The sequence below is a fragment of the Narcine bancroftii genome, chromosome 1, assembly GCF_036971445.1.
Source record: "Narcine bancroftii isolate sNarBan1 chromosome 1, sNarBan1.hap1, whole genome shotgun sequence".
Classification (NCBI taxonomy): Eukaryota; Metazoa; Chordata; class Chondrichthyes; order Torpediniformes; family Narcinidae; genus Narcine; species Narcine bancroftii.
In genome coordinates this window covers 457,037,813-457,326,170 of record NC_091469.1, presented here as the reverse complement: position 1 = coordinate 457,326,170, position 288,358 = coordinate 457,037,813, and the positions used below count along the sequence as shown (strand labels likewise).

At 40.2% G+C, this 288,358-nt stretch overlaps 2 long non-coding RNA genes across 3 annotated transcripts; one reads left to right on the top strand and one right to left on the bottom strand.

Moving 5' to 3' along the window:
* Positions 1-149,340: 149,340 nt before the first annotated feature.
* LOC138751824 (uncharacterized) lies at positions 149,341-172,177 on the bottom strand. The gene is made up of 2 exons (XR_011350209.1): positions 171,833-172,177; positions 149,341-150,712 (listed from the first exon to the last, which is right to left on the bottom strand). It is a non-coding gene; the product is annotated as an uncharacterized lncRNA (long non-coding RNA).
* A 4,322-nt stretch (positions 172,178-176,499) lies between these two features.
* On the top strand, positions 176,500-285,283 carry LOC138751825 (uncharacterized). 2 transcript variants are annotated; one of them, XR_011350211.1, is made up of 6 exons: positions 176,500-176,595; positions 179,624-179,765; positions 219,492-219,586; positions 251,961-252,050; positions 253,853-253,866; positions 285,101-285,283. It is a non-coding gene; the product is annotated as an uncharacterized lncRNA (long non-coding RNA). The 2 variants fall into 2 exon arrangements; XR_011350210.1 differs by lacking the exon at positions 219,492-219,586.
* The last annotated feature ends 3,075 nt before the right edge of the window (positions 285,284-288,358 follow it).

The window sequence follows — 288,358 nt, the reverse complement described above, 5'->3', positions numbered from 1 at the left end:
GTCAGGTGATGGAGGTATGTGTGGGGAAACACTTCGGGTCCAGTGATCATAGTGCCATTAGCTTCAATGTAATTATGGAAAGAGATAGGTCAGGGCCTAGGGTTGAGGTTTTCGAGAGGGGAAAAGCTAGATTTGAGGAGATGAGAAAGGATTTAAAAGGAGTGGATTGGGACAATTTGTTTTATGGGCAGGATGGAGTCAAGAAATTGAGGACTTTTAGAAGTGAGATTCTGAGGGTACAAAATGTTTATGTTCCTGTTAGGTTGAAAGACAGGGTCAAAAGTTTGAGAGAGCCATGGTATTCAAGGGATATTGGAAATTTGTTCGAAAAAAGGGGAGACCTACAATAAATATAAGAAACAAGGAATAAAGGAGATGTTTGGAGAATACATTGAATGTAAAAAGAATCTTAAAAAAGAAATAAGAAAATCTAAAAGATACGAGGTGGCTTTAGCAACCAGGGTGAAAATAAATCCAAAATGTTTCTACAAATATGTTAATAGCAAAAGGAGAGTGAGGGATAAAATTGGTCGATTAGAGAATCAGAGCGGACAACTTTGTGTGGAGCCAAATGAGATTGGGGAGATTTTGAACAAGTTCTTTTCTTCAGTGTTCACTAAGGAGAAGGATATTGAATTGTGCAGGATAAAGGAAGCAAAGAGGGTAATTATAGAAAATGTAGAGATTAAGAAAGAGGAAGTACTGGAGCTTTTGAAGCATATAAAGATGGATAAGTCTCCAGGTCTCAATGGGATTTTCCCCAGGACGTTGAGAAAAGTTAGTGAGGAAATACTAGCGGCTCTGGTAGTGTCATTAGAGATGGGTACAGTGCCAGAGGATTGGTGTATTGCTAATGTAGTTCCTTTGTTTAAAAAGGATTCGAGGAGCAAGTCTAGCAAATATAGGCCTGTAAGTTTGACGTCTGTGGTAGGAAAGTTAATGGAAAGCATTCTTAGAGATAACATATATAAGTATTTGGAGAGACAAGGTCTGATCAGGAATACTCAACATGGGTTTGTGCATGGAAGGTCATATTTGACCAATCTCATTGAATTTTTTGAAGAGGTAACTGGAATGTTGATAAGGGGAAAGCAATGGATATTGTCTATCTGGACTTCAGTAAGGCCTTCAATAATGTTCTGCATGGAAGGTTAGTTAGGAAAGTTCAAGTGCTAGGTATTTACTTTTAGATAGTCAAATGGATTCACAGTGGCTGGAAGGGAGATGCCGGAGAGTCGTAGTGGATAACTGTTTGTCAGGCTGGAGGCTGGTAACAAGCGGTGTGCCTCAGAGTTCTGTATTGGGTCCTTTGCTGTTTGTCATTTACGTTAATTATCTGGATGATGGGATGGTAAATTGGATTAGTAAATGTGCGGATGATACTAAAATAGGTGGAATTGTAGATAATGAAGAAGGTTTTCAAAGACTGTAAAAGGATTTGGACTGCTTAGAAGAGTGAGCTGAAAGTTGGCAGATGGAGTTTAATGCTGAGAAGTGTGAAGTGCTCCATTTTGGAAGGAATAATCAAAACAGGACATGCGTAGTAAATGGGAGGGCATTGAAGAATGCAGTGGAGCAGAAAGATCTAGGAATAATGGTTTATCGTTCCCTGAAGGTAGAAACTCATGTGGATAGGGTGGAGAAGAAAGCTTTTAGTATGCTGGCCTTTATAAATCAAAGCACAGAATACAAGAGTTGGGAAGTGATGTTGAGACTGTTCAAGGCATTGGTGAAGCCAAATTTGAAATACCGTGTGTCCTTCTGGTCACCGAATTATAGGAAGGATATCAACAAGGTAGAGAGAGTGCAGAGAAGATTTACACAAATGTTAGCTGGGTTTCAGAATCTAGATTACAAAAAAAAAGATTGAGCATATTAGGCCTTTATTCCTTGGAGCATAGAAGGTTGAGGGGGATTTGATAGAGGTATTTAAGATTATGAGGAGGATAGATAGAGTTGATATGGATAGGCTTTTTCCTTTGAGGGTAGGAGTGATTGAAACAAGAGGTCATGAGTTAAGAGTTAAGGGGCAAAAGTTTAGAAGTAACATGAGGGGGATCTTCTTCACTCTGAGAGTGGTGGCTGTATGGAATGAACTTTTGGGAGAAGTAGTGGTGGCAGGTACATTTTGTCATTTAAGGAAAAACTGGATAGTTATATGGCTGGGATTAGAATGGAGGATATGGAGAAGGTGCAGGTAGGTGGGACTAGAGGAGAGTACTTAGTTTGGTGCGGAATAGAAGGGCTGAGATGGCCTGTTTCCGTGTTGTAGTTGTACATGGTTGTATACGGTTTGTAGGTTAATTGATGTACTTGGGTAACATGGGCTTGTGGGCCAGAAGAGCCTGTTACCATGCTGTATTCTTCTTTTAAAATCATTTTTGTTGAGTTTTATCATGAAAAAAACATTTTGTAAGTCCATATAAATCAAATATATTATACATTTAGATTGTTATCATATTCTATAGAAATAATAACACATGGTTTCATATATTGAGTAGTATAAGCAGAAAAAGGGGAAAAAAAGAAAAAAAAGTTGGCTCCGAGAATCTAACCCCAGCTACCTTTCAAGGTTGAAATTAGTATTCTAAACAGACTTGAAATCAGGCAATGGCCTCCGGAGATCTGACCAAACACGCCTAATTACTGCATCCCTGCTCCTTGATCATTCCACTTGTGAAAGTAAGCCATAAATGGAGCCCAAGTCTCATCAAAAGAGATCTTAATCTTCTTGACATTATGTCTGACTTTTTTTTCCCCCCAAACTTAGAATAGACATGATATCCAGTAGCCATTATCTATGGAACATCCTCTTTCCATTTCAGCAATATTCCTCTTCTAGCCAGTAATGTAGAAAATGCTAAGACCTGTCTTGGTTAGACATTAAATCTACCTTTACATCTCTGAAGAAGCCAAACGTTGCAATTAACAGACATGGTTCTAGATCGATCCCAAAGATAACTGTGCTGTATTTTTAAATTTAAATTTAAATCTTCTACTTGATACATTGCAGCCTTTGGGTCTCAATATTGAATTCATTTTTTTTCAGATAACCAGCTTTTCCTGTTTGAGCCATAATTAATACAGATTTAGATTTATTTATCTATCCTCATTACATGTACTGAGATACAGTCAAAAGCTTTCTGTTATGCCATTCAAAGACCAACAAAATGTCACCACGCTCTGATGCACATTGCAATAAAAAAAGGAGAAAATGATGAAAAAATGTCTTTTAAGAGCCAGCAAGTGCCAGAAAATAACACTACTGTTTTTTGATGTAGCCCCCACCAATGGCTCTTAACTGCTGTAGCCACCGCCCATCAAGTTCTGGTGTTGGATCATTCATCTATAATGGCAGCTTAATTTTTCCTTCTTCATAGATTATACCTGAACTGCTCTGTATTTCTTGCAAGGGACAGTTCAGTGTCTTACAGTTTCTGTGTGCTCTTTTTCCTACAGTATCTCTCTATAACTTCCTTCATTAATCTATTAAGCAGATAGGACAAAAGCAATCATGTCACCCAGACAATCGATCTCCAGCCTATCATTGACATTTCTTCTGCAACATAAAAAATGTTTCTCACTCCTCAGATGTGACCAGATCTGCTTCTAGCAGCCTTTGTTTCCCATTTTCCTTCATAATACGTTAATATGTTGCCCTGAATTTTGCAGAAAATTTGCCAGACCTTCCTCCTGTAATCTTTGCACCGAATTCTGAAGCTGTTGACAACTGGTTCACAATGAGGTCTCCAGCTATGTTTACTCTGCCCTGGACTGCGATGATAATGGTGATGAAAGTTGCCCTTTACCTGATGTTAGTGTCACCTGCACTCTGTTACTCCGTTCAATTAATGATTTTCCATTTCCCACTTTATGTGGGTTTCCCTGGCCTTTCAAATTCTCTTTCTCTCCTTTTGCTGTTGATTATTCACATCCTATTGTATTGGGATTAAAATAAGTTTGGGGGCAATAAATGGTTTTTATTAAGTGGAGCATTTGTACTGGTGCTGGTACATCTATTGTGTCACAAGGGTGTAGAAATGGATGCTAGACAGCATAGTTGCCAACAATGACTGACAAGAGAATTGGCCATAATCTGATACAGTGAAACATGAAAGTTTGCAGAGGCTGTGATTGTAGTGAAAACAGAAATACTGGAGGAAATTAGCAGGTCTTGCAGCATCTACAGGAGGAAAATAAATATAACCAACGTTTCAGGCCTCGGCCCTTGAGGACTTGGGCCCGAAACATCAGGTATATATCCTTATGTCCTGTGGACACTGTGAGATCTGCTGAGTTGTTTCAGCATTTCTGTGGTTTTACAATGACCTGATGCTGGAGATCTAAAGCAATGATTGTTTAAAAACAACAGCAAACAAAATAAAGACTGCAAGTGCTGCAACCCTGAAATAAAAACAGAAGATGCTGGAAATATTCAGCTTGGCAGGCAGCATCTGTGGAAAGAGAGCATAGTCAATATTTCAGGTTTATAAGAAGAGGTCTTCAGAACAGAACTGATACAGTGAGGTAAAACCACAAGAAACAGTGTTCTATTTGGGGTTGAAACACTGGCCAGCTGTACAAGTAAGAAAGGACAGGTTAGTCATACCAATGGTCAGCAGAGTAAGACTGAAATATCTGTGGCAAGTAGGAGATGTAAACCTTGTTCATGACTGTACTGGGACCTGGATCTCATTCAGCTTAACATCTCAGTAGCGACTGGAATCAGTTGTAAGCAGAACAAGGACAGTGGTTTAACATTAGGAACCATTGGTGCCATCTCTGAGGTGTTTGCATGCTCTTTCTGTGACTGTTTGCCTTGTCTTCAAGGTAAATGCTGGCTATTTTAGAATGGGATTTCCTACTGTCATATCCCACTTCGAGTTTTGAAACTCAGTATCAGGGTCATGAAACATCTTGATGCCTGATATACAAATTAATGCCAGAACTTAAAATAGATTTATATTAAGTTTAATCTTGGTGCAGTTTAAACTGAGCAGAGGTTCTCTGGGGGAAAGAGGGGTCTGGTCATAGATGCATGTGCACATATTTGATACTTTCAGACACTAGCATGTAATACTAGTTAAATTTCATGCCAGTTCAGATTAAAATTAAAATCCTATTGAAATTGTACAGATGCTTTCACACTGTCAACATGAACAGCCCATGGGTGGAATAATGTAGAATGAACAGCACGAGGATCATTACATCCGCAGATGTTTATTGCTTCTGAACGATTTGTTTCCTCAGCATGGCACTTATGCAAAAAAATATTCTGAGGATCAAAGAGAATATCAGATTCCGAAAAGGCATAACTAATAGCAAATTTCTTGATGTTTCTCTGAAATTACTCTTCAGTTTGCATTGTGAAACTGTGGCTCAGTTTGCTTTGTGTGATTTCGGTAGGTTACAACGCCGTTTAATAGATGTCTGACCTCTTCCAGGCAGCTGCAATCATACCACTGATTTTTTTTATCAGGACACATCAACATTTTTAAGGCCTTTAAATGCTCATCCAAATCGCAATCAAATATATCAAGTTAAATTGCTGCCATTTCCCAAAATAACAAATTTAGAAATTTTCAAAATGAAGAACACTATCTTGTTTTGCCTTTTATGGTGTAGTACCTGTTTCATATAAGACAAGGTGACATGTAGATGGTTCAAGAAGATTCAGTCTCTGTCTATTAATCATGCCAATTGCTAATTGTTAAGGCAGTGGTTCTCAACCTTTTTCTTTCCACTCTCATACCACTTTAAGTAATCCCTATGCCATAAGTGCTCTGTAATTAGTAAAGGATTGTTTATGGTGGTATGGGGGTGGAAAGAAAAAGTTTGCAAAGCACTGTTTTAATCGTACCTCATTGACTCGTTATGTGCATGGTTCATCACTCCAAAGGAAATGGGCCAATGACCATTTTTCTCAAGCAAAACATTTCAGTAACAATTGGGTCTAGAGCACTGGTTCTCAATCTTCCCTACACACTCACATACCACCTTAAGCAATCCCTTACTAATCACAGAGCATTTATGGCATAGGGATTGCTTAAGGTGGAATGTGAGTGAAAGAAAAAGGTTGAGACCACTGCGTTAAGGAAATATTACTCAATGGTATATTCAAAAATGTTCTCCAGTTTGGTTCAATGAGTGACCATTGATAGAAGGGGCTCAGGGAGGATCAGAAAGAAATATATCCAAAGTAAAGATGAAGTCTGGAAGAAAATAGCAGCAATGTTCAATACAACTGCACTTGGTCCATTTGACAGAATCACAATTCTATTTTAAAGGTAGGCTAAAAACAGGATGCTTTCCTTATGTGCCTGTTCACAGTCAATTAGGATTCTGAACAGATCATGGATGTCAAAGCTTACAAGAAATATACTGGCACATCTGGAATACTGGGCAGTGAAATGCCAACTTCCTGTTGACCCACGTTCCTCCCCTCCTACAATCTCCCAGCAAACGTAATTAAGTTCAATTGATCCTTGTGTGACTCATATAAGATACAAACAGTTCTGATATGTTAAAGCTCCATTGCTCTTGGTAACACTGTGGAAGTCAGGAGGCTGCAAGTCTCCAGGGAGGTCATTCGTGCTCATATTTCATGACCATGAGTCACTAGTTATGAGCCATCGAAGCCAAGTGAAATAAAACTGCTGTGGTAACACACAGCTCCAGCTCAGTAGCAAAAGCAATATCTTATACATTAGAATAGGATATATATATATATATATATATATATGTATACACACACACACACACACACACACACACACACACACACACACACACACACACACACACACACACACACACACACACACACACACACGTGAACATTCAATAATTATCAACTTGACTAGCTCTTTCTGAAATGTAAACAATAACCTAAAGCCCAGTAAAATAAGCTTGTAGACTGATGGCTGGACAATAATTCAAATTTGGATATACTAAATTAGCCAACTGATTTATTTTCTTGTAGGGATTACATTTTTATATACTTTTGTAATGGAAGATTTTTTTAATGAAAATATAAATTTGTTGGAGGCAGTTCATTTTAAAGGATATTTGATATATGATACACAGGTGCTCCCCAACTTGCAACCTATGTCTATCCGCACATACGACCAAAGATTTTTTAAAAAATACTAAGATAAAATTTAAAATTGACACGGATTATGTTGTATTTGACAAACTATAATAGGGATAACGGGCATGTAAAAGCCAAAATGTGCATACATACCTTGTTAGTCAGTGTCCTAGTATCCGCAGGCTGGACGCTGCCATCCTGATTCTGCATGCGCACAGGAATGAAGATGGTCGCACCCAGCCTACAGACCCTGGGACTACAGGATGCTGACTAACAAGGTAAGCAGGGACCATGGACTTGGTGAAAAAAATATTTGATTAAAAAGTTTGCTTTAAGACATTGGTACTCCAGGCACACAGAAAAATTTCCAACTTATATCCATTTCGAGATACAACTGATCTTTTGGTACCAAATGGGGTCTCAAGTCGGGGAATGTCTGAGCAGATAATTCCCATTTTGAGTCACAGTGTCATGAAGTTTAATAGCCCAACCAAGTTGTTGACCCCAAAAAAGTGATGGTTTAGTTGGTCATTGAGGACATTGGCTGATGCACACCTAAAACAGTTGCCCTCAGAGGTACTACTGTGACCTCTACTTTTCAGGACTGCTAACTCCATGCCAGAGTGTGAGTTTACAATGTACACTGATTCTTCAGTGCACAACAGAAAAGGCTTAGAAATGTTGGCTTTCAGTTAAAGTGTTAACTTTAGGATTTGCTTTGGTTCTCAGTCAAAAATTCATCCTCAATCACTGAAGTTAGATTGTAAACTCCATTTGTGAGGGATATTGAGGCTTTCTTAGGTTTACAAGGGACAGTCTAGAAATGAAAGGGTTTTCATATGAGGAGCATTTGAAGTCTTTGGGATTGTACTTGCTTGAGTTTAGAAGAATGAGGGAGCATCCCATTGAAATTTATTGAATACTGAAAGGCCTAGATAGAGTGAAGGTGGAGATGATGTTTTCTATGGTGGGAAATGTGGGACCAGAGGGCACAGCCTCAAAATACTAAAACATCCCATTAGAACAGAGATGAGGAGGCATTGCTTTACCCAGAGGGTGGTGAATTTGTGTGGCAGATGGTTGTGGAGGCCATCATTGGGGGATAACTAAGGCAGAGGTAGATATGTTCTTGATCAAGAATGGAATCAAGAGGTATGGGGAGAAGGCAGGAGAATGAATTGAAGAGGATAGCAAATCAGCCATGATGGATTGGCAAGGTACACTTGATGGGCCACATGTCCTAATACCAATGTTATTTCTTATATTCTTATGAGATTTAATTTGAGAAACTCAGTTTGCTGCAAGTAATCATGGAAAATCTTCTAATGCCATCAACTCCATCCTCTATCACCAAGACACCAATTCTTTGAAAACCAGGAGAGTCCTCTCTTCTGCTTTGGCCCATTGCTCATTCAACCTCACTTAAGCACATTTCCTGTATGTTGCCCATGTGCATTTCATATATGAGCAGTGACAACAGTTTGGAAATAACTTTGTGCTATGTAAAGCAATATATGTATAAAGCATTAATTTATCAGTTCACTTTCTTATTAACTAGAAAAATTGTCATTGCATTAAGTCACTTTGATGGGGATTAAGAGATAGAAAAGAGAAAGATGCAGGGTGGAAAACAGTAAGTGAAAATCAGAACTGCAGATGTTGAAAGTTTGAAATCGAAACAGAAGATTCTGGATATACTCAGCAGGTCAGACAACATCAATGACCATACCAAGAGAATGGCTCAGGTGAAAATTTCTTTTGTCAAATGACCTGCTGAGTTATTTTTGGCACTTTCTGTTTTTGATGAGCGTTGAGCAGGTTATTAATATTTTGTCTTTTGCAGTATTTTCAATGCAATAGCACAGCTAAACTCACTTATGAAGGTTTGTTGCTTACGTTTACTGAAATTAGTCTAGAATTTTGAACTATTCTTGCTGTAGGACATGCACGATATTACATTAAGCCAAATCAAGAGTGGGGAGATAATACAGCGCACTAACAACTTAGCGGTACTTTCAACTCCCAATGTAGATTTAAAGTTCTTTACAAAGCTGCCTTTTAAAAACAAATGCCCATTTTCAACTCAGTGGTGACCAAACTATTTAGATGGTCAATTTTCTTGTGCATCATCTCTGACTCCTTGTCAGTGTGGAGAGTGGTTTTAAATGGGGCAGGCAGAAAATCATCGAAGTCCTTTATTCTGTTCCCACTAGGTTACTATGTAAAGTAGTAAACTGGGAAAAAATAACCAAGCAAGGCAAAGGGAGATTTGTATAAAAGTGCTGAGGCACTGGCTAACTTTGCCACCTGAATGTTCCTTTATTCCTTTCTGTATGGCAAAGGGTTGTGGAAGAACAATGCATCCACATCATTAAGAATACATTCATCTGCCACTGCACAAGTTTGTGACCTCATGCAATAATATTTATATCGATATATTTTGGATTCAACATTTAGGCCAAATTAAGTATTTTCTGAAAATGTTAGTACAGTGGCTCTCAACATTTTTTCCACTCACATCACTTTAAGTATTCCCTATGCCATAGGTGCTCTGTGATTAGTAAAGGATTGCTTAAGGTGGTACATGAATGGAAAGAAAAAGTTTGAAAACCACTGTTTTAATCGTACCTAATTGACTCGTTATGTGCACAGTTCCATAACTCCAAAGGAAATGGGCCAATGGCAATTTTTCTCAAGCAAATATTTCAGATTCAATTCTGTCTAGGGCAGTCCCTTACTAATCAGAGAGTACCAATGGCATAGGGATTACTTAAAGTGGTATGTGAGTGGAAAGAAAAATGTTGAGAACCGCTGCGTTAGTATTTTAAATCTTGCAAAAAATATTCAGCAAGGTGAGAGCCAAGTTCTAATTTATCGTCACCCAATTTTATTTTGCAATGCAAGTTAAAATTAACCCCTTTTTTCAAAAGAGAAATCAAAAGTTGTTGTGGGATTTTCATTTCTGTTCTAAACAGGCACTGTATAATTTTCTTCTTGCTAATTTTATAATCACTCCCTCATGGACAACTTATATGAAACAAATAAGGATTCAAATTTAGAAATATTAGATGGGAGCCATCTGGCTCCCATGTCATCTCAGCTGAGATCTCTAAAACAGGAACTGAGAGTAGGAGCAGCAGTCAACAAATGCATCAAATAAAGATGTTGTTTGACAAAGCTTTGAGAAGATTTCTTTGCAACACTGCTGTTCTCCAAAACAGAAGTATTGAAAGGACTAAAATATTAATAACCTATAAGGAAAAGGGGTAAATGTTAAAATATGGAATTTGTACTTAAATTTAACTTTGAAATAATAGAAGTCGTAATGGTCATGTGTTGTGACCAAAATTATGAACCATTCAGTTTCTAACTGGATAGCTGCGTACTTCAAATATTTGAATCATTTTTCATTGCAGTCATTATTAAGTCAGAAATGAAAAAAATATATTTTAACAGCCCTTGTGTAGATTTAAGGTTTTATCAAGAAGGAAATGAATAAATAAACTTACTGGAAGGTTTCATGCAGAACAATAAATAGAACACACTTTGAGATGGCAAATGAAAAGGTGGAACTGAATGCAAGCAAGCCAAAAATTCTGAGTGGATGATTTTCCTTGGCATTTAGATTTTTATTATTCCAGAAGCTAATTTAAACCAGTCCACATGATATTGTGAGTTGAATTTACTTGAATTGTTTATTGTCACATGTACAGTGACAAGCTTTGATTTGCACACTATCCAGGCAAGTCAACTCATTTAGCAGATAGTGTATCAAGCAAATCGAGCAAAAGTTCAGGTTGCGATGCTACAATAAGTTTAAAAGTGCAGGGCATAATGTTACCAAAACAGAGTGCATGAAATTGAGATAGTTATGGCTAAAATAGTTGAAAAAATACATTATCATTTTTTAATTCTTTTGGCCATAGCCCCAGGTAACAACATTGTTACAAAATGGATTAATAAAATTATGATAAAATATATCTTAAAAGGGGTAAGATTGTGAGGTTTCGTGTTAGATCACATTTCACAAACAAACATCTCAAGTGCCATGCAGGGATAGACTTCATGTCTCCAATTGGCATTTCTGAGACAACGGGAGAGTACTTGTGAGAGTTTTATAAGTAGGTGTTAATGAATCAGCATGTTTATATGGTGCCCTGGCTCAAAAACGAAAAATATTCTGCTATTAAGACAGGTGCCAGAAGTTTAAATTGCTAGTTGAAGGTTGCAGTTCCAAGAGGGGCCGTAAACAGAGAGAAAATATTCATTCTTTTGGAGAGAGAGAGAGAGGTTAAACAGCATTTGAATTTGAAGACTGCAAGTTGCAGACCTGCTGCAAGACCCCATTTCAAGACAGGCTTTGAGTTCTGAGTTCAGCCTATTATAAATCTTTGTAGATAATTACTGGGGCTGGGGCTGGTTAATACATTTCTCCTGAAATAGGGGGAAAAGAACCTGGAAGAAGAGGTTATCTTTTGGAAAAACCCAAAAGGGGGCAAGTTTCTTCGGAAAGACATTTCAGTGGCTTATTGAAGGAGATCAGTTTGTGCATGTGCCCGACGAATAGCAAATATCTCTCTGAAACCAACAAAGACCCTCCTGAGTGGTAAACCATTTCAGTTAGAGCCTGGTAAAGATCATAAATGTTAAATTCTGTGCACAGTCTGGAAGATTGCCTGATACCAGTGAACTTGGAGAAGTGAAAAGTGAATGATTGGACAGTGAAAAAGAATTTTCCTGAACACAAACACATTACATACACGGGCACTGAGAATTAGAAGAGGGTTAAGTTAAATATTGATGTTATTATTATGTATGAAGAAATTTTCATTGTCTTGGAGAATTTCTGTTGCAGCTGGTTTTTGAGTCTTTTGGGCTCGTAACAATATATATGCCCAGAATTATCCCTGCCTTGAGTCAAGCTTTTCTAGTTCAGTTACATTGGAGTCACACACCCTGGAAACAGGCTTCACAGCCCAACTCATCAGTGACTCACAACCCCATCAACTAGAAGATAATTTGAAAATACAGCAATGGTATATAGAAATGAATAAATGTATTCCATTAGAAAAAATAACATATAGTTTAAGAAATAATATAACATTATTTGAACAAATATGGGAGCCGTACATGGAATATAATAGAGAAAACCTACCGGGACATCTATCACCTAAAATGACAAAAGGAAAGGAGAATGGAAAGAATTGACTCAGTGGAAGTTTTTGTTTGTTAATGTTGAATGACAACATTGTTTGATGGGTTTAATGTATCTTGGACTCAGAGTTTTGAATGGATGGAGGGGGAGGTGGGGGGAGGGAGGGGAGGAGGGAGGGGGGGAGAAAACGACACTGTATATATTTGAAAGGAGAAATGTGTATATTTTGAATAATGTGATATATAGTGTGAAAAATAAAAAAATTTTAAAAAAACAAAAAAAAGCTAGCATTTGGCTTTTATCCCTTTAAACCTGTTCTCTTCAAAGCTTTTTAATGTCATAATACTGCCCATCTCTACTACTTCCTCTGGCAGCCCCTTCCATAGTCACATCAACCTCTGTGTGGAAAATTTGCTACTGATGCTATTTTTAAACCTTCCCTCCCTCACCTTGAACCTATGCCCTGTAATTTGATGGTTGCCTCGCCTGATGGAAGGACTACGATGATTCACTTTATCTCTGACCTTTTTATCTATCTCTCTAAGTGTCTTTTATCTCTCCCAACTTTTTATGCTCCAGGGGAGAAAGGTATCTCCTAAAAATTTGTTTGTCCACATATTCAGAATCAAAATTTATTGTCATGAACAAGTCATAAAATTTGTTTTGTGACAGCATCACAGTTCAAACATTTATATTATGAGTCATCTTACAACAATATATCAAAATAATAACGCACAAGAAGTAAGGCAGTGTCTTTGGTTCATTGATTATTCAGGAAAATGATGGCAGTGGGGGATAATGCTGTCTTTGTGTCATTGAGTGCTTGCCTTTAGGCTCCTGTACCTCCTTCCCTATTGGTAGCTGAGAGAGCATGGCGTGGCCTGGGCGGTGGGGCTCTTTGAGGATAGAGGCTGCTTTTTTAAGACACTACCTCATGTAGATGTCCTTGATGAAGTAAATGCTGGTGCCTGTGATGTCGCAGGCTGAGCTCACAACCCTCTGTAGTTTTTTTCTTGTCCTAAGATTTTTCTTGTCCATACCAGACAGTGATGCAACCAGCCAGAATGCTCTCCATGGTACACCTGTAGAAGTTTGAAAATCTTCGATCACGTACAGAATCTCCTCAAGCATGTCACAAAGTATAGCTGCTGACGAGCTTTCTTCATGATTGTATCAACATGGAGGATCCAGGACAGATCTTCGGAGATGGTGACACTCAGAAATTTGAAGTTCTTGACCCTCTCCACTAATGAGCCCTTGATGAGAACTGGGTCGTGTTCCCCAACTCCCTTCTGAAGTCCACAATCATATCCTTGGTTTTGCTAATGTTGAGCACAAAGTTGTTGGTGCGACACCACTCAAAGAGCTGATCTTTCTCCCTCCTGTACCCTTCCTCATTGATGTTTATGATTCTGTTGACAACTGTGGTGTCATCGGCAAACTTGTAGATAGCATTGGAATTGTTCCTGGCCACACAGTCATGGGTGTATAATGAGTAGAGCAGTGGGCCAAGCATGCATCCTTGGGGTGTGTATGCGTTGATGATCAGTGAGGAGGATACATTGCTTCCAATATGTACTGACTGTGGCCTTCTGATGAGAAAATCAAGGATCCAGTTGCAGAGTGGGATACAGAGGCCACTTGACCAGCACTGTGGGAATAATGGTATTGAAGGCTAAGCTGTAGTCGATGAAGAGCAGCTGTACGTACAAGTTGGTGTTTGTGGTGTTCCAGAGCTGAGTGGAGACCCAATGATATTGCATCTGCTGTGGAGCAATTAAGACGATAGGCAAATTGCAGTGGGTCCAGATCTTTACTTAAGTATGTGTTAATTCTGGGCATGACCAGCCTCTCAAAGCATTTCATCACAGTAGAAGTTAGTGCTAGTAATCGTTGAGGCAGCTCACAATACACTTCATGGGTACTGGGATGATTGATGCCTTTTTGAAGCCGGTGGGAACCTCTGACTGCAGCAATGAGAAATTGAAAATGTCCGTGAACACTCCGGCTAGTTTGTTGCCGTAGATTTTCAGTACCCTGCCAGATACTGAGTCAGGGCTGTAGCTTGCAAGGGTTCACCCTCTTGAATGATGTTCTAACATTGTCCTTAGAGACAAATATCACAGGGTCCTCAACCTTTTCTGGGATTTTAGTAGGCTCTGTTTGGTTCTTCTCAAAGTGGGCATGGAAGGTGCTCAGCTCATCAGGTAATGAAGCATCACAGCCATCTATAATGTTCACCTCTCTTTGTAGGATGTAATGTCCTGCACTCCCTCCTATAGCTGGTGTGTATCCATCTGTCTTCCTCCGGAATTGCCACTTTGCCTCTGGTCTTCTATAGATCATACCTGGTCTTCTTGTAGTGATCTAGATCCCCAGACTTAAACACCCTTGTTCTCACCCTCAGTGGGTTGCAATCCTCTGATTCATCCAGGGCTTCTGGTTGAGCGTGTGGGCACACACTCATCCATACAGATCTTGGTGAAGGTGATGACACCTGTTGCATATTCCTTCAAGTCTATGGATGAGTTCTTGAATATGTTCCAGTCCAATGATTCAAGGCAGTCCTGCAGACACTCTTCCACCTACCTCGACCATACTTTCACCGTTTTCACCACTGGTGGTGTGGTCTTCAGTCTCTGCTTGAACGCCAGGTGTAGAAGTACAGCCAGGAGATCAGTCTTGCTGAAGTGCGGTTATGTTATGGCTTGGTAGGTGTTCTTTACAGTGGTGTAGCAGTGGTTAAGTGTGTTGGCTCCTCTTGTCTCACATGTGATGTGTTGATGGTAGTTCGTCAGAGACTTTTTCAGGTTGGCCTGACTGAAGTCCCCTACAATGATCAGGAAGGCATCAGGATGTGCTGCCTCATGCCTGTTAATCAGTGCTCAGTCCCTCCAGTGCCATCCTGACATTAGCCTGGGGTGAAATATTCACTGCGGCCACAATGATGGCAGTGAACTCCCTCGGCAGGTAGAATTGGTGACACTGGAACACCAGGTGTTCCAGGTTGGAGGGGCAGGACTGGGACATGACCGCCACATCTGAGCACCATGATGAATTAATGATGACTCAAATGCTGCCTCCCCTGGCTTTTCCAGGTGCCAGTGTTCAATCATTGCGATGGAGGGTGTAGCCCTTAAGTCATAGCACCATGTCTGCAATGTCTGACTTTCACCACGTTTCTGTAAAGCACATCACGCAGTACTCCTTGATGATTCTCTGATGTTGAAGTCTGGTTTGGACTTCAAGTTTGTTTTCCAAGGATTGTATGTTGGCCAGGAGAAGGATAGTAGAGAGCAGAATCCTCAGGGCCTGGTGTCTCAGCTTCACCTGTAGCCCACCCCCCCCCATCTCCCCACACCCAAGTCTTCTTCCCGCTGAGTTTTAATGGTCCATGCGATGTCCCTTTAAATCTCCCATGGTTTGAATGTACTGAGCGCCTACTGTTTCTGACTCCTACGAAGTTTAAATGGCTCAATCGCTGGCTGGTTAAAACTCCCGCCATGTTGAACTCAATGCTGAGCACCTGCTGTTTGAAGGTCCCGCATTCCAACAGAGTCTGCCAATTCCAAGGTTTGCCAGCGATCTTAGAACATCCATATTAACAGACAAGTTTGATTTTGTGCTTCTGGTTCTTTGGTTGTATTTTAGTAGTTCTCAGCGGAGGTATTTGGTAATTCCCGTCAGAGCTGCACGCAAAGAGTCGCCATCTTAACCTTTTTGCAACCTTTTCTGTTTAATGGCTTGGTGACCAGAACTGCATACAATATTCCAAATGTACCTTGCTAACATCTTGAAGTAAATCACAAAATTCCATCGATCTGATAGTTGAAGTAAAATTCCTGCAATGCTGGAGAAGCTCAGCAGGTCTAACAGTGTCCTTTATGTAGTAAAGGTAAAGATACAGAACTGATATTTTGGGCTTGAGCCCTTCAAAGTATGAGAAAATGCTGGCAATTGTCTGAACAAAATGAGTGGGGGTGGGGGGAATGGCATAGGCAGGAGATGATAGGTGGAGAAAAGAGGGAGGGGGTCAGCAGCAATGAAAGGGTTGGCTGGGTGGATGGAGGAACTGGAAAGGTACGAAAAGGAAAGGAAAATAAAAGGCTTAGAGGAAAGCAGTAAAGTCAGTGTTAAGGCCATCTAGCTGGAGGGTGCCCAGACAGAAAATAAGGTGTTGTTCCACCATTCTGCAAGTGGTCAGGGTGGGGTGGACAGACATGTGAGTTTAGGAGTGTGACTTGGTTGGCCACTGGAAGGTTGCAGTGTGGCATTCTCCACATTGGAGAGGCCGCTTGGCTCAGCACTTCTGTTCCATTCGCAGCCTCCCAGTGGCCAACCTCTTCAATTCCAAGATAATTTAATTGACACGATTCCACTTGTTTAATCTAATCTCATTCGGCACATTAATAAAAGTCCATCTGATAATGCTATCTAGTGGCAGTGAATCTCTAATAACTTGTTCCCAGATTCTCAGTTTGAGTTTTATTAGGACCATTATATCCTTGGTTCATAAATAGATAGATTAATTCTATCAGTGGCAAAAGTGTGACTGATCCCAAAAGCAGTAATTTATAAAATATCATGACAAAAATTGCCAATAAAAACCAAAGACAATGAAACTCAAGAGGAAACCTTCCAGTGTCTAGACACAAGAACAAAGGATGATGATTGTACCTGCTGAAGGTCAATGATTACCTCTTCCCCTCAACCACCTACCCCTGGACATTGTTAGGTCTGCTTTGTTCATGAATGAGTGAGACAAACACCAGGCTGAGTCGAAATCAGGGTTCTTTGTTCTTTATTACCGGATTGTAACACTTGCAACTAACCATGTTAGTCGGAGAATGCATTCTGCCGTTATCAGCAAAATGGTGATTTTTTATACCCTTGGATACATGCTTAGAACATCATCATATCATTACTTGTCCAATGACTAAAACTGTTGCTATCCTTTCCCTGCTAGCTTCCTGCCTCTCAATCCATCAATGTCTCTCTTATCTTGTAAGTACAAGGATGCATTCACATCTTGTTACAGCCCTGTACAAGGTAACTCCTTACACATTCCCATCTCATGATGTTTTACCTTACAACATCAATCATGAAATTGCCCCTTGAGGAAGGGCTCAGGCCTGAAATGTCTATAATATCACCTTGACCTCCTGAGGATGCTGCAAGTTCCTCCAGCAGAATGACTTTTTACTACAATCATAGTGTCTGCAGACTTACAGTATATCTCTTCTAAGCAATTACTCAAGGACGAAAGCTCCAACATCTTCAGCTTCATCATGGATGACTTCTCTTCCATCATGATGTGACGTAAGCTCGGAGATGGTTGGCGATTGCATACCTTTAAGTTCAACTCCGGACTCTTGGATAATGAATCAAATCTTGTGTTTATGCTGTAGGCCTGAGCAACATTTAGACTTGGGCTGATGAGAAGCAAGTAACATCCAGGTATCTGAAAATAACCTTTCTTTTAAAAAAGAAAGGGAGAAGAGTCTAACCTTCTCCATTCCATATTCAATGTTCTTTCTCTCACTATTATCAACCTTACTACTATCTAGGACCTAGTATACCCTGATAAGCACTCAATCAACATGTCTAAATGTTCACTCTTTCCCTGATGTCGCATCATGGTGACAGCAATATGCCAAGACTACTTCAACAACACCTTCCAAATGAGTGATTGCTGCCACAGGGGCTTACCAGGTTGTCACTTCCTGGTCCCAGACCATCCTTTCTTGGAACCATGTGGCCATTCTTTCACCACAAGTGGACACTATAATGGAACTCCCTATCTAATAGCCCTGTGGTAGAAGCATCACTGCTGGGATGGCTAAAAGAGGTCACCACTGCCTTCTGAAGGACAACTGAGCATCACTTAGTATTAATACTGGCCTTACCACTCACATCCACATCCTGTAAGTGAAAAAAGACACAGCATTTCTACACCAGAATATTTGGCACACTGCAGACAATTTTATCATTATTAACTATATATTCCTGTGGCGCCTGCTGTCAAGTCAATGAGACTATTTTGACTTTACTTGTCAAAGGCTGAGTTTTATTAGGGAGAAGTGGGGCAGGCTGCTACAATTTCAAGCACAGCTTCTTTATTATCTTGGATAGGTTGCAAAACTTGCAGAATTCATTAAACTACAGACAGGAGGATGGATGATTTTGTTGTAAAGTATGCTAATTTTTTGTAGCCCTTTGGTATTTCGCTGGTTTTAAAAACATGGCACTTGCTGAATCTTATTATTTGGACTGAAAACATCTACAGTAACACTGGGAGAAATTAGGAATAGCTAAATCTTAAAATATCAAATAAAGGCAATAGGGTCACTATTCTTTGAAGATAGGGAGGATGTGGATTCATTGCATGATTTTTAATTGTGGGTGATCATTTTCACTTATGAATTCGTTCATTCTTATTCCTTCCTTTATGAGAGAAACCAGCAGATCTCAACCAAATCACTGCCTCTCTTTTACAAAATGAATCCACAAATCTTTAAAGTCTCTCTCTCTCTCTCCACCCCTCAAATTTTCCTGACACTGCACACTTCTTACTCTCTTGAATTCAATTTCTTTTTCATACCTTTATTATGTGACTGAGGATGCCTTAAGCATTGAGGTTACAATATAAATCCAAGTCATTCTTGCGCGAATGACATCATGAAAGCACACAGAAATTTTAGAATTGCCAACATTTACCCTATCTTTTTTGACGCTTTTAATACATAGGCATTGAAAGAAAAGAACATTTGTTTTTGTTACTGTGGCGTAAATAAAAAGCTCACACTCGACTGGAGGGAGAACAAACGCTTTTATTAGCTTACAACACAGGTAGGGTTCATGAATCGGCTTCAGCGGGGTTCTGGGTTTAGGCGGGAAACCAGGGTTTATATACGAGCCGTGAAGTGGGACCAATCGTCAGTATAGCACACTTGTAGTGTATCCCAGTTCTCTACAGTTATAAAGCAGAGTGCAAATAAAACTCACAAAATTACATCAACCATGAAGAATGTGACTCTTCCCATTCCCAATAGGGACTCCAGCATAGAACCATAGAACATTACAACACAGAAAATCAGGCCATTCAACCTTTCCAGTCTGTGCCGACCAACGAAACTAGGTAGTCCCACTGACCTGTTCTCATTCCATAACCCTCCAGACCACTCCTATTCCTGTATTTATCCAATTTATTTTTAAAATTCAAGATTGAATCTGCATTCACTACATCAGATGATAGCTCATTCCACACTCCTACCACTGAGTGAAAAACTTCCCCCAGTGTTCCCCTTATACCTCTCCCTTTTCAGTCTAAAGCTATGAACTCTTGTATTTATCTCCCCTAATCTAAGTGGAAACATCCTACTCACATCTACTCTGTCTATACGCCTCATAATCTTATAAACATCTATCAAGTCTCCCTTCATTCTTCTTCATTCCAAGGAGTATAGTCCTAACCTGTTTAATCTTTCCCAGTAACTCAACTCCTGAAGACCTGGAAACATCTTAATAAATATTCTCTGCACTCTTTCAATCTTTCTTGCTGCTGGGCAACCAGAGCTGCACATAATATTCTAAGTGTAGCCTCACCAAGGACATAATTAACTTCAACATAACATTCCCACTTCTATATTTAATACTTTGATTTATAAAGGCTAAGATGCCAGATGCTTTCTTTACAACCCTGTCCACATGCGACTCACCTTCAGAGAACAATGTATATGTATTCCCAGATCTCTTTGCTCCTCCACACTCCTCAATGGCCTACCATTTACTGCGTACATCCTACCCTGATTCACTCTTCCAAAGTACAATTCCTCACACTTATTTGCATTAAATTCCATCAGCCATTTACTGTCTCTATTTCCCAGCTGGTTCAGATCCCTCTGCAAGCTTTCAAAATCTTCCTCACAGTCCACTATGCCTCCTACCTTTGTGTCATCAGTAAACTTGCTGATCCAATTTACCATGTTATCATCTATCTCATTTATATAGATAAAAAACAATAATGGACCCAACACAGATCCCTGAGGCACACCACTCAACACAGACCTCCAGTCTGAGAAGCAACTGTTTTCTTCCACCCAGCCAATTTTGAATCCATTTTGCAACCACCCTATGTATACTTAGTATCTTAACCTTCTGAACCAATCTTTCATGAGGAAAACCTTGTCAAAGATCTTACTGAAGTCCATATAAACAACATCTGCAGCCTTTCCCTCACAACCTTATTGGTAACTTCATCAAAAAATTTTACAAAATTTGTTAAACATGAGCTACCATGCATAAATCCATGCTGACTGTCCTTAATCAGCTGATGACATTCCAAATATCTATATATCCTATCTTTCAGAGATCCTTCAAATAATTTACACACTACTGATGTCAGGCTCACTGGCCTTTAATTACCTGGTTTACTTTTGAAGCCCTTCTTAAACAACGGGACAACATGAGCTACTCTCCAATCTTCCAGCACCTCCCCCATGACTAAGGACATTTTGAATATATTTGCCAGGACCCCTACAATTTCAGTACTCGTCTCCCTCAAGGTGTCGGGGGAATATCATATCTGGTCCAGGGGATTTGTCTACCTTTATTTGTTGCAAGACAGCAAGCACCTCCTTCTCCTTAAACTCCATATGTTCAATGACACTTCTATTTGATTCTCTTCTATCCTTATTCACTATGCCAGTTTCTTGCATAAATACCGATGAAATAAATTGTTCAAGATCTCCCCCATTTTGTGAGGCTCCACACATAGTTGACCACTCTGATTTTCTAGGGTCCAATTTTGTCCCTTCCTATCCTTTTACTCTTAATATACTCATAGAAACCATTAGGATTTTCTTTCACATTTTCTGCCAAGACACCTTCATGTCTTCTTTTTCTCTTCCCAATTTCCTTTTTAAGCATTCTCTTACATTTTCTATACTCTGCAAGTAGCTCATTTGCTACATATATAGCACCCTCCATTTTTAAACCAGCTCTCCAATATCCCTTGAAAACCAAAGTGCCCTATGTCTGTTAACTTTTTCCTTATTCCTTGGAAAAACATGCAATCTCTGCACTCTAAAAATTTCATCCTTGAAGGCCTTCTCCCTGCTGGATGCATCCTTGCCAGAAAATAACTTATTCTAATTGACTCTTCCGAGATACTTCCTCATTTCCTCAAAATTGCCCTTTCTCCAATTCAGAACATCAACTCGAGGACCAGACCAATCCTTTTCCATAATTAACTGGACCCAAAATCCTCACCTACACATACTTCTGCCATCTGACTTGCCTGATTCCCTAAAAGATTAAGTATTGCATCGTCTCTTGTTGGTACCTCTACATATTGATGTAGAAAATTTTCCTGTATTTATTTGATAAACTTCAACCCATCCAGTCCCTTTACCATATGAGAGTCCCAAGCTATGTGTGGAAAGTTAAAAATCTCCTACTATCACAACTTTCTGTTTCTTACACTGGATCTGTTATCTCCCTACAGAATTGCTGCTCCAATCCTCTCAGACTATTGGGCAGTCTATAATACAGCCCTATTAGCGTGCTCATCCCCTTCCTGTTCCTCACCTCCACCCGTATGGCTTCTGTGGACAAGTCCTCAGTGCTGTCCTGTCTAAGTTCAGCTGTGATATTTTCCCTGACTAGCAATGCTACACCACTTCCTTTCCTCCCTTGCCCTCTATCCTGTCTGAAAGAACAGAATCTTGGAACTTTGAGCTGCCAATTCTGCTCCTCCTGCAACCAAGTCTCACTAATAGTAATAATGTCATAATCCCACATGGCAATCCTTGCTTTATGATCATCCACATTACCGACAATACTCTCGCATTGAAATAAATGCATGTGAGACCTTTCTTTCCAGTACATCCTGTCTTTACATATAGTTCTTGCACGACTCTCATCGACTTCCACTTTACTAATTGCTCTAACATGCTGGTTTCCTTCCCACTACAAATCGGGTTTAAACCTCCCCCCCACCCCCCCCCCCCCCGCCAAAAGCAGTACTAGCAAGGATGTTAGTCACCCTCCAGTTCAGGTGCAAACCATCCTGCCGGAACAGGCCCTTCCTACCCTGGAAGAGAGCCCAATTATCCAGAAACCTGAAGCCATCCCTTCTGTGCCATGTGTTAAAACGGATTATCTTTGTGTTTCTCACTTCACTGGCATGTGGCACAGGTAGCAATCCTGAGATTCCTTCAACTTTGCTCCTCACTCCCTGATCTCTCTTATTAGGACCTCCTCACCCTTCTTGCCTGTTATTAATCCTTACATGGTCTATGACATGTGGTTACTCACCGTCCTGAAAATCAGGAGCACGCAATCCAAGATTTCACAGACCCTCAACACCAGGGAGGCAAAAAACCATCCAGCATAATCGATTTCTCCCACAGAACCTCTTGTCTGTCCCTTTTATATATATTTAATGCAACAAGCATCGTGAACAAGGTAGATGAACTTAGAGCATGGACAGATACTTGGGGTCACGATATTGTGGCAATTAGTGAGACCTGGCTACAAGAGGGGCAGGACTGGCAACGTAACATTCCAGGATACATTTGTTTTAGATGTGATAGATCAGGGGGTAAAAAAAGGGGGAGGAGTTGCTCTGCTTGTTAAGGAGGACATTACTGCCGTGAGGTGGCAGGATGGTCTGGAGGGATCGTCCAGTGAGGCTGTTTGGGTGGAATTGAGGGGTGAAGGAGACATGAGGGTGCTAATAGGGTGTATTACAGACCACCAAATGGGTCAAGAAAACTAGAGGAACAAATGTGTAGAGAGATAACGTATATGTGTGAGAATCATAAGGTAGTGATCATGGGAGATTTTAACTTCCCTCACATTGATTGGGATACCCATACAGTTAGTGGGCTGGATGGTCTAGAGTTCGTTAAATGTGTTCAAGATTGTTTTCTGAATCAATTAGTAGAAGAACCGACTCGGGACAGTGTAATACTGGATCTCCTGTTAGGGAACGAGCTAGGTCAGGTATCAGACATTAATGTTGGAGATCCAATTGGGTCTAGTGACCATAATTCTGTTAGTTTTAAGGTAGTTTTAGGGAAGAGCAAGGAGGGGCCTAAAGTTGAGGTTCTGGATTGGAGAAGAGCAAATTTCGAAGGAATAAGAAGGGATTTGGGGAGTATTGAGTGGGACAGGATATTTTCAGGTGAGGGTGTAAATGAAAAATGGAGGACATTCAAAAAAGAAATTTTGAGGGTACAGAGTAGTTATGTCCCAGTTAGGATCAAAAGAAAGGCTGGAAGTCATAGGGAGGCTTGGTTTTCGAGGAATATTGGAAATTTGGTTAGGAGAAAAAGGGAGGTGTGCAAGAGGTATAAAGAACAGGGAGGTGACAATTTGAAGGAGGACTACAAGGAGTGTAGAAGGAATCTTAAGAAAGAAATTAGAAAGGCCAAATAAAGGCACAAAGAGGCTTTGGCAGACAGAGTAAAAATAAATCCAAAGGGTTTCTATAAGTACATTAAAAGTAAAAGATTAGTGAGGGATAAAATTGGACCCCTTATAGATAGTGAGGGTAGGCTGAATGAGAAGTCAGAGGAAATGGGGGAAATTTTGAATGATTTCTTTGCTTCGGTATTCACTAGGGAAAAAAATATTGAACTAGTTGAGGTAAAGAAAAATAGTAGGGAGGTAATGAAGCATATAAGGATAACCGAGGAGGTAGTGATGGCTGTGTTGAAAAAGATAAAGGTGGATAGATCTCCGGGACCGGACAAAATATTCCCAAGGACACTCAGGAAGGCTAGTGGACAGATAGTGGGGCCATTAACAGAGATATTTAGGATGTCACTGGCCACGGGGGTAGTGCCAAAGGATTGGAGGGTTGCGCATGTGGTTCCACTGTTTAAGAAAGGGTCTAAATGTGAACCTGGGAATTATAGGCCCGTGAGTCTGACGTCTGTGGTGGGCAAGTTGATGGAAAGTGTTCTGAGGGATGGTATTTACAAATATTTGGAGGTACAGGGATTGCTAGGGAGTAGTCAGCATGGTTTTGTCAGGGGTAGATCATGCTTGACAAACCTGATTTAGTTTTTCGAGGGGGTTACAAAAAAGGTTGATGAAGGGAAAGCTGTGGATGTTGTCTATTTAGACTTTAGTAAAGCTTTTGACAAGTTCCCCACAGGAGGTTAGGAAAAAAGGTGGAGGCATTAGGTATAAATGAGGAGGTAGTGAAATGGATTCAGCAATGGTTGGATGGGAGGTGTCAGAGAGTAGTGGTAGAAAATTGTTTGTCCAATTGGAGGCCGGTGACTAGTAGAGTTCCTCAGGGATCGGTCCTCGGTCTACTATTGTTTGTTATATATATTAACGATCTTGAAGTAGGGGTGGAGAATTGGATAAGCAAGTTTGCGGATGATACAAAGATTGGTGGTGCTGTGGACGGTGAGGAAGATTACCGTAGATGAAAAGGTGATTTAGGAAGACTGGAGGTGTGGGCTGAGAAATGGCTGAATCAATTTAATACAGATAAGTGTGAGGTGTCACATTTTGGAAAGGCAAATCTAAATAGGTCATATGCATTAAATGGTAGGCTATTGAGATGTGCAGAGCAACAAAGGGATTTAGGAGTTATGGTAAATGGTACCCTCAAGGATGATACTCAGGTAGATGGTGTGGTGAAGAAGGCATTTGGAATATTGGCCTTCATAAATCGGAGTATTGAATTCAAGAGTATGGAGGTTATGATGAAATTGTACAAGGCATTGGTGAGGCCAAATTTGGACTTGGTCACCAAATTATAGGAAAGATATAAACAAAATAGAGAGAGTGCAGAGAAAGTTCACGAGAATGTTGACAGGATTTCAAGGTTTGAGTTACAGGGAAAGGTTGTGCAGACTGGGGTTTTTTTCTCTGGAGTGTAGAAGATTGAGAAGGGACTTGATAGAGGTGTTTAAGATTTTAAAAGGGACAGACATAGTAAACGTGGATAGGTTTTTTCAATTAAGAGTGGGGAGATTCAAACTAGAGGTCATGGTTTAAGATTGAAGGGGGAAAATTATAAGGGGAACATGAGGGGAAATTTCTTTACGCAAAGGGTGGTAGGGATGTGGAATGAGCTTCCGACAGACGTGGTCGAGGTGGGATCATTGGTTACATTTAAGGAAAGATTGGATCGTTACATGGATAGGAGGGGACTAGAGGGGTATGGACCGGGTGCTGGTCAGTGGGACTAGGAGGGTGGGGATTTGTTATGACATGGACTAGTAGGGCCGAACTGGCCTGTTCTGTGCTGTAAGTGGTTATATGGTTATATGGTAATATGGTTACTCTCAAATCCCCCTATCACAACTGCATTTCTCTCTTCCCTCCTTCGCTTCTGAGCTGAGGGTCCAGTCCCAGTGCCAGAGACTCGAAAACAACAACTCTTTCATGGTAGGTCATCTCTCCCAACAGTATCCAAAATGGTATACTGATTGTTAATGGGAATAGCCACAGGGTGACCATCCTCTCTCTGCCTCTTCCCCTTGCCTCTCTTGACAGTCACCCAGTTGCTTTCCTCCCTGCCCTTAGGGTTGACTGCCTCCCTGAAGCTGTAATATCACAACCTCTGCTTCCAAAATGTTCCGGAGTTCGTCCAACGCCAGCTCCAGTGCCAGTTCCCTAATTCAGTCTCCCAGGAGCTGCAGCTGGATATACCCTCTTGCAGGTGTAGTTATCAGGAACACTTGTGTTGCCCCTGACTTCCCACAGTTAGACTGCTCTAACTGCTGGCTTCATAACTTAATTCTTGCAATAATCACAATTAATTAAAGAAACAAGAAAGCCATTCCTCAGTCACTGCTTGACAAAGCCACTGAGAGACCAAGCCACAACCTCATTGAGCCACTCCAACACTGGCTGCTCCAATAGCGGTCCCTCTTTTATTACTCTCTACCTGTTAACTCAATTGCTTTCTAGTGCTAATCAATTGCCTCCATTGAACACACTAATCTCTCACTGCCTCCATACACATCAAATCTCCAACACAGTCACGAAGCCATTAGTGCCCTTTGGGAGCCCTTTTTGCCCTCAACACCTTCTCCAATCCTGGCTTCGTGTGGGTCCCCCAACTGCAAGTCACCCGCAGGCAATCTATAGGGTCATCTCCTCTGTTTCTCCTTCTCATCCAGGTTTGGGAGGGGATGTTTTTCTCCCTGTTTCTGGTGTCCTGCTTCCCCCCCACCCAAGAATCTGAAACCCCTCATGACCACTACAAAGACCGGTACTGCCATCTTTGGCACGGACCAAGCGGTTGCACGATTTAAATAAAAACTCCATTAGCTCCTTTGAGGTCATTTCAAGCCTGTACAGAGCTGTTGGCATCAGCGCTGGATGGTGGAATCCTTTGGAGCAGTGCTGGGTCTCTGCTACCTGCTCTCTCATGACCAGTGGCAGTGCTGCCATTACAGCCATTCAAGAGAGCTTAACTAACTATTAGAGTTTTACAGCACAAACCCCAACCCCCATGTCCATTCCCATTTGCATTATAAGTAATGCAGAGACCAATGCAGCGTTCAAGGAAAAGATGGATAAATGTTTGTCAAATTGGGAGTGTGTGCATTCGTAAAACTATCTTAAGAGTGAAACAAAAGTATTGACAATATTCTATGTTTCAGGCAGCACTTGTAGATGGGTAAAATGTTGATGTTTCAACCTGATAAACCTTTGAAACACCCTCAACCTTAAACCTGTTTCTCTCTCCATAGATGTTGCCTGGCCTTTGGAGTATTTCCAACATTTTCTATTTGACTTCACATGTCCAGTGCTTGAAGATTGCTATCGGATCCCTCAGGAAAAGAAGAATATATCCAATATATACAATCAGCCAAGTAGTTCCATTCTTCACTTCTCTGGAGTTGAGCAAAACGGTGAATAAACGGTAGAGAAACCTGCAGGATACAATCTGAAGTGAAAACACGAGGGTCAGAGGAAGGAACACATGATTGGTTTGAAAACGCTTCTGCCATGTCGCACTGCTGCTCAATATAGCAGAAGCTATAAACAGAAACAAAAGCATAGAACAAGTGATACCGAAAGGAACATCATAAAATACTGGAAAACACTGAATGATCTGATAGAGCTTCTAAGCAAGGATTTTATTTTGCAAAATTCTCAGCTTTAAATCTTCATAAAATGGCTCCTCCACAAGCATGTGGTACTTCCCAGATGGAAACTATTTAAAAAAAATCACAACTGCTCTCCAACCAGATGCACCTTTTTAAATAGTGCTCAAATTTGGTAAGAAGTAGAAAACTCCTCTTTATAGTGGTGATTCACTATTACGTGCAGTGACCTGAAAAATTCTGCTATAACTAATGCAGATGTTTTTTTAGGTGTGTGCAATCGAATTCATAAACTGAAATAAGAACACCAACTTATTCTCATCATTTAAGCATCAGCTCATTTTTTTCTGTACATCTACAGGAATCAGTGAACGATTAATAGAACAAATCACAAGTCCAACAAATGCAAACCAACTACAGTGAAAAGTACTGGAAAAAATTGCATTTGTCAGCAACTTAAGAACCTACTTTTAACTGAGCATTAATCATCTTAACACACTTTTCCCTATACACATAGCTGTGATAATTAACAGGACATAGCTGACGACAGGAACAGTGAAGAACCACCCCTCAACACCCCCATGTCCCCTGATGATCCCACCCTGTCCGTATTAGAGGATGACGTGCGGGCAGCCTGCAGGAGAGTAAAACCATGGAAAGCATCCAACCCGGACGGAGTACCTAACCAAGTACTAAAGATTTGTCCTGATCAACTTACCAAGGTATTCATGGATATCTTCAATTTCTCACTCCACAAGGCGTGGTACCCACCCATTTCAAACAGGCGTCAATCATATCAGTGCACAAGAAGAGTGTAGTAACCTGCCTTACCGACTATTGACCAGTAGCACTTACATCAACAGTGATGAAGTGTTTTGAAAGGCTGGTGGTGAAGCAGATCAACTCCTGTCTGAGTGGTGACATGGATCCATTCCAGTTCACCTATTGTGCCAACAGGTCTACAGTAGATGCCACCCCATTGGCCCTACACAAAGCCCTGGAACATCTGGACAGCAAAGATGAATACATCAGGATGCTTTTTATCAACTACAGTTTGGTATTTAACACCATCATCCCTCAAAACTGATCAGAAAACTCCAGGATCAGGGAGTTAACATCCAACTGTGTAATTGGATCATGGATTTCTTTACCTCCAGACCACAATCTCCTCCACAATCTCCATCAGTACTGGAGCACCACAGGGCTGTGTCCTTACCTTCTGCTCTATTCACTTTACACCTACAACTGTGTAGCTCAGCATGACAATAACACCATCTACAAATATGCCGACAATACCTTGGTAGTGGGTTGTAAAATGGAAGGGGTTGAGTCAGCGTACAGGATGGAGATTGAAAATTTGGCTGAATGGTGCACCAACAACAACCTTGCACTCAATGTCACCAAAACAAACGACCTGATTGTTGACTTCAGGAGAGAAAGGCCAGCATGTCAAGATCTATCAGTTTAGGTCATAGGAGAGTGGTGGGCCATGGTTCAAGAAGGAACCGCATAAAAATAAAGGAGGCAATTCTGAATTTGGTGAAATTATTTATGAAAATGTTAAGATGTAAAATAGTGTGTTGATTAATTTCCTACCATCAGAAAACAGAAAAATTGAAATTAAGCATTTAAATTTAGACATACATCAATGCATACAGCATGGTAACAGGCCCGTTTGGCCCACAAGCCTGTGCCACCTAATTGTACCCAATTGACCTACAACCCCAATACATTTTGATGGGAGGAAACCAGAGCACCAGAGAAAACCCACGCAGACACCAGGAGAAGGTACAATGTCCTTATTGACAGTGTGGGATTCGAACCCAAAGATGCGGACGCCGTAAGAGCATTGCGCTAACTGCTATGTTCGCTGTACTGCCCAAAGAGTTATTGTGATGCACATATACAGGGTGCTAACTTGGTAGACTGAAGTAAATCGTGCTTCAGTTGCTTTGCCTATGGCTCCTTTAGGACATCATAGCAATCTAATCCTTCCCAATTTTACAATCAGATTATCTATTTTTCTTACATGTACTTATCTAAGATTCTGTTAAATATCCCCATTGTACCAGCCTCCAAACAACCCTAGCAATGAATTCCAGGCACCCACCACTTTCTGTAAATATCACCTTACCACTTGCTTTCCCCCAAACTTTCTGCACTCACCTTAAAAGTTTAAAGTATTTGCTATTGACATCTCCGGGAAAAAGAAGTGCTGGCTGTCCACCTTCTCTAAGCACCCATGGGCAGAATAATTAGTGCCATGGTTAGCACAATGCTATTACGGTACCAGCAACCGGGGTTTAAATCTGACGCTGTCTATAAGAAGTTTGTACCATCTGCTTGTGACCTGTGTGGGTTTTCCCTGGATGCTCCAGTTTCCTCTCACCCTACAAAAACATACAAGGTTGTAGGTTAATTGGGTGACACAGGCTCGTTGTCTGGTGTCGGCTTCTTCTTCTTTGGCTTGGCTTCGCGGACGAAGATTTATGGAGGGGTAAATGTCCACGTCAGCTGCAGGCTCGTTTGTGGCTGACATGTCCGATGCGGGACAGGCAGACACGGTTGCAGCGGTTGCAGGGGAAAATTGGTTGGTTGGGGTTGGGTGTTGGGTTTTTCCTCCTTTGTCTTTTGTCAGTGAGGTGGGCTCTGCAGTCTTCTTCAAAGGAGGTCGGCTTCTACTGTTTTGTAAATAACATTTTAAAATTGTAACATTTAAATAATCTTTTATACTTCTATTAAGTCACCTCTCATCCTCCATTGCTCCAAAGACAAAAGTCCTAGTTTTATCATCTTTGCTTTATAAGACATGTTCTCCAATTCAACATATATCTCCTCTGGGAAGCTTCTGCCCCCAGCGCTGGTGGCAGAAACACCACCGAGCTTCTGGTGCCTCTACTGGTCAGTGAGGGCATGGCTGTTCGCTGCTAGTTCGACTTTTGGGTGGCTGCTCCGTCTGGGAATGCATCAGCTGATTTATGGCGGATTTGTTCTCTCTTTTGGTGCGCTACCCTGCAAGCTTGCGAGGGTCGCTGAAATCCGCATCTGCTAGCAGCAGCTAGATGTCATCAGGCATCTTCTCTAAGTATGCCTGCTCAAACATGAGGCAGGGCTTGTGGCCTTCTGCCAGCCTGAGCATTTCAACCATAAAGGCGGATTGTGTTCTGCCCCCTAGGCCATCCAGGTGCATAAGCCTGGTTGCTCTCTGATGTCTAGGTGCTGACGAAGAGCACCTTCAAAGCAAAGTATTTACTTTCCTCCGATGGGTTCTGTATGAGATCGTTAATTCTGGCTGCGGTTTCTTGGTCCAGGGAGTTGACGACATGGTAGTACTTGGTGGAGTCTGAGGTAATCTGCTTTATCTGGAACTGTGCTTCTGCCTGTCCAAACCAAGTGCGAGGTCGAAGCATCCACAAAATTGGGAGTTTAAGGGCAACTGCACTAACTGCTGCATCGCCAAATTATTGTTGAGTCTAGAGGCATCTGGACGCGTTGGGGTCATCAATGTAGTGGCAACTAAACAGAGTTGACAGAACAAGACCAATCCTCGGTGGGCTCGCCTGCACTCCAGTTGTTTATTGAAACTTCCTGCATTGCTCCTTATAAGGCCATGGGTAAGTCCTGCCTTCATGCCGGGAACTACGTTGCGACGTTGCCCCTGCACATGTGGACCTGACCCGGCCGGCGGAAAAACAGCGCCATCTTGATGCCGGTGCTCAGCTGCCGTGACCGTAACACGCGGAGCTGGTTCATCTGCCATCAGAAATATGCACCGCCACACACTCTCTAAAGCTTCTTCATCCTTCCTGTAAAAAGTTAATCAGAACTGAAAACCATACTCCAAGTGGGGTCTAACCAGGATATTTTAGAGCTGCAACAATACCTCACATCAAATGAAGGCCAGCACCATACACCTTCATATTCAACTTGTGTGGCAACCTTGAGGGCTCTATGGTCTTAGCCCCCAAGATAGCTTTGTTCCTCCATTCTCCTAGGAACCCCACTAATTATCTTGTACTTCACCTTTAATTTGAACTTGCAAAGTGCATCACTTCATACTTATTGGGATTGAACTCCATTTACCACTTCTAACTCCTGTTGTAACCTATGACAACACTATCCACAACACCTTCAACCTTCATCTCATCTGAAAATTTACTGAGCCAACTCTCAACTTCTTCATCCAAGCCATTTGTAGAAATCATGAAGAACAGCTTGAAAGCCACTAGTCACTGACCTCCAGTCAGAATGAGTTCTACCTTCTACCAACCCTTCTGCCTTCTGCAGGCAAGTCCATTGTTAATCCATGCAAGTAAGGTTTCAATTGATCCCATGCCTCTTGACTTTTTTAATGAGCCCACCATGGAGAACGTTGTCAAATGTCTTATTAAAATTCAAATACACAACATCCACCATCCTACCTTCATCAGTTCCTTTTGTCACTTCCTTGAAAAAGCTCAATTAGGTTCATGAATCACAACCTTCTCCTCAAGCCATGAGAAGACTATGTGTTTCTGAAAGCTCATAAGCTTGTTCTTAAGAATATTTTCAATTTAAATATTAAATTTAGACATCATACAGTATGGTAACAGGCCATTTAAGCCCACAAGTCCATACTGCCCAATTTGCACCCAATTAACCTACACCCAAATATATTTTGAACAGTGAGAGGAAATTGGAGCCCGTGGAGAAAACCCATGGAGACATGAAATATACAACTCCCTGCAGACAGTGCAGGATTTGAACCCCAATCCCAATCACTGGTGTTATGCTAACCGCTGTGCCAACTCCGTCACCCCTAATTTTCTCGAATAGTTTTCCACCGGCTAATGTCAAACTCACTGGTCTATGATTCCCAGGAGGTAATAAGGAAGCCTACACAAGGGAGAAAGAGATCAGCTGGTTGAGTGATGTCACACCAACAACCTCGAGCTCAGCATTAGCAAAACCAAGGAGATGGCTGTGGACCTCAGGAGGAAGTCAGGAGAACACGAACCAGACTACATCGAGGACTCAGCAGTGGAGAGGGTCAAGATCTTCAAATTCCTGGCTGCCAACATCTCCGAGGATCTGTCCTGGTGGCTTCATATCAATGCAATCACGAAGAAGGCTCGCCAGCGGCTATACTTCGTGAGGAGTTTGAGGAGATTAAGTATGGCCCCTAAGACTCTCAAAAACATCTACAAGTGTACGGTGGAGTGCATTCTGGCTGGTTGCATCATTGTCTAGTACAGAGATACCTGCACTCAGGACAAAAGAAACTCCGGAGAGTTGTGAACTTGGCCTGCGACATCACGGACATCAGTCTTCATTCCATCAAAGCCATCTATAAGGAAGCAGCCTCTATCCACAAAGACTACCTCCACCCAGATCATGCCCTCTTCACTCTCCTACCATTGGGAAAAAGGTACAGGAGCCTAAAGACGAGCACTCAGCATCACAAGGTCAGCTTCTTTCCCTTGTCACCTCATTACTGAATGAACAATGAACCACTTTTGACTTTTGACTTTTTCTTGCACTATTTTAATCAATTTTTATTTTGTAAGGTGGTTTATATATAAATCTTTGTGCTAAAGATGTAGCTGCTGCAAAACAATGAATTTTGTGTCATGTTCTTATTCTGAATCTGCCCTATGACCTTTCTTAAACAAGGCGACTATATCTGTCATTCTCCAATGCTCTGACACCTCTTTTTTGTCAGAGAGGACACACAGGTCATTGCCACCTCTGCAGTGATCTTTTGCATCCTATTGTAACAGGAGATATATTGCATCTGGTCCCGGGGATCTATCCATACGTATGTTTTTAAGAAGACCCAGCATTTCCTCTTTCTTAACTTCATTATACCCTCACTTTATAGTGTTAGTTAACCTATAAACCTGTGCATCTTTTGGATGTGCGAAGAAATCAGAGAACCCAAAGGAAAATCATGCAGTCTGAGAGAGAAAGTGCCAAGTCAACATTGATGTTCATAAAATTCCCTCATTGGGAGGAGGTAAGCCAATGTGGCATTCGTTTTTTTTTAAAAAGTGGCAAAAATTGACGAGGAGGACAGACAATAGGTTTGTCTGAATCTTGCGTCACCCAAAATTGATATTTGTAAATAAACAATTAGAAAGTAAACTGATTTTTTTTAAATTAACATAAATGGAGGCAAATCAGCCTCCTTGATTTCTCTGGGGTATGGAGTGGAATGGACTTTAGAAAAAATGTTACTTTTGACATTCCTTATAAATACATGAATGGTCAAAGTCAGAGATGTATTGTTTTCGCAACAGGCCTTCATTGCTCACACACCATTGATCACTGACTCACATCTCTTGTTCATATCCTTCATTTGGCAGCGCTACAAACCTCCCATGCCTCACAGCTGGCCCACTTTTCAAAAATGCATTCATAACAGTCAAATATATTGCAAGAGACTCACTGAAGCATTTCAATCAAAAAAGAAATCAAATGATGGTAAAATGATTTTAAATTGTTTCCTTTTACACCAAATGCATTAACAAACATTATCACTGTCATACTGTGTATATAAATTCTTCAGAAATTGTTTTACTTGACAAAATGTGGCATGGCCGCTATTATCATTGTATTTCAAGTTCAAAGTACATTGCATTAATGATCGTATTTGAAGTTAACAGACATCAGACCATAATGTGCAGAAAAAAAGTCATTACCGGAGAAATGTTCATTTGATTTTGAGTGCTTGTTAAGAAATGATAATAGACAAAACATTAAGTAGAACTCATATGGTAAACTTCCTGGTTATTCTCATGTTAATAATGCTGTGAAACATTTTAACCCTTTATAACTAGGGAAAGGAATACACTCAGAATACAAAATGCTTCCTTAAAAAGATGTAGGCAACGAATAGACTTCGGTGTTATAATCCAATATTGTATTGAATCTGTTCAGCTTCTGCTAACATGCACTTCAGGAAGACAAAAAACCATGCATCGCCTCAAATTGATCCTTCCATGACAACCGCCAGTTGCAGATTGCAAGCACTGGGCTTACGATCCCATTGTACAAACAAACGTCTCTGGGATCATAAATCGGATCTATGAATAACTCAGCCCTGTCAGTTTAACATCATTTGATACAAGTTCTTTTAATCAACCATCTGAACAGAGCAATCAAACACTTCAGCAACTAGGATCTGATAGCGGTCAGTGAGGATTTGTGAAGGGAATGTCTTATGTGATTGATACACAAAAGTGGTGGAGAAACTCAGCAGGTCACACAGCATCCAAAGGAAGCAAAGATATATAATCAATGTTTCGGAGACAGATACCTGAATAAAAAGGAGGGGGTGGGAGGGAAGAAGGGGCAGGGGGGGGAAGAAAGGGCGGGGGGGGGGAAGAAAGGGCAGGGGTCGAGATGGAGGAAAGGATCAAAGGTGTAGGAATGAGGCATGAAATTCAAATTGTTGGCCATTCAGAGGTCCCTGCTATTACTATTCAATTCCGCCCCTCATTCCCACATCGATATGTCTGACCATGGCCTCATGCTCTCCCAGAGGCCATCTGCAAACTGGAGAAACAACACAATATTCCATCTATCCAGCAAGTTTTCACGAGGCCCATCCCCAGACTCTCTTGCTTTTCCTATCCCTCTGTCTCCTTTCCCACAGCTTCCCATGGCATTTCAGATTTTAGAAACTCAGAAAATTTATGATGAGAAATAAAAAATGGCTGAAGAGCTGAATAAATACTTTGTTACTTTTCACAAAAGGCACAAAAAAGACACGAGAATATTGTGAACCTAGTGACTTCTGTAAATGAGGAAGACAAATGACTTCCAATATGGAAGTAGTCCCAAAGAGGTTAAATGAGCTTGAAAACTTCCTAAATTCCAAAAATGTAAAGATCTACTTCCCAGAGTTTGGAAAAGGAACCAGTGGAAATGGTGGAAGGACTGTTGTTATCTGAGTCAATGTGAATTTATGAAACATAAATAATATTTGATAACTCAAGAAGAGTTCTTCAGTTCTTCTCTACAAGTATAGATAAAGGAAAGCCACTGTAATATTTTAAAGGCTTTTGGATAGATAGAATGGAACATTATAGGACAGTACAGGCCCTTCAGCCCAGGATGTTATGCTGACCTATGTAAACATACTCCACAACATTCTAATCCTTCACTACCTCACACCCATCACCCTCTATTTTTCTTCGATCCACATGTTTTTTTTTTAATATCCCTATTTTACCAGCCTCCACCATCTCCCTTGGCAATGCATTCTAGGGGCAGTCACCACTCTGTGTGAAAAACTTACCTTTGACATCTCCTTTAAACTTTTCTCCACTCACTCTAAACAGATGTCCTCTGGTATTTGCTATTGTTGCCCAAGGGAAAAGGTGCTGGCTGTCCATTCCCCAAATTATACATACTGTATCTCCATTAAGTCACCACTCATCCTTCATCCTTCCAAAGAAGAAGGTCCTAGCTCTGTCAGCCTTGCTTCATAAAGCACATTCTCTAATCCAGGCAACATCTTGGCAAATCTCATCTGTATCCTCTCTAAACCATTTGCATCCATCCTGTAATGAGGTGACCAGAAATAAACATGATGCTTTATGTGTGGTCTAACCAGCAATTATACTGAGCAGCAATCCTGGACTGAAGGGTATGTAGTGTGATGCTACGTTCTATGTATTATTTCTAAGTTTTCCATTGACATATAGCCAAATGGGGTGTAGGGTGATGCAAATAATCTTCAATGAGATACTATCAAGATGGAGGACATGGCTGAAAAATGTGAGTTTGGTAGAAAAAGCAGAGATATTGAATATTCTTTGAAGTGATCAGTGAAAATAAATGTTCACGTTCAAAGTGAGCTCGCTGTCCTTGTGCTAAAACCTGTGATAGCTAAAAACTGAATTGTGCATGTGGATGTTCAAACAATTAATGTGAAACATGGAAGATGCTGTGATTGCAGTAAAACAGAAATGTTGGAGCAACTCGGCAGGTCTCACAGCGTCCATAAGAGGTAAAGCCTAACCCTTTCTTCAAGATATGAGTAAAACACACAGGTGGCTGAATTAAAAAGTTGGGGAGAAGTGGGAGGAATACAGAGCAACAGACAAAAGGTCTGTGGATAGAGAGGAAAACAGGAGTGAGGAAAGGTGAGAATTGATTGGGATGCGGTGTATTTTGGCTCTGTGAAACCAGTGATGGGGAGATGTGACAGAGGGAAAGAGAGACAGAGGGGGAAGGGGTAATGGAAGCCAGGTATATCAATGTCAGTGTTAAGTAAGTAGGACTTATTTAAAAAACATGAGGCTTCCCCTCTACCACCTTCAACTCAGCCCTCACCCACATATCCTTCATTACCTGCATATCTGCTCTGATCCCTTCCATCCCCAGAGGCAATAAGGACTGGATTGCCCTTGTCTTCACCTACCACCCCACCAGTCTCTGATTCCAACATATCATCCTTTGCCATTACCGCCACCTTCTACATGATCCCACGACCAGACACATCTCTTCTTCTTCTTCCGCATGGACTGCTGCCTCTATGACTCCTTCATCCACTCCTCCCTTCCCATTAATTTCCCCCTAGGCTCCTACCCCTGTGACCACAGGAGGTGCTCCATGCACCCTCCCTCTCCATCATTCTGGGCCCCAAACATTCTTTCCAAATGAAACAACATTTCACTTCTGAATCTGCAGGGGTCATCTGCTGCATCCTGTACTCCCTTTGTGGTCTCCACCACATCGCAGGATGAAGACACTTTTGTCTTCACAATAGTAGGGATCTCCCAGTGGCCAACCATTTCAATTCCTCACCCCATTCACTTACCAACATGTCTGTCCATGGTCTCATGCACTTCCAGACTGAGACCACCCACAAAATGAAGGAACAACACCTCATATTCTGTCTGGGCATCCTCCAACCAGATGGTATCAACATCAACTTGTCCAATTTCTGTTAGCCCACCCATTCTAGCTCTGTCTCTCTTTCCCTATCTCCTTTCCTCCACAAAGAGCCAAAAAACCCCTCTACCAACCAATTCTCACCTTTTCTCTCTCCTTTTTTTCTCTCCATATCCAATTAACACCTTTGGTCGTATTCCTTCCCCTGCCCTTTTTCCCTTCTCCCCAGTTGCCTGCTTACTTTTTACTCAGACTTTGAAGATGGGCTCAGGCTCGAAATGTCAGTTTTGCACCTTTACCTCCTATGGTCACGACCTGACCTGCTGAGTTACTCTGTTTTACAATGCAAGAGGATTTAAGTAAAAGAATTGGGGGAGGGGGTGGCTACATTGGAACATTGTTTATAATTTTGAGGTACCTGTATTTATTTTAGAAATGGATCTACAGGCTGTACAGAAATGTGCAAAAAATGTTTATCAGATTAGATAGGATGAATCAAGCTTCAAGTCTAGAATCAGAGGACACAAGTTTAAGTTGAGAGGGGAGAAATTTAAAGGAGATCTGAGAGGTAAGATTTTCCCATGTAAGGTGTTAATTGGAATAAGCTGCACGAAGACGTGCTGAAGGTAGATACAATCCCAATGATTAAAAGCCATTACAGTACTTGAATAGGAAAGTCATCAAATTATCAGGGTTTAATGTAAATAAGGAATCAGAGTTGGCATGGAACATAGAACTGCACAGGAACATACCTCTTCACCTGGAATCTCTATGCCAAAAATGATACACAAATTAAACAAAAACTCTCCTGCTTTCACATGGTCTGTAACCCTCCATATTCATATGCCTATCTCGAAGCTTCTAAAATGCTACCATCGTTTTTACTTCCACAACTTTTTCAGCCACTACCACCCTGTGGAAAACACTCACCCTGCACATCTCCTTTAAACTTTTTCTCTTTAAAGTCTTTGACTGTTTTTATACCATATCCACACCTTTCATAATGTTCCATACTTCCTATGGTCTCCCTTCAGTGTGACACAAGTGGCACAGTTAGAGTTGTGAGTGGCATGGTCAGCCTAGTGGTTAGTGCAACACTAGGAGAGCACCAGTAACCCGAGTTTGGATCCATCGTTGCCTGTAAAGAGTTGGTACATTTTGCCTGTGTCTGTGTGGGATTCCTCCGAGTGCTCTGGATTCCATGTTCTAAAGACTTACGGGGTTGGTTGGTTAATTGACCCAATGGGTGTAATTGAAAAGCAGAGGCTCATGGGCCAGAAGGGCCTGTTGAAAAATAAAAATCAGTCTTCAACTTTCCAGAGCAAGCAATCTTGTCCATTCTCTGCTGTATAAATTATATTGTATCCTCTAATCAAGGCAGCATCCTTTCTCTTTAGTTAACCCTTCCCAAAGCCTCCACATCTTTCCTCTAAAGGGATAACCAGAATCACATCTGGATCTGGTGAGTTTTAAGGGCCCATATCTGTGCTGTATGATACAGGGATTCTACAATTCTAAGGTTTCAAGGATACTATATGAGGAGAGATTGACTGTGATTCTCTGGGATTTCAAAGAATGGGAGATAACCTCATTGAAAAATACAAAACTTTTAAATGGGATTGATAAGGGCGAAATGCTGAGGATACGTCTGCTGGCTCACGTGTCTTTAACCAGGGGAGGGGTCACAATTTAAAACAGAAATGAGATTTATTTTTCATTCAGACGCTGTTGAATCTTTGGAATTCTCCATCCAAGAAGGCTATGATGCCTAAGTCATTGGATTGAAGGCAGAGTTTGATAGATTGATGGCTAGAAGGGTGTGGTGATATGTAATTATACCTCTAGGTCACCAGGGAACATCCCAGTGACCTTGTATATAAAGCAGTCCAGAGCTACAGTCTAGCCTTCCAGGTTTGTCTTGCAGAGAGACAAGACCTCTTAGTGTATATATTAGTTTATTAAAGCTGTCTTATACTTGCACTGCTGTTGTGTTTATTGTCAGAACAATTTAATAAACTAATATGATAGCTACGAGGATGGAAGCTGCTTCTGCTCCAATGCACATTCCCGACCACCTGGAGACTCATCCTGAGGAATGGAATCCGGGGACGACTAGCACGCACGTGCATCCGAGGACAGATACACCGAGGGACTGCTGTATTGGAATCGTGGTGGAAAGCAGGGAAGACCACAGAAGTACGATAGGAGAGGAAAGAAATGGCCAAGAGCCCTGTCTGCCTGTGGGGTCGCCGGTACAGGCACTGCTGACCCTAAACTCCGGTCCGATTAGAAAGGGGCCACTACAAGCGTGGGTGGAAAGATCTCCACAAGTTGTGCTCCCGATCGCCATGTATGTGCAGAATTCCCAACCAAAGCCAGGGAAAGCAGACACTGCTTCCGTCACTCCCCCAGCAGCAGTTTCCCCAGTACCACGGAGACCTGACGCTACCGCTGGGATCCCCCCTAAGCCCACTGCAAATGTCCCAAAGCCAGAGACTCAGCCAACAGTCCCAAGTACCCAAGTTACTCTTCCAGCAGATACAAACCCCACAGAGGCTCTACCAGCAGCTCCCAGTACCCCAGGGTCCATGCTTGCTACACCTAAGGGACCAGAGACTGTGGCTTAGCCATGTGCTGCGACCAGACAGGCTGGAGCTCGACCCCAGAAATCCCGGAGTCGGCACGCACTTTGGCCACTGGCAGAGATGCTTTCTGAATTACGTGGAGGGTGCTGAGGCATCGGATAAAGAACTATTAATGCTGCTGTTAGCCCAGCTGTGAGACCACCTTTATACAGGATGCCAGGTCTTACCAAGAGGCAATGAGTACTTTAGAAAGGCATTACAGTAAGGAGCATAGCGAACTCCACACCTGGTACAGACTCATGACCAGGTCACAACAAGTAGGGGAGTCTGCCAGAGACTTTATACTCTATCTGAAAGACCTGGGGTGAGGCTGCAACTTTAAAGCAGTATCAGCTCAGGAGTATGCGGAGGACCTTATTAGGGACAGAATTGTTGCGGGCATACAGTCCACTGAGACGAGACATCGATTGCTGGAGAAAGGAATGGTGGGGCTAGATGAGGCAGAGACTATTGCAGAAGCTTTAGAAAGCACCAGGAAAGAATTGAAGGAGGACTCACAGGACCCTGGGGCGGGACAAACGTCACACTGATGGACTCTCTAGCCCCACGAAAAGAAAAGTTTGCTGTCTCACAGGAATTCACAGCAGCAGCAGCACCTTGAGGGTCCCAAGTGCTTTTTCTGTGGACAAAGAAAGCACCCCAGAGCCCTCTGCCCTGCCAGAGAAAATGGCTGTTCCAACTGTGGAAAACGTGGGCATTATGCAAAAGTCTGCAGAAGCCCCAAGGCCACAGCCAAGGCCCATTCTCATGCTAATGAGAGGCGAGAAAGTTCTTCTTTCTCCACAGACAAAAAGAAGAAGAAGAATGCCATGTGCAGCCGACCATCTTGGACAAATGCTACAAATCAGAGGACACAGTCTTCAAGAGATGAATATGATGCACAGTACTATCGGATGGAAGGACACGAAGGACATGCCAGACTTGCTTCCCAACGGATGAATCAGGCGAGACCACACAATTTATCTGATGCCACTGTGTGCATCAAAATTAATGATGTGAGGGTAAATTGCTTAATAGATAGTGGAAGCACTGAAAGTTTTATTGACCAGGGGTTAGTCAACCGCCTTGCCCTCCCCACATGCCCGAGTAAGCACCAGATCCTGTTAGCAGCCAGCAGCCATGCAGCTGAGTTAAAACAGTTTTGCAGGGTTACTCTAGAAATCCAGGGCACAAAATATGAAGGGTTCAAATTACTAGAACTCCCTCACCTCTGTGCCCCGATACTATTGGGGTTAGATTTTCAGTGCCAGTTAGAAAGCATTACAATAGTGTTCAACGGGCCTCACCCCCACTACGCCTTACGAAGAAACAACACTGCAGCCTGTCTGTCCTGAACATAGAACCCCCTCCGCTGTTCACACACCTGACCCCAGAATGCACATCGATAGCCACAAAGAGCAGGAGGTACAGACCGAGGGAAACAGTTTTCATTAGGACAGGAGGGCATCATAGAGCAGAGCACCAGCCCCTGGAGAGCCCAGGTGGCTGTAGTAAAGTCAGGAGAAAAACTGCGCATGGTAGTGGATTACAGCCAGACAATCAACAAATTTACACAACTAGATGCCTACCCCCTGCCACGCATAGCAGACATGGTCAACAACATTGCACAGTATAAGGGGTTCTCCACCATTGACCTGAAGGCAGCATACCACCAACTGCCCATTAAATGCGATCACATTTACACGGCATTTGAGGCAGACGGCAGGCTGTATCAATTTCTGCGACTCCCCTTTGGTGTCACCAATGGAGTGTCCCTGTTTAAGAGAGAAATAGACCAAATAGTAGATGAGTTCCAACTGAAAGCGGTGTTCCCCTACTTAGACAACGTGACAATCTGTGGCCACACTCAGGAGGATCGTGACACGAATTTAAAACGCTTCTTCCAGGCAGCCGAGGAAAGGAACCTTACATACAACAGGGACAAATGTGTCTTTAGGACCAGGAAGCTGCCAATCCAGGGCTATATAGTGCAGAACGGGAAAATCAGCGCAGACCCAGCCCATATGCACCCTCTCCTTGACCTCCCAGTGCCACACACGCTGAAAGTACTAAAAAGATGTTTGGGACTGTTCGCTTACTACACCCAATGGGTCCCCAACTACGCCGACAGGGCCCATCCACTTATAAAAGCCTCAGTTTTCCTACTGTGCCCAGCAGCCACCAGAGCATTCAGGGACATTAGGGACCATATCGCTAAAACTAACATGCGGTCCATAAATGAGTTGATCCCATTTCAAGTAGAAATGGATGCATCCGATGTGGCTCTGGCAGCCACCCTAAACCAAGACGGACGACCGGTGGCCTTCTTCTCCCGAACTCTACAGGGGTCAAAGGTAAGACACTCAGCAGTAGAAAAGGAGGCCCTAGCCATTGTGGAAGCAGTAAGGCACTGGCAACATTATCTGGTGTGCAAACACTTCACCCTCGTTACAGACAAATGGTCTGTGGCTTTTATGTTCGATAATCAGAACAAGGGGAGAATTAAGAATGACAAAATCCTGCACTGGCGGATAGAATTGTCTACATTTAACTACGACATTCTATACTGCCCCAGGAGACTCAACAAGCCCCCGGACACACTGTCCAGATGTACTTGTGCCATCCTTAACCACACATCCCAGTTGCAGAGCTTGCACAATGAGCTGGGCCACCTGGGGGTCGCTAGTCTATTTCACTTCATTAAAACCCAAAACCTCTCATTTTTGGTAGAGGAAGTGAGGTCAGTGAACAAGAGCTGCCCCATCTGTGCGGAATGCAAACCGCAATTTTACCGGCCAGACAAAGCCACCCTGATAGAAACATAGAAACATAGAAGATAGGAGCAGGAGTAGGTCATTCGACCCTTCGTGCCTGCTCCGCCATTCAATGAGATCATGGCTGATCTTAAAGTTCAGTACCCCGTCCCCGCCTTCTCTCCGTAACCTTTAATACCCTTATACTGAAGAAATAGATCTAATTCCCTCTTAAATATATTTAATGAACCTGCCTCTACTGCCCTCTGTGGCAATGAATTCCACAGATTCACCACCCTCTGGGTAAAGAAATTCCTCCTCATCTCGGTCCTAAATGGTTTTCCTATTATCCTCAAACCATGGCCCCGGGTTCTGGATTTTCCCATCCTTGGAAACATCCCATCTCCATCCAATCTGTCCAGTCCTGCCAGAATTTTATAGGTCTCTATGGGATCCCCTCTCGATCTTCTAAACTCCAGCGAGTACAATCCCAATTTGCGCAATTTTTCCTCATAAGTCATTCCTGCCATTCCAGGTATCAGCCTGGTGAATCGCCTCTGCACTCCCTCCATTGCAAGAACATCCTTCCTGAGATAAGGTGACCAAAACTGCACCCTTGTTCCTATACTCAAACCCTCTTGATATGAAGGCCAACATTACCATTTGCCTTTTTAACCGCCTGCTGTACCTGCATGCTCGCCTTCAGAGACTGGTGTACAAGTACCCCTAGGTCTCTCTGCACTTCCCCATCTCTTAAAAGCTATCAATCCTTTTCCATGTCTCAGCCTCGATTTTAAAGGCCCGCTCCTGTCCAATAATAGAAATGTCTATTTCCTAAACGTAATAGATGAATATTCCCGTTTCCCCTTCACAATCCCGTGTTCTGATGTATCAGTAGCCACTGTTATAAAATTCCTCCAACCCATCTTCACCATATTTGGGTACCTGAACTACATACACACAGACAAGGGAGCTGCATTCATGAGCGCAGAAATACAGCAGTACCTGCACGAGAAAGGGATTGCTACCAGCCGTACTACAAGTTACAATCCCAGGGGGAATGGACAAGTCGAAAGGGAAAATGCCACTATCTGGAAAACAGCCCTTTTGACTTTAAAAGCAAAAGACCTGCCTGTTACTAGATGGTAAGAAGTGTTGCCAGAAGCCCTACACTCTATACATTCTTTGTTTTATACTTCCGCTTACATGACCCCACATGACCGTATCTTATTTTTCACAAGGAAAGCCACAACGGGCACAGTGCTGCCTAAGTGGATGATGACACCAGAACTTGTTCTCCTCCGGAAGCATTGCAGACCCCACAAAGTGGACCTGCTGGTGGATCAAGTGGAGTTGAGGCACACGAACTCTCAGTATGCCTTCGTCACATACCCAGATGGAAGAGAAGACTCGGTGGCCACCAAGGATCTCGAGTCGGCCAGATGTGTGAACAATGCGGAGGAAACACAGATATCTATGATGAACAAGGAGTGTAGCAGCAGTCACTAGAACAGTCGTCCATTGAGTCACCCCAGAGGACTATACCACCCACCCCGGAAATCAGGACCCTGGATACGCCTGCCCCACAAAATATCATTAGGCAGGACCTACAAGAGGATCCCCAGTTCACTCAGCCTCATGGCCATCCAGTACTTCCCACTCCCACACCTCCACCAAGAAAGGGTGAAAGGCAGACTGCACTCCCCAACCTTATAGCACTACTGAGGAGGTCCAGAAGGCAACGGAAGCCATCAAAAATTTTGGACTTATGAACTTACAAACAAGGGAAGGAGGATGGGGTGTGTGGGGGGGTGGAAAATAACATTTTTTTTAAGGGGGGGTGAATGTGGTGATATGTAATTACACCACTAGGTCACCAGGGATCATCCTGGTGACCTTTTATATAAAACAGTCCAGAGCTACAGTCTAGCCTTCCAGGTTCGTCTTGCAGAGATAAAACCTCTTAGTGTATATATTAGTTTATTAAAGCTGTCTTATACTTGCACTTCTGGTGTGGTTATTGTCAGTACAAAGGGATGTGGGAAGTGTAGGAAGATGGTGTTCAAATAAATCAGCCATGATCTTAAGGAGTGATCTTAAGGGACTGAACAATCTACTTCTGTTCCTATTCCTATGTTCTTATGGTTGTACTATCCATCCAGGAGCTTAGAGCATTATCATCTGTGATCAAAAACTTCAGAAGAACTTCTGAGTTATCCTCCTGCAGGCAGAGGTATATTTTGCACATAATTAACATAGTAATAGATGAGAACAGATGGATTGAACTAAAGGTAACAGTTTGCTCCCAAGATCAGAAATATTACATTCAGGCAACATCTGAGAAGGACCGACACCATTTAATTTGTCTAATTTAATTAGAATTATACATTTCCATGGTGACAGAACCAAAGTGAAACATTAATTGAATAAGAAAAATGAACACGAGAAATTATAAACCAAACATCCTGCTGTAGATCTTGGCCCTGGCGATGTTCAAAATAGTTTTAATTCTGCACACTTTTTTCTGCAGCTGGTGAACTGTTGTTTACAATAACAACAAGATTACCTACTCAGAAACTAATATTTTAAAAAAATAAATACCAGTTAACAAAAGGCGAACAATCTGTTGTCAAATGCTGCATACTCTACGGATCTGTTACTCGGATCAACAGTTAAAGATTTGACTCCTTGAGGTAGCACATTAATGGATAAATATCTACTGTTCATTTAAACTCTTCTCATCTCTTCAGATGATGGCAGAGAAAGCTACCTCCACTCAATACACAGATTCACACTCAGTAATTTTGCTCTGTATTGATAGAACATGGAACAGTACAATGAAGGATCAGTCTCTTTGGCCATTGTATCTGCGCTGACCATGGTGACAATCTAAATCAGTGATTATCAAACTTTTTCTTCCTCTCACTGAAATGCCAGTTGATGAAGTAGACAAAGACGATGTGGTCAAACAATAATCATGGCTTTTATTAGCAGAAACTCATGGTACAATAATGAAAGACAATAGGTGCATGTACAGTTATATACAAGGGGAGTGACCTTAACAGTAGAGATAATGCACAGACAATGTTAGTACAGCAAGGCTCGCCAGAGGGGAGACAGGCAGCTTGGCAGACATTCACCACACTCACATACCACTTTAGGTAATCCCTATACTATAGGTGCAGATTAGTAAGGGATTACTTAAAATGGTATGTGAGTGGGAAAAAAAAGGTTGAGATACACTGCTCTAGAGTCTAGACCCAATAGTTACTTAAATATTTTGCTTGAGAAAATTTGTCATTGGTCCATTTCCTTTGGAGTTATGAAGCTGTGCACATAACAATTCAATTAGGTACGATTAGAACAGTGGTTTTCAAACTTTTTCTTTCCACTCACATACCACCTATCACAGAGCACACGGCATAGGGATTGTTTAAAGTGGAAATATGAATGGAAAGAAAAAGTTTGAAAGCCACTGATCGAAATTAATTCCATCTGCACATAGGTGGTTCGTATCCCTCTATCTATTGCCTATTCATAAGGATGTGTCTTTTAGGTGTTACAATACTTGCTTCTCCATTTCCCCACAGCAGGCCATTCCAGGCACCTCCATCTCTGTGGGAAACACTGGTTTTGCACATTTCCTTTAAACTTTCCCCTGTGGCGGCGCACTTTCTCGTGGTGAACTGGCCCAACTTGTAATGCCACATGGTTGGGCAGCCATGAGAAGATGGCGCAATTTGGGGTTTCCACCTCCATCATGTTTCCAGCCCAGTGCGCGCCTGGGGCAGCAGTTATGAAGTCATCAAACACGTGATGACTGAGCTCACACTGCCCTTAAAGGGGCGCACGTTAGATTTGAATTAAACAGTCATTAACGACGTCCAACCTGGTGGCTGTGTGTTTCTTAGTGGTAGCTCGCTACACCCCTTTCTCTTTTCAACCTATGCGCTCTTGCACACATTTCCACCTTGAGAAAAAGATCCTGAATGTAACCCTATCCATGGCTCACATAATTTTATAAAATTTATAAAAGGTCTCTACTGAGCCTTTGACGCTTCAGTGAAAACCATCCAAGTTTGTCCAACAACTCCTTCAAGACAATACCCTCCAATTCGAGCGTCTTCTGCACCCTCTCCAAAGCCTCCACATCTTTCTTATAGAAGGATGAACAGCTCTATACAAATACTCCGAAAACAGCAAATTCAAAGTTTCATACAACTGCAAAATTATGAATGTGAGGTCAGTGCAGAACAGTTCAAGTTCACTATTATTCATTTGTACATATACACACCATGTGTGTCACCATTTTAACTCTTTTAGAAAGAGGTAGTGTTGGAGCTTCTGACAAACATTATGTTAGATAACTCCCTGGGGCTGGACAGAATATACCCAAATTACAATAGGAAGCAAGAGAAGAGATTACTGGAACATTGACAATAATCTTTCTATCCTCCCTAGCCATGGGATTGGAGGATGAAAAATATAGTTCCCTTGTTCAAGAAAGGTAATAGGAATAATCTGGGAATTATAAATCAGAAGTCCTGCATCGGTGGTGGGCAAATCATTGGAGAGGATTCTTAGGGATTGGATTTATGAGCATTGGTCAAGCATAATCTTCTCGGAGATAGACAGCATGGCTTTGTGAGGGGCAGGTCATGCCTCATGACACTAATTAAATATTTCAAGGAAATGGCAAAAAATGAAGGTTGAGCAGCAGATGTGGTGTATATGAATTATAGTAAGGTATCTAATGAGATTCCCCATTCCCCATTAATCCAGAGATTCTAAGAGGCATAGAAACTTGGCTGTGTGTATTTAGAATTGGTTGATCCACAAAAGGCAGAGGGAGCATCTTCCTGGAGCTCGGTTCCGAGTGGTGTCCTCAGGTATCTGTTCTGGGGCCACGGCTTTTTGTGATTATATTTATTAATTACTTTGATGAGGGATTAGTCAGTAAATTTTCAGATGACATGAAGGTTGGAGGTGTTGCAATAGGTTGTTGTAGATTATGAAGGGGTATAACAGAATTCAGAGGGTGAATGAGTGGGAAATGGAGTTCAATCGGGAAAAGTGTGAAGTGAATCACTTTGGAGGATTAAACTTGAAGCTAGAGTACATGGTTAATGAAAAGATTCTTAGCAGTGTTGAGGAACAGAGGGATTTTGAGGCCCAAGTCCATTGCCCCCTCAGGGTTGCCACATAAATTGATCAGAAGGCCTATGATGTGCTGGCCTTCCTTAAGTTGGTAAATTGAAGTCAAGAGCCACAACGTAATGATGTAGTTTCTATAAAACTCTGGTTAGATCACAGTTGGAGTATTATGTTCAATTCTGGATGCCTCATCAAAGAAAGGATGTAGATGCTTCAGAGCGGGTGCAGAGAAGATTTACCAGGATGTTGCCTGGATTGGAGAATGTCCTATGAAGCAAGGTTGACTGAGCTAGGGATTTTTTTCACTGAACGATGAAAAATGAAAACTGACTTAATAGATAATGATGACTTAGAACACTACATCACAGTACAGGTGCTTCAGCCTTTGATGTTGTGCCGACCCATATATTCCTTAAAAAAGGTACTAAACCCTCCCTATCCTGAAACCCTCTTTTTTTTCTCAATCCATGTGCTTTAAGAGTCTCCTAAATGCCCCTAATATTTCAGCTTCCACCACCATTGCTGGTAAGGAATTCCAGGTGCCTACAACTCTCTACATAAACGCTTACCCCTGATAGCTCCCCTAAACCTCCTTTCTTTCACTTTGTACATGTCTTTTGGTGTTTGCTATTCCTGCCCTGGGAAATAGGCATTGGCTATCCACCTTCTCGTAATCTTGGAGACCTCCATTAAGTCTCCTTTCATCCTTCTGTGCTCCAAAGAGTAAAGTCCCAGCTCTGTTAACCTTTCTCCATAAGATTTACATTCCAATCCAGGTAGCATCCTGGTAAATTTCCTCAGCACCCTCTCCATAGTTTCCACATCCTTCTAATAATAAGCTGACTAGAACTGAACACAATACTCCAAGGGTGGTCAGAGATGTGTAGAGTTGCAACATGACCTCTCTACTCTTGAACTCACTCCCCCTATTATTGAAGTCCAGCATCCCAGAACCCTTCTTAACTATTTGTGAAGGATGTATGGATTTGCACTACAAGGTCCCTCTGTTCATCCACTCTCTTAAGTAACCGACCATTAACCCTGTACTCAGCCTTCTGGTTTGTCCTTCCAAACTGCATCACCTCACACTTATCCGGATTGAACTACATCTGCCACTTCTCTGCCCAGCTCTGCATCCTGTCTAAATCCCCTTGTAACCTTCAACAAACCAGTTCCATCTACAACTCCTCCAACCTTTGTGCCATCCGCAAATTTGTTGACCAATTCTTCACCTCTTCATCCAAGTCATTTATTAAAAAAAATCACAAAAAGCAGGACCCCAGAACAGATCCTTGCAGCACTCCACTAGTCACCGACTTCCAGGCAGAATACTTTCCTTCCACTACTTCTCTCTGCTTTCTTCCTGCTAGCCAATTTTTTATCCACACAGCCAAGGTTCCACTAATTCCATGCCTTATGACTTCCATGGGGGAACCTTGTCAAATGCCTTACTGAAATCCATGTAGACCACATCTACTGCCCTACCCTCATTTAATTTCTTTTGTTACCTCCTCAAAAATCTCAAGTAGGCTCATAAGGCATGACCTTCCCTTCACAAAGCCATGCTGACTATCCTTGAGCAGACTGTACTTCTCCAAATGTTCATAGATCCTATCCTTAAGAATCTTCTCCGATAGTTTGCACACCATGGACAAAGGCCTATAATTCCCAGGATTCTCCCTATTACTTTCTTTAAACAAGGGGACTACATTTGTCATTCTTCAATTCTCCAGCATCTCTCCTGTGGCCAAAAAGGACTCAAAGATCATAGCTATTGCTCCAGCTATCTCTTCCCTCACTTCCCACAGCAGCTTGGAATACATAGCATCCGCCCCTGGGGACTTACCAATCTTGATGTTTTTAAGAATTTCCAACAAATCCCTCTTCCTTAATCTCAATATTAGGGATGTTGAAATCACTCTTAGCTACAACCTTATATTTCCTGCACCAGCCCAAAATCTGCCTGCTTATGTATTCCTCGGACTATTTGGAGGCCTATAGACTACTCCTGGTATAGTGATTGCTCCCTTCCACCTACACCTACTTAGTAGACACTCCTTCTGCAGCATTCTCACTTTCTATAGCTGTTATACTATCCCTGACCAGTCCTCCTCCTCTCTTACCTCCCATCCTATTCCTTTTAAAACACCTAAACCCCGATACCTGCATCACCCAATCCTGTCCTTCCTCTAGTCAAGTTTCAGTAACGGCCACAACATCGTACTTCCACGTACTGATCCATGGTCTACGTTCATCCCTTTTATTCCTAATACTCCTAGTGTTGAAATAGACACATTTCACACCCTCTAAGTGACTACATTTATGTTTTGTCCCCTGCCTGTTCTTCCTCACAAACTCATAACACATAGCATCATGCTTTTGACCTTCTGCCCTGTTCTCTGCACTCACATTCTGGTTCCCCTCTCCCTGCCAAACTAGTTTAAACCCTCCCCAACAGCTTTAGAAACCCTGTGTGCCAGGATATTGGCCCCTTTCCAGTTTAGGTGTAGCCCATCCTTTTTGTACAAGTCAGACCTTCCCCAGGAGAGAGCCCATTGATCCACAAACCTGAACCCCTATCCCCTGCACCAACTCTTCAGCCACACATTCCTCTGCCAGAACTTCCTGGTGCATGGCACTGGCACCAATCCTGAGACTGTTCAAGGGCCTGTATTTTAACTTCTTTCCTAACTCCCTATATTCCCTCTTCAGGACCTCATCACTACTCCTATCTATGTCATTAGCTCCCATGTGGACTACAACATCTGGCTGTTCTCCCTCCGCATCTAGAATGCAATGAATTCAATCAGAGACCCAGGCACCTGGAAGGCATCTGGGAGCCTCGATCTCATTCACAGAACCTCCTACCTATTCGCCTAACTGCCCTAGCTACTGTCTCCATTAGCTTTGCCTATTTTAAATACAAAGATCTTACCTGGACTTACCTTGCTGAAGACAATCGTCCTCTACCTCTTCTTGCTGAAGCCTCATGAGCCGAAGCCTCTAAGTCCCACTCCTACCTTGAGCCACTTACAATGGTTGCCCCTCTTTTTCTTTGTCACTGCCCCTTATTTTTTCTGCTCCTCCCATCAATCACAGTTCTATTTAACCCTTAACTTGCCCTCTGCTTCCTTTTGAAATGTGCTCATCTCAAGCTAGTTCCCGACACACAGCTCTCCTGAATTTATTGATCCCCCTCTTCCAGTGACAGACCTGAGATACCCATGATTCAAGTCCCTGTTCTGTTCCCTTTCTAAATAATAAGATTATGAGAGGTAGAGATAGGGTGGATAGTCAGCACATTTTTCCTGGGGTGATAATAGCAAAGTCCAAAGGACACTGTTTAAGGTGAGGAAAGTTTTGGGAGACGTTGTCATGATAATGAATATGTATGAGATATACCGGAAGTCACATGGTATGAGAGAGAGATAAGAACACAAGCAGGAGAACAAAGGAAACGGGAGAATAAAAAGACACTAAGAAGTTTACCTGATAAACTAGTGTTTAATGTTTTATTAACTTCACATTTCGGGCCACAAATGTGACATTGGCGACGAGGATGAAAGAAGCTTGAAGAAAATTAAAGACTAAACAAGATTACAGAGGTTTACAGACAACTTCAAGGTGATAAGAATTTTCTCTGTGACTCAGTACTTTTGGGGCTGGAATATTTCCTCATGGCTGGTGCAAACGGTGACTTTCTAACACACAGTGGAATTGCTCATTTTGACCCAACGGGTGATGCAAGCACTGTAAGTGTGAAGTGGAAGGCATGGCTGGAAGAATTTGAATCCTACGCCGACAGTCGTGGCCTATTTCTAGATACCGGTACAGTTGAACAAAAAGCGCAGAGAGGGCGTTACTTCTTTTCACTGCAGGACCCTCAGTTCGGGAAACATTTAAGACACTTTTGAATACTGGAAGAAAGGATGAGTACCGGAAAGCGGTAGATGCATTAAATGCACACTATGTAGTGACACCGAATGCTACATTTCGACGCCATTTGTTTCGGAGAACGAGACAAGAAGATGGCCAGACAATTGCTCAGTACGTGACGAGACTACGCCAGCTAGCTGTTGGATGCAATTACATGCCAGCTGATTTGGACAACCAATTATTGGATCAAGTCGTACAGCACTGTAGATCAGATAAACTCAGAAGACGTCTACTGGAAAGAGGGAGTGAGTTGGAACTCACCGATGCTTTAATCATTGCTGCTACATTAGAGGCTGTTGAAGGGCAATTGCATACTATGACCCTGAAAGACAACTCAAGCCAGCAAATTAAGAGGCTCTCACATCGCCATAATCAGCCAAGATATACGCCGACACATGACGTGGAATGTTATCGATGTGGAAACCGAGGTCACTTTGGAAAAGACCCATATTGCCCGGCCAAAGGCAAAGTTTGCAGAAAGTGTGGAGGTAAGGACCACTTTGCAAAGAAGTGCAAAAGCAAGTCCAATGCAGACCAGAAGAGGAAGAGTACAACTTCCAAAGGCAAAGCCTGGGGGAAAGGAAAGTATCCTGGAAAGAAAGATACCATTCGCCAGATAGACGGTGACGATGATGATACCCAGGAGGAACAGAGTTGTTACCAATTTACGTTGAATGAAGTACATCATGAGAAGGTCCCAGTGATCATTGGTGGAGTGACAGTTCAGGTCATTGTAGACTCAGGCAGTGACAGTAATATGATTGATCGACATTTATGGGAGAAGTTGAAAAGGAAAAAGATCATCTGTACCTCAAAGAAGTGTTCCAAGAAACTGTATCCATACACAGCAACCAAGCCATTGCAGACCATTGGATGTTTTACTGCAACTGTTGAAGCTGGAGATAAGTACACCGAAGCAGAGTTTATGGTCATAGAAGAGAGGGGAGAACCATTGCTGAGTAGAAGCACAGCGCAAGACCTGGCAATACTTCATATTGGAGCTTGTGTCAATTCAATTCAGTCATACGAGGATATGAAGCAAGAATTCCCCGCAGTCTTCCAAGGAGTAGGAAAGCTGAAAGGTCGACAATTGAAGCTAGTGGTAGATGAAACGGTCAAACCCAAGGCACAACCAATGCGCAGAACTCCGTTTAGACTTCGTGGGAAAGTCGAAGCCAAAATTAAAGAATTGATCGAACAAGACATTATTGAACCGGTGGAACATTCGACACAATGGGTCAGTCCCGTAGTGATTGTGCCCAAACCAAAGGGTGACATAAGACTATGTGTTGACATGAGAATGGCCAATGAAGCTATAATTAGAGAACGACACCCTATACCAACAGTGGAGGAAATACTTCAAGAACTAACTACCAGCAAGGTATTCTCAAAAATTGATCTGAAATGGGGCTATCATCATTTAGAGCTGGATCCAGGTTCCCGAGATGTGACAACATTTGTGACTCCCTGTGGATTGTATCGTTACAAGAGACTATCATTTGGAATTAATGCAGCTTCGGAGATCTACCAGTATGAAATCCATCGAGTGATTCAAGGCATTCCTGGAGTTGCCAACATTTCTGACGACATCATAGTCCATGCACCAACGAAGGAAGAGCATGACAAACGGTTGAGGCGAGTACTATCTAGACTACAGGAGGCAGGCCTTACCGTGAATGGAAACAAGTGCCAGTTCGGTGTGTCAGAAATGGACTTCATGGGACACAGACTTACAAGGGAAGGACTAAACCCTGCAGAGGCCAAGGTGAAAGCTATTGCAGAGGCACGTGCACCTCAGAACGCAACAGAGATGAGGAGTTTCCTGGGATTGGTCAATTTTTGTGCAAAGTTCATTCCTAATTTTGCTACAGTGGCAGAACCACTAAGGAAACTAACCAGGAAAGGTGTACCATTTCATTTTGGATCTGAGCAGAAGAAAGCGTTCACAGCGCTGAAGCAAAGCCTGACAGATGCAAAAACTCTTGGATATTACGATCCGGCGGCATCAACCAAAGTCATAGCGGATGCCAGCCCAGTTGGTTTAGGAGCCGTGTTGGTCCAGATGCATGATAGAGGACCAAGAATCATTGCCTATGCCAGCAGATCGTTATCAGATGTGGAAAGAAGATACTCTCAGACAGAGAAAGAAGCACTCGGACTTGAATGGGCCTGTGAGAGGTTCCATGCATATTTATACGGCATTGAATTTGAACTCATCACAGATCATAAGCCATTAGAGGTGATCTATGCACCTAGATCCAAACCATGTGCCAGAATAGAGAGATAGGTACTCAGACTACAACCCTACAAATATAAAGTAATCCACATTGCAGGGAAAGCAAACATTGCTGATCCGCTGTCCAGATTGGTGAAGGATGGTGGTCCACATTCCAAGTCAGAATTGGGAACAGAAACAGAGAGCTTTGTACACTTCGTAGTTATTCAGTCGACACCGAAAGCTGTGACTACGAAGGAAGTCGAGAGAGAATCCGAACGTGATCCAGAACTCATGGAAGTAAGAGAATGCATACAGAGTGGAGAATGGGACAAGTGTACTCACAAGGCTTACATTCCCATTAGAGACGAACTTTGTTGCATCGGACAGTGTGTATTAAGAGGTTGCAGATTGGTGATTCCGCAAAGATTGAGACCGAAGATCGTATCCTTAGCGCATGAAGGACACCTAGGTATTGTTGGTACCAAGCAAAACCACAGGACCAAGGTATGGTGGCCAGGTTGTGATAAAGACACAGAGAAATTTGTTAAAACTTGTCACGGATGTCAAATCACAAGTAGGAGTAATCCGCCAAAACCGATCCGGAGTACGCAACTTCCGACAGGACCATGGATCGACGTAGCTGTTGATTTTCTTGGACCTTTACCGACGGGTGAATCAATTATGGTAGTGATAGATTACTACAGCAGATACTATGAGTACGTGGTGTTGAAGTCCACAACCACTGAAAAAACAATACAAGCATTAGCAGAGATATTTGCAAGATATGGATTACCTGTTACATTATACTCTGACAATGGTCCACAATTCATTTCAGAGACATTTGCGGAATACATGAGGACCACAGGTATCCACCATCATAAAGTAACTCCGAAATGGCCGCAAGCCAATGGAGAAGTAGAGAGACAAAATCAGTCCATTGAAAAACGATTGAGAATTGCACACGCAGAAGGACAAAATTGGCGAGAAGCATTGCTATCTTATGTGGCAGTCTATCGAGCAACGCCTCATGCAACCACTGGAAAAAGTCCTGCAGAAGCATTTTTTGGGAGAAAAATCCGCACAAAAATGCCAGAAATAAAGGAAATCCGAGACGACCAGGAGATGAGGGACCATGATGCTGAAAAGAAAGGTGCAGCAAAGCTGTACACAGATTCGAAATGTGGAGCCAAGTATTCAGACATCATGCCAGGAGATAATGTTCTAGTGAGGCATGAAACTGGTGGTAAGCTAGACACACCTTATTACCATCAACCCTATACTGTCGTATCCAGAAGTGGCAGTATGGTGACAGTCAAGTCTCCAACTGGAGTCCTGTATAAGAGAAATGTCTCAGGTGTAAAAAGGTACCAGTCCAGAGATACATCGAGCGAAGAGGTTGAAAGGCCAATACGAGATGCTGAAACTGAGAGACCTAATGATGTTCCAGAGGCAGTTACCAGCACTCCTGATGAAGTGACTAGAGCGCCAGAAACACTCGAAGCCGTGGCGAGCAGTATTTCCGACGCCGAGAGTGAACAACTGAGAAGCGACGACAATATCGCAGGCAGGCCGAAACGAAACCGGAAAGTGCCCAAACGATACGAAGACTTTGTGCCATAGTTTTAATAAGAACTTTGGGACAGTATTTTAATCTTATATCATAAAGTGCATGTATGAGTGCTGTAGGAAGTAAATTTTATGTAGTTGAGTTATAGTATTACCATTAGTTACGATGTTTGTATGTTTCCGAGGGATATTGGTAAGTGAAGGTAAAGTTTATTTCTGATTAAAGGAGGGATGTCATGATAATGAATATGTATGAGATGTACCGGAAGTCACGTGGTATGAGAGAGAGAGATAAGAACACAAGCAGGAGAACAAAGGAAACGGGAGAATAAAGACACTAAGAAGTTTACCTGATAAACTGGTGTTTAATGTTTTATTAACTTCACATTTCGGGCCACAAATGTGACAGACGTCAGAGGTAAAAATTTTTACACAGAGAATGGTGGATGCCTGGAATCCACTGTCCGGTGTGGGAGTAGATGATGATACAATCAAGACTCAGGCAGAGGGATGTAAGAATAATAGAAGTTTATGAGTGTGAGATAGGGAAGGAATAGATTATTGTGGAGCAGGCTTGTACAAGTCAGCACATCTTGGACTGAAAAGCCTACATTGTGCTCTAATGTTCTGCAACTATTAAATTCATTTTCACTGCATTCTTAGAACAACTACTCTCTTATCCAAGCCCAACAATAAATTTAATGGAATTATTGAACATAACCTGCAAAACATCAGTAAAATGAGAACAGTTTTTGATCACTGTGGTTTATTTTGAGCAACTTAAGATCAATTTGCATCTCAATACTTCACAAAATATATGTTGCCTGAGGTAAAGATTGGTTCTTTTTGTCTGCCCCCGGATGTGACCTGATCTGCTGAGTATTTCCTGCTTTTTCTGTTTTAGTTTAGCTAACATCTGATTGATTTTATTTTAACTGATTTGTTATTTGTCATTTGTGGCATTAAAGATTTAAACAGCTCTCTCTTGATTGCTTAAGGAGGATAATAGAGTGAAAGAATGTGCATTTGTACATAATCTTTCATTTCCTGGAGAATTTTCCGAAGCACTTTATAACCAATTAAACACTTTGGAATCTAATCACTGAGAGAATGTAAAAGAAAATCCAGCAGCCAGTCTTTGGGCAACACAACCCAACAAACAGGTATGAAAGAGTCATATATAATCCTTCTTATTCAAAACAGTGTTTTTTTTTTAAATATGTTGTTTAAAAGAAAGGAAGGAAGAACAGAATAAAACTAAGAATGGGAATGGACTAGTAAAAGTGTTAAATCCCACCTGGTCTAAAATTCATATCGTTTTCGTCATTAATGGGGTTCCTCGCAGGTCTTAAAGGCTAAGAAGAACTTGTAGCTATCTAAAAAATTGAAAAAAATAATCTTGTTCTTTTTTGTAAATACGGATGCCAAATTTGAAAAACTATATTATTTTTTTCCCCTTAAATTATGTATAATTTTCTCAAGGGCAATATAACTAAGCATTTCACCATTTGATCATTCCAAACTCAGGTGTGAATCAGATTTCCAAGCAACTGCAATACATTTTCTGGCCGCTGCGAATGCAACTGACTGGAAAATGAAACGAAGCTTCCTGCATCAATCCTGCATTCAGCAGGAGCCTGGCTTTTGGTGGATTGTACTTTGATGGTGAAAGGACTGGCTTTTGTTCAATAGCAGCAATTGTGCCCAGACTCAGAACATTGTCGTTCATTCCCATAAAAAATGGGTGATGTGAGTAAACTATAGAAGCATGCATTATTAGTGATGCCTCTTCTTCAAGAAAACACTAAGATAATTCTCCATTCACAGAGCTAACAATATCAAAATTGATTATCTGGTGCTTTATGCTCTTCTCCTCGTCAGCAGCCCCTCTGGGTCAAGGATGACTTGCTTTCGCTTTAACTCTGTAGGATCTGAAGTGACTGGTGAAGCAAATGTATGACCCACAGATTCCACGACAAACTGGATGTGGTAAACTTGGCTGGATGAATGAATGGGACTATGGGGTAGATTGTGGTGGGGTCCATTTGCTGTGTGCGTTGGCTTATAGCTGTTCCCAACTCATTATCACTGAAGATATCACAGAATTTGGAAAAGAAGGGATTTATGAGAGGTAGACAGCATTGTGCATGGGAAATTATGTCTCACAAATCTGAAAGAGGTTTTAGTGGAGATACCCAGGAGGATTAATAAGAGCAGAGTGGTGGACACCGTCTATATGGACTTTCAGACACATCCAGCATGCCAAAGAGTGGTGTTAGTGATGCGGTGAGGTGAGGGCCTCAATAAAATAATTCTTACCAAAGAGGTCTTTTCTTTGGCTTGGCTTCGCGGACGAAGATTTATGGAGGGGGTAAATGTCCACGTCAGCTGCAGGCTCGTTGGTGGCTGACAAGTCCGATGCAGGACAGGCAGACACGGTTGCAGCGGTTGCAGGGGAAAATTGGTTCGTTGGGGTTGGGTGTTGGGTTTTTCCTCCTTTGCCTTTTGTCAGTGAGGTGGGCTCTGCGGTCTTCTTCAAAGGAGGTTGCTGCCCGCCAAACTGTGAGGCGCCAAGATGCACGGTTTGAGGCGATATCAGCCCACTGGCGGTGGTCAATGTGGCAGGCACCAAGAGATTTCTTTAGGCAGTCCTTATGTAGTGATGAGCAAACTACTCACAGAGCACTGTGGCATAGGGATTACTTAAAGTGGCATGCGAATGGAAAGAAAAGGTTTGAAAACCACTGGTATGGATTGAACACAAACTAATAACAATAAATTTTCAACCTTTTACTTTAATATGAGAAGTCTAATAAATATCAGTAGCTTTACCAAATTGAAAGGAAGCATATTTGATTTGGGCAAAATCTTCACAAACTCGCATACTCCAAGCTGAGTTACCTTTACGGTGAGATATAACCATGAAGTATTTACACTGATCAATAATAACAAATAATTTTTTGAACAATATGAAAGAAATATATTCAGAAGTGAAAATCCATGTCTAGAATTACCCATGTTAATGTTTTGCCACACATTTATCATTTTTAACTGTTAACAGTGGGGAATTCAACAAAAGTATCAACATTGTAGAAATTTGGATGCAGGATTGGTCACCACAGACTGGAAGCTATCATGCAAATAACTTGTAAAGCATGCCTGTGATAGTGAATGATCTCAATTGGGTTGTTTGTTTTAATGATAGAAAGTCAAAGGAGATCAGTGACAAAGGGATATAAATCAGTGAAGAGAATTAAAAGAACTTTTGCCAAATTTCAGCCTATTCCCAAGTTCACAAGCACAGATATCATTGATATTCTTTATTTCATTTTCTTGTTGATTGCTTTTCCAACCTTTAGAAAATTAACAAATTCTCACAGCCTTTTTGGCAGTCAGTTAAAATGATTCATCTTCCTGTGTGTGAAGCAATTATATCTAGTTCTTCTCATTACCTCTTTGGAGCTGGGAAAACAGTTTTGCAGGGTTCACAGTGTGAATAAAAATCTCAGTAGAGTCTTTCAATACAAAAGAGAACTTGTAGATATCATCTTTCTCAGGATAATTCTATTGTAGACCTGCTGGTTAATGTCACCTCTAGTAGGAAAAAAAATGGAGAGGAATTTCTGTGGGCAGCCAAATTTGGAAAGGTTTCCAACAGTTCTTCCTCTTTGATGAGGTCAAGAAAAGCAATGGTTGCTACTTCCTGCATTATTGTGTAGTGAAGAATATGTCCATTGTAGCTCTGATGAAAGGAGTAGCTGCTTGGCCACTGGGAGGAGGTAGCTAAGGAGGTCCTTGGCAATGACTTTCCTGGCAGGCAGCAGAGAGCCTCTTTGATCACTATTGATCTACATCTCCCTCAAGCACAATCACTTGTACTTGTACTTGGATCCAAAGATAGTCAAGTCAAGTCACATCACCTTTATTTGTTGTTTATACCATGCTCGCATGGTGAAGACAAGATAGCGCTTCTCCAGGACCATGGAGCATATTTCCATGAATATAAATTAGTTTAGAAGTTAAACACATAAAATATTAAATATTAAGATGTATACTGTAAGGTACTCAAAGCACATATGTTTTGGGAATTCAGGAGTTTGATAGCCTGGGGGATAAACTGTTGCCCAATCTGGATGTAAGGGCCCAAGTGCTACAGTATCTCCTACTGGATGACAGAAGGAAGAACAGTTTACTTGAGGGTGTGTGGAGTCCTTCACAATGTTTATTGCCTTTTATCTGCATCGAGTGTTGCCTATGTCCCTCATGGTATGAAGCAAGCCACCAGTAATCTTTTCCATTGACTTCACTATGCTCTGCAGGGTCTTGCAGTCCAAGGAGGTACAGCTTCCAAACCAGGCGGTGATGCAGTTGCACAAGATGCTCTCAATATATCCTCTGTAGAATGGAGTGAGGATGGAGGATGGGAGATGGACTTTCCTCAGCCTTCGCAGGATGTAGAGTTGCTGCTGGGCTTTCTTAGCTATGGAACTAGTGTTAAGGGACCAGGTGAGAATCTCCACCAAGTACACTCCAAGGAACTTTGTACGTGATGACCTCAATGGTGGAGCCATCAATGGTCAGCGGAGCGAGGTCCTCTAGTCCTGTATCTCCTCCAGCCTGGGCAGAATAAACAACTGGTTCATGATCACTTCATAAATAGCAGGAATTAGCTATCAGTTGACTAATACAAAGATCATGTTAACTTATATTCTGTGTGTTAGCAAGGTTTTGAATCATTTTGAAGTCCAGGTACCCAAACTAAATCAGAAAATAAGTCCATTCGAAACAAATATATGCCATATCTTTGACCCAGAATCACAAAACACTTCAGGGTCATAATTACATAAAAATAGATGGTTGGTCACTTGATGAAGATGTAGCCTTGAATGATGGTCTTCAAAAAGGACGGAGATGAGACCAAAAAGCAAATTGCAGATCCTGAAGTCCAGAGAGTTTATGATGCCAATTTATGATCAAAGAAGTAGAAAGTGAGAAGCAGTCAGAGGAACTGAGGATGGATATAAATATGATAGGAAATCTTGGAAACCGGAACAAACAAACTGCTGGAGGAACTCAGCAGGTCAGATATGGTCTATGGAGGAAAAAGAACATCAACAATTTCAGGTCCAGACACGAGAGATATATACAGAGTCATTAGCATGGAGAAACCACCTTCAGCTCACTTCTTCCAAGTCGACCACCAGTACCCATTTGCCAAGATCATACACCAAAATGATATTTTCCACATCCATGCCCATTAACTCTCCTTGATTCCTCTGCCACTCATCCACATGAGGGGAAATTCATTATGGCAAATTAATTTATTAGTCAGCATATCTGTGGTATAAAGAAGGAGCATTCAGAGAACACCCCACGTGGGTCCTTGCAAAGTCCTTGCAAATTGAGACAGCAACCAAGGTCTAGATCAATGCTTCTCAATCTATTTTTTCCACTCACATACCATAGATGATCTATGGTTAGTAAGAGCTTACCTAAGGAAGTATGTGAGTGGAAAAAAGGTTGACAACCACTGGCCTAGATTGAGCCTGGATCTCTGAAACTATGAGGCAACAACCAGTTAACTGAGAGAAAAAAAAGTGCCTTTCTGGAAGGTATTGAGAAGAAATTTGAATTTTGTTAGTGAATCTTGATTAGCTGAAGCAGTCCTTGTCGTACTCCTATGGCTGTAATGATGAAATCCTTTTCTGCCCAATATCTTGTTCATTTTCCTTCCAGTTAGCAGATAAGCAAATAATGTATTTCATGTTCTCTGTGCACTTACTAAATGTCTTTAACAATTTAATAAGATACTAAATGGGATATAAAAACACAAGTCATACCAGGCGTAAGAGGGTGGTGGTGGAGGGTGTCTGGTCAGGTCTCTGGTCCATAAAGAAGCAAAGTGCTTGGACTCATCAGAACTTATTTTCACTCTAAGCAACTTCTTGTTTGACTCATCCCACTTCCTTCAAATCAACAGAGGAGCCATGGGGAGCCGCAAAGGTCCCAGCAATGCCTGCCTGTTTGTGGGCTTTGTGGAGCAATCTATGTTGCAAACTATACAGGCATGACCCCCCCCCCCAACTCTTCCTCCAGTAAAATGATGACTACATCGGAACTGCCTCATCATCCCATGATGATCTTGTCAGCTTCATTCACTTCACTGCCAACTTCCACCCTGTTCATAAACTCACCTGGTCCATCTGCAACAACACTCTCCCCTTGCTGGATCTATCTATCTCCATCTCGGGAGACAAACTTTCCACCAAAATATATTACAAACCCTCCAACTCCCACAACTACCTCAAATACACTTCCTCATACCCTGACCATTGCAAGGATTCTATTCCCTTCTCGCAATTTTTCTGATTCCAGCACATCTGTTCTCAAGATGAGGTCTTCCAGTCTAGATCATCTGAAATATCTGTCTTCTTCAACAAACATGGCCCTCACTCACATCACCTCCATTTCACATTCATCTGCCCTGGCCCCCTCTGCCCCTAGACTCAACAAACACAGGATTACTCTTGGCCTTACCTACCATCCCACCAGCCTCCAAATGCAACACAATATCCTCAGAATTTCTGGCACTTACAACAGGATCGCACCACCAAACACATCTTCCCCTCTTCTCCCCTCTCTGCCTTCTGTAGGGACTGCTCCCTCCATGACTCCCTCATGCACTCATCCCTCCCATCCAGGCTTCCCACTCTGGCCCCTCCCCCTGTGGAACATAGGAACATAAGTAGGCCAAAAATGGCCCATCGAGCCTGCTCCGCCATTCAATACGATCATGGCTGATCTAATTTATGACCCAACTCCACGTAGCTGCCTTCTCCCCATATCCCCTAATTCTTCTATCATGTAAAAATTTATCTAACTGAATTTTAAATATGTTTAATGAGGCAGCCTCAACCACTTCCCTGGTTAGAGAATTCCAAACATTCACTACTCTCTGGGAAAAACTATTTTTCCTCATCTCTGTCCTAAATCTACTCCCCCGAATCTTGAGACTGTGACCTCTCATTTTAGTTTCCCCGGTCAGCTCAAAAAACCTTCTTACATCTATCCTATCCATACCCTTCATAATCCTATATGTTTCTATATGTTTCTGTGGCTGCAGGAGGTACCACATTTGTGCCCACACTTGCTCCCTCATCACGGTCCAGGGCCCCAGAAGAAGTCCTGTTTCAAGTAAAGCAACTGTTTCAAGTTGCTTTACTTGAAACAGGACTTTCAAATGAACAACATTTCACTTGTGTATCCGCAGAATTGATCTACTGCATTCAGTGCTCCCCTTGTGGCCTTCCCTATATCGGAGTGACTGGATGTAGACTGGGAGATCACTTCGCTGAGCACCTTTGCTCTGTCCACACCAGTGACAGGGGCTTTCCAATAGCCAATCATATCAGTTCCGTGTTGCAATCCCATACTCAGTCTATCCATGGCTTCACGTACCATCCCACCAAGACCACTCATAAATTAGAGGAACAACATCTGATTTTCTGTTGGGCACTCTCCAGCCAGATGGCATTAACATAATCTTCTCCTGTTGCTGGTAATCTGCTCTCCATTCACCCTCCTTTTTCTTCCTCCTCTCTTATTTCCCTCATCTTTCCACTCCCTACCCTCTCTATTCATCTAGTCATCCTTCCTCTCCCTGCTTACTACTGTGTCCTCCATCCCCACTCCACCTATTACCTCCTGCCTTTGCGATCATTCTACTCCACCCACCCTGTTCCTCTTTATTTGGACCCCTGTTGACATTTTTCCATACCTTGATGAAGGGCTCAGCCTGAAACACTGATTATGTATCTTTATCTTTGCTATACAAAGAAATGCTGTGTTTTTCCAGCATTGTGTTTTTACTTCAACCACGGTATCTGCAGACTCTCATGTTTTATTACTAAGTGGGATGTTTTGTTTTTAATGATTATTTGCCTTAAATAATGATGTTATATCTAGTGCAGTTGATTGGATTTATTTAGCATAAAGTCAGAAAAGCAATGTCTTCAAATCTTCAAGATATCTGGATGTGAGCTCACGGCAAATCCTCAAATCTGAAGAAAAACATTATTTGTATGAAGTCTTTCTTTCTTTTCTTTTAAAATATTTTTATTTAATATTTAAAGTATAAATAATAGAACAGTACAATTATACAATGTGCAACATAATTAAAATAAAAGGATTTTTTTTCAAATATGAACACAATTCAAAAATCCAGAGCACATTGGTAACAGTATCTCAAAGCATAACATTAAAAAAACTCAAAGGAGAAAAAGAATGGAATTATAAATTCTGTTCAAGAAGTTTATTTTATAAATAAAATGGTTTCAATTCTCTTTCCTCCTCTTCTTCTATAATAAATTTATCAATGTTTACATATTTGCAGTTGAGCAAAACAGGTGCCTATTATATTATCAAAGTCAATAAAAAAGGAAAAGGAGACTTTATCTACAAAAACATATGTGTCATTGGACATGGAACATAATAAATCAAGCCCTGACTTTTCATCCCCTTTATTTTGTGGAATTTCCTTGTTATTCTTTAAGCCAGACATCTCTGGTTTCACTTCAGTAAAGGAGAAGGCCAGGAAAAATGGTTGGTATTAGTGAAGCCTCAGATATGAGGTATATAATTTCCAGTCTGATGTTAATTTAAATGGAGAGATATCTACGGGCTGTGTGTTGCACAATGTGCAGAATTTCAGATATAAAGCTTGGAAGGAGGACCACAGTTTCAGCAAAATCTCTGGCTCAAAAGAGGATCATGCATTTCCCAGGCTACAGATAGCCTGCATTGAAAGTCTGGGTGGCACTTGGAAGTCTCCCAATTTGGAAGAAAGGTAGAGATTCAAGAGGTGGAAGAAGGAGGAGACTGGAGATCAGAGGTTAAAAGCCAGATGAGGGGCTAAAAGTAACCAAGGTCAAAATTAGCAGTGATTTGGAAGAGTGAATTGATCAGTAAAAGTCGGTATGTGAACCGTGAATGGTCACAGGCATTTTCCAAAGGCGGGGCTGCCTAAAACTAGAGGTTATGGATTTAAACTGAGAAAAGGAAGAGGAAACCTGAAGAGATCTGAAGGAACTTTTTGACACAGAGGGAGCAGTATGAGGAATGAGTTAACATGGAATGGAAATTACCACATTTAAAAACCATTTAGCAAAGTATGTGGATATCAAAGGTTGAGGCAGATGTGCTCAGGTAGGAATCTTAGCTGAGATGTAAGAATTGGGTGGAGGGTCCCATTCTCTACTCTACAACTCTTTGAACCTATGATGTTTGTTAAGGACATATTTAATAGTTTTTTTTTATGAAGTAACAAAGGTGGCAGAAATCCCCTTGATTTGGTACAAATTAACTAAATGGCAGCTCTTCTAGAGCTGCCTTTGCCGCTGGGGTAGACTGCGGAGAGCAGGGAGCAGAGACACAGTGCTCCTGCAGAGTCAAATCACCCAGTCAGACTGCTGTCAGTTCTGTACAGGATTTAAATGGCCTGTTAATGGAGCCGATGGTGATTGATTTAAAAATTCTGTGACCGGGGGGTCTGCGCCCAAGATGGTGGTGACTATGATTGGCAGCAGCCACAAGGGGTTGCAGACTCTGGAGAAGCAGAGGACTGGCATATGGCACCAGAAAATGGGGAGAACACCTCCTGTTTGAGAAGATGAAGCAGAGTAAACAACCCATGGAGGCGGACCAATGAGGGATTCTACAACTGAGGAACACACAGGCTGTGGGCATCTCAAAACGAGGAACCCATGCAGGCTGCAGTCTGCTGGCGACTGTGGTCGAGGGATACACACTAGGCAGCAGACTGCTGGAGACTGGCTCAAGACTAGTTGATGGGTATTGGAACCGAGATGCAAGCATCTGTCGAGGATGCTAATCATTTCCGAAGTTCAGGCTGCAAATGGTTTGGACTGGATCCTGTGTGGCTATGGAGGCTGTGGCAATGCCGAAGGTGAATCCATAGACACATGGTTACTCTGTTACTTCTCTTTCTCTGACTGTAAGAGGCGTTTCAGGCAATTTCTGCCGATGACGAATCTATCTGCTTTTCGAAAGTCTGAAGTAAATTCTGTGTAATGTTTTTATTACAGGACAATAAAGGAATCTAGAGTCTTAAATATTGAATCAGGAAGGACATAATAAGCTTGTCACCAGAATGATGCCATGAAATAAAAGGAGTTACCTAGATCAACCTGTAGAGCGCGTCGAAAGAATCAAAGGTTTGTTGATCCAAACCAAGGCTTTTATTAACTAGAAGACTGGAGCGTATCACATGTAGGTCGACCAGTCCAGAATGACTTGGTCTGGCTAGGAGCAACCCTTTAAGACCTGCCAGTAGGCGTGGCTATGCTCTCAGCCAATCACAGTCATCCTACACTACAATCTGTACATATACACATTGGTGATAGAATCTGTACTATCACACAACCCATGTCTGGAATCTTAGCAAAATCAAAAGCTTTCGACATGAGGGATGTCATTGGGGGAGTTCCCCAGGAAATGATAGTGGGACCATATTAGTTATTCAGACTAGGGCATATAGGGAACAAATTCCAAACAAAAACCTTAGGGTTGTAGTGAAAATGCGAATATAGTAAAACCCCTGGTATCTGGAAACTACAGGGATTGGAGGAAGCCAGAATGCAAATTTTCTGGTTGCTTGAAACTCACTCTTACAATGCCTAACTATTACGCCAGCATTAAGAAGAAACAGTTTAAAAACAAAAGACAGTGCAAAATGTAAAGTAATAAGAAAAGAAATCAGAATTGTCATCCTTAGTTATGTAAAGTTCACTTTAATCAGGTCATTCCAGTAACTTACAATTTAAATGTAAATTCTAACCCCAGTCACTGGCACTGTAACAGCATTGCTCTAACCACCATCTTAACTGTGCCACCATCATAATTAACACCCACCCTCAAGTTTACAGATGAACCATTACTAATACACTAATAAAGATTGTGGTGATACCCCACTAGCCTACTGCAGGGGTTGAGAGGAAGAGCACTGGAGGACAAGACAACACCTGGCCAGCTGTCAATCAGTCGACCTGAATGTACCAAGCCCCTCCCAGTCGGCTGCCAATCATCCTGCCCCTCAAGGTCAGTCACTCGGAGCTACAGCTAACTGCAGCAGGGACTTTAAGTTGAATAAAGCTTGTTGGTCAGGCCTGTTGGTCTTTTGTGTCTGCTTTTCTGTACAACAGCGCACCACAAAAATAAAGACTCTTATTAAGGAGGGATAAGGAGGCACTTTAAGAGAGTCACCTCAGTGGCAAGGTGCCCCTCCTAGGCAACACCATTTTATTCAAACAGAACTTTATTCAAACAGCTGCAACAAGCAAAACATGACCAAGACAAACTACTGGCTGAAAATTTGTTCTCATCTTCACCGAAGGTTTATGGGTTACCTCAGAGAACATTTACTGGTCCAATTTTAAACTTTTATTTAGATTTTTATTTATTTTTTAAAATATTTATTAATTTCATTATTTTTTTTGATGGTGGCTGCTTGAGGCTGTATGTTGTTTGAATTCTGGATAACAGGGGTTTTATTGTACAGTAATCTATTTCAAGGGCGTTTAAACAAGCTGGTGAAATGGATATATACATGGCAAATATGAAGTGCTAAATTCTGGTGGGAAAAAAAGAGAAAAGGCATTATAATTGGAAGGCCTAATTCTAAAGGGGCTATTGCAACAGAGAAATTTTGGCGCGTTCGTACATATTGAAGAATTATGGCAGTTTGAGAAAAGTCAAAGCCTTTTTTCCCCAGTGTAGAAATGCAAAATAAAAACCCAGAGGAAACAGCTTCAAGGCGAGAAGAGAAATGTTTAAAGGAGGTATTTGAAGTAACATTTTTACATAGAGAGTGACAGGTGCCTGAACAAGCACTACTGGGAGAGGTGGTGAAAGAAGATACGAAAGGAATATTTAAGAAACATTTACTCAGGCACATGAAGAACCAGGAAGAGGATTATAGACCATGAATTAGGTATCATGGTCCACACAAACATAGTGAGCAAATAGCCTGTTCCTGTTCCCATGCAATTCCATATTCTGTGAATGAATAATATGGAACTTATATTTTTTTTTTAAAAAGACCTTCAGCACTGTAATGGGCCAATTCAGCCCTATGAGTCCGTGCCACCTAAATTTCACTCCATTAATGTATATGCCCATACGTTTTCACTAGAATCTGGAATGAGCAAACAAAATGAAACTCCTTTAATCTGGCACACTTGAGACTTTAATGGTGGTATTCCTATTACTATAACAATATATTTTAATTACATAGTTGTATAATGCAACTTCTGGTGAAGTTGGTGAGTGCAAAGGAAATGCAGGAAAAGGATCCCCCTCCCCCCACCATGAGTTTCAAGGTATCATAGGAAAGGAGTGTCGGGTAAGTTTAAAGGGAGCATGGAATATGGGCTCACAGTTAGTTGAAAGGTTCATTTTACTAATTTTAATGATTTATCCATTTTACTAATTTTAATGATTATTTGCACGCTGTTTGTCCATCAAATGTGGACAGTTGGAATTATATGAAATGAGTTTTAAACATTTTAAACTCAGACCAAATTTGTTTCAGGACTGATCCTTTGAAGCTTTAAAAGGAAGGGTTTCCTGCTGATATCTTCTTATTCATCTCATCCATATCCATTGAACCTGTTTTCTTGGGTTCAGATTATCATCAGGGACCTTGCTGAAGAAGCATTATTTATGTGCAAGCCTTCAAAATGAATAACCAGACTCATTTATCTGAGGCTTTTATCGTCCAAAATTCTGATCCTTGAATAAAAAGCAAGCGTCAAGTTATAAAGTTATCAAGACTTAGAACACCAGGAGGGCACACTAATATGATTTTAGCTTAACTTTTCAATATGATTTTAGCTTAACTTTCCCATCCAATCTCCATATTACTCAGTTCCTTCCACTCCCAAATTGTTCATTAATCCAAGTCTGAAATAAATCAACTCATCAACTAAGCATCCCATAGAGGAGAGCTTTCCTGAGAAGTTATATTCTCTGAGTGAAGAACGTTCTCCTTTACTCTGCACTAAATGACCAATCTGAGTCAATGATCCCTTGATACAACCTGTCTAGCTAGGAGAACAGACGGTAAATCTGGCTCAAACGGAACAGATAGAAAGCTATAGAGCATGGAAACAGGCCCTTCAGTCCAATATATTCATGTGACCATATTGCCCAACTTGCTATCTGCCATGATAAACTTTATTTAGATATGTCTGTACATTTATCATTTAATTGATCTCTTCATGGATCAAACACCTTCCACATTTTTTTATCTTCCATCTTGGTCTTTCATGTATTGGTATCCTTTATTGAGTTGTTAAGTTATTGTAAAGAATTGGGAAAGAAAACAAGGTCATGACTAAAAATAATTTTGTGGTCATGTCTTTGAACATAGTAACAAGGAACACATGAGCAGAAAGGCGAACGTCGAGACTTGCTGTTCTCATTGGCTGTAGTGTTGAAGCATCTTCCGTTCCTCTTGAAGGTGGAAGAGAAGAAAGGCATCTTCATCCCTAAGCAACAGTTGAAGAAGAACGGGGAATGCCAAAGCAAGCAATAAAATCCTGACTCTGAATCAAACAAGAGCATTTGAAGGCAATTTATTTAAGTCTAAAAAACCTGAACAATGAAACAGTAGATTTATTGCCAAAGCAATTTATTGCTAAAGCAACCACTTTGATAGAATTCACACCAATTTATTTTCTAGACTCTCTGTTCACTCTAAAGCACTGTGCTTGTGCCAGCAGGTCTAATCAACATTTTACTAACAAGCATTTGTTGGTGCAGAAGGGATTGGGAATAGCAAGAAGGCTGGAAATAGAGATGGGGATAAAGTATTATGATTCGCATCACTCTGAACTGTTTTTAGAGTTATATAAGATAATACTAAAAGTCATTAAGATAAAGTAATATTACATCTACTCCTACCCATTCCTTCAAATTTAAGTTTAATTCACAAAATTCCTAATACATCGAGAAGGATTCTTCTGTGAATTGTCCAACAGGTCATCTCTAGTATTTTTACATAAAGCTGTTAATGGAGCACAATTGCAGAGCTTGAAATTTCAATGAAATTGAAATCAGTTCGCACCAAGCGGGGGCTGCATGAGAACACTGATATGGAGAGCATTCAGCTACTTAATGTAAGTAAGTAAGAAACTGTCTTTAAGTTTGTTGGTGTGCATTTCACACTCTTAAGTCTTCTTCCTGACAGGGGGAAAGGACAAAGAGAGGTCTCCAGCATGTGATGGGTCCTTTAGTGTGTTGGCTGCCTTTCCTAGGTAGCAGAAAGTGCAGATGGAGTTCCTGGTGGAAAGGGGCTTGTGTTATATTCTGAGCTGCATTCACGACCTCCCGCAGTTTCTTCCAATTTTGAGCAAAGCAGCTCTCATACCATGCTGTGATACATCCAGAAACAATGCTTTCAATGGTGTAGCTGTAGAAGGGAAAGATGACCTGCTAAACTTCTTTAATCTTCAAAGGGAGGCATTGGTGTACTTTCTTGATCATCACATTGATATGTGCATATCCCAAGTTTTGGAGATATTTATTCCTAAGAACTTGAAGCTATCTTTTCTTTCATTATTGTAAACATGGACACCTTAAGCCAGACCACCAATGGCATAAGGATTGCTTAAGGTGGAATGTGGGTTTAGGGGGGCAGTTTGAAAACCATTGATGTAGACTCTGCTCCCTCTCTGGAAGCCATTGTCTTCTTGTCATGGAGAGAGAGGTTGTTATTGTGGCATCATGCCACAAGACTTTCAATCACTTTCTTGTATTTTGTTTCATTGTTATTTGATATCTGGCCCACTATTGTGGTTTTCGAAAGATCGAGTTGAAATGGTACTGACCTGTGCAGATGTCCATGGAGAGGCAGAATTGAAGGGAACTGAGTACACATCTTTGAGGGGTGTCAGTACAGAGTATGATCTTCACTGATTGTGATCCATGAGAGAGGAAGTCAAGGATCCTGGATGTCCTGTCATAGCCAGGATCGTGGGAAACCTTCAGCTTATTATCAAATCCTTAAATGTGATAACATCATTCTTGGATTAATCTGCCAAGCAGTTCATTGAGGGAAGTTTTGTATTGAGGCTCCACTTTATTAGGTAGGTCTGTGGAGATTTTTATCCAGCTGGATTATTCCAAATTCTTCTGATCTTATTTTCTGTTTCCAATTCCTAAATTCCAAATTTCAAACCACAATGAATTTGTTCTGTAAAATTACCAAAATGTCAATATTTGCTGCCTATAGCATATTGCAAACACATGCCAAAGATAACCGAGGAAGAGAGAAAATAAAACTAGGGAGATTAAGAGTGGATCAAAATTCAGGTAAATTCAGTGATGAATTTTCATATTGAAAGTCAAATGCTTAAATAGTGAGGCCATTCTAATTCCTCAAAAATATTATGATTTCAAAACTATTCCACCTGGCAGAAGTTACCAGAAAGAGCTAAATGGTAGAAGTGAAAGGGCAGAAATTGCATCTGAGAAGTGTTGTTAGAATTCAGTCTCTCTACCAAATTCACGATGTGTAATCTGTTTCCATAAAATACCAAGATTCTAATGAGCTAAATGTGAAAGCCTCTGACATGACATTCATGACTGAGAAAAGACAATAGTACAAATTTAAGGTGAGATGGGGAAGATTTAGAAGGCAGCTAAAGGGCAACTTCTTTACACAGGGGGTGGTGGGTTATATGGAAGGAGTTGCTAAATGAAGTGGATAGAAAAGCTTTTGTGGATGTGGTCTGATCACAAGTAAATGGTGAATATAGTTACACCATGTCCTTTCTAACTGAGGGTTCATTGCAATCTTTCCAGCTCAGAAATAGACATGAACAAGATGAGCAAAGAGCCAGTTTCTGTGCTGTAGAACTCTGTGACTCTAATAGTTATCCAAATGGGATGCCCACTATATTCTCCTGCTCACTTTAAACAATAAAAAAGGGTTCACATTCTGAACATTTTACACCTAAGCCAGCAGTCATATTTGTACAGAAAAGAGCCAAAGATTAGCCATGCTAAAATACACTACTAGCTTGGAAACATCAATGGCTCTCAAATCTCATTTCCTTGTACCTTCAATTTGGTTTTTTTTTAAACTGATCTCCAATGACGTGGATAATATTTTTGGATTTTCTCACTTGTGGGTGATTCAAGGAAAGATTGAGGAAATGTAGAACAGCCAAGCCTTCACAGGTCTGTGTTTAAAGTTGAATCAGTTTTTTTCCCGATGTTTTAATGGCCAGTTTTAGAACCTTGAAGGACATAAGGTTTGAATATTGGTCTTCTGGTCATTTGGTAGACCCTTTGCTTAAAATAATTAAATTGTGTCCATATCTGATCCTGATTTTAAACAAAAGCACCAATATTTGACCCTATCTACTTTCTCTTCAACTGCTAACTTTCATCATTTAATATCTCAAGAATGACTGACCCAGCTGTCCAGGAGCCTACAGTGACAAGTCAGAAGAAAACCTTATCCAAGACATAGTTAATTGACATCTTCTGAAATAAAAGGTGAGAGGTGACTGCTTGGAACCATGGATAATGATTTACTCCTGATGGGCTGGATGTTCTATTTCTGAACTGCAAAGATTGCAATGAACCCTCACTTGGAAAGGTCATGGTGTAACTATATTGAGTGTCTAAAACATTAATGGACCATGGATGCTACCTGACCCATTGAGTCTGTCCCGCTTGTTGAGTGAATGATGGCTTACCTTTGAGTTTTCCTTGCTAATGGAAATGTTACTGTCAGTCAGGGGCTGAATTAAAAATCAGAATGGATATTGATGATTGTTTTAAAAAAAAAGCTATCTCCTGCTGATGCATCAAGATGATGAGTAATGTGGTTAGCTTTAACTGGAAACTGTAATCAATTAAATGAGAAAGAAGTATGCATCAAGAGACCAGCTAGAGATTATACATACATTATAGTCTCTGTACACAATATTCCAATTACAGTGTAACCAAAGTTTATAATTGCAACATGAATTCCTTACTTTTATACATTATGCCCCGCCTAATGAAGCAATGTACCTCAATGAATTTCTCCTCTCTTTGAACAGCGTTTTGTGAGAGTCTCCCCTCTGAAGATAGGCTTCCCCTCTGCAATTCCTGCTGCTCTCAAGTTCAACAATAAGGTCCCTCCCCATCTCTGCCTTTTCCTACACCTGCCAACTGTCATCCAGCTCCCCACTGCCTTCCCTCCTTTCAGAGATCTACTCCTTCCTCCTGTCCTTCAGTTTTTTTCTCTTCTACCCTACCACCTACATTCACTGAAGAGCTCTTGCTTGTTAGCCTTTGCTCCTCCCCTTGCCCCTTCTTCCCTCCAATCCTCTCCTTTCCCCTCCTTTCTATTCATACCTGCCTGCTTTTTGATTGTGCATTGAGGTCAGGTTCAGGTTTGAAACATTGATCCTTATGATATGCTGGGTTTCTCCACCACTTTGGTGTATTCCACTACAATCATGGCATCTGGGTACTTTCTGTTTAACCATATAATGGGCCTGCTTTACCACTCAACCTACTTGTATACCCACTTCGAATGAACTAATCTTCAGATCCCTCTGCACATCAATTCTTTTAAGAGCCCTGCCATGAAGGAAAGACTGTGGATGTTGTCACATGGACTTGGGAGGTTAGTCATGAAGGTGCAGATGGTGAAGTAGTGAACTGGATTCGACAATGGCTGGACAAGAGAAGCTAGAGAGTAATGGTGGATGATTGTTTCTCAGACTGGAGGCCTGACGAGTGGTGTGCCTCAGGGATTAGTGCTGGGACCATTGTTGTTTGTCATCTATAGTAATGATCTGTGATGAATTGGATCAGCAAGTTTGCAGATGACACTAAGAATGTAGGTGTTGTGGAGAGCGAAGAAGGATTTCAAAGCTTGCAGAGGGGGACCTGAACTATCCATCCTTAAATGAATAAATGTATTCCATTAGAAAAAATAACATATAGGTTAAGAAATAATATTGAAATATTCAAACAAGTATAAGAGCCTTACATTAAATACAATAGCGAAAACCTACCGGGGACAAACATTGCCTAAGTTGATGGAAGGAGAAGGAAAGAAAAGAATGGACTCAGTAGAATTTCTGGGGTATCTTTGTTGAATGACAACATTGTCTGACTGGCTTAATGCAACCTAGATTGTATACCTAAAATGGATGAGAGGGGGGGGTGGGGGGGTGGCTTGGGAGGAGGGGGGGGGGAGAAAAAGTCACTGTATATGTGTGAAAAAGAAATAGTGTATATCATGGCTAATATGATTTATGGTGTGAAAAATAAAAAATTTTAAAAAAAAAATTGTAACAACATTGAATGTTAGGGCAAGTTGATTTAAGTTTCTTTATATGGTAAATAATGGCCAGATACTTGTGAATAATGTAATCTGGTATGATTCAGCAATGCGTTAGCTCTAATTAGATGCTGCAATCACATAAATTAGCAGGCAGTTGCTGTTGATAAAATATGACAAATTTACTGATTCCCATCCAAGGCCAGTGTTTGGCATTCTCAATAGGTGATCTAGTGCTTGGTTACATTAGAACAAAAATGAGGAATAGGCCATTCCATAAGCCATTTTCCTACACTAACATGACTTCATTTGATTTAATGAATATCTGAAACCCTATTCATCTTTTTTCATCAATACATGCATAAACTGAGCCTCCACTGCCCACTTGATAAGGGAATTTCAAAATGTTCATCTCCAACATTCTTATTTTGTGACTGACCTCAGGTTTAAAATATTCCAGTCAAACTTCATTTGGAGCAAAGAAAAAACCCTGCAATATTTTTATCCTCTCAGGCATCATTAAAAAAAAAGTTTTACATTTTAAAGAGACCCCTTTTCATTCTTCTAAATGTAGCAGAGTTCAGGCCCAGTCACCTTCACATCTCTTTATATTGCAATGCTACATTCCCAGGAATCAATCTGATAGGCATTCACCCCTCTCCCTCGTGCACAAGTATATTCATTCTTTGGCAGGGTGACCATTTCTGTGCACTACATTTCATATGTGGCCTCATCAAAGCTCTATTTAATTGGAGCAAGAAGTCTCTATTGTTGCACTCAAATCTTCTTGCATTGAAGTTCCATGTACCATTTACTTTCCTAAGTATTTGACAGACCCACATGTTAAATTTTAGTAGCTGGCCCACTGCACACCAAAACCTTTTGATATTCCTTCAGTTGCTTGCTATTTTATTCTAATGTAATATAGAGTTGCACTAGAGAGAAGAGGTGGAAAATCTCATGATATGGTGCAAGAGTAACAACCTGAATCTCAACATGGACAAGACGAAGTAGATGATTGTGGACTTCAGGTGGACCAGGAATGATCACCCCCCACTACATATCAACAACTCAATAGCGGAGAGAGTGGAGAGCACCACGTTCCTTGGTTTTCACTTAACTAGTGACCTATTGCGGACACTCAAGATCTTAGTACTTGTTAGGAAGGCACAACAGTGACTGCACTTTCTGCAAAGACTGAAGCGGGCAAGGCCACCATTATGTCAACCTTCTATAGGAACACTATTGAGAGTGTCCTGGCGGGCTGCATCACATGATTGCTGCAGGGAAATGGAACGAAGGTCAATCCACAAGACCTTAAGAGTGGCAGAGAGGATCAATGGAGCCTTCCTCCCCCCCCCCCCCCGAGTGACATGAACTACTGGGATTGTTGTCTGAAGAGGGTGCACAAAATCATTGAGGACCTTTTCCATTCTGCACACAGTATCTTTCAGTTGCTGCCATCAGGAAAGAGATACTGAACAACCAAAAGAACTGCTCACACTAACCATCGAGACTCATAGTCATGAAACAATATTTATTTATCTGTTTGTATAGATGAAATACTTGCCATGCATATGTATTGTGTGTATGTGTGCTATGTCTGGTTATATGTCCATGAGCTTTGCACTGAGGAATGGAGAACACTGTTTGGTTGGGTTGTATTTGTACACTCAGATGATAATAAACTTGACTTGACTTGAATTCAACAGTTTTAAAAGTATATTCCACCAGCTATATCCTTGTACATTCATGTATCATGTATATATTCACCTGAACTGTATATATACAATTCTCACATCCCACACAGTGATGCATCTTTGTTTTGGTCTCAATACTGATCCTCTCAGTAACCTATTAATCGCAGCCCTGAACATAACAATGTATTGCTGCTCTCTGTCTTCTATACATGATCCTTTCATCAGTTAATGTCATTATATTCCCAAGTATTCATACATTCCAGACTCAATGTCCAACTCTTCAACTTCAGGGGTATGTTTTTTTTTACACAGAGAGCTGTGGGTGCCTGGAATGCCTTGCCAGGGATGGTGGTGGAGGCTGAAACATTAGGGGCATTGAAGAGACGCTTAGTCATGAAAGAAAAACAGAGGGTTATGGGGTAGGAAGAGTTTAGTATTTTTTTTAGGAAGGATATACGGGACGGCACAGCATCGAGGGTCGAAGGGGCCTGTACTGTGCTGTATTGCTCTATGTTCTCTGTTCTATGTTCTAGGTTCAGGGATCTCTCACGGCCCTAATCAGAAGTAGCACATGAAAAACTGAATTAAAAACACAATGCTGGAGAAATTCAGCAGGTCAAACCATGCGCTTTATATTGCAAAGTTATGGAAACTCAACCAATTTTTCGGGCTTGAGCCCTTCATCAAGGTAAGGGCTCAAGCTCAAAATGTTGGTTATGTATCTTTATCTTTGCTGTATATAGTACACTGTTCTGCTGAGTTCCTCCAGCAATGCATTTTTATGGTCAGAATCAGAATTGTCCACATCTGCCGATATCATAGACCTATTGCTTGGAGACAGGCAGTTTAGACCAACTTGTCCACCTCCAACCAAGTTATGCTCTGAGCTAATCCCATTTGTTTCCATTTGGCCTATAACCTCTACACCTCTCATTTCCTGTTTTTAAAAAAATGTTAACATTGACATTTGGAAAGGTACATGGATAGGGATGGTTCAGAGTATTATGGCCTGAACGCATTCTTACATTGGTACATTTTTTCCATTCCATTTGTTTAATTTCTTTTCCATTTATTTAATCACCACATAGCTTTTCCAAATTCAGGCTAACTAATATTTTCATTGTCACGTTATGTAGAAATATCACCCTTTGTACATCTCTCCAGATTGCTCTTGCATTCTGCTTTGCTTTTCCCTGTCAGTGCCTTGGACCCCATGGCATTTTATTGATCTTTCGAAAGATGGTCAATATTCAATCAGTAGTGTGTGAATACAACTTGAAATTGAATGTTGATAAATTTTTGATGAGGGACAAAAGCCATTTGGTCCTCTTTATCTTTATCTTTCTTGGCTATTATTTCAAAATGTAGGTAAAGCTTTTGACGCTTATTAACATTTGTTCAAATAATTTTCTGCTTATTCAGATCTCCATGTTTTCGTCAACATTTGTGACACATGCATGGATAATGCAGTGTGTGTGTGTGTGCGTGCGTGTGTGTGTGTCTTTTGCGGAAGGTGGGTGCAGGGAATTACATTAATTGAGGAAAGAAGAAATGAAAATTAGCCTAGAGGGAACCAATCTCCTAATCAGCATTGAGCAACAGCAAAACCTTCCATTCGGAGTTGATCTAAACCTCGAGAACATCAGGTTAAGTGGGTCATTGCTTGCTGCGTCTGGATGGATTTTCTCAATCCTTGAACTTGGTAGTAGCTTCATGCAATGTTTAGTTTGTAAAAAAAATTTGTCTTTTGACCAGGTACTCCATAACCAAAATTAATAAATGTAATAAGAAGTGCATCTCAAGGACTCTATGAATAAATATATATGTTTAGAAGTATTGGAAAGAGAAGTGCTCCAGTTGTGGTTTTCTTGCCCCTGTTTTTCTTCTTTTACTTTTTTAGTTTGTAAAGTGTGGGGAAAGGGGTGGGACGGGGGATTTAGAGGTAGTTTTTCTTTCCCTTATTTTATATATAAAATACCACATGTATTTGGATTACGTTTGAAATGTTGAGATATGTTTGTTAAGCGGTTGTAATTATTAAAAAAAGAAGTGCATCTGACAGAAATATTGAAATAAATGTAAAATATTAGAGGCTACACTGATGAAAGTGACTGTTTTCAAACAATTTGTCCATTATTCCTCAAAAATAATGCACACAATAAATTGAAATTGTGCATTTAGTAACTAGTGTGTGTGTGTGTGTGTGTGTGTGCGCGTGTGCGTGTGTGTGTGTGTGTGTGTGTGTGTGTGTGTGTGTATTAACTTTGATTGTTCCACTGTAAAAATGACATACATATTCCAGTCTGCTCTCTAATTGATTGAGCTTCAGTTGGATGATAGCTCTTTATCAGCATTCACTCAAGCATCAATTTACAGATGCCAGTTGATGCTAATGGTTCAGCTTCATTTGCATGTTGTGTTCGGTCATTGGAAGTTTGCTAAGGGCAGGACAAGAACTCATGCAGGCGGAGGTGGTTTGCAAATGATAACATTAGTATGAATGATAAAAAATAGCTGGCAAAATCCATTGACTTGCACAATAAACATGGAGAAAGAATAGGATAATTCACTTGATTCACCCACTCCTGCTCTTCCTTGCTCATCTGAGAACAGTTAATCAAAACCAAGAGGGCATCATTTTAAGCTTCCTGCATCTGAAAATGTGGCTGTGAAGGTACGGTGCACCAGATAAATGGAATGTCATTTGACCTGCCTAGAATGCCTCTTCTGAAAGAAAAAAAACAGACGAAAGAGGTCATTCTTGTAGGATTACAATGTGCTAAAGCTGCAGAAATAGAAACAAAGCAAACTCAATAAACACTTGGCCTACTGCCTCCTATACAACTAAGTTCTAACAGACATAAAAGAAAGATCAATAAAATAAAACTTGGTGACGAATCTTTACATCAGAGGTAATTTACAGAAGCCAATTCACCAAAGTCCCAGAACATCTTTGGGATGTGGAAAGAAACTGTAAAACAAAGAGGAAATCTACACCATGGCAGGGAGAATGTACAAACTCCACACCGACAGTATCTGAGGTCAGAATCAAATCTCATTTGCTCAGTGTTGTGGAAGCTGCTGTCACCCTGGGTAGATTCCCATCAGAAATGGTCAAATAATGAAAGGCAGTGAGGAGCTCAGTTATGCCAGCTGAATAAAGAGTACAATTTCAAAAACATTCACTTGATCTTTGCCGATATCCTGATAACACTGCACAACTTTTTTTTTCAAAAGGTTTGCTTAGTTAAAAAAATTGGGGATTGTGATAGACAACTTCAAGCTGAACACAAAGATAATTTCAGAATTTATGTATCATAAAGAAAGTTGCAGAAACATTGAATTAATATTTATTGAATTTAGCATGTTTATTTGCTTAATGATGCTGACACTTTGCATCTGTTCAACTGACCTAAAAAGGTTTTGCCGCTGATTTTCATTTGTACTCAGCATCTGATGCCCCTCATGTCAGTATCCAACAATAGTCAGCCAGCACTGATGGATTCCAGTCACCCAGATACCACTTCTCCAAAATTGCAATGTCCTGGTGAAACCTTTCACCATGCTTGTCACTGACTGCACCAAGATCAGCAAGAAAGATGCCCAAATGCGAATGTAGAAAATGAATTTTCAATGATATGTTGCACTTCATGGATTTGTATCCTTGAAAATATGACAGGAAATCACAAAAATAGGTTATAGCTAAAAACAACTGTCAATGTTAGGTAAATTTGAGGTGATGTTTGTGATCAGCAGCCAAATATCTGTAAAATTCACCCAAAAGTGTTAAGGAAACAAAATCTTTGTTGTCAAGTGTAATTCTTGATCTTATATTTTCGTAAGGATATTTCCCAATTTTGCTTTAACACATTTAATGCTGCTAAATGAAGTCTTAGATATAATTGCAAACCTACAAACATTTCCTCTCTGTTAGAGACCAGTCCTAGATGAAAAGAAAATTCAATTACTCAGTACTCCCCTGCTGGAGGTTAGTAAATCGATTTCTTTGAAGCCTGACTAAGTTGCCATTCTGATCAATATAATTAATTACAGCAGCATTAAATAAAAATTATAACCCAAAGCATCAAATAATAATTCAGCAAATGAGTTCAAATCTGGTAATTGAGGTTAAAGCTCAGAAAATGCTGAAAAATTCTGAAAATTCTGAATTATATTACGTATAAACCACAACAAGGAAATCAACTGATTACAGTGTCATCAAGTTTAATTACTCAGCATAGGCATTTAACAGATAATAGCTTAGTTACTTATTTAAATATTAATAGAACTTAATGACCACACTCCATAATAAAATAATACCATGAGAGATGTCTTTTGATCATTCTGGATGGTCAAACATTTTGGTCACATTAAAACAAATTTTAAGCATTATTAAAAGCAATTTTAAGACTCTTCCCATGATCAATTGGGTAATATATGATTCCAGTTTTGTTGCCTCTTGCTTGGCATTACTTTACTTGGGAGATTTTCATTTCTATCTGCCATACTTGGAACTATTTTAAATCTTTCATTCCTTTCACTACCTCATTTTCATCTTTTCTGCTCACTATAACAGCTTCTGGTCAAAGAGCAATCTAATTTTTTTTGCTTTAAAATTTCTCTATACCACCTTTTATCCCTATAGCTACAAACATCTTCATGTTTCTCCAAAGTGAAACACAAAAGTCTACTTAATCATAGTACGTTTTTAATTTTCTCCAGTCCTGGCTCATGCCCTCGGCCCCACCATTCCTTTTGGTTAACTCTCAGCAACTGCCTTTTTCAAAAGTTGTACATTTCCTCCCTAAGTTTCTCCACTCTTCCATTAAGACACTCCGTAAACTATTCACCCTTGTCCTTTTCATGCCATCTGCAGCCTTTAGCAGCTGTCCACAAAGCTATGACACCATTGTCCATCTGGATAGGACTGCACCACCCTTCTGTATCCTGTCACATCCAGAGGATCTGTTCTTGACTGCCTTGAATTTCCCATGCCCAACAGCATCATTGATGCCAACTTCCATCAGCAAGTATTAATCAGACTTAAACAAGGTACAAAAACAGAATTATAGATTCAACTACACAGATGGCATACAAATAGCTACATGTCTAAACAACTGGAGCATAAAAGAAAAATTTTTCTTTAAATCTCCTGCACTGATTTTTCTTCTGAGGAAATTAATTCCAACATCACAGTCTTAATTATTCAGGGCCAGAGACTTTGTGGAGTTATAATTATCAATTGGAAACATAAATAATTATTAATTTAGGGTATTAAATTATACTCGGCACTTTATTGATAAATACAAAAATATCATTGTGAGTTTGGTCTGACCCTGCCAGCATTATATTGATAAAGCAGGCATTAATCCATGACTAATCATGTTCATCTGCGTACCACACTTGTTTGCTCCCACCAGTACCATTTTGGTGTTCAATGCCATGACTCTATTGCACAGATTAAAGAGCAGGCCGAGCCCATCCCCCAATTCGAGCTGTTGCTCTATTTCAGTAATTGGTTTGCACTTTTGAAAGCTATTTCATGTCACAGAATTGACAAGGATTGATGTGGCATTGTTGTTAGATTTCTTGCTCATGTCAAGACATGTGCACAAGTCATTTGTTTACGTTCTTTGCGCTTTTCTCTTTCAGGGTTGGATGTTTTGGAGCATCCTTGGAGGCACGAAGGGGACAAGATACTTAAAGAGGAGGTGAAGCACTTTTCATGATTGAGATCCAAAATTTGAAATACTGGAACTTTCAGAGAAGGTATTACTCTATTATTCAAATCTGTTACACTACTCCAGCGAACTACAATCTTTAAGCTGGACAAAAGCTACATTGCCATTGTTAATTAATATGATTAATTTTTATGCGACTTTCTTCTTAAAACATGACAGATACTTTCAATATATTACTGTCAGCTGTCCACTGTGCATATTAGACCATTCCCACTTGTGAGAGGTTATAGAACCATAGAACAATTAATGGACAAAGATAGTGTGCAGCTTTTAGATTGCAATGACTAGTCATGAATTGCAGTGTTAATTCTGTTCTATTCTGGAAATTAAGGAAATAACACTACCTCTGCACCATGTTAATGTGAAATAATAGGTAGTGAGTCATGCAAATCTATGCATCAGTTTGCACCATTGAACTGGCCTCAGTTCATTCGAAACACCCATGTAAACCTAGACGACCAGAGCTATATGGTGATGACTTTAATCTCCAACTACACACACAGGCACATTATTATTCCAATAAAAACCACACTGTTGCAAAAAATATAGATTCTGATTGATCAATTGTACTGCCTGGACCAATGTGAAAATGTCCTGCAGTACTCAACAATGAAGAGGTCAAGATTCATGGTGGTCTGCTGAATGTTTCACAACCAAGAGGGAACAGCCCTTGTCTTTGGCTATACAATAAGCAAGGCAGAAGCAGGAGCAAAAGGAGAAGTGTGGATGGAAGTAAAACATGAAAATCTGCAGACACTGTGGTTGAAGTAAAAACGCAATGTTGGAGAAACTCAGCACAATTCAGGGCCCCAAACAGTCCTTTCAAGTGAAGGAACACTTAATTTGTGTATCCACGGGAGTGATCTGCATCCAGTACTCCCTTTGTGGCCTTCTCTGCATCAGTGAGACTAGGCGCAGACTGGGAGTTTTTACCTTTGTTCTGTCTGCATCAGTGACAGGGGTCTCCCAGTGGCCAACCATTTCAATTCTGCATCCCACTCCCAAACTCACATGGCCTCATGTATTATCCCACCAAGACCACCCATAAATTAAGGAACATACTTTGTTTTCCATCTTGACACTCTCCAACCGGATGGCATTAACATCGACTTCTCTGATTCCTACTAACCTCCATCCTCTCCATTCTTCCTCCCTTCCCTCTCCCCTTGTCTTCTTTCCCTTAGCTCTCCACCCTCTTCCTTCACTATTCATAGAGCCATCCTTCCTCCCCTGTTTGCTGTTGTGCCCTCCCTCCTTTATCCATCTATTACCTCCTGCCATTGGGAACACGCTCCTCCCCCTCACCCTTTCCCCCTCCACCATTTTTCTCTGGCACCTGCTGACATTTTGTCCATACCTTGCTCAAGCCTGAAACGTTGGTTATGTATCTTTATCTTTGGTATATAAAGTACACTGTTTGACCTACTGAGTTTCTCCAGCATTGTGTTTTTACTTTTAGGAGAAGAGTGGATGTTTCATGGGGAGAAAGGTTGGAGAAGGCAGCATAAACAGACTATTTTTAGCCATGCAGTCTATGAAAAACTCATGCTTTGTGTTGCTAATGGCTACAATTTCCCCTCCTTTCACAATGACACACTTCATCTTACCTCAGTCCAATTTAGCTCTCTCTTGGCCACAAGGCTGAAATAAAATTCAATCCATATCTACAAATTATTGCATACAAAGGCAACTAATAATCCTTATGCAATATCATTATTCCCAACCTCAGCAATACCATGCAGCCATCCTCCCAGAAAGCCACGGAGACAAAATCTCGCATGGATGGAGCAGTTTGTGCCAGCTGCGTGAGCTCCAATGCTAGGAGGAGTGGAGAAGTATCAGCAGACAACTGTCCACACCAAATAGAGCCACATGCTTGCACTCCATGGAGCTACTTCCATTTCTGCCTTTTGGGGCCATAGCAATAACTAATTGTACCCTGCATGCCCTTTTCCTACTGTAATCCAAACCAATTAGAATGTACGAAATAGGCACATGAGTAGGCTCTCTGACCCATCATGGTCCGTCATTCAATAAGGTCATGGCTAAACTGGCCATGGACTATTCCTAATGAAGGGAGAAGCATGAGCATCCACTGCAGCATACAAGTGCTGGGGTGGGTTGTAACTGAACCAGGCATTGCATTAATTCTGGTCAACAATCTGAGTGGAATTGCTTGCTACTTTCCCAGATTTCTTCTATTTCTTGGCTGAGAATAAAACACGGTAGGCTATCAAATCCACCAAGCATTTCATTGTACTCATCAGCATTTTCCTGCAGACCCCAGTGAAGTCCTCAGAGTAGACACCTCACTTTTCAGAGTGTCCCCGTTGCAGAAAACCTATGCCTAATGATCAATCACATTGAGATTCTGCTTCCATAATGTCCACTAAGGTATGTTCTGCTCCATTATGTGTTGGGCGAGTGTTAATATGATGTACCTTTGGAATACTCATGTTCTTGAAATTCTTACTTGTATGGATAAGGTACATTTCTTGGAGGTGCAAGAAAATGCAGATGTTGGAATCTTTAGCAAACAATGAGAGGCTGAGGGTACTCGGCAATTAGCCAGCATCCATCAACATTTTGCACTGGGACCTTTTTTTTAGACTATGGCAGGGAAGGGGAGATTGGAAGCACCAAAAGGAGGAGAGAAGGGTTAGGGAGGGACCAAGAGTTAATAAAATACTGGTCAGGTGAAAGTGGAAAAGGTAAGAAAGTCAGGAAAGTGAGTGTGGAGATCACAGTCGGGGTATGTGAAACGGAAGTATTAAAATTGGCAAGGGGAGTGGGAATAGGTGAAAGAAGAATAAAAATAATGGAATCAGATCAGGATGGGGAGGGGAGTACCTGAAATTGGAAAACTCAGTATTTATACCATTGGGTTGCAGGTGCTCAGGCAGAATATGATGTGATTCTCTTCAAGTTTACATTTGGCCTCACCCTGGCAATGGTGAAGCCCCAGACAGGTAGGTCTGTGTGGGAATGGGAAGATAATTAAAATGACTGGCCACAGGGAGTTCCAGCTAGTGAATGACGATAGAGAGCAGGCATTCAGCAACGTACTCATCCAAAGCTTATGCATATTTTGAACATTTAAACCAAACAGAGGGTCATGTTTTAAGTGGTAACAAGTACAAAGTGAAAGGAAGCCACAATTCCAACTTGTACATTAGAACAGAATGTGGGTTAAAGGAGTTTGCACATTCTCCCTGTGACCTCATGGGTTTCCTCCAAGTATTCCAGTTTCTTTCCACATCCAAAGCCTTTCAGGTTTATAGGTTAATTGGCAACTGTAAATTTCCCCTGAATTGAAGATGAGCAGTAGTATTTGAGGGAAAGAAATGGGACTTATGTAGGATTAGTGCAAATGGTACTTGGTGATTGATTGATGTGGATTCAGTGAGCCAATGGAGCTGTTCTATGAGGCATAACCTTCTGACATAGTTTGTTATTGGCTAATAAAGGAAAGCATGTCATATGCTTCTCTAACTATCTTATTGACATGTTCTGCTATTTCTAAGTATCGGATGCATACACTAAAATTCTGTTTCTCCAAACCTTTTGATTCCTTTGTCTTGTACCTTCTCAAACATGCTGCTTCACATTTCTCGGAATTACATTCTATTTTCCACCTTTTAGCTGAACTGATCAAACCATTTTTAACCTTCCTCCTTGCTGTCAACAATGTAGCTACTTTTGTTTCATTTACAAACTACCTTATGATCTTCCCTTGACATGTCTAAATCATTGTCAAAAATCAAGATATCAGGCAATGAGTTTGGCAGAGCAGAAATACTGGAATCTGGACAAAAAAAAAACAATCTGCTGGAGGGTCTCTGGGCCAAGCAGCATTGATGGGGGAAAAAAGAATGGTTGATATATCAGGTCAGAACCATTCAGTAAGCTCTGTAGATATCTGTTTCTATCAGGCTTGTAGTCACAAGTTGTCAATCTTTAATCCTTCCTGCTAGTGAAGGTAAAAATTACACCAGTGCAGTGAACCGGTAAAAGTGGCAAACACCATCAGTATAAATGGAATATATTGGTAATGCTCATTAGACTGATAAGAAATTTGCTACTTTCACCCTTAACTACCACAGAGTTAATTCTGGTTTCAAATAACTGCTCTCCATTAGGTCCTAGAGGCTTTTAGACTTTTGACTAGTTTGTCAGCGCAACCTTTTCAAAAGCATTCTAAGATCTCTTCAGTCCTGTTAAATGCACAGAAAATTTGATTGATATGGTCACCAGACTGAATTACTGGTGTGGGACTTGAGAGTAATGTTGGCCTTTCAATTAGATGTCAGAGGAGTCTCCAAAGTAAATTCTTGGTACAAGTCCCCAATTGAAAAAGACTGTTAATAGAGAAGTAATGAGTAGAACAGTTTTAAAAAAGAATTTGTGATTGTAGAGCAAATGAAAAAGCATTACACTACAATCCTTCTTGTGATATTCTTGTGATATTCCATCTTGTACTATGAAGCTTGCTTCTCTTCACTAAGCTCCATGACTATTTCCTTGCATTGCCCTATGATTATGAGCCTGGAGATTTGATGTGCCCCTATGTATTCACTATTAGTACAGCATAGTACAGGCCCTTCTGCCCATAATGTTGTACCCACCTATATAAACCTACTCCATTATCAATTGAGTCTTTCCCAATCTCACAATCTATAACCCTCAATTTTTCATACATCCACATGTCTATCTAAGAGTCCTCAAAATTTCCCTATTGTATCAGTCTAAACCATGACCTCCAACAGTGCATTTGAGGTGCATTACACTCTCTGATTTCCCCCCTAAAATTTCGTCCAGTCCCCTTAAGCAAATGTCCGCTAGTATTGGACAATGCTGCCCTGGGAAAAAGTGCTCTGCTCACCCTATCTATACCCTCAATCTTAAGCACCTCTATTAAGTCACCTCATTCTCTGTAGATGCAAAGAGAAAAAATATCACAGCTCACTTAGCCTTTCCAGATTCGACATGTTCTCCAATCCTGGTAATTCTTGTTTGTATCTTCTCTAAAGCTTTCACATCCTTCTTATAATGAGGCAAACAGAATTGAACATAATACTCTGTAATCAGAGTTTTATGGAGCAACAATATTATCTCACAGTTCTTGAAGTCAATCCCCTGACTAATGAGGGCCAACTTTTTCTTTACCTCCCTATCAACTTGTGCTTAATGTACAAAAGTGCTGGAGAAACTCAACAGGTTCTGCAGCATCCATAGAAGGCATCCATATATCCATATATAACTAGTATTGAAAAAATGGGTTTCCATTGGGAGATCCCCACTATTACAGCAGACAGAATAAAGATGCTCAATAAAGTGATCTCCCAGTCTGTGTCCATTCTCTCTGATGTAGATGTGCACTAATGGAGCACCAGATGCAGTAGGTGATCCCTGCTGATTCACAAGTGAAGTGTTGCTTCATGTGGAAGGAATGTTTGGGGCTCCATATAATGGAGAGGGAGGAAGTGTGGGTGAGTTTGAGATTGTTTCGGAGAGAGGGAGGTAGGGACCACATTTCTGTGGTCATGGGGGTAGGTTCCAAGGAGGTGATTGGTGGGAAGGAAGAAGTGGTCAAAGGAGTCACGGAGGGAGCAGTTCTTGCAGAAGGTGGCAAGGGGGGGGAGAGGGAAAGATGTGTCTGCAGATGGGATTGCCCTGTAGCTGACATAAATTGTGGAAGATGATATATTGGTTGTGGAGGTTGGTGGGGTGGTAGGTAAAGAAAAGGGGAATTCTGTCTTTACTTTGTCTAGGGGTGGAGGGGCCCAGAGCAGATGTGTGGGTAATCGATGACATGGGATAAGTGATGAGTTAATGGTAGTGGAAGAAAAGCTACCCTTTTGAAGCAGGAGGACATCTCAGATGATATGATATGGACAATCTCATCCAAGGAGTAGATGTAACGGAGACAGAGGAATTGAGAGAAAGTGGACTGGGTGTAGTCAAGGTAACTGTGGGAGTTGATGGGTTTGCCAAAAATGTCTGCAGCAAGTGTCTCTGAGATGGAGACAGAGAGATCAAGAAAGGGGAGAGTGTTGCTAGAGATAGACCCAGTAAATCTGAGGTCAGTTGGAAGCTGGCAGCAAAGTGGATAACGTTGATGGGCTCATCATGGGTGCATGAGGCAACACCAATGTAATTTTCAATGTAGCAGAGGAAGAGTTCAACGTGTGCAGCAATTTTGTCTCACAGATACAAGATCACGATAAAAAAAACTGCAACTGCCCAGCCTTTGATATGTCCTAGTTAGATTGACTACCAGCACCTCTTTCAAACACAGTGCAGCTCCACATGAAGAAGTGACAGCCAGCTTTAAGTAGAGCAGGTTAGGTTTGTTATTGCATCTAGCTCATGCTGGCTGCACAATGCATTCCTGGAAATGAAGAAGCAGCATGAAGTTAGCAACAGGCAACATGAGGCATTAATTCTCACACAATTCTTAATCCTGTTTAAACAATGCAGTGATCTGGTGATCACTGGGGGAATCAGAGGTAGAGAGGGTGAGCAAATTTAAGTTCTTGGGAGTCACCATCTCAGAGGATCTTTCCTGGACCCAACACACTAATGGCATTGTGAATAAAACTCATAAGTACTTCTACTTCCTCAGGAGTTTGCAGAGGTTTGGTATGACATTGGAAACCCTGACAAATTTCTAGAGGTGTGGTGGAAAGTGTGATGGCTGGTTGCATCACAGACTGCTATGGGGACACCAATACCCCTGAGTAAAAACCCTGCAAAAGGTAGTGGACACAGCCCATGACAAAACAGGCAAAACCCTTTCTACCATTGAGAACATCTACATGGAACACTTCCATCGGAGAGCAGCCAGCAATCAACAAGAAGCCACACCACCCAGCAAATGTTCTGCTCTTCTGGCTACCATCAGAAAAGAGGTACAAGTTCCACAATACTCGCACTACCAGGTTCAGGAAGAACTGCTTGCCCTCCACCATCACACTCCCCAGTGACAAACTCAATCAGGGACACATTAAAAGACTCTTAATTTTGCACTTTATTGTTTTTTCCCCTTCTGCATTACAGTCACCTTTCTTTATTTGTTTTCATGTGTACATTGTGTACAGTTATTTTTACACTACCATTAAGTGGTAATTCTGCCTCATCCACAGGAAAAAGAATCTCAAGTTTGTATGTGATGTCTGACAAGCCAGTGTAATTCATTAGTGACTTATGCAGGTCATGCCATTGCAATCATTGTGGTGTTCAGTGTATCAACAAAGATAGAGCAGGGAGGAAGTGTGGAGAAGTGGGACATCCTGGACTCCTGCTTCTAGATTACCATGTTGAATGGTGAAGGTGGTCAGGGCAGAAGCTGCTGCCTGATTTACCACAATATGCACTCCAGTTACCTCACTGTTATCACTGAAAAATTCAGACTCCTGCTTTCCCAAGTTCAATTGACATGAGATATGTCAAACTTTTACAATGTTCTTCTCTCTACCATGCAATCTCCTTACTCAAACAAGTCTCCTTCTTCCTACTTTGACATCTGTTTTCCCATTGTATGGGTTTCAAGCAAATCATGTTCATTCTGTGAAGGAGTTCCATGCTTTTTATAATTGTTTTTTTAAAATTCCAGGTCAGGAGCTAGAGCTGACGTGGGAGAATTGGTACCAAGCTTTGTGCCAGTAACAGGTGCGGGACTTTTGTGGTGCACACTAATGAACCATCATTTTACTGTGTTTTTCCTATCCAATTAATTTTAGAGCTGTACCTGCACTGCATAGAGGAGAGGCGGGTAGAGGTGTGGTATCTTTTCTTTACTCTATATTTTTAGTGCAATTTGTAGTTAGTTGCATCTGATGCAGTTTTACTGCATGTACCGTGCGTGAGCATGTGAGTGTGTGTGATGAATTTTCCTCGTGGGCAAATAAAAACTTCTGTCATGACTAATCTGTTTCCAGACTCTTTGCTTCTCAGACTCATTGTTTAATTATACAGGACAGTACACCTCAACGAATATCCCATTCTAGACACCTACTCAGTGTGAAAAAACGTATCAACTTTAAACATTGACCACCCCCCCCCCCCACCCCCGCCACCCTCCCCATTTTAAATGCACATCCTCTCCAGTGACATTTGCGTCCTGGCAAATAGATTTTGAGTGTCTACCTTATCTGTGCATCACATAATTTTATAACGTTCTGTCAGGTCTCCCCCATTAAGCTCCACTGAAGACAATCCAACTTTGTCCAACCTCTCCCATATCTCAACACTTCTGATCCAGCCAGTATTTGGTAAATCCCTTCCGTACCATTTACGTAACCTCTGCCTCCTTTCTATAAGTTTCATTTAGTGCTACAGCAGAGTAATGGCTCTCCTGGCCCACTCTGCCCAAATACACCCCTGTGTCCAATTAATCCACTAACCCCGTACATCTCTAGAATGTGATAGGAAATTGGAGTGCCTAGAGGAAACCCGCACACACACTGGAAGAATGCATACATTTTTACAGACAGAGCTGGATTCGGATCCAGGTCACTGTCATTGCAATCGCGTTGCACTAACCACTACACTAACCGTGCCACCCATCCAGAATTGAACACAGTGCCCTAGGGGCTGCCTAACCAAAGTTTTATAGCTTGCCTGTTTTGCTTTGCTTGCAAGATTCATTAATTTATTCAAGGAATATGTAATATCAAAAAGGAACATTTTCAGCTCTGTAACCTGCCAAACCCATTTCTTCTATACATTTGAAAAACATTTTACTAACTATTCAGTCTTTGAGCAATAGTACCTGGAATCTTCACATAACTGAGGGAGTGAAACATAATCAGTAGTATTATACTCAGCTGCTTAATGGCCGTCATGTTTAGCGTCAATGCTGTTACAGCAGCATTAACCTGGGTTAGAATCTGACACTGTCTGTAAGGAGTCTGTATTCTCCCTGTGTCTGCATAAGTTTTCTCTGGGTGCTCCAGATTCTTCCCACCTTCCAAAAACATCCAGGGGTTGTATGTTAATTTGGGTGTAATTGGGCAGCATGGTCTCGTAGGCCAGAAGGGTCTCTTACCATGCTGTATGTCTAAATTTAAGTGAGGAGTGGAACAGAATTTGAAGGTATGTCTCAGTTGTTTATTGCTGGTCAAGTATATTTTCGAAGTCCCATTAGAAGAATGATTTGATTTCCTCAGTACCCAATGACACCAGAACTTGTCTGTTTCTGTCTTTATTTTTGGTGGATGTCTTGCTCATACTTTTGGAAGGGTATTTGCTGCTGGTGAGCACAGAGTATGAAATCTTGAAATAGAAGTCATAAGGTGTTTGCAAATGTAACTTTTTTTCTGGAATTACTCTTAACACTGAATATATTAAATGAGATAATGGCCACTGGAGGTAGTCAGGGGAATTGAATGCAACAGCAGAGAGTTCAGGCCACAGATGGAAAACAAATGTATTAATTTAGACACTTTGCTGCAAGAATATTATAAACCAGTAGAAAGTGCAATGTGAAATCAACCATTAGAAGCCAAAGTTATAAACAGAGGCTTGAAAAACATCTCCACCCTGGCTGGCGGCTGGAACTCTTGACAAAGGAAGCTGTGAAAAGGCCATGAGACAATAAGATATAGGAGAAGTAGGCCAGTTAGCCCATCAAGTTCTTTGCCATTTCATCATGAGCTCATCCATTCTCCCTCTCAGCCTCACTCACCTGCTTCTCCTTTTAACTTTTGATATCCTGACTATTTAGATTCCTATCAATCAAGCTTTAAATATACCTAATGACTTGGTCTCCACAGCTGCTTTTGGTAGCAAATTGCAGAGGCTTACCATGCTCTGGCTAAAGAAATTCCTCCACATCTCTGTTTTAAATGGCTGCCCTTCAATTTCGAAGCTGTGCTCTTTTGTCCTAGGCTTCCCTACCATAGGAAACAACTTTGGCACATCTACTTTGTCCAGGCCTTTCAATATTCAAAATGCTTGTATTAGGTCCTGCTCATTCTTCTGCACTCCAAGGAGTACAATCCAAGAACTTCCAAAAGAGGATGGGAACCTGAATGTGCCCAAGAAGGATTCCTGGCCCAATATATGGACCAGCCGATAAGAGGAGAGGCCACATTGGATCTAGTACTGGGTAATGAACCTAGTCAGGTGACAGACATCTTGCTGGGGGTACATTTTGGTTGATAGCGACCACAACTTCCTTAGCTTAGTTATGGATAAGGATAAAGCAAACAAAATGGTGAAGTGTTTAATTGGGGAAGGGCCATTATGATAGAAGCAGGAACTAGTGAGAGTAGGAACAGATGCTTGCAGGAGAAAGCACAGAAGTATGTGAAGGATGTAGGTGGAAGGACCACGTGTGCCAGATTCTGGTTAAATTTCTCCCACTGAGAAATGGAATAGATGGTTTGAAAAGGGAACCATGGTTTACCCCACAGATGAGGAAGCTAGTTAAGAGGAATAAGGAATCATACATTAGATGCAAAAAATTAGGAAGGGCTCATGAGTATTATATCGTAGCCAGGAAGGAACTTAAGAAAGGTCTTAGGAGAGCTTGAAGGGGGCATACGAAGGGCTTAGCAAGTAGGATTAAGGAGAACCCCAAGGCGTTATATGCATATGCGAAGAACAGAAGGATGATGGGAGTGAAAGTAGGGCTGCTTAGGAATGAAGGAGGCAACATGTGTATAGAGGGGAGGAGGTTTTGGGAGGTCCTAAATGAATACATTGCTTCAGTATTCACCAGAGAAAACAATCTTGATAAAGATTAGGTCAGAATAAAACAAACTTGTGTGATGAACCATAGGAAAGAGGAAGTACTGGATCTTCTTAAAAACATTGAGATTGATAAGTCTCCGGGGCCAGGCAAGGTTGCTGTGGGAAGGGAGGAAAGTGATAGCTGAGGCATTGGCTATGATCTTTGTGTTCTCCTTGGCTGCAAGGGAGGTGCCGGTGGATTGGAGATTGGCAAATGCGGTCCCCTTTCTTAAAAAAAAGGTAATAAGGAGAATCCAGGGAATTATAAATCAGTGAGTGTCATGAAAGTGATTCTAAAGGACAGGATTTATGAGCATTTGGAGAAGTATAATCTTCTCAGGGATAGTCAGTGATGGGAAGGTCATGGTCATGACCCTAATTGAGTTCTTTGAGGAGGTAACAGAAGAAAGTGATGAAAGTAGGGCAGTAGATGGGTGAATATGGATTTGACAATTCCTCCATTAGAGACTCATTCATAAAGTCATGAGGCATGGGATCTATGGAACCTTTGCTGCGTCGATTCAGAATTTTCTTCCTTATGGAAAGCAAAGAGTAGTTAATGGACCAAAAGTATTTTTCCTGGAGGTCAGTGACAAGGGGAGTTCCTTTTGGATATATTCTGGGACTTCTTCTCTTTGAGGTTTTTATAAATGAAGAAGAGGAAGGATGGGTCAGTAAATTTATGGATGATATGAAGGTTGGAGAAGTTGTGAAGAGTGTTGAAGGTTGTCATAGGTTCCAACAGGATATAGACAGGATGCAGAGATGGGTGGAAAAGTGCCACATGGAGTTCAATCCGGATAAGTGTGAGGTAATACATTTTGGGAGGTCAAACCAGATGGTTGAGTACAGGGTTAATGATTGTAAAGACACAAAAATGCCAGACTTGCTCTGTTCATGGGAAATAAAGATATGTAATCTGAGCCCTTCTTGAAAATATAAGCAAAAAGCAGACAGGTGTATGAGATAAACACTTAGGAGAGAAAGGGAGTCCAGACTAATGGTATAAACGGTGGAAATTGGATAAGATAGATGGAAAGTTGATACTTGATTTTGGCTCATTGAAAGTTGAGAGAGAGAGAGGGGGGGAGAGAGAGGAGAGAGAGAGAGAGAGAGAGAGAGAGAGAGAGAGAGAGAGACAGACAGACAGACAGACAGACAGAGAGACAGAGAGACAGAGAGAGAGAGGGGGGGGAGGGAGAGAACTAAAAGAAGGGAGACAGGGAGAAGAAGATGAGGGGAGGGTTCCAAGGAAACTAGACAAGTCGATGTTAATGCCATCGGGTTGGACAATGCCCAGACAGAATATGAGGTGTTGTTCCTCCAATTTGATGGTGTGGCAGTGTGTGAAACCATGCGCAGACATTTCAGCAAGGGATTGGGACAGGGAATTGGATTGAGTGGTCACTGAGATGTCCACACTATTTCAGCAGACGAGGTGCTCCATGAAGCAATCTCCCAATCTGTGTGCAGTGCCTCCCATGTACAGGAAACCACAAAGGGATCACCAGATACAGAACAAGACCCCTATAGATTCATATGAAGTGTTGCTTCACTTGGAAGAACTTTTTTTGGGCCCCAAATGGTGGTGAGTGAGAAGGTGAGGATGCAAGTCCAGCATCTCCTATGGTCACAGTAGTAAATGCCAAGAGAATGATTGATGGGGAGAGAGGAGTGGAAGAGGAATTCAAGGAAGGAGCAGTTTCTGCAAAGGTGGAATGGGGAGGAGAGAGGAATATATGTTTGGTGGTGGGATCACATAGTAAGTGGTGGTAATGGTGGTGAAGAATATGTTGGACACATAAGCTGGTGAGACATTAGGTGAGGACAAGAGGAATCCTGTTCTTGTTGCATGTGGGGGTAGTGAGGGGCTAGGGTTGATGTGCAGGTAATGGGGAATATACAGGTGAGAGCCGAGTTGATGGTGGTAGAGGGAAAACTACATTGTTTGAAAAAGGAGGACATCTCTGTTGATCTGGCATAGAAGACCTCATCCTGGAAGCAGAAGTACATAGGAACATAGGAAGTAGGTACAGGAGTAGGCCAAAATTAGCCCATCGAGCCTGCTCCGCTATTCAATACAATCATGGCTGATCTCATTTATGACCTAACTCCACCTACCTGCCTTCTCCCCATATCCCCTAATTCCTCTATCATGTAAAAATTTATCTAACCGAATTTTAAATATGTTTAATGAGGCAGCCTCAACCACTTCCCTGGTTAGAGAATTCCAAACATTCACTACTCTCTGGGAAAAACTATTTTTCATCATCTCTGCCTTAAATCTACTCCCACGAATCTTGAGACTGTGTCCTCTCGTTTTAGTTTACCCGGCCAGCTCAAAAAACCTTCCTACATCTATCTTATCCATACCCTGCATAATCCTATATGTTTCTATAAGATCTCCTCTCATTCTTCTGAACTCCAGCAAATACAATCCTAGACGATTTAATCTTTCATCATAAGTCAACCCCTTCATCCCAGGGATCAACCTAGTAAACCTCCTCTGGACCGTCTCCAAAGCCAGTATATCCTTCCTCAAATATGGAGACCAAACCTGGACACAGTACTCCAGGTGGAGTCTCACCAGTACCTTATACAGTTGCAACATTACCTCCCTACTCCTGAATTCAATTCCTCTAGCGATGAAGGCCAACATTCCATTTGCCTTCTTAATAACCTGCTGCACCTGCAACCTAACTTTTTGCGATTCATGCACAAGCACTCCCAAGTCCCTCTGCACAACAGCATGCTGTAGTTTTTCACCCTTTAAATAATATTCAGCTCTGTTTTTTTTGCCAAAGTGGATAACCTCACACTTACTAACATTGTACTCCATCTGCCAGACCTTTGTCCATTCATCCAGCTTAACTATATCCCTCTGCAGACTCTCCTCATCCTCATTACAATTTGCTCTTCCACTCAATTTGGTGTCATCTGCAAACTTGGCTACACCACATTTTGTCCCCTCCTCCAAGTCATCAATGTAAATGATGAACAGTTGTGGGCCTAACACTGACCCCTGTGGCACCCCACTTTCCACTCTCTGCCAACCTGAAAATCTCCCATTTATCCCAACTCTCTGCCTCCTGTCAGACAACCAATTTTCAATCCAGGCCAATATACTTCCCCGGACTCCACTTTCCTGTAACTTACTGAGAAGTCTCTTGTGCGGCACCTGATCAAACGTTTTCTGGAAATCCAAATATACAACATCAACCTGTTCCCCTCTATCCACCGCACCCATTATATCCTCAAAGAATCCTAACAAATTTGTCAAACAAGATCTTCCCTTTCCAAAACCATGCTGTGTCTGCCTGATTGAACCCTTACATTCCAAAAGTTTCACTATTTCATCTTTAATGACGGCTTCAAGCATTTTTCCAACTAGACGTCAAGCTAATTGGCCGATAATTTCCAGTCTTCTGCCTACATCCCTTCTTAAAAAGTGGCGTGACATTTGCCGTCTTCCAGTCTGCCGGGACCTGCCCATCACCTATAACTTCTGCCATTTCCTTCAGAACCCTTGGATGCATATCATCAGGACCAGGAGATTTGTCTGGCTTTAGTCCCATTAGTTTCTCCATCACTACTTCCTTTGTAACAACTATTTTATCAAGGCCCTCCCCAACATTCGCATCCTTAACTCCGCACTTGGGCATGCTGGATGTGTCTTCCACCGTGAAGACTGACACAAAATATTTGTTTAATGCGTCGGCCATTTCCTCATTTTTTGCTACCAGTTTTCCTTTCTCATCCTCCAAGGGTCCTATGTTAACTCTGGCCACCCTCTTCCATTTTATATATTTATAAAATTTTTTGCTTTCTGTTTTTATATTTTGTGCCAATTTACTTTCATAATCCTTTTTCCCATTTCTTATTACCCGCTTTGTAACCCCTTGTTGTCTCTTAAAGTTTTCCCAATCTTCCAGTTTCCCACTGCTCTTTGCAGCTTTGTACACCTGCGCCTTCAATTTTATACTCTCCTTTATTTCCTTTGTTAACCACGGTTGATTTTTCCCTCCCTTGCTGCCCTTTTTCCTGACCGGAATATATTTTTGTTGAGCATTACAAAATATTTCTTTGAAAATCTTCCACTGTTCCTCAACTATTTCATCAATTAGCCTGTACTCCCAGTCCACTCTGCCCAATTCCTCCCTCATCCTATGGTAGTCATCCCTGTTTAAGCATAATATATTAGTTTTAGATCTAACTATTTCCCCTTCCATCTGAATGAGAAATTCAATCATACTATGATCGCTATTTCCCACATGGTCTCTGACTATTATATCATTTACTCTACCTATCTCATTGCACAACACTAGGTCCAGGAGAGCATTTTCTCTTGTGGGTTCCTTAACATGCTGCTCAAGAAAGCTATCGCAGATGCATTCTATGAAGTCCTCTTCCAGACTCCCACGACCAACTTGATTTTCCCAATCTATGTGGAAGTTAAAGTCTCCCATGACTACTGCCGTATCATTATTACATGCCTCACTTATCTCTCTATTTATTTCCTGTGCCACTAAACTATTGTTATTTGGTGGGCGATAGATAACACCCACCAATAATTTTTTCCCTTTGTTATTCTTTATCTCTACCCAAATGGACTCAACATTATGCTCTTTAGATCTTATATCATCCCTCACTACTGCCTGGAACTCATCTTTGATTAAGAGTGCAACTCCACCTCCCTTACCATCCTGTCTATCTCTTTGCACCACCTGATACCCTTGAAAGTTTAATTCCCATTTATGGTCACCTTGTAGCCATGTTTCCATGATGGCTACTAAATCATAGGCATGGGTACCTATTTGCGCCTCAAGTTCATTAACCTTATTTCTAATACTGCAGGCATTCAGATAAAGTGCCCTTATGCTCTTTGTCCTTTTAATATCTAGTGACTTCTGTAACCTTTTCTTTTGATTTGTCTGCCCACTATTTTTCTTTGTAATTTTCTTAACACTATCATTGACCCGAAAACCCACTGCACCATCTGATTTTTTACTTTCTCCTCCCAATATTACTTTTCCTATTTTACTTTTCCTGGCCATTACTTTATCTTCCCTACCCTTTTCCCTATCACTCTGGTTCCCATACCCCTGCCAAATTAGTTTAAACCTTGACCCACTGCTGTACCAAACATACTTGCCAAAATGTTGACACCTTTTGGATTTAGGTGCAACCCGTCCCTCTTGTAAAGAACATGCCTTCCCCAAAAGAGATGTGATGGAGACGGAGGAATTGAGAGAATTGAGAGTGGTGATTCTGCCTTACCCACAGGAAAAATGAATCTCAGGTTTGAATGTCATGTCATTTATGTACTCTGACAATAAATCTTAACTTTGAGCTTGAAGTTGATACTGTTGATGCCATGGCAGCAGTTGGAAATAAAGGCGCAGAGCAGGCAGAGTTGTCCAGAGGAAGAAGTTTGAAAGGAGGAGAAAAGGTCTTTATTTTTGGAGGGGGTGGGTGGAGAATCCTGGTTGTGGAATTGGGTGTGGAGACAGAGCCGACGGAAGAAGAGTTCAGCATTATAGCATATGTGGAACTCATTGAGGTGTGGTTGAAGGGAGATTAAAATGAAGCCTCCACTAAGAAACAGAGCATTCCACCTCCAAGAGGGGAAGGTGAAGACCGGCAAGGGTTGGGGCGAGGGTCAATGGGGTCGAGAGTGTTGGAGAGGGAGAGGAAAATGGGATTGATTTGGATGTGGAAGGTTGAAACAATCCAAACCAAGGGAGGTGAGGTTTGGGAAAGTCAGTGGATGAAGGGGAAGGGTGATTGGGCCAGGGAGATATTATATAAGGGAGATTCAGTCGTGTGGGCCACTGGGGCTAGGATAAATATCAGCATTGGAGGCTAGGTCCTATAGGCTGCTGGGGTCAGGGTGAGAGTTTAATCAGATGCTTGGTCCTGTGCGCCACCAGGCCAAGGGTGAGAGTTTGCATTGGAGACCTGCGTAAGGGATCACCACCTCTCCACCACCATCAACTTAGCTCACCTGCCTCTCCTCTATTTCCTGCTCATCTGCCTGTCCTTACCTCATACTATTCTACCAAGACCACCCGTAAATTGGAGGAGCCACACCTGATTTTCCATCTGGGCCAGATGGCATTAACATTGACTTCTCCGGTTTCTGCTAACCTGCTCTCCTCTCACCCGTCCCTTCCTTTCTCCTTGTCTTTGTTTCTATCAGCTCTCCACCCCATCCTTCTCTATTCACCCAGCCATCCCTCTTCCCCTTACTTATTGCTGCGCCCTCCCTACCTGCTTCGCCTATTATTGCTACCATGCTCCTACCCTTTACGCCACCCCCTTATCTTTTGATTCAGACACCTGACAACAATTTTCCATATCTTGACGAAGGGCTCAAGCCCAAAATGTTATTATGTATTTTTATCTTTGCTATATAAAAGACACTGTTTGACCTGCTGATTTACTCCAGCATTGTGTTTTTATTTCAACTATGGTGTTGCAGACTTTTGTGCTTTAATTCCTTGCTCTTATCCTCCTCCTCTAGAAATGAATGCCAATATTGCATTCTCCTTCTTCACCACCAACTCAACCTAGAGATTAACCTCTTGGGAATCCTGCATGAGAACTGTCAGGTACCTTTGGACCTCTGAATTTTGAATTTTGTCCGCAACCAAATAATAGTCAACACTTTTATTCCTTCTTCCAAAGCGCTTGACCAAATATTGTTCAACATTGTATTTTATTTGCCAATTCTTTACCCACTCTTCTCATCTATCTATCTGCAGTCTCTCCATTTCCTCCTCTCTATCGGCTCCTTCATCCATCTTTGTATCAACTGCAAAGTGAGCCACAAAGTCACTTATTCTGCATTCCAAATCATTAACATACAATGTAAAAAGTGGCCCCAATACTGACCCCTGCAGAAAACCATTGGTAACTGGAATCCAACCAGAATTGCATCCCTTTATTCCAACACTCTGTTTCCAGTGGATCAGCTAATGTATCTTCTTTGTAATTCCATGGCCTCTCATCTTGTTGAGCAGCCTCATGTATGACACCTCGTCAAAGGCCTTTGAAAGTCCAAATATACAACATCCACTGCATCTCTTTTGACTGGCCTGCTTGTGGTTTCCTTAAAATATTGCAGGAGGTTTGTAAGGCAAGATTTTCCCTAAAAGAAAGAAAGCTGTCTTTGGCTTATTTTGTCGTGACCCTCGAGGTACTCCACAACCTCATCCTTGACAATCAACTCCAATAACTTCCTAACCACCAATCTTAGGCTAAGAGGACTTATCTTTCTGCTCCCCACCTCCCTTTTTTAAATAGCAGAGTGACCTTTGCAATTTTCCTGTGCTCCGGAACAATGTCATAATCTATTGATTCTTGGAAGTTCATTACCTCCATAATCTCCACTCTCCAGCCAGATGGCATTAACATCGACCTCTTTGGTTTCTGCTAACCTGCTCTCCCTTCCCCTTGTCTTTTTTTCCTTCAGCTCTACACCCCATCTTTCTCTATTCACCCTTTCAGAACCCAAGGGTGCATTTCATCTCATCTGGGAGACTTAGCTACCCTTAGACCATCTGCTTCCCAAGCATCTTCCCTCTGGTGATAATGACGGCACTCACCTCTCTTCCCTGACACCCTTGAAAGTCTGGTATACTGCAGATTTCTACCAATGTGAAGGCTGATGCAAAATGCTCATTGAGTTGCTCTTCCGCCACCTTGTTTCCCTTTACAATTTCTCCAGCATCATTTTCTATTAGTCCTATATCTACTCTCACTTCTATTTATTCTAAATATTGTGACAGTATATAGATATGTTTTTGGGAGATAAATTTGGGCAGGTTTGTTAGTGTAGGTCACATACAAACACTTTAAAACAGATCTTATTTAAAATACTGGAGCTCTGCTGTTAAGAGCCTAGAGGACCCCAAAGCCCAGCAGCAATAGATATTCACCACAACAAATGGTTACTTAGACAAAATATATTTTTAATTATCTTTAAACATTAAAACAGAATCAAACTTTAACTTATCACTACTAACTTAACTAAACCCAACTTAACCCCCTTCTAGTTCTTAACTAAACCCAACTTAACCCCCTTCTAGTTCTAAGCGTATGTAATGTGTGTGTAAATTTAAGAAAAGTTCTTTGGTTCACAGTTCAATCTCACTTCTCATTCTTCCAAGTTCACTGGTTTCAGGCAATTCTTATACTGTGCACATAATCTAACATGCATAAAGTTCACCAGGCTTTGGTGCTCGAAAGGTAAATGTTTACTGCTCAGGAAGGTTCTTGTAGGTTTGCAGAGAGAAATGTGTTGTCCCAGGATTTCCACAACTGAGGTACCACCATTAGTCACCTCAATGTCTTGCTGATGAAACTTGCCCCATCAGGGTTCTCCAGATGATAACCTCTTTCTTCAGGCTACCACAGAGTTCATTTCTGTTTCCTTTATTCTAAGAGAAACATCAGACAGATAGCACTTCCAGCCATCTGCCACTCTGGAACTTTTGTTTCAGCTGTGTGTCCCTCTTTCCATCTCTGATTCAAACTGCCAGCCACATGTCCTTCTCTCTCTCACTTGCAAAACCCCCTCCTTCTCCAGCAAACAATAGGAGTCAATCTTCTGCTCCCATCTATTGTTTTAGGTAAACAAATCTCTCAATGAGTTTTGAGTAAGCACTTTGCAGAGAGGTCAAAAGCCTTCCATAAATGTCCAACACAGATAACTAGCTCCAGTCCATTCATTTCATGACATAATTTCAATTAACACCTACTTGTGAAATGTGCATAGCATTCTCCATAGTTTCTGTAAAGTCACTGAATATGAATTCTTCAGTATTTCAAATAAGATCTGTTTTAAAGTGTGTGTATGTATGTAACCCTCTCTAATTTTACCAATTTATCTCCCCAAAACATCTCCAAATATTCCATCACACTATGAATGCTCGACATGTCAGCCCCAGAGCCTTTGCAAAAGCTTTGGAGAGTGCCCAAGAGTCTTCACTAATGGATTGTTGTTTACAAAAAGGCAGCAGATGAAAGAACTTGTTGGATCTGCAAATTGCCTGGAGTGGAACTTGCTGTTTTAGGAGGGTCATAACTTGCTGTTCTAGGAGGGTCAAGTGGTTTTTACAAGCAAAGAGAGTCAAACAGGTTTTTCTCTGAGAGAAGAGAGACAGAGAGACCGAGAGATCAGTTTTGAAGTGCTACAGTCAGAAGCAGCAGCTGGGACTGGAACAGGACAAGCTAGAACGCTTGTGGAAAAAACCTATTTGGAAGATGGGTTGTGAATGCTTGGTTCAGCCTGGTCAAAGCTCTTGTGGTTCATGCAAGAGGAGAGGACTGGCTGCCTAATGCATCACTTGAAATAAGTGAAACAAAAGGAACTCTGTGGTGACCTGAAAGAAAGAGGATATTATCTGGAGAACCCTGAGGGGGCAAGTTTCTTTCGCAAGACACTGAAGAGGCTGATTAAAAAGGAATCAGTTGTAGCTGTCCAGCATACAACAAATCTCTCTGTGAAAATTGACAAGAATCTCCCTGAGCGGTAACCATTTACCTTTCAAGCACCAAAGCCTAGTGAACTTTATAAATGTTAAATTCTGTGCACATTTTAAGAATGGCCTGCAACCAGTGAACTTGGAGGAATGAGAAGTGAGATTGGACTGTGAATTAAAGAACTTTTCTGAACGTACACACACATTACATACACATGTGCTTAGAATTAGAAGGGGGTTAAGTTAGGTTAGTTAAGTCAATAGTGTTAAGTTAAAGTGTGTTTCTGTTTTCATGTTTAAAGATAATTAAAAGTAACTTTTATTTATTTGTCTTGGTGAATATCTATTGCTGCTGGGTTTTGGGGTCCTCTGGGCTCATAATAATATACTTTTTAAAATGTTTTAGTATCCTTTCTGATATTATTTACTAGATTCCTTTCAAAGTTCATCTTTCCCATCCTCATGATCATTTGAGTTGCCTTCTGTAACTTCGCAATCCTCTATCTTCCCACTATTTTTGCTTCCTTGCATGCCTTTCTTTTACTTTTATGTTGGCTTTAACTTCTCTTGTCGACCACAGTTGTGTCATATTCCATACAAATATATTTTTTTAATGTACCTCTCCTTCACCTTCCTTATTTCTCACAGAAACACCAGCCATTGTTGCTCTGCTATTTTACCACTAAGCCCCACTGTCTGGCCTTCTCCACATAACTTTTGATGCCCTGGTTAATCAAGAACATAAACCTCTTCCCTAAACCCAGCCAATTACTTAGCCTTCACAACTACCTGTGGTTATTTGTCAATGATAAAGCCTGAAGTGAAAACTGAAAATGATGGAGAAAATCAGTGGGTCAGGTAGCATCCCTAGAGAGAGACTAAGAACCATAAATCCATGGAACATTACAGCACAGAAAGAGGCTTCTTTGGCCCTTCCAGTCTGTGCTGATCCATTTTTCTGCCTAGTCCCACTTACCTGCACCCAGTCCATAGCCCTCCATACATCTTTCAACCATGTACCTGTACAAATTCTTCTTAAATATTTTAAAATTGAGCTTGCATTCACCATTTCAGCTGGCAGCTTATTCCAAACTCCCACCACTCTCTGTGTGAAGAAGTTCCCCCTAATGTTCCTCTAAACTTTTCCCTTTCACCCATCACCCATGTTTTCTGGTTGCTATCTCACCTACCCTCAATGGAAAAAGCCTACCTATATTTATTCTGTCTATCCCCATTGTAATTTTAAATACCTCATTCAAATCACATTCTTCCACGCTCCAGGAAATAAAGTCCTAACCTACTTAACCTTACCCTGTAACTCAGTTGCTAAAGTCCGGGCAATATCCCAGCAAATCTTATCTGTACTCCTTCTATTTTATTGATATCTTTCCAATAGTTAAGTGTCCAAAACATACACAATACTCCAAATTTGGCCTCACCAATGTCTTCTACAACTTTACCACAACAGCACAACTCCTATACTCTATATTCTGATTAATGAAGGCTAATATGCCAAAAGCTCTCTCTACAAACCACTTTCAGGGAATTATGTTCCCAGATTCCTCTGTTCTACTGCACTCCTCATTTCCTTAACAGTTACCATGTATGTCCTTTCTTGGTTTGTCCTTCCAAAAAGGGCAGCATGGTTGGCGTAGTGGTTTGCACAATGCCTATACAGCCCCAGCAATCTGGAGCGGGGTTCATCTGCCAAGCTGCCTCTAAGAGTTTATACATTCTCCCCACATCTGCGTGGGTTTTCCCTGGGGCTCCGGTTTCCTCCCAGCATTCAAACCATTCTGGGGGTGTAGGTTAATTGGATGTAAATTGGGCAGCGCAGAGTCGTGGGCTGAAATTGCCTATTATCATGCTATATATCTAAATTTTAAAATGCAACACCTCACATCTGTCTGCATTAAATTCAATCGGCCATTTTTTAGCCCATTTTCCCAGTTGGTCCAAATCCTTCTTCATTGTCCACAACACCACAAATCTTAGTGTAATCTGCAATCTTACTAATCCAATTTGCCACAATATCATCCAGATCATTGATATAGATGACAAACAACAATGGTCCCAGTACTGATCCATGAGGCACCCTCTAGTCCCAGACCTTCAGTCTGAGAACCAATCATCCATCACCACTCTCTGGCTTCTTTTGTCCAGCCATTGTCGAAACCAGTTTATTACTTCACCATGAATATCTAGTTTCTGAATCTTCCTGATTAACCTCCCATATGGAATAATCTCAAAGGCTTGCTAAATTCCATGTTAACCTTCCTGGTAACCTCTTTTAATATCTCTATAAGATTGCTTAAACACAACCTACCATCCACAAAGCCATGTTGCCTATCTCTAATCAGTCTCTAGCTATTAAAATTCTTGTATATCCAATCTCTTAGAACACCTTCCATTAGCTTACTTACTATATTAGTCATTAATGCCTAAATCAAAAACACAAGGTCTTAATCTTTGCACCTACTACTGATGTCAGGCTCACTGGCCTATAATTTCCAGGGTTACCTATGGAACCTTTTTGAAACAACTGAATAACCTGAGCTTCCCCCAATTCTCCAGCATCACATCTGTGGCTAAGGACATTTAAAATATTCTGCCAGACCCCTTGCAATTTCTACACTAGCCCCCTCAAGGCCCGAGGGAATATCTTGTCAGGCCCTGGGGATTTATCCACTCTTATTTGCTTTAAGACAGGAAGCACTTCCTCCTCTTTAATCTCTATAGGTTCCATGGCCTTGCAGTTTGTTTTCCTTACTTCCCATGACTCTGTGCCAGTTTCCTGAGTGAATACTGATTTTAAACAAAACATATTTAAGATCTCCCCCCATCTGTTCTTTGCTCCATACAAAGCCAATCAGTCTGATCTTTGACCAATTTTGTCCCTTACTATCTTTTTGCTCTTTTAACTTTTCAGGTAAAAGCCCTTTCAACATTTCCTCTTTTTATTATTAATCACTGGCAATACATCAAAAGGCAAGCATTTGAAATGTGATAAATGGAAAGATGTCAAGAAACTTGCTCATGTTTATTAGATTATGGAAAGCTTTATCATGATTCATACAGATTTTAACTTTATAGGATTTTGGAGAGGCACAGGCACACATCCTGAATATTTTGGAATGGGCCTGTCACATAGGAACATAGGAAGTAGGAACAGGAGTATGGCCCAAAAATGACCCATCGACCCTGCTCCGCCATTCAATACGATCATGGCTGATCTTATTTATGACCTAACTCCACCTACGTGCCTTCTCCCCATATCCCCTAATTCCTCTATCATGTAAAAATTTATCTAACTGAATTTTAAATATGTTTAATGAAGCAGCTTCAACCACTTCCCTGGTTAGAGAATCGTCACATTGCTTCTTCAATCTATTAAAGAGTGAAAGATTTGAGGGATGGGTGGGGGGAATGTCTCTGTTTGAGTTGTCTTGTGAATGCCAACCTCCTATGATAATAGATATGAAATGAACTGGCCGTCAGACAAGGTCAGCTTCAAGAAGTTACAAAATCCCCTTATTAAAGGCAGTGGCTTTGGCCATCATGTCTATACTGATTCCTAGAATGAACATTCATGTTTATTCCCATAGTCCTGATTTATTTTGTAACTAATACATCAAGTACATCTTCAACTCTCCGTCCAAATTATTTATTGAAATTGTTTCAATTGTGCCCATTTCCAAAACTTCCTGAGAAACTAAACTGGTTCAACACCTCCCAGTAACCCAGCAGAAAGAATAGCTTTATTCTATTAAAAACTTTCAACATTTTGAAATGTTTGTTAAATTGACCCTTAATACAATCAGAGTCTTATCTCACAAGTGAAATTTGGAACAAGCTCTTCATCCCACCAAGTCCAACCATCCATCAAACTCTCATCTACAATAATCTTACATTTATGGCATAATTTTTATTCTTCCCACATTCTCATAAACTCCCCCTTAGTTTCAACCACTCACCTATGCACTAGGGGAAACTTTCACTGGACCATTAAACTTCCAAACCACACATCTTTGGGATACAGAAGGAAATCAGAGCACCCAGTGGTAACTCACGCTATTGTGGGGAGAAGAGTCAAATTCTATACAAACAGCACCTGAGGTCAGGATTGAACCCATCTTTCCTAATGTGCAATACCCAGAATTGTCAATTAAATCCTACGAAGGGCTCGGTGATCATTCGTGCAATGCTACACTATTTATTTTTTTTTAAATGCATTTTCAGTAAGAGAAAGAAGAGCAGGAATCATGTTTAGCCATCATTTGAATTAGCCTTATCAGAGCTGCTTCATCTGTGGTGATGAAAGGTCGCTGACTTAAAGCCATGATTCTGTTTCTCTCTTCAGAGAAGCTGCCTAGCCTAGTGACTATTTGCAGCATCTTCAAAATATTGTTTTCAGATAAGCAAAAGGTAATCTCCTATAAAACAATTTTTGTTTGCAATTTATTCATTCAATCCATTGAGAGGAAATTAAGTAAATGTGTTCAGGTTGTCACCATTTCTTTCACCCAATTGACAGTAAATTATTTTCTAACAGTATGACCATACTATTAACATGATTTCACACTCAACTGCACTGGATGCTGTCATCATAAATTTTAGACTAAAAGCAGTTGAAGTGAAGTGCGTTGATAGCTGGTTTCAAATGTCTGTTGAATATAATTTCCTTGGTCCTTGATGTGCATATAAAGGATGACATATCCTGGACACAGCGCCTACACTTCCTAAGGAGGTTAAGAAGGGCAAGCTCCTGGTCCCCATCTTGACCACCTTCTGCAAGGGCACAATTGAGATGTCTTGTTTGGCTGGTATAGCAGCTGCAAAGCATCAGACGAGAAGTCAATACCGAGGATCATCAAAGCAGCTGAGAAGATCATTAAGGACTCCCTTTCCTTTATTGATAAAATTTACAGGGGGCTCAAAGAAATATTGAAGACCCGTTGCATCCAGCACATAGTATCTTTGACCCACTACCGTCAAGAAGGAGGTACAGGAGCATAAAAATTTGGACTGTCAAGCTGGGAAATTGTTTCTTCCAACAGGCTGTGAGATTGATGAACAGTATTCTGTAATTGAGCAAATCATCCAAAAGATTTATGTTAAATAATATCTTAATTTTATATATCTTTATTTTTAATTAATATTTTTATTTTAAATAATATCTTTATACATATGTTTCTATGTATAGCTAGATGACCATAAACTTGATCTTGAACTTGATAAATTAAATTGAAAATGTTGAAGTGTGGCGGCTCACTACGAGGCAGGCGAACCGGCCCTGCTGGTAAGCCACGCGGCGGGGCAGCCGGCCAAAATGGTGCCGTCAGGGGGTTCCCTCCCTTCCAGCACGGGGCTCAGAAGCCCACGCTGGGGGAACACGTGACACCCGGGTGACGTCAGCACCCTCCAGCGTGGTTCTCAGCCAGGTCTGGGCTGGGAGTATAAGTACAGCCCAGCAGCCTGCAATAAACTAGTTTACTCACTGAGCCCAACCCGTCTGGTTGTGTGTGTTATTGCAGGAGTAGGTGTAGCTGATGCTACAATTGGTGACCCTGACTGGTTCAAACATCTTTGAACCCATCATGAGCATGCCTGGGATCAGCGCTACAGCCATGAAACTGCCTGAATTCTGGGTTCAGGAGCCAGGGACCTGGTTCAGCCACGTGGAGGCTCAGTTTCACCTCTGCCAGATTTCGTCCGATATGACCAAATTTACCATGTGGTCACTGCCCTGGACCAGTCCACCGCCAGACATGTGCTGCACCTTGTTCAGCACCCACCTGCCAAAGACAAATATGAGACCATCAAGGGAGTGCTTACCAGATCCCTCGGACTATCCAGACACCAGTGTGCCACTTGGATGCTACACCTTGATGCCCTGGGGGACAGGTCCCCAATGGAGCTGATGGACGAGATGCTCACGCTCATGGATGAGCATACCAACTCCCCACTCTTCGAGCGCATTTTCCTCGACCATATGCCTTGGGACATCTGGCTGCTGCTGGTCCGGGAGAACTTCACCGACCCAAGGAAGGTCGCCGCTATCAGGGAGTTCCCACGCCTGGACAACCTCAAGTGGCTGCAGGGGTTGGTGGGTATGGTCAACTTTGACAACCGCTTCATCCCAGGAGCTGCGCGCATCATGCAGCTGCTATTTGCCCTCATTGCAGCCAAGCACAAAACACTTGTTTGGAACCCAGAAGCCCGCACCACATTCGAGGCCACCAAGGATGCCCTCGCGAAGGCCACCATGCTTGCCCACCCGCACACCAACCTGCATATGGCACTCTCTGTCGATGCCTCTGCCACAGCCATTGGTGCCGTCCTAGAGCAGCAGGTAAATGGACATTGGAAGCCGCTAGCATTCTTCAGCTGCCTGCTCCGCCCACCAGAATACAAGTTATTGGGCATGAACCTGGCGGTGCGTCATTTCACTATTTTTTGGAGGGGAGGACTTTTATCATCTTCACCGACCACAAACCCCTCATCCAGGTGCTCCAGATGGCAAAGAATCCCTGGTAGGCCAGCCAGCAGCGTCACCTCTCCAGGCAGGACTTCTGTCACATCCACGACCTTTCACATCCATCCATTAGGATGGTGGCAGAATGGTTTCATACGGCATGGGCTGCGGAAGCAGATCACGGGCTGGGCCAGAACATGCACCCATTGCCAGACGTCCAAGGTGCACAGACACACCAGGGCACCCATAAAGGAGTTCGAGCACGTCTGGGAATGGTTCAGCCATATTCACGTGGACATCGCTGGGCCCTTACCTGTTTCCCAGGGCAACCGTTACCTGTTTACGATGACTGACTGCACCACTCGCTGGCCTGAGGCGATCCCAATGCCTCCACCGACCCTTGCTCCCGAGCACTGTTGCATGGTTGGGTCACCTGGTTCGGCGAACTGGGTGACCTCACCAGCCATTGGGGCACCCTGTTCACATCTGCACTCTGGACACAGCTCGCTAACAGGTTGGGAATCCAGCTACACCGCACCACAGCCTACCACCTGCAGGTCAATGGACTGGTCGATTGTCTGCACCGCCACCTTAAGTCAGCGCTCATGACCCATCTCACCGGTCCCAACTGGGCAGATGAACTGCCTTGGGTGCTCCTGGGCATCTGTTCCACTCCCAAGGAAGATCTGCAGGCGTCATCAGCTGAGCTGATCTACGGTGTGTTGCTGGCACTAACTGGTGAGTTTGTCAACACACCTCACAATCCCCAGCAGTCACCGCATGAACTACTTCCTCACTTCAGGGCACGCTTGGACTCGTTCAAACCACCGCCACCACCCAGGCATGGCATCCACCCGTCTCACATTTCCAGTGACCTGCTTTCCATGGAGTAGATTTTCATTTGGCGGGGCCCGACCATGGCACCTCTGCAGCAACCGTACGAGGGGGCATACAGGTTTGTACAGTGTTCTGGCTCTACATTCACGCTGGACATTGGCAGCAGGTGGAAGTTGTTTACCATGGACAGGCTGAAGCCAGCGCACCTCGATCCCACCAAGCCTGTGGTCATAGCCCAGCCCAAGAAGCGAGGCCACCCAGCAAAAAAGGACATTGGCGCTGGTTCTGGTGGGGGGGGGGGGTGAGGGCTGTGTTGCAGCTCCCCCTGAGGCAGGTGAACCGACCCCGCTTGTAAGCCATGCGGCGGGGCAGCCAGCCAAAATGGTGCCATCAGGGGCTTCCCTTCCTTCCAGCAAGGTGCTCAGCAGCCCGCACTGGGGGACCACATGATGCCCAGCTGACATCAGCACCCTCCAGCATGGTTCTCAGCCAGTTCCAGGCTGGGAGTATAAGTGCAGCCCAGCAGCCTGTAATAAACTAGTTTGCTCACTGAGCTCAACCCGTCTGGTTGTGTCTGTTCTTTCAGGAGCAGGGTAGCTGCCGTTATATGAACTAATTTCAAACAGCAAGATATTAATTTGAACATTTTAAAATATCAACATTTCTTAGTTAAAACTTGATTTTTAAATTATTCTTTTATGAAAATGAATATCGACTAAGAATTGTGTTCTTATTCTCCGTCAACCAACAAATAGTGTCCAAAGAGGTAATAGTATTGTTGAACTGACTATACTTGTTGGTCTTTCATTACTGCCCTGGAAATTGGAAGGACTCTATTATTTTACTGCCTGTACTATTGTTCCGCCCAGCATCAATGCAAAAAAGAAAGCTAAATGCAGTCAAGATTTATTTCATCTTGGGTATTTGGACGTGAATTTAGCCACATTCATGCAGACTTATTTTCCATCGTTCTCTCACAAATTATTCTATCTTCTTTATTGAATGTGGATTATAAAATAATAGCTAAAATGTTAACAAATCGACTTGCTAAATATTTGCCTAAATTGATACATGTAGACCAAACAGGTTTTATTAAAAATAGACATGCTTCAGATAATATTCTTTGATTAATTAATTTGGTCAATGCATATCGGCAGCAACCAACCATCCAATGGTGTTTGCACTTAATGCAGTAAAAAGCTTTTGATAGGGTCGAATGGGATTTTTTATTTAAGGTTTTGGAGAAGTTTAAATTTGGCCCTTTGTTATTGGTTGGGTTAAAGCTTTATATACAAACCCGACTGCTAGTGTGGTGACAAATGGACAAGTTTAATCGTCGTTTAAATTGACACGTTTTACCCGACAAGGTTGTCCATTGTCACCAGCCCTGTTTGCATTGGCTATTGAACGGTTAGCTCAATTAATTAGGCAAAATGAACAAATACAAGGGATGAGAGTTATGGATGAAGAGTATAAGATTAATATATTTGCAGATGATGTTTTGATATATTTAACAAATCCAGAACAATCATTGCCACATTTACGGGAATGTTTATTACAGTACGGATCATTATCTGGATATAAAGTTAATTGGAATAAAAGTGAAATTCTTCTGGTTGGTGAAGGAGATTATTCAGTATATAAAAATGTTATTAATCTGAAATGGTCAGATAATATTAAATATTTAGGAATAATTGTGAATACTGAGTATCAATCTTTATATAAATTAAATTATGTTCCATTATTGAAAAAGATTAAAGCAGACTTAATTAAGTGAAAGGACCTTCCATTAACTCTAATTGGTCAGGTTAATTGCACTAAAATGAATATTTTTCCATATATTCAATATTTGTTTCAATCAATACCATGTTTTCTTACAAATAACTTTTTTTCAGGACTTAAATAAAGTCACTAGGGAATTTTTATGGAAAGGTAAATTACCAAGGGTAGCATTAAATAAACTTACTTGGAAGTATGCATTAGGTGGATTACAATTACCTCATTTTCAGAACTATTATGAAGCAGCCCAGTTTAAATTTATTAGTGATTTGATGGATCTGAATCAGCCTCCAAGTTGGGCTAAAGTTGAGATGGCATATATTTCTGAAATTGCAATGCATCAATTTATATTTCAGTGGAATATAAATTTGTTAAGGGAGTTTAATATGCCAATATTAAAACATTTATTGATGTTATGGACAAAAAATAAAATTATAGGATCAAAAGGTAAATTGTCTATTTTAACACCATTATATAATAATCAGCTTATTCCTTTTTCAATATTTAATAGTCATTTAAAGAGTTGGGATTCTAAGGGTATAAAACATTATAGGTTTGCTTTTTAGAAAGACAGTTTTTTTTCTTTTAATCAATTGAAAGAATGTTTTGATATTGCGGAAAATTCTTTATTTGCTTATTATCAAATCCAATCTTTGGTGAAAAATATGTATGGTAGAGAGATGATTTTACCTGTATTGTCAGAATTCGAGTCTTTGATTTCTTCTAGGTATCAAGTATTACAAGATAACATGGATAAGCCAGAATGAGAGAAATTATTTAACTTTTGTTTTTCCTGAAGAATATTGGATGGATAAGCGTCATGATAGTGTTACTAAATTGACGAATACATGGGATGGAATGGTTAATTATAATTTTTTACATCAGTTATATTTAACTCCTGGGAAATTGAAAAAATATGGTTTCAGTAATTCAGATTCTTGTTTTAGATGTGGTATATGTGTTGGAACTTTTTTACATGCTCTTTGGTCCTGTATGTACAACCATTTTGGGAAGAAATTAAGCTAACTTTGGAAAAATTGTACAAGTTTAAGTTACCATTAGATCCATCCATTTTTTAATTGGGTTATGTTATTCCTTTAAAGGGATTGGGGTTGGATAAATTCCAAATTGCATTTGTATATTTGGCATTGTCCATAGCTCGAAAATGTGTAGCAAGTACATGGAAAGATAATATAGTGATTAACATAATGTGATGGCAGAATGAATTGAAAGCTTGTATTGTTATGGGAAAAAATTATATATGTTTTGCATGATAATTATTCTTTTTTTGTTAATAAGTCGTTACTATATTTGGAGGATATGCATTTAGATGTATTTTGATTTCTTATTTTTAGTTTTTCTTTATTTATTTTTGGCTCTCCTTCAGAGAGCTGGCTGAAGGGATGGGAGGGTGGGTGGGGATTTAATTTTGACAATTTTTTTCTCTTTTATTTTTTTTCTATCTTTTTATTTTTAATTTTTTTATACATATATAAATGTTGTTATTGTTTGTATTTTGTATTATTACTAACAATTTTTCAAATAAATAAAGTTAAAAAAACTTCCACATTTACTGGGTTCTGCATGTTACTACGTGCCTTCACTTGAAGCTTAATCTTTCATTTACACAACCAGCTACTGTCCAAATTCCTCTTCACCAGCTTGTCTCCAAGATTCAATTGCCATAGAAGTCAGCTCAATTATTTTTTGGATATTTAAGTAATTCTCTTTTGGTTAAAGTAAGAAATACAACAGTTTGCTCTTTCGCTGCTTATTTCCCAACCATGGAGCAAACATAACAATAAAAAAAATGTGACCATGACCAATGGTAAATATATATGATGGCCTTAATAGGGAGTTAATATTGGATAACCAAAATCCATGTTATACAGAACATTAAAGTATTATCTGTAAATGTAAAAACAGTGCACTAGATTCATGAGGTTTACATCTATGAAAAAACATAGCATTGAGACCAGGATTTTCTTTTCTTCTGTGTCTATTCTGGAAATGTGAATTGGAAAATCTTAAACATATCTGCAAACTATTATTGTAGCATTAACATAAACTTTATGTGGACATGAAAACTGAAACAAAGGAATTCTGCCTACAGATCTGTCATGTAAACAGAAAATGAAATTCAATCTGCCTTAGGTTTAATATTTATTGCCTTTATCTGATTATAAGTGGTGAACTTTCACAGTAAAAGCACAGAAAACAGAATGAGCATTTTAAAAGACCCTACCTGTCTCACAAAGCTGTTTGATGTTGTGTCAGATGAAGTACTGCCTTCAGATCCTTTGAATCTGTTTTTCCTTATTGCTCCTCGACCAGAAGACTAAGTAGAGAGAATAATTTAATTTTGTCATTCCGGCTTCTGTACTCTATCTAATTATAAAATTAAAAGCAATTAAAAAGAGACACTTTCCTAAATTAACCATTCATTAAAAAATGGAAGCCTATACACAATATTAATTGCATAGAACATTCAAATTTACTGGGAACACCAAACTCAGCAAATCTGTAAATTGGAAGAAATTATGCAACTATGATATAATTTTAATGAAGAAAACACAAAATCATCTGAGAGTTTCTTGGAAATGATTGCTTTCTAAACAATTTGAACCTCAGAGATTCAATGTTTATTTATTGATGTTACAGATAACGGATTCAATGTTGAGTGTTGAAATATTACTCCTATGAGTTTGAATTTTTTTCATAAAACATTAACAAATCCCAAATAAAGGAAAATACACCTGTTCGCTTTTCTGAACAAATATAATCCATCATTTGGTGCCCTCACACAGAATGAAAAGAAAATGTGTGTTTCATGCACAAATCTGTTTTAAACTATTTGGCTTCCGATCACTGGTTGATTTGATTATTTCTGAGAGATCCCATCAAGTAACGTTGCCTTTTCGGTACCTGAAGTCGATATCGTGCTTATCTCCCAGCAAATCTGGAGAGGACTTCAATGCGCGAGCATTCTGCATTTGCATTGAGGAGTAGTTTTGCAGCAACAACAAAATTACTGATAAACTATTCACTTGGGGAGGAAGAAAAAAAGATTTATTCATTTATTTTTGTTTCAAATAGAGGGGGAGGATTTTTTGTTGCATAATTGCATCCCATACTTCTGAACAGATGTTGGCCACTCTAGTTCAACGTCGTATTTCCCACGAACCCTCCGTACAAAATAATTATTTGTTATGAAACTCAGAACTAGTTTAGGAAGAGTTTGAAGGAGACGACCCACGGGGACATGGATGAACAAAATGAGAAGCTGGAGGTACTCCACGGGACAGTGCGGTCAGAAGCGTCCCGACCCCCAGCCTCTTCTCTCCATGGATGCCGTCTGGCCGGGCCCGGGGAGACCCTCCAGCTTCTCAGTGATTTCAGCATCTGTACTTCCTTGTGTTTCTCGGCGCCGCTTAAAATAAACTTTATAGTTATGATGTTGGACTTGTAAGGCATACGATGTGAAATGCCATCTTATTTCAAATAAGCTCAGCAGCCACCCCGACCCCGACCCCCACCGGCAGGGCTTTCTTTTTTTATCGGCAGACCTACCAAACTTCTGTTCAGTTGAGATTCTCATCATTTCCGAAGGTCCTTCAGTTTTACATTGTCTGGCAACCAACCGCAGGCAACTTCTCATTTATATATATATTCTATAATGACATCAAGTTTATTGGGGCCCCACCCCAACAGAAGGAATGAACACTGCAACCAGTCCCTGAGCACCTTTCCTCCCAGGCAGCAAGTTTCCCTCTAACAGAGGCTGACACATCACTTAGCCGACCCATGCCCACCCTAAGTGAACTGCTATATAATTAAACGCCTTGATTACAGGACACGACAACCCTCCACTTACTTACCTGTATGTTCGGGGTTTCCAGGACACCCATCCGAATCTCTTGGGTTTTGGACATGTTGCCGCGAACCATCTGACAGGCTTGACTCTTTCTCAATGACGGGAAGCCTGGCTGTGGACAGACAGAGAGGGAACGGTCATTGCTCTCCGTCCACTTGCGAGAGCTGGCGAGTTAGTGACTGGGAGCTGACATCCCTTCCGAGAGCAGGATGGCAGCCCCGACGCTCGCTGGCAGACGCCTCCCTGCTCTCCTTTTCGAAGCAGCCCCCAGTGAGCAGCCCAGCCACAGTGCGTATCCGGCGTGGACGGACGCCGCCTGCCTTGGATGCAGTTGGAGTGGAGACGGGAGATGCCAACTGGCAGCGGCGGGTTGGAGGGGCGGAGTGAGGAGCGTCAGATCTCCTCGATTCAACGGGGGTGAGCGCCATCCACTCGTACACGCCCTGCCACTCACTCCACGATTTCACTGGATCTGCATGGCAAATCTTTTATAGTTCAGCAAACAATGAGCTGCTAGAGGAAGTCAGCGGGCCAGGGCACATTCAGGGGGAGAAAGGGTCAGTCATCCGTTTGGGGTCGGGACCCTTCATCGAGACGTTCGGAACGTTGACTGACCACTTCTTCCCCTGGATGCTGGCGGACCCGCCGAGTCCCTCCGGCGGCTCATTGTTTGGACAGGATTCCAGCATCTGGGGTTATTGTTTCTCCACCACGGATAACCTTAACCGCAGCAAACACAGTCCATAAATCACCCAGAGAAATCTGTCAGTGCAGGACTGGCACATTTGGAGAGGGAGAGGGTGTCCGGGTTGGTCAGCCTGCACGAGTGGGCTGATTCATTCACTGAGGGGTTATGATGCGTGATCAATTACACAAAGACTGAAGTTATTGGAACTGAAGGCTTTTATTAGCAAGGGATGGACAACATCCCTTCTGTGGCTGGCTCACACCGACCCAGACTCGAACTGGGGGCAGGCTTGGGGCATGACAGTCTTTATGGAGGAGAAAGGGGAAGAGTCATTAGCGGACAGTGAGAGCAGGGTCAACCAGGAAAGGTTGCATTTGGACTTGAATGGGGGCAGTGCAGTCTTGTAGCAGTGGCTTCATTTGTAGCAGTATTCTTTGGGGGGCCTGAGAGGAAACTGGAGCACCAGGAGGAAACTGAGATGGTCACAGGGAGAATGCACGTGCAGACTCCACACAGCCAGCAGGAGAGGTTAGGATTGGAAACTCAGGTGGTCACAGGGAGAATGCATGTGCAGACTTCACACAGCTGGCGTCAGAGGTTAGGATTGAACCAGCCTAATGTAGGCATCGAACATTATATAGGATTCACACCACTCCTGGTCACAAACTCTTTGCAATACAATCTCTGGGCAGAACGCAAATAAGGCTGAAGACCAGCACTTTAATATTCAAGAACAGTTTTTTTTTTCTAACAGTTATCAGGCTCCTGAACCTTCTTTTGTTTCACTAACCATGGACTCCTCTGACATCACAAAAAGACCATCACTTTTTGTTTTATGGTTCCATGGTAACTGTGAATATTGTTATTCCTTTTTTAATTTAATTAAATGTAGACTACTGCAGTTGGTTTTTTTTAACAAAATATCTGCTTGGGTGCAGCAAGTAGGAACTTCTATACATTGTGCAATTTGGTTTAAATCAGTGGTGTTCAAACTGTCCCCCTAAACTCACAATCAAGATTCAATTTATTGTCATAGTAATAAAACAGTGTCCTACTATATGAAATTCTTTTGTGCCTGCTGCAAGGCTGACAGATTCGCCACCAGCAGGAATTGCCTAAGCACATCTTACAGGCAGTCAGAGAGAAAGAGAGAGAAAGAAGCAAAAGAGAGATCCCCCCCCCCCCCCACTCCAAGTCACTGAGTGTCCGTAGATTTGCCTCCAGTGCTTCTGCAGCCACTTCAGCCACAAAGAGTCCAGTCCAAACCACTGGCAATCCAAGCTCCAGACCCAAACTTCCAACATGGTCAGAAACCCTTGGCCCCTCCTCCCATCCCAATTCCAATACCTGGTACCTCTCCAGCCAGTTTGAACCAGTCTCCAGCAGTCCACAGCTGAGTCCAAGTCTGAGTCTGAGTCTCCCGACAGCAGTTTCCAGCAGCCCGTAACTTCCACAGGTTTCTCACCTCAAGTCACCAGCTACCCATCATATGACCTGATCCCTCAGCCACAGATACCCACTACTCACTGTGTGAAAAGATTTACCCCTGACGTCGCACCTAAATTTTCCTCCCCTCACCTTGCATGTACAGTATGTGCTCTGGTGCTTACTACTCTTCTCCAGGAGAAAAATGTCCTGCTGTCCACCTATGAATGCCTCTCATAATCTTGTAGACTTTTAGTAAGTCCCATCTCATCATTCTTTACTCCAAAGAGAAAAGCCCTAGCTTTGTTAATCTTGCCTCATAAGATACATACTCCAATCCAGGCAACATCCTGGTAAATCTCTTCTGCACTCTCTCCATAGCTTCCGCCTCCTTCCTATAATGAGGCAACCAGAATTGAGCAAAATATTCTAAGTGCAGTATAACCAGAGTTTTAGAGAGCTACAACATCATTTCATGATTTTGAACACAATCCCTTGACCAATGAAGGCCAGCAAACCACAAGCCTTCTTAATGACCTTATCAATTTTGAGAGATCTGTGGATTTGGACCCTAAGGTTCCTCTATTCTTTCATTCTGCCACAAATCCTGCCATAAGCCATGTACTTCTGGGTTGACCTTCCAAAATGCATCACTTCACACTTATCGAGATTTAACTCTATCTGCCACTTTTCCATCCAACTCTGCATCCTGTTCTTATCCCATTGTAACACATGACTATCTTCTACACTATCCGTGAACCTTTCTGTCATCTACAAACTAATTGAGCCACCCTTCTACTTTTTTGTCCAGATCATTTATAAAAATCACAAAGAACAGGGGTCCCAGAACAGATTCCTGTGGAAATCAACTGACCTCCAGGTAGAGTACTTTCCATCTGCTATTATCACCTGTATTCTGCAGCCAAGCCAATGCTGAACCCACATAGCCACTTTTCCATGGATATCATGCCTCTTGACTTTCTGAATGAGTATCCAATGGGGGACCTCGTCAAATGCCTCAATAAATTCATAAACACTGCATCTACTGCTCTACCTTCATCAGTTTCTTTTGTTACTTCCTCAAGAAACTCAATTAGACTCAATTAGGCTTATGAGGCATGATCTACCTGTAACAAAGCCATCCTGACTATTACTGAGAAGACTATATTCTCTAAATATTCATAAATCTTGTCCATAAGAATAAGTGGGATGAAAAGCTGGTGCAATATAAAAGGCTCACCAGTACTGCATCATTTACTCAATATATGGAGGATTCACTTAGAAAGGGAAAAAACAAATTACCAGCTACCAAAATTATTATTGATGCAAAATCAGCTAATCCCTTTTGCAATAGATAACCTTTCCTTTAGAGAATTAAAAGAATAGAAAATTGTTTTTTGCAAAATAATTTATTAACATTTGAACAAATGAAGTACAAATATGGAATAACTCATGGTACAATGTTTGCATACCATCAACTGAAAGCCTACTTAAAAGATAAATTTGGAAACAGACTGAGATTACCAGAAGGAAGCAGCTTTGAATATGTGATTATAGAAACAATGATAATAAAAAGATTTATAACGACATGTACATCAAGCTGCAAGAGAAGGAAAATGATGAAATAAGCTATAAACCCAAACAAAAGTGGGAAAAATATTTAAACATAAAGATAAAAAATGAAACATGGGAAAAGTTATGGTCTGGAACTATGAAGAATATAATAAACACAAACTTACACATGATACAGTATAATTGGTTACACATCAGGTTATGCATCACACCCCCAAAAGTAAAAGAAATGGGATCCAACAGTATCAGTTAGATGTTTTCGATGTAAGAAAGAAATGGGAACAACAGTACATGCAATTTGGGCATGTGAGAAAGTGAAAAGTTTTAGGAAGATCTAAATCAGGTATTAAATAAAATCACAAAAAGCAACATACCAAAAAATCCAGAGATCTTTCTTCTAAGTAATATAAGAAGTAAAGAACTTGGACTCGATTTGGATGGAGCACAAAAAAGATTTATTATGATAGCCTTAGCTGTCACAAAAAAAATGTATAATGTCAACTTGGAAATCAGAAGAGAGCCTAAATGTACAGCAATGGTAAATGGAAATGAATAAATGTATCCCATTGGAAAAAATAACATATAATTTAAAAAATAAAGTCATATTATTTGAACAAATTTGGGAACCGTACATGGAACATAACAGAAAGGGCTTGTCTTGGACCTCCACCCCCTAAAATGATAAAATGATAAGAAGACAAAATGACCTGATCCAGTGTGTAAAAGTAGATGACACAATTTTCTTGTTTATTTTCATTGTGTGATGACATTGTTTAATGGTGTTATTTTATGCTATATGTTGAATGTTTAATAGGTTGGGAGGGAAGGAAGGGGGGGAAAAATGGGAGAAAATACCACTGTGTATATTTAAGAGGGAAATGTTTGTATGTATTTTGATTGATATGCTTCACAGTATGAAAAATTTAAAAAAAAATTAAAAAGTATCCTCTCCAATAATTTGCCCACCACTGACTTAAGACTCACTGGTCTATAATTCCCAGAATTCTCCCTATTTTTTTTTAAACAAGGTGACCACATTTGGCATTCACCAGTCTTCTGGTACCTCCCCTGTGGCCAGGAAAGGCACAAAGGTCATTGCCAATGTCCCAGAAATCTCTTCGCTCAGTTCCTGTAATAACCTGGAGTATATCTCAATCAGAAGGAGGACTCATCAAGTAAAAACACAATGCTGGAAAAACTCAGCAGGTCAAACGGTATACTTTATATTTAGAACCATAGAACACTACAGTACAGAAACAGATCACTTTGGCCCTTCTAGTCTGTGCCGAATATTTTTTTTTGCCTAATCCCACTGACCTGCACCAAGTCCATAATCCTCCATACCTTTCCCATCCATGTGCCTGTCCAAATTCTTCTCAAATGTTAAAATTGAGGCCACATTCACCACCTTAGCTGGCAGCTCATTCCACACTCCCACCAGTCTCTGTGGGAAGAAGCTCCCCCTCACGATCCCCCTAAACTTTTCCAATTTCACTCTTAACCCATGTCTCTGGTTTTTAACTCATCTACCCTCACTGTCTATTCTTGCATTTACTCTGTATCCCCTCATAATTTTAAATACTTCTATCTAATCTCTCTTCATTCTTCTATGCTCCAGCCTTTAGAAAGTTCAAATACACATTCTTCCGTATCTTTTTTTCCCATCTTCAGAAAACTCCAATAGATATGTTAAGCAGGATCTATTTTTCATCAACTCATGATCTGTTAATAATTTCTAAGGGTTCTATACATTTCATGTTTCTTTATCTCATAAAAGGAGACCATCTTAGCCCATTGAATCCATTCTCGTTCAAATACTGGTCCGATTCTCCGTTAATTACATTGGAACATGCATTTTTTCAAATGGTTTGCTTCCTGAAAAAACAAGTGGATTATGATAGACAACTTCAAAATGTGTACAAAGATAATTTCAGAATTCAAGTATCATCTAGGAAGTTAGAGAAATGTAAATGAACTTTTATTGAATTTAGCATAATGATTGCATTAGTTCAACTGACCTAAAAATGTTTTGCCACTGATTTTCATTTGTACTCAATATCTGATACCCCTTATCTCAGTGTCAAACAATAGTCCACTAGCATTGATGGAATTTTGCTCTGATACCATTTTTCTATGGTAGTAATGTCCTGGTGAAATCTTGATCATCACTGACTAAGATGAGCATTTCTGTGGTATTGAATCTTCCTGAAGGCAATAAATCCTATTGTTAAATTCACTCTCTAAGCTATTGCCTGAACATCAACATGTGTTCAATCTATATCAATGTAATACACAGCTTTTGTATATTTGAGCAGCTTTTATATCCTCTCTGCATCTATTCTGGCTAAGCATGCCCAGGCTTAAGACAACATTTATATGTGCATGCCCAGGCATACTTGATCTGACCAAAACAGCTTTCTTTGTTGGGAATATATAGGTAGTCTTAAAGTGTGAAAGGAAAAATCACAAAAATAGGTTATATCTAAAAAGCAGTATAAGATGGGAAAATTTTAAGGTGATTTTTGTTATCACCAGTTTTTCCCTTCTCACCTGAAATCTATGCTCTCTAGTTTAAGGTTCGACCTACTCTGGAAATTAACATTTTTGTGCTCCTTTTGATTTTATTAACCTCTATATTATCAACCCACCCCTCCTTTACCTTCTTATGCTCCAGGGAGAAAAGTCCCAACATTCTTGTGACTCTTTCCTGCACTCTTTCCAGCTTAATACTATCTTTACTACATCCGAGTGACTAAAAGTGAAAACAATATACCAGGCATGGTCTCACTAATGCCTTGTACAGTTAGACTATAAGACTTATGAGCAGAAATAGGCTATTCAGTCCATTAAGTCTGCCTCACCATTCAATCATGAGCTGATCCATTTTTCCACACAGACCCACTGCCCGGACTTCTCCCCATAACTTTTGTTACCCTGGCTAATCAAGAAGTTATAAATCCCTCCCTTAAATACATTCAATTACTTGGCATCAATAACCAAATATGGTGACAAATTCCACAGATTTACCATCCTATGACTGAAGAAATGTCTCCGCATCTCTATTCTAAGCAGATTCCCTTCAATCCTGAAGTTGTGACCTCTTGTCCTAGACTCTTCCACCATGAGAAACAACTTTTCTACATCAACTCTGTCCAAGCCTTTCAACATTCAAAATGTTTCAATGAAATCCTCCCTCATTCACCAAAATTCCAACAAGTACAATCCAAGAGCTGTCAAACACTCCTCATATGACGGATGACCCTTTCATTCCCAGAACCATACTTGTGAACCTCCTCTAAATCCTCTCCAACATCTTCACTTCCTTTCTTAAATGAGGACCCCAAATACTCCGCGAGGCATCTCACCAGTGTCTTATAAAGCCACAGCATCACATCCCTGCTCTTATATTCAATTGCTGCTGAAATAAATGTAACATGATTTTTCTGTTCCTATTTTCAGTGCCATGACTAATGAAGATATTCATGCCTTTTCATCACCCTGTACACCTGTCCACTTTCTGTTCTACGACACTCCCCAAGGTCTTACCATTCACCACATGTACTTCTATGGTTTAATCTACTAAAATTCTGCTTGGAGGTTGGTGACTAGTAAAGTGCCACAAGGATCTGTTCTGGGATCCCTGCTCTTTGTGATATTTATAATGACCTGTTTTTTTGAATATTTTATTTATAAATTTTAATCCACAATGTACTTCCATTACATTCAATTGTAAACTTTTTTTTAAAAATTGGTAATATACTTCCATCCCCTTCAACCCACCCTCTCAACTTGCAACTCCCCACCCCTAAAAAAATAAAAAAAGAAAAGAAAGGAAAAAGAAAGAAAAAAACTGGAGAATGCCAAAAAATAAAGCATTTACACAGAAAAATCTATTGGAGGTTACCAAGAAGTGAGGTCTTCAGACAGTCAATCATATATGCAAACAAAAACTTTGTAAATATGGGCTCCATATTTTCCAGAAACTATATTTATCTCACAAATTATGTCATTTTCTCAAATGGCATCCAATTATGAAGTTCTGCAGGACATCTTTCCATGCCTAAATTGATTTCTGACTTCCATGATATAGCTGTACATTTCTTAGCAGCTACTAAAGCAATTAACACAAAGTTCAATTAGAGAAATATTTAAATTTAATTTTGACTTTATAACCTTAAAATTACTCAGTAAAAATAACATTGGGTCCTGTGGGAATTTGACCCCAGTAATTTGTCCCCAAAAACTTACCAACTCCTAATCAAAATTGTCTAACATTAGGACTTTGGCAAGTTGAATGAAAAAAAGGTTTCAACCTCAGATCTACATCAAAAACATGAATCTGATATGACAGTATTTAATCTATTTATTTTTTGTGGAGTCAAATATCTTTTTCTTTTGCTTGGCTTCGCGACCGAAGATTTATGGAGGGGTATGTCCACGTCTGCTGCAGGCTCATTGGTGACTGACAAGTCCAATCCAGGACAGGCAGGCACGGTTGCAGCGGTTGCAAGGGAAAATTGGTTGGTTGGGGTTGAGTGTTCAGTTTTACCTCCTTTGTCTTTTGTCAGTGAGGTGGGCACTGAGGTCTTCTTCAAAGGAGGTTGCTGTCTGCCGAACTGTGAGGCACCAAGATGCACGGTTGGAGGCGATATCAGCCCACTGGCGGTGGTCAATGTGGCAGGCACCAAGAGGTTTCTGATCAAGAAATAACCAAGAGGTAACTGATATAAAAAGTCATATTGAACTAACCTATATCTTACATTTATAAGTTTAGACATTATTCTTACACAAATCCATCAAATCCTTTTCACTTATTTGAGTATTTAAGTCTATTTTCCATTTTAATCTTGATTTATGCACACCAATTTTGTGGGCCTCAGTTTGAAGTAAATTATACTTTACTGAAATAAATTTATTTACAGTAGTGTTAGAAATCAGTAATTCTAATTCACTTTGATTAGGGAACTTCAAAATGTAACCTATTTTGCCAGATAAAAAATATTTAACAAAATAAAGTATTAGGTACATTAAATTTTTAAAATATTTAACAAAATAAAATACTCATTCTTTCAAATGTTATAAATCTTCCATCCTGAAATCAATCTTCAATGACCTTAATACGCTTCCATCTCCAAATTCTCAAAAATTGGTTATCCATTGAAATAAGAATAAGCCTATTTTGACAAAAAGGCATTTTCCTAGATAGTAAGCCATTCATACCAATTTCATTATCAGCATTATTCCTCAATTTAATCATGTTTCAGATAAATAATTCCATTTATAAATAAAATCTTGGGGATCCATTCCCCGTATTTCATCAAATTCAACAGAAGTTCAAAATGGAATACTATCTAAGTTAAACAATACATTTATAAATCTCAATTGAGCTGCTTTATAATAATTCTTAAAACGAGGAAGATGCCAATCCTCCCAACTCATATTTCCAAATCAATTGTTCCAAAGAAACCCAAGGCATTTTATTTTTCCATAAAAATTTCTTAACTGCCATATTTAAATCCTTAAAAATATTTGAAGGAATTAGAATGGGAATTGATTGAAAAAGATATTGAATTCTAGGAAAAACATTCATTTTAACACAGTTTATTCTACCAATTAAAGTGATAGGTAAATTATTCCATTTTTAAAATCAGCCACAATTCTATTAAGTGAAGATAAATAATTCAATATTGATATATATCAAAAAATATATATATTTATTTATTTATATATATATATATTTTTTTAAAATCATTATCAATTCTAATACCTAAATATTTGATCCCTATATCGGGGCAACTAAATTTTGTAACTATTTTGCAAACTGTATAATGACCCACAGCTAAGGGCATAATTACACTATTTTCCAAATTAACTATATCCAGAAACTTTTTCATATTCTTTCAACCTAATCTTTAATTGTAATAAATAATTTTTAGGGTCAGTTAAATCAACAAAACATCATCAGGAAATAAATTAATTATATATTCTTCTTGATTTAATTTAATTCCTTTAATCTTAGAATCCTATTTAATAACTTCAACAAAAGATTCAATTGCTAAAATCAATAAAGCCGGGGACAAAGGACAACATTGTCGACTTGACATAGTTAATGAAAAAGAAACAGAAATTTATTCATTAGTAATAACTTTTGCCAAAGGGATTTTATATAAGGCTTTAACCCAATATATAAACGTAGAACTTCTCTAATACTTTAAACAAAAAGTACATTGAGGATGAAATAGTGAAACTTTTGGAACGTAAGGGTTCAATCAGGCAGACGCAGCATGGTTTTAGAAAGGGAAGATATTGTTTGACAAATTTGTTAGGATTCTTTGAGGATATAATGGGTGGGGTGGATAGAGGGGAACAGGTTGATGTTGTATATTTGGATTTCCAGAAAGCATTTGATAAGGTGCCGCACAAGAGACTTCTCATTAAGTTATAGGAAAGTGGAGTCTGGGAAGTATATTGGCCTGGATTGAAAATTAGTTGTCTGACAGGAGGCAGAGAGTCGGGATAAATGGGAGTTTTTCAGGTTGGCAGAGAGTGGTAAGTGGGGTGCCACAGGGGTCAGTGTTAGGCCCACAACTGTTCATCATTTACATTGATGACTTGGAGGAGGGGACAAAATGTGGTGTAGCCAAGTTTGCAGATGACACCAAATTGAGTGGAAGAGCAAATTGTAATGAGGATGTGGAGAGACTGCAGAGGGATATAGTTAAGCTGGATGAGTGGGCAAAGGTCTGGCAGATGGAGTACAATGTTAGTAAGTGTGAGGTTATCCACTTTGGCAAGAAAAATAAAAGAGCTAAATATTATTTAAAGGGTGAAAAACTACAGCATGCTGTTGTGCAGAGGGACTTGGGAGTGCTTGTGCATGAATCGCAAAAAGTTAGGTTGCAGGTGCAGCAGGTTATTAAGAAGGCAAATGGAATGTTGGCCTTCATCGCTAGAGGAATTGAATTCAGGAGTAGGGAGGTAATGTTGCAACTGTATAAGGTACTGGTGAGACCGCACCTGGAGTACTGTGTCCAGTTCTGGTCTCCATATTTGAGGAAGGATATACTGGCTTTGGACACGGTCCAGAGGAGGTTTAATAGGTTGATCCCTGGGATGAAGGGGTTGACTTATGATGAAAGATTAAATCATCTAGGATTGTATTCACTCGAGTTCAGAAGAATGAGAGGAGATCTTATAGAAACATATAGGATTATGAAGGGTATGGATAGGATAGATGTAGGAAGGTTTTTTGAGCTAGCCGGGGAAACTAAAAGGAGAGGACCCAGTCTCAAGATTCGGGGGAGTAGATTTAGGACAGAGATGATGAAAAATAGTTTTTCCCAGAGAATAGTGAATGTTTGGAATTCTCTAACCAGGGAAGTGGTTGAGGCTACCTCATTAAACATATTTAAAATTCAGTTAGATAAATTTTTACATGATAGAGGAATTAGGGGATATGGGGAGAAGGCAGATAGGTGGAGTTAGGTCATAAATTAGATCAGCCATGATCGTATTGAATGGTAGAGCAGGCTCGATGGGCCATTTTTGGCCTACTCCTGTTCCTACTTCCTATGTTCCTATGTTCCATTCCCAAAAGGAATAACATAGGATTCCTTGGGAGTATAATACCCATCACCTGCTGAAGAAAATCTATTAAACTAGTTCAAAAAATATTCAGCCTGGGACATGTCCATGTCGAATGTAAAAATGTACCTTTATCTTGTCTACATCGGAAAATTTTATTTAAAATATCTGGATACAATCTATTCAATTTTTGAGGCATAAAATATGACTGAGGTATAAAATTATATTGTATCATTCTATAATCACACATTTATTGTGTTTTTCATACTATCATAACATTTTTGTGTCCTATTTCAATCAGTTATAAACATACCTGTCTTTTTCCCAACTTGTTTTGATTTATATAGATCTTTCCTCTTTAACCCCCTTAAAAGTTATAAATTCATCACAGATGTAAAATTCTTTATATTTGGATTTGATATTGTTATATCTATTTTATCCTCTTCTAGCAATAAATAAGAAGCAGTTAATCTTTTGTGCAGTTAAACTATTATCTAATAATATCCAAATAATGTATTATTCTGTATTCCATATTTAATTTTCAAATGATCAAATCTTATTCCTTTTGGGGGATATCTCACAGATAAATCTAGAATCAAATTTGAATAAGTTTCAAAGAGACTTCTTAAAAATTGCATTAGCTGTGACGAGAAAGTGTATACCTGTTCCATGGAAATTAGAAACTAATTTGGTATTAGATAGATGGCACGGAGAAATGCAAGGTTGTATACCTCTGGAAAAGATTACATACAATTTAAGGAATCAATGTGAAGTCTTTTTTGAATATTTTATTTATTAGAAAACAAAGTAATAACCAATATTACAGAATTAAAGTTAACAAATTACCAAAAAGCAATTTACATGGAAACATAGAAAATAAACTATAGAATCTAAAATTTAAAAAATCTGCAACCTAGCCCCACCCACCCCTCCTCTACCCCTCCCCTTATCCTAAATCTACCCCCTATTCCCCATAAAAAAGAAAAAAGATAAGGAGAACAATGTCAATCCTTTATTTAGTATTCAATGTGGAGATCCAGCCACACATAATCAGTTTCAGATTTTCAAACTAAAATAATCAAATATGGGCTCCAAATCTTTTGAAATCTATAACATTGATCTCTTAAATTATGTTATCTTCTCCATTGGGATGCATGACCTCATTTCTGAATGCCATCTGATCTTTTCATGAAACAGCTATACATTTCCTTGCTACAGCTAAAACCAATCTCAAAAATTCCATTTGAAATTTATTTACTTTATGTAATAAAGCCATTTCAGTAAGGTCCACAATTTAAAAAAAATCTTTGGGTCTATAGAAAAATATATTTTCAAGACTTCCTGCAAGCAATCTCAATTTAGCCAAAAAACCTTTAATTTTATCATATGCCCAAACTGAATGCAAAATGTACACTTCTGCTCATTACATCAAAACACAAATCTGAAGCACTCAATTTATATTGTTTCAATCAATCAATGTGAGGTCTTCTTGAAAATTTGGTTTCCATACATGCAAAATATTGGTGTTATAACTTTATAATTACTTATTAAACAAATTGTTAAATTATAAATTGACTTTTCTCATTCTCCAGCCTCACCTCACCTCACTTTATTTCATTATTTTTAAATTTAAACTACTATTAGTTAACTTATTTTATATATATAAATTTGATAAACTTTGATCAAGTATTTTAGGAGGTATTGTAGTACTTTTTCAGTTAATATATATTTTATATTTACTGGGCAATAATATATATATTCAGTTTGCTTTGTGATTCTCTTTTCTTGACTTTCTCTTTCTTCTTTCTTCCTTCCATCTATTGAGGGGGTGGTCACTGTAGGAGGGAATGAGAGGGGGAGGGTGGAAAATTATAAAGTCATGTATTTTTATTTATTTATATAAACTATGGCTATTTATGTATTATTAATTACATGTGCCAATAAAACAAAATTTGAAAAAAAGTTCCATGCCAACCCATCAAAAGCCTTTTCTGCATTGAAAGTTACTGCAATAGTATGATCTCCTCTTTTCTAATAAAGATGTTGGCCAATAAGATGCAGGATTCAACAATTCTTTATATTTGTTTGGTATAACTGAAATTATCACCATTGAAAAAGAATCCAATAAAGAATGAATTTCCATTGCCTGCTTGAAATCCTCCGTAAACATAATTATTAAAATGTCCTTAAACTTCTGATAAAATTCAGATGGAAAACCATCTTCTCCTGCAGATTTTCCATTCTGTAATGATCTAAACACTTCATTAATTTCTTATTGTAAAAGGAACATACAAATTATTTTGATTTTGATATTTCAAGCTGGATACATTTATCTGAGTTAAAAATTTATCAATTTTATCCAATAAATTCTAATCTATATAAATTGGAATAAAAAATACTTTAAAAACATAATTAATTTATTTAGGTTTATAAGTAATCTTCTTTGATCTCTTCCTAATAGCATTAATTATTCTAGAAGATTGTTCAGTTATTAACTGCCAATCTAAAACTTTATGAGCTCTTTCTCCTAATTCATAATATCTTTGCTTAGTTCTATCAATCAGTTTTTCAGTCCTATACATCTGGATCACATTAAAATGAAACTTTTTCTTTATTAATTGCTTTATTTTCTCATCTGAAGGCTTTTTTGTAATACCTTTTCCAAATCCTGTATTTCCCTTTCTAATTGATTAAACTCTTTGATATAACCTTTCTTAATTTTCAATGTAAAACCTATTATTTGTCCTCTTAAATATGCCTTTAATGCATCCCAAACAATGAATTTATTAAAAACAGAATTTGAATTCTAAAAATTCCTGAATATGCTTTCTTATAAAAATCTGTCCTTTTTAACAATGTTGAATTTAATCGCCATCTATAAACTGTATGCTTCTTTTCCAAATATTTATATGACATTAAAAGTATTGAATAATCAGATGAAATTCTGGCCTTATAATCTATATTCATAACATATCCTTGCAATTGTGTCAAAATTAAAAATAAATCTATCCTAGAATAAGAATCACATCTATGCGAATAAAAAGAATAATCCCTTTCTGTAGGGTTTAATCTTCTCCAAATATATATTAAATTCAAATCTTTCATAACATTCAAAATTGCCTTAGCTGCTTTATTTTGAATAACTGATTTATTAATTTTATCCAAAATTGGATCCAAACAACAATTAAAATCCCCTCCTACCAATATTTTTTGATGAGTCTCAGCCATATACATAAATGTATCCCTCATAAACCCATCATCAGCTATATTTGGTGCATAAATATTCATCAAAGTACAATGTTCAGAATTATTTTGACAATTTATAAACCTTCCCACTGGATCAATAATCACTTTATGAATTTTAATAGGTAACTTTTTAAAATAAAATTGCTATACCTCTCGCTTCAGAGTTAGAAGTAGAAGTTACTATGTGTCTAACCCAACCTCTTTCAATTTTTTGATGTTCTTTCTCAGATAAATGAATTTCCTGTAAAATAAAAAGCAATATCAACTCTAATTTTCTTCAAATAAGCTAACACACTTCCTTTTTTATTGGATTATTAAGCCCAGTTACATTATAACCTATAATATTCAAAGTTTTACTACTTGGCATTATATTAAATACAAAAAAATATATAACTCCCCTCTTGGATGTCGCACATTCTAAAAATCATTAAGTCTTCCTTGCCTCTCCATCAAGAAAAGGAAAAAGAAATATAGAAAAATTAATACGCAAGAACCCAAAAAATAATGTCATAAATAAAGTACTACTACTCTCAATCATGTGGGAAGTGACTCTCGTCGCTAGATGGTTCGTCGCTAGTTAGGGAAGGAGAATGAAAAAACCACGCCTCCACTAAGGAGAAAATAAACAATCACCTTCAGGTAGTGTGGCAGTTTCGAGATCCTTGTTAACTTGGTCATCATCATTAAGATGAGCAATCTCCTGCTGTACCATCACATTTGCTTCTTCTCAATCGGTGATGTCTACTGTGAATAAATTAACCTGTTGATCCATTTTACTATTTGGAAGGGAATGAGCAAATTCTAAAGCTTCCACCTCATTGTCAAATAATTTTTGACTGATTAATGCCCAGAAAAGTTTTTAAGTATTGCAGATGATGAAAAGAACATTTATAGGACTTCTACCAAAATACAGACTTTACAGAATTAAATTCCTTTCTTCTTTTCACTACATTTCCACTAAAGATCTCCACAGAAAAATACTTTTTTTGTCAGCAACAACCAAAGGCCCCTGAAATTGGTGAGTTTTCTGGGCTGCTACTCTCAAAATAATCTCCTTATTTCGATAATGAAGAGATCTGATCAAAACTGAGCGTGGAATTTGATTCAACTTTGGTTTCTTCCTAAGCATTCTATGGGCACTATCTAATTCAAGACTATTTGGAAGATCATCAGGTCCCCAGGTCTCCGGAATCCATTTTTGAAAAAAAAATGCACTGAATTAGGATCTTCAAAACCTTCTGGCAATCCAACAATCTTTACATTATTTCTTCAACTATGATTCTCTGTCAATTTTTGATAAAAATTCTTGTTTCTCAACACTCCAAACAATAACTGAATCTTACAGCTTATTAACCACATCTTTCCATTGATCCACTTCATCGTGATATTCTTGTAAATTTTCTTCAACTTTTTGAACTTGCATTTTAACTTTATCAATAAATTTAACAGATCTCTTCATCTCTTCCTTCATTATCTTAATTTCTCCTTTAACATATTGAAATTGAATATTCACATCCCGTTTAATAGATCCATACTGTAAATCCATTTTCTGATTCATTGCTTGCAACTGATTTGTCAATTGGCTGCCCAAACCTTGCCCTTTAACTTCAGGTAATGTTACCTGCACAGCCTTTTCTTGGAACTGAGCCCATTGATATTGTTCTTCTGTCTCCTCCTCCAATCTCCTTTGATCTTCTTCCTCCTGCTCCATATCGCTGATAGATCAAAAGAAAGTGTTTCCTGCTCAACCTCCGAGTGCAAAGGAGGAAGGTCTTGAAATTCAACCTTAGTGAGAGCAGAATTTTCAGTCTCCCACTGTAATTCTGGTTGATCTGTTCTCCGCATGCGCGAATGTTTGCCCATGCACTCCTGTTCTTGAAAACTTTGTTGTTCCACAGCCTTTTTTGGGATGCCAGTGCCATGCTCTTCTTCGGCTCCCTGGAGAGATGGTGCTGGAGTCACCTGAACTCTTGTTGCCATCCCTCTTATCACCATGGAGGAGGAGAAAATCCAGCCTGAAGCTCCGACATTAAGGGAGGCCCAATTTTTTCAAATCTTGCAACTTCATTTAGAACCAGTTTTCTAGTTGTTAGAAGCTTCCATTTTCTCACAGCCATAGTTAAAATTGCACAGGTAAGATTCACAATAACTTTTAACTAACAAATTTTTTTAAAGTTTTTTTTGTTCAGTTATTAATTCTCCCAGGGGTATGCTTTCCCACATCCCTTGCTAACACCATCACACCACCCGCCTCCCCCACCAAGACCTGGATGAAGAGGCAAAAGGATAGGTCATTAAGTTTGTGGATGACATGAAAGTTGGAGGAGTTGAAGATTGTCAAAGGTTACAAGAGTTGGGCAGAAAAGTAGGGGAGATGGAGTTCAATCCAGATAAGTGTGAAGTTATGCATTTTGGACAGACAAACCAGAAGACTGAGTACAGGGTTAATGTTCAGTTAATTAAGAGTGTGGATGAACAGAGGGACCTTGGGATCCAAATCCATACACCCCTCAAGGTTGCCATACAAGCTGATAGGATAGTTAAGAAAGCCTATGGGATGCTGGGCTTCATTAATACTGGTATTGAGTTCAGGGGTAGAGAATTCATGTTGCAATTCAACAGATCATACTCAGAATATTGTGTTTAGTCCTGGTCACCTCATTATAGGATGGATGTGGAAGCTATGGTGAGGGTAGAGAGGAGAATTACAGATGTTGCCTGGATTGGAAAACAAGATTTATGAGGCAAGGTCAATAGGACTTGGACTTTTTGGAACGTAGAAGGATGAGAGGAAATTTGATAGAGGTCTACAATATTATGGGAGGCATAGATAGGGTAAACAGCCGGCACCTGTTTCCCAAGGCATGATCAGCAAACATCAGAATCAGAATCAAAATTTATTGTCATGAAAAAGTCATGAAATTCAGTGTCTTACAGCAGCATCATCTTGGAAACATTCATATTATAACCATCTTACAACATTACTATAAAAAATAATAGTGCTTGAAACATAAGGCCGTGCCTTTGGTTCATTGATTGTTCAGGAATCTGATGGTAGTGGGGAAGAAGCTGTCCTTGTGCAGTTGAGTGCTCATCTTTAGGCTCTAATGGTAGCAGAGTGAAGAGGCCATGGGCTGGGTGGTGGGGGTGCTTTTTTAAGACAGTGCCTCATGTAGATGTCCTCACTTGAGTGAAGTCTGGTGTCTGTGATGTTGCAGGTCAAGTGAACAACCCTCTGGAGTTTTTTTCTTGACCTGAGATTTAGCGTCTCCATATCAGGCAGTGATGTAATCAGCCAGAATGATCTCTACGGCTCACTATAGAAGTTTTCGAGAGTCTTCGGTGACATACCAAATCTCCTTAGACACCTCACAAAGTATAGTCACTGGCGAGCCTTCTTTGTGATTGCATCATCATGGAGGCTCCAAGACAGATCTTCAGAGATGTTGATACTCAAAGTTTTGAAGTTCTTGACCCTCTCCACTACTGAGCCCTTGATGAGGACTGGGTCATGTTCTCCTGGCTTCCTCCTGAAGTCCACCATCATCTCCTTGGTTTTGCTTATCACCGAGCTGATCTCTCTCCCTGCTGTACACTTCCTCATTGCTGTTTGCGATTCTGCTGACAACTGTCATCTGCAAACTTGTGGATAGCATTAGAATTGTGCCTCACTACACAGCCATGGGTGTATAACGCATAGAGCAATGGCTAAGCATGCATCCTTGAGGTGTGCCTGTGTGGATAATCAGTGAGGAGGTAATGTTGTTTCCAATTCATATTGACTATGGTCTTCAGATAAGTAAGCCAAGGATCCATTTGCAGAGTGGGGTACAGAGACCTAGTGTTTGTAGCTTCTTGATCAGCACTGAGGGAATAATGATATTGAAGGCTGAGCTGTAGTCGATGAAGATCAGCCAGATGTATGAATTGCTGTTTTCAAGGTGAACCAGAGGTTAGCAGCGAGTCAGCTGTGGAGTGAGTATGATGATAGGTGAATTGCAGTGGGTCCAGATCTTTGCTTAGGTACGTTTTAATTCCGGTCATGACCAGCCCCTCAAAGCATTTTATCACAGTAGAAGTTAATGCAACTGGGCGGTAGTCATTGAGGCAGCTCACTCTACTCTTCTTGGGTACTGGGGTGATTGAAGCCCTTTTGAAGCAAGTGGAACCTCTGACTGCAGCAATGAGAGATTGAAAATTTCCATGAACACTCTATCCAGTTGGTTGGCATTGATTTTCAGTACCCTGCCAGGTACGCCATGAGAGTTTGATACCTTGCGAGGCTTCGCCCTTATGAATGATGTTCTGATGTCACACTCAGAGAGAGATATCACAGAATCCTCAGTCTTTTCAGGGATTCTAGTAGGCACAGTTTGGTTCTTCTTCCCAAAGCGGGCATAGAAGGTGTTCAGCTCATCGGTAGAGAAAGGGAGTTGCTGAAGACAGATTTCGACCCACTACATTTAGATTCAGGAAGAAATTATAATTGGGGTCAAAGGACAGGCAGAGAAGAATGTATTGAATTGAAATGTATTGAATTGTTTGTTGTCACATTCACCAAGATACAGTAATAAAATCTTTGTTTCGTGTGCTATCCAGTCATGTCAACCCACACTTAAATACAACTGGTCATGCAAAAATAAAACAGAAGTACAGAGCAGAGGAGTATAGTTCAAATTATGTAAATGCCATGAAAAGGTCACTTTTCAAAACTCTTGAACGTAGGTGTCCTGGGTAAGCTTGTACCTCTCACTTTGTTCATTTTAGATTGTTCACAGTGTTCGAGCTACCGAAAGAAAATAGACACCCACACCGAGAGCAGTTCAGTTTATACAAATGTTTATTACAAATTCAAAAGCTGATTTCAAACTACAATATGCAAGCCCTTCCCAATTATACTTATCAGTGCCTGGACTGGTCCCGACTGCCGAAGCGAGGCAATGACCGCATACTTGTAGTAGGTTGTCGGGGCACCGGTAGCAGCTTCTCCACCTCCCCTGACCGGGACGTTAGCTGAACTCTACAAGTTCTGCTTGCTGAGAGACGTTTCCACCCCTCAGAGAGTCTTCACTTCAGCAGTGGGACCATGGCTTATATTACCCAAAAAATTGTTTACTCACAGCTTATCTCTTTGAATAAATGATTTAATTATCTTCAAGGTCTCCTGACAGTCTGCAACCAACAAAAGGCAACTGCATCTCTGGGCCTCATGGTGTAAATTAGATTTTGTCTACTGATTCAGATGCATCCCTGGGCCTCATGGTGGAATTTAAATTATGTCTTCTGATTCAACTGCATCCCTTCTTGCATAAGCTGGTCTAAATCCTCTATTACATTCCACCCCTTGGTCGCAGCCTGTCACTTACGAGACCTTACATGCATCTGAGTGCTGAAGGAGTGAAAAAGAGAAACTAAAATTATAATAATCACAAAAATAAGCAATAATGTGAGCAACCAACGGAGAATATTGTGGCCCAATCCCCCAAATGTACAATTTAACCATGAAAAAGGATTCCAATCAAGGCTCAAACTATCCTTGTGGGCCACAATACCCAGACACTGAAGCTCACGAACAGATTTTGAAACATGCTGAACAATATCAGATATATTAGGGGCTACATTGGGCCATGTCCCCCACGGGGAACTCCCTCGGAACGTCCTCGACATTACAAATCCAATTGCTGGCATCTAAGCAGCAGTTAAGTCAGATCAGCAGGAGCGCAAGACGGAGGACCTAGAACAAAGAAACCTGACATATGTCACCCACGATGCCGTAAGTGTTCAGTATTTAAACAAACTAAATCATCCTGTCCCTCAATAGCTACCCACCGAGTGTTACCCTGGGCAGATGTCACTATTTCCCCTTTTACAGGAGGGCCACTACCTGTTGGTGCCACCCATACCTTTTGTCCGGCATTCTCTAGCTCAGGAATGGGGGCAATGATGTTTTCCCTCTGGAATAGGCTGTATTTCAGAAGCGTGAAGAAGTCGGTGGAAAGGTGTACCTCCCTTTAAAGGGCGATGATTCAAATTGTCAACTGCCTGCTGCAGCACATGGCTCCACCCCTTCAGGGTCCCCAGTGGTGTTAACAAACGAATTTGTTCCATCAGTAAGCCGTTCATTTGTTCAACTAACCCAGCAGCCTGTGTGCGGGTGATAAGGAATATGGTGGACCCATAAAATACTGTTGTCAGCTGCCCAATCACAGATTGCCTTCTCAGAGAAGTGTGAGCCATTATCAGACTAAATTTCCTCTGATACATCATAACGAGAAATTAAATGGTTTAGTCCTTGGATATTGTTACCTTGGTCAGCCGTCTTGGTGGAAAAAGCAAAAACCAGGCCTGAAAAGGTGTCAACCATTTCTAGGACGTAACGTTTACCCATACAGTCTGGCATAGGGCCTATGTAATCAATTTTCCAGACCGCAGCTGAGTGAGCTCCCCGTCTTATTCGGCCATGCAGACCAGGAGGAAAGGTGTGGGACTTCACAAGCTGGCATGCTGGACATGTCCGCACGACCATGCGGACATCATTCTGATGGATGGGTAAGGCATATGTACGGGCCCACATAGCTGATCACTTCTCCCCCAAATGGCCACTCTGTTCGTGTGCCCATCGAGCCAGGGGGACGGTATCGGCGCAGCTGATAGTGGCAAGCTGATCTGCTACTGCATAATGTTGTGCCATGTTCGTCGTCGCATTGGTATGGGCATCAATGTGATATACGGTTATCTCATGATGGTGGGAAGAATCCCACAACAGCTGCCACAACTGTTTGCCCCATTCTGAGCGGTCATGTATCAGCAGTTGTTCTTTTGCCAATCAAGCATTCATACCATTAGTCCATTAGCCAGAGCCCAGGAATAAGTAAACAGGTGAAGAAGGTGATCATGGGGGTCTAGTGGTAAAGTGACCGCCTTCAATTCAGCATACTGACTAGAGCCACCATCCCCTTCCTCCAATAAGTGAGTTCCTGACCTGGGATGGTAAGCCACCGCCTTCCACTTCTGTTTTCCTTGCACCCACCGGCTGCTACCATAAGTAAACCAGGAGTCCTCTTGTTCTGCTTCCTGTACCATCTTTTCCGTGGTCCCTTGGATCATCACATCATCAATATAATGGTGAATCGAGAGAGAAAGTGATACTGGCACCATCTCCAAATCATGGGCAATTAGGCTGTTGCAAATATTGGGAGAGTGTACATAGCCCTGAAGGAGGCTGGTGAAGGTATACTGACACCCCTTCCAGGTAAAGGTGAACTGATCCTGTGAGACCTCGCCTATAAGAATACTGAAGAAGGCATTAGCGAGATCAATGACAGCATACCATGTTCCCGAGTTCCCAGTAGCAATGTTTTCAATAAGGGTGACAATGTCCGGAACTGCCGAAGCAAGTGGTGGGGCATGTTTGTTCAAGAAATGATAATCAACTGTCATTCTCCAGGAGCCATCCGGCTTCTGGACCGGCCAAACAGGGCTATTAAAGGGTGACGTTGCGGGCCTCACTACCTCTTCCTCTTGTAAAGTATCGATAGTGGCAGTAATCTCTTCTTGCCCTCCAGGGAGGGGATACTGTGGAATGCATACTGGTTTCAGGAGGGGAGACACCCACTTAGCCTAATCCACCACTAGTCTTTTTGTAATAGTCCGAATTCCAAATGCAAATCTCCCTTGACTAATATTAAGGGCCATATCGGCCAAAATATTGATACCCAGGATACACTTGTCAGTGGCAGCCACCAGGGCATGTAACCATATAGGGGAAGGGCCATCACCCACTGTGGCATGGACTTTTATTTCCTTCACCAGGGTGATCACTCCTCCCATCCCCTCTATTCGAAATGTCGGTCCATTCCAGAGATCGGGGTTACCCGGAATCACCGAGTTCTCCGCACCGGTATCGACCAAGGCCAAATATTGGCGATCATTACCCCCACCCCAATTGACTGTTAACGGTATGTAGGGCCGTGGGTCCCCAAGTATCTGCCTTATCTCAATGGAGTAGACACGGGGGCCCTGCCCACACCCTCATGCTTTAGTAGGGTTCGGGGGCTTCCAGGCCCACATGTCACTATTATCCATAAGAGCCCTTTAACCATTTGTTGTACCTCATCACGGATAACTGGAGCAGGAGAAGCTGGTTCGATAGGAGCAGCAGTGGGAGCAGAAGGCAGAGTTGGGCCAGGAAGACTCAACAGCTGGAGATGATGTTCCCCAGCCTTCCTCTTATAAAGGGCATAAAGAACCACGGTAGGTTTCCCATCAATATCACTTTTAGGTAGGCCTAACTTTAACAAGGTTAGAAAAAGGTCCCTTCTTGTCGGTCCGTTATTAGCAGCAGGCCCTCTCTTTTCATCCTGCTTGTCTGATTTAACCTGGGTTGTACGTGAGTGGATTTTACCTCCCATCTCTAATTCTCGAAGCCCAGATAAGGCGTGCACCGCCTCAGACACAGGCTGCCCAATTAGCGGACTAGTTATGGACAGAACCAATCCCCGTACAGTGGGTTGGGTGGAACGAACCAATCGGGTATGCATTCCGGCCATGAATATCTCTTCATCAGGGCTCCCCCCATGTACCCACAGCCTCAAACGCCCTGCATACAAGGCAGAGGCCAGGGCCTGTTGATGAATTTCTGCTATACCCTCCTCTGGGGTGTCCCAATTGTACTGCAAGTGTAAATCCCAATCTACTGGTGATGGGTATACTCATAGCAGGGCATCCCCTAGAGTGGCAAGTAAGTAATTCACCTCTCTTCCTCTACCCCGCAGCTCAGCAGTGACCCGGATATCAGTAGTCAATGTTCCTAATCCCAACAATTCCTCAGGGGTTAAATATACATTACCCCCTCCTTGCTCCCAAACACGCAGGAGCCAGGCTGCCAGAGTTCCTCCTGCCTTTTGCCTCTATCGATCTCCAATGGCAGCCAGCTCTTTTATAGAGAAGTCTTCACCTCTGCTCCCACTTTGGCCCACAGGGTCCTTTGCCCAGTGGACGGGATAAGGCCTAGGCCTTCCCGTAGAGGGGGTGGGCCATTGAGCATAAGCAGGGGTTTTGGTACCTTCCCCTGGTTAATCTAGTGAGTCCAGGGGATCATCTACCTCTTCAATCTCTTCAGTTACATTCCGCCCCACTCCCTCTCCGTCTGTTTGGAAAATCCACTGCCTTACAGGGCGGGCGTGAACAGTGGGTGGACAGGGTAGTATGTTAGGCACATGCTGAGGAGTATCTGCATTATTACCATGGTCATCATTCCATATATTCCCGCCCCATTCATCAATTACATCAGGATCATCACCATTCCTTATCATGGCATGAATACGATGTGGATCGGATTCTAATCCATGCCCTTCTTTATCTCCACAGAGCTGCTGCCGGAGTTTAATATTATGGCAGATAGTTTGGACGTGCTTATCCTCCCATTCTTTGGCTCAGTCCTGACTGGAGTGAACAATCTTACTCATCATGGTACAGCGTTGTCGCAGGGCTTCTAGCTCCTCCTCTAGTTGCTCTCTCTTGTGCTGAGATTTTACTTCTCACTGAACTGATTCTGCTTCACGCTGAATGGACCGGCGTAAAGCTGTGGCCAGCAGCCAAAAATCGTCCCCTTTTTAACAGGAAATTTACTTTCTCGAAGGAGAGTGGCAACCCGCTCTCCCAGAGGCGCACTTGATGGATCTAACTTCTCATCCCAACTAATGGGTGGTCCCAACAAAGACAGGGTATTGGCCAACATGCCAAACCCATCGTCTTTGGAAGTCCATCCCAGAATCAAGAACTGCTCAGGGCTCATCTCTTTCTTTCGGTGAAACATCTCGAGACCAATCCTGCTCGTAGCGCCATTTGTCCTGGGTAAGCTTGTACCTCTCACTTTGTTCATTTTAGATTGTTCACAGTGTTCGAGCTACCGAAAGAAAATAGACACCCACACCGAGAGCAGTTCAGTTTATACAAATGTTTATTACAAATTCAAAAGCTGATTTCAAACTACAATATGCAAGCCCTTCCCAATTATACTTATCAGTGCCTGGACTGGTCCCGACTGCCGAAGCGAGGCAATGACCGCATACTTGTAGTAGGTTGTCGGGGCACCGGTAGCAGCTTCTCCACCTCCCCTGACCGGGACGTTAGCTGAACTCTACAAGTTCTGCTTGCTGAGAGACGTTTCCACCCCTCAGAGAGTCTTCACTTCAGCAGTGGGACCATGGCTTATATTACCCAAAAAATTGTTTACTCACAGCTTATCTCTTTGAATAAATGATTTAATTTTCTTGAAGGTCTCCTGACAGTCTGCGACCAACAAAAGGCAACTGCATCTCTGGGCCTCATGGTGTAAATTAGATTTTGTCTACTGATTCAGATGCATCCCTGGGCCCCATGGTGGAATTTAAATTATGTCTTCTGATGGAACTGCATCCCTTCTTGCATAAGCTGGTCTAAACCCTCCATTACAGTAGGCCATCAGGTTATTCAGCCTTAACAGTTTTCGGCTTCATTCATTTACTTAACATTAATTCTTTACTAAAGCTGAATTTCTCCAGTTCTTCCCTTTCACAATATATTTAATCAAGAGCATGTCAATGAGGATGGTTTAGTTCCTCTGTATGAAAACAGAACCAAAGCAGCATTTAATTCTTCTCCCATTTTTTGATGACGATGATAATTTTCCCCCGTTCTGATGCTCAGTCTCCTACAATTGTCTTCAGTAACCTTCCTCTTCTCACATATTTACAGAACTAGTTTCCTCTCTTAATCAATCTTTATACCCTCCTTTGTTGGTTCCCAATCCTCAATCCTGCTGCTATTTCCAGGCTATTTTAAATATGTCTCCTCTTTAGATCTATATTTTATCCTTAATTTCCCGTCTAAGTCCAAAGAAAGTCCTCTTTTCTAATTAATTGTCATAGTCAGACTGCGACGAGTAATTGTTTCAATTCATGTGTGTGCTCTTTAACTAGTATGGATTCCCCCACTCATTAACATCCATTTAGTCAACTCATATCTTAGTTTTCCTTTCCTCAAATTCAACAGCCTAGTTTTCTGATTCTATGACTTCCCATTCCATCATATTGAAGAATTCTATCAGACAATATTTGCTCTACCTTCAGGAAACATGATCACGACAAGATGATAAGAATCACTGAAAGTTAACATGCAGTTAGAGTAAGCAATTAGAAAGGTAAGGTGATTTGTATGTTGGGCTTCATTGCAAAAGAACTAGGATATTCTGTTCCAATTATATACAGGTAATTGTGAGACTGCATTGATTATGTACAGTTTTGGTCTCATACCCAATGTGTTCAATGCAGATGTGTTAAGGAGGACTAGACTAGCAAAATAAAAGATTATCTGATTGAAACATTCAAGAAACTTTGACAGGTATAAGAATAATTTTGCCCTGATTGGGCTGTCTAAAACCAATGGATTCAATCTTAAAATAAGTGGTCAGCCACGCACGTCAGATTTGAGGTAAATTTTCTTCACCCAGTGATAGTGGGTTTTTGGAATTCTCTTTCCAAGTTTTCGATGGAGATTCAGTCACTGATATTAAGGGATTTAAGGGCTGTGGCATGAATGCACTAAACTAGTGCAGAGGTAAAGAACCAGCTAAGACCTTATCAAAAGGACAAGCAATTATGTGGGTCTGAATGGTATACTCCTAGTGTGATGGGAGGGTAGAAAGGAGGAAAGCTAAGAAGTGATAGGGAGCTGGAAAAAAGGGGAAGAGAGAGACTTGGGTGAGGGGTTTAATGGAAACTGGAGAAATCAGTGTTAATGCCGTCTGGCTGGAGAGTACTCAGACAGAATATTGGCTGTTGTCTCTCCAATTCGCGGGTAGCCTCAGTTTGGCAGTGCATGAGGACATGAATAGACAGGTCAGTGAGAAAATGATATGTGAATTAAAATGGTTGGCCATTGGGTGGACCCTGATATTGCAGCATACGAAGTAAAAGTGTTCAATTAAAAAATCTCTTAGTCAGTATCCAGTCTCTCCAATGTAGAAAAGTCAATAACAGGAGAACTGGTTGCAATAAATGACCCCTGCAGATTCACAAGTGAAATGTTGCTACACTTGGAAGGGGGGGCGTGGGTGTGAAGGGTTGATATTCCAAACCTTCATCTCAGGAATGCAAACCATTGCATCTTGACCTTGCATTGCTGCTATTGGCCCAGGTCAGGTCATTGGAAATGTTTTATCTATCAACTTGAAGCTATCAACTCTCTTCACTTCAACGCCATTAACATGGACAGGGGAGTTAGCCCTAACATGGTCTCCAGCCCCAGTCCATAATCATTAGAATAATGAATTGTACTTTGAACACATCATGTGATGGAATGATATTGGACCAGACTACCTTAGGTAAGGTGACGAAACATGCCTACCAAAGAAAAACAAGAAATTGCAGAAAATGGAGGTTGGCACAGTTAGCTTAGCACAATATTTTTTCAAACTGTTCTCCTAAACTCACCTTCAACCTTAAGCAATCCCTATGCCATAAGTGCTTTGTGATTAGTAAGGAATTGCTTAAGGTGGTATGTGAGTGGAAAGGGAAAGTTGAGAATCACCGCTCGAGACCCAATTGTTATTGAAATATTTTGCTTGAGAAAAATCGTCATTGTCCCATTTTCTTTGGACATAACGAGTCAATTAGGTACCATTAAAACAGGGGTTTTCAAACCTTTTTCTTTCCACTCACATACCACCTTAAGCAATCCCTTAGCACTTATGGCTTTGGGATTGCTTAAGGTGAAATGTGAGTTTAGGGGGGCAGTTTGAAATCCACTGGCTTAGCAGATAGTGCTGGTCTCAGCAACCAGAGTTTGAATCTGGCATTGTCTGTATGGAGTTTATATATTTTCCCCTGTCTGCGTGGGTTTCCCCTGGTCCATAATCAGTTCTATTGTCTTACTGAGAATTAGAATTGAAAAAGAAAAGTCAAGTTTATCATTATCTGATTGCACAAGTTCTCCAGCCCTCAATTCATACACACAACCAGAAATAACACATACAGACAAAAAATACATTTGCAGGACAAGCTCATTTATTCAAATAAATAAATATTGTTTTGTAAATATGAAGGTCTTGGATGGTTAGTCTGAACAGTTCCTTTGGTTCTTCAGCGTTCTCACTGCCCATAGGAATGTTATTTCCTAGCCTGGTAGTGCTGGCTCTGATACTCCTGTGTCTTTTTCCCGACAGGAGCAGCTGAAAGATGCTGCGTGCAGGGTGGTAGGGATCCTCAGTGAATTTGACTGCCCCCTTCAGTCACTGATCCTGTGAGATCATATCGATGGGGAGGGGGAGGGGAAATAGAGACTGCAGTAATCCTCTCTGCTGCTCTTATAGTCCTGTCGATCGATCTCCGATCCATTTCTCAGTTCTAAATTAGAATGCTCATTTTGTACATAAACAAAATACTGTGTTTACTGGAAATCAAAAAGGAGAGCAGAAAATGTTGGAAGTGCTCAGCTGATCAGGCAAGATGTGAAGAGAGAAGCAAAGAGAATTTTTTATTTTTTAATTTTTAGAGATGGGTTTACACCTTCATCCATCCGTATGTATGGTTAAGTTAAAGTGGAAATGGAACTGATGATGTTTGTAATTTGTACCATACTAGGATGGAATGTGCTTGTGATGGCAGCTGGCATATCCTTGACCTTTTCATTTCATATCTCCATTATATCTGATGATTTGGCTTCATCATTGCATTTGAAATGTGAACCAAATTGTCGCAAATGTCTTTGATATCTGTTTAACTGCAAAATAAGAAAAATGAGCAGAGATACAGTTGAACAAGGAAGTCTGCAGATGCTGGGGTCAAGTGGAATACACAAATGTGCTGAAGAAACTCAGCAAGTCACTCAGCGACCATAGGAGTTTTTCCATAGGAATTCACCTGACAAAGGCCACAGGCCCAAAATGTTGGCTGCCTTTGTACCTCCTATGGATGCTGCATGACCTGTTGTGTTTCTCTAGTGTTATATAGTCAGGATAATGTGAACTATTTTGTCAGAATACACCTTTCTCACTGTAGTAACTATAGTGTAACACAGCGTGGCGTATGTATGTGTGTGTGTGTGAACAGTTTTTCCTTAGGTGGTGGAAGCCATCAGAAAGTAAAGTCTTTTCTGTTAATGAAATCTCGCATCTCTAAGTTATTTAAGAAGCCTCCCAAGCAACTCAAGAGACGTAACATCCAGCATGTTTATGTATTGAGCACAGCTACAGCCCAGCCCGCTGAAAGTGTCAACTGTCCAGGTTTACTGATGTTAAAAGGTCAAAAATCTAGAATTTGGATTGAACTATTGGATGGAGTCTTGTTGAAAATGCCTTCTACTGTTGGAGATCTGCCACATGACTGTAGAAGTCCTGAACTGCACTCTGAATCATGGAACAGGAGCTTGCCCAATTCTTCACAACTGGAGCTGATTGTGTCAGTCCATTCAGTGGAGTACAGGAGAAAAAGTCTAAAGAAAGTGGTGAGCATCAGGCAAGTTTTTGTTTATTTTAATTCAATTTTTGAAGTCTTTAATTACACTGGACAACAAAAATTTTGCTTCCTGATTACTTATGGATGTATTTTATGGATTTTGGGCTGTTGATCATGAAAATAACCTTAAAATTTTCCTAATCATGTACCCTTTTTTAGATATCACCTCTTTTGTAATTTCCTGTCATATTTTAGTCTACTTCAGGCATACAAAAACCATAAAGTGAAACATGTCACTGAAAATTCATTTTCTGTATTAACACTTGGACTTCTTCCCTGCTGCTCTTGGTACAGTCAGTGGCAAACAGGGTACAACCATGGAAAAGCAGTATCAGGGCAACTGGAATCCATCAGTGCTGGCTGACTATTGTTGGACACTGATACAAGAGGCATCAGATGCTGAGTGCAAATGAATAACAGCAGCAAAATAATTTTAGGTCAGTTGAACTAATGCAATGTGTCAGCATTATTATGCAATTAAACATGCTAAATTCAAAAAAAGTTAATTTAATCTTTCTCCAATTTTGTGTTCAGATTGAATTTGTCTATCATAATCCCCAACTTTTTTTTCCAGAAAGCTATCCTTGTGAAAATATTTGTTATCTAGTGTTATGCAAAGGTGTTTGAGATGTTTTTCAATTGTTAATTATTTTTAATAATATCATTATTAAATTATGCCTAATTTGACAATGCACCAGAGTAATTTTAATTGATTTGGATCATCTCAGGAATATATAGTGGCATTACAAAATATCAACAGCTTTGCCTGTTATTAAAGCATCAACAACTGTTTAGTGTGGAGTAATTGTTCGGGATCACATTGTGATAGCATTTTCGCATGTAAAACTCAGCCACTAGATAGTCAACCTGCCACATTAATTCAGCATTTCCCTCTCCATGGAGGCTGCTTAATCTGCTGGGTCTTCTCAGCACTTTCTTCTATTTCATATTCCCAGCAGCCACTGGAATCTGCCCCTTACACATCTGGCATGTTTTTTTTCCTCTCTCCCGTTTGTCTCCATCCACTTCCCTGCTTTAGTGCTACTCCAGGGGGATCAGTGTTTCTTATGGCTATTTCTTTCCCTGGGATAGCACAGAAAGGAACTGCCTCACCCATACACACTTCCTTATCACCTTTTTCAGAGCTACCTCTCATTTCTCCACCCTTCTTTCCTTACCCACTTTGTCAGTTCTGATCTATGTTCATCATCTGAAGGGACTTTCTTTTTCTCTTTAAATGGTAAGACGTCTCTGGAGCTTGGCAACTCTTTGTTTGCCTTTGAGTGGGACACATAAGAAAGCTTTTCACTGAATCTCAGTATCCAAAATAACAATAATAAATAAATTAATAAAGCTAACTCTGTTTCCCTCTGTTAGAAACAGAATTTACCTTTAAAGAAATAGCTCGAGACAAAAATTGAGAACAAAGAACATTTATTTTACAACAATGCAAAGTTAGGTGCTTCCCCTTACCCTGGGAATACACACACATACTGGGGCTCACCCAACTTTTATACAGTCAATTTCAGTATCAAAGTGCCCTCCCCCTTACATTCTTCTGCCCCCTGGATGGGTTTGGCATTAGGCAATCCTTCCTGCCTACGTGCAGTTTCAGTACACTTGGAGGACCAGGGGGTATCCTGTGGGTGTCCCATCATGTCATTGTCTTATTCACACCTTCCTGATCCTCGGGGCTACAAGTCTCTTGATATGCAGAGTTGACTCATCCTATCTAGGGTTGGCTAATTTAATATGTATAAATCTGTGTAAGGTTAGCTAATTAGATATGTAGGCCTTGGTACTTCTATCTAGGGCTAGGAGACCTTTATCTGATCCAGACTACCTCAACTTCCTACAATCTATTGTACCTTACCATTCCTTATCTTAGTCTTATGGTGGCTCTTGTCACAAAGAAGATTCTTATGTTAGTCGCGCTGACTCTGCTTTCCTGCATCCTAATCCCCAAGCTCATCCTGTTTGTACTGGTTACAGCCATTAACTGATGAATTTTAGTTTCTTCCATGTTCATAATTTGAGATCAATTTTCCCATCTCTCACACCTCTGTAGAGATGCTGCCTGACCTGCTGAATATCCTTAGTATTTATTTCCATTATCAATATTCCACTTTTATATTATCAGCTACTTCTCATTATAAAGAAATTCTGAAGTACTTCAAAATATTCAACCCATTGTAATTTTCTTTGCTTTGAAGTACTTTCTGGTTTTACTTATGGATTCCAATATCTACATTTTTTTTGCCTTCCAGATGAAAGCAGTATAATTGAATATCATAGAAATGAATTTTCAGAAGGCGTTGGAACATATGGCAAATCAGATTGAAAAGTTGAAGAAAATGGTGTGATCTTGCTTGTAGCAATATGGATTAGAAGTTGTTTGGATGCTTATGGGGGAGGGGATGGATAAGTCGTAGCAATCAGGTCTCTGGCACAGAGTCTGGCCCTTTGGCTCAGAAAGGAAGGGAGGGGGAGAAGAGGAGAGCTACAGTGATTGGGGATTTGATAGGAGTAGAGATGGGAGGTTCTGTAAATAAGGTTGAGGCTTTTGGATAGTATGTGGCCTCCCAGGTGCCAGGGTAAGGATGTGGATGGTTGCTTTTCAACCCCCTGCATCCAGGTCATAGGTGGTGTTCTTTTCTTCAGCCAACACATGGGGTCAGACACTCCTTTACTACTCCCAAGCTTGGCGGGAGGTCCATCACTTCATTTGGGGATCAAAGAGCTCCCCAAAGGCACAATTACTGCAATCTGACTTGACCAATCAAAAAACAATTCTTCTCTTATGTGAGAAGCATTACTCTGTCAGCATTAAGATACAAAGTATTCAACTGCAAATAGCATGATTTTGTTGAACCAATCAAGTAACCAGGTTCCCCTTTGCTCAGGCATTGTTCTTGCTCGCCACCTGATATGGAGAAACTCCAGGCTGGTGGAAACTTACTAGATCAGCAGAGGTTGCCTAGCAACCAACACCATGGGGCCCCTTACTTAAAATATTTACAACCCCAACAGCATTCTTCATGGAGCAGCAAGGAGCATGAAGGCATTAATTCACATTGATCAGTCTATATCAGGCAGATCTTTACTTCCACATTCCCCATTTTAAGACTTTCAGAGTCTCACACAATACAACCCGCATACAGATATGATAAAGATTATAAATTACATACTCTAGGTCAGAGAGAAGTCACCACCACAGTGTTATAGGTAAATGAATGGATTAACAACATTTGAACTGAAAATATTTAAAAGAATCTGAATCGACTGAAACCAGGTCGACTATTTTCCCAAACATGAGTATTGTCTCCCTCTTCTCATTCACATAATCACACAGGTGGACATGTTCCCCTATACCTTTGTCCAGTTAAATGATCATGTCTCCTCCTCCTAATATTACCCCTAGCCTGTGGATACTATGGGTCTTGTACTATGGTGCACCCACAAGCAGCCAAGCCCATGATCAGGATTTGAACCAGTATAGTTCCCCATCGTCCTAAATGATCAGTGAGCCAAGGGCCAGGGGAATCTCTAGTTTTTTTCAGGCCCCTCATGACGTTTGTCATGTTATCTTCTGAGTCTAGAATCAGCATGACACATTCATCACCTGTCAAATTTAGAGTGACGCAAAGTGCAGCCTGCTTTGCCTATATATATAGAAACATAGAAACATAGAAGATAGGAGCAGGAGTAGGTCATTCGACCCTTCGAGCCTGCTCCGCCATTCAACGAGATCATGGCTGATCTTAAAGTTCAGTACCCTGTCCCCGCCTTCTCTCCGTAACCTTCAATACCCTTCCTTATACTGAAGAAATATATCTAATTCCCTCTTAAATATATTTAATGAACCTGCCTCTACTGCCCTCTGTGGCAATGAATTCCACAGATTCACCACCCTCTGGGTAAAGAAATTCCGCCTCATCTCAGTCCTAAATGGTTTGCCTATTATCCTCAAACCATGGCCCCGCGTTCTGGATTTTCCCATCATTGGAAACATCACATCTCCATCCACTCTGTCCAGTCCTGCCAGAATTTTATATGTCTCTATGAGATCCCCTCTCAATCTTCTAAACTCCAGCGAGTACAATCCCAATTTGCACAATCTTTCCTCATAAGTCATTCCTGCCATTCCAGGTATCAGCCTGGTGAATCGCCTTTGCAATCCCTCCATTGCAAGAACATCCTTCCTTAGATAAGGTGACCAAAACTGCACACAATACTCCAGGTGTGGTCTCACCAAGGATCTGTACAGCTACAGTAAGGTATCCTTATTCCTATACTCAAACCCTCTTGATATGAAGGCCAACATACCATTTGCCTTTTCAACCGCCTGCTGTACCTGCATGCTCGCCTTCAGAGACTGATGTACAAGTACCCCTAGGTCTCTCTGCACATCCCCATCTTTTAATCTATTGCCGTTCAAATAGTAATCTGCCCTCCGGTTTGTATTACCAAAGTGGATAACCTCACATTTATCCACATTGTAGTGCCTTTGCCATGTATCTGCCTAGTCCCCCAATTTATCCAAATCACACTGGAGCTTCCTGACCCCCTCTTCAGTGCACACAATCCCTCCTAGCTTAGTGTCATCTGCAAATTTGGAGATATTACATCCAATCCCCTCATCTAGATCATTAATGTAAATTGTTAACAGCTGGGGTCCCAGTACAGATTCCTGTGAAACCCCTCTGGTCACCGCCTGCCTCTCAGAAAATGAGTCATTTATACCAACTCTCTGTCTTCTATCTGCCAGCCAATTCTCAATCCACATCAATACCTTGCCCCCAATCCCATGATCCTTGATTTTGCATGCCAGTCGTTTATGTGGGACCTTATCAAACGCCTTTTGGAAGTCCAGGTACACCACATCCACTGGCTCTCCCCCATCTATTTTACCTGTCACCATCTCAAAGAATTCCAATAGATTTGTCAAGCACGATTTACCTTTTGTAAATCCAAGTTGACTCTGTCCGATCCCTTCTCTGCTAGTCATATGCTCCGCTAATACATCCTTAATAATGGATTCCATCATTTTGCCCACTACTGATGTAAGGGTCACTGGCCTATAATTCCCCATTTTTTCTCTACCCCCCTTTTTAAATAGTGGGGTAAAATTAGCTACCCTTCAATCCATGGGTACTAATCCTGAGTCTATCGAGTTCTGGAAAATAATTCTTAAAACATCTGCTATCTGAATGTTCATTTCCTTAAGTACCCTAGGATGTAGATTATCAGGCCCTTGGGATTTATCGGCCTTCAATCCCCTCAATTTCCCCAAGACCATATCCTTAGAGATACTGATTTCTTTCAGCTCCTCCCTTGCATTAGTCTCTGTGTTTCCCAACATCCTTGGGAGGTTATTTGTATCCTCTCTTGTGAAAACAGAACTAAGTAAGAATTTAGTTGGTCTGCCGTTTCCTTATTCCCCATTATATATTCCCCTGATTCTGACTGCAAGGGACCTACTCTGGATTTCACCAATCTTTTCCTCTTGACATATCTATAAAAGCTTTTGCAGTCGGTTTTTATATTTGCCGCAAGCTTACTTTCATAATTTATTTTTGCCCTCTTGATTAATCCCTTTGTCCTCCTTTGCTGCATCTTGAACTGTTCCCAGTCTTCAGATTTGGTACTTTTTTTGGCCAATTGATATGCTCTCTCTTTGGACCTAATGCTGTCTCTAATTTCCCTTGTTATCCACGGTTGAGTCACATTTTTTTGGTTTATTTTTATGCCAAACCGATATAAATGATTTCTGGAATTCTTCCATTAGATCTGTGAATGCTTTCCATTGTCTATCCACCGTCAACCCCCCCATAAACACCACCCAATCAATCTTACTCAACTCCCATCTCATACCATCATAATTCCCTTTATTTAAATTCAGGACCTTAGTCTCAGTTTTAATTTCTTCACTCTCCATATCTTGTGCTTCTCTGAGTACCTGTTAAAATCTGGGACCCTTTAATGGTCTGGTTTGGTTTGCAAATGTTGACATGGTGTAGGTGATATTATATATATGATCGATCAGCTAAGAAAGATTTTTCTTTCCGTTCCAAGGGAATAACCCGATTCTCTATTTCTCTCCAAGTGAAATTTTCCAATGAAATACTTCTGTTATGGAATTCCCTCTTTTTCTCGTCACAACTTGGGCACCAAGTTTTCCACCATCTGTGGGAGTGGTGCGAACCTTATGTTCATCACCATAAAATCCACTCATGCACAACATCATGACCAATTTCTTGGCAGGAACCAGTAGGCTTGCTCACCACAGTCAGACTCCTGATCCATCGACTGGCATTCCCCAACTATGTATACCACCTGGATATGTTCAGTTTAGTGATATCTTCTCTTCTCCGATCATAATATCCATGGTATCCCCCACCTTACTTCCTGTTCAAAGGACATGTGTTGGCAAGTGAACAGTCCCATATGTTGTCCGCTGTCATTGTTACATATACAATGGGGAAATGATTTGAGTGCTTGCTCTCCTAAGTGTCCGGGTGGTGCACTCTTCTCATTATCATTAGGTTCTATCATGGGCAAGTCTTTGGTGCAGGCTGTATTGATGCATGCACTCACATTCTCTGTACTATAATACATTGCCCTATTCAGGATGATCTTACCCTGTACAATAGCACGGGCTGCCTGCTGCCAAGTTTAACGGCTGAGGTTTGCACCTTGGCGTGTAAAAGGGCTAATGTAAAAGCAGAGCTTGGGTGTTTGAAGCGCTGATGCCGAAGTGCAGCAATATGAGTTTTGCTACATTTTGGAGCACTTTGTTTCAATTTAATTATCGATTTCCATTGTATCGAATTCTGGTGAATCATAAATGCTACTTCATTTCCTATTTTAATCACTCCACAAATCTCTACCAGATATTCTGTCCCACTTCCTCTCTTAAAAATGGAAAATTCATCTTCAGCATTAAAATCCCATTAACTCTGTCTGTCCTCTGCAGTGATGCTGCTCGAGCTGAATCCTTCTGCTTTCTCCTCCTCTTGCTCTCTGGCAGGTGGAATTCTCTGGTAATGGTTGAGATGGTCCTATCTGATTTTTCTTGACCATAATGGGTGTTGACTGGATCATCTGGAATGGTCAAAGTCGCCTGGGTTGATTCCACTTCCTCTTGAATTACCTCACATACATCCAGTTTCCAGGTTTCAACAACAGCTCAGCATCTTCCACTGGGGGTCCTTGTGCTTTCTGTACCTGGAAATTAACAGATCTGACAGCCAAAGTCAGTTCCTTTAAGTACCTTCCTAATTCTTCTAACACTTCTAAACTTGCATCAATGCTACTGGGTTTCTTCATTGGTATTGCCATCACCCTTTCAGTAATCACCATGGGTATAACTATTCCTGTTGTTTTTAATGGCTTTGTGCCCAATTTAATCTTGTCAGTAGATTTTTGCCAATTTTGCCTTGAAGCTACCATTACATCTTTCTACCATGCCAACTGATTATAGATGATACATACAAAAGAATTTTTGTCTAATTCCAATCACTTTATACAACATGTCTGTATAAGGTTCATTTGCAAAATGAGACCCATTATCACTACTCAAAGTCTAGAACACTCCAAACCTTGGGAAAATATCTTTCACAACTACTTTCACCACTGTTTTGCCATCTGTGTGAATGGTGGGAAATGCTTCAACCCATCTCGAGAACCAATCAATTCCTGGACAATTAAAATTTTGCTTTGTGAACACTTTTGGGTGTGCTGCGAGACCAGAGAACCCCAAAACCCAGCAGCAATAGATATTCACCAATACAAATGGTTCCTTAAACAAAAATTGCTTTTAATTATCTTTAAACATGAAAACAGAATCACACTTTATCACTATTAACTTAACTAACCTAACTTAACCCCCTTCTAATTCTAAGCGCATGTGTATGTAAGGTGTGTGTAAATTTAAGAAAAGTTCTTGGGTTCACAGTTCAATCTCACTTCTCATTTTTCCAAGTTCTATGGTTGCAGGCAATTCTTATACTCTGCACAGAATTTAACATTTATGAAGTGCACCAGACTTTGGTGCTTGAAAGGTAAATGGTTACCACTCAGGAAGGTTCTTGTCAGTTTTCAGAGAGAAATTTGTTGTTCCCAGACACAAACTGATTTCTTCTAATCAGCTACGTCAGTGTCTTGCCAAAGAAACTTGCCCCATCAGGGTTTTCCATATGATAACCTTTTTCTTTCAGGTCACTACAGAGTTCCTTTGTTTCGCTTATTTCAAGTGAAGTATTAGGAAGCCAATTCTCTCTTCTTGTATGGACCACAAGGGCTTTGACCAGGCTAAACTAAGAACTCACAACCTGTCTGCAAAAATGGGGTTTTTCACAAGCTTGCCAGCTTATATGGTGGAGGTGGGGGGCAGGGGGAGGGGGTTCTATGTGATGACATGGGGATAGACTTGAATTCTCTACTCTCTCTGAAAAAGTTTTAATAAAGAGTTAAGAAGCCTGAACTCACTACAAGAAAATGGAAGAGGAAGCTATCAGAAGGCCTTCAGAACAATAAATAATACCTCCTAAGAAAGATAAATTGACTGTTACTTTTCAAGAATTTGAACAAGAAAAAGAAGCTGATAAAGAAGAGAGGCCTACCTAAGAATCCTGGAGCTCTCTGGAAGGCAAGTGCCCATGTGACAGACCTGGAGCTGGGGAGACTTTGGACATCACTGTACAAGGTCTCCCCCAACAATGGCCGACTGCCACGGGTGAAGAAGTGACACTGCACATGCACAGAGCACAAAAAAAAGAGGCAATTTATAAAAAGCTCAAGAAGCCTCCAGCTCCAGTGATGAAGAGGAGCAGGAAGAAGAAGAAATGTATGTTGAACACAAAGTTTCAGCCAAAAAAAAACAGGAGAAAATAAAGGAGTCTTTTATATCTACAACTGAAATGAAGAAGTATATGGATTCTTTCCAGCAAACTTTGAAACAGTTAACAATGGAAGTTAAAAAATGTAATGAGGGTATATTGAAAATAAGTCTTCTATGAAGGAGGTGGAGAGAATGCTGTCTCAAATGGAACAAAAATTTGAAGTGATTGATGCAAAAGGTAATGAATTTGAAATTCAGCATGTGAAAGAGCAAATGAAGAAGGTTCAAGCTGAGGTGGCTGCAACTTTAGAACAATTAACAAACAATTGATCTGTTTGAAAATTTTAGAAGAAATAATATAAAATTTTTTTGACTTAAAGAAAGGTGACGAAGGGCAAGATATGAAGAGATTTTTACAACGTTGTATTCCACAAACTTTGGGGGTAACTGAAGCTATTGAGATTGAAAGAGATCATCGAGTATTACGACCTAAGCTACAGCCAGATCAAAAGCCACGTTCGATTCTGGTCAAGTTGCTTTGTTATGAAGTGAGGGAGGAGATCTTGGAGCTGGCTGCGAAGCAAGTGAAGGAGAGACAATCGCCATTGTTTTATAATGATAATAATATTTTCTTTTCTCCTGACATAAGTTTTGATTTGTTGAAATAAAAAAAAGAATTTAATGCTGTTAAAAATGAGCTATGGTAAAAAGGTTACACTTTTGTTTTAAGGTACTCAGCAGTGTTAAAAGTTTTTGTTGCTGAGAGTAAAAATAGATTTTTTATGGAACCTAATGAAGCAAAAGTGTTTGCAGATTCATTGCCTGAGAAAATTAGATGAGAACTGGGAGATATTTGAAGAGAGAGAGAGGAAGTGGAAAGATGGCAATTGGGGTTGTATAATGAAATGATAAAAGTTTTAGGAGAGAGAATATTAGAGGGGACAGTTTCTACCTGATAGATCTGTGTAAAAAAATGAATTGATCATTTTAAGTTTGAGTAGATTTGAGACATAAGAGATAGTAAAACTTTGGAGGAGTTAGGTAAGTGTATGAGCCTGGCCTCCGCGGAATCTAGTGGGCAGGTGTGGTTTTAGATCACAACTCCGATAGATCTGGCGTATAAAGATGCAATATTAATAACGTATGCATTGTGGGGGAGGGGGGGTCTTTGTTTCCTTTCTTTTTTCTCATTAATACACCTAAATTTAATAATTGCATTATGAAATATTTAGTTATTTTGGATGCAGGAGTGGAGATGGAAAGTTGGAAGGTTATTAGATTTTATGAGAGATTAGATGGCTGATAAAATGAATTTTATTAGTATTAATATTAATGGTATTCAGAATAAAATAAAGCAGAAAAAATATTAGTTTATAAGAAAAAAATTAAAACAGACATAGGTTTTTTACAGGAAACACATTTGATGGAAAAAGAACATCAAAAATTAAGAAGTGATTGGGTAGGAACAGTAATAGCATCAACCTTTAATTCTAAGGCTAGAGGTACAGCAATAGTAATTAATAAAAATTTACCAGTTAAAATATTGGATATTAATATAGATGTAGTGGGGAGATACATTATGGTGAATTGTCAGATTTATTCAGAACAATGGACCTTAATGTTTATGGACCATATGTAGATGATGGCAAATTTATGCAAGATGTCTTCATGAATTTATTGAAATCCCAGGGAAAAGATCTATTGGGAGGGGATTTCAATTTTGCTTTAGACCCTAAATTAGATATATTGATGAAAAATAATGTAGCAAAAATGGTAAAAGATTTGATGAAAGATATGGATTTAGTGAATATATGGAGAAAAACCCACCCACTCAAATGAAATTAATTATTCTTTTTATTCTTTTTGATTTAAAATATATTCACAGATTTTTTTAAATTTCTGCACAATTTCAATATAGAGCATAAACAGTGGAATATCATGCTTGGGTTTTATCAGATCATTCACTTTTATTTTGTCTATTTCATTGAAAGAAGAACAAAACGTAGGTTATAGATGGAGGTTAAATACTATTTTGTTGAAGAAAAAGAGAATTTTGTGATTTTATGAGGCAACAGATAATTTTTTTTCTAGAAATAAGGATTCAGTTGCGAGTAAGTTTGTATTATGGGATTCAATGAAAGCACATTTGAGAGGTCAAATAATAAATTATACTTCAAAAATAAAGAAAGAATATATGAGAAAAGTAACTCAATTAGATAAAGAAATAATGAAATTGGAAAGGAAATTCAAGTACTTAAAGATGAGGAGAAGAGGAAATTGCTAGAATTGAAGAAATTAAGACAATGTGCAGACTTATAGAGTGGAGAGAGATATATTGAGAACATGACAAAAAATATATGAGTTGGTGAAACGGCTCATAAAGTTTTAGCATGGCAATTAAATATGGAACAGATATCTAGAACAATAATTGCTACAAAGAAATTATCAGCACAGATAACATAAAATGAAGGAAATAAATGATAATTTTAAAGACTTTTATGCTAAACTTTATCATTCAAAGTCTATGAGAAATTATAATAAAATAAGAGATTATTTTAGACAAATTAAATTACCAGTGTTAAAGGAGGATGAAAAGATAAGACTGTCCAAGAATTTTTCAGAAAAAGAAGTTTATGAGACTCTTATGTCTCTACAGAATAATAAGGCACCAAGTGAAGATAGTTTCCCATCAGAATTTTATAGTTTAAGGAGCTATTAATACCTGTATTGATGGAGGTATTAGGCCAAATGAAAGAGGTTCATGATCTATCTGAATCTTTTAAAACAGCATTAATTACTGTAATTCCAAAAACGTGAAAGATTGTTTACAGCTTTCTTCATATATCATAATTGAATACACATTATAAAATTGTTAGCTAACTGTCTAGTTGAATTTTTGCCAAAATTAATAATTTTAGATCAAACTGGTTTTATTAAAAATAGAAAAGCAGCAGCTAACAGTTAAATTTTTAAGTTTGGTAAATATAGCACAAAGTAGGAAGATTCCCGTGGTAGTGGTAGCATTAGATGCAGTGAAAGCATTTGATCGATTGGAATGGGATTTTTAAATTCGAGACACTTAATGCTTTTGGATCCAAATACTTTTATAAACTGGATAAAGGCATTGTACAATCAACCAAAAGCAAAAGTGATTACAAATAAACAAATCTCACAACTTTTTCTTTGCTTGAAAGGTCTTCTAGACAAGGTTGTTCATTATCACCATTTTTGTTTGCATTAGTGATTGAACCATTGGCAGAAGTAACTAAAACTGATAATAAAATGAAAAGATTTGAAGTAGGTAATAAATAATAAAGTTTATTTGCTGATGATATTATAGTATATTTAATGAGACCAGAAATATCTTTAAATAAATTGAATGAGAGATTAAAAGAGTATGGTAAGTATCTGGATATTAAGTGAATGTTGATAAAAGTGAAGTAATGCCTATGGTGGATATGGATTACTCTCAATGTAAAAGATTGACAGAATTTAAATGGAAAAATGAAGCAATTAAATACTTAGGAATTAAAATTAGTAGAAATATATGTATGTTGTTTAAACTAAATTATTTGCCATTGTTAAAATTTGGAAGCTAATTTGAAAAGATGCAAAGATTTACCAATAATGTTAATAGGATGAGTGAATTGTATTAAAATTAAAATTTTTCCAAGAATACAATATTTGTTTCAATCATTGCCCATTCAAGTACCAGAATTTTTCTTTTGAAACTTGAATAAAATAATTTGTGAATTGTCGAGAATTGGTTTAGAAAAGTTAATGTGGAAATTGGATCATGGTGGACTAAGAATTATTTTAAAGAAGTTCAATTTCAGATAGAAATGAATAAAATTGGTGAAACTATTCCAGAGTTAATTTTGTATAAATGGAGTAGTGAGTCATTTAAAGGAACTAAAGATTTTTCCGTATTGAAACATATATTAAACATATGGAATAGAATTCATACTGAGAGATTAATTAAAATTTATAAATTACCAGAAATGTTGTTAAAATAAAATCAACTTCTTCCTCTTACTTTGAATAATTATTTATTTGTTTATTAATTGGTATAGTAAAGGTTTACAGAGAATAAAAGATTGTTTCTTTATGATCTTTTTTCTTAACTTTTGATCAATTAAAAGATAAATACAATATGTGTAATAATACAATGTTTGCATAATATCAATTAAAATGTATTTGATAAAGAGACTGAGAGCAGATTTGAGACCTCCGAAACAAAGTCAATTCGGAGATATAATAACAGATTCAAATTAAGAAATTTATTACTAATATGTATATAAAATTACAAGAGACTGCAAAGAAAACGATTTATATAAATCAAAAATGCGATGGGAGAAAGATTAAAATATACAAATTCAGGAAGAGATTTGGTCAAAATTATGTTATGAAAGTGTTACATATACAGTAAACGTTAGATATCAAATGGTTCAATATAATTTTTTTCATCAATTGTATTATACTCCACGTAAGTTAAATGGAATTCATCCTAATTATTCAAATAAGTGTCTTCAATGTGCAAAAGAAAAAGATAGTTTTTTGCATTCAGTGTGGTCTTGTGAAAAAGTGGAAAGATTTTTGGAATGAACTGAGTTTATTATTAGGCCAAATTATGAAGTTAAAGATACCAAAGGACCGAAGAATATTTTTACTTGGAAATACCTATGAAAAGGATATAAAAGTGAAATTGAACAAATACCAAGAAAAAAATTTAAGTATTGCAGCAGCAACTGCAAAGAAATGTATAGTGATATGATGGAAAGATGATAGAGAAGTGTTATTAAGTAGATGGTATAATGAGATGCAAAATTGTGTACCTATAGAAAAAATCACGTATAGTTTAAGGAATCGAGTGGAAAATTTTAATAGTATTTAGAAACCATATATGGATTTTATGGATAATTTTCCCTCCACCTCTTCTATCTTATCCACTCCTCTTAATTAGTAATTTTTAATAACAATTAATGATTGTTTTATGCTAATATTATTGTGTATTAAATGGTAGATATTTCTTTCTGTTCTTTCCTTTTCTTGCATTTGTGTGGTAGGGGGGATGGGGAGAAAAATATAAAAGTTTTTTTGTATCATTGGTTATGGATATTTGATTAATGTTTTATTTTTTTTCTGTAATGATGCAAACAATTAAATATCCTTTTTAAAATAAACCTTGCCAGGATGTCTTGATCTAGTCCCAGCTGCTGCTGAACTGTAATACTGCAGAACTGCTCTCTCTCTCTCATTCTCTCAGAGAAAAAGCCTGTTTGACTCTTTCTGCTTGCAAAACCACATGACCTTCTTTGAACAGCAAGCTGCACTCCAGATAGCCTGTGGCTCCAAACTACTCCTCCGATCTCTTTTATCTGTTGCTTTTCAAAACAACAATCCATTAGTGAGATCTCTTGGGCACTCCCCAAAGTTTTTGCAAAGGCTCCTAGGAGCCGTCCTGACTGGCTTGAGCAGAGCTCCAGTATTTTAAAAGAGATCTGTTTTGAAGTGTTTGTATGTGACCTACACTAAAAAACCTGCCCCAATTTATCTTCCAAACACATATCTACATACAATACAAACCCATCATAATCTGTCACCGGTGTGTTATGATTTTGAGTTGCTGATCATGAAAACAACCTTTAAAAGTTCCTATCACATTATTTTTTTAGATATAACCTATTTTTGAGATTTACTATCAGATTTTGTCTACTTCAAGAATATAAAACCATGAAGTGCAACATGCCGTAGAAAATTCATATTTTTCATTTGCATTTGGACCTCTTCCTTGGTGCAGTCAGTGACAAACATCGTAAAAGATTTCACCTGGACCTTGTGACCACACAAAAGCAGTATTAGGGCAACTGGAATCCATCAATGCTGACTGACCATTGCTAGACCCTGACACAAGAGGCATTATATGCTGAGTCCAATGAAAATCTGTGGCAACATATTCTTAGGTCAGTTGAAAATGCAACATGTCAGCTCATTATGCAATTAATCATGCTAAATTAAAGTGGTGGAAACTTATTAGCCCGGAAGGGTTTGCATGGCAACAAACATCATAGGGGCCCCTCATTTAAACTATTTACAACTCCCCACAGCATTCTTCATGGAGCAGTAAGGAGCATGCAGGCAATAATTAACATTGATCAATCTATACTAGACAGACCTTTACTCCACAAAGGATGTCTTGGATAGACTCCACTGCATTCTCAAGCAGGAGGGTGAGCAGCTAGATGTTATGGTCCACATTGGTACCAATGGTATAGATAGGAGAAGAGATGAGATACAGAAGAGGGAATATAGAGAGTAAAGAAGGAAGCTAAAAAACTGGACCTCGAGGGTGTAATCTCTGTATTGCTGCCATGCACCAGTGAGGGCAGAAATAGGAAGGTGTCACAGATGAAGGTGTGGCTTAAGAGTTGCACAGAGAGCAGGGGTTCAGATTAGTGGGTAACGGGTCAACCTCTGGGGAAGGTATGACCTGTAAAAAAAGGATGGGTTGCACCTAAATGGGAGGGGGACTAATATTCTGGCGGGCAGGTTTGTCAGAGCTGTTGTGGAGGATTTAAGGTTGTTTGTCAGGGGGATGGAAACCTGAATGAGAGAGCAGTGAGTAGGGCAGAAGATACCCAAGTAGATACACTGAGGAGCCAGATTGCAAGGAAGGATAGGCAGTCAACAGGGAAATATTGCAAGTGTGAGATTAAGGATTTTACGGGGTATTTTGGAAAAAACCAATTTGAAAAGGGTGTTGAATACAACTGAAGGTCTTGTATTTAAATGCCTGTGGTATAAGAAATAAGTATGATGATTTATTAGCGCAGTTTGAAGTTGACAGGTATGACATTGTGGCCATCATTGAGTGTAGCTGAAAGACAACCACAGCTGGACACTAAATATTTGTTGATACGCTATACTTGAAGGACAGGATTGTGAAGATTGTCAGATGGTTCAGTTGGTTAAAAATTGAATTAAATCTTTGTAAAGAGAAGACATTGGATTGGAAAGAATTAATGTGGGTAGAATTAAGAAAATCTAAGGGGATAAAGACCCAGACAAGAGTTGAATATAGGTCTCCAAAACAGTAGCTTGAATGTGGCATACAAACTACAGAAGAAGATAGAGAAGGCATGCAAAAAAAGCAATGTTACAATAGTCATGGGGCATTTCAATAGGCAATTGGTTAAACTAGGTTTACAGCACAGAAATGGGCCAGTTCAGCCCTTCTAGTCAATGCTAAACACCTTCTCCCACTTGTTCCATTGACCCACACCTGGCCCATAATCTTCCACACCTCTCTCGTCCACACAACTATTCAACTTTTTAAAAAATATTAAAATTGAGTCTGCATCTACCACTTTGGCCGGAAGCTCATTCCACACTCCCCCCACCCTCTGAGTGAAGAAATTCCCCTTCATGTTTCCTCTAAACTTTTCTCCCTTTAATCTCAATCCATGTCCTCTTGTTTGAATCTTCCCTACTCTCAATGGAAAAAGCCTATCCACATTGACTCTATCTGCCCTTGATAATTTTAAATACTTTTATCAAATTATCCCTCAATATTAAATGCCGCAGAGAATAAAGTCCCAGCCGGCTCAACCTTTCTCTGTAACTCAAATCCTGAAACCCAGGCAACATTCTTATAAATCTCCTCTGCACTATCTCTATTCTGTTTATAGCCTTCCTATAATTTGGTGACCAAAACTGCACACAATGTTGCAAATTTGGCCTCAACAATGCCTTATACAACTTCAACATGACATCCCAACTCCTGTATTAATACTCTGATTTATGAAGGCCAACATACCAAATGCTTTCTTCACCACCCTATCTACATGTGACACAACTTTCAGGGAATTATGTACCAGAAATCCTAAATCCCATTGTTCTACTGCACTCCTCAATTATCTACCATTTAACATGTATTACCTTTGCTGATTAGTCCTATCAAAATGTAGCACCTCACATTTATCATTATTAAACTCCATCTGCCATCTTTCAGCCCACACTTCTAACAGTCCTATATCCCTCTGCAAGCTTTGATAACCTTCTTCATTGTCTACAACACCACCAATCTTCATATCATCTGCATACTTACTAATCCAATTTACCACCCTATATCTAGATCACTAATAGATATGACAAAGAACAATGGACCCAGTACCGATCCCTGAGGCACTCCACTAATCACTGGCCTCCAGTTTGACAAACAGTTTTCCACCACTACTCTCTGGTATCTCCAATCCAACCATTATTAAATCTATTTCACTACTTCAATATTAATATCTAATGCTTGAACCTTCGTATCTAACCTCTTATACAGAACCTTGTAAAAAGCCTTACTAAAGTCCATATAGACAACATCAACAGCCTTCCCCTTGTCAACCTTATTAGTAACCTCCTCAAAAATCTCTATAAGATTTGTTAAACATGATCTACCATGTCCAAAACCATGTTGACTACTCCTAATCAATTCCTGTCTTTCCAATTAATTGTATATATTCTCCATTAATTTACCCACCACTGACGTCAGACTTACTAGCTTTTACTTTTGGAGTCTCTTTAAAACAACAGAACAATATGAGCAATCCTCCAACACATCGCCCGTGGCCAGTAACATTTTAAATATTTCTGTTAGAGCCCCCACTATCTGTATGCTAACATCCCTCAGGGTCCCATGGAATATCTTGTTAGAACCCAGAGATTTATCCACCTTTATTCTCTTAAAAATAGCCAATACTACCTCCTCATTAATCTGTATATTTTCCATGACATCACTACCAGATTTCTCTTCTTCACCTGCTCAATATTCCTTTCCCTAGTGAATACTGAAGAAAAAAAATCATTTAAATTTCCCCCATCTCATTTGACCTCACACATCGTACCCATCTGATCCTCAAGGGGCCCAATTTTATCCCTCACTATTTTTTTTTACTTTTAATGTACCTGGAGAAACCCTTTGGATTTATTTTTACCTTGCCTGCCAAAGCAGTCTCATGTCTCCTTTTAGTCTTTCTAATTTCTTTCTTAAGATTTTGTTTACCCTCCTTATATTCCTCAAACATCTCATTTAATCCCTGCTGTCTATACCTGTTGTCCACACCTCTCTGCCTCTGAACCAAATTCCCTATATCCTTTGAAAACCAAGGCTCCCTATATTTTCTAACCTTTCCTTTAATCCTCACAGGGACATACCAACATTTTACCGAAAATAAATTATCCCAATCCACACTTTCGCATCTCCTCGAAATTTGCCTTATTCCAATCAAGAATCTCAACCTTAGGCCCAGCCCTATCCTTCACCATTATTAACCTAAAACTAATAGTATTATGATCACTAGACACCAAGTGCACCTCAACACAAACCTCTGCCACCTGACCTATCTCATTCCCTAATAGGATATCCAATACTGCCCCCTCTAGTCGGTTCTTCTATGTATTGATTTAGAAAACTTTCCTGAACACATCTGATCATCTCCAACCCGTCCAGCCCTTTTACAGTATGGACGTCCCAGTCAAGTTAAGGAGAAAGTTAAAATCACCACCTTATGTTTATTACACATATATGCTATCTCCTTACAAATTTGCTCCTCTAATTCCCTCAGCTCATTAAGTGGTCTATAATACACTCCCATTAGTGTTCTCATGCATTTCCCATTCCTCAATTCCACCCAAAGAGCCTCACTGGATGAGCCCTTTGATCTATCCTGCCATAGCACTGCTGTAATTCTTTATTTCCATGTGTAAATCCATGCTCTATGCTCATCCACCTTTCTTACAATGCTCCTTGCATTGAAATATACACATTTGAGAGAATATCCTCCACATACACTCCTTTGATTACCATCTACTTTTACCAAACCCCCTCCTTCATTCATTTTAACATTCAGGTTGCTCACTCCCTTCAAATCTAGGTGTTCTTCTACCCTAATCTTTGCATTCTCCTTCTGATTCCCACCCCCCTGCCAAACTAGTTTAAACCCTCCCCAACAGCTCTAGCAAACCTGCCCATCAGGATATCAGTCCTCCTACTGTTCAAGTGCAGCCCATCCCATTGGTACAGGTCAGACCTCACCCAAAGAGATCCCAATTATCCACAAATGTGAACCCCTGCCCTCTGCACCAACTCTTCAGCCACACATTCATCCATCACATCTTCCTATTCCTACCCTCTCTAGCGCATGGCACAGGCAGCAATCCTGAAATTACCACCCTTGAGGTCCTGCTTTTTAACTTCTTCCCTAACTCCTTATATTCTTCCTTCAGGACCTCATCCCCTCTTCTATCTATGTCATTAGTCCCCCTGTAGACCTCAACATCTGGCTGCTTACCCTTGCCCTCCAGAATGCTGTGTACTCAATCAGAGACATCCCTGACCCTGGAACCTTGGAGGTAACATACCAACCAGGAGCCCCAGTCTCATCCAGAAAACCCCCTATCTGCTCCCGAAACCAGCAAGTCCCCAATTACAAGAATTCTCCTTTCCCCCACCTCCCCTTCCCTTCTGAGCTGATGGGCCAGCCGCCATCCCAGAAATCTAACCATCCCTGATAGGTTGTTCACACCCCTCCGCCCCCCAACAGTATACTTATTATTGTGGGAAATGGCCGCAGGGATACTCTGCACTGTCTGTCTTCCAAGAAAAGGAATTTATCAAATGCCTCCAGAATGACTTTTTAGAACAGCCTGTGGCTAAACTGACTAGGGAAAAGGCAGTTCTGGACTGCGTATTTTGGATTTTGTAATGAACTAGAGTTTATAAGGGAGCTGAAAGTAAGGGGAGCCCTGAGGCAGCAGTGATCATAATATCTTAAGACAAAGGAATAAAAATAGGCAAATTCAGACATCGAGTCTTCCCGCCATTTAATCATGAGCTGATGCATTTTCCCACTCAGCTCCACTCCCTGGCATTCTTCCCATCACCTTTGATGCCCTGGATAATCAAGAACCTTTCAATCTCTGACTTAAATTCAGCCATTAACTTGCCCTCCACAACCACCTGTGGCAACAAATTTCATAGATTCACCACCCTCTGTCTGAAGACATTTCTCTGCTTCTCTATTCTAAGTGACTGTCCTTCAATCCTGTCTGAGATTCTCCCACATTTGAAAACAATCTTTCTACATTTACTCTGCCCATGTCTTTCAACATTCAAAATGTTTAACCCCCATTATTCCCCTAAATTCCAACAAGTATTGGACAAGGGCCATCAAATATTCCTCAGATGATAACACTTTCATTCCCAGAATCACATTCACCAACCTCCTCTGAACCCTCTCCAACATACTTTCTTAAATGAGGAGCACAAAACTACTCTGAACACTCCAATGCCCTCTAAATCATCAACATCACATTCTTGCTCTTTTATTCTATTCCTCTTGAAATGAATGCCAGGATATTGCATTTTCTTTCCATAGAACCATAGAACAATAGAACAATAGAACAATTACACCACAGAAACAGGCCACCTTGGACCCTCTATTCTGTGCCAAACTACTTTTTCATGCCTAGTCTTACTGACCTTCACTCATTCCGTAGCCTTCTATACTTCTCCCAACCATATACCTGTCCAAATTTCCCTTCAATGTTAAAAACAAGCCCGTATCTAACCATTCAGATGGAATGACATCCATCCTTTAGCCATCATACTTACCAATCTATAGCTGTACTTTGTTTCTTGTACTATGAGATTATAAGTAGAAAACCTTTAGCCCTTTATTTGCTATTTTTGACTCTATGTCTCTGTTGCATTACAATTCATCCCTCTGGCTAAAATTTTGCCCTATCTGCCTGTCCTTCCACATAATCTCCCTACCAGCTCTCCCTACTTGTCCACCAACTGCCTCTTCACTTTGGTTCCCATACCCCTATGAATTTAGTTTAACCGTGCTCCACACCCCCCCCCCCGCCCCCCCCCCCCCCACAGCATTAGCAAACCTCCCTCAAGTTTGGGTGCAATACATCCCATTGTTCTCAAGTCACCCCTTCCTCTGAAGAGGTTCCAATTATCCAAAAACTTGAAACCCTGCCCCTTGCACCATCTCTTCAGCCACACATTTGTATGCACTACCTTTCTGTTCTGACCTTCCCTAGCTCGTGGCACCAGGAATAACCCAGAGATTACCTCCTTGGAGGTCCTGCTCTTCAGCCTCATTCCTATCTCTTTGAACTAACTTTGCAGGACCTCTTCCCCACTTCAGCCTATGTCATTAGTACTAATATATATGTCATGACCTCTTTAAGAATATTCTGCACCTTCTCTGAGACATCCTGGACCTGAGTACCTAGGAGGCAACACACAATACTGGATTTTTCTTGCAACCACAGTATCTCCTATCTGTTCCCCTATCAAATCCCCTATGACCTGATCATCCTCCCTTCTGATGCTCACAGCCAACCACAGCACTATTGGTCTGGCTGCTGCCTTGCCAGATTGGTCATCCCCTCAGCATTCTCCAAAGGGGTATACTTGTTGCTGAGGCAAATGGCCACTGACTTCTTTCTCCCCTTACCTCATGGGGTTCACCCATCTACTAAATGAATCCTGCACTCTGGGTGTAATCACTTGTTCAAAAGTCTTATCTAAACTTGTTCAGCCTTCCAAATGATCCTAAGTTCATCCAACTCCAGCTCTAGTTCCTTAATACTGTCTTTCAGGAGCTAGAGTTGGCTGCAGTTCCCACAGTTGTAGTCTTCAGGTAAACCATCAGATTCCATGAATTCCCACATCCTATAGGAGCAGAATTCCACTGTCTTATCTATTATTACTCCTGCATTGTATTATGGCAACCAAGACCAAATCAGAAATAATGAAAAGAAAATATTTAACCTTCTTTCCTGCTTCTTTAGTCTCAAAACCCCACTCCTTCACTGGGCTACTCACACAATGGCCACTCCAACACTGGCCACTCTGCTCCTGCCTACTTCACTTAATTTGTTCCTGCTAATAAATTATTTGACTGGTCTGCTAAACTGCTGAGCCCTGCAAATGTCCCCTTTTAATCTTTTCTCTCCAACCTGTGCTTAACTCTCTCTTGCAGCGAATTGATTGGTCTGCTAATTGCGATAGATTTCATCCTGAAGTTTGAGAGGGAAAAGCTAAAATCAGATGTGTCGGTATACCAGTGGAATAAAAGGAACATCAGAGGTGAACTAGCACAAGTTGATTGGAAAGGCACACTAGCAGGGAGTACGTAGAGCAGCAATGGCTGGAGATTCTGCATGAATTAAGGAAGGTGCATATTCTAAAAAAAAAAGAAATATTTGAATGGAAACATGACACAACTGTATATTATGCACTCCAGTGCAAACAAACAAACTCAAACTACAAAGGCTGTACTACAGGCTTTTCTTTCTTTGGCTTGGCTTCGCGGACGAAGATTTATGGAGGGGGTAAAATGTCCACGTCAGCTGTAGGCTCCTTTGTGGCTGACAAGTCCGATGAAGGACAGGCAGACACAGTTGCAGCGGTTGCAGGGGAAAATTGGTTGGTTGGGGTTGGGTGTTGGGTTTTTCCTCCTTTGTCTTTTGTCAGTGAGGTGGGCTCTGCGGTCTTCTTCAAAGGAGGTTGCTGCCCGCCGAACTGTGAGGTGCCAAGATGCACGGTTTGAGGCAATATCAGCCCACTGGCGGTGGTCAATGTGGCAGGCACCAAGAGATTTCTTTAGGCAGTCCTCGTACCTCTTCTTTGGTGCACCTCTGTCACGGTGGCCAGTGGAGAGCTCGCCATATAACACGATCTTGGGAAGGCGATGGTCCTCCATTCTGGAGACGTGACGTACCCAGCGCAGTTGGATCTTCAGCAGCGTGGATTCGATGCTGTCGGCCTCTGCCATCTCAAGTACTTCGATGTTAGGGATGAAGTCGCTCCAATGAATGTTGAGGATGGAGCGGAGACAACGCTGGTGGAAGCGTTCTAGGAGCCGTAGGTGATGCCGGTAGAGGACCCATGATTCGGAGCCGAACAGGAATGTGGGTATGACAACGGCTCTGTATACGCTAATCTTTGTGAGGTTTTTCAGTTGGTTGTTTTTCCAGACTCTTTTGTGTAGTCTTCCAAAAGCGCTATTTGTCTTGGCGAGTCTGTTGTCTATCTCGTTGTCGATCCTTGCATCTGATGAAATGGTGCAGCCGAGATAGGTAAACTGGTTGACCGTTTTGAGTTTTGTGTGCCCGATGGAGATGTGGGGGGGCTGGTAGTCATGGTGGGGAGCTGGCTGATGGAGGACCTCAGTTTTCTTCAGGCTGACTTCCAGGCCAAACATTTTGACAGTTTCCGCAAAACAGGACGTCAAGCGCTGAAGAGCTGGCTCTGAATGGGCAACTAAAGCGGCATCGTCTGCAAAGAGTAGTTCACGGACAAGTTGCTCTTGAGTCTTGGTGTGAGCTTGCAGGCCAGTATCTCTTCTGGCTCCATGTGCTCTAGTGCCTACACAAGGGCTGGTGTGAGCCTTTATATGGGGCCGATAATTGGCAGGGAGTAGGTGAGGCCAGCCTCCCAGGTTACCTCCTTGCAGGTACAGTGGATTGTACCCTGCAGTAGGCAGGCAGGAATGCAGACAGACACAGTCAGACAGTCCAGTGGATGCATCACCACAGTGTCTGACAAGAGAAGTCAAAGCCAAAGTAAATCCAAAAGGGCATGCAAAGAAACAAAATGAAGTGGGTAGCGGACTGGAATCTTTTAAAAGACCATAGAAGGCAACTGTGAAGGTAAATAGGAAGGAAAAGCTGAACTTTGAAAGGAAGCTAGTGTAGCGGGCTGCACTGATCCACAAGTGAACTGGGTCATAGAGGTGCAGGCTCACTCTGGGCTGACATCACAATGGTCTGGGGGGGTGGGGGGAGGCCGCAAAGGATCATGGGGGTCATGCTGATAAGCTCTCGGCGAATTCCAATAAAGTCAGTTGATTGGTCACATATAGTGGATGTCTTTGGCTACTGTGTGATAGTACAGATTCGATCACCAATGTGTGTATGTACAGGTGATAATGTAGGATGACTGTGATTGGCTGAGAGTGTAGCAACACCTACTGGCAGGTCTTAAAGGAGGACTGGTTGACCTACTTGTGATATGCTCCAGTCTTTCAGTTAATAAAAGCCTTGGTTTGGATCAACAAGTCTTTGGTTCTTTCGACGCGCATTACACTGTGTAGTGACTCTAACCAGACAGGGCACAGACTGCAAAGACTTTAAACTTCTGGTGAGATCACAGCTATGCGCTACTGGGACTGGACTTTCAATGTCATCTTAAAAGCAAAACCATGGAGTATGATGGCCCCATCCACCCCTCATTGTCTGTAACCAGCAATTTTTAAATTGCCCACTGTCCCACTTACCCTTCAGCCCCCCTCCCCCACCATACTCAGCCAACAATCTGATTACCCACTGCACATAACCTGCGGACACTCTACCCTCAAAATCACCCCTCCATTGCTGTTTTCCACCCTCACCCCTGATTGTAAATCTGTCACCAACAAAAGTAGGTGGTTCAGTGCTGGGGACAGGACTTTCATTAGGACAAGGGGCCTCTCCATCTCCCACTGGCAAGAGGTCCTTTCTGATGGACTCCACTGCATCAGGTCCATTCTATGTATGGCCACCAATGCCACACCACATTCTCCAGGAGATCGGTGACAGGGACCATGCTGCCGGCATGGCTGACATCCCCAGGGTCGGTCCTACTCCAGAAACATGTTAGGAGTCACAAGTCTGACCTGCTGGTTGGAAGGGTCCATCTCCTCTATGCCAACCCCCAATATACCTATATGGTGCACCCTGATGGGCATGAGAATGTTGTCTCTGTAAGGGACGTGGCACCCTCAGGGACTCCAAAGATGACTACTGATCACCCCACTTCCCTCCCACCCCTCACCATACACGATGCACCAGGGTCATGGAACATTACCTCAGCCCCAACAAATGACTCATCTGACTCATCACTATCCAGCTCAACACCAACGACTACATACAGGTGCTCCAGACTGTCCAGGACCCCATCGCTTCACCACAGTCCCAGTCAGTATTACAATGGTTACAGCAGAAAATCAAAGCACCCGAAATAATTAATTTGTAATTGTATTATCAACACTTCACCCTGCCGGATTCTTTTTTTTAAAAACAAGGGGTGAATGTGGTAAACCACTATATGTAAATATTTATCTGTCTGAGCTGACTATACCTGTGGCTCCTCCCACAGATTCCTGAATAAAGGTGACTGTTCATCAGCCCCCTCCTCAGTTTGGGACAGTCGACCAGCAGGGATGTGTTTTCATTCTATCGTGATTAAAAGCCTATCAGTTTTACTCAACATCAGTCTTTGAGTCATTGATGGTGCATCAAGCAGTGAGTGGAAATAAAGGGATCCTGTTCTGGTTGGCTACTCCTTACAGGAATCAATGTGGGGACACTTCTTTTATGAATACTAATGATTTGGATTGCAGCTAAATTATAAGATGATACAAAGATAGTGGAGGGAAAGGTAGTGTGGACGAAATTGAGAGGCTGCAGGGAGACAGATAGATTAGGAGTGTGGGTAAAGAAGTGGGAAATTAAATACAGTGTTGGAAAATGTATGGTCATGCACTTTGGTAGAAGGAATAAAAGGGAAACCTATTATTTGGATGGGGAGAAAATTAAAAAATTCAAAGGGAGTTTGGAGTCCTCATGCAGGATACACTAAAGGTTAATCTTCACGTTGAGTTGGTGATGAAGATGGCAAATGCAATGTTACCATACATATCAAGCAGAATAGGTTATAAGAGCAGGGATATGATGTTAAAACTTTATGAGGCCTCACTTGGAGTATGGGGTGAAGTATTGGGCTCCTTATTTAAGGAATGATGTGCTAGCATTGGAGAGGGTTCAAAAATGATTCACAAAATTGATACCTAGAATGAAGGTATTAGCATCCAATAATCATTTGATGGCTCTTGGACTGTATTTCCTAGATTCAGAAGAATTAGGAGTGATGTCTTTGAAGCACTTTGAACGTTGAAAGGCCTGGATGGAATAGACATAACAAAGTTGTTTCCTATGCTAGGACAAGTGGGCATAACTTTCGGATTTAAAACAGAGATGCTGAGGAATTTCTTTAGACAGATTGGTGAACCTGTCGAATTTTCTATCACGGCCAGCTGCGGATGTCAAGTCATTGCATATATTTAAGGCAGAAATTGATATTCATGTATCTGAATAGTCAGGGTATTATCGGTTATGGGGAGAAAGCAGGGGAGTTGTGCTGAGTGGCGGAATGGATCAGCTCATGATGGAATGGCGGAGCAGACTCGATGTACCGAATGGCCTACTTCGGCTTCTATATAGAAACATAGAAACATAGAAGATAGGAGCAGGAGTAGGTCATTCGACCCTTCGAGCCTGCTCCGCCATTCAACGAGATCATGGCTGATCTTAAAGTTCAGTACCCCGTCCCCGCCTTCTCTCCGTAACCTTTAATACCCTTATACTGAAGAAATAGATCTAATTCCCTCTTAAATATATTTAATGAACCTGCCTCTACTGCCCTCTGTGGCAATGAATTCCACAGATTCACCACCCTCTGGGTAAAGAAATTACTCCTCATCTCGGTCCTAAATTATCCTCAAACCATGGCCTATTATCCTCAAACCATGGCCCCGGGTTCTGGATTTTCCCATCATTGGAAACATCCCATCTGCATCCACTCTGTCCAGTCCTGCCAGAATTTTATATGTCTCTATGAGATCCCCTCTCAATCTTCTAAACTCCAGCGAGTACAATCCCAATTTGCGCAATCTTTCCTCATAAGTCATATCTTATAGTCTTATGGTCTAGGGATAGAAAGTTTTGATAAACAGTTGATTTTCACTGGAATTTGGTGCTGAAATACATTGCTACAAAAATCTCAGGCATGGGCAGGATAAGAAAATAAATCAAAAGTGTGAATGATGCAAAGCTCTAACATGGCGCAAACTGTGAGGATGACAGCAGTACACATCAATATGATAAAGAGAAGCTGTTCGAAGTGGCAAAAACATGGGGATCATATTTTGAACACAAGACAGTGATGTGATATGTTTTAGCAAATTGAATAAGAGCAAACTTTGGCACAGCAGTTAGCGCAATGCTGTTACAGTGCCAGCGATCAGGACATGAGTTCAAACCCCACACTGTCAGTAAGTAGTTTGTACATTCTCTCTGTGCCTGTGTGGGTTTTCCATGGGGTCTCCAGTTTTCAAAAACTAACAGGGGGTTGTAGATCAATTGGGTGTAATTGGGCAGCACTGGGTCGTGGGCCGAAAGGGCCTGTTACCATGCTGTATGTCTTAATTTTAAAAAAATAAATCGCTTGGGATCCTGAGCTTCATTAAAAAGACCACAGAGCACAAAATTAATGAATTTATCTTGAAACTTCATAAACTGTTGGCTAGGCACAGCTAAAGTATTTTGTCCATCATGGCACTTTTAAATCAATGAGAAAACATTAGAGTAGGCAGATGTATAGGTGCACCATGGTATCAGCCTGTGCCACCCAATTATCTCACAAGACAAATCAACCTACCAATCCACATGTCTTTGGAACATGGGAGGAAACCAGAGGAAACCCACAGACATGTGGGGAATGCACAAACCCCTTATGGCAGTACCAAATTCTAACTCAGATTGCTGATTTTGTAATAGCCTTATGATAACCATGCCGTGCTATATTACAGAAGTTCACTGAAACATCTACAGGGGTAAGGAAATTCATTTATTAGGAGAGGCTATCAGATCCCAAACTGGTCTCCTTGGAGCCATTGAAAATTAAGAAAACATTGAAAGCTATGTGCAAGATCTTGAAGAGTTTAGAAAAGTTAACTCAAGAAAAATTGGTCCAATTAAAGCAAAGATCAAGAATCAGAGAGCCATGATTTAAAGAGGTAAGTGACAGATACAGACATTGGTTGACCTAGGAGAAGTTCATCTGAAGAAATTAAAACTCACTTCCTCAAGTCCTTCAGCCTTGATAGATTTGGACTAAATTTGTAGCTCAACTGGATGGGGTAGGCTATGAAGTACTGCAAAAACAGGTTTAGTTTCACATTCCCTTCCCGTTGCAGTGAAACAGGGAAGTTGTTAAGTTGGAATTTCTGTCCTGATGCAATCTCCTTTCCCATTGAATCCCACATTTCATCCATGTTAAAATTGCCCTTTCCTTGCCTTGCCTCTTGCTGTGTCTGAGCTCTTTTTGAAAATGTAACTTTGCAAAAGAATTCAGCGATCGTGCATTGCCTGCAAATGTTTCTATTTTCAATTTCTTTTCAATATTATTTTAATGTTGTTTGACACTTTCACACTTATAGTATTTCTACATTTGCAAGTTCCAAACAATCTTACAGGAAGTCTTTGTGTTATATTTCTAAAATATCCACCTGTCACTTCAGTACAGTAAATCTAAAGCTTAATGCATCTCACAATTGTCACATATCCAACATTTCACAAATAAGACACAAATATCAGTCCCAACTCCATCAGCAAATTAATAGATGACACTACCTTTGAAGCCTGGATCTTAAACAATGAGAACATGGATTATAGAAAGGAGAGAGAGTAGCAAGCTGCACTGATCAACAAGTGAACCGGGCCATGGAGATGCAGGTTCACACTGGGCTGACATCACAATGGTCCTGGTGAGAGGGGCCAAAAAGGATCATGGGAGTGGTGCTGATAAGCTCTCGGAGAGATCCAGTAAAGTTGTTTGGTTCAACTCACTCACAGGTTCTGTGTGGATTTTTCTTTCATTTGCTGCACAGTGTGATGAATTTTTATCATATTTTATAATACATATAAATTTGTTTATGGAGGAGATAGATTGTGGGGCTTTAGTGTAGTCTAAACAGATCTCATTTAAGATCTCTGCTCAAACCAGACACTCTGGGCCCAGGGCCTTTTTAAAGACAACAAAAACTGCTTTACAAAAGGTTTTCACAAGGAGGTGCAAATAGAAGAACACAAGCTCAAGAGACTTCACAAGTAGGTGTTAAATGGAATGATACTGTGTAAATGGATTATTGTTTTGAAAGCAACAAATTAACCAGCTCAGAAGTTGGGTCCAGTACCACTATCTGGTTGCAGCTTGCCATTCTAAGAAGGTCATGTGGTTTTGCAAGCAGAAAGAGAACAAAGACAAAACAGGTTTCTCTGAGAGAGAGAGAGAGAGAGAGAGAGAGAGAGACAGACAGACAGACAGAGAGAGAGGGAGAGAGAGAGAGAGAGAGAGAGAGAGAGAGAGAGAGAGAGAGAGAGAGAGAGAGTGGCTTTTCAAAGCTGGAAGCTTATTTAAACCCCATTTTGAAGATGGGTTATGAGTTTTGAGTTCAGCCTGTTGAAAATCCTTGTGGTCCATACAAGAGGAAATGGCTGGCTAGAGTATTTCACATTTCAGGAGAAACTAGAGGAACTGTGACCTGGTTATCATTTGGAAAACCTTGATGGGGCAAGTTTCTTCAGCATGACACTGAAGTGACTAATGGAAGTAAATCAGTTTGTTTGTGTCCAATGAGCCCAATGTGTCCAATGTTTGCGTCAAATCTCTCTGAAACCAACAAGAACCTGACATAGTGATAACCAATTATCTATAAGCATCAGACCTCAGTGAAAATTCATAAATGTTAAATTCTATGCCCAGTATAAGAATTGCCTGATACCGGTGAACTTGGAAGAGTAAGAAGTGAGATTGGACTGTGAATCAAATAACTTTTCTGAACTTATGCATATTACATACACGTGTACTTAGAATTAGAAGGGGGTTAAGTTAGGTTAAGTCAACAGTAATAAATTAAAGTTTGATCCTGTTTTTATGTTTAAAGAAAATTAAAAATGACTTTTTTTAAAAATAACCATTTGTCTTGGTGAATTTCTATTGCTGCTGAGTTTTGGGGTCCTCTGGGCCTGTAACAACATCACACCAACCACAGTAGTGACCCAATAGTCCAAACCGGCATTGTTCACCCCGTGATGAATGACTCAAGAAGATAGAATGCAGTCTCGCTGAAGCTTTGACTTTTTGGACCTCACAGCCACTAGTCTGGTTTGAACAGGCTGAGGCCCAATTTCAGGTCAGGCAGACCACTGCAAACTTCACAAAACATTAGTATGTGGTCAGTTCCTTTGACCAGGGTACTGCCAAATGAATCATTGACTTATATCAGCTACCTGCTGCTGACAGGTATGATGGAATCAGAGCACTCCTTATCCGCACCTTCGGCCCTTCCCGCTGCAAATGAGTGGCATGGCTGCCCCACATGATCTTCTCAAAAATTGTGACCGCAGACTGTCCACCTTATGAACAATGCACTAGCGTTAATGAATGGCCACAGGTCCTGCTTACTCTTTGAGCAGATATTTCTCGAACAGGTACTGGAAGACATTTGGTTACTCCTTGTGGACGAAGAGTTCAGCGACCTATGCATATTAGCAGCCCGTGCAGATGTCCTGTTGTTCTGTAGCATGCCAAGCAATATGGCGAGGTGTCCATTGAACTAGTTGTTGCGTCGCGCCAAGTGACTCATCTCTCTCCCACTCCACCGAGGAGGCTGGCGACAACAGCAGCAAGTGAACTCTCAAACTCAGATTCTACCAGCAGAAATGGGGTTCTGGACCATGCTGCTGCTGTCCACCTTGCTCCCATCTGGGAAGACCATCGCTGATGGCTATGACGGCGGCCACCAAGATAACCTACTTTATCTATGGGATCAGCAATCAGAGCAGATTTTCCTCATGGACACAGAGGTGGAGGTCAGCATCTTGCCCCCTTGAACTGAGAAACCCATGTCAGGAAGTCAGGACCATCCCTCACCACCACCCACAATAGGAGCATATGCACATATGGGGTGCGGACCATCCCACTTGAGTTTGGATCCTGCCGTTTTACTTGGACCTTCACTTTGGCTGATGTGTCTCAGCCCCTACTGGCCACAGACTTCCTTCAAGTCCACTGCCTCTTGGTAGACCTGAAAGGGAACCAGTTGGTCAATTCCAGGACCTTCCAGACCTTCATCCTTCAAGAAGTCAAGTTCACAGCCCCCCACCTCGAATCAGTAACCTTATTGGTCAACAAGTTTGCCAGAATCCTCGCAGGATTCCTGGCCACTATAAAGCCACGGTGCTCTATCGCGGTCCTGAAACAAGGTGTCTAGCACCACATCGCCACACAGGAACCATTGCTACATGTCTGGGAATGCAGCCTTCCTTCTGACAAGCTGTGGCTCACCAAGGAATATTCAGAAAGATGGAGGAGATGGGAATCATTTGGAGCTTGGAAAGATCATGTGCCTCTCCTCTACACATGGTATCAAAGTCTTTTGTGGGGTGGAGATCTTGTGGGGTATTCCGCTGGCTCAATGACACCATGACACCAAAACAGTACCCAGTTCCCCACATCCAAGTCCACACGGCCAATCTACATGGAGTTAGGATCTTCTCAAAAATTGACCTGGTCCAGGGGTACCACCAGATCCCCATGCACCCCAGCGATGACCCCAAGGCAGCCCTTATCACTCTGTTTGACCCTTTCCTCTGCATGCCATTCAGCCTCAAAAATGCAGCGCAGACCTCCAGAGACTTATGGACTCGGTGGGGCACAGTCTAGATTTTGTTTTTATCTACCTAGACGACATCCTCATCGCCAGCTGTTTGTTACAGGAGCACCTAATGTATCTTCAGCTGCTCTGCCAGTGACTGAGTGACTACAGCTTAGCCACTAACCCAGTGAAATGCCAGTTCGAACAGACTCACACCAATTTCCTTGGGCACCGCATTGATCAACATGGAGCAGTCCCTCTTCCGCCTACGGTTGAGGCCATTTGTAAGTTTGCCAAGCCAAATACAGCCAAATGTTTGGAGGAGCTCGTTGGGATGGTCAACTTCCACCATCAGTTCCTGCCATCAGCTGCCAGAATCATGTGACCTATTTTCAAGCTGCTATCCGGTCAGACCAAATAACTCAGTTGGGACACAGATTCTTCAGCAACTTTCACCCAGGCCAAAGACACTCTGGCCAACTCCACCTTCTAGTGCATAAGCGCATTGGTATGCCCACCGCCTTTACAATTGACACATCCAACATGGCTGTTAGTGGCGTCCTGGAGCAGCTGATTGATGGACATTAGAGACCACTCACTTTCTTCAGCAGACACCTATGGCCCCCAGAGCAGAAATATAGTGTGTTCAACAGGGTTAACCCATCCATCCATCTGGTTGACAACTCAATTCATTGGGACAGATTCATTTGGTATGGGCTGCGTAAACAGGTCAGCCACTGGGCCAGAACTTGCCTGTATGCGGCAGGAACAATAGGCCTAGGTCAGCCAGTGGACACATCACAGAAAAATGTGGCTTCGGATGGCCTGAAATGCACATCTTCCAGCTGTAGTGCTGGTATCTCACCATCCTGTCACTGGGCCACTGTGAGTGCTGTATTGTCTATTCCAGGGGACAGGGAGTGCACAGACAGGATGGACGTATGGGACAGAGCATCAGCCACAAGGTTGCTCTTATCGGAAATGTGCTTGAGACATGAGAGGTTACCCTGCTGCCCTGCCAACCGCAGGTCCGACACTTTGGCGAAGGCAAAAATGAAGGGCTTGTGATCTGTGAAGTCCGTGAAATCCTGTCCTCCACTGAGCTTGTCTATAGGGCCCCGCTGACAGTCCCGGAAGAGTTTGTGGCAGCACTCATGGCCAGGAGGAAACACTTACGGTCCTGCTAACGTGACTTCGTGAGAAAGTGGCCACCTTGACCCCCATACCAACATCACGCCACAGTCTAGCCCCATCCTACATCCCAAAAGATCTCTAAGACTGTAATTACGTCTTCATAAGGTGAGGCGCGCACCAGACACCCCTTCAGCCCGCATATGAGGGTCCAAATAAGGTGTTACAGCACAATGGGACTATGTGCCTTTCGGACATTCAGGATAAGCAGGAAACATTCACGGTCAACTGTCTCAAAACAGCACACCTTGATCTTGACCAACCAATAACTGTTCCAACCCCACGGTGGAGAGGTTGGCATCCCAAACATACAAACTGTTTACCAACTGTGGAATCTGAACAAAAGTTCTGGTGGGGGGAGGAATCATGGCTACACTGATCCACAAACGAACTGTGTCACAGAATGACATCACAATGGTCCCAGTGAGAGGGGCTGAAAAGGATCATGGGAGTGGTGCTGATAAGCTCTCGGAGAGATCCAGTAAAGTCTAGACAAAGATTTTATATATATCTGAACTGGAGAGGGACTAATATCCTTGTGGGAAGGTATGCAAGTGTTACTTCAGGGAATTTAAACTAGATTTGTAGGGAGATGAGAACTAGATTGCTAGAGCAGATATTGGAGTGGGGATGGAAAAAGATTATTTTAAGACTGCACTCAAATACAGGAATCAAAGGGAACAATGTTCTGAGGTCTGTCTATTTCAGCACAAAGAGTTTTGTAGTAAGGCAGATGAGCTTATGGAATTAGCTCCATGTGGAATTATGACCTTGAGGCCATCAGTGTAACTTGGTTGAAGGAGGGACAGGACTGGTAGCAAAATGTTCTGTTAAGACATGAAAGAGATGGAAGGTTGAAAGGGGGAGGGGTAGCATCACTAGACAGTGCTTAAACAGGATAGACTGGAGGGCTCATCTACTGAGGCTATATGGATGGAGCTGAGTAATGGGTAAAGGCATGATCACATCATTGGGGTTATATTATAGACTACCCAATAGACACTGATAATTGGAGGAGCGAATCTGCAGAGACAGAAGACAGCTGCAGGAAAAATAAAGTTGTAATGGGAAGTGATTTTAACTTTCCACATATTGATTGGGACTCTCATTCTGTAAAAGGGCTGAATGTCTTAGTGTTTCTCAAATCTGTTCAGGATACTTGTTGAAATCAATGTATAGAGGTACCAGCTTTTAAGAGAACACTGATGGATGTCCAAAAATGGAAAGAGATAGGACGGGTGATGGAAGTGTATGGCAAGAAATACTTTGGATCCAGTGATCATTATGCTCTTGGGTTGAGATTCTAAATTGGAGAAAGTATAATTTTGAGGAAATGAGAAAGGATCTAGAAAGCATGGAATGGGATAGGTTGTTTTCTGGTGAGAATGTGCTTGGTAAATGAGAGGCCTTCAAAGATGAAATTTTGAGAGCACAGAGTTTGTATGTTTCTGTCAGGGTAAAAGGCAAAGTTAACAGGCATAGGGAACCTGACGTTTTGAAGATATTGGAGATCTAGTTAAGAAAAAGAAAGGTGTTCTGCAAGTATAGGCAACAAAGAGCAAATGAGGAGCATAAAAACTGCAAGAAAAGCTTATGAGATCAGGAGGTCTAAAAGAAGACATGAGGTTGCTTTAACAGCAAGGCAATAAAAAACATCCTAGGGCTTCTAAAGGTATATTAAGAGCAAAAGGATAATAAGGAATAAAATTGCTCCTCTTGTAGATCAGATTGGTCAGATATGTATGGCGCCAAAAGAACTGGGGAGATCTTAAAATGTCTTTTTGCATCTATATTTACTCAAGAAACTGGAAGAGTCTATGGAAGTGAGGCAAACATGTAGTGAGGTCATGGAACCCATACAGATTAAAGAGAAGAAGATGGTTGCTGTTGTGAAGCAAATAGGAATGATAAATCCTCAGACATAATATGGCAAATATACTTAACATGTCCTTAGCCACCGTGAGGTGCCAGAGGATTGTTCTGTTCTTTAAAAGACTCTAAAAACAACCCAGGAAATTACATGCTAGTGAGCCGGACGTCAGTAATAGGCAAGTCATTGGAAGATGTTCAATATGTGGAATCTTTTGGCCACAAATTCATACTAGGGACTGATTAGGGATGGTCAACATGGCTTTGTGCATGGGAGGTCATGTTTAACTAATCATAAAGATTTTTGAGAAGGTTAGCAGAAAAGTGATGAAGAAAACACCATAGATCCTCTTTATGTGGACTTTAGTAATGCCTTTGACAAGGTCCCACATGGGAGATTAATCAAGAAGTTTCAGTTGCATGGTATTCATGGGGAGATAATAAATTGTATTCAAAATTGGTTTTATGGGAGAAACCACAGAGTGTAGTGAATGATTGGCACTCTGACTTGCAGCATACCTCAAGGATCAGTGCTGGGCCTATTTTTGTTTATCATCTATATTCAGATTTCAGATTTATTGTCAGAGTACATACAAGACATCACATACAACCCTGAGGTTCTTTTTCCTTCGGATGTGGCAGAATTACCACTAACTGATAGTTCAGAAAAAAACTGTACATAGTGTAAACATGTAAACAAATGAAGAATTGTAAACAGATAACAGCAATACAGAGAGAATAAAAAAGAAAATCAATAAAATGCACAAGTAAGAGTCCTTAAATGAGTCTCTGATTGAGTTTGTTGTTGAGGAGTCTAAAGGTGGAGGGATAACAGCTGTTCCTGAACCTGGTGGTGTGAGTCTTGTAGCATCTATACCTCTTCCCTGATGGCAGCAGTGAGAATAGACTGTGTAGATGTACTCAATAGTGTGGAGGATTTTGCCTGTGATGTCCTGGGCTTTGTCCACTACCTTTTGGAGGACTTTATGCTCAGGGGTATTAATGTCCCCTTACAAGACCATGATGCAGCTGGTCAACACTTTCCGCCACACCTCTGTAGAAATTTGCCAGGGTTTCTAGTGTCATACCAAACCTCCACAAATTCCTGAGGAAGTAGAGGTGCTGACGTGCTTTCTTCACAATGCCGTTGGTGTGTTAGGTCCTCCAAGATAGTAACTCCAAAGCACTTAAATTTTCTCACCCTCTTCACCTTTGATCCCCCAATGATCACTGGATTCCATACATCTGGCTTGCCTTTCCTGAAGTCAACAATCAGCTCCTTAGTTTTGGTGACATTGAGTGCAAGGTTGTTGTTGGTGCACCATTCAGCCAAGTTTTCAATCCTCATCCTCTATGCTGACTCATCTCCATCCTTTATACAACCCACTACCATGGTATCGTCGGCAAATTTGTAGAGCGTATTGTCATAATGAGCCACAAGTTGTAGGTGTAAATTTAGTAGGAGAGGGGGCTAAGAACACAACCCTGTAGTGCACCAGTACTGATGAAGATTGTGGAAAAGTTTTTACCAATCTTCACTGATTGAGATCTGAAGGGGAAGAAATCTATGATCCAATTACACAGTGGTAACTCCCAGGTCTTGGAGTTTACTGATCAGTTTTGAGGGGATGACGGTGTTAAATGCCAAACTGTAGTTGATAAAGAACATCCTGATGAATGCATCTTTACTGTCCATGTGTTCTAGGACTTTGTGTAGAGCTATTGAGATGATATCCACCATAAACCTGTTACTACGATAGGTGAACTGGAACGTATTCCTGTCACCTCTCAGACAGGTGCTGATCTGCTTCATCACCAGCCTTTCAAAGCACTTCATCATTGTTGATGTAAGTAGTTCTTGTTGATAATCATAGAAACATAGACACGTAGAAAAATAGGTGCAGGAGTAGGCCATTTGGCCCTTCAATCCTACACCATCATTCAATATGATTATGGCTGATCAGTACCTGGTTCCTGCCTTCTCCCCATTCCCCTTGATCCCTTTAGCCACAAGGGCCAAATCTAACCTACTCTTAAATATTGGCAAGGAACCAGCCTCAACTACTTCCTGTAGCAAAGATTTCCACAGATCCACCACCCTCTGAGAGAAGAAATTTTTCCTCATCTCAGTCCTAAAAAACTTCCCCCTTATCCTTAAACTGTGACCCCTGGTCCTGCTTTTTCTCAGCATTGGAAACAACCTACCTGCGTCTAGTCTGTATAAACCCTTAAGAATTTTATATGTTTCTATAAGATTCTCTGCTAACTCTTCTAAATTCCAGAGAATACAAGCCTAGTCTATCCAACCTTTCTTCATATGCAAGTCCTTCCATCCCTGGTATCAGTCTAGTGAATCTTCTCTGAACCCCCTCCATAGCGAGGATGTCCTTCCTTAGATAAGGAGATCAAAACTGCACGCAGTACTCCAGATGTGGTCTCACCAAGGCCCTGTTCAGCTGTAGCAGGATACCTGTACTCAAATCCTCTTGCTATGAATGCCAACATAGCATTCACCTTCCTCACCGCCTCCTGCACCTGCATGCCCACTTTCAGTGATTGATGCACAGCAACACCCAAGTCTCTCTGCATCTCCCCTTTTCCTAAACAGATACCATTTAGATAATAGTCCTCTTTCCTGTTCTTACCTCCAAAGTGGATAACCTCACATTTATCCACAATTATATTGCATCTGCCACATCTTGGCCCACTCACCTAACTTGTCCAAATCACTCTGCGCCCTCCTACTGTCATAAACACAGCCAACCCTGCTACCCAACTGGATGAAAATGAAAATATGGTAAATTGGATGCAGATTACACAAAGATTGGAGGTGGAGTGAACAGTGAACAGGCTTTTAAAACTTGGAGAGGGATCTGAAGCAGCTGAAAAAATGAGCTGCAAAATGGCAGATGGAATTTAATGCAGACAAATGTGAGGTTTTACATTTTGGAAAGACAAACCAAGGAAAGACATATATGGTAAAGGGCAGAGCGCTAAGGTGTGCAGTAGGACAGAGGGATTTGTGAATATACTGTAGATAAATAATTCCCTGAAAGTGTCATCACAGGTAGATAGGGTTGTGAAGAGAGCATTTTTGCACATTGTTTTTCACAAATCAAAGTATGGAGGATAGGATTTGGAATGTTATGGTGAAGTTGTATAAGACATTGGTGAGGCCAAATTTGGACCATTGTGTGCAGTTTTGGTCACCCAACTACAGGAAGGATATCAATAAAATTGAAAGAATGCAAAGGTGATTTACAAGGATGTTACCAAGACTTGTGGAACTGAATTACAGAGAAAAGTTAAAGAGATTAGGACTTTATTCCTTGGAGTATAGAAGAATGCGGGGGATTGAAAGAGGTATTTAAAATTATGATGTGTATAGATAAAGTAAATGCAAGCAGACTTTTCCCACTGAATTTAGGTGAGATTATATCTAGAGGACATGGGTTAAGGATGAAAGGGGAAAAGTTTGGAGGGAACATTTTGGATTCCCATGATGACAGGGTAGTTAAGAAGGTATATGGTATGCTGGTCTTCATAAATCATAAGTATAGAGTATAGGAGCTGGGAAGTAATGCTGCGACTGTTTAAGGCATTGGTGAGGCCAGGTTTGGAGTACTGTGCTCAGTTCTGGTCTCCAAATTATAGAAAGGATTATAGATAAGGTGGAGAGGGTGTAGAAAAGGTTTACAAGGATGTTGCCTGGCTTACAGCATCTGGATTACAGGGAGAGATTAAGGAGACTGGGACTTTATTCATTGGAACGTAAACGACTGAGAGGGGACTTGATAGAGGTATTTAAAATTATGAAAGGAATAGATTGACTAGACATAAACAGACTCTTTCCCCTGAGGGCAGGGGAGATTGGAACAAGAGGCCATGAGTTAAGGGTAAGGGGGAAACACATAAGGAGAAATATTAGAGGTGGCTTTTTCACTTAGCGAGTGGTGGCAGAATGAAATGATCTTCCAAATTAGATAGTTGCGGCAGGGTCTTCTGTCATTTAAGAGAAGGTTGGATGTGGACATGGAGGTGAGGGGGTTGGAGGGTTATCGGGGGAGAACGGGAGGTTTCAGCTAGTGGAGTTGTTCTAGTGAACCGGTGCGGACTTGAACGGCCGACATGGTCTGTTTCCGCTCCGTAAATGGTTAACACTGGAGGAAACTCTTCATGCAGAGAGTAGTGGGAGTGTGGAATGAGCTTCATTTGAATTGGTTAATACAGGCTCAATTTTGACATTTAAGAAAAAATTAGACAAGTTCATGGATATGGTCTGGGTCCAAGTCCGTGGGACTAGGCAGAATAATAGTTTGGCAGAGTGACTGAATGGCCGGTTTCTGTGCTATTGTGTTTGATGGTCCTTTTGATGGAATATGTGTAAAGTACAGAATATATTCTATTTTGTCTTGAATTTTATGCCAAACACAGTTTCTTAGATGATTTGTCATAAAGGAAATAGTGTTTCATTTCAAATGTTGGTTAAAAGAATAGTGTCTGAAACCAGATTATTTGATAATCCGTTGAATGGAAATCACTTAATGCCAGAAATGGTCAATGAATGCTTGATCCTTGTCTTAAAATTATTTGAAATGAGTATCGGAAAGCAGCAGCATTAATCAAGGAACCACGCCACCCAGCACACGCTCTATTCTCGCTGCTGCCATCAGGGAAGAGGTCTAGGTCCCACAAGACTTGCACCACCAGGTTCAGGAACAGCTGCTACCCCCGTCCACCATCAGACTTCTCAACCATGCACTCAATCAAAGAGTCAGTTAAGAACTTTTACTTTTGCACTATTTACTTTTTTTCTCTCTGTATTGCAGTCAGTTTCTTTACATTTCTTTATTTGTTTACCCGTATATGTATCTTCTTGTGCATAGTTTTTTTTTTGCACTACCAATAAGTGAAAATTCTGCCTCATTTGTAGGAAAGAGAATCTCAGGGTTGTATGTGATGTGGTGTCTGTACTCAGACAATCCATCTGAACTTTTTTTCCCCTTTCTGCCTCAAATATTGACTCACCATTACAATTCCCCGACGTTGCTTGAACCACTGAGGTCCTCCAGCAAATAATTTTTTTTTAAAATTAACATATGAACACAAATCAAATATTCGAGATCATAATGCACATGAAAATTAAATGTGGATTGAGTTAAACTGTTTTCATTTATGTCAAACACTTTTGCAAAGGGTAAGGTGTATAAAATATCGATTTAACATTTATCCAAGTGCAATTTAAAGGCTAAAGCATCCAAGGGGAGACAGATAGGAATTAACTTTAAGTGAAACAGATTTTCAATAAATAATGAGTTGAAAAATTAAGTGACATTTATGATTGGGTAAAAGAAAGCTCAGAAAATAAACTTCCTAATTTAACCATGTAATTCCATTTAAAATGTTCTAAAGCAAGGTACTTGGGAAATTGAAGGTGTTTAATGTGGGTAAGCCACCTAGATGACACTGGGGGTCTCAAAGAGGCCATTGAAAATATTGTGGATCCATTTATAGTGATCTTTCAACAATTACTCGAGTCAGGAATGGTACCATAGGACTGGAAATTAGCAAATTTCTCTCCACTCTTTGAGAGAGAGAGAGAGAGAGAGAGAGAGAGAGAGAGAGAGAGAGAGAGAGAGAGAGAGAGAGAGAGAGAGAGATAAACATTAGAAAACTATTAGCCACTTAGACTGACATCCGTGGTAGGCAAAATTCCAGAGTTCATTATTAAAGAGGTTTTGGAGTAATTGAAAACACAAAATAAAATAGGCCGAAGTCAGGGGAATCTTGCCTGACAAACCTGTTTAAATTATTTGAGGAAGTAATTAGCAGGGCAGATAAAGAAGACTCAGTGGATGCTGATTACTGGGATTTTCAGAAAGACTTTGATATCAAATTTGTGATGCATAAGTCGACTAAATGAGCCAATGGTTTTACAGGAAAGGTACTAGAATGCATAGAAGATTGCTTGACTGGCAGAAGCTGAAATATATGAATAAAGGAGGCCTTTTCTGGCTGGCTGCGGTGACTAGTGGTGATCTACAGAGGTCGGCGTTGGGTCTGCTACTTTTCCCATTTTATGAAAATAACAGATAATTGAATTGATGGCTTTGTAGCCAAGTTTGCAGATTATTAAAAAAAAGAACCAAAATGATGGAGCTGCTGCAAGGCCAGGGCAGCTGCTGGTGTGGACCTGGGAGAGCAAAGAGCAGAGATAGATATACTGCTGCTCCAAAAGAGTCAACCACCTCTACCTAATACTGGCAATTCTGTACAGGCTTCAAATGGCCTATTAAAGAGCCAACAACATTTTTAAGAAAAATCCTGCAACCTTGGGTCTGCGCCCAAGATGGCAGCGCCTTTTTCAACAGCGGCCACAAGAGGCATGGCGGACTCTGGGGGAGCAGCAGCCCGGCACAGGGCACCAAAAATGGGGAGGACACCTCCTGTTGAGAAGGAGAAGCAGAGGAAACAACCTTGGAGAGTGGTGACCATGGCAATGAACCAATGTGGGGTTAAGTGGCTGAAGGACCCACACAGCCTGAAGAGCATGGCTCAGTTATTGGAACCAGGATTCAAGAGGGTTCTGAAGTCAAGAAAGGCTCCCTCAGAACCTTGGGTCTTAAAGGCTTCCTAATCATGTCAGATTCAGATTTATTTTCAGAGTACATACATGACATCACATTCAATTCAGGGTCTTTTTTTCCTGCAGGCGAGGCAGAATTACCAGTGCAAAAAATAACTGTACAGTGTATACATGTAAACAAATCAAAAACTGTAAACAGATAACAAATATAAACAAACTGACAGTGCAATACAGAGAAAATTTAAAAAACTCAATTAAGTGCGCAAGTTGGAGTCCTTTTAAATGAGTCCCTGATTGAGTTTGTTGTTAAGGAGACTGATGGTGGAGAGATAGCCGTTGTTCCTGAACCTGGTGGCTTGAGTCTTATGGCACTTATACCTCTTTACTGATGGTAGCAGCGAGAACAGAGTGTGCTGGGTGGTGTGGATCCTTGATGATTGCTGCTGCTCTCTGATGGCAGCGTTCCCCATAGATGTGCTCGATATTGGGGAGGGTTTTGCCTATGTGGGCTCTGTCCACTACCTTTTGCAGGACTTTATGCTCAGAGGTATTGGTGTTCCCATACCAGTCCATGATGCAGCCGGTCAGCCCACTTTCCACCACAGATCTGTAGAAATTTGCCAGGATTTCTGGTGTCATACCAAACCCCCACAAACTCATGAAGATGTAGAGGTGCTGACATGCTTTCTTCATGATGCCATTAGCGTGTTAATTCCAGGAAAGATCCTCCAAGATAATGACTCCCAAGAACTTAAATTTGCTCACCCTCTCCACCTCTGATCCCCCCAATGATCACTGGATTGTATACCTCTGGCTTTCCTTTCCTGAAGTCAACAATTAGCTCCTTAGTTTTGGTGACATTGAGTGCAAGGTTGTTGTTGGTGCACCATTCAGCCACGTTTCTAATCTCCCTCCTGTATGCTCTCTCATCTCCTTCTTTACACAACCCACTACTGTGGTATTGTTGGCAAATTTGTAGATGATGTTATTGTCGTACCGAGTCATACAGTTGAGTAGAACAGGGGGCTAAGCACATGCCCTGTTGTAGTGCAGATTTTGAAGGGTCATGTGACTTCTCCAGAGATCCTATGATCAGAAGTGACTCACCTATCAATCAAGGGCTAAATCTGCCCACCTATGAGGCTTATATCTGATTGGTTCTGACAGCAGTCGTGTGATTGATCTCCCCACAGGAGAGGCTGATGTGCGATTGGTCTGAGCAGGTCACATGATTAATCCCTGCATTAAAAAGTCATGTTTGGTGCCTGTTTGGTTACTTTTTTTGCTGCTCCTCAAGACTAGCACTGAAGTCCAGGCTGCTAACCATGGGCGGGCTAGCATCAGAGTGCCGACTGCAATGGGCCCATCCCAGATCCTGACCTGTTTTCGATGCTGGAAGCCAGATTCATTTAACATACTTGCTAGTTGTCCTTATCTTACCATTCATTCAAATGCTGTGGCTGTGGGTGGATAAGTATTGGGTGCTTAACATTTGCATTCCCAGTCAGGAGTTCCGAATATTTACCAATGATTTACTTGCACTCAATGTGTAGTTATTTGTGCATTATTCTGGGTTGGTCTGTGTGAGTGTGTGCCATTTTGTGAATTCCCCTGTATGAAGACTATTTTTTGTTGATAATCTATGTTCATCCTTGATTCTCTTTGAATCTATTTAATCTATTCTTGAACACAACACCTGTGGTGCTCCAGTACTGATGGAGATCAATCTCAGGACTTGGGGTTTGCTGATCAGTTTTGATGGGGTGATGGTGTTAAATGCTGAACTGTAGTCAATAAATGCACCTTTACTGTCCTGGTGTTCCAGGGCTTTGTGTAGAGCCAGTGAGATGGCATCTGCCATAGATGTGATGCTACAGTAGGTGGCCTGGAATGTATCCATGTTGCAGCTCAGACAGGAGCTAATATGGTTCAGCACCAGCCTTTCAAAACACTTCACAGTAAGTGTTACTGGTTGATATTCATTAAAGTAGGTTATTACACTCTTCTTGGGCACCGACATGATTGATGACTGCTTGAAACAGGTGGGTACCACGCCCTGCTGGAGTGAAATATTTTGAAGATATCCATGAATACATTGATAAGCTTGGATCAGGAGCTCAGTTTATTATTGGATCCAACAAGATGCTATGCAGTGCAGAGCTTTAAGAGCATTGGAGATGAATCTACAAACATTCAGTGACTATGTAGGGAATCTCTTTTGCTTCTCTCACTCTCTCTCTGAGGAGTGTCAGGCAACACTAATTTCCTGTAATGTTACAGGTTTTATACTATTACATAACAATATATTAACCATATAACCATATAACCATAACCATATAACCACTTACAGCACAGAACAGGCCAGTTCGGCCTGCTAGTCCAAGCCGTAACAAATCCCCACCCTCATAGTCCCACTGACCAGCACCCGGTCCATACCCCTCTAGTCCCCTCCTATCCATGTAACGATCCAGTCTTTCCTTAAATGCAACCAATGATCCCGCCTCGACCACGTCTGCCGGAAGCTCATTCCACATCCCCACCACCCTCTGCGTAAAGAAATTTCCCCTCATGTTCCCCTTATAATTCTCCCCCTTCAACCTTAAACCATGCCCTCTAGTTTGAATCTCCCCCACTCTTAATTGAAAAAGCCTATCCACGTTTACTCTGTCCGTCCCTTTTAAAATCTTCAATACAAGCTAGGTGGAAGTGTAGGTAGGGTTGAGGAAACAGGGAGCCTGCAGAGGGATTTGCACAGTTAGTGAGAAAGTGGTAGAGGAATACTGTATAGGAAAGTGTATAGTCATGCACTTTTGTTGAAGGATTATTTTCTAAATGGTGAAGAGGTCCAAAGGGTCTTGGCTGTCTTACTGAAAATTCCCTGAAGGTTGACTTGCAGGTTGAGTCTGCAGTAAGGAAGGCAATGCAATGTTAGCATTAATTTTGAGAAGTCTAGAATATATAATGAGATGTTGATTAGACCATATTTGAAGTATTGAAAACAGTTTTGGAGCCCATATGTCACAAAGAATGTGCTGGTGTTGGAGAGGGTCCATGGAAAGCTTACTGGTATGATATCAGGGAGAAGAGGATTACCATACGAGATGTTTTAGGTTGTCCTAGGCCTGTACTCTCTTGAATTTAGAATGACGAGAGGGGGAATCTCATTGAAGCATATCAAACTTGGAAAAGATTGGACAGAGTGGACTTGGAGATGTTTCTAAGAGTGGATGACTCTGGATCCAGAGGGCACAATATCAGAATAAGATGGCATCCTTTTAGAACAGAGAGAGGGAGAAGATTCTTAAGTCGAAGGTTGTTGAATCTGAAAAATTGCCTCAGACAGCTGTGGAGGCCCAGTCAATGGGTAAATTTAAATTAGAGGTTGATGGATTCTTGACAAGTAATGTCATCAAAAGAATGGAGAAAATAGTGTTAAAAGAAAGAATCTATCACCATGATTCCAATTTTTAAAAAAGAAATTAGACATACAGCATGTTAACAGGCCATTTCGGTCCATGAGCCTGGGCCGCCCAATTACAGCCAATTGACCTACTATCCTGGTACATTTTGAATGCTGGGATGAAACCCACGCAGACACAGGGAGAATGTATGAACTCCTTACAGCTAGTTCAGGATTCGAATCCTGGTCCTGAGTGCTGCTGTAATATCAACAATTCTAACTCATTCTGTCTAGGTAGTATCAAATTATGACCTAACGAATCAACCTGATAATAATAAAAAAGGACTATTTGGGACATTAAATCTTTTATTCATTCATTGAAATGTGATAAATTTACCAGTTTCAAAACAATCTTCTTCTTTCTTAATCCCCATTTGACTCCAAATCTTCAAACATTGATTATTCGTAGAAAAAGGAAGAAGTCTGTTTTGACATAAAGACATTTTTTTGAGAAATCAAACCTTTTCCACCTATTTCATAATCTATTTTATTCCATAATTTAATCAAATGTCTCAAAATAGATGTATCTCTAGTTCCTATTAACAATTTTGAATTCCATTTATAAATAAAGCTCTGCAGAGAATCTTCTCCTATTTTACACAATTCTATTTTAACTCAAGCTGAGGATTTATCTATTTTAAACATCCCATTAATAAATTTCAATTGAGCTGCTTTATAATAATTCTTAAAATGGGGAAGAGGCAAACCTCCTAATTCAAATTTCCAAGTCATTTTTTCCAAACACCTTTCCTTTCCACAAAAACATCCTGATACACGAATGTAAATCCATTAAGAATTTTTGAGGAATCCCACAAGGAATTGACTGAAAAAGATATTGAACCCTTGAAAAAATATTCATTTTCCTACTAAAGTTATAGGCAAATCATTCCACCTATTTAAATCTTCCTTAATTTTAACTAAAGGTAAATTATTTCATTCATATAAATTATTTAAATTAGTATCAACTGTAATCCCCAAATTTTTAATTTCATGATCTGACCACTTAAATTGAGAAGATTCTCTCCATTGACCAAGGGCATAATTTCATGTTTGTCCCAATTAATCTTATAATCTGATATTTCACCATATTCTTGCAATCTTGTATATAATTGATACAAATAATTTGTAGAATCTGTCATATAAACCAAAACATCATCAGCAAATAAATTAATCTTATGTTCCTCTTTTTTTTTAAATTTTTTTATTTTTCACACCATAAATCACATTAGCCATGATATACACTTTTTCTTTTTCACACATATACAGTGACTTTTTCTCCCCCCCCCTCCCTCCTCCCAAGCCACCCCCCCACCACCCCCCCTCTCATCCATTTTAGGTAAACAATCTAGGTTGCATTAAGCCAGTCAGACAATGTTGTTATTCAACAAAAATACACCAGAAATTCTACTGAGTCCATTCTTTTCTTTCCTTCTCCTTCCATCAACTTAGGTAATGTTTGTCCCCGGTAGGTTTTCGCTATTGTATTTAATGTAAGGCTCCCATACTTGTTCAAATATTTCAATATTATTTCTTAAACTATATGTTATTTTTTCTAATGGAATACATTTATTCATTTCTATATACCATTGTTGTATTTTCAGATTATCTTCCAATTTCCAGGTTGACATAATACATTTTTTTGCTACGGCTAGGGCTATCTTAACAAATCTTTTTTGTGCATCCTCCAGATCAATTCCAAATTCTTTGTTTTTTATGTTGCTTAGGAGAAAGATCTCTGGGTTCTTTTGTATATTGTTTTCTGTTATTTTATTTAATATCTGATTGAGATCATCCCAAAATTTTTCTACTCTCTCACATGTCCAGATTGCATGAATTGTTGTTCCCATTTCTTTTTTACATCGAAAACATCTATCAGATACTGTTGGGTCCCATTTATTTAACTTTTGCGGTGTAATGTATAGTCTGTGTAACCAATTATATTGTATCATACATAGCCTCGTATTTATTGTATTTCTCATCGTTCCAGAACATAATTTCTCCCATGTTTCCTTTTTTATCTTTATATTTAAATCTTGTTCCCATTTTTGTTTAGTTTTACCATTTGTTTCCTCATTCTCCTTTTCTTGCAGTTTAATATACATATTTGTTATAAATCTTTTGATTAACATTGTATCTGTAATCACATATTCAAGGTTACTTCCCTCTGGTAAACTCAAATTGCTTCCTAATTTATCCTTCAAGTAGGATCTCAGTTGGTAATATGCCAGCGCTGTATCTCCAGTTATATTGTACTTATCTCTCATTTGTTCAAAGGATAAGAATCTATTTCCTGAAAAACAATTTCCTATTCTTTTAATCCCTTTTTTTCCCATTTTCTAAAGGAAAGGTTGTCTATTGTAAAAGGGAGTAGCTTATTTTGCGTCAATATTAGTTTTGGTAATTGATAATTTGTTTTATTTCTTTCTACATGAATCTTCTTCCAAATATTGAGGAGATGATGTAATACTGGAGAAGTTCTATGTTGTACCAATTTTTCGTCCCATTTATATAATATGTGTTCAGGTATCTTTTCCCCTATTTTATCTAATTCTAATCTCGTCCAGTCTGGTTTTTCCCTTGTTTGATAAAAATCCGATAGGTATCTTAATTGTGCGGCTCTATAATAATTTTTGAAGTTTGGCAATTGTAAGCCTCCTTGCTTATACCATTCTGTTAATTTATCTAGTGCTATCCTCGGTTTCCCCCCTCTCCATAAAAATTTCCTTATTATTTTCTTTAACTCTTTGAAGAATTTTTCTGTCAGTTGTATTGGCAATGCCTGAAATAAGTATAGTATCCTTGGAAAAATGTTCATTTTAATACAGTTTATCCTTCCTATCAGTGTTAGTGGTAGATCTTTCCAATGCTCTAAATCGTCCTGTAATTTTTTCATTAGTGGATTGTAATTGAGTTTATATAATTGGCCTAGATTTTTGTTTATTTGTACCCCTAGGTATCTTATTGCCTGCATTTGCCATCTGAATGGAGATTCCTTCTTAAATTTTGAGAAATCTGCATTATTCATAGGCATTGCTTCACTTTTATTTACGTTTATCTTGTAACCCGACACTTCTCCATATTCCTTCAATTTCTTATGTAATTCTTTTATTGATAGTTCTGGTTCTGTTAAGTACACTATAACATCATCCGCAAATAGACTGATTTTATATTCCCTGTCTTTTATTTTTATTCCTTTTATATTATTATCTATTCTTATCAATTCTGCTAGTGGTTCTATAGCTAGCGCAAACAATAAAGGTGATAGTGGGCATCCCTGCCGCGTTGACCTGCTTAAGTTAAATTGCTTTGATACATGTCCATTTACTGTCACTTTCGCTAACGGTCCCTTATATAATGCTTTAATCCAATTAATATACTTCTCCGGTAAACTGAATTTTTGCAATACTTTGAACAAATAATTCCATTCTACTCTGTCCAAGGCCTTCTCTGCGTCTAAAGCAACTGCTACTGTAGGTGCTTTATTTCCTTCTACTGCATGAATTAAGTTAATAAATTTACAAATATTGTCTGTTGTGCGTCTTTTTTTGATAAATCCAGTTTGGTCTAAATTTACCATTTTCGGTACCTGTTCTGCTAATCTGTTTGCTAATAGTTTAGCTATTATCTTATAATCTGTGTTTAGCAAAGATATTGGTCTATATGACGCTGGTGAGAGTGGATCTTTCCCTTGTTTTAGTATTACTGTAATTATTGCTGTTTTACATGAATCTGGTAAGTTTTGTGTCTCATCAATCTGGTTGATTACATCCAGGAGGGGCGGTATTAATAAGTCTTTAAATGTTTTGTAGAATTCTATTGGAAATCCATCCTCTCCTGGTGTCTTATTATTTGGTAATTTTTTTATTATCTCTTGTATTTCTACTGTTCCAAATGGTTCTGTTAATTTATTTTGTTCCTCTATTTGTAGTTTTGGTAGTTCAATTTTAGTCAAAAATTCCTCTATTTTCCCTTCTTTCCCTTCGTTTTCAGTTCGGTATAATTGTTCATAGAATTCTCTAAAGTTTTCCTTAATTTCTTTTGGATTATATGTCATTTGTTTGTCTTTTTTCCTTGTTGCCAATACCATTTTCTTAGTTTGCTCTGTCTTAAGCTGCCATGCTAGGATTTTGTGCGTTTTTTCACCTAGTTCATAATATTTCTGTTTTGTCTTCATTATATTCTTCTCTACCTTATATGTTTGTAATGTTTCATATTTTATTTTTTTATCCGCCAATTCTCTTCTTTTAGTTGTATCTTCCTTCATTGCTAATTTTTTTTCTATGTTTACTATTTCCCTTTCCAACTGCTCTGTTTCCTGATTATAGTCCTTCTTCATCTTGGTTACGTAACTTATTATTTGCCCTCTAATGAATGCTTTCATTGCGTCCCATAGTATAAACTTATCTTCCACTGATTCCGTATTTACTTCAAAATACATTTTTAATTGTTTTTCAATAAATTCTCTAAAATCCTGTCTTTTAAGTAGCATGGGGTTTAATCTCCATCTATATATTCTTGGAGGGATGTCCTCTAGCTTTACTGTCAGTATTAAGGGTGAATGGTCCGATAGCATTCTCGCTTTATATTCTGTTTTTCTTACTCTATCCTGCATACTAGCTGATAACAAAAATAGGTCTATTCTTGAGTATGTTTTATGTCTAGTCGAGTAGTATGAGTATTCCTTTTCTTTTGGGTTTTGTTTCCTCCATATATCCAAAAGTTTCATTTCTTGCATTGATTTAATTATAAATTTGGTTACTTTGTTCTTCCTGTTAATTTTTTTCCCCGTTTTATCCATATTTGGATCCAAATTCAGGTTGAAATCCCCTCCTATTAGTATGTTCCCTTGCGTATTAGCTACCTTCAAAAAGATATCTTGCATAAACTTTTGATCTTCTTCGTTAGGTGAATATATATTAAGTAGATTCCAAAACTCCGAATATATCTGACATTTTATCATAACATATCTCCCTGCTGGATCTATTATTTCCTCTTCTATTTTAAATGGCACATTTTTGCTAATTAATATAGCCACTCCTCTTGCTTTTGAATTATACGATGCTTCTGTTACATGTCCTACCCAATCTCTCTTTAATTTCTTGTGCTCCAATTCAGTTAAGTGTGTTTCTTGGACAAATGCTATATCAATTTTTTCCTTTTTCAGTAAATTTAGTAGTTTCTTCCTTTTAATTTGGTTATGTATTCCATTAATATTTAAAGTCATATAGTTCAGCGTAGCCATTTTATATTTTGTTTATCTTCTCTTTCCGTTTTTCCATCATTACCTTTCCTCCTTTTCCATTTCTGTTTTCTTATTTTCAACTCTTTATAAGACAACATTCCTACAACATCCAACATTTTCCTTATTCTCCTATTTCTATCTTCTTTATCCCCCATCTCCCCTTCCCCTCCTGAGTTGTCCTTTATCCCTTGTAGGACAACCACATCTCCCCTCTCCATTTGGATTTGCGAATCCACTCGCAAGCGTCAACTGATTTTGCAGTGACCGCTATTTCCCCCCACCCAGCCCCCTCCCCAGAAAAGATTTCACTTTTCATATGTCACAAAGGTCACTCTTTTAATTCCCTCCTTATTCTCTCTATTCCATTACCTTCCCTTATTAATTCTTGTCTATACTATCTATATTTTCCTCTAAGTACAGATACATTCACGTATGCACATTGTCTCTATTCACTCTTATACTTCTTTACCCGCATACATATCAATCGTGATCATTTTTACTCTCATTACCCGTCTTCATCCCTCAGTCTATTTTTGTCTTTACCCACATACATATCAATCGTGATCATTTTTACTCTCATTACCCGTCTTCATCCCTCAGTCTATTTTTGTAATTGTTCTGCAAATTTTCGTGCTTCTTCTGGATCCGAGAATAGTCTGTTTTGTTGTCCTGGAATAAATATTTTCAATACCGCTGGATGCTTTAGTATAAATTTATACCCTTTCTTCCATAAAATCGCCTTTGCTGTATTGAACTCTTTTCTCTTCTTTAGGAGTTCAAATCTTATATCTGGATAAATGAAGATTTTTTGCCCTTTATACTCCAGTGGTTTGTTGCCCTCTCTTACTTTTTCCATTGTCTTCTCCAGTACCTTTTCTCTTGTAGTATATCTTAGGAATTTTACTACAATAGATCTTGGTTTTTGTTGTGGTTGTGGTTTAGAGGCCAATGCTCTATGTGCCCTTTCTATTTCCATTTCTTGCTGTAGTTCTGGACATCCTAGGGTCTTAGGGATCCACTCTTTTATAAACTCCCTCATATTCTTGCCTTCTTCATCTTCCTTAAGGCCCACTATCTTTATGTTATTTCTTCTGTTATAATTTTCCATTATATCTATTTTTTGAGCTAGTAGTTCTTGTGTCTCTTTAGTTTTTTTATTAGATTCCTCCAATTTCTTTTTTAAGTCTTCTACCTCCATTTCTGCTGCTACTTCCCGCTCTTCCATCTTGTCCATTTTCTTTCCCATTTCTGTTAAGGTCATATCTATTTTATTCATTTTCTCTTCTGTGTTGTTTATTCTTTTTCTTAAATCATTAAATTCCTGTGTTTGCCATTCTTTAAATGACTCCATGTATCCTTTAATAAGAGAAAGTACCTCCTTTATCTTGCCTTTCTTTTCTTCTTCTATTTCACTGTACTCTTCCTCTTCCTCTTCTTCTTCCTCTGGGTTGGCCATCTGTTGTTTCTTTGGTGCCCTTTCCTCCTCTTCTTTCTTGTTTCTATTGTCTTCTGTGGTCTCTTCTTGCTGCAGGTGTTCTGCAGCTGTCGTTGCCGGCTGTGGAGATCGACTCCCCAGCTGGTCCCCCCTCCCGTCGGTGTGTTTTTTTTCATGCGCATCGCGCATGCGCGAGGAGTCGCGCATGCGCGGTTGCGCACTTTTACTCGGCTCAGCGAGCCATTTTTGTAGTCCATTATTTACCGACCTGAGGGAGCGGGTTTCTCTCTCCGCAGCGGGCCTCTTCGAACAGGTAAGGCCTTCACCTTCTTCCTCCGTTGTCTTCTCTTCCTCTCTTCTTACCGTTGCTTTCGATTTTTCTTTTTTTGTCGCCATCTTCTTTCCACCTTTATACTCACTTTTCTTTAACTTTTATTTCTGTGCCTTTGTGTTTTCCTTTGTTTTTCCTGACTTTTCTGGAGAGGGCTGGAGTTCACCGTCCGGCCACTACTCCATCGCGTGACTCCTCTCTTATGATCCTCTTGACTAACTTTTATACCTTTAATCCTAGAATCTTGCCTTATTTACTCTGCTAAAGGTTCTATTGCTAAAAGCAAACAAAGCTGCAGATAAAGGGCATCCTTCTCGGAAAAGCAGAAGAAATTTGTCCATTAGTTACAACATTAGCAGCAGAATTTTTATATAAAATTTAACTCAATTAATAAATGTAAATCGAAAACCAATTTTTTCTAACACCTTAAATAAATAATTCCATTCTAATTTATCAAAGGCTTTCTCAGTGTTTAAAGCAGTGGTTCTCAACCTTTTGTTTTCTCCACTTACATACTACTTTAAGTATGCCGCAGTTGCTCTGTGATTAGTAAACCATATGTGGGTGGAAAGAAAAAGTTTGAAAACCACTGTTTTAAATGTACCTAATTAACTTGTTATGTCCATGGTTACATAACTCCAAAGGAAATGGGCCGATGACAATTTTTCTCAAGCAAAATATTTCAGTAACAATTTGGTCTAGAGCAGTGATTCTCAACCTTCCCTTCCCACTCAAATGCCACCTTGCAATGGAAGATTTAAACTGTTTTTTTTACTTTTGCAGCCTTTGTTTCTGCAGGGCTGATAACCTGATTGTTTTTTAGAATCAGCAGACATAAGCTAAATTCCACCGAGGGACCAGAGATGCTGTTATCTGATGAAAGGACATCTGTGTACCAAGAACATTTAATCTTCCTGCTTGTTTTGGTCACAGACTGTCAGAGGCCTAGCCATGATGCAAAATAAACCATTGTATTCAAAGTGATAATCTAAAAATTATGTTATTCGATAGAAGCCTAGCATGCTAGCTTGCTCACCTATCTTTCTTACTGTGCTGGGAATAGGTGCTTAGGTAAGCAGTTTTTGGGTAATATAAGCCATGGTCCTGCTGCTAAAGTATGAGACTCTCTGAGAGGTGGCAACATCTCTCAGCAAAAAGAACTTCTAGAGTCCAGCAAATGTCCCGGTCGGGGAAGGTGGAGAAGCTGCTACCAGCGCCCCGACAACCTACTACAAGTGTGCGGTCGTTGCCTTGCTTCTGCAGTTGGGACCAGTCCAGGCGTTGATAAGTATAGTTGGGAAGGGCAAGCATATTGTAGTTTGAAATCAGCTTTTGAATTTGTAATAAACATTTGTATAAACTGAACTGCTCTCAGTGTGTGTGTCTATTTTCTTTCGGTAGCTCAAACACTGTGACCAATCTAAAAGGAACAAAGTGAGAGGTACAAGTTTACCCAGGACACACCTTAAGCAATCCCTTACTAATCATAGAGCACTGATGGCATAATGATTACTTAAAGTGCTATGTGAGTGGAAAGATAAAGGTTGAAAACCACTGGTCTAAAGTTACCAGCTTCATTACATCACCATTCTTTTGAGAGAGAGAGATATATACATACACACACATATATATAATATATAATAAACTAATCAATCTAGCAACATTATCAGCTGAATTGTGTTTTTTATCAAAACAATTTTGATCCATATGAATTAAATTTGGTAGATATATAGCCACTCTATTTGCCAAGACTTTAGCTATAAATTTATAATCAGCATTTAATAAAGATATTGGCCTAAAAGATTTGGTTTTTAACAAATCTCTTTCTTTCTTAGGAATCACAGTTATAATTGCATTTGAAAAAGATTCCAGTAGAGAATGGGTTTCCATTGCTTGTTTCAACACATCCATAAAAGGAGGTATTAATATATCTTTAAATTTCTTATAAAATTTCGGCGGAAAACCATTCTCCCCTGGTGACTTTCCACTTTGCAAAGAATTAAGAGCCTCAGTGATTTCTCTTACTGTAAATGGAGCATCTAAATCTTAAACAAAAAAATTATCAATTTTACCTTCACACTATCAAACTGAGATCTAAGCAAATTAAAATAAAAATCTTTAAAATAATCATCTATTTCTTGAGGTTTTTAAGCAATATTTTTAGAATTCTTTTTAACAGCATTAGTTGTTCTAGAATTTAGTTCTGCCTTCAATTGCCAAGTCAAGACCTTGTGTTTTCCCCCTCAATTCATTGTACTTTTGTTTACTTTTAGCAATTAATTTTTCAGTTCTATAAGTCTGCATCAAATTATAACATATATTAATTTTTCCTTTTTTCCTCAGAAACATTTCTCTGCAGATCTTTTTTCCAATTTCTCTATCTCTTTCTCCAAACAATCTAATTCTTTTACATAATCCTTCTTAATTTTCACTGAATAACTTATTATCTGACCTCTTAAATAACCTTTCAAAGCATCACTTATAATTAATGTATTATCTACTGAATTAAAATTCATTTCTAAAACTTCCTGAACTTGTTTTCTTATATAATCACAAATGTCTACCCTTTTCAATATGGTAGAATTAAATTTCCATCTATAAAATGATTTTTTCTTTTCAGAACCCATTCATGACATTAAGAGTGGTGAATGATTAGATAAAATCCTCACAATGTATATTATTAACATGAAATAAAGATCCAGTTCATTAAACCATTGAATTTATATTGGTAAGTTAGAGTTGTCTATGATTTAGAAAATGTACATCATATCCATGTTTAATTATCTGAAATATCAATAGGAAACTAGACCTTTCTGAATAAATGGAGAACATCAAAATTTGGAAGACAAGAAATGTAACCTTCAAAGACATCTATTGGCCAGGACCTGGAACCATGTCAGAACATAGAGCATAGAAATCTACATCTCAGAACAGGCTTTTTGGTCCACAGTGTTGTGATGATCTAATAAGCTACTCTAACAATTGCTTAGAATTTCCCTCCATTTTTCTCAATTTTATGTATCTATCTAATTGGCTCTTAAAAGATCCTATTGTATCTGTCTCCACCACTGTTGCTGGCAGCAGATTCCATTTCCCACCATTCTATGTGAAAAGTCTACCTCTTATACCCCCTCTGTATTTACTCCCCAGCACTTTAAAACTGTGCCCCTGGTGCTAGCTATTTCAGTCCTGGCAAAAAGCCTTTGGCCATCCATCATCAAGATCAATGGGTCTCTTTCTTCTCTATCAGGTCACTCTTCATCCTCCATTGCTCCAAGAAAAAAAGACAGTTTATTCAACCTATCATCATGAGGCATGTTCTCAATCCAGGCAGCATCCTTGTAAATTTCCTCTGCACCTTCTTTATAGCATCCACATCCTTCCTGTAGTGAGGTGACCAGAAGTGAACACAATATTCCAAATCGGGTCTAACTAAGTTCTATACAGCTGTAACATTACTTCACAGCTCTTGAACTTGATCCCATGGTTAATGAAGGCCAACACACAGCATGCCTTCTGAACAATATGATCAAACTGTGCAATAGCTTTGAGTGTCTTCTGGACAAGGAATCCAAAATGTTTTGATTCATCCACACTGCTCAGAGTCCTCCCATTAACATTTTGGAAGATTGCAATGCAAAATTGATTCAATGGGAGACAAAACTGCACAAAGATGTTAGTGTTTCAAAACTGCCACACACATCTACCCCAGAAGAATATTTGGGAGAAATACCAGCTATTTTGGCAGTGTAACTTGACCCACACTAAGGATTCTCCAGCAATTACTGTATTTTCACTCATATAATGTTCATATGCATATAACGCGCATAAGCATATAATGTGCAGAAAAACATAAATTGTGTAAAAATATTTTTATATAATTCACATTGGTGTAGTATTCTAAATTCCAACTGGCAAAATCAATTTGCATTTAAATGGGACATGAAACAAAGTATCTGCCATAGTTAATCTCCTGTAATTAACACAAAATCACCTTCCCCCAAAGGTGTCAATTGCCCATTGTATAGATGGTACAAGGACTGCCTAAAGAAATCTCTTGGTGCCTACCACATTGACCACCGCCAGTAGGCTGATATCGCCTCAAACCGTGCATCTTGGCGCCTCACAGTTCGGCGGGCAGCAACCTCCTTTGAAGAAGACCGCAGAGCCCACCTCACTGACAAAAGACAAAGGAGGAAAAACCCAACACCCAACCCCAACCAACCAATTTTGCCTTGCAACCGCTGCAGCCATGTCTGCCTGTCCCGCATCGGACTTGTCAGCCACAAACGAGCCTGCAGCTGGCGTGGACATTACCACACCATAAATCTTCAACCGCGAAGCCAAGCCAAAGAAAGAAAGAAAGATGATATCCTTCTGCAACACACATTAACAAGCTTTGGGGAGGAATCAAATTAAATAGATCAAAAGCAGGCTTTGCTTTAGAGTTAAGTAGGATTTTCATTCTAATGTCTCAAATCAGAGGGACTTGATATCCTCCCTCAGGGAATGGGTCTGGATAATTAACATTGATAAAGTACAGTGCCCTAGCCAGGATACCATGTTTATAGGATACCATGGCATTCAGCACAAAGAGATATTCCCAAGATCATAATTTCCCATGCCTACTTCAATTTGTCCCCATTCTTTTATTGCTGCTATTATATTCTCATGCTCACTATAATATTCCCATACTCGCTATAAATTGCCAGTGCTCCTTTCCCACAATTGCTATTAATTGTGCATGTTCTTTCAATGCTGCTATTATATTCCCATGCTTGCTAATATTCTCATGCTCACTACAAATTGCCAGTTCACCTTTACCACACTGGCTATTAATTGTGTGTATTCTTTAAACATGTAAAAATATTCTCTTATAGCATGAACACACATGGGGGTACCTGGTTTGTAAATTAAGCATATAACACACACATTATATGCATAAAAATACGGTAATAGAAATAGGTTGGGAAGCACCAATCTTCTCAGAAAAGCAGAGAACTCAACAGAAAATGTTATTTGACATACTTCCAAACATGAGAACATGGACAAATAGACAAGTTACTTATTAAACAAAATTGCATTTATTATCTCCATGACTCCCATCTTCCTAGAACTAATATTCAATACTATAGCACAGAAACAGGCTCTTTCAGCTCTTCTAGTTTGGGCCGAACCTTTTTTTTTTGCCTAGTCCCACTGAGCTGTATTCAGTCCATAGCCCTCCATACCACTCCCATCCATGTAAATGGCCAAATTATTCTCAAATGTTCAAACTGAGCCCTCAATCACCACTTCAGCTGGCAGCTCATTTCATCCTCTCACCACTCTCTGTGTGAAGAAGTTCCCTCTCATGTTCTCCGTAATTTTTTTCCCTTTCACTCTTAGCCCATGTCCTCTGGTTTGTATCTCACCTACCCTCAGTGGAAAAAGCGTATCAACATTCATTCTATCTATTGTTACAAGATCAAACCAGCAACTACCAAGAAGGCATATCACACAGGAGTAAAGGTGAACAATTACTTTATTAACAAAAATTCACCTTCACACTTTAATTCAAAATTCTGCCTCCCCCCCTATAAAAATGGCCACTGGTTACTATGCAAATTTCTATAAAAGTGTAAAACTAATAAATTCCCCAGCCTAAATATAACATATGTAATTAAAGTCTAAGTTATATTTCCAAACAGCCCACAGAAAAACTTAGACACAAAACAAACACAAAACACGCAAGACTCACAAAACTTCGATCTCAACTGAAGCAAAGATCATAAACAAAATTCAGTTTGTTTGGAAAACTGAAGCCAAAAGATCTTTGAGAGAGAGAGAGAGAGAGAGAGAGAGAGAGAGAGAGAGCACAAAATTTGAAGTTGTCTTCTTGTGTTGCTTGCAGAAAGAGGAACAATGGCTTGGTCCAGATCCTTCTGGCTGCCTTCGGAATGTTCATTCCTTTTAAAATGCCAAACATTCTAAACTGCCTCCCAGACAATGACTCATGCTTGGGCCTCCTTCCACTCCACAGCCACACCCAGTGGTGGTTTGTCTTCCAAGTCCAGAAATTTCTAGATCATCTTCTGTACATGCTCAGTCTGTCTCCCACTCTCTCAACAGTCCATCTTCACCTTGGCTTTCAAAGGCAAACTGTGACCTTCCAACACAAAACCACACAATACATAGGCCAATACACAACACAGAACTCTGTAACACTATTCACTCATAATTTTAAATGCTTAACATGTTCAATGAATGTAATGTTTCAAATGATAATGACAGAGTTTAGCAGTTACTACAGTAGAGCTCCTAAAGAAATACAAACACACACTAGAGTAGTCAACTCAAGACTGATTTATTCAGGGTTTATATACCGTGTGTCCCGAGCTCCACGGGACAAGGTGGGACGTCACTATGAGATTGCTGCCGATCCACAGGACCGGCAGGTTTAAATCTAGCCTTATAAGTGTTCCAAGCCTTTTGGCAGGAGACTCAGCAGCTCAAGGTGCAGTTCCTCGGCACTCAGTATTCCTCATGTGTGGTCCATTAGGTGAGTAGACAGACGTCCACATTAGGGTTCTGCACGCCGACAGAACTGTGCCGGCGACAGTTCGCATTGTCGCGCTGAATACCCGCTCACCTTGAGCAGTTTTTGAGGCATTGAAATTACGAGTGAGAATACAGGGAAATTCGTTGAGCAGGGTAACAGGCATCCTTGTGCAATGTATGTACCCCGAGCTGGGAAACTCTCCCTTTGCTGCATGCCAGTGGGTATGTCTGAAAGGTGGTGGCATGAACCAATTTCCTCCATTTCACAAACATCATTAAGCCATGGGATCGTAAAAAGTCCGCACCAAAAATAGGTTGAGCAACATAAGCTAAGACACAATTCCAATGGAATGTGGTCCCGCTTATTCCAATTGTGATCCGTTGTGTGCCAAAGCTGGCAATGGTAGTTCCATTTGTTGCTTGAAGAGCCAGGTGTTGTTTATGCGTCCTTTCAAAATATGTCGGTGGGAGTAAACTAAGCTCAGAACCTGTGTCTACAAGAAAAGTGTACTTACCCGCGTCATCTTGAAGATACAATAGTCCCATATTTGCGCCAGCTGCCGAGGCCACTACTGGCAGCCAGCTCTTCCATTTCCTGCCTTTTTCCTGTAATAGGTACATAGCTGAATGCATTTATGGGCATTTTTCCCCCAATGGCGATGGTAAAAACACCACTCTTGACGTACGTCAGCACGTTCCTCCTTATTTGATTAGACTGCAGATACATGAGGCTCATAGGACGCGGGAGATGTATCTGCTGCCAAAATGGGGTCTATTTGAGCAGACTCTTGTGTAGGAGTACAATAGAGCCTGTCAGCCTCCCGTGCTATGTCATGGGGATGACGGAAATCCATGTTAGCAATGGGTATGGCGACACAAGCTGGCAGCTTTGATAGGAATAAGGTTTCAAAAAGCAGGCAATGAGAATGACCATCCGCTAAATCCAGCATCTCATTCATTAGGTCTGATGGATTCCTGCCACCCAGGCCTTCCATGTTCAAAAGCCACATGCCGCACTCGTGCCTTGTCAATTCCAGTGTATCTAGAAGAAAGTGGCAGAACCTGGTGTACTGGTTCTCTGCCGGGGTATTGACAATAAATTCACTTACTTGAGATGTGGTAGCAGCATCCAACGCACCTATGACATGCCAGAACTTTGTGTCCTCCGCCGTTTTGCCCCGAAGACGAAACTAGGTTTCAGCCTGAATAAGCCAAACCCGAGGTTGATGTGTCCAGAAAGGAGCCAAGTGAAGTCCAACTGTGTTTACTGCCGCTGCTGCTGTAGCTGAGTCCATTATGACTGTAGACTCAGACTTCAGCCGAATCTTGTAGTCGGGGTCACCAATTGTAGTGGCTACTAATGAAATACAAACACACACCAGTGTAGTCAACTCAAGACTGATTTATTCAGGGTTTACATGCTTCTTTTATATACTGTGTGTCCCAGGTTCCACGGGACAAGGTGGGATGTCACTATGAGATTACTGCTGATCCACAGGACCGGCAGGTTTAAATCTAGCTTTGTACATGTCCTGCGCCTTTTGGCAGGAGACTCAATAGCTCAATGTACCGTTCCTCAGCACTCAGTATCCCTTGCGTGTGGTCCATTAAGTGAGTAGGCAAATGTCCACATTAGGGTTCCGCACACCTGCAGAACCGCGCCGGCGACAGTTTCAATTGCCGCGCTGTGCACCCGCTCAGTCCACTACAGGGCCGCTACAAGAGGATATTTAGATCTGTGGTCAAAATCAAGGGAAGATCTTTTTTCTGCTGGAGAAATTCAACAGGTCAAGCAGCTTCGAATTTCTCCAGGACATTTGTGTTTTGCAGTCCTAGCATCTGCAGACTTTCTTATTTAACCAGGGAAGACTATAGGGTGCTGCTATCAAACCACTCCTTGAACAGTGAGTTTAGCTTTGGTTATAAGGGTTCCACTACTTTAAAAGCCAGAAAAAAAAACCATCAACTCATAGCTCAAAGATTCATTCTGAGAAAAGTGTGGATGAATGCACAATTTGGCCCTTATATAAATGATTGAGATAACCAAGTAGAGTTCTCAATATTATGAGAAAGATACATAGGAATGTTATAAATTGCATTCCAAAAGTTTTACAAGGATGCTACTTGGATGGGAGATCATGCCCTATGAGAGTAGTTTGAGTGAGCTTGGTCTTTTCTTCTTGGAGCGACAGAGGATGGGGGGGGGGGGGGTAACCTGATAAAGGCTTAAATTAGTAAAAGGCTCATTTGTGAGGGATTTCCAGAAAGTATTCTTCACTTGAGTTAGTGGCTCTGAGGTAAAAGATAATCCATGATCTTGCTGAATGACAGAGTATGTGTGAGGGGCTGAATAGCTTGATCCTGCTTCTGCTTTTTATTCCTGTGCCTTCCATTTATATTCCATCCCAACTAAAGCTGCACCAGACATTATCTATCGTCAACTTCTGAAGCCAATCTGGTATGGGATGCCCACAATCCAAGAGTGAAATAAATGAATAATGAGCCTGTCAATGGCTGATGTTCATAGCCCTGCCATTGCCTTACACAATATCAATTTGCAGCAGATATTTAGTGGATATAAGGCAGGTGACAATGTAGGGAGAACAAGTTCCAGCCAAATGCACACTCTGTGCTAATTTTCCCATACTGTTCCATTCCAATAAATTCATAAGTAGCAGGACATTTAATAGAGTCATACAGAATAAAAATCTGCCCTTCAGCCCATGAGTCTGCGCCAACCATCCAACATCCATTCACCTATCAATGCCAGCTCCCTGGTTCCAGCACTGGCCAATTAACGTACCAATCTTTGTACCTTTTGGATGTGAGAGGACACTGTATTACTTGGGGAAAATCCCTGTGGTCACAGCAAGATCATGCAGTCTCCACACAAACAGGCTAAGATTCAACCGAGCTTTGTGGACAGTGAGGCAGTAGTGAATTAATTAAATGTGTCACTAGGAAATGTACACCTATTGTCAGTACAAATTGAATACAACTTCTCCTCACTGACAATCAACACAATTGTGGCTAGGCACAATTCAAATGTCATCTACAAATTTGCTGACGACACCACAATTGTCAGCAAAATCACAGACAGCCATGAGGAAGTTTACAGGAGTGAGATAGATCAGCTAGTTTTGCCCTCAACATTAGCAAAACTAAGAAAGTGATTGTGGACTTTAGGAGGGGGAAATTAGCAGAACATAAACCAGTCCCCATAGATGGTTTAACAGTGAAAAGGGTTAAGAACTTCCTATTCCTGATGTCAACATCTCTAAAGATCTGTCCTAGGGTGTCCAAATCAATGCAATCATGAAGAAGTCTCACCAGTGGCTGTACTCCACGAGGAGTTTGAGGAGATTTCTACAGTTTATAATGATAGAGGGAGTCAGATGCTAGTTTTAGGAGCTTCAGTTGGATTCAAGGTGAACGCCATCGCATGGTCATGAGTTAGTTCTTTACCTAATAAATTATAACTGTTTTAAAAGAAACCAAAGGTCATTATTACAATAAAATAAATATCACATGGTACCACGAGTTGAGGAATGCAATACTCTTAAATTTGGTCTTACCAGAGTTTTATACAGCTGCAACATTACCACATAGGTCTTGAATTCAATCCCTCAACTGTGACTTCTTAGCCCTGTGATGCTTTAATTTTGAAGTAAATAGGCCATTGATTTTTCAATTCTTTGTCAACATTTTTTCTTTTTTATTCAATTTAATGTTTTTGACAAAAATTCAATTCAGTTATCCAGACATCAGCAACTATCAGTAAGGAGATGAGAATTCAGTTGCCCTCTAGGACCCTATCAAAAGTGTATTTCAGTGGACTGTGGAATAGAAATTCAACTCCATGCAATTGCTAAAAGTATTTGACTTGCTCGACCTGAGATTTTCAGCATCTGCTCTTGCAAACTAATCAAAAGCAAATCATTATTGTGATTTTGAAAAGGGCTCCTTTTGAGCCAGGTGCAGCTGGCGATGTAACTGTACCTTCTCCACTTCCATGGACAGTCTGGAATCTTTTTCTTCAGTTGCACAACAAAAAAAATGACTGGAGAAACTCAGTGGGATGAACAGCAACCTTGGGGATGGGCAGAAAGAATTGTCAATGTTTTGGGTCAAGATGCTGCTGCAGGACTGAGAGTCGAGAGGAAACACGGTCGGTATGAAGAGGAGAGTGGAGGGATGGGTCAGAGACCAGTATAGGTGCTGGGTAAATCAGGTAGAGGCAAAGGAAAATGGATCCAGGTGGGGTGAGGTGAGGGTGATGGTGGAGACTGCTGCTGGAGGGTGATATGTGGGAACAAAAAGGCTACCCATGCTTGAATCTGAAAAAGATAAGGGTGCCATTGGTGGAGAGGTGAAGGGCGGATGTAGCCAGTTGGAATCAGGTGGAGTAAAATGTGAGAGTAGTAGATAGTTAGAACAAAGAGGGAGAGCAAGACAAAAAATGATAATGGGGCTTCAGGAAGTGGTTTGGGAGAGAGGAAAACAATGGTAAGGAGAGAAAGAAAGGGAGAAGGGGGAATTTACCTGACTGAAAGCATGTGCTCTGTGATGTTGTTTGCTATGAAGTGTTGAACGATGCTGTTGAGTTTGAGGCATGTCTTTAAGAACTCTTCCTGTTTTTACCTGCCCTGTTTGTTCTGGGAAACCCACTTCCTTAGTTTTATTCAAATGCACAATCCTTTCCCTGATGATCCCTTCCATGTTCTGCAGAAGATTCCATCAGAATGCAAAATTGCAGATCTAGTTTCCCTATTCAAAAAGGGAGCAGAGAGATAAAGCATGATGGTACAGTACTGTACCGAAAGGTGTTGGAGAAACTCAGCAGGTCATACAGCAACCAAAACAAATGTGCAGCATCCTCCATAATGTTTGGGACAAATGCACTTTTTCCTTTATTTGCCCCTGTGTTCCACACTTCTAAAGTTCTCATGAAACAATTTACATGTGATTGAAGTGCACATTCCAGATTTTATTCATGGTTATTTGTAGACATTTTGGTTTGACCTTATAGAAATTACAGCACTTTTTATACATATTTCCCCATTTAGGGCCCCATAATGTTTGAGACATTTAGCTTCACAAGTGTTTGAGTACTCGGGTATGTTTAATTGCTTAATTGGTAAAGGTAGAAGAGAGTTAGGTCTGCTTTTAGGCTTTTGATCCCCTTTGGAGTGTTTAAACTATTCTAAAGTTAATCTAAATCTAATCATTATAAATAAAATTAATAAATAAAAAAAGTTATTCCATTTTCAACATGAGGACCAGAGTTATGTCAATGAAAGTCAAATAAGCCATTTTGAGACTAAAGCATGAAAATAAAATAGCAAGAGACATCGCCCAAACTTTAATATTACCAAAATCAACACCTCGGCACATCATTAAGAAGAAAGAACATCCTGGTGTGGATGTGTCAATGACTAATGTCTGCAGGAGATGTCATGAGCAGAAATAGAGCCGGCACCACAACATGCAAACCAATAGTTAGCCACAGAAACTGGATGGCCAGATCACAGTTTGCCAAGAAGTAGTTATAAGAGCCGGCAGAATTCTCCAAAAGGGTCTTGTGGACAGAGGAGACCAAGATTAACCTGTATCAAAGTGATGGCAAGAGCAAAGTGAGGAGGTGTAAAGGAACTGCCCAAGATCCAAAGCATACAAGATCACAAGATAAAGGAACATAAGTAGGCCATTTGGCCCATCGAGTCTGCTCCGCAAATCCACACTGAGCTAAACTATTCTCACAGTAGTTCCAAGTTCTGGCCTCTTCCCCATACCTTAACTAATTAGATACCTATCAATCTCCCCCTTAAACTCTCCCAATGATTGGGCTCCATCGATGTATGTGGCAATGAATTCCACAAATCCATGACCCTCTGGCTAAAGAAATTTCTCATCTGTTTTAAATGAGTACCTTCTAATTTTAAGATTGTGCCCTCTTGTCCTGGATTCACACACCGAGGGAAACATCATATTCACATCTACTGTGTCTAATCTTTTCAGCATTCAAAATGTTACTATGAGATCCCCTCTTATTCTTCTATACTCCAATGAACATAGTCCAAAAGCCACTAAATTTTCCTCTTATGTTAGCCTTTGTATTTCAGGAATAATCCTGGTAAATCTTCTCCGAACTCTCTCCAACATTATTACATTTCTTCTAAGATAAGGGGCCCAAAATTACACACAGTACTCCCCTAGCTTTAGAATTAAATGTGGAAAAGTCAACTTGACCTACCCAATCTCTTTTCAATTTTAAATGTTCACTATCTGTCAAATGGGTCTCTTGTAAAAAGGCAATATCCACTCCTAATTTTTTAATATATAATAAAACTTCTTCCTTTTTATAGGGCTGTAGCCGATCGCTACAAAGGAACACACACACACACACACACACACACACACACACACACACACACACACACACACACACACACACACACACACACACACACACACACACACACACACACACACACACACACACACACACACACACACACAAAGTGTGGCAGGTTAAGCTCACTTCTTTATTAGGGCTGGAAAGGTTACTTTTATACTGTTCAAGTTCCAGCCATTTTTGCTGATTGACTGAGTCAACCATAAGCATGACATTTGCGGGTGGGAACATCCATGCATATGAATGCCCTTCTTCCCCAGCCTGTTTCTGCTGAGTTAGCTGGGCAGCTTGACCAATGCCATTGTAGGGCTGTTGATCTGATGCTGCCTCAGCTTCTACCCCTGCCAGTTCATTGTTTTGAGAGTCACTTTAGTGATTTCTGTCAGCATCTGCTGCTGCGCGATGTGTTGGCCCGATCTCTGTAATTGCAGGCTGCTACAGGGCCATTAATTTCATTAATATTAAAACTTAATATCTTAACTGTTTTACACATCATTTTCATCTATACATTCCAATAAGTAACTATCTCTTATTCTTGTCCATGAAGAATTCCCATAAGTCAAATTAGTCTTTGGTATCATCATCTATAATCCAATAACAATAATTTTATTCAAAACTAAGATAACAATAAAAAACAAAAATAAATCTCCACCCCCCTCCAAGTGCTTGATAAGACGGCATTCCCACCCTCTATTGTATGGGTCATGGTCAAACCACGAAAACACACGTAGATGTCAGAGAGCAACTCATTCAACTCCTGACTCCTGGGTGGAAAAATTATTTTTATCAAAACCAGCAGAAAAAAAAGAGAGATTCCTCCCCATCGACAAGTTATTTCAGTAAGTCATCTGATTGTCAAGCTTTGGGTAGATCTTTTACATAATCTTCAGCTTGGATATAACTGGTGAAGAAAACACACTGTTTATCTGGAATGAATACTTTCAATGTAGCTGGATAACGAAACACAAATCTATAACCTTTATCATATAAAGTCTTCTTAACTGGGTTAAACACTTTCCCTTTCTTCAAAAGAACTTGATTCAAATCTGGATAAAAGATCTTATCACCCTCATAATTCAAAGGCCCATGTTCTCCAGCTCTTTACATTGCCAGTCCAAGTATCATCTCTCTATAGTTGAGAAATTTAATCAATATAGACTGAGGTCTCTGATTTGGTGCCAGCTTTGGTTGAAGAGCCTCTGTGCTCTTTCAATTAAAATTTTCTCTTCCAAATTATCTCACCCAAACATTTCAGGTATCCATTCCTGGAAAAAAAATGAATTACATCTTGCCCTTCTTTACATTCAGGCATCCCAACAAGTATAAGATTATTTCTTCTATTATAATTCTGCAAGATGTCAACCTTCTCTAATAATTTTCCATTCAAAGAAACCAAAGCAATAACAGAATCTTCATTGCTGTTCGTTCTTTCTGGAATACGTTGAACCCTTCATGATCATCTTGCATTCAATCTTCTAATTTATCGATCCTTTGCGAAACATTGTTTATTGATTTGGTCAAATCAACTTTAACTTGTTTTCTCCAGTTAGAAATTTAACATTATTTTCCATTGCAGTGTAAGCTTATCAATTTTATTTTCAATTTTATCAGTTTTTTCCTTAGAGTTGGCCTTGCCGTTAAATTCTTTTTCTTCTGAACTCACACCTTGTTCTTCACTCGTAGAGTTGATAGAGTCCTCCTCTATATCTGGAAAGTCTTCAACAGCTGGGACCCTGGATTGGCCCTTTAAAAAATTTTGGTTTTTTTCCACTTGTTTTTTGCATCCCCAGCACACATTTGCAACTCCTCGAGCATGTGCATTGCAGTTCTAGTTTTTGCAATGCCGCCATCTATGCGGAGAGACGCAGATGTGACTCTGTGAGATGGTCCCTCACCAGGACTGTCTCCAGTGGTCCCAGAGGTTACCTCAGTGGCCATCTTCATTGACAAGGTAGGCCCAAGTTCTTTTTCCTTTCTTCCTTCGTGTTTTTCTTTCGGTGTAATCTTCAGGTATTTTTCTTTGTGCAGTGGCATTAGTTTTTTTTAAATTATAATGACTTTAGATTAACTTTAAAATAGTTTAAATTGTATAAACTTTACTTAATTAACATTTATTTTAGTAAAACCTCTGGGAGTTGTGTCCTCTATGTCATCACGTGACCTCCCCCAGGAATCCTTCTTGGACACACCTGACAAATTCAGCCCTATCTATCCCACTTACAGTCAGGAAGTGCCAGTCAATAGTAGAGAAGTTGAGGTCTCCCATAACAACAACCCTGTAATTCCTGCACCATTCCAAAATCTGCCTGCTTATCTGCTCCTCAGAGTCCCAATGACTATTTGGAGGCCGATAGACTACTCCTAGTACAGTGATTGCTCCCTTCCTATTTCTGACTTCTACCACACCGTCTCTGTAGAAACTCCCCCTGCAGCATCCTCCCTTTCTATAGCTGTGACATTACTCCTGACTAGTAATGCTATTCCAGCCCCTCTCTTGTCTCCCATCCTATTAATTTTAAAATTCCTAAACAGTGGAATCTGCATAAGTCAATCTTGCCCTTTCTCCAGCCAAGTCTTTGTAATGATCACAGCATCATACTTCCACGAACTGATCCATGCTCTAAGTTCATTCCTTTTATTTCTAATACTCATAGCATTGAAACTGACACATTTCAAACCCTCTAACTGACTCTTTATATTTCCTCCCTGTCTGTCCTTCCATACCAACTCAAAACACATGGCATCATACTTTTGAACTTCTGCCCTATTCTCTGCACTCACATTCTAGTTCCCACCCTCTTGCCAAACTAGCTTAAAACCACCAAAACAGCACTAACAAACCTTCCTGCAGAGATATTGGTTCCATTCCAGTTCAAGTGCAGCCCGTCCTTTTTAACAGACCTTTCCCAGAGAGATTCCAATGATGCACAAATCTAAAACCTTGCCCCCATCATCTCTGCCACAACTTCCTAGTCCTACCCTCTCTGGCATGAGGCACAGGCAACAATCCTGAGATTACCATCCTTGAGGTCTTGCTTTCCTAACTCCCTATATGCCCGCTTCAGGACCTCATCCCTACTCCTATCCATGTCATTGGTCTTCATGTGGTCCATGACATCTGGCAGCTCACCCTCCTGCTTGAGAATGTTGTGGGCTCGATCAAAGATGTCTCTGACCCTGTATCCTGGGAGGCAACATACCATCCAAGAGCCTCAAATCTCATTCACAGAACCTCCTACCTGTTCATCTGACCAATCAATCTCCAATCACCATAGCTCTCCTTTTCTCCCCCCCCCCCCCTTCCCTTCTGGGCTGAGGGACTAGTCTCTGTGCCAGAGACATGACCATTATGACTTGTCCATTATAGATCGTTTTCCACCGCCCCCCCGCCCCTCCCTTATCAGACACCCAGCTAACTCCCTCTGACTTTTGAGGATGACTGTCTCCCTGATGCTCTTCTCTATCACTCTCTCTGCCTCTTGAGTGATCCAGAGTTTATCCGGCTCCTTAACTCGGTTTCCAAGGAAATTCAGTTTGACCCTTGCATTATTCCCCGCTCCCTTTTTAAATGCTCTTATCAAAAGCTGGTTCCTGAGACTCACTGTTCTCCTGAGTCCTTCGCTCCTCCTCTTGCAGCAACGGTTCTAAAACTCCAATGGCACGAATCCCCGCTCCACTCCCTTTTTGAATGCACTGACAAAAAGCTGATTCCCAATACTCTCTGCTCTCCTAACTTCCTCATTCATCAACTTACAGTGATGGTTCCAACATTCCGGTGGCCCAAGTCACCACTCTGGTCCCTTTTTTTAAAACCGGTAAGTGGTGAAAGGTAGATACAGGTGGGAGGGTAGAAGAAAAAGAAGACAAGAAGTAATAGGCAGAGGGCTAAGGAGGATAGCTTTACGATAGGAGAAGGACTGTAACAGTGAAAATATCACAAGCATTGTGGTGGGGTAAATTCAAGGTAATTTGTGAAAGCAACATAGATTTAAAATAATAAAATCATAATGAAACAATACATTAGTATTTCGAAGGTGTCATATGTGCTCTCAATGAAAGGAAATTCTTGGAAGAATACTACTAAGGAGATTCCATCTTAAAGATTATTATTGAAAATAAATGCTAATGGTCTAAGAGGTAACATATTCACATGGGTGGATAAAAGACATCAAAGAACAAATATATTTTTCTATTTGGCAATGACTTGGATGACAGCATCACATGTCTGGTTTCTAGTTTTGCTGACAGTAAATTATATAATAAATTACATTTTGACATAAGGAGGCTACAAAGTGATGGATAGGCTAGGTGAGGAGATATACATCGGTATGAAGGAAAATGACAATGGGCCTTTTTGGCAGAGAAATAAAAACTGAAATTTCCTTGAAGTCAGAAATTATAGAGGCATCCAGATATCACAACAAAGAGTAACACATAGGGCTTGAAAGGAAGGCTGACAGAATATTTTAATTTTGCAAGCACACTTGAATATAAATGTGAGGAAGTTATACTTCTGCGGTACAGTATACTTGTAAGACCACATCTTAGCTGCCATGCACATTTTGGCCTCCTTAAGAAAAGATGCTATTATGGTTCAGTAAAGGTTTACTAGATTACTGCCAGGAATGTCAAAATTCTGAATCAGAATTTATTGTCATGAGCAAGTCACAAAATTCAATGTCTTGCAGCAGCGTCATTAAGTGAAAAATAGTCAGGTAGTGTCTTTGGCTCATTGATTATTCAGGAACCTGATGACAGTGGGGAAGAAGCTGTCCTTGTGCCATTGAGTGCTTGTCTTTAGGCTCCTGTACCTTTTCCCCAATGGTAGCAGAGTGAAGAGGGCATGGCCTGGGTGGTGGGGTTTTTGAGGATAGAGGCTGCATTTTTTTAAAAACACTGCCTCATGTAGATGTCCTCAATGGAGTGAAGTCTGGTGCCTGTGATGTTGCAGGCCAAGTTAACAACCCTCTGGAATTTTTTCTTGTCCCGAGATTTGGCATCTCCCTACCAGGCAGTGATGAAACCAGCCAGGATGCTCTCCACAGTACATCTGTAGTTTTCGAGAGTCTTCGGTGACATACCGAACTGCCTCGGACCCCTCACGAAGTATAGCTGCTAGTGAGTCTTCTTTGTGATTGCATCAACATGGAGGCTCCAGGACAGATCCTTGAAGATGTTGATACCCAGGAATTTGAAGTTCTTGACCCTCTCCACTACTGAGCCCTCGATGAGGACTCAGTGTTCCACTGACTTCCTCGTGAAGACAACAATCATCTCCTTAGTTTTGCCGATGTTGAGTGCAAAGTTGTTGGTGTGACACCAATCAAGAGCTGATCTATCTCCCTCCTGTATGCTTCCTCATTGCCGTTTGATATTCTTCTGTCAACTGTAGTGTCATCGGCAACCTTGTAGATAGCATTGGAATTGTGCCTGGCCACACAGTCATGGGTGTATAATGAGTAGAGCAGTGGGCTAAGCACACAGCCTTGGGGTGTGTATGTGTTGATCATCAGTAAGGAAGCATTGTTTCCAACTGGTACTGACTGTGGTCTTCCAATGAGAAAGTCAAGGATCCGGTTGCAGAGTTGAGTACAGAGGCCAAGAGTTTGTAGCTTCTTGACCAGTACTGAGGGAATAATGGTTTTGAAGGTTGAGCTGTAGTCGGTGAAAAACAGCTGTATGTATGAATTGCTGTTTTTGAGGTGACCAGAGCTGAGTGGAGAGCCTGCAATATTGCATCTGCTGTGGAGCGATTGTGACAATAGGCAAATTGCAGCAAGTCTAGATCTTTGCTTAGGTACATGTTAATTCTGGACTTGACCCAGCCTCTCAAAGCAAGAAGTTAGTGCTAGTGGGCAGTAATTGTAGAGACAGCTCACTCTAGTCTTCTTGGGCACCGGAATTATTTATACCCTTTTGAAGCAGGTGAGAACCTCTGAGTGCAGCAATGAGAGGTTGAAATGTCTGTGAACACTCCAGCTAGTTGGTTGGTGCATATTTTTAGTGCCATGCCAAGTACACCATCAGGGCCTGATACCTTGCTAGGGTTCAGCCTCTTTAATAATGGTCTAATATCGTCCGCAAAGACTGATATCACAGTGTCTTCTTCAGAGATTCTAGTAGGCACTGTTTGGTTCTTTTTCTCAAAGTGGGCATGAAAGGTGTTCAGCTCATCAGGTAATGAAGCATCATAGCCATCTGTGGTGTTCGCCCTCACTTTGCAAGCTGTAGTGGCCTGCACTTCCTGCCATAGCTGGCTTGTATCTGTCTCTGTTTATAGCTTCCTCCAGAATTGCTACTTTGCTTCAGAGATGGCCTTCCACAGGTCGTACCTGGTCTTCTTGTAGAGATCTAGGTCCACGGCCTTAAACACTCTTGTTCTTGTGCTCAGCAGATTGAAAAACTCTGATTCATCCATGGCTTCTGTTTGGGGAACACCCCTTTTGTGCACTTGGGCACATACTCATCCTCGCCAGTTTTGATGAAGTTGGTGACATCTGTGGCATATTCATTCAAGTGTATGGTTGAGATCTTGAATATGTTCTACCTATTGAAAACAGTCCTTTAGATGCCATACTTTTGCTGTCTTCACTTCTGGTGCTATGTCCTCAGTCTCTGCATGTATGCCAGGAGTAGAAATGCAGCCAGATGATCAGATTCGCTGAAGTTCATGTATGGCTCAGTAGTCATTTTTCATGGTGGTGTAGCAGTGGTTGAGTGTGTTGGCTTCCCTGGTCTCACATGTAATGTGTTGATGGTATTTTGTCAGAGCCTTCTTCAGGTTGGCCTGATTGGTCCCCTACAATGAAGGCCTCAGGATGTGCTGCCTCATGGCTGTTCATCACGGTGTTCAGTCTCTCCAGTGCCAGGCAGAATGTGCTAATTGTCTTATGTAGAAAAGCTTCTATTATCTGCTGGTGTTTAGAAAAGCGAGAAAAGACTTCATTGAACCATTAAAGTTCCTTCTTTGTTATGAAAAAAAGGCATAATTTAAACACAGATGTGGAAAAATTTCTTCATTTAGAGGGTTGTGAGTCTATGGTTGTGGAATCAAGGTTGTTGGATGGATTTAAGGCAGAGTTTGACAGGTATTTGATTAGTCGAGGCATCAGGGTTATGTGGATAAAGCTGGTGAGTGGGGCTGAGTGGGAAAATTTATCAGTTCTTGATTAGAATAGTGGAACAGACTCAATGGGCTAATGGGCCTACTTCTGCTCCTTTATCTTGCGATCTTGTGATGGGTAAAAACACAATGCTGGAGAAACTCACTAGGTCACACAGTGTACCTGTAGGTTTTCAATTCATTCACGCCTCTCTTGAAAATCAGAAAACTTGCATCTTTTTATAAAAACACAACATTCATTCATACTTATTCCTTTCAGTTAGGCAGAAACTTACCTTGTAACCTCCATCACAATTCTGCCCCTTTTTTATTATTCCCCTTAAATCTTATTTAATTATAGTCTTGAAATATTTTGCTATTTTAGTCATTGAATGATTTAAAAGTTCTCTTTTATTCATGTTTCCTGCTACACTTGCCATTACATTTTACTTGGAATTTTAATCATTATACCCATATAACCATAACCATATAACCATTTACGGAGCGGAAACAGGCCATGTTGGCCTTTCGAGTCCGCACCGGTTCACTGATTTTGTGCGCCTCTTCAGGCATTGGTCCCGGTAGATCTTCATTCAATAACGATGGGCGAATTCAGTGCAGGTTGAATCAGATAATAGCAAAACTATGAGCAAACAGATTGGCTCTGTACACATTTTTGGGTTCTTTTCAATGATGGACATTATCCTGTTATATTTCCTTAGGCTGAATTCTGTCTTATTTTGTTCTTCTTTAAAGTTACTTGAACCCATCAGAGATTTTCCTTGGAACCATTTATGGGTACTGCATATCTTTCATAATCCACTATTAATTTTTTTGTGCTGAAAGGTGGAGTTACTCAATTATTCGTTACTTCTAATTGAGCTCCTCTTCCATTAAATCTTCTTTATGAATATCATCTACTCAGGAAAATGATTATCTTGCCAATTAGATCTTGGGTGTTCCAATGTTATTTTGAAGTGCTCAGTTTCTAACAATGCTGGTGGAGGTTTGAAGGGCTGAGTGGCTTACCCCTACTATATTCTATGATTCTATTGCTCCTGGTAAACAGTCTGCATGTAGTGAAACCCCTGGCATAAATATTTGATGGAAGTTTATAGAATTATGAAAGGCATAGATAGAGAGTCAAAATCTTTTTCCCAGGGTCACCAACACAACAGAAAGTTACCTTGTAATCTCCATCACAATTAATTCTGCACCTTTTTATCATTCCCCTGAAATATTATGAGACATGCTGAAGGATATGCACAACATGAGAGAGGAAAGTTTGAAGGAGCTGAGCGGGGAAGTTTTTTTTTAACCGGAATGGGCTGCCAGGGTTAGAAGTGGAAACAGATACAATAGTAGGATTTAAGAGGATTCTCGGCAGACACACGAATATGCAGGAAAAAAAGAGGGTCATGGATCATGTGCAAAAAGCAGAGTTTTAATTTAATCGAGACATTATGTTTGGTGCAGGCATTGTGACAGATTGGGGACATGTTTCTGCACAGTACTCTTATTATTCTATGAGTGCACAAATATTTTCCCATAAAACTCTTGAGTATACAGACACCTCTGTTGAACTGGCCTGAGAGCATAGAGACCCCTGGTGAACAAAGGCATGACTCATGAAAATGCCAGAGTGTACAGTTGCACCCTCTAAATGATCTGCATGCCCACTCACTCCAAGTAAACACTCATAAGTATTAGAAATAAAAGGAAATGAACTTAGAGCATGCATCAGTATGTGGAACTACAATTTTGTGGCTGTTACAGAAACCTGTCTGGAGGAAGGGCAGGATTGGGTGATACAGGTACTGGGATTTAGGTGTCTTAAAAGGAATAGGATGGGAAGAAGGAGAAGGCAGAGAGTATCATGGGTATAGAAAGGGAGGACACTGCAGAGAAAGTGTGGTCTGAGTTGGTGTGGGTGGAAGACAGAAACATGCTGGAGTAATCTATAGGTCCCCAGACATATTTTGGAATGGTGCGGGAAATACAGGGCTGTAGTTATGGGTGATTTCAACTTCCCTAAAATTCACTTGCACCTCCTGACTGCAAGAGGGATGGAGGGGGCTGAATTTGTCAGGTGTGTTCAATAAGGACTCCTGACACAGTATGTGAACCAGCCAAGGAGAGGAGATGTCACACTGAATATAGTTCAGGGTAATGAACCTGGCTAGGTGGCAGACCTCTCGGTGGGGGAGTATTTTGGAGTGAGTGACCACAACTCCCTTAGCTTCAGCGTAGTTATAGAAAAGGACAAAAACAGACAAAATGAGAAAGTGCTTAATTGGGGAATGGCTAATTATGAAGGGATGAGGCAGGAACTTGTGAAAGTAAATTGAAAACTGATGTTCAAAGGTCAAAGCACAGAACTAATATGGAGGAAGTTTAGGGACCACGTGCTGGGTTCAGGATAGGTTTGTCCCACTGGGACAAGGAAAAGATGGTAGGAAAAAGGAACCATGGTAGATGAAACAGGTGAGGTGACTAGTCAAAAGGAAGAAGGAAGCATATATTAGATTTAGGAAGCAGTAAACAGGAAGGGCTCATGATAAATATATGGTAGCCAGGAAGGAACTTAAGAAAGGACTTGGGAGAGCTCAAAGGGGGGCATATGAAGGCTCTGGCATGTAGGATTAAGAAAAGCCCAGGACATTCTATGTGTATGTGAAGAACAGAAGGATGATGAGAAGGTAGGGCCACTAACGGAAAAAGGAGGCATCATGTATCTGGAGGTGGACAAGGTTGGGGAAGTCCTAAATGAATACTTTGCTTTAGTATTTAAAAGAAAAAAGGATCTTGATCAAAGTGAGGTCAGAATAGAACAGGCTTGTGTGCTGGACAATGTTGAGATTAAGGAAGAGGAAGTGTTGGATTTTCTAAAAATGGAGATTAATAAGTCCCTGGGACAGGACACGATATCCCCCCAGATACCTGTGGGAAGAAATAGCTTGGGCAGTAGCTATGATTTCTGAGTTCTTTTTGGCCATGGGAAAGTGCCAGAGGAATGGAGAATGGCAAATGTAGTCCCCTTGTTTAAAAAAAGATAATAGGAAGAATCTTGGAAATTATAGACCAATGAATTTTATGTCAATGATGTGTAAAATATTGGAGAGGATTCTTAAGGATAGAATCTATGAACATTTGGACAAGTGCAGTCTTCTCAAGGGTAATCAGTATGGTTTTGTGAAGGGAAGGTCATATTTCATAAGACTAATTGAGTTTTAAGAGGAGGTAACAAAAAAATTGATGAGTGAGATGTGGTCTACATGGATTTTAGCAAGACATTTAACAAGGTCCACCATGAGAGACTCATCCAGAAAGTCATGAGGCATGGGATCAGTGGAACTTTGGCTGTGTGGGTAAAAAAAATTGACTAGCAGAAAGAAAGCAGAGTATTAGTGGAAGAAAAATATCCTGCCTGGAGGTTGGTAACAAGTGGAATGCCGCAAGGATCTGTTGCGGGACCCTTGCTCCTTGTGATTTTTATAAATGACCTGAAGAAGCAGAAGGATGGGTCAGTAAGTTTTCAGATGACACGAAGATTGGAGGAGTTGTAGATGGAGCTGAATGTTGTCGAAGGTTACAAAAGGATAAGGACAGTGTGCAGAGATTGGTGGAAAATGGAGTTCAATCCGGATAAGTGTGAGGTGATGCATTTTGGAAGTAAAAACAAGAAGGCTGAATACAGGATTAATAGTCAGTTACTTAAGAGTGTGGATGAACAGAGGGACCTTGGGGTTAAAATCCATATACATCCCTGAAGGTCATCGCTCAGGTTGATAGGATAGTTAAGAAGGCCTATGGGATGCTGGACTTCATTAATAGGGGGATTGAGTTCAGGATGAGAGAGGTCATGTTGCAACTCTACAAATCTCTGGTGAAACCACATTTAGCGTATTGTGTTCATTTCTGGTCGTCTCATTATAGGAAGGATGTGGAAGCTATGGAGAGTGTATAGGGGAGATTTACCAGGAAGTTACCTGGATTGAAAAACCAATCTGTGAGGCAAGATGAGCTGAGCTGGGACTTTTCTCTTTGTAGCACAGAAGGATGAGAGGAGACTTAATAGAGGGCTACAAGATTATAGGGTGGACGGCCAGGACAGGAATAGCAAACACCAGAAGATATGTGAACAAAGTGAAGGGAGGGGTGCTTAGGGGAAACATCTGGGGTAAGTTTTTTTTATGCAGAGAGTTGTGGGAGCCAGGAATGCCTTGCCAGAGATGCTGGTGGAGGCTGAAACATTAGGGGCATTTAAGAGACTCTTGGTCAGGCACATGGGTGTAGGAAAACTGGAGGGTTAAGGGGTAGTGGGGGTGGTTAGTACTTTTTTATTAGGAATTTATGGGTTGGCTAAACACAGGGCTGTACTATGCTGTAGCGTTCTCTGTTCTAAAATGAAATGAACTCTCTGAGTGAATGTACAAAAATTTCATTTGAACTCACCTGACAGAACAAACATTCCTGGGGAACTGTGGTAATCCTGGTGTAGCGACCTGAGAATGCAAATGTACCTCATGATAACACCAGCGTGTGCAGGCATCTGCAGTAAGTACACCTCATGTTGAGAAATGCCAGTTTATAATTTAGAATTTATTTCTTCTCTGTTTCGTATCTCACAGAATGAAGCTACATTTAGTCAGAGAGAAGTTTGATGACAAGAAGCAGCTATTAGAAATCTTGCCATGGTTACCAAGCCAATCCATTATTTTCTGAGCGCAGTTTTTCGATTGAAATCAATACTTCTCTAAGAATAATGTCTTTTAGGATGATTTTAAAAATTTTCCAGATATTTTAAATTATTGGTTGTAACTCCAAGCTTGGAGAGACCCTTTGGATTAGGGACACTGAATGTTTTTGTTGTCACTTATATGTCATGACATTTGCTCTCTCAAGAAAAGCCATGCTCGTAACATTCAAAATCAAAGGGGTTTGCTATCAATGTATTGCACATTAGCTTGACATTTTTTTATGCTAAAGCTGGCACTGATACTTTGATCAACTTTACCTATGACCTGAATACAAAATTGCATTGCCAAACCCAGCACTCAATACAGTACACATTGTTCAAAATGTACTAAATGTCCTCCATCCTAAGAATTAGTCCTGGGGGATAAAAGGAAAATTAAAAATCAGTAGACGGGCATTAAAATGTGAAGTACCACCTCATATTTCTGACCACGTTGCAATGTTACTCACAATGGGGAATAACACTGAAATTGGATCAGGAAACAAGGACATTTTCTCATGAAAGTCGAGGGATAAATCCGATCTGTTCCTGTGAAACAAAAACATAAACTGCCTGCAAAACCAAACAGGTCAGGCAGAACCTGTGGAGGAGAAAGAGTTGATCTTTCAGTAGATCAAGAAATATGAGAAAAACTAGTATCCTTCAATTTGCAGAGAAATAACAGAGAAGAGAGAGAGAGAGAGAGAGAGAGAGAGAGAGAGAGAGAGAGAGAGAGAGAGAAGTCTAAGGTTGTCATAGAAACAATTACTTTTGGTGCCAGCAGTTAGAGAGAAAAGAAGCAGAACATATTGGAACTGTCAGATGCACAGCACAATTGCTTGAAACCTGAATTAATAAGGAATGCTGGAAATAGCTGACAGCTATCTACACAACCTCTGTGGAGAGAGGTAACTAAGTTAATGCTACATGCCAGTGAGCTTTCATCAGAACTGGTTAGTTCCACCACATGAAGAATGGCTGCTTCTTTGGAACTACCTGTGCTCTAACACCTTCCCCTTATCTCCTTTCCTCCTCCACCTCCACCCCCTTCCTCCCACCTTTTTATTCAGGCATCTACCTTTTCCCACTTTCCTGATGAAGGGCTCAGGCTTGAAATCATAAGACTATAAGACAATAAGTCATACCAGCAGAAATAGGCTATTTGGCCCATCGAGTCTACTCCACCATTTAATCATGAGATGATCCATTTTCCCACTCAGCTCCTCTGACTGGCCTTCTCCCAATAATCTTTGATTCCCTGGCTAAACAAGAACCTCTGCCTTAAATATGTCCAATTACCGGCCTGTGGGAATAAATTCCACAGATTTACCACCCTTTGGCTGAAGAAATTCCTCCTGTTCTCAGTGGATGCCCTTCAAACTTGAAGTTGTGCTCTCTTATCCTAAACTCACCAACCATTTTACAACCTTTTTACATGTACTCTGTCCATGCCTGTCAATATTTGAAATGTTTCGGTGAGATTCCGCCCCCCCCCCCCCCACATTCTCCTAAATTCTAACAAGTACAGACCAAGAGTTGTAAAATGCTCATCATGTGATGAGCCTTTCATTCTTGGAATAATTCTTGTGTACTTCCTCTGAATCCTCTCCAATGTCAGCACATCCTTTCTTGAATGAGGAGCCCAAAACCGCTTACAATACTCCACATGGGATCTCACCAGTGCCTTATAAAGCCTCAACATTGCATTCCTTTTACTTCCTATGGATACTGAGTGTCTCCAGCACTTTAGTGTGTTGCACTCGACCCCAACATCTGCAAATTTTCTTGTTTAACTCTCTTTAAGCTTACATTGGATGTGGTTGGATCAACGCAGGAAGCTAAAGACCAAGAGGTCAGATGAGGCATGGGAGGCAGAATTAAAGTCATCATTGTCAAGGCTATCCTTCATGCTCGAGGATGATGGCCTTCATTCTGTTGATCCACAGAGCAAAAATGCCCATGCTTGTATTTGTTTAACATGTATTTGATGTTGAACTCCAAGAAGCACAGAATACTTCACAAATCAACCAACTAATTCCAATGGTATGGAAACCATGACAATTGGAGCTGATGGATTTGTTGCAGCCTTCGTCTGCCTTCACAGCCATTGAGCTCAGAGTAACTTAGAATTAAAGTGAGAGGACACTGAAAGCTTAGAGTTCATTTGCAGTCTTTTTAAAGACATGCAATCATGAACATAGACATGATCAGTGGTATGCTGGGAGAATGAGAAAGGAGCAAAGCAAAATTTGTTATTTGGATCTCAAAGAGTTCTTTACTTCAGGAGATTATTTAGGTAATTATGGGTATAATCTGCACAGATTCAAGGCATCCATTCAATTGTAACGCTGACTGGTTTTGTTTCTGTTTCTGTGTGACTATAACTACAAGCTGTACCTACTGTGAGCATGATCATCTTTGTGCAGTTGACTTAAATGCCTTTTCATTATCACAGCAAAAGTAACTTGTATTTACTTTAATAAAGGAAATGTTCCAAAGCATTTCTCAGGAATAGATATCGAACAAATTTTGTCAACATAAAAAATAAAGGGTACGAAAAATAAACTTTGTTCAAAGAGATGAGCAGCGCGGTAGAAAGATTGAGGAAAGAAATTTCTGATATTAGGCTCTGGACTGTTGAAAGTAATTTAAGGCAAAAAGCTGCCACAACTTTAGAAATGAAGGCCCTGATATATTTACCCCTGAGCATTACAGGCAAGCATCACTGGGTGTTTTAGTATTTTGACCCAATGTCAATGAAGGAAGGAATGGTCCTATATTCTCCTACCCATGGAAACCTGCAGATGATGACACCCCCATAAGCTTGCTGGCCTCATTATTTTAGATGGACAGGCCATGGACTTGGGCATTGGCTTTGAAGATGGAAGTTCTTTATGCTGCAATACACTTTGTCAATGGTAGGCAGTACGATCTGTCATTTGTCAGACAAGTTCATAGAACACAGAACATTGCAGTATATTACAGGCCCTACAGCTCAAGATGTGCCAACCGATTGACACCTACTCAGCAAACTAAACCTTCCCTACCTTACACCTATAAACCTTCTATTTTTGCCAGTCTAAGAGACTTTTAAATGTCCCTATTGTACCAGCCTCCACCATCACTCTTGGCAATGCATTCCAGGCACCCACTATTCTCTGTGAAATAAACGCATCTTAAGCATTCTTCCCCTTACCTTGTACAGGCGTCCTCTGGTGTTTGCTACTCTCGCCTTGGGAAAAGGGTGCTGGCTATCCATCCTATCTGTGCCTGTTATGAGTGGAATGTAAATGTAACAGAATGTTCAAAATTCCCATTGCTGACTTTCTGATGGTATGAATATCCCAGATTAGTCCAGAAAATTTACAGCAATGTTCGAAATGGAATAAATATTGCAGGATAGCCCAGGATGTCCAATAATTATCTAGAATTGAGATAATCGGCTAGAACAGCTATATTATTTTTTAAAATTTACATAATGCTATTACATTTATGACTACATTGGTGTTGCCTTTTGCAGTCATGATGAACTCCCCAATTTTTACCCAATTTGCTCCAAATTTCCATCCTGACTTCAAATTCACTTGATTCACCTCTAACAGCAGTCTCCATCACTTTGATTCATCTCAGAAGACAAACTACCTACAGACATGTTTTATAAACCCACCAACTCCTACAGTTCTGCACCTCTTCCCACTCTATCTATTTTAAGGATTCTGTTCCTTTCTCTCAATTCCTGTACCTCCATCACATCTGCTCCCAAGATAATGCATTCAGGTCATTTGACTCATCCTGGTTTTTCAGAGATTTCCCCTCTACTGCCATTAACTCTGCCCTCACCCACATCTTCTCTATTTCTCCCACATCTTCCCTGGCCCCTTCTCCTCCATAGACACCTCAAGGATGGGGTTTCCCTTGCCCTCACCTACCACCCCACCATTCTATCATTCTCCACAATTTCTGCCAAATTAACAGGATCCCACCACCACACATATCAACCCCTCCTCTTCCCTCTCCACTTTCCATAGGAATTGTTCCCCTCATGACTCTCTCGTCCAGTCATCCCTTCCCACCAATCATCTCAATTAGTACTTATCCCTGTGACTGCAATAAGTGTGATATTTGCACTTATATCTCCTCGTTTGCCATTAATCGAGGCCCCAAACAGTCCTGCCAAGTGAAGCACTTGTTAATCTGTAGGGATCATTACTGTATCTGGTCCTTGTTTTGCAGTCATGTTGTACATCGGAGAGACTAGACACACACTGGGAGATCATTTCTTTAAGTACCTTCACTCTGTCCAGTGCAACAAGTGGCCCTCCATTTTAATTCCATACACCATTGCTTCACCAACATGTTCATCCATGGCCTCATGTACAACCAAATTGAGGCCACCTGCAAACTACAGGAACAACAACATTTATCCTTCTTGGCCGTCTTCAACCAGATGGGATCGATAACAACTGCTCCAATTTCAGTTAACTTCCCTCAGTCTCTCTTTTTCCAAACCCTCCTCCTGTTCCCCACCCCTTTCCCTCCTCCTCCTCCTCCTCCTATCAAAGAGCTTCTCTTCTTAGCCCTCTGCACTCTTAATTGTCTCAGCTTCTTTGTCTTCTACCACTCAGCTGCACCTCTTACGTGTTAGCCTGTCCTGGTCCCCCTTCCCCTTCTTTCCCCATCTCCCCCCAGATTTTTGTTCAGATATCTTCCTGATTTTCAACATTCCTGATGAAGGGCTCAGGCCTGAAATGATGATTGCCTTTTACTTTCTATAGATGCTGTGTGACCTGTTGAGTTTCTCCAGCACGTATGTGAACTGCACCAGACCCCAGCATTTGCAGAATTTCTTCTTGTCATTATTTTCCTTCATATTGGTTATGGTTTCAGCCAGTGGAAAATTTTCCCATAGATTATGATTGATCTCAATCTTTCTGAGGATGTTGGGACCACAAAGAGTGAAATGTTAACTTGTTGGTCATCCGCAAATCAGCTTTTCACCCATATTTGGATCAAGACCAAATGAAACAAATCCAAATTACTCTAGACACATCAGTCATCAAATCTTGGTGAGTGCCCAATGTCATACTTAGGAACTGAACATTTCAAGTTCAAGTTGTTTATCACCTGGCAACCTGACCAAACAGTGTTTCTCCGGACCACAGAGCACACACAAAATGCATATAACACAGTGAAACCCTTGATATCTGGAATTCAAGCAACAGGCAGACTCAAGCAACCAGAAAAAAAATTGAGCCAAATAAATCAAAAACAAAATAAATAAGAATAAAATAATAAATAAAAAATATGTACGTTTAAAATTAGCATACCTTGCCGCTAGTTCACCAATCCACACTCGCACCAAGCGACATTTGCAACCAGTTCCAGCCTTGTGACCAACATAAACAAACAGAGATTCCATTTTACAGATCATGAGGCAGTGGATTAGTTTAGTTAGAGTCAAACTTAAGCATCGAGAAAATACACTTATCCAGCATCTACCAATCCTCATAGGGTGCCAGACACCAGAGCTTTTACTGTATGTTTGTGCATTTATATAATGTACTTGATTCCTTCATAAGAGACCTTGCATCAAATCAATTGCTGCACAAATATAAGGGTCATTAATACTCTATTGAACATGTCGACTGGCCATTTCAGCTGCACATGCATGAAAGACCTAGAATGCTGTTCCACTGATAGTGCAATTAGTGTATTATGCAGTTAAACAGAAAAGTCTGCATATGCTGTGATTGTAGTGCAATACATAAAAGTGCAGAGGAAATTCACCAGGCCATGCAGCATCCATACAAACTAAAGGGTAACCTACATTTTGGGCATGTTAATGCATTGTATTCTCTAGTATTTTGTGGTGTTAGCAGATGTTTGCTTTATTTTTTGGAGGGGTAGGGTGCTCGGAAGGTGTTGTCTTTTAAACAATACCTCATAGCCATTCTATAATTGATTGATATCTAACAGGAGATTAGGTCTCCTTTCATTCTAATTAAGATTAATTACAGACTGCAAGAATAAACATCTTTCTCGGAGCCCACTCTGTATTAATCATCACATCCAGGACTCAGAACATTCTAATTTATCTATTGCCTAAAAAGTATTTAATTTGTCATTACTGGATGTTCAGGACATAATCGATCAGGGTTTTTCATTTTAGGAAAGCAAAGATATTGAACAGACCTGATGGATGTCTCTGTACTTATGAATGTGTTGAACAAAGCAGTTAAGGAAAGAATATATTCACTTCTGTCAAATCCAAAATTATGGTGCTTAATGAATAGATTGATAATAGCAAATCTAGTGAGGAATTAAGAAGCAATTTCTTCATTTAAAGAGTATAGAGCTCACTGGTAGAAGATGGTCAAAGCAATGGTGATATGATTTTAAAAATAAAATGAACAAAAGTGAGAGCAAAGAGAATTAAAATGCAGGGAAATGATGAGTGGAGTGTCTTCGTGGGCAATTAATGTCAGAAAAAAAGAACTATTTGAGCTGAAAACTTCTACAGATGTACGGTGGAAAGCATTCTGTCTGGTTGCATCACTGTCTGGTATTGAGGTGCCAATGCTCAGGACAGGAAAAATTCTAGAGGGTTGTTCTGTTGGCCTGTGACATCATGGGCTTCAATCTTCATTCCACTGAGAACATTCACAAGAGGCAGTGTCTGTAGCAAGCAGCCTCTATCCTCAAGGACCCCCCACCACCCATGCCAGCCCTCTTCACCAGGAAAGAGGTATACAAGCCTGCAGATGAGCACTCAGTGGCACAAGGAGTATCACAGTTGGGATGTAACGGAAAAAGTTGTATAAGACATTGGTGAGGACAAATTTGGAGTATTGTGTGCAAAGATTTTCTAAGATGTTGCCCGGACTTCAGGAACTGAATTACTGGGAAAGGTTAAATAGGTTAGGATTTTATTCTCTGGAGCATAGACGAATGAGAGGAGATTTCATAGAGGTATTTAAAATTATGAGGGGGGATAGACAGAGTTAATGTTTTCACTAAGAATAGGTGACATACAACCAGAGGACATTGGTTAAGAGTGAAAGGTGAAAAGTTTAGGGGGAACCTCTTCACACAGGGAGTGGTGGGAGTGTGGAATAAACTTCCAGCTGAAGTGGTGAATGTGGGTTCAATTTAAAATTTAAGGAGAATTTAGACAAGTACATAGATGGAAGAGGTCTGGACTGGGTGCAGACTGAGTGGCACTAGGCAAAAACATGGTTTGGCAAAGGAGTTTGTTTCTGTGCTGTAATGTTCAATGGTTCTATGAATTTGTTTCTTGACTCTTACGCTTAGATCTCCTTAAAATACATAGCTCAATGACAGAATAAACCATTCATGTTTATGCAATTTATGTCTAATATCTGCAGGATTCAGGTATTGCACATGTGCTCAGTCTCATTTTTTTTACTTGAGTAGAATTCGTGTTCAGTTTTTTGGATGAATGTCTTTAAGCTTGTTTATTATTTTCTTTGTCGGAGCCCAGCTTGTTTCACACATCTGGCTCTGCTGACGGAGTAACTTCATGCTGCCTGGGAATTGCAATTCCCTTTCACATCATCAACCAACTGAAGGTCCATTTATGCAGTTCTCACATGGAGAAACTCAAGTTCTTACGGAGTTGATAATTCACCAGAAACTTTGTATTCAGTGATAGGTAGTGTTAAATGATCGACCCTAAAACTTGGTGAAAACTCTACTAATATTACCCTCTATTTAACGTTTAAAGCTTTACAAATAAAACCAAAGTTTTAGCATTGATTTTACTTCACAAGGAATTACAAATAAAATTCTAAATGCTTTTACTGGTGCTAAATTTATTGCAGTGAATAGACTTTCTTAGATCATTTAGTACACCTTTAAAAGAGCCTGTTAAATATTTTTTCTTCAATTATTGTACAGCAAGCACTCTGGTCACATTTTTGAAATCTGTACTTTAATAATATTTTAACTGCTTTTAATGTCTTTTTCTTCATGCACTTCCACATGTTGGATGTGTTGACAAATAAAAATATTGTTGGAAACTCTTTCCTTTCATTAATTCAATCCAAGGAACCGACATGTGAAATTAACCACAATTAGCCTTAATGTGCAAAATCTTTCTTTCATTGTTTCTCTGGTAGGAACTGAGAAACGAAACAGTGAAAAGTTGTGTCCTCTTAATTTATTTGTCATGTTATACAGTGAGCAGGGTTCTTCCATGAGCAATCTAACACCAGCCACATGAAGTTGGAGAACAAGTGAGTAATTAAAGTGTATAGAGTTAAAATGGAAAAAAAAAGAGGGTATGTCCAGTGTCTGATGGATTATTCAATATATTAGGTGCCATTCCAAGAGAGCAGCAGATATAGGTGTAGACCATGGTTGGGGGAGGGGGAAAGTATTTCATCTGAACTTCTGAGCCGCATTCACCACCTGCTGCAGCTCCTTCTGATCTTGAGCAGAGCAATCCCCATATCACACTATGATGCTTTCATTGATGCACCTGTAGAAGTTGTTCTCATACATGGGGAATATGCCAGAATTCATTAGTAAACCTTTGCATGTATGGGTTGCCCAGGTCAGATCTTTGGAAATATTTACTTCCAAGAACATGAAGATCTCTACTCTTTCCACTTCAGTGTTATTGGTGTGGTCATGAATGTGCTCTATGTTCTCTTTCCTTAAGTCAATGATCACCTTCTTCATCAGAGAGAGAGAAATTGTTATCCTGGCACCATTCCATATAGCCTTTCAATATTCTTTCTCTGTTCCATCTTATCATTATTTGATACCTAGTCTATGGAGTGTGGCATCTTTGATGAATCTGAAGTTGAGTGATATTAAGATGTACAGCATAGACGGAGCTCAGTTCACATCCTTGGATGGTGTTAGTGTTGAGTGTGATCATGGAGTAGATGTTTTTACCTATTTTCATTGATCCATTTATAGAGAGGGGTGCTAAGGACTGGATCCTAACGTCAAAGGATGAGGTTTCTAGGGACTATAGGCCAGGATAGGTCTCCTTGGCTTCTAAATATTTCAGGGATGAGTGAACTAGGAGACCTAGTCTCAGGATAAGAGGTTGTCATTTAGAATGCATGTTAAAAGTAATTTCTTTAGCTTTCCAACACTCAGGGAAGCAAAAGAAGAGGGATTCAGTGGAAAGTAGTCTAAGGTGCTGAGACAGCCATGATCTCATTGAACATTTGAGTAAATCTGAAGGGTCATAAGGTTTCTCTTTCTCACAATCCATGTGATCATTTGTAATATCCTTGTGCCACAGTTGACAGTATATCCAGGAGAAGCAAGTGCCCAATAACTGCTATGAGCTTGCTGTCCATCATACTCACTGCCTGCACTGCTAGTAGGTCAATGGAGAAGTTAATGAATCTTTCACTCTCTCAAAAATGTTGAGCTGTACCTTTCCAAAGCATGCTGGCAGCATTCAAATGAGAATCGTTCAAGCCTATTGACACTTTCAAATTAGAATCATACAAGCCTGTTGACATTGGCCACAATAGTGCATTAATACTCCTTCTAATTTCAATATGTTCCATATTTAATGGAATTATAGTCGCTCACCACTATCAGAACATAAGATGAAGGAGCATGATTCAGTCATCAAGCCTGCTCTACAATGCAACAAGATCATGACTGATCTGGCCGTGGACTCCGCTCCACTGACCTGCCTTTTCCCCTTAGCTCTCAATTCCCCTACAGTGCAAAAATCTATCCATTTGGGTCTTAAATATACATAATGAGGCAGCCTCTTCTCTTTGCTTCAGCAGAGAATTCCACAGATTCACTTCTCTCTGGGAGAAGCATTTTCTGTTCATCTCAGTCTTAAATCCACTTCCCTGAATCTGGAGGATGTGTCCCCAATCTAGGCTCACCCACCAGTGGAAACAACATTTCTTCTATAATCTTATCTGTTCTTTTCAGAATTTTATGCTTCTATAAATTCCTCTCTCAAGCTTTTAAACTTTGAGTACAGATCAAGATAACTAAATCTCTCCTCATATGTTACTCCCTCATTGAGCTGGTGAACCTTTTCTGCACCACCTCCAACACCATTCCTGGTGAATGACTCAGTCCAAAAACATAGACTGCCTTTTATTCCTTTGGATGCTGAATGACTTGCTGAGTTTCCACAGCACACTTATGTACTGTCAAAGACCAATATGTCCCTTCTCAAGTAAGGAGACCAGAACTGTGCACAGTACACCAGGTGATGCCTCACCAGTGCCCTGTACATTTGTAAGGTGATGCCTCACCAGTGCCCTGTACATCAAGTAAGGAGACCAGAACTGTGCACAGTACACCAGGTGATGCCTCACCAGTGCCCTGTACATTTGTAAGGTGATGTCTCACCAGTGCCCTGTACATCAAGTAAGGAGACCAGAACTGTGCACAGTACACCAGGTGGTGCCTCACCAGTGCCCTGTACATTTGTAAGGTGATGCCTCACCAGTGCCCTGTACATCAAGTAAGGAGACCAGAACTGTGCACAGTACACCAGGTGATGCCTCACCAGTGCCCTGTACATTTTTAAGGTGATGTCTCACCAGTGCCCTGTACATTTGTAAGGTGATGTCTCACCAGTGCCCTGTACATCAAGTAAGGAGACCAGAACTGTGCACAGTACACCAGGTGATGCCTCACCAGTGCCCTGTACATTTGTAAGGTGATGTCTCACCAGTGCCCTGTACATCAAGTAAGGAGACCAGAACTGTGCACAGTACACCAGGTTATGCCTCACCAGTGCCCTGTACATTTGTAAGGCGATGCCTCACCAGTGTCCTGTACATTTGTAAGGTGATGCCTCACCAGTGCCCTGTACATCAAGTAAGGAGACCAGAACTGTGCACAGTACACCAGGTGATGCCTCACCAGTGCCCTGTACATTTGTAAGGTGATGTCTCACCAGTGCCCTGTACATCAAGTAAGGAGACCAGAACTGTGCACAGTACACCAGGTTATGCCTCACCAGTGCCCTGTACATTTGTAAGGTGATGCCTCACCAGTGCCCTGTACATTTGTAAGGTGATGCCTCACCAGTGCCCTGTACATTTGTAAGGTGATGCCTCACCAGTGCCCTGTACATCAGGTAAGGAGACCAGAACTGTGTACAGTACACCAGGTGATGCCTCACCAGTGCCCTGTACATTTGTAAGGTGATGTCTCACCAGTGCCCTGTACATTTGTAAGGTGATGCCTCACCAGTGCCCTGTACATCAAGTAAGGAGACCAGAACTGTACACAGTACGCCAGCTGATACCTCACCAGTACCCAGTACATCAAGTAAGGAGACCAGATCCAGTGCCCTATACATAAAGTAAGGAGACCAGATCCAGTGTCCTGTACATCAAGTAAGGAGACCAGATCCAGTGTCCTGTACATCAAGTAAGGAGACCAGAACTGTACACAGTACACCAGCTGATGCCTCACCAGTGCCCTGTATGTGTTGATCCATCAGCGTTTGGGGCAGGAGAAAGGCCATTCTGTAGTGTCGCACTTTTGTGAATCATTAGACTTCTGTGGAAACTCTCTCGTCCATCATGCGCTTTCTTCACAGAACTTTCTGCTAGACTGTAAGACTTTGGGTTATATCGGCTTGAAGTAAATTCACTGCTCGAAAATCATGAACTATTGAAACTGGTACTACTTCACAAGGGTCTCAGTGCTGAGTAAACACACTTTTCACAAAAGTGATAACTGCTTTGCTAGTTGTTGACTGCAATGCTGTTCCCTCTAGGTAAAATAGTCTGTATCTACTATATGACTCTTTCCGTTATAGTCAAACCAATCCACTCCAACTTTGAACTGGTACAGGATGTGGTGTAAACTATTCTGCTTGCTGCTTTGGTCTATAGGTTAAGGCATATTTCGCATGAAGCAGTGGTCTGGCTTATGTCTTAGTTCATTTTTGGCCAGTACATCACCTCTCGAGCTCTGCATTTGCATTTCCTCACCAAGATGTCCTTCTTGTATCTTCTGGAGCATTTCCTTGCGTAGCAACACAGGAATCACAAACTGGTTCCCTTTGAAGACTATATCTTTCACAACTGACAGTTCATCTCTGCATCCCCAGTAATCCCAAATACCAATACAGTAATTCTTATCTGCCAGCCATCCTTTCTGTATTGTATCTTTGAGCTCTTTCATTGTTTGATTTGTCTCTGTTGCTTTCCTGATCTGCTTTGTTCTCCCCCCACCTCCCCCCCCTGCCGCCGCCGGGATATTGGAGATGATGTGATAATCATATTATCAAGTCAGGATAGGCTTGTATTTCTTGGTCACTCTTTTCCTTCTTGTCCAACTGCTCAAGAGAATGAATAATCAGCAAACATGTATTTTCCTGGCATGTAGATAATTTTCACATCATATTTCTGTTCTGAGCTCTCGTGGGACAGTCATTCGATGGTTTGGACATAATTGAGACCAACGGTTTATGGTCTGTCTCCACTTCAAAAGCTTCTCCCTAAATGTATTGATGGAACCTTTTGTTTGCATAAGTGCTGGCAAGGAGCTCTTTTTCTATCTCTGCGTAGTTGGCTTCTGCCTTTGATGCATAGGCCACAGGTTGCCACGTGTCCTCATGCTGCTGCAGTAGTACTGCTCCAAGGCCATGTCAGGATGCGTCAGTCGAGATCCTGGCGCGCCTATCCGGATAATAAAGTTTTAGTACAGGCTCTCCTGTTTGGACTTTTTTGAGTGCCTGGAAGCCCTCTTCTTGCTCGTGCGACCAGATTCACTCATTTTTCTGCTCAAGAAGTGGCTTAAGTGGTGCTGACACAGTTGACAGACGAGGGATGAACTGAGCCAGGTTAGTCATCATGTCCAAGAATGTCTCCCCTCCTCTTTATTTTGGGGCCTCACAAAATTCTCAATGGCTGATGTTTTTCTTGGATCAGGCTTCACTCCCTGTTCAGTTATGACATCTCCTATGAAGGTCAGTGTCTTTACGTCAAACTCACATTTCTAATTTCAAATAGACATTCCATGTCATTTCAAGGACTTGTCTTGGTCGTGTATCTTGTTCATTCTTGGTGGATCCCCATACAACGATGTCATCCATCATGGTCTCAACTCTAGGTATATGTTCAAAGATCATGTGGATATGTTCAAAGATCATGTAGATCATTTTATGGTAGACCTGGTGTGGACAAGATCCCATATGGTAGCATTATCTTCTTTGTGGGATATTGAAAGTGTATAGTCTTGAACTTGTCTCATCGAGCTTCATCTGCCCAAACGTCGATGACACGTTGAGCTTGCTAAACCACTTGGCATGTGCAAACCGGGACATGATTTCCTCCCATGTCAGTAATTTAAAATGTTCTTTCTTGATGGCTTTATTGAGATCTATTGGGTCCAGACACATACGCAATGCTCCATTTATCTTTTGCACGATGACCAGTGAGCTGACCCTATCTATAGGTTCTTCAATTTTCTGGATGACTTTCATCTGTTCCATGCATGCTAGTTCTTGTTTAAGTTTGTCTTTAAATGGAAATGGAACGTTCTTGTATGTATGAACAACAGAAGCCACTGTCTCATCTATGTGGATTTTGTGTATGCTAGATAAACAACCAAGGCCCCCAAAGACATCTGCATACTCTTCCATGAATGTTGAGTGCTATCTTCAGTTTGTGAAGCCACTACAAAAACACTTTTCACCAGGTCGAGCTCTTCACGTTCACTCATACCTAATATTGGCTGTATGTATATTCTCCTTTCTATAATCAGTAGCTGTGACTTTAGATGCCACCTTTTACTGGAACATTCTCTCCAGTGTAGCCAGTCACTTTTAATTTCATAGCATAAACTTTGCTCTTTATGATGAGGTTCTTGTAATCGTCCATAGATAACAGATCCATCTGGGCTCTGGTGTTGAGCTTAAATAGAAATACTGTCTCATTCACAGTCACTGGAATGATTGATTCCATTTTGCCACCAGCAGTCTGAAAGTTCCTCCATTTCTTCGACATAATGTGTACACTTTTTCTTGGTAGCCACTGCTTTGCAGCCCTATGAAAAATGATTCTTCTTCCCACATTTATAGCAGGACTTTCCATAGGCAGGACATGTCTTTGGAATATGTCTACCTCCACACCTGTTGCATTTTCTGTTTGTGCTTATCACTTCCTTTGTTGTTGCTTTGGGAAACTCGGCTTATCTGTTTTCATCGCATGCACTGTTGTGTCTATCCTGTGCAGCTCCTTATCAATTCCACCAGCTTCTAAATAAATGTTGAATCAGTGTTTGAAGCTTTTTCAATTATCGGCTAGATTGCATCGGTGTGGGAGGACTTAAATTATCCAGGTTTGCAAACTATTGTCTTCACTTACTCATTCAGACACTTCTGACATGTTATGTTTGCTCTTTCAAGAAGAATGGTTTTATGTGGGTTTAACACTAACAGACTTTAGTTTCCTTGAGCTGCTTCAACCAACTTCCAACAACAACCCCCATCATATGTCACTTCTGGTTTTTGCCCAACCACATACATTGCATGCTGGGAAATGTAGTTCTTATTTACACACATAATAACACATAGCACCTCACTGTTTTTCAATTCTCACCCTCTAGTAATGAAGGCCAACATTCCATTTGCCTTGAATACATGTTACAAATGCGAAATGAGCCACAATACACAACCTTCCTTTCATTGTTTTTCTTAGAGGGACTTGACAAACTAAATAGTGAAAAGTTGTTTCCTCTCAATTTATTTGTCATGTAATACATGATACAGTGAGAAGGGTTCTATTATGAGCAATCAAACAGTTCAACTCTAGGATTTATGCGCCCATATAAAGTAAGAGAACAAGAGCATAAGCACAGGAAAAAGTTTTTAAAAATTTTAAATTAGGGCTAAATTAATTTTGTTGAAATTAATAATAATAATTATTATAAATAACCTAATTTACCATTTCTTTTTCCAAAGTGAATGATGCAACATTTACCAATGTTTTTCCGCACCTGCCAGATCCTCACTTAATCAATCTATATTTCTTTGTAGACTCTCGATGTCATCCACACAATTTGCCTTTCCACTCAATTTAGTGGCATCAGCAAGCTTAGGTATGTTACATTTGGACTCCAAATTATTTCTTCACTCCAAATTATTTCTTCAAATATATATAATCTCATATTTGTCAGGATTAAATTCCATCTATCAACAGATTTCCATCTGACCTACTGCCTGTAGCCTTTCAAAATTTTCCACACTCCCACCACATTCTGAGTGAAGAATTTCCGCCTAATGTTCCACTTAAACCTTTCCCCTTAAACCTTTCCCCTTTCACCCTAAAGCCATGTCCTCTCGTATTTATCTCTCTTAATCTAAGTGGAAAGAGCCTACTCACATTTACTCTGTGTATACCTCTCATAATTTTGTAAACCTCTATTAAATCTCCCCTCATCCTTCTACACTCCAAGGAATAAACTCCTAACCTGTTTAATCTTTCCCTGTAACTCAACTCCTCAATACCCAGCAACATCCTATAAAATTTTTCTGCACTCTTTCAATTTTATAGTTATCTTTCCTGTAGTTTGGTGACTAGAATTGCACACAATACTCCAAATTTGGCCTCACCAATGTCTTATACAATATCATCATAATATCCCAACTCCCATACTCAATAATTTTATTTATGAAGGGCAAGCTTTCTTCACAACCCTGTCCACCTATGACACCATTTTCAGGGAATTATATATCTGTATTCCCAGATCCCTTTGTTCCTCCACACTCCTCAGTGCTCTACCATTTACTGTGCATGTTCTATCTTGGTTAGTCCTTCCAAAGTGCAATACCTCATATTTCTCTGCATTAAATTCCATCTACCATTTTCTGGCCTATTTTTTCAGTTGATTCAGATCCCTCTGCAAGCTTTGAAAGCCTTCCTCGCTGTCCACAACACCTCCAATCTTAGTGCTATCAGAAAACTTGCTGATCCAATTTACCACATTATCATCCAGATCATTGATATAGACAACAAACCACAATGGTCCCAGCACCGATCCTTGAGGCACACCATTAATCACAGGCCTCCAGTCTGAGAAGCAATCATCCACTTCCACTCTCTGACTTCTCCCATTCAGCCAATTTCAAATCCAGTTTACAACTTCTCCATGGATCACTAGTGTCTGATCCCTTCTGAACTAACCATGTGAGATTTTGCCAAAGGTCTTACTAAAGTCAATATAGATAACATCCACAGCCTTTCCTTCATCTACTTTCTTGGTAACATCCTTGAAAAACTCTATACGATTCGTTAAACATGACCTACCACGCACAAAGCCATGCTGACTATCCATAATCAGCCCTGGCTGTCCAAATACTTCTATACCTGATCTCTCAGAATACTCTCAAATAATTAACCTACTACTGACATCAGGCTCATTGGCCTGCAATTTCTTAGTTTACTTTTGGAGCCTTATTTAAACAATGGAACAATTTGAGCTACCCTCCAATCCTCTGGTACCTCACCCCTGGCTAAGGACATTTTAAATATTTCTGCCAGGCCCCTTGCAATTTCTACACTACTTTCCATTAATATCCGAGGGAATATCATGTCATGCCCAGGGGATTTATCTACCTTTATTCGCAGTCAGGCAGCAAGCACCTCCTCCTCTTTAATCTCTATTTGTTCCATGCCATTACTACTCGTTTCCCTTCCATCCTTATACACTATCCCAGTTTCCTAAGTAAATACTGATGCGAAAAATACTAAGATCTACAATATCTCATGAGACTCCACACATAGGCGGCCACCCTGATCTTCTAAAGAACCAATTTTACTTTTAACATACTTGTAGAAATCTTCGGGTTTACCTTCATATGATCTGCCATAGCAATCTCATGTATTTTTTCTGCCTTCTTGATTTCCTTCTTAAGTATTTTTTTACATTTTCTATACTCTTCTAATACCTCATTTGCTCCTTGTTGCCTATACCTGCTATACACCTCTCTCTTCTTTTTAACCAGGTATCTAATATCCCTTGAAAACCAAGGTGCCCTATGCCTGTTAACTTTGCCTTTAATCCTAACAGGAACATGCAAACTCTGCACTCTCAAAATTTTGCCTTCCACTTTCTGAACACATCCTTGCTAGAAAATAACATATCCCAATCCTCTCTTCCTAGATCCTTTCTCATTTCCACAAAATTGGTCATTCTCCAATCTAGAATCTCAATTTGAGAACCAGATCTATCCTTATCCATAATTAACTTGAAACTAATGACATTATGGTTACTAGATCCAAAATGTTCCCCAAAACATACTTCTGCCACCTGACCTGTCTGGTTCCCTAATATGAGATCTAGTATTGCATCCTCTCTCATTGGTATCTCTATAAATTGATTTATAAAATTTTCCTGAACACATTTCACAAACTCCAATCCATCCAGCCCTTTTACAGTCCCAGACAATATATGGAAAGGTAAAATCTCCTTCCATCACAACTTTCTGTTTCTTACATTGGTCTGCTCTCTCTCTACAGATTTTCTCCTCCAATTCTTTCTGACTATTTTCTTTTATACAACCCTATCAGTGTGGGCACACCTTTCCCGTTTCTCAGCTCCAACCATATGGTCTCTGTAGATGAGCCCTCTGTAGTCAAATGCAAGCAAACTGACTGCAATACAGGGAGAGCAAATAAAATCAATAAAGTACATAAGTAAAGGTCCTTAAATTAGTCCCTGGTTGAGTTTTTCATTGAGGAATCTGATGGTAGAGGGATAACCTGAACCTGATGGTGTGAGTCTTGTGGCATCTTTACCTCTTTCCTGATGGCAGCAGCGAGAACAGAATGTGTGCTGGGTGGTGTGGGTCTTTGATAATTGCTGCTGCCCTCGGACGGTAGTGTTCCCAGTAGATGTACTCAATAGTGGGGAGGGTTTTACCTCTGTTGTCCTGGGCTGTGCCCACTACTTTTTGGAGGGCTTTATGCTCAGGGGTATAGGTGTTCCCATAGCAGATCATGATGCAGCTGGTCAGTACACTTTCCACCCCTCATCTGTAGTAATTTGCCAAGGTTTCTGATGACATACCAAATATCCGCAAAGGAACAATGCCACTCCTCCCACTTTCATCCCTCCCCCTCTATCATGTCTGAAACTATAGAGCCCTGGATCATTAAGCTGCCAGTCCTGCCTCTCCTACAACCAAGATTCACTAATAGCAATAATGTCATAATCCCATGTGCCAATCCATGCCCTAAATTCATCTGCCTTTCTGACAATGCTCCTTGCATTGAATTACATACACCTGAGAACATTTCTATCATGTAGAAAACCTTTGATTTCTGTCAAAACGTGCAGTGCTTCCTTGATCTTTATCCTCCTCAACCTCACTCTCTGCTCTAATACTCTGGTTCCCCTCCCCCTGCAAATCTTGTTTAAACCCCCCCGGAACAGCACTAGCAAACCTACCTGCAAAGTTATTTGTCTCCCTCCGGTTTAGATGCAAACCGCCCTGTCGGAGTACTAACACACAGAGCAAGATCACACAAACATTTCTTTGAAATTTTACTTAAAATGTGGCAATTTCTTTATTAAAGTTGGTGATTATTCTATAGATTATTCCATATTCTAGCTCTTATTCTCTAATCCAGGCAACATTCTGGTAAAACTCTTCTGTACCCTATCTAAACCCTCCACATCATTCCAGTAGCTGGGCTACCAGAATTGCCCACAAAGGTCAAAGGGTGACCTCACCAAAGTTTGATACAGCTGCAGCATCTCAAAGTGCTTACTCACGCTCTCCCTCTTGTGACATGCTGTCTTATTACAACAGTACGGAGTAACCTTGGCAACTGTACGAATGAATGCCTCAGCAACTATTTTGAATAATGAGGTAAGACACCAAACATCTTAATAAAGGATAAAGAACTGTCCATCTGTGTATGATCCAAGTTCAAGACTTTTTATTCATTTTGCCATATTGGATGTCACTGAACAATTACATTTTTAAATTCTATTAATGCTGAATCTGAATTGTTCATCAAATGCCGCCAAGGATTCACATGACAAATGGTGCTAGAAGGGTTGAATCTTTTTTTTAAAGGATTGTTGGAAGTGCAATGATAAGAAAACATCTCCAGAACTCATTTCACACCAACAACAGTCCGCATTGCCAATCTGTCCCAATGCATTATTTCAAGGAGCATTTCAAACAGGGACAGCACAAGTTGATGGTGACTTTCCTCAGCACTGTTCCTCAGTTGCACTCTAACCTTCTCATATTCTGTTTTCCTGCTTAACCCAAGCCTGATTATCTTGTTTTCCCTTCAATATGGTGATCTTGAATCAGACAACTTCCAGTAATTTTTAATTTCCCTTCTTCTAAGCAGTTCCTCTGGATCAAGATGACTTTCTTCCATTCTGGTTTATTGCATTCTAGAGTTTTTTTTGCGGGGGGAAGGAGTTTGGGGGGGGTTGCCAATGCAAGAAAGACAGATATCTCTACCTGTGAAGCAGGATGCACCTGCCAGCCGGAGTAATTCAAACACACAGAAATGATGGAGAAACTCAGCCGGAACTCCTACAGCTGAGTTCCTCCATCATTTCTGTGTGTTTTTATTACAATCACAGCATTTACAGACTTTCGTGTTTCACTCAGCTGAGTAGTTGATGGGGTGGTGCTAACTAACATTTAATAGAGGTGAAAAAAGAGAAAGGTATTTCTATTAATGGTCAAAGTATTATGGACATACAGGGCAATGGGCTTCTTGTGTATTAATGAATTTTCATACTATCAGACAAAAGACTAACAGGAGAGAAGTGGGCCCATCAAAGATCAACAACTCATCTTTATGTGGAGCCACATATACCAAATAAATGAGGTATATTTCTCATCTGTGTTTCATCTTCAATTCGTATGTGTGAGTTCTTAGACAACACGTGGAAGAAGGAACTGGTTCTTTATTTAAAGTTGATATAAACAGCACCATGAGGCATGACATGAGGCTGCAAGCCTCCATTACAGATAACATACTGCATGTCCTGCTCTGTGTGTCAGCCCCCTGCTGGCAGCCAAGTCTAATCAAACAGTAAGGCATTGCTGGTTGCATTGCAACCATGATCACTATAATTACATCTCCCTTTCTTAAAACAAAAGTAGCTTACTTTTAACTAACATGTTTTCTTTGCACAACTGCAATTTTAACTTTAACACCAAGAACTTACATTTTCATTATTATCAACATTGTTAACATTTTTTAAACTTGTTTTCACATTTACATACACTAAAACTTGAAGAGCGAATAAGATAGCACTACTTCATTCTATAACAGGAGTCTTTAAATTTTCTCTATGAGTCTCTTAGGAGGATTCACATGTCTTGACGATCTCCTGATTGATGGCCCTTGAATCTGAGTTGTTGCCTCAAACGATGTATATTCAGGTTGTTTAAACAGTATCCGTCTTTCCATCTACTGTGGGTGGTCGCATTTGAAGATCTCGATGATTTCTTCGCAGAACAGCACCTTCATCTGCCTGAATGGTGTATGATCTTGGTTGGACTTCACTAAGGACAGTTCCCTTCTGAGTCCATAAATTTGTTTTGTCTTTTAGCCTTATTTGGTCACCAGTGTAGAGTTCCGGTAGGTTTTTTGTTCCTCTGTCAAAGTAATACTTTTGCTTTTCTTTCTGTTGTTCTTTGAACTTCCTCACTTTCTCCCCCTATTTTGTTTTTAGGAGGTTCTCCTGAATGGGTAGGTTGATCTTAGCCTATGTCCTATAAAGAGTTGTGCCGGTGACATACCACACTCGACCAGCGTTGTGCGATATACTAGCATGCTCTGATAGAACTCCGTTCCACTGTCTTTTTTTCCTTGTTCGTCAGTCTTTTCACTGTCTGTACCGATTTTTCAACTATACCATCAGACTGTGGAAAATGAGGACTTGATGTGGTGTGTACAAAGTCCCACTCTTTGGCACACTGTCAGAACTTTAAATTGCAAAACTGGGATCCATTGTCTGTGAAGACCTCACTTGCCATGCCATGTCTGGAAAATATGGATTTCATACCTGTTATTACAGCATCTGCAATGGTGGTGTTCAGTCTACATACCTCCGGATACAGGGAGTAATAGTCTGTGACTACAAGATAGTCCTTCCCTTGACATTCAAATATGTCAGCGCCTACCTTCTGGTAAGGTCTGTATGGTGTTGGGTGTGGCTTTAGTGGTTCTGCAGGATTGCTTGCTTGATATTTCCGGCATAATGTACAGATTGTACAGTTTGACACTTCATTTGTTATATCATTGTTGATTCTTGGCCAGTACATCACCTCTTATGCTCTTTTCTTACACTTTTTGATTCCGAGATGTCCTCCATGGATCTTTTTTAGCATCTCTTTTCTCAGACTCTTTGGGATAAGAATTTTACTTCCTTTGTAGATTATGTCTTCAACCACTGATAGTTCTACCCTGCAGTTCCAGTACTCTGAAACATCAGATGAGCAGTCCTGCTTCATGTTGGGCCATCCATCCAAGATATTTTTTCTCAGTTGTCTCAGTGTTTCATCTTTGTTTGTCTCTGACTTTATGATCTCAATTTTTGCATCTGCTATGGGCAGTGCACTTGTGATCATGTCCACAAAGGCATTCACGTCTTCATCCATTTTGGTGTTTGCAGGCTCTCTCGTATCAACAGCTCTAGACAACGTGTCTGGTGTGTACATTAGCTTACCCGGAGTGTACACCCCATTCAGTGTATAGCATTACAGCCTCATCGTCATTCTTTGTATTTTAAGTGGACATTCATTTAATGGCTTTTGGAACAATGCAATCAAGGGCTTATGGTTAGTCTCTACACTGATTGCTTGGCCTGACCAAACTTGGGAAATCTTTCACAGGCGTATGTGATGCTGAGCAGCTCCTTTTCAATTTGAGCCTATCGCGTCTCCGCGTCTGTCATTGAGAGGGATGCATATGCAATGGGTTGCCAGTCATATTTTTGCAGAAGAACTGCACCGAGCCCACTATGTGATGCATCTGATGATATCTTGATGGGTCTCACTGGGCTGTAAAACCTCAGAACTAGTTCCTCTGTGACCAGTTTCTTTAGTTCGCTCCATGACTTTTCATGTTCATGATTCCACTCCCATTCAATGTTCTTTTCTGTTAGTTTTCTCAATGGAGCCATCTTTTCTGAGAGGTTGGATGGATATGAATTTACCCATATAATTGACCATTCCATTGAACCTCTATACGTCCTTTTTGCATTGTGGCCTTGGCATGTTCCCAATAGCGGACACCTTTCTGGGATCTGGTCTGATGCTCTCACTGCCAATAGTTTCTCCTACTAATGTTAGTTCTGCATTCCTGAGCTGGCATTTCTCTCTATTCAACTTCAGGTTTTCCTTTCTGGTTGTTTCCAGCACTTTCCTTAGTCTCTCATCATGCTCCATTCTCGTGGTTCCCTATACTATGATGTCATCCACTGAGGTATAAACTCCATCCAGGTGTCATAGACCATATGGATAGTTCTGTGATACACTTCAAGAGCTGAGGCAATTCCGAATGGTCACCTTAGGAATCTGTATCTGCCAAATGGATTATAGAACATGCACAGTCTTGAACTTGCTTCATCCAATTTTAACTACCAAAATCTAACTTGCTGAAAAACTTTGCATTTGCAAACTGTGACATGATTTCTTCACATGTCGGAAGCTTAAAGAGTTCTCTCTTTATTGATCTGTTTAGATCTCTTGTATCCAAGCAAATTTTAAGTTTTCCATTCTTTTTGTCCACAACGACAAGTGAACTCACCCATTCTGCTGGCTCATCTATCTTCTGAATCACGTTCAAGCTATCCATCCTGTCCATCTCTGCCTTTAGTTGCATTTGAAGTGCAAATGGAATTTTTCTGCACGAATGTATTATCGGTGGCACACGTTTATCCACTCTGATCGTGTGTTCTCCTGGAAGGCAGCCTAGACCCTGAAATAGGTCATTGTACTATTTGTTCATCATAAACTATCTGTCCTTCACTTTCCACAATGAAGACTTTTTTTTAACCAGGTTCAGTTTCTCACAAGCTGTTAAACCTTGTATGGCCTGTACATCATTTGGTACTGCAGTGAATACTAGCATGTGCTCTTTGTTCTTGTGTTTCACTTTAACCATGCATTCACCTTGCACTGGTATATCGGTACCTGAATATCCTGTCACCTTCACTTTTGTTCTATACATGTTTTGTCTGGGTATTATCTTATTAAAATCAGTCTCTGATATTACATTAATTTGTGCTCCAGTATTCAATTTAACTGAATGTATATGTCATTCAATTTTAATTGTAACATTCAGTCTCTGTTGACTTTCTTGTTTTCAATCACATCTACATAGAATCCCTCTGTCTCCCTTTCATGCATGAACCTTGCTTTGTTGCATTTCATTCCTACAGCAACAGGCATAATAGTTGCTTTTGTTGCACATATTGCATGTTTTACAAAATGCTAGATACTTTTTTGGTAGGTGTGTACTGCATCAACAACATGGCTTTTGATTGTCCCTTTCATTTTTGTTTACTAGCCACGCCTCTCTTTCTACTTTGGCACGCTTTTTGTTAAACGGTATATGTCTCTTCTTGCTCACTGCATCCACACTGCAGCTAGTTGCACTGAACAGCTCTTTTGTCTGCGATTTTACAATTTCTGCAGCCTGACAGAGTGCTATGGCTTTTTCCAAGTGTAGATTTTGCTCTCTTAGCAGTTTTTCCCTTAGACAATTATCTGGAATCCCATACATAAGTCTGTCTTTTATCAGCGAGTCGGTCAGTCCACCAAATTCACACGTTTTTCTTCTGTTTCTCAATTCAGTCACATACTGATCAATACTTTCTTCCATTTTATGTACACATGTGAAAAATCTGTGTCTCTCAAACGTTATGTTATGTTTAGGTGTGCAGTATGCCTCAAACTGTTCCATTATTTTTTTTCCAGTTTCACTTTGTCTCCTTCAGCAGCAATGTGAAGTTATTATACACGTCCAGGGCTTCATCACCCATAACATGTAAGAAAACTGTCGCTTTCACTTTATCACTTTTCTCGTCAGCTCCACTGCCACTAAATACAATCCAAAACATTGTTTGAATCTTTTCCAATTTTCAGCCACATTACCTGTTAGCTGAAGTTGGTGGATTAATCCTTCCATTTCTCTCTTTGTTAGCTTCTCTTCACAGATCAGTTGCTGACTTTAGATTTTACCTTTTAAATATTTCCTTCCAATTTCTTTCATCCCACTTTTGACGCCATGTTTCATCTTGTATTCATCCGTGTGAGTTCTTAGCCAACACATGGATGAAGGAAAAGGTTCTTTACTTTAAAGTTGATGTTAACAGCACATGATGCATGCCATGAGGCTACAGCCCCTATACTCCATGTCCTGCTCTGTGTATCAGCCCCCTGCTGGCAGCCAAATATAATCAAACAGTAAGGCATTGCTAGATGGCTTGCAACCATGATCACTACCATTACAATCTGCATATACTTTGGAGAAAGATATTGGAGGTGGGGAACTCAAGAAGTAAAAAGTGGTGTCTTAAAGAGAGTCCACATTACAGAAAACAATGTGCTGTGGTCTAAAATGCAAATGATAGACAGGGAAGAAAATGCATAATTGTTCGTCGCTGAAAAAAAAGTCTGCAAGAATGCGCCAGGGAACTAGAGATCGAAGATCTTCCATTCAGTCATGGGTAAATTACTGGAGGGAATTCTGAGAGACAGGATCTACATGCATTTGGAAAAGCAAGGGCTGATTAGAAATAGTCTCACAAATTTGAAATAGTATAAACTATTTGGTAGAGTGGACAGTGAAGAAGGTTATCAGAGATTACAAGAAACTACATGAATAGGGAAGATATGCTAAGGATGGCAGATAGAATTGAAAATGGATAATTGAGAGGTGTTCCACTTTGATTGATTAGACCAGGGCAGGACTTTCACGTGAATGATAGGGCTCTGGAGAATGCTGCAGGTACATAGATCCCAGAGTGACAGAGTCGTGAAGTAAGTGTTTAGCACTCTTGCTTTCATTGATCAGGCAGGCAGATCATGTTACAATTCTACAAGAGGTTGATAAGATTACACTTGGAGTATTGTTACCCAGCCCTAAAGCCATCCTACTTTAGTAAAACCATCCCCTTTGTGGATTGGCACTTGGCTCATCGCCTGCCAAATCTCTCGTGTTATTCAACTACATGGAGTTAGGCATTCTTCTGAAAGGAGTAGAACAAGCAGATGATGATGAATTGCTTATAAATGCTGATCATCCGCATATGGTTTGGAATGTTAGTAAAATCTCTTGCTTTTAATGATGGTGACTGACTGTAATCATAAGGGCAACCAATATGAATCTTAAAGAGCATGCATTCTGAATTCAAATCTGGAATGGTAAGAAAAGGAAAATAGCATTAAAATGCATGGCTACAACATTTAAAGAAAATTTGCAGTTAATTTTGAGTGTCATAATGTTTTGTTGGGGAATTACATTTAAATTTAGACATGCAACACGATAACAGGCCCTACCGACCACGAGCCCATGGTCCCCAAATGCCTCAATTAATCTACAACCTCCGTATGTTTGGAAGTTTGGAAGGAAACTAGAGCACCTGGACGAAACACGGGGAGAATGTGGAAACTCCTGCCAGATTCGAACACTGGCACTGTAATAGCATTGCGCTAACTGCTATGCTAAACTTGCCATCCCAATGCTCTAAATAAATGGACATAGGAACAAGACTAGATGATTTAGTCTCTTGAGTCTGTTCTGCCATTCAATATGATTGCCCCTGATCTGAACTCAAACACCATTAACTCAACTTTTTTGCAATATTCATTAATACCTTTTGTACATAGAAACTTATTGGAAAATGTGGAATGTAGTGAAAAAGAGATGCATAATAAATTGTATCCACACAAATCTCAATTCAGTCATTTGCATTGGCATCAAGTGTTCTGCACACAAGATCAACATCAACTAGCGTTGCTAGGATACGATTACAATAAAAGATATTTGAGCTAAAAATCTGCCAAATACTGAATGCAGCTCCAATGGACTGCATAGCTGAAAGGGCACTGCTATCTCTGAGGCAACAAACAATATGTAGAATACTTATTAACATTATATTTTTTGTTTATAATGTTATAAAATAAATACTCTCTGACAAACTATAAATATTTAAAATTTGTATCTCTGTTGTATTTTGGGAAATTTAGCATGTAGAATAAATAAGTCTATGCCAAATCTTTCCATATCATAAAAACATTTCTTTTTTAAAGAATATAAGAGGCCAGACAGTCATGAATAGAAGAACATGACAAGTTATTGGAGTCCAGGGTGTAGACTTTGGGTGTGCAGCAGTGTAAAGTGGACGATAAAGATTCAGTTACATGTTGTGCGGTTCTCTGGGTTGCTTTTCCCTTCAAGCTGATTGGAAATTTCAGCCAACGTGCCGCTGACTAGGAAATTTTCTTCTTTACTCTTTTACACAAAAATAAAACCTACTCCTGGGATTCCCCAAAATTGAGGGAAGTTGAGAAGATTTCCTGATGCTCGTTAATGTTTTCCACTTCAAAATGAAGCCTTCAATTTAATGAAAAGACAATAGCTTTTTGCATCCTTTTGAATGCTCCAGTGTTTCTGAACTTTTCACACTAATAGTTTTGAATGGCATCATATTACACAAAATTGTGCCCTGTGTTCCAGATTTCTATGCGAATAATACTCCAAGCCTTTAATGAGTAGCTTTACAGTAGCTTCTCAGTTATGATCTTCGTGTGCTGGACTGTACTTTTGATACTATACACAAATTATTGATTTCAGATTCAGATTCCCGATTTATTGTCAGAGTATAAACGTGACATCTCATATAACCCTGAGATTCTTTTTCCTGTGGATGAGGAAGAATTACCTCTTTGTGCAGAAAACTGTACTCAAGAAGATATGCAGGCATGTAAACAAATAAAAAAATTAAACTGACTTTGCAATATAGAGAAAAAAATAAATCAATAAAGTGCAAAAGTAAGAATAAAGTCCTCAAATAAGCCTCTGATTGAGTTTGTTGTTGAGGAGACTGATAGTGGAGGGGTAGCAGCTGTTCCTGAACCTGGTGGTATCAGCTTTGTGGCACTTGTACCTCTTTCCTGATGGCAGCAGCGCAAATAGAGTGTGTGCTGGTTGGTGTGGACTCTTGATGATTGCTGCTGCCCTCCGACCGCAATGTTGCTGTGAATGTTCTTAATGGCGGGGATGGTTTGCCTGTGATGTCCTAGTTATATCCACTAGCTTTTGCAGAACTTTCCACTCAGGGGTATTGAAATCCCCATTACCAGACCAAGATGCAGGTGGTCAGCACACTTTCTACCACACATCAGTAGAAATTTGCCAGGATTTCCAATGTCATACCAAACCTCCATAAACCCCTGAGGAAGTAAAGGCTTTTATGTGCAGTCAAGTGAAGACCAGCTTATTGTTATTTGATTGTACAAGTACAATCCAGAAACAAAACAGCATTCTCCAGTCCTCGATGCAAAAACAGACAGACATACAACCAGACATAGCACACAAGATGACAAACAATACATTGCAGTAAAAATAATTTAATAATGTCATTAGTGTGTATCCAGGAAAGATCCTGTGAGATAGAGACTCCCAAGAACTTAAATTTGCTCACCTTCTCCACTTCTGATCTCCCCATAATCTCTGGGTCGAACACCTCTGATTACCCTTCCTGAAGTAAATTAACAGCTCCTTAGTTTTGCTGCCATTGATCCAAGGTTATTGTTGGTGCACCATTAATTGGGCAACATGGTTGGTGTAGTGGTTAGTGCAATGGTGTTACAGTGACTTGAGTTAAAGTCCCACACAGTCTATAAGGAGTTTGTACATTCTGCCTGTGTCTGCATGGGTTTCCTCAGGAAACTCTGGTTTCCTTCCACCGTTAAAAAAGTACTGGGGGTTGTGGGTCATTTGGGCCTAATTGGGCGGCACAAGCTCGTGGGTTGAAAGGCCTGTTACGCATGCTGTGTGCCTAAATTTAAGTGTCATATTTTTAAGTTTAAAATTCAGCCAAGTTTTCAATCTCCTTCCTAAATGCTGAGGCATCACCCCTCCTACTGACGTCATTGGTCCCTACATGGACCATGACATCGGTCTGCTCACCTTTCCTCCTGAGAATATGATAGCTAAACCTGAATGAGTGATAGGGAGAGGTGGAGTAGGATGGGGCTTTATTCCTTAGAGGTTAGAAAGTTGAGGTGTGAACTCATGGAGGCACACAAAATCATAAAATGAATATATTGAATAAGCGCATAGTCTTTTGCCCAGAGTAGAATTAGTACCAAAGGACATAGATTTATGGTGAGGAGGGAGATATTTCACAGGAACCTAAGGGGTATCATTTTACACAGAGGGTGGTGAGTGAAGGAAAGGCTGCAGGAGGAGGTGGTTAAAGCAGATACTATCACAATACTTGAGGAAACATTGGAGAGATAAATGGAGGATGCAGACCAAGCAGAGGCAGGTAGGACTAGTGTAGGTGGAATATTTTGATCAGCGTGGGCAAGTTGGGCCAAAGGGCCAGAATGTAGCTTATCAACATATCCTTAAAATGGAAATTGTATCATTTGTTCCCATTCAACTTTTACAAAGGAGGAGGATAGGAATATATTCAGCCATTTGGGGAGATCATGACATATCCTTCTTGATGAACATTTCTTCTACCATTCAACTCTCATGTCATTTACATCATTGTGATGGGAAAGTTGCTGAGAACCATGTGGGATTTCGGGCAAACAAGGATCCCAGTGAACGGTAGCATGAACAATGCATCTCTTTGTCAAAAAAGTTTTAAGGATTCAATTAGAATGAATATGTCAAATAAGGAAGAGAAAGAAGTAGAGATAGGGTACAGAATACTGAGTTAAAAATAAGAAAAAATATAAGTTCAAGTTCAAATGCAAGCAAAAACAGAATTATATACAAACTGACTATGCAAATATAGAAAAAATATTCAGTGATAAATAAGGTGCAAAATAAGAGTTCTTAAATGAGTGAGCCTGATGTTCAGGATTCTGATGGCAACTGTTTCAGAACCTGAAATATAAAGGATACCAATGAAAAATACATTTCTCTCTCTCTATGATTCTACAATTTAAATTATTTTTTCTCTGAAATGATTGGCATAACATTAACGACCATTATCATGTTTAAAAATGTACTTGGACTTCTTAATTACAAGTCTAAACTTTCTTGGTTTTATTTGATGAACAATTAACATTCAAATTCAGTGAATTGTTATAAACAGCAAGGATACTGATGGGAAGATATGTTTATGTGAGATAAAATGAGAAGGAATATAAATCAACCTGTAGGTTTCAGAGATTTGAATATTAATCATCGAATCTTTTAAGCTTGTTGCCCAATTATACATTTTAGCAACATGTATCATTGATGCTATTTTTTTTCAGAATTCATGATTCTGATTTGGTAGCATTATCATTCTTTCATGGTTGCTTGGCCAATATCCTAAACTCCTTTTGGACCATCATTATGGGAACACTTTCTGAAGTCAGTTAATGACTTCACTGTTGCCCCTTGTAATACAAGCATCATTTGAAAATTTGCTTTATTTGGTTGGGGTAGTCTCTCCATTCTATTTTTCCCGAACACCGCAGAAACCCAAAGGAATAGGATGAAGGGATTTTACAGATCTCACCCCCTAAATGACAGTAAATTATTGGGAGAACATCTACAGTTGCAGAGATGCAGAGCTCAATTCAAAAGTCAATTGCCGAGCCTACAATTTATTAAAAATTACCGGGGCCAATCATTAGGAATTCTTGATCAAGAGAAGTATTTATTCCCCATATACAACTTTTAGAGATCCAACTGTCTAATCTCTAGCACATTAAGGGGAATTTAACACATTAAAAACTACTAGATTATTCCAGGAGACAATTATTACATGGTGCTTGGCATCTGCAGGACTATATATGTCTGACACTCTCTCCATGAGATATGTTTGCTGATCTTTTCTAAAAAAAGTTGTGTGTACTCCTGGGTCAGGATTAAGAATAAAATGTCAGCCACAGTTTGCTTTCTGGCCTTTTCTTCAGGGTTAAACTTCAAAACGAGTACTTTGACCATTAAACTGAGTTAGCATTTCAGTCCCTGCATCTTGAAAATATTGGCAGCACTAACCTGGAATGCGGTCATGTTCTTCTTATAAACGTATATGTTTCTCCCTGGTGTTCGATTTCCTTGAACACCCCAAAAAAGTGTGAGCTAGTAGATCAATTGACTAGTGTAAAATACTGTGTAAGTGAGTGGTTGAATCTTGAGAGATATATAGGGAGAATAAAATGGGATTGGTATTGATTGGTGCTTGATGCTTATTGTAGATTTGATGGGTTGAAAGGTCTGCTTCCATTCTTTTTGACTCTAACATTTTCTTTATTGACTGAGAAAATGTGACATAATATTTTTTATTCATTCCACTTCAGCAAAATAGGCAATTTAGCCCAATCAGTTTATTCCTCGCTGATGTTCCAAATTTATTAACATAACATGACTACAAATACTATGTTTAAAGATACCTGTTATATTTGTTTCAACTACTTGTGGTAGTAAACCCTACATTTTAATTATTTTAAGAGGTAGTATATTGTCCCATGTTTCCTATTAGAATTGCTGGTAGCTATCTCATATTTAAAGCTTGATTTGTTTTGGCTCATACCCCGGATTTAAATTTTATAATTCTACATTGATTAACACCATTTTGCCAGTGTAAAATTCACCATGCATCTTAGCATAAGTACCGATATTGTTAACAGATATTCATATATGTGGACATTTAATAAAATACAATAGAGGAGAGTTTTAGGAAGAAAGACCTAGTGAAATATCATATTGAACGCGCTGCTGTCAATGGATAGTCCTCAATATTATTTGTAATAACAAAAAAAAGCTTAATTAATTTAGAAGAGATAATACTTCCAAGAGAAGAGGGAAAAAAATAATCAACCCAAGACTGAACCAGAATGAAAGGCATTCCACAAATGGAAATACTTCTCAATGTTTCTGTCCTTAAATTATTTCTTAAGGGTGTAATTAGAGGGAGAGATAAAATTGGCTGGGATTGATTTTACTGAAGTGCTCGAAGCTGATGATGACCTTATGAAAGTTTATAAAATGATGAGAGATATTGACAGCACAGCCGTTTACCAAGGGCCAAGGTTTTTAAAACCAAAAAACACAGGTTTAAGGTGAGGGGCAAGATTTTCATACAGAGAATGGTGATATATGAAAAAAACTACCAGTAGAGGCAATTGCAAACACAACATTTAAAAAGCATTTGGACAGATACATGGATAAGAAGGGAATAGATAGATATGGACCAAATGCAAAAAAAAATGAGACTGGCATAGATGGGATCTCAGTTAGAATAGTCAGGTCAAAGGGCCTGTTTCAGTGCTGTATAATGTTATGACTCTACATCTTGTTTTTTTCACAATGCCTTTGAGATGGGAACCCTGGCTCTGATGACACGGATGGCCTTCTGATGGTCCTACACACCACTGAAGGTGACACAGTCAGGCAGTGCTACTTTAAGCAACACTCACCTGATGGCAATATGAATGCAACTGTTGGAAACAAAGCTAGCCTTTCCTGGTCCCGACTGAGCCAACAAATTTACACTTACCTACTGGCATGAGTCAAAGGTACAAGTCTTGTTTTTCCTCAGGCATGTTTTCAGCAATTCTCTGTGGATTATTTATTTTTAAAACAAAAACCTTCATTCTTTTGAAATTCCACACAAGAAACTTTAGATTTGTCAGCATTAAGTAATGAGGGCATCAAGAAATTAGAACAGTTTTGCAGTATAACTGGAATATTAGGCTAATTTTTAACTTTTTAAAGATATTTTAAAATTTATATTCATTATTCAGGGAATAAAAATTATGCTAGCCATTAAATTTATTGTTAAAACTTACTTTTGAAGCTCCAAAGTAATAATTTCAATGAGACAGAAACCTGGGATATTGAAACAGGTAGAATACTGCAGTTGTTTTCTGCCCAAGAGCTACATTCCTTGTCAGAAGGAATTTGATTTTCTACTCACAGTCCTTGGGGTAAAAGTGAAAGACACTAATTTTTTTTTAAAAGAGCTTTTTTTTTCATTTTCAAGACTTTTACCAAGATTTGTTATGCATTTGAAGGCTGACTTTGCTGATCACAATGAGTGAGAAAGGAATGGAGCCGCCCTCAGAGACTGAAAGTAAGTACAATTGTCAGATTTCAATTAGAAGTACTTTGTGTACCTCTTTATTGGGGTCCCAATTAGTAATTCAGGAATTTCAAAATAATCTAATGGAGCACTGGCATTACTTTGTGACTAGGAGAACTTAGAGTACTATAATTATATATAAGCATGTTTTGTTTAACTTGGATGATATCAAAAGATAGATATCCTCTGGTCTCATGCAATTCTGCATTAATTTGTTCAATTTAGCACACACTATTTTCTACTCTTGTGGTTTCTTCCACTGCAAAAAAAAAATCAAGGGCGGATTGCATGCAGAATGCACATCCAGCTTCTTTTTTTTCTTTTTTTCTTTATAAATTTTAAATCATATAACATTAATTATAACATATTCATACAGATATTATATAATTGAGTAAAACCCCCTCCCAACCTCCCTCATCCACTCCACTAACACTCTTCTTCCTCTCCATTCCACCTACAAGGAAAGAAGAAAGGAGATCATCACTTAAAAACAATAATCAACTTTCTAGCTGTGGAAACTGAGATGCCCACTGGAGCGGGTTGAGAGATCAAATCTTCAAACAAAGAATTTTTAAATATGGGCACCATACTCTTCCAAAAACAAAAGATATTTATCCCTCAAATTATACATTATCTTTTCTAAAGGGATACAGGATTTCATTTCAGTATACCATCTTTGTAATCCTAAAACTAAATCAAATTTCCAAGTGATGGCCAAATATTTTTTTAGAAACAGCCAAAGCTAAATGGAAAAATTGAATTTGATACATAGTCACTCTTAGTCCTAAAGCATTCAGCTTAATGTCCCCTAGTAAAAACCACATTGGATCAAACGGTAGACTCACTTTTAATACTTGCTCCAAAAACAAATTAACTAGTATTCAAAAATTCTTAACATTAGAACAAGTCCAAGTGGAATGAAAAAAAAAGTATCCATCTCTTGTCCACGCCTAAAATACAAATCCGAAGAAATTAAATCAAATTTCTTTAATTTTGAGGGGTCAAATATAATTGCTGTAAAAAATTATATTGTACTAATCTATATCTTATGTTTATAACCTTAGTCATACTATCCTTACACAGATTTCTCCAAACATTTTCATCTATCAATTTTATTCTTGATTTATGAACATTGAACCTCAGCATTTTATTTTGTCATAACTTATAATTCTCAGAAATACATTTATTTGTTTCTTTCTAAGTAAGCCATAATTTCAAAGCAGACAGTATAGGTAATTTTAAACTATGACATAATTTTCCCAATAAAAAGGTTTTTACCTGATAGTAACAAAAAGAAAAGAATTACTAGGAACTTGAAATTTCTCCTTCATTCGATTAAAAGATACAAATTTCCCTGCTTCAAAACAATCTTCAACTTTTAAAATCCCCAATTAATAGTAATACCTAAGAAAGATAAAGATTTATTAAAACTGGAGTCTTATAGGCCTACATCATTACTAAATATTGATTATAAGATTGTTGCTAAAGTTTTGGCTAATAGAGTGAATGAATATTTGCCTGAGCTAGTTCATTTAGATCAATCAGGAATTATTTAAAAAAATATTCTGCTGATAATATAGCTAAATTAATTAGTCTCATTCATAGTTCTCAGACACAATTAGATTTATCATTAGATGCTGAAAAGACTTTTGACAAATTAGAATGGAATTATTTATTTAAGGCTTTGCAAAAATTTCAATTTGGGTCAATATTTATGAATTGGATTAAAGCTTTATACATTTGGCTAGTGTAGTTATCAATTAACAACTTTCTTCTTCTTTTTCATTCACTAGATCGGCTAGACAAGGTTGTCCTTTATCTCCTGCATTATTTGTTTTAGTAATTGAACCATTGGCACAATCAATAAGTCAAGATTTTAGTATTAAAGGAATTAAATTTTATTAGGAGGAGTATACAATTAGTTAGTTTGCAGATAATGTATTGATTTATATAACAGATCCTGAAAATTCTTTAATTTCTTAATATAAAAAGTTACAAGAATATCTGGTTATAAAATTAATTTGGATAAAAGTGAAGTTATGCATTTAGTGGAAGGAGATTATGATCATTGTAAACATGCAGTTCAATTTAAGTAGACATATAATCTGATTAAATATTTAGGTATTAGAATTGATAGAAATTTAAATAATTTGTATAAGTTAAATTATGTTTCATTACTTGATAAAATTAAAGATGATTTAAATAGATGGAATGATTTACCTTAATAGGTAGAGTGAATTGTATTAAAATGAATGTTTTTCCAAGGATTCAATATCTTTTCCAATCTGTTCCTTGTTTAGTACCTCAATAATTTTTTAAAGATCACATCCAGCTTCTTGTCACCTGTCACTGTAATTCTCCAAAATGAAAACAGCCCATTCTGGAAGTACTCAGCAGGTTAGATAGATTTTGTTGAGAGTAAAACAGAGTTAATGTTGGAGGAAGGATCTTGCTTTTCATACTTCACTATTCAAGGTATGGAAAAATGGTGGCAGGCATCCAAACAGCTTACCTTTTTGTTTGGACACCTGCCAACATTTTTCCACACCTTGATGAAGGACTCAAGCCTCAAATGTCAGTTATGCATCTTTATCTTTGCTACATAAAGGACACTGTTTGACTTGCTGAGTTTCTCCAACTTTGTGTACTTTTTTTCTTCATGCACAGTGTTTACAGACTTTCGTGTTTTCCCTTTGGTTAGTAGGTGTCAATGGGGTGGGTGGAGAATTGGTGTTTCGGGTTGATGACCTTTCCTGGAGGATTGTACACCTGGGGCGTTAGCTCTGTTTCTTCCTTAGTGGATGCTTAGTGTCAGATGCTGAGTATCTCTGGTCAGATCCATCATAAATAATTGAAATATAATATCATCTCAGCTTTTCTCTCTCTTCAAATGTTGCCTGATCTGTTGTGGATTTTTTTCTTTATTTCAAGTGCCCAGTAGCTGATATGCTCTATATTTCAAAATTCTCGCATTGTCCTTTTTCATCTTGTCCTGCCAGATCACTTTATGTACACTTCTTCCAGACAGATTAATCATTATTGACCAACATTCTTCAGCCTAACTCATCCAAAAACTACTCCCTGATTCTTCCTTTGCCACATCAATGATTGCATTGATGCTGCCTCAAAGATCAGATTTGTTGGCAGAGTACATGCATGACATCACGTACAACCCTGAGATTCTTTCCCTGTGAGCCAGGCAGAATTTCTCTTTATTGGTAGTGCAAAAAACTGTACTCAAGAAATGATACGTATACAAACAAAAGAAATGTAAACAAAGAGAGAAATGGAGACAGACTGTGCAATACAGAATCAGGATCATTTTATTGTCATGAAGTTTGTTGTTTTGCTACAGCATTATTGTGAATTACAGGTGCAAAAATTGCTAAATTAAAAATAAATTAGTGTAAAAGAATGAGTGCACTGTGATTTTCCCAATGATCATGGTATCATACACCTCTAGTTTTCCCCTCCTAAAGTCCACAGTTTGCTCCTTGATTCTAGTGACATTGAGTGCGAGTTTGTTTTTAGTACACTAGTCAGCCAAATTTTCAATCTTCCACCTGTATTGTGGTATCGCCAGGAAGATTGTAGATAGTGTTGTTTTTGTAGTACCGAGAAATACAGTCACAGGTGTAAAGCGAGAAGAGTGGGTGGGGGGGGGGTCAAGAACACAGCCCTGCAGTGCTTCAGTACTGATGGAGGTTGTGGAGAAGATGTTCTTACCAGTCCTCACTGATTGTGGTCTGGAGGTTAGGAAATTCAAGATCTAATTACACAGTGTGGTATTGAGGCCCAGATCTTCGAATTTGCTGATGAGTTTTGAGGGGATGATTGTGTTAAATGTTGAACTATAGTCAATAAAAAGCATCCTGATGTATGCATCTTTGCTGTCCAGGGGTTCCAGTGTTTGTGTATAGCAGTGAGATGGCATCTGTTGCTATGTTAGGCGAATTGGAATGGATCCTTGTCATTCTCAGACAGGAGCTGATAACTCCAGCCTTTTAAAACATTTCATCAGTGTGGATGTGACTACCACTGGTTAATAGTCATTTAGGCAGGTTATCACACTCTTTTTGGGAACCAGTACAACTGAGGCCTGTTTGGAACAGGTGTGTACCATGCCCTGTCAGAGTGATATGTTGACGATATCTATGAATACCTTGGCAAGTTGGTCAGCACCTGTTTTTAGTACTCAGCTGGGTACTCTGTCTAGACTGGATGCTTACCTTGGATTCATTCTCCTGTCTCATCCTCGAAAACTGACAATAGACTTTCATAAGGGTTTCATATACCTCCTTATCATGTGCAGAACCTGACAATGGCATTAGTTTCAGTGCCATCTTACACCCACCTGTTAAATTTATCTGTACTGTTTCTGAAACCACATCTCATCTTCCTGGACTTCTCTGTCTCCATTTCAGGGAGCAAACTATGCATGGATATTGATTAAAAATCCATTGCCATTCATAGCTGACTGGATTATACCTCTTCCCATGCTATTCCTTGGAAGAATACTGTCCCTTTGTTACAATTTTTACACCTCTACCAATATATCCATGGATAAGGCTTCAAAAAATGTTCTCTTTCTGTTAGAAGTGTGGACCCCCCTGACTATTATTGATAAAGCCCACGTCAATATCTTTTCTATTTCTCTTACTGCCACCCTCACTCAACTGGTTTAAGATTCAAGATTTAAGATTCCTTTATTGTCTTGTAATAAAAACAGTGCAATATTACACAAAATTTGCTTTATTCTACCATACAGCAGACAGATTTGTCATTGGCAGAAAATGCCTGAAGCGCCTCTTGCAGTCAGAGAAAGGGAAGCAAAAGAGAGTCCCCTCAGAGTCATGAAGTCTCCATGAATTCACGTCCAGCACTCCCGAAGCCCCAGCAGCCAGAGTCCAGTCTAAACCATCTGCAGCCTAAGCTCCAGATCTGAACATAATACCTCATGTCCCTGTTTCCAGGCAGAACAAGGACAGAGTTCCTCTGCTCCTCACTTTCCGCGCAACCTTCTTCCGCATCCAACAATTCCACCAACTAATGCAGTCCCACTACAAGCCATATGCATTCTTTTACAGGGTTAATTTTTTCTAAGGCTCCAAGTCCATTCTTCCCTTCTTACCCACTCTTCCACTTCCAGGTATAATCACAGAAAGTGCAGAAGATCTGCTTTTACCCAGAACCACTAATAGTCAAGTCGTCACATCAAATATTTTATCATCCGATTACACAATTACAACCCGATGAAACAGTGTTCTTCAGTCCTTGATGCAAAATACACAGACACACAACCAGACATAACCAAGTTTTTTTCCCAAATCTTTTTTTCATGTCGCTGGATTTGGCTATTTTTACTTATATATAGCAGGGGAAAAAACATGTATAAATAAAGCCCATCTTCAAAAGATCACCTTGAAGGAAGGATTATCACTTCTGCATTTTATATTATACCATTGGGCAATTAACATATGTAATTTACTCATTATTGCATTTGGATAAGTCAGCGAATAGCCTCTCTTGGGTAGGAATGGAACTGGAGTTCTCCAGAGAAACTTCTATGTTGGCAATTTTAGGATCTTTTATTTTTTACCATTTTCCTTTTCCAAATGGACACATAATCCATTAATGAGAAATAGGTTGAGAATTTGGGCTCAGTTTAGGAAATTCTTCAGGCTTAATGGTTTTTCCTTGGTTAGTCCTATTATAGATAACCAGCTTTTTCAGCCATCCTTGTTGAACATAGGTTTCAAGGAATAGCATAGAAGAGGTATTCAAAGTTTTAATGAACTCTTTATTCGAGATAAATTTGCCTCTTTTAAACAATTATCAGCTGAATTTTGTCTTTCCAACAAATGTTTTTTTAGTTACTTACAAATTAGATATTTTGTTCAGTCTAAGCTTTCAGATTTTCTGCAGATTTCCAACACTAATAATATTCTTGACCTGTTGTATAATTTACGGTTTTATTTTCATGGTGAATTAATATTATGCATTTATAAGAATTTATTGGATTTAAATTCAGTCCCAATGGCTGGAATCAAGAGTGATTGGAAAAGAGATTTGAATGTAACATTTTCAGTTGAAGATTGGTTCTCCACTCTCAGCTTGATTATTGATTCTTCATTTTGTGCAAGACATTGGTTATTACATTAAGGTGGTACATAGAACTCATATGTACAAACTTAAATTATCTCATTTTTATGCAGATATTGATCTATTATGTGAGAAATGAAAAATTTTTGAAGCTTCGCTGATCCATATGTTTTGGGAGTGCCCAAATTTAGAGAGATTCTGGAAAGATATTTTCCAAACTGTATCGGCAATTCTTAAGATTAATTTAGAACCTTGTCCATTAATTGCTCTGTTTGTTTTTTTTCTCATGATTCAGATAAACTTATATCAACATCTCAGGAAAAGTTTTGGCTTTTACCATGTTGATAGTCAGACAAGTAATTTTATTGAAAAGGAAAGATGATTCATCCCCTACTCATTCACAGTGGTTTATATGACATAATGTCCTATTTAAGTTTAGAGAAAATTAGATATAATATTAAAGATAGAATGTTTCAAGTTATGAAATTGAGGGGCTCATTCTTAGAATTTTTCTATAATTGGAAGAATTACTGTATGTTCCAGTGGTTCATTGCCTGTTCTCTGAGGGTCACCAGTGGTCCCACATTATTAATTTTTTTATTAAGTATGTAAGATAAACTTTATTAGCGGGAGGGGATAGATTACATTCAGTTATTTAATCAAGGGTTTAACATGATCGCATAGACCATTTAAATTAAATATTTTTGAGGTATTATAGCAATTATTGATGCAGTTTTATCTACTTTTTAACTGTTTATGTGGTTATTCATATATAAATGAATTGTTAAGCAATTATCAATTCTGTATGCATGCTTATATGTTAAACTCAATAAAATATTTTAAAAAGAAAGACATACAGACAAACAATACATATTAGGACAAGTATACCTAAACAATTAAATAAATAAAGATTGTTTTGTGAATATGAGAGTCTCAAATGGTTAGTGTGGGCATTTTCTTTGGTCATTCCGTATTCTCACTGCTGTCGGAAGAAGCTGTTCCTCAGCCAGGTGTTCCTGGCTCTGATACTCCTGTATCTCTTTCTCGACGGGAGCAGCTGAAAGATGCTGTGTGAGGGGAGATTTTTGAGCACCCTCTTTAGACAATGATCCAAGTAGATCCCATTGATGGGTGGGGGGGGGGTGGGGGGAAGGAAGACTCCAGTGATCCTCTCTGCTACTCTTATGGTCCTATGCATTAACTTTCCAGGAGACATTCCAGGTGAAGCAGAGCTTTACATGCACATAGTGCAATCCAATCTACTGCATTTAGTGCAACTTCCTCCACTTCGGTCAGGCCAAACCTAGATTGTGTGAATGCTTCATGTAGTAGTGAGGTGCTGAGAGAGATTGGAATAAAACACAAAAGTCTTCAGATGCAGTGATTGAAGTGAAAAACACAGTGCTGGAGAAACTCAACAGCGTACCTTATATTGCAAAGATAGTTTCAGGCTTGAACCCTTAATCAAGGTGTGAGCAAACTGTAGGCAGGTGCCTGAATAAAATGGTGGGGGAGAAGCACAGTCACACAGGTGGGGGGTAATAGGTGGGAAGGCACACCAGCAGACAAGGGGGAGAGGGGTTCAAAGTATGAGCAAAATGTAGGCAGACACAATGAACACCATGTTTGTGGGAGGGAAAGGGGAGAAGCCAGGTGCCCAAACGCAGTGGGGGGAAATGCAGGAGGAGGAGCCAGGATCTGAACTATGGGGTGAGGGGCAGAAGGAGGAGCATAGACCCACAGGTATAAGGTGATAGGTGGATAAGGGAGGGGAGCATGAGGGTAGCAGTGATTACAGATGGGGAACAGTGAGAGTGATTACCAAAAAGCTCCCTTCAGAGAGCTGAGGAGAACTTCTTTAGGTGACCATCACTCAAAGAGATTTCGTAGATGTTTGTAGTTAAAAAAAATAGCCCCCCCATCACCATTTTGTTCGGGCACCTGCTTACATTTTGCTCATTCCTTGAAGGGTTCAAGCCCAAAACATTGGTTATATATCTTTATTTTTGCTCTATAAAGTACACTCTTTTGACCTGCTGAGTTTCTCCAGCTTTGTGTTTGTACTTTAGTGATAGACACAGCTGGATTTTACCTGGAATGGAAGGCTGTAATTATAAGGAGAGATCAGACAAAGTGAGTTTATTTTCACTGGAATGTAGAGGTTTGGGTGTGATTTCCCAAAAGTTTATAAATTTATGAGGGGCATAAAATAGATAGGAAAAATTATCAAAGTCTTTTTTCTAAGGCAAGGGAGTCTCAGACTCAATAGCACATTTCAAGTAAAAAGGAAAAACTTAAAGGAGATCTGAGTTGAAGGTTTTTAACATCGATGTTCATGGTTATCTGGAATAAACTGGCAGTGGAAGTGGTGGAGACAGATACAATTACAATGCTCAAAAGGCACTTGGATAGGTGACAGGAAGAGTGAAACGGGCCCAAAATGGGCAAATGGGATAAACATTGTTAGAGATCATGGCTGTCATGGATGAAGTGAGACATTTTTTGACTTGCACAGTTCTATGATTCTGTGATTCTATTTGATTAAAGTTCATTCACCTGAACCATTTACCTTGATTCTTTCTCCACTGACCCTGTCTGACCTATAAGTTCTTCCAGCATTATCTATTATTACTTCTGAATTCCAGCACCTGTAATTATTATGCTCTTTAACAATTAACAATGTTCCACTCTGAATTATAAAATTAAATGGAAACAAATTCTGGGCTCAGAGTGCAACATTCTGCCCCTGCTATATGGCATACTTAATGCATCTTACTAGGGATGCATATTTTGCCATATTAGACTCTCCAAAGTTCAACATGTCAAAGTTCTGGGTATTGAAAGCAATCTGCCACTTTTCTGCCCAATGTTGTTTCGAAGTCAAAGATGATGATTGATTATTGATTATTTATTATTGATTATTGATGATTATTGTCATCGACATTGAACAAGATGCCAAAGTTAAGACCACCTATACAGTCCCCACTCACAAGGAATTAAACAAGAAAGTCTTCAGATGGTGTGATTGTTGTTTAATACACAATAGTGCTGGAGAAACTCAGCAAGTCATGCAGAATCCAAAGGAACCAAAGGTATGTAACCAATGTTTTGGGCCCGAGACCTTCGCCGAGGTGCGGGTAACAAGGTTAGGTCATTTATAAAAATTGTTAGTATTAAGAATGACTGGAATCACCAGATACACGTGAACTTTTCAAATCTGTTGGAGTTTACATTTAAAATAGAAACTGAAAAGCTGCAACAGATTTATCTGTGAGTAATGTTTGATGTGAAGAGCATTCATCACCACAAAACTATGTGCATGGGAGCTCAAAATGAACCAAATGTAGGCTTAAAGAAGTTGATTAATTTAATCTCCAAATAAAATTCATGCAGTTCAAAATGTGTCATGGCATAAATAAGATCCAATTGAGATGTACAGAATTGCAATATTTTTTCTCAGTTAGATAATAGGCAATTTTTGTACAAACTATTTGGAGTAGTTTTATTTTTCTTGATAGAAATTAGAACACTTTTTAAAGACATTTAAAATGAATCTCTGTAGTTCTTGAGAAAATAAGTGGCTGTTTCCATTTCTCTGGGCTGACGAATGTTGCAGTCATCATGCGGGTGATAAACCTGATTACATAATGACCTGATGCAACTGTGAAGAGCTTTCAAATTCCATGTCAAATTGGTCCAAGGCAAATAAGCTCAAAATTCAATTAGTGTATATTAAACACAGCATGTGAACTCTTTATTTCGAGGGATACATTTCTGAAATATAATGTAAGATTTAAAAAAATCAAAATTAGCCACCATCAGATTGACATTGAAAAGATGTCTGAAAATAATGTTTAAAAGTTAAAAACAAATTAGAATTAAAAAGACAATAAATGCACAAAAATAGACATATATTCAGAGATACCCTCATGCAAAGAAAGTGCAGGCAGTCCTTTTGCGATGTCAGAGCAGTTCCTGATTAGAGTAACAAGGGGAGGATCAAGAGCCTGATAGGTGTTGGACTGGTTTTCAGGCTTCTGTTCCTCTGCCCAAAGGCAGCAGAGAGAGGAGGTTGTGACCAAGGTTGATGGAAGCCCTTTATAATGCAGGCTGCCTTCTTGAGGCAGTGCGTGGCGTAAATGTATTCAATGGATGGGAGGTCAGAGCCTATGATAAACACTAACTGCGTTCATCGAGTCTTCTGCATTCCTTGGCAGTCCAATTCCCAAACCAGGTTGTGATGAAAGCAGTCAGTATATTTTCCACAGTGCACCTTTTGATAGGGTACTCAACAACATGCCAAATGTTCTCGGAGTCCTTGGAAAGCAGAGGCATTGGTCTTTTGTAATATGCACTCCAGGAATTTGAAGGTTAAATGAATGTTTATCATACAGTGTGATCACAAAGGGTGGCCTGGTTAGTGTGGCACTATTACAGTTTCCTTTCCTCTCATCCTCTAAAAATGTATGCGATCAGTTGGTTAATTGAGTGTAATTGGCTGGGATGGGTTTCGATTACCTAAATCAGCTTCCACCGTGTTGTAAATGAATTTTAAAATGTTATTAGACTCTTCAGCACCCATACCCCCACCCTCCGAGACTTCACTGACTGCAAACCGCCCATTTGAACTCATTTATTTTATTCTCTGTATGTGGCCCTCAACTTTATCAATCACCCACACACTAAATGCACACTTCAGAGGCTAATTAACCTACCCACCACCACATCTGGAATGTGGGAGAAAAACAGAGTGCAAACAACGTGGTCACAGGGAAATGTATGAACTCCACACAGGCAGCACCAGAATTCAGGGTTTAACTCGGGCCCACGGAGCTCTGAGACCCGCTCCCTCATTTTGGAGATAGACTTCTTAATGTTCAGGGAATAAATTTTAAAAGATTGGAGCCATACAGTCACTGAGCCAAACAGCATGGAAACAGGACCCAATTAAACCAATCCGATGCCATTCTTCATTTTTATTATCCTCAGATTCATATCAACTGCCCCCAGATTCCACCACAAACCTAAACAATTGGGGCAATTTACTGAGGCCAATTAACCAACCAAGCTGCATGTCTTTTGGAAAATGAAATGAAACTGTAGAAGCTGAAGAAAACCCACGTTGTCACGACTACATGCAGACTGCACAAAGAACTCTAGGGCAGGCTTGAAACCAGGTCTCTGGTGCAGGGTCTCAATGGTACCACAGGCTGGACCAATGAGCCACACTCTCTGGATGAAGACACACAAAACCTTGAACTATTTTTCAAACTCATGAAGGACATTATTTTCTGCAGCACATCTGTGTGTCTTAATATATTTATGTCGCACTCAATGCATTTCTGAATGTCGCACCTTGGGTTAAAATTACTTCCTTGTGATAGACCAGGAGTACGTGATGAGAATGGAGCAGCAGGATCAACTTACAGTGAATCTTAGTTCCATGATTTTATGTCAGAATTTGCAGGATTACAGGAGAGGTGGCACTCCTGGGATGTGGGTAAAAATTAAAACAGTATAGGTCGAGTATGCCGTATCCAAAGTTACAAAAGCCTAAAGTTCCGAAAGCCAAACTTTTTTAGCACCGACATGGCATCACATGTGGAAAGAATTTCAACACCTGACTTGCCCATATGGGGTTCTGATACTCTGTTGGCACCAGTTTGATTACAATAACAGGAAAAAAAAAGAAGTCTTTTCTTCTGGCTGGAAAGATGAGAAATGGACCCAGGTCCAAGTCTTCAGCATCAGCTGCAGCCAGATTCGGCCACGTCGACTTCATTCTCAACATCAGGTGCAGTGTCTTCCATATTAAAGAAGTTGCCTCAGGCTCCCAGGCAGGAGCGGGGACCGCGGGTTTGCGGGGACCGGCCTGTGCAATCATCAAGAGGGGAACTTCTATCGCCCCTGTCTGAAACAGCCACAGCTGGGAAGACATGATCAGAGGACCAGCAGTTCTGCTTTCAGATCCGCGGCTCTGCTGTGTTCATTGTACTGGAGCTCGGGCTCCCGGGCAGGAGTGTGGACCTCGGGTTAAATGTTTAAATATCAGATGCGTTGAATGGAATCCTTCCTGTTCCTTCCAGTTTGTTAAAAGAAAAATATTGATGACTTTGTTAATACAGTGTGGAATGGACTTGAAAATAAAAGGAACACAGTGTTGCTGGCAAAAGATAAGCTGCCTTCAGAAAATGAAATTGAGTCTTGCCTGAGAAGGCGATGAGAAGATGCCAGAAGTTCAAAAGTCATGATGAAAGCAGAAGATTTAAAGGTAAAACAGAAATTAAAATGTGCCAAAACTGAAGTGCAGAAAACGGTATTTGACTCATGACAAGCTCATGGTTTTTAGAACCTGAAAATAACGGACTTTACCGATCCATGGTTCTTGCACAATAAGCAACTAATTTGTGCTTTGGACACAAAATCCTGGAGGAACTTAGTAGGTCAGGCAGCATCCATGGAAGGAGAAAAGATACTCGGCATCTCCGGCTGAACCTTGAATTGGGAATAGCAGGCGACTGAATAAGGAGATGGTGGGAAGGGAGGAGCGTGGGCTGGGAGCTGATTGGTGAACACAAGTGGGGATGGGGAAGAAATGGCAAATCATAAGAAGTTTGGCAGTGATGGGGAGATAGAGGAAGAGGGACTCTGATGGTGGAAAGAAAGAAGGGGAAATGGAGGAAGGAAGGTGTGGGTGACAGGAGGAGAAGGGGAAAGAGAAGGAAAGAGGACAGAGGAGACAGATGGTGGATGGGGAAGGAGGGGGGATTGAGAAAACAATGGAAATGGAAAGTCAATGTCGATGCCATCTGGCTGGAGACTGCCAAGACAGAATATAAGGGGATGTTCACCCAATTTGTGAGTGGCCTCAACCTGGCAGTAAGTGTAGAGTAGACTATAGACGGACATGTTGATATGGGAAAGGGAAATGGATATAAGTGGCTGGTCACTAGAGTATCCTGGAGCAAAGAACAAAACACTTTAATACCTCATCTCATTTGCTTAAGGTGGGGGCTGAAGCAGATGTCATATTCGTGGGCCTCAACTCACAGGATCTGGTCTTGTTTGAACCCCATGGAAACTGGTAGGTAGCGGAGAACAGGATTTTGAGTCCTGCTTCATTGATAAAACCTTGTTGCTAGGAAACAGTTGTCAGCCTCCCACTGTGCATTCAGTAGGAATGGCTAGGAGAGCATCATGGAACCGGATGAGAATCGATCATTTGGACCCTTCATGACCAAAAGAAAATGACAGTCCCACCCATTCATTAATTTCGCTCTTGCCTGTTTAATTTCGACCAGCATTTGCTCGGAGGTTGACACAGGCTGGAGCAGCAAATGCAACTGAGAATTTGGGGTTTGTGTCGACAGGGTCCACCATCTCTTTAATCAGTGGAATGATAGGAAGGCTGATATGTAATGCTTAATGTAATTATTCAACAGAGAAGAAGATTTAAAACAGAACGGCTTGCAACTTGAAGTAGAAAATAAAAACAGTGCTGCTTTCACATACTTGCTGCCCTTTAGAATGCATGTACTGTTCTTGGATGGACAAACAAGACCATTAATTTTTAAAATCTAGGATTCAGTTCAAATGGATGTAATTATTTTTCTCAGTTATTAGCCAGGTCAGCTGAATCCCCAGTCAATGGTTTCATTGTTGTTTAACTCTTCTCTACCAGTTCAAGTTCATATCGGCCTTATGTTCCTTTTCCTTTGCTTCTACAGAATGTAGGTGTCACAGGTCAGACCAACAATTACTGCCCACCCTTGAGAAGACATGGTGAGCCATTCTCTTGAACTGTTGTAATCCTTCTAATGAAGATTCTCCCACAGTACTACTGGCGAGGGACTTCAACAATTTAGTCAAGGATTTGCGAGGTATTTCCAAGGCCGGATGATAATGCAACTTGAGGAAGGCCTGTAGGTTATTGTCTTCATGTACCTGTTGGTCTTGTCCTTTTTTTTGTGGTTGAGAGCTGCATGTAACTGCAGTCCATTGGCAGGTGGAGCGCACTACAGCCACTGTGTTCTAGGGATGGAGGGAATGTCTGCACAGGGCAGAGAGCAATACGCAAAAGTGCTAGATGAACTCAGCAGGTCACTCAGCATCTATACAAAGACAAGGGTTGCAAACATTTTGGGCCTGAGCCTTTCTTCACTGCAGGATAGAGACGAAAGAAGACAAGCACCAATCTCAAAATAAGGGTCCCAAGCCAAAACATTGTCTGTACTTTATATAGGAAAGATAATGAATATTTCAGGCTTGAGCCATTCATCAAGGTTGATTGTGTCATGCCTTACTGAGGGGCTCAAGCCTGAAATGTTGGTTAAGTTATACCTTGATGAAGAGTTCAAGCTTGAAATGTTGGTTACATATCATTATCTTTGCTATATAAAGTGTTTAGGTTGCTAAGTTTCTCCAGTGTTTTGTTTTTACTTCAATGACTGCATCTGCAGACTTTCATGCTTTACGCCAAAATATTGGCTGCCCACTTCCCACCACTGATTTTGCCTAACCCATTGAATACTCTAGCTTCTCTTTCGTTTGCTCTTGAATGTCTAAGGAGGATGGATCAGGTACCAGTCAAGTTCAGTGCTTTGTCCTGAGTTCTGTACGGGTTTCTTTATTTACATAATTCTTCTGATAATTATACTGCTCCTCGAAATACATAACGCAATAGTGTCACTGGCACTGTAACAACGCTGCGCTAACCGCTAGGCTAACCATGCCGACCCTTAAATCTGACCACCAACCACAATGCCAACCCAACCCATATAAATCCCAATGTCTAAGTTCAGATTATCCCACCCAAACCCCCCCCCTTCCCCTAGATATCTGTTTTCTGCTCTCCAGCTTCTCAGAGGGGTCACCCATTGGAGTCCAGTGTGAGGATCAGACCCTGCAGTAGGATTGGAATCCCCCCTGGAATTCTGCATAGAACGTATGTGGTCCTGTGATCTCCTTGGGAACATTTTCTGATTGACTAGAGGCTGAGCAGTCAGCCAGAACGAGAATGTCAGCCTCACAGAGTCAATAGAAGCACACTTTAAAGTCTCCATAGTAACTGAGAAAAGCAAATATTCTGGGGATCTGACTTGAAACTATGCCCTCACCCACCCCATTTCATTGACACAGTATTTTGGACAATGCCAAATTCAAGTTTATTGTCCTCTGAGTGTACATTGGCAACCCGAAGATTATATTATACTGTATTTTATAATCACAAATATATAATTAAATATATAAATATTTGGGGGCAATTCGTTCATTTACAGGGATAGTTCTTCAATGTGGGAAGAATCTATATCCCAGCCTGGCAGTCACGATTTACCTCTTTCATTATGGTAGTGGGTCAAAGATACTGTGTGAAGGGGGAAGGGTCTTCTATGATCTTTTTGAGCCTTATTTAAGCAACACTCCGGGTAAATGTTGCAATGCTGTCCATATTTTAGAATTGAACCAATAAACAAATTAGTGCGAATTCTGTGAGTAATTTATAGAGTGTACCTAAGCTGTTTTCTAGCTGGTGCTAGAAAAAACTCACCAGGTCCTATGGCAAAGGCACAGAACCAATGTTTCAGCCCTGTGCCTTTTATGAAGATATGAGCAAAACCAGGCAGACACCTGAATAAAATAGTGGATGGTGGGGGGGCAGGTTTCGGGCTCAGGCCTGAAATGTTGGTTATGTTTCTTTGCCATAAAGAATGCTGCCTGGTCTGCTGAGTTTCTCCAGCACTTTGTTGGATTAAAACCAGAATTACAGCATCTGCAGACATTCGTGTTTAATGACAATACAGAAGATAGAACATCACAGCATTGTACTGGCCCTTCAGCCCATGGTGTTGTACTGACTAAATATGTTAGACTCCTCCTGAAATTGGAAAGTTAAGTTGCTCAATCATAAACTGGAGTCCTAAGTTTAAAGAAAGGAAAATGTGAAGGTATAAGGAATGAGATAGCTGTGATAGATTGGAACCTTTTTAAAAACCTAACAATGGATAGGAACAAATGCAGGAATGTTCTTTTCTGAAGCTAAAACACAAAATAAAAAGTAACCCAGATGAGAAGGCTTTGGAGGTCAAGAACATAGTTAAGAAGCTCACAAAGTGGCTGAAGGGCATGGATAGAAGCAGAATCTGGTCTTGAGATAAACCATGATTGTTTTGGAAACTGGGCTAAGCTGAAAGGATTGAATGTCCCCCTCCATCTATTTTTCTGTTTTCTACTATTTTTCAAAGTCTACAAATGGAGACTTGATCAATATAATATGGTCAACAGTGACCTTTAACTTCAAAATAGGAACTGGCAGCCAGCCAAGACACTGTGGCTGTGGGAAAGGCAAAAGCTTCTAGTGAGAGGTGCAGCACAGTTAGTGTAGTGGTTAATATAGCGCTGATACAGTGACAAGGGTTCATATCCAGTGCTGCCGGTAAGTACATTCTTCCGTGTGTGCGTGAATTTTTTCCAGGTGCTCTGGTTTCCTTCTACCCTTCAAAAATGTATTGGAGGGGTGGTGTAGGTCAGTTGGGTGTATTTGGGCAGCATGGGCTTGTGGACTGAAAGGGCCTGTTACTGTGCTGTATGTCTAATTTAAAAAAAAATAATTTAAGCAAAGTCAAGGTTCACATATGAAATGGAATGATAGCCTCCATAGATTGTTATGATCTTGTGTTGAATCAGTAGAGAAGTCCATTCCACTGTATTTTCAGTTGTACCAGTCATTTATTAAAGAAGTTATAACCATATAACCATTTATGGAGCGGAAACAGGCCATGTTGGCCTTTCGAGTTCGCACCGGTTCACTAGAACAACTCCATTAGCTCAAACCTCCCACTCTCCGCCAACAACCCTCCAACCCCCTCACCTCCATGTGAACATCCAACCTTCTGTTAAATGACAGAAAGGACCCTGACACAACTATCTCATTCGGAAGATCATTCCATTCTGCCACCACTCACTGAGTGAAAAAGCCACCTCTAATATTTTTCCTAAATTGTTTCCCCCTTACCCTTAACTCATGGCCTATTGTTCCAACCTCCCCTGCCCTCAGGGGAAAGAGTCTGTTTATGTCTAGTCAATCTATTCCTTTCATAATTTTAGATATGAAGTTCTGATCAATGATATGTTATTTCCAATGTTTTCTGTTTTGTATTTTACTTTGGTTTTCCAGAATTTACAGTGTTTTTTTTGGTGGGGGAGGAATTCTGGTCATTGTAATGGGTTTCAAATGTATTTAACTAGCAGCGAAATAGCTTGTTATCAACTGTAGCTTTTCTAGACACTTAGCTATTATGATACATGAAATGATCTAAGTTGCTAACTGTGATGGAATTGTGTTATTATTAATCTTTAGCAATATTATATATATTTCTTAGAAAAGGTTTTGTAGGTAGACAAGGACACACATACACTTACACGCGGAAACCACCTTGGAAGTCAAAATGTATTCTAATCCATTGTTTGAAGCTGTGTAAACATCCATAAAAATGAAAGGAAGTCTGTTATAAAAATTTTAAAAAAAAGAATGAGAGAGAATTTTTAAACCAAGTGATAAAGTGTTAATTCTATTCCCAATAAATTCTAATCTTCTTGGGTAAAACTTTCAGGACTGTATGAGATAAATGAAGTCAATTACATAGTTAAAACACCTGATCGGAGACATAAAACACAGTGTTGCTATGGCAACATGTTAAAACCTTATTTTGAGAATTTGGATTTTAGCAAGCAGTATCATTCACCAGAGGTATTAGTTCTTGACAAAATTGAGGAGATTCTTTTGACGGTCATGTAAAACTGTGGTTCTCAACCTTTTTCTTTCCACTCACCTACGGCTTTAAGTATTCCTTATGCCATAGGTGCTCTGTGATTAGTAAGGGATTGTTTAAGGTGGTATGTGGATGGAAAGAAAAGGTTTGAAAACCACTGTTTTAATTGTACCTAATTGACTCGTTATGTGCACCGTCTAGAGGAAATTGACCAATGACAATTTTTATCAAGCAAAATATTTCAATAATAATTGGGTCTAGAGCAATGATTCTCAAACTTCCCTTTCCACCCACATACCACCTTAAGCAATCCGTTACCAATAACAGAGCACCGATAGCATAGAGATTACTTAAAGTGGTATGTGAGTGGAAAGAAAAAGTTTTAGAACCATTGTTTTAGAGCATACTTATATTTATATTGATAATTTGGTCAAGGGGAATGAAACCAGGGAACTCTCTATGATTGCATGAGAGAAATTGTTCAATAAGCTTTTAGAAGTAAACCTTGTTAATTTAGCTACAAGTGAATTTTGTCATACTACAGGTACTTACCTTGGTTGTTGTTGGTCAACGAAAATTGTCATCTGTCCAGGTGAAGGTTCAGACAATTTCTGCATTTCCCATACCCATGGGTTATAAAAAAGCTATTAGGATTACTTTAGGAATGATAGGGTATTACAGAAAGTTCTGTAAAAACTTTGCTGATCTCACTCTTCCTTTGAATAACCTTTTGAAAAAGGGTGAAAAGTTTATTGTCAACTATTTGACAGAAAGCATTTGACAAACTCAAAGCCATGTTATGTCACAAGCCTTTGCTTAAGTCAACTGACTTTGAAAAGCCATTTTCTTTAGCAGTTAATTCTAGTGATGAAGTGACAGGAGCTGTCTTATTTTAAAAAATGGCTGTGATAATATTGAACATCAAATGGCTACCATATCTAAGAAAATCAATCAACATCAAAAGAATTATTTTACTATTGAAAAAAAATTATTATCCCTTGTATGAGCTTTGCAACATTTCAAAGTTTTCATTTGCAATGCTATGGGACTGATTGTGGTTTACACTAATAACAATCCTTTAGTGTTTTTGATTAAAATAAAAAATAAAAAACATGATTATTATTAAATTGGAGTTTTATTTGCCAGAATATGATTTAATGATAACTCATATTAAAGGCAAGAATAATGTGATTGCTCATTGTCTTTCAAGATGTTGAATTTTCATGTTGTTTCTTCAATATTTGTTTACATTATATTGTATAACATGAAAATGTAACATCTACTAGATTACATCTTAACTTTTTGATCTTTATAAAGCTCAAATTTTTCCTGTTGGAAGGAGGTTTGACAGAATTGTGTTATTATTAATATTTAGGAAAATTATATATATATTTCTTAGAAACGGCTTTGTAGGTGGACAGGGACACACAAACACACACACACACACACACACACACACACACACACACACACACACACACACACACACACACACATTTGCACATAGTGGGGTTAAGTTTAGAGTTAAGTAAGATATTATATTATTAATAGTTATTAATAAAAATTGTTGTTTTGATGATACCATCATCTTGGTGAATTTCTATTGCTGCTGGTTAGGTCATAAGAGTAACAATTTATGAGTACATAGCCTAACTCCCCTCCACAGAGCCCATCTGGGCTAAATGCTCTCCTGCCATTTCCAGAATCAAGTCAAGTCACCTTTATTTATTGTTCATATCATCCTCACATGGTAAAGACAAGATAGTGTTTCTCCAGAACTATGGAGCACATTTACATAAATATAAGTTAGAAGAAAAGTCAAGCACATTAAAATATTAAGATATATAGAATATAGAATACACTAACCACATTGCTTGGAGGAATAAAACTGTTGCCCTATCTGGATGTAAGGGCCTTAGTGCTATGGTAAATAGGAACAAAGGAAGTAGGAACAGGAGTAGGCCAAAAATGGCCCATCAAGCCTGCTCCGCCATTCAATACGATCATGGCTGATCTAATTTATGACCTAACTCCACCTACCTGCCTTCTCCCCATATCCCCTAATTCCTCTATCATGTAAAAATTTATCTAACCGAATTTTAAATATGTTTAATGAGGCAGCCTCAACCACTTCCCTGGTTAGAGAATTCCAAACATTCACTACTCTCTGGGAAAAACTATTTTTCCTTATCTCTGTCCTAAATATACTCCCCCAAATCTTGAGACTGTGTCCTCTCCTTTTAGTTTCCCTGGCCAGCTCAAAAAACCTTCCTACATCTATCCTATCCATACCTTTCATAATCCTATATGTTTCTATAAGATCTCCTCTCATTCTTCTGAACTCGAGCGAATACAATCCTAGATGATTTAATCTTTCATCATAAGTCAACCCCTTCATCCCAGGGATCAACCTAGTAAACCTCCTCTGGACCATCTCCAAAGTCAGTATATCCTTCCTCAAATATGGAGACCAGAACTGGACACAGTACTCCAGGTGCGGTCTCACCAGTACCTTATACAGTTGCAGCATTACCTCCCTACTCCTGAATTCAATTCCTCTAGTGATGAAGGCCAACATTCCATTTGCCTTCTTTTTTTTTTTTTTTTCTTTTTTTTTTTTTTTTTTTTGCAATCATAAGAGCTCATATTTAATTTGTTTGAAATGTACTGGTTTTTTTTGTTTTTTTTTAAATTTTTTATTTTTCACACCATAAATCACAATAGCCATGATATACACTTTTTCTTTTCCACACATTTACAGTGACTTTTTCTCCCTCCCCCCTCCCTCCTCCCAAGCCACCCCCCCACCCCCCCCCCCTCTCATCCATTTTAGGTATACAATCTAGGTTGCATTAATTCAGTTAGACAATGTTGTCATTCAACCGAAATACACCAGAAATTCTACTGAGTCCATTCTTTTCTTTTCTTCTCCTTCCATCAACTTAGGTAATGTTTGTTCCCGGTAGGTTTTCGCTATTGTATTTAATGTAAGGCTCCCATACTTGTTCGAATATTTCAATATTATTTCTTAAACTATATGTTATTTTTTCTAATGGAATACATTTATTCATTTCTATATACCATTGTTGTATTTTCAAATTATCTTCCAATTTCCAGGTTGACATAATACATTTTTTTGCTACGGCTAGGGCTATCTTGACAAATCTTTTTTGTGCATCTTCCAAGTCAATTCCAAATTCTTTATTTTTTATGTTACTTAGGAGAAAGATCTCTGGATTCTTTGGTATATTGTTTTCTGTTATTTTATTTAATATCTGATTGAGATCATCCCAAAATTTTTCTACTCTCTCACATGTCCAGATTGCATGAATTGTTGTTCCCATTTCTTTTTTACATCGAAAACATCTATCAGATACTGTTGGGTCCCATTTATTTAACTTTTGCGGTGTAATGTTTAGTCTGTGTAACCAATTATATTGTATCATACGCAGCCTCGTATTTATTGTATTTCTCATCGTTCCAGAGCATAACTTCTCCCATGTTTCCTTTTTTATCTTTATATTTAAATCTTGTTCCCATTTTTGTTTAGTTTTACCATTTGTTTCCTCATTCTCCTTTTCTTGCAGTTTAATATACATATTTTTTATAAATCTTTTGATTAACATTGTATCTGTAATCACATATTCAAGGTTACTTCCCTCTGGTAAACTCAAGTTGTTTCCTAATTTATCTTTCAAGTAGGATCTCAGTTGGTAATATGCCAGCGCTGTATCTCCAGTTATATTGTACTTATCTCTCATTTGTTCAAAGGATAAGAATCTACTTCCTGAAAAACAATTTTCTATTCTTTTAATCCCTTTTTTTTCCCATTTTCTAAAGGCAAGGTTGTCTATTGTAAAAGGGAGTAGCTTATTTTGCGTCAATATTAGTTTTGGTATTTGGTAATTTATTTTATTTCTTTCTACATGAATCTTCTTCCATATATTGAGGAGATGGTGTAATACTGGAGAAGTTCTATGTTGTACCAATTTTTCATCCCATTTATATAATATGTGTTCAGGTATCTTTTCCCCTATTTTATCTAATTCTAGTCTCGTCCAGTCTGGTTTTTCCCTTGTTTGATAAAAATCTGATAGGTACCTTAATTGTGCGGCTCTATAATAATTTTTGAAGTTTGGCAATTGTAAGCCTCCTTGTTTATACCATTCTGTTAATTTATCTAGTGCTATCCTCGGTTTCCCCCCTCTCCATAAAAATCTCCTTATTATTTTCTTTAACTCTTTGAAGAATTTTTCTGTCAGTTGTATTGGCAATGCCTGAAATAAGTATAGTATCCTTGGAAAAATGTTCATTTTAATACAGTTTATCCTTCCTATCAGTGTTAGTGGTAGCTCTTTCCAATGCTCTAAATCGTCCTGTAATTTTTTCATTAGTGGATTGTAATTGAGTTTATATAATTGGCCTAGATTTTTGTTTATTTGCACACCTAGGTATCTTATTGCCTGCGTTTGCCATCTGAATGGGGATTCCTCCTTAAATTTTGAGAAATCCGCGTTATTCATAGGCATTGCTTCACTTTTATTTACGTTTATCTTGTATCCCGACACTTCTCCATATTCCTTCAATTTCTTATATAGTTCTTTTATTGATAGTTCTGGTTCTGTTAAGTACACTATCACATCATCCGCAAACAGACTGATTTTATATTCCCTGTCTTTTATTTTTATTCCTTTTATATTATTATCTCTTCTTATCGATTCTGCTAGTGGTTCTATAGCTAGCGCAAACAATAATGGTGATAGTGGGCATCCCTGCCGCGTTGACCTGCTTAAGTTAAATTGCTTTGATACATGTCCATTTACTGTCACTTTCGCTAACGGTCCCTTATATAATGCTTTAATCCAATTAATATACTTCTCCGGTAAACTGAATTTTTGCAATACTTTGAACAAGTAATTCCATTCTACTCTGTCGAAGGCCTTCTCTGCGTCTAAAGCAACTGCTACTGCCGGTGCTTTATTTCCTTCTACTGCATGAATTAAGTTAATAAATTTACAAATATTGTCTGTTGTGCGTCTTTTTTTGATAAATCCAGTTTGGTCTAAATTTACCATTTTCGGTACCTGTTCTGCTAATCTGTTCGCTAATAGTTTAGCTATTATCTTATAATCTGTGTTTAGCAGAGATATTGGTCTATATGACGCTGGTGAGAGTGGATCTTTCCCTTGTTTTAGTATCACTGTAATTATTGCTGTTTTACATGAATCTGGTAAGTTTTGTGTCTCATCAATCTGGTTGATTACATCCAGGAGGGGCGGTATTATTAGGTCTTTAAATGTTTTGTAGAATTCTATTGGGAGTCCATCCTCTCCTGGTGTCTTATTATTTGGTAAATTTTTTATTATCTCTTGTATTTCTACTGTTCCAAATGGTTCTGTTAATTTATTTTGTTCCTCTATTTGTAGTTTTGGTAGTTCAATTTTAGTCAAAAATTCATCTATTTTCCCTTCTTTCCCTTCGTTTTCGGTTCGGTATAATTGTTCTTAGAATTCTCTGAAGTTTTCCTTAATTTCTTTTGGATTATATGTAATTTGTTTGTCTTTTTTCCTTGTTGCCAATACCATTTTCTTAGTTTGCTCTGTCTTAAGCTGCCATGCTAAGATTTTGTGTGTTTTTTCACCTAGTTCATAATATTTCTGTTTTGTCTTCATTATATTCTTCTCCACCTTATATGTTTGTAATGTTTCATATTTTATTTTTTTATCCGCCAATTCTCTTCTTTTGGTTGTATCTTCCTTTATTGCTAATTTTTTTTCTATGTTTATTATTTCCCTTTCCAACTGCTCTGTTTCCTGGTTATAGTCCTTCTTCATCTTGGTTGCATAACTTATTATTTGCCCTCTAATGAATGCTTTCATTGCGTCCCATAGTATAAACTTATCTTCCACTCATTCCGTATTTACTTCAAAGTACATTTTTAATTGTTTTTCAATAAATTCTCTAAAATCCTGTCTTTTAAGTAGCATGGGGTTTAATCTCCATCTATACATTCTTGGAGGGATGTCCTCTAGCTCTATTGCCAATAACAGGGGTGAGTGGTCCGATAATAGTCTAGCTTTATATTCCGTTTTCCTAACTCTCCCTTGAATGTGGGCTGATAACAGGAATAGGTCTATCCTTGAGTATGTTTTATGTCTAGTCGAGTAGTATGAGTATTCCTTTTCTTTTGGGTTTTGTTTCCTCCATATGTCCACAAGTTTCATTTCTTGCATTGATTTAATTATATATTTGGTTACTTTGTTCTTCCTGTTAATTTTTTTCCCCGTTTTATCCATATTTGGATCCAAATTCAGATTGAAATCCCCTCCTATTAGTATGTTCCCTTGCGTATTAGCTACCTTCAAAAAGATATCTTGCATAAACTTTTGATCTTCTTCGTTAGGTGAATATATATTAAGTAGATTCCAAAGCTCTGAATATATCTGACATTTTATCATAACATATCTCCCTGCTGGATCTATTATTTCCTCTTCTATTTTAAATGGCACATTTTTGCTAATTAATATAGCCACTCCTCTTGCTTTTGAATTATACGATGCTGCTGTTACATGTCCTACCCAATCTCTCTTTAATTTCTTGTGCTCCAATTCAGTTAAGTGTGTTTCTTGGACAAATGCTATATCTATTTTTTCCTTTTTCAGTAAATTTAGTAGTTTCTTCCTTTTAATTTGGTTATGTATTCCATTAATATTTAGAGTCATATAGTTCAGCGTAGCCATTTTATATTTTGTTTATCTTCTCTTTCCGTTTTTCCATCATTACCTTTCCTCCTTTTCCAATTCTGTTTTCTTATTTTCAACTCTTTACCAGACAACATTCCTACAACATCCAACATTTTCCTTATTCTCCTATTTCTATCTTCTTTATCCCCAATCTCCCCTTCCCCTCCTGAGTTGCCCTTTATCCCTTGTCGGACAACCACATCTCCCCTCTCCATTTGGATTTGCGAATCCACTCGCAAGCGTCAACTGATTTTGCAGTGACCGCTCTTTTCCCCCACCCAGCCCCCCCCAGAAAAGATTTCGCTTTTTATATGTCACAAAGGTCACTCTTTTAATTCCCTCCTTATTCTCTCTATTCCATTACCTTCTCTTATTAATTCTTGTCTATACTCTCTATGTTTTCCTCTAATTACAGATACTTTCACATATGCCCATTGTCTCTATTCACTCTTATACCTCTTTACCCGCATACATATCAATCGTGGTCATTTTTACCCTCCTTACCCTTCTTCCTCCCTCAGTCTATTTTTGTCTTTACCCACATACATATCAATCGTGATAATTTTTGCTCTCATTACCCGTCTTCATCCCTCAGTCTATTTTTGTAATTGTTCTGCAAATTTTCGTGCTTCTTCTGGATCCGAGAATAGTCTGTTTTGTTGTCCTGGAATAAATATTTTCAATACCGCAGGATGCTTCAGTGTAAATTTATATCCTTTCTTCCATAAAATCGCTTTTGCTGTATTGAACTCTTTTCTCTTCTTTAGGAGTTCAAAGCTTATATCTGGATAAATGAAGATTTTTTGCCCTTTATACTCCAGTGGTTTGTTGCCCTCTCTTACTTTTTCCATTGTCTTCTCCAGTACCTTTTCTCTTGTAGTATATCTTAGGAATTTTACTACAATAGATCTTGGTTTTTGTTGTGGTTGTGGTTTAGGGGCCAATGCTCTATGTGCCCTTTCTATTTCCATTTCTTGCTGTAGTTCTGGACATCCTAGGGCCTTAGGGATCCATTCTTTTATAACCTCCCTCATATTCTTGCCTTCTTCATCTTCCTTAAGGCCCACTATCTTTATGTTATTTCTTCTGTTATAATTTTCCATTATATCTATTTTTTGGGCTAGTAATTCTTGTGTCTCTTTAGTTTTTTTATTAGATTCCTCCAATTTCTTTTTTAAGTCTTCTACCTCCATTTCTGCTGCTATTGCCCGTTCTTCCATCTTGTCCATTTTTTTCCCCATTTCTGTTAAGGTCATATCCATTTTATTTATTTTCTCTTCTGTGTTGTTTATTCTTCTTCTTAAATCATTGAATTCCTGTGTTTGCCATTCTTTAAATGACTCCATGTATCCTCTAACAAGAGCAAGTATATCCTTTACCTTGCCTTTCCCTTTATCTATTTCACTGTACTCTTCCTCTTCTTCTTCCTCTGGGTTGACCATCTGTTGTTTCTTTGCTGCCTTTTCCTCCTCTTCTTTCTTGTTTCCATTGTCTTCTGTGGTCTCTTCTTGCTGCAGGTGTTCTGCAGCTGTCGTTGCCGGCTGTGGAGATCGAGTCCCCAGCTGGTCCCCCCTCCCGTCGGTGTGTTTTTTTGCATGCGCATCGCGCATGCGCGAGGAGTCGCGCATGCGCGGTTGCGCACTTTTACTCGGCTCTGTGAGCCATTGTTGTAGTTCTTTTTCTACCGACCTGAGGTAGTGGGGCCCTCTCTCCACAGCGGGCCTCTTCGGACAGGTAAGGCCTTCACCTTTTTCCTCCGTTGTCTTCTCTTCCTCTCTTCTTTCCGTTGATTTTGATTTTTCTCCTTTTGTCTCCATCTTCTTTCCACCTTTATACTCACTTTTCTTTAACTTGTATTTCTGTGCCTTTGTATTTTCTCTTGTTTTTCCCGACTTTTCTGGAGAGGGCTGGAGTTCACCGTCCGGCCACTACTCCATCACGTGACTCCTTCCCATTTGCCTTCTTAATAACCTGCTGCACCTGCAACCTAACTTTTTGCGATTCATGCACAAGCACTCCCAAGTCCCTCTGCACAACAGCATGCTGTAGTTTTTCACCCTTTAAATAATATTTAGCTCTTTTATTTTTCTTGCCAAAGTGGATAACCTCACACTTACTAACATTGTACTCCATCTGCCAGACCTTTGCCCACTCATCCAACTTAACTATATCCCTCTGCAGTCTCTCCACATCCTCATTACAATTTGCTCTTCCACTCAATTTGGTGTCATCTGCAAACTTGGCTACACCACATTTTGTCCCCTCCTCCAAGTCATCAATGTAAATGATGAACAGTTGTGGGCAACACTGACCCCTGCGGCACCCCACTTACCACTCTCTGCCAACCTGAAAAACTCCCACTTATCCCGACTTTCTGCCTCCTGTCAGACAACCAATTTTCAATCCAGGCCAATAGACTTCCCCGGACTCCACTTTCTTGTAACTTACTGAGAAGTCTCTTGTGCGGCACCTTATCAAACGCTTTCTGGAAATCCAAATATACAACATCAACCTGTTCCCCTCTATCCACCGCACCCATTATATCCTCAAAGAATCCTAACAAGTTTGTCAAACAAGACCTTCCCTTTCTAAAACCATGCTGCATCTGGCTGATTGAACCCTTACTTGCCAAAAGTTTCACTATTTCATCTTTAATGACGGCTTCAAGCATTTTTCCAACTACAGACGTCAAGCTAATTGGCCGATAATTTCCAGTCTTCTGCCTACATCCCTTCATAAAAAGTGGCATGACATTTGCTGTCTTCCAGTCTGCCGGGACCTGCCCAGAATCCAAGGAATTTTGGTATATGACCACCAATGCATCAACTATAACTTCTGCCATTTCCTTCAGCACCCTTGGATGCATATCATCAGGACCAGGTGATTTGTCTGGCTTTAGTCCCATTAGTTTGTCCATCACTACTTCCTTTGTAACAACTATTTTATCAAGGCCCTCCCCAACATTCGCATCCTTAACTCCGCACTTGGGCATGCTGGACCTGTCTTCCACCGTGAAGACTGACACAAAATATTTGTTTAATGCCTCGGCCATTTCCTCATTTTTTGCTACCAGTTTTCCTTTCTCATCCTCCAAGGGTCCTATGTTAACTCTGGCCACCCTCTTCCATTTTATATATTTATAAAATTTTTTGCTTTCTGTTTTTATATTTTGTGCCAATTTACTTTCATAATCCTTTTTCCCATTTCGTATTACCCGCTTTGTAACTCTTTGTTGTCTCTTAAAGTTTTCACAATCTTCCAGTTTCCCACTGCTCTTTGCAGCTTTGTACACCTGCGCCTTCAATTTTATACTCTCCTTTATTTCCTTTGTTAACCATGGTTGATTTTTCCCTCCCTTGCTGCCCTTTTTCCTGACTGGAATATATTTTTGTTGAGCATTACAAAATATTTCTTTGAAAATCTTCCACTGTTCCTCAACTGTTTCATCAATTAGCCTGTGCTCCAAGTCCACTCTGCCCAATTCTTCCTTCATCCTATGGTAGTCACCCCTGTTTAAGCATAATATATTAGTTTTAGATCTAACTATTTCCCCTTCCATCTGAATGAGAAATTCAATCATACTATGATCGCTATTTCCCAGATGGTCTCTGACTTTTTTTTTTCTTTGGCTTGGCTTCGCGGACGAAGATTTATGGAGGGGGTAAAAAGTCCACGTCAGCTGCAGGCTCGTTTGAGGCTGACAAGTCCGATGCGGGACAGGCAGACACGGTTGCAGCGGTTGCAGGGGAAAATTGGTTGGTTGGGGTTGGGTGTTGGGTTTTTCCTCCTTTGACTTCTGTCAGTGAGGTGGGCTCTGCGGTCTTCTTCAAAGGAGGTTGCTGCCCGCCAAACTGTGAGGCGCCAAGATGCACGGTTTGAGGCGTTATCAGCCCACTGGCGGGGGTCAATGTGGCAGGCACCAAGAGATTTCTTTAGATAGTCCTTGTACCTTTTCTTTGGTGCACCTCTGTCACGGTGGCCAGTGGAGAGCTCGCCATATAACACGATCTTGGGAAGGCGATGGTCCTCCATTCTGGAGACGTGACCCATCCAGCGCAGCTGGATCTTCAGCAGCGTGGACTCGATGCTGTCGACCTCTGCCATCTCGAGTACTTCGACGTTAGGGATGAAAGCGCTCCAATGGATGTTGAGGATGGAGCGGAGACAACGCTGGTGGAAGCGTTCTAGGAGCCGTAGGTGGTGCCGTTAGAGGACCCATGATTCAGAGCCGAACAGGAGTGTGGGTATGACAACGGCTCTGTATACGCTTATCTTTGTGAGGTTTTTCAGTTGGTTGTTTTTCCATACTCTTTTGTGTAGTCTTCCAAAAGCGCTATTTGCCTTGGCGAGTCTGTTGTCTATCTCATTGTCGATCCTTGCATCTGATGAAATGGTGCAGCCGAGATAGGTAAACTGGTTGACCGTTTTGAGTTTTGTGTGCCCGATGGAGATGTGGGGGGGCTGGTAGTCATGGTGGGGAGCTGGCTGATGGATGACCTCAGTTTTCTTCAGGCTGACTTCCAGGCCAAACATTTTGGCAGTTTCCGCAAAGCAGGACGTCAAGCGCTGAAGAGCTGGCTCTGAATGGGCAACTAAAGCGGCATCGTCTGCAAAAAGACTATTACATCATTTACTCTACCTATCTCATTGCACAACACTAGATCCAGGAGAGCATTTTCTCTTGTGGGTTCCTTAACATGCTACTCAAGAAAGCTATCGTGGATGCATTCTATGAAGTCCTCTTCCAGACTCCCACGACCAATTTGATTTTCCCAATCTATGTGGAAGTTAAAGTCCCCCATGACGACTGCCTCACTTATCTCTCTATTTATTTCCTGTGCCACTAAACTACTGTTATATGGTGGGCGATAGATAACACCCAACAATATTTTTTTCCCTTTGTTATTCTTTATCTCTACCCAAATGGACTCAACATTATGCTCTTTAGATCTTATATCATTCCTCACTACTGCCTGGAGCTCATCTTTGATTAAGAGTGCAACTCCACCTCCCTTACCATCCTGTCTATCTCTTTGCATCACCTGATACCCTTGAAATTTTAATTCCCATTTAGGGTCACCTTGTAGCCATGTTTCCGTGATGGCTACCAAATCATAGGCATGGGTACTGATTTGCGGCTCAAGTTCACTAACCTTATTTCTAATACTGCGGGCATTCAGATAAAGTGCCCTTATGCTCTTTGTCCTTTTAATATCTAGTGACTTCTGTAACCTTTTCTTTTGATTTTTCTGCCCACTATTTTTCTTTGTAATTTTCTTAACACTATCATTGACCTGAAAACTCACTGCACCATCTGATTTTTTACTTTCGCCTCCCAACATTACTTTTCCTGGCCATTACTTTATTTTCCCTACCCTTTTCCCTATCACTCTGGTTCCCACACCCCTGCCAAATTAGTTTAAACCTTGCTCCACTGCTGTACCAAACATACTTGCCAAAATGTTGACACCTTTTGGATTTAGGTGCAACCCGTCCTTGTAAAGATCATGCCTTCCCCAAAAGAGATCCCAATGATCCAAGAAGCCAAATCCTTGCCTTGTACACCAGCACCTCCTACCAAATGGCAGAGCAGTTTACATGAGGGGTGTGCGGAGGCCCTCTCAATGTTTATTGCCTTTCACCTGCATCAAGTGTTGTAGACGTCCTTCATGGTAGGAAGAGAACCACCAATGATCTTTTTCCCTGACTTCACTATCCTCTGCAGGGTTTTATGATCCGAGGTGGTGCAGCTTCCAAACCAGGGTGAGATGCTATTGCACAGGATGTTTCCAACCCATCCTCTGTAGAATGTAGAGAGGATGGAGGGTGGGAGATGAACTTTCTTCAGCCTTCAAAGAACATAGAGATGCTGCTGGGCTTTCTTAGCTTTCGAGCTGGTCTTAAGGGACCAGTGCTCTTGATGACCTCAATGGTGGAGCTGATAAGGGTCAGTGGCGTGTGATCCCATGGGCAACAACCATCTCTTGTCTTATTAATGTTCAGAGACAGGTTGCTAGCTCCGCACCAGTACATTAGCAACTGCACCTCATTTCTATTCATTGACTCATCCTTCTTACTAATCAGGCCCACCATGGTCGTCTCATCAGCGAACTTGATGATGTGGTGCGAGCTGTGTTTAGCCGCTCAGTTGTGGGTCCGCTGAGCGAAAAGCAATGGACTGAGCACGCAGCCCTGGAACATGGTGGCCATGCTCAAAGAGTAATTATCCAATTAAGCAATGGAATGTTGATAAGCATATTGGTAACTGCTGCCGTCTCTGGAATTTATAATATATTGGTTTAATTAAATTCTGATATGAAAACGTATCACACAGTTTCTGCATAACCACATCATTCTGATCTGCAACACTCTGCATTAACAAGATGACTTTAAACCTAATTTAGTAGCATCCAATGTTTCCGCAAATGCCATTATGGAAATTAATTGAGTATGAGGATTTTACAAAATCATGGATTTGGGATCTGCTGGTCTATCAGTTAGGGCAACAACAAGATGAGTCAGGCAATCTATATAATTACGAGCTGGAGCACTTGAATGCTACTGCGTGTAATGTTCCATGCCATTTAAGTTTTAAGCCATTGACTCAATTTCATCACAGTGCACCTGCAAACAAAGTGTAGCAAAAAGCAATCATATATTTCATTTACCAATTCTTTTTAATGAAGCTTGCTTTTGTACAAGTCATTGCATCATTATAATTAAAACATTTGAAAGAGTTGGCCTCATTGCCTATGCAGAAGCATATGCTATGGTGCTATGCCCAACTGCAGGTATCAAAATAAATACCATTTTCAGACTTCAAAGGAAATAGGACAGCTATTGAGGTCAACCCTCTCACATGGAATAGAAAAGAAATAAGCAATATGCTTTAGAGTGTTCCTTAGAAGAAGACAGTTTAAAAAAATAATGCAGGGACTGGGAATATGATATCAGATTGGAGATAAAAGCACCAAAAGCTACATTGGTTTTTAATGAGAGATTTAAATTTAATAATGGATGGAGGATGCTTCATCCCAGAGAAAAAGTTTGTTCATTTCATTCAAGTAGGTATAATTCTTATTCGAGAACTGATTTGTTTTTAATCTCAGCGCAAATGCAAGCTAGTATTCTTATAAAGCGACGATTTTATCTGATCATTTGCCTTTATTATGCCTGATATGGAGAAAATGATTTATAGATGGAGATTGAATTCTTTATTATTTTGAAAAGAAAATATTTTTGTGTGTTTGCCAGAATGCAAATTCTGACAATTTGTGATATGAATTTGAACTTGGAAAGTGATAAGTTTATTATATGGGATGCTTTGAAAGCATAAAGAGGTTAAATTATAAGCTTAACTTCTAAAATTAAAAAGAAGTATATGAGAGAGATTGAACAATTAGAAAGAAAAATAACAGTTTTGGAAAAGGGTGTTCAAAATCAGGGATCTGAAGATAAGCGTAGGCAATTAATTAATAAAAGAACTTCAATGTAACACTTTACAAACTTACAGAACAGAGAAAGCCATTACGAGAACAAATCAAAGATAACATGAATTAGGTGAGAGATCATATAGAGTACTTGCTTGACAATTAAAAGTGGAACTGGTCTTGAGAATAATTAATGCAATTAAAAAGGATACTAATGCTTTACTTAGTTTAAAAAGTTTGAGATTTATTTATTTATTTATTTGGAAGAGGAAACAGAACTGAATGCTCCTTTTACTTGGGTAGAGGTGAGGGAAGCTATGAGCTCACTGCAGATTAACAAGTCTCCAGGAGAAGAAGGATTCCCATCTGAATTTTATAAAGAATTTAAAGATTTATTAATTCCTATTTTTATGGAAGTTCTAGATTAAGTTTTAGAAATCCATACTCTCCATAGAATAATTTTCAATGGCAATAATTACAGTGATTCCTAAAAAATGATAGAGACCCTTTAAAACTTCATATTATAGATTTATTTCATTATCAAATGAACATAAGAACACAAGAACATAAGAAATAGGAGCAGGAGTAGGCCATCCAGCCCACTGAGCCTGTTCCACTATTCAATAAGATCATGGCTGATCCGATAATTGACTCAACTCCACCTACCTGCCTTTTCTCCATATCTCTTAATTCTTTTTTTATGTTAAAATCTATCTAACTGTAACTTAAAAAATGTTTAATGAAGGAGCTTCAATGGGTTCCCTGAGAAGAGAATTCTACAGATTTACTAATCTCTGGGAAAAACAGATTTTCCTCATCTTCGTCCTAAATCTACTCCCCTGAATTTTGAGGCTGTGGCCCCTCATTCTGGTCTCACCTACCAGTGTAAACAATTTTTCTGCCTTTATCTTATCTATCCCTTTAATAATTTTATATGTTTCTACAAGATCTCCTCTCATTCTTCTGAATTTGAATGAAAATAATCCCAAATGTTTTAGTCTCTCCTTGTAGGTCAACCCGCTAATCTCTGGGATCAACCTGGTGAACCTCCTCTGGACTGCCTCCAAGGCCAGCACATCCTTCCTCAAGTATGGTGACCAGAACTGTACACAGTAATCCAGATGCGGCTTCACCAATACCTTGTATATTTGCACTATGACCTCCTGTAATGGAGGATTAAAACCATGTGCCAAGATGCTTTTTGCTTATATGGAACTGATGACACTGGGTCCACACTCAGGTCACCTTACTTTCAGAACTAGCAGATGTAATTAAACTCAGCCATGGGGATTTATCTGAAGATACACTTTGAAATGGAATTCCACTGAGAGGCCCAGGGAAAGCAGTTGTCAAATGCAACACTCTGAAATTGACGAATTGGTCACAACCTGTCTTGCTCGAGAAGTTTTAATAAGTCTTTGTATCCACAAGATAAACCAGGAAATCATAACATCCTGGTTCCATAATAATTAATCTTCTAAATTGTAGAATATAATGTTCAGTTTTGATTTTGACTGACAAATGTTAGAAGGAGTAGACGCATGATTAATTGATTTTGGGGTATATAAGCCTGTGGTCCTGCTGCTGAAGTTTAGACTCTCTGAGGGGTGGGAACACCCCTTGTCAAGAAGGAAGAACAGCCAGAGTCCGAGCAACGTCCCGGTCAGGGGAGGTGGAGAAGCTGCTACCGGCATCCTGACAACCTACTACAAGTGTGCAGTCGTTGCCTCGCTTCGGCAGTTGGGACCAGTCCAAGCGTTGATAAGTATAGTTGGGAAGGGCTTGCATATTGTAGAGTGAAATCAGCTTTTGAATTAGTAATAAAAATTTGTATAAACTGAACTGCTCTCGGTGTGTGTGTCTATTTTCTTTCGGTAGCTCAAACACTGTGACCAATCTAAAATGAACAAAATGAGATGTATAAGTTTACCCAAGACAATTGGCGCAGCGAGCAGGGTTGGTCTCAAGATGTTTCGCCGAAAGAAAGAGGTGAGCCCTGAGCAGTTCTTGATTCCTGGATGGACTTCCAAAGACGATGGGTTTGGCATGTTGGCCAATACCCTGTCTTTGTTGGGACCACCCATTAGTTGGGATGAGAAGTTAGACCCATCAAGTGCACCTCTGGGAGAGCGAGTTGCCACTCTCCTTCGAGAAAGTAAATTTCCTGATAAAAAGGGGACGCTGACGAATGGTTTTTGGTTGCTGGCCACACCATTACGCCACTCCGTTCAGCGTGAAGCAGAATTAATTCAAAGAGAAGTAGAATCTCAGTGCAAAAGAAAGTAATTAGAGAAGGAACCAGAAGCCATGCGACAATGCTGTTCCATGATGAGCGAGATTGTTCGCACCCGTCAGGACAGAGCCAAAGAATGGGAAGATAAGCATGTCCAAATGATCTGCCGTAATATTAAACTCCGGCAGCAGCTCTCTGCAGATAAGGAAAGGCATGGAGTAGAACCCGATCCATATCGTATTCATGCCATGATAAGGAATGGTGACGATCCTGATGTAATTGAGGATTGGGATGGGAATATCTGGAATGATGACAATGGTAATAATGCAGATACTCCTCAGCATGTGTCTAACATACTACCCTCTCCACCTGCTGTTCACGCCCGCCCTATAAGGCAGCAGACTTCCCAAACAGACGGAAGGGGGGATGATGTAAGGGTAGAGATTGAAGGGATAGATACCCCGGTCTCCCAAGTAGACCCAGGGGAAAATACCCAAACACCTGCTGATGCTCTATGGCCTACTCCCTCTACGGGATGGCCTCGACCTCCTCCCCTAGACTGGGTGGAGGGCCCTGCGGGCCAAAGTAGGAACAGGGGTCGGAAACAGTCAATGATACGTGACTTCTCTATAAAAGAACTGGCTGCCATTGGAGATCGATATAGGCAAAAGGCAGGAGAAACTCTGGCAGCCTGGCTCCTGCATGTCTGGGAACAAGGGGGGTGGGGTAATGTATTTTTAACCCCTGAGGAATTGTTGGGATTAGGAACATTATCTACTGATATCAGGGTCACTGCTGAGCTGCGGGGTAGAGGAAGAGAGGTGAATTACTTACTTGCCACTCTAGGGGATGCCCTGCTATGAGTATACCCATCACCAGTAGATTGGGATTTACATTTGCAGAACAATTGGAGAACCCCCAGAGGAGGATATAGCAGTAATTCGTCAGCAGGCCCTGGCCTCTGCCTTGTATGCAGGGCGTTTGAGGCTGTGGGTACATGGGGGGAGCCCTGAAGAAGAGATATTCATGGCCGGAATGCATACCCGATTGGTTCGTTCCACCCAACCCACTGTACGGGGATTGGTTCTGTCCGTAACTAGTCCGCTAATTGGGTACCCTGTGTCTGAAGCAATGCACACCTTATCTGAGCTTCGAGAATCCACTCACATACAGCCCAGGTTAAATCAGACAAGCAGGATGAAAAGAGAGGGGCCTGCTGCTAATAACGGACCGACAAGAAAGGACCTTTTTCTAACCTTGTTAAAGTTAGGCGTACCTAAAAGTGATATTGATGGGAAACCTACCACGGTCCTTTATGCCCTTTATAAGAGGAAGGCAGGGGAACATCATCTCCAGCTGTTGAGTCCTCCTGGCCCAACTGTGCCTTCTGCTCCCACTGCTGCTTCTATCGAGCCAGCTTCTCCTGCTCCAGTTACTCGTGATGAGGTAAAACAATGGGTTAAACAGGCTCTTAAGGATAACAATAGCATGTGGTCCTGGAAGCCCCCGAACCCTTCTGAAGCCTGAAGGTGTGGGCAGGATTCCCATGTCTACTCCATCGAGACACGGTCCACACACGGGGATCCGCGGCCCTACATACCGTTAACAATCCACTGGGGTGGGGGTAATGATCGCCAATACTTGGCTTTGGTCGACACCAGTGCAGAGCACTCGGTGATTCCTGGTAACCCCGACCTCTGGACTGGACCGGCCTTTCAAATAGAGGGGTTGGGAGGAGTGGTGACCCTCGCAAAGGAAATAAAAGTCTGTGCCATGGTGGGTGATAGCCCTTCCCCTGTCTGGTTACATGCCCTGGTGGCTGCTACTGACGAGTGTATCCTGGGTATTAATATGTTGGCCGGTATGGCCCTTAATACTAGCCAAGGGGGATTTGAATTTGGAATTCGAACTATTACAAAAAAACTAGTAGTGGGTCAGGCTAAGTGGGATCCTGTGATGGTGCCAGCCCCCATGAAACCAGTGTGCATTCCACAATATCGTCTCCCTGGGGGGCAGGAAGAGA